At 39.5% G+C, this 251,311-nt stretch overlaps 5 protein-coding genes, 1 long non-coding RNA gene, 2 other non-coding genes and 1 pseudogene across 18 annotated transcripts; 5 read left to right on the plus strand and 4 right to left on the minus strand.

Moving 5' to 3' along the window:
- Positions 1-5,782: 5,782 nt before the first annotated feature.
- On the minus strand, positions 5,783-89,011 carry INO80D (INO80 complex subunit D). 9 transcript variants are annotated; one of them, XM_076005856.1, is made up of 12 exons: positions 88,225-89,011; positions 69,859-70,020; positions 65,787-65,879; positions 65,435-65,681; positions 57,696-58,441; positions 49,490-49,598; positions 37,283-37,507; positions 29,865-29,974; positions 27,375-27,508; positions 20,697-20,914; positions 19,034-19,191; positions 5,783-17,939 (listed from the first exon to the last, which is right to left on the minus strand). In XM_076005856.1, exons 4-12 carry the CDS (start codon positions 65,650-65,652, stop codon positions 16,774-16,776), a joined length of 3,084 nt encoding a protein of 1,027 aa, XP_075861971.1. In that variant the 5' UTR covers positions 65,653-65,681; positions 65,787-65,879; positions 69,859-70,020; positions 88,225-89,011; the 3' UTR covers positions 5,783-16,773. The 9 variants fall into 9 exon arrangements, with proteins under 9 accessions (XP_075861971.1, XP_075861968.1, XP_075861969.1 ...); XM_076005853.1 differs by having other exon boundaries at positions 69,859-70,023; XM_076005854.1 differs by lacking the exon at positions 88,225-89,011 and adding an exon at positions 88,075-88,166.
- Positions 29,238-29,742, plus strand: LOC109731010 (large ribosomal subunit protein eL27-like). The gene has a single exon (XM_076005353.1). It carries the CDS (start codon positions 29,311-29,313, stop codon positions 29,740-29,742), a length of 432 nt encoding a protein of 143 aa, XP_075861468.1. The 5' UTR covers positions 29,238-29,310.
- LOC142872403 (uncharacterized) lies at positions 70,798-70,897 on the minus strand (annotated as a pseudogene).
- A 28,798-nt stretch (positions 89,012-117,809) lies between the features above and the next one.
- NDUFS1 (NADH:ubiquinone oxidoreductase core subunit S1) lies at positions 117,810-149,838 on the minus strand. Of its 2 annotated transcripts, XM_076005863.1 has the most exons (20): positions 149,705-149,835; positions 149,548-149,623; positions 146,065-146,129; positions 144,813-144,904; positions 142,145-142,252; positions 140,257-140,333; positions 139,598-139,679; positions 139,376-139,506; positions 138,745-138,930; positions 135,638-135,772; positions 134,521-134,635; positions 133,618-133,763; positions 133,145-133,273; positions 131,346-131,475; positions 128,521-128,681; positions 125,758-125,912; positions 123,144-123,319; positions 122,434-122,568; positions 122,265-122,337; positions 117,810-120,103 (listed from the first exon to the last, which is right to left on the minus strand). In XM_076005863.1, the coding sequence occupies exons 3-20, from the start codon at positions 146,123-146,125 to the stop codon at positions 120,012-120,014; spliced, it is 2,184 nt and encodes a 727-aa protein (XP_075861978.1). In that variant the 5' UTR covers positions 146,126-146,129; positions 149,548-149,623; positions 149,705-149,835; the 3' UTR covers positions 117,810-120,011. The 2 variants fall into 2 exon arrangements, with proteins under 2 accessions (XP_075861978.1, XP_075861977.1); XM_076005862.1 differs by lacking the exon at positions 149,548-149,623 and having other exon boundaries at positions 149,705-149,838.
- Positions 149,839-150,245: 407 nt separating this feature from the next.
- On the plus strand, positions 150,246-153,011 carry EEF1B2 (eukaryotic translation elongation factor 1 beta 2). Its single transcript, XM_012738896.2, has 6 exons — positions 150,246-150,443; positions 150,953-151,075; positions 151,695-151,821; positions 152,110-152,176; positions 152,574-152,699; positions 152,812-153,011. Exons 1-6 carry the CDS (start codon positions 150,364-150,366, stop codon positions 152,964-152,966), a joined length of 678 nt encoding a protein of 225 aa, XP_012594350.1. The 5' UTR covers positions 150,246-150,363; the 3' UTR covers positions 152,967-153,011.
- LOC142872429 (small nucleolar RNA SNORD51) lies at positions 151,951-152,029 on the plus strand. Its single transcript, XR_012920689.1, has one exon. It is a non-coding gene; the product is annotated as a small nucleolar RNA SNORD51 (small nucleolar RNA).
- On the plus strand, positions 152,315-152,446 carry LOC142872432 (small nucleolar RNA SNORA41). Its single transcript, XR_012920692.1, has one exon. It is a non-coding gene; the product is annotated as a small nucleolar RNA SNORA41 (small nucleolar RNA).
- A 3,817-nt stretch (positions 153,012-156,828) lies between the features above and the next one.
- On the minus strand, positions 156,829-194,872 carry CMKLR2 (chemerin chemokine-like receptor 2). Of its 2 annotated transcripts, none has more exons than XM_012738892.3 (3): positions 194,643-194,872; positions 162,662-162,827; positions 156,829-161,481 (listed from the first exon to the last, which is right to left on the minus strand). In XM_012738892.3, the coding sequence occupies exon 3, from the start codon at positions 161,451-161,453 to the stop codon at positions 160,386-160,388; it is 1,068 nt and encodes a 355-aa protein (XP_012594346.1). In that variant the 5' UTR covers positions 161,454-161,481; positions 162,662-162,827; positions 194,643-194,872; the 3' UTR covers positions 156,829-160,385. The 2 variants fall into 2 exon arrangements, with proteins under 2 accessions (XP_012594346.1, XP_012594347.1); XM_012738893.3 differs by lacking the exon at positions 194,643-194,872 and adding an exon at positions 182,153-182,261.
- LOC105856913 (uncharacterized) lies at positions 184,633-205,491 on the plus strand. Its single transcript, XR_012920608.1, has 4 exons — positions 184,633-184,717; positions 192,161-192,233; positions 204,886-204,995; positions 205,342-205,491. It is a non-coding gene; the product is annotated as an uncharacterized LOC105856913 (long non-coding RNA).
- The last annotated feature ends 45,820 nt before the right edge of the window (positions 205,492-251,311 follow it).

Consider the following 251,311-nt stretch of genomic DNA (forward strand, 5'->3'; position numbering starts at 1 on the left):
GGGAGGCTGAGGCAGGAGTATGGCTGAAAGTTAGGAGTTCAAGACCAGCCTGAGCAAGAGTGAGACCCATCGAAAGAAATTAATTATACCATTCAGCAGTGTATCAAAAAAAAAAAGAAAGAAATTAATTGGCCAACTAAAAATATATAGAAAAAACAGTCGGGCATGGTAGCGCATGCCTGTAGTCCCAGCTACTCGGGAGGCTGAGGCAGGAGGATTGCTTGAGCCCAGGAGTTTGAGGCTGCTGTGAGCTAGGCTGACGCCACAGCACTCTAGCCCACGCAACACAGTGAGACTCTGTCTCAAAAAACAAAAACAAAAAAAACACCTAAAAATGCCTATGTTATATCTCAGGAATGTGCATTAGAAGAGTTTCTATCTCAACACATGCTTCCTGATTACTGTGCTTGACAGATCTTGTTAGAATTTGGATCTTCTCACTCTCTAAGACCCTACAAAGCTAGAACCTGGTAGAAAGAGGAGGGAAAAGTATGATTGAAAAAAAAGGAGGGAGGGTCTAAACAGTTGTTTGCTTAGCAGTCAGTACTTCATAACAGAGAGACTATTTTCAAAGCAAAAATAATAGTTGGTAGAATCCATACAAATGTTTTTATTACATGAAAAAAAAAAAGTTGGTAGAATCCAAATTTTAGATTTGGAGGGAATCTTGGAGATTATACTATCTGATGATTTTCAACTATATTTAATTTTCAGTGCCAGAACCCACCTTTCAACAAAAACCAGGGAAGGGGAAGGGGAAGGGGGAATGCCGGGCCTCATGATCCATCTCAACCCATCATATTCTAACCCCACCACCACTCACAGGGACTTGAAGGACACTCACAGATCACCATTTAGAAACCACTATTCTGGCCTAATTCTCTTAGCTATTTTGTTGTTGGTGGTAGTGTTTTTCATAAGAGACAGGGTCTGGCTCTGTCACTCAGGCTAGAGTGCAGTGGTGAGATCATAGCTCACTACAGCCTTGAACTCCTGGGTAAAATGATCCTTCTGCCTCAGCCTCCTGAATAGCTGGGACCACAGGTGTGAGGGCCACCATGCCTAGCTAATTTTTTTAAAAATTATTTGTAGAGATAGGGTCTCGCTGTGTTGTTCAGGCTGGTCTCAAACTTTTGGCCACAAGGAATCTACCTGCCTTAGCCTGCCAAAGTGCTGGGATTACAGGCATGAGCCACCATGCGCAGCCTCTTAGTTTGTAGATAAGTAAGGCTCAGAAAGGTGACGTTCTTTTCTCAAGGTTAAACTTTCAGTTTGGAGAATAGTTTGGACTCTTGAGCATTTCTTCATAGGCTAGTGCTGTTTCTAGTAGACTATGCATTTCTAAAAGGCTACACATGTTTAGTTTACCAATATAAAATTGCACGAGGGAGAATTTGTTCCAAAGCAAAACTGAGACTTCTACTGAAAAATCTATTCTGAAAAATAAAATTATGCCTTTATAAAACACTTTTTTAAAAAACCAGGCTAGTTGCTAGCATGAAGAATAGCTTTATTCTTAGTAATTTATTTTTAAAAATCATTGTTTTATCAGAAATTTAAGAACATAAGATTTCAATGTTTCACTGCATTTTTCAGCAAGGTTTTTATTTAGTCTTAGAACCAAAACACTTCCCAAAAGAGCCCATGTCTAATTTGGTAATTTATGTCAATAAGAAAATATGATTAATATAAATCAGATTTACTGCCAACTTTTCGGAATAAATTTATTTTGTCAAGTATCCTGTTAATTAAACAGGAGTACGATAAGAGAATCAAGTGATAATAATATAAATAAACTAGATCACCAAGCCTCATATCATTTTCAGAAAGAAATGTTGTAGGTAATAGCCATAAACAGAAAACCATGTTATACTTTAATACTAAAATTCAAATACGATTTTGGCAGTGTTATTCTCATATATAAAAATTAAATAAAACAAAAAAGACACTAGATACACATTCTTAATGATTAATAATCTTCACATATTTTAAGGAGAGACAGGACATGGATGAATGAAATGCTGACAATCTAGCATATACTTTGACAAATGAGAGCCATAGACAAGATCACCAATTTTGAATATCAAGATAATTTGGGCCAGGTGCAATGGTTCACACCTGGAATCCTAGCACTCTGGAAGGCTTAGGTGGGAGGATTGCTTGAGCTCAGGAGTTTGAGATCAGCCTGAGCAAGAGCAAGACCCCATCTCTACTATAAATAGAAAGAAATTAGCCAAACAGCTAAAAATAGAAAAAATTAGCTGGGCACAGTGGCGTGTGCCTATAGTCCCAGCTACTCAGGAGGCTGAGGCAGGAGGATTGCTTGAGCCCAAGAGTCTGAGGCTGCTGTGAGCTAGGCTGACGCCACGGTACTCTAGTCCAGGCAATAGAGTGAGACTGTCTTAAAAAAAAAAAATGCATTTCTCACTTGAGCTCAGGAGTTCGAGGCTAGTCTGAGCAAGAGTGAGACCCCCGTTTCCACAAAAAAATAGAGAACTTAGAAAAGGCATAATCTGCAAAGAAAAGGGACATGCACTGTCATCGGTGTTGACTGCTTCAAGAGAGGTTAAAGAGAATGACAGCAAAGGTCATAGATGGCCTTAGAAAGAAGAGTTGCAGGAAAATAACAAGGTGCAAGCTAAACTGCAATGGTTTAAGTGGACAGAGCAACTATAATGTTGAGCAGCATAAATAAAGAGCAGCAATTAAAGAAAAAGAATGCAGAGGGAAGGTTTTAGTCTTCAAGCATTTACATGGTACATTTAGTCTCTATGTACTGTTTTTTAGTTTGGCAGGTGACATGCACATCTTTTGATAAAGTACAGTTTACTAATTCTTTTTTTTTTCCCCCCCAGGGCTTCCTCTTCTTGGTATACTAATTCTTTATACTTTTATTTCCTTAGTTTTTAACCCAAAGTATAATATATTCTCCAAGTCAGGATACAATGATATATTTTGTTCCATTAAATCATGCTTTGTATGTAAGATAAAACGTAGGAAAATTTTTTAATGTTATAAAGCAAAGGTAAATTTGTAATTTTGTATTAAAGGTACAAAGGTAAATTTGTATTTTCAGTTAACAGGATTTCAGTAACTGAGTATATCCTAGAATATTTTTTTTAATGTGGTTGGGTAAAAGTAACCCTTGTTGGTTACCTATGTTCTCTTGTATTACAAAAATCAGTAGCAGACTCCACTTTTCATCGGAAACTCCTTGCCAAGCTCTCTACCTAGCTCCATCCTCCAGCTCCGCAGCTAACCTGTTCCCTAAAGTAAAAAAAAAAAAAAAAAAAAAAAAAAGACATTTACTTTAGGAATTAGCCTATGTTGTTTATCTTCAATCTTTCCCTAGTCATAAAATGAACATAATAAAATTTACCAGGTGCGTAGTCCATGTCAAGGACTACTCCACGTGCTTCTCATGGGTTCTGTCATAGGATCCTCCCAGTGCAAAATGTATTTTGCAGATGAGGAAACTGAAGCAGAGAAAGGATAAATGACTTGCCCAAGCTCACAGCTCATATATAATGGAGTCGAGATAAGAACCAAGGAAGTCTTGCTCCAAAGTCCACAGCCTTAACCAGTTACTATCCTGCTTCTCGCCAGATCCCCCAGGTCTCTTCAAACCTGCGCTCCTTCCATGCATGAACTCCATGAGTACCAGCTTTATTCGGTCATATTTATTGTGTGCTGATATTGAGAGCAGGCTGGGCTAGGGACCGGGATTCAGGAGTTAGCGAAGTACTGCAGCACTGCCTGCAGTTGTGGAGAAGCAAACATGTCACTACACTGGGGGTGAGGGGAAGTGCTGCCCCAGGCACTCACTAGCCCAGGGTCAGGGAGGCGTCTGACAGCACTGGAAAACCCACGCCTTAATTTACTAGCTGGGAGACTCTAGGGAAATTATTTAAGGTCTGTTTCAGGGCCTATAAATAAAATAAAATTACAAGTAAATAAGAGCTAACAGAGCTGTTTCCCACATTATTTGTTATCTTTCTTCATTGATCATTTAAACCTGGCTTCAACATCCAACTCGATGCCTATAACTTTCCCATCTGTCTCTCCTCCAGCTTGGGCCTCTCTTCTAACCCTACTGAGGTGAAGTTGGCCCTATCCACCTGGCCCCTGCTCCAAATTCAACCCTTTGGCTCTTTCAAAACTGTTGAGTGGATCGGTGATGACTCCCCAAAACAAAAAAAACTGCTGAGTTTTCAGTGGTGCCACCCACTTCTGCCACTGACACACTACTCTTTCAGAAATCTAGAGGTGAAAAAGCCTTTGATATCTCCTGTCCCTTGCCCCTGACATCTTTATCAGTCTGTTTCCAAGTTCTTTTGAATTCCACCTTCCTTTTCATTTTTACTTCCGTAACTAGATTCAACTGCATTATCTAGCCTGACTACTGCAGTAGACCCTGCCTAACTCCCCTCTCTGCAATGAGCCTCAACCTCTTACCTCACTTTCTGTGAAAGCAACAAAATAATATCACTGGTATGGTCTGAATGTGTCTCCCAAAATTCATGTGTTGGAAACTTAATCCCCAATGCAATGTTGGGAGGTGCGGCATTTTGTGAGGTGTTTAGGTCATGAGAGATCAGCCCTTGTGAATGGATGGATGCTTTTATTAAAGGGTTTGATGAGGAAGTTTGTCCCTTCTTGCCCTTCTGCCTCCTGCCATGTGGGGACAGTATTCTTCCCTTCTGGAGGACACAGCATTCAAGGTGCCATCTTGGGAGGAGAGAGCAGCCCCCACCAGATGCCAGCACATTGGTCCAGTACCCTAGACCTCCAAGCTTCCGTAACTTTGAGAAATAAATGTTGCCTCAACTCAGACATTACACTAATAAGCTTCTCTCCTAAGGCTACTATTTTAAAAAATCAAATCAAGAATTTAGCCAGCACAATATCAAAGGTTTGTGCAAAGATTTAGAAAAGAAGCATCCTTTACAGTGATAAGGGACTGGGGCTAAAAAAAAAAAAAGAGAAAAATAATAAGAAAAGAAGCACCCTTAAGTAGAAAATAACAGAAGAATTTAAAATACACTACCACATAATTGACCAAACAGAATGATCAATATCAAGCATTATCCCCCATACCTAGTCGGTTTCAAAAGCAGAGAAAGGATGAAGTTCTGTATTAGCCATTTTACCAGTACAGTGAACACCTCCTTCCAGTCTCAAAATGCTAATTTATTTTAGAGAAGCAAAGTAGAATTTTAGAGTGTATCTTAAACACGCCTGGATTAGAGGCCAAGGAAAACAAGTTCAAATGCTCCACAAAAATTAAAAAATAGTGAAACGCTATAAAGAAATGTGATTAGAACATTATTAATTTTATATGCAAATTTTGTCTCTGTGTGTGCCACCAAATCATTTACACTAAAGCTGTCCTCAGCAACAAAAGATAGCGTAAGAAATGAACAGTTATGATCTATAAAAAAACAAACAATTCCAAGGAGATAAAAGGCAGGCATTTGGCAATGCCTTAAAGAGTGTTTCATCCTGTTTTGCGGTTTTATTTTTAACTTTGGTTAGACGACATGAAGTAGTTCATATGTCTGCGAAGTTATGAAAACGAAGAGAGAAGCTTCTGATATAATGAACTAGAAACTGGCCTGTAAGACCTCCATTACAGCATAGAACAATTTCAGATGCAGCCTCCGGTCGGACTTCACGGCGGGATACCAGTTTCAAGTCATTTTAGATAGAATTTGAAAAAACCTACCTGTATTAGCAGCTTCCACCAATATCCAAGCAAAGGAAATTATACTAAAAACAAGGCTACTTCACAGCAAGATTTATTAATACATCCAAAAGAAAGAAAGAAAAATCATTTTGTCACACTATATACAGATAATACATACAGTGTTTTATACACATATTACATCAGTTCTTTACACAAGAAAAATATACATAAAAATGTAAACTTTTGTATACAAAAACCCTTAAACAAATTAAACAAGGACCAGATAACAAAAGGAGACCAATCCATTATTATTTCATCAAATTTTTAAAACAGTAATACAGTACATTCATTGAGAGATATATGGAAAATGTGAGCCATCTCTTCTTGTTTAAAGGGAAATTACAAACCAAAAGCCCATTACCTCCCCAAATGTGGTTTCCCTCAGCAACATCACACCCAATGCCATAGATATGCCTTTCAAGCAGAACTGGGGGCTCCTACCAAAACCTGTACATCTCTTTATCTTGCTCCTACAGTCTGTGCAGAAACAAGTGGCTCCTAGCCTTTGTGCATATAACTAAGCTTGCAGCCACTATCAACACAAATATAGAGGAGAGATTCTCAGTTTGTAAGTTCCCTTTAAGCAGCTTTTTTTTTTTTTTTGTAAATATTTTTAATGTATGGCCTGTTAAACATACTTGTGTGCCAAGGTGAATGAGAACACTGAAAAAGAAGGGCTTTGAGAACTGCTAGTCCTTGCTACCGTGCAGTTACTTTGTTAGAAGAGATTTTAAAACTGTCCAACCTGTCTGTCATTTACTGGTTTCAAATAAGCTACCTCACCTTTGATTTCCCACTGCAACTTGGATTCAACTTACACTTCAGTACTCTAGTTGTTAGTACCATATAATTGCCAAGAGGCTTTTTGTTAAAGGCTGCTTCTGATATCAAGTTCCAGCTAAGCTACTCTGCAAAATCATTCAACCCCCAATCTCTATTTTAGTCTTCAGTGGTACTCTTACTCCATCCACTGTTTTTTGTAACATCTTATAATTTAGGACTGTCCATCAACCTTCCTCCCTCTGCAAATTCTTGAGATGTAATCTGCTATTAACTCATCACAAAATAATTTTTAACAGTTTTTTCTTAATGTTCTTGCATTCAGCGTGTCAAATTGATATACTAATGAAAAATACCTGAAGCTGTGGGGAATAAGAAGTAAATATATGTCAAATACATGCAACTTAGAGTTCTTTCAAAAAAAAAAGTTTGGGAAGATCTTTGACTAAATAAACGCAAAACATGCTTAAGACAGCTTCATGAGAGAGCTGCCTTCCTTAAAGTTGAATTTTCAACAAGGCAGAATAACAATTAGGTGATATATTTCCCTGCAGCAAGAGAGTGGTTAGCTTCCCCCAGGCAAAATGATCTCAATGATCATTATTTATTAATGAAAGGAAGAGGCAAATTGGTGAATTCAGTTGATCTAGGAGATGGTGGATGACACACACTAATGGAAATATTAGGATCACTTTATAACTGAAATAAACAGGCTGGTTTATGGTACATCTCCATTTTAGAGAGGAAAAATGCACAAAGTTCCTCCAGTGAATCTCCAGCTCTTTCTGACTCTCATGAGACAGATGGCATTATAAAATGACAGTCTCCCTATCAGTTAAACAAACATAGCAATAAAAGAAAAAGGAAGATAATAAATAATGTGTGGATGTCTTTAGATGAGACTTTTAGATGTTCTTTAAATAACTTTTGATAATGTATTTTAAATCATTACATACAACTGCCATTGCAGTGACAATATTCCAGTAGGGGCAGCATTTTGCTAAATGTAAAAGATTGCCATTTAAAACTCATACATATACATGTGTATATACAGTTATATCAACACTATTTATATACATATATATCTAGAAAGCAATATTTCATTGCCTTTGAATATCTATATATATCTACTCCCACAATATATACTTGAGACATACTGTGTGAGTATATACGAAAGTATATGTACACATGCTCCAACATGTATATATACACTTTTGTCTGTGTGTGCATAAGAGCTTTAAAGGCACAATATATAAGGATGCAAGTTTTCTAGAGAGCTGCAGCAAAGTTCAAACAGAATGCCACAACTGTGAAAAAAGTCAAAAGGAAATACAGAATTCATCAAAGCAGTTTCATCATGAATAAAATGAGTGAGTTACAGAATTCAAGAGGCTCACATGTGACTTTGTATGCTTCCCATTAAAATGTAAATGGTAAATTTATGACTAAACCACAAAGCAAACCAAAATGTTTAAATGACAAATTACTGACAATAAATACGCAAATAAACCTAACACTAATATCAATCATAAAATCATAATTATCACCATCACCTTGGGGGGGGCGGTAGGAAGAAAAATCATAATTATGTTTTTCAACTTAAATAAAACATCCCCAAGTTATCGCAGTAAAACTTTCAAATTAGTTTTGTTTGGATGTTAGCCTTTTGTTTGTTTTTGAGACAAAGATGAATGCCCAATTCTCAAGATTACTATAGGAAACATTAAAAAAACTTTTATCCTCTGGGAAAATTTCAGAGATAAACATCTTTAAGAGAGAAACAACAAAGAAGTTAATGAAATATGTTTAAGCCAAATACTTCTGGCTAGAAAGGCCATAATTAAGGGGAAAAAAACAACAATGTGTGGGGTTTTTTTAAATGCTGAGAGACTGACTAGTAGAAGGTAGATGAAGACTAGTGGAACTGGCAAGTAAGAACAGTTCAGACAGGTATAACCATAAACAGGACTATACTCCAAAGGACTTCCATTTTAATATGCTCTGATGATGTACTCTAGACTGTCACCTCCTCTGGTTTACAGAATAATCCAGAATTTTCCATAGACAATCTTGCTTAACAAAGGCTGTTTACCTATTATACACACACATTTTTTAGGGAAATATATGTATATAGCTTTATCTATACACACACATATACATACGTGTATATATAGATTTATACAAATGTATAAATAAACATAATACTTTTCAATCTTTCCATTGACAAGGCAAGTTCACATTCAGCAAAGTGCCACCACATCCCATATACACATCTCTATACAGATATACACAAAAGGGTCTGTTTTCACCCTTCAATCAGGGGAATTTATTCTAGCAAATCCCATTAACCAGCAACTGAAGGGAGAAATGGCACCAATACAAACTCCCTTCTTTCATTTGCATGCATATGTACAGGAAATATGCAGATTTTTTAAAATCCAAAAGCAAGAGTGAATGAAACTGGGAGATGCTGCAAAAATACAACTAAAAAAGAACAACATATAAAGCTTTTTCCTAGGTCTTCACTATATATAAGATGAAGTAAATGAGGCTTCAAAGACAACTACAAATTAAGGTATATTATCAGAAGTTGACATATTTCAAAGTACACGATTATTTTATATTAAAAATAAATGTAATTGGAGCATTTAGTAACAACTCTAGTTTTGACTATATGAGACCACTAGATACTCCAGAAATGAATGTGTAGCAAAATGACAACCTAAAATATTAAGATTAAATTTTTTTAAATTCCATACAAATCAGGTAAAAGTCAAGGGTAGCATGATTTTTCCTATAGCCAAAATATGGGACCAGAAGAACTCTAACTTCATAAATAATAGCATGACTGAGCCATTTTTTTTTAATTTGGAAATAATTGAAACCACCCTATCTTTGAAATATGCACGGTGAAATGAATCTACCAACTCCTTAAACAAAGCAGCCCCTTCAAAAAATTTTTAATAGAAGGCCTAGAATTTTTTTAACTTCACCAAGAAAAGATGATCAATAATATTTTCTTACTCAAAATATGAAGAAATCTATTATTAACATAAAAAAGATTCAACAGATCTCTGGTCCCATCACCACAATAGATAAACACAGCTCATGTTTGGGTCTGTCTGTCTCTCTTATTTTTATGCTCAAAAGTGAGAGGCTGGTCTTACAACCTACTGTTTCTCATGTCATTTTAAAAACATAGCATAATATAAGTTAATCCAAAGGTTAAAATAAAATGTACATGATATCAGAGCTAGCCTTTTAACATAAGATAATATAATAAAGAATTTGGTATATTTATACAAAAGAGACAATGAGAAAGTAACTCCAATACCCTCAGCTAAATAAATCATATTTCTACAATACATTCGGTTACCTTTCTCTATTTTTACATAAGCACACATTCATATCTCTCACACACGTGCCCCCAATGTATATTTTTGCATGTGTGTAAAAATACAGACATATACATGCACACAAGTAATTTAATTCTATTTTTAAGTCACAGTGGGAATTCCTTAGTGAGGAGGGATAAAAAGTTCCTGAATAAGACACTGAGAACATCTAGATTTATTATTTTCTCTATTTTACTTCCCAACTTACAGAATAAACTGTAAATTAAAGAATAAATCCATAGGAAATAAAAGAGGTCTTAAAAACTTAGTTTACAAATTCCAGCTACAGTAGTTGGAGTTTTACTTGATCTATGTATTTCTATTTACCCTGTAACTAAGCTTCTAGCCATCTTAAGTGTAAACCACAGATCATTTACTAAAGAACATGATTCTCAACAGTTCTATGAGCAGTAATAAATGGTCTAAAGGTGTTCTACATTTTGAGGCCCCAGGATACCTTTTTATTTTATATATCTGCAAGGTAGCAAAGGATAGCTATACACCTTGACACGGCAGAGATCCAGTGTAAAAAGGTGCTTCACTAGTTTGTTTTGTCAAAAAAAAAAAAAGCTCATATATAATTATTTAGCTATTAAACACATAGGCAACATAATTCATTACACTCAATACAGCTTTAGTATAAAACTTATAATTTATGAGGTGATGTTAATAGCATAAATTAATATACCTTTTCTCTTAAAATCTACAATAAGTATTCTGAAAGCTCATTGGGGAAGGAAATTTTTAAATAAAAGTTTTAAAGCTGTGCATGATGGGAAAGGATTCTGTATGCTGAAGCTGAGATGAGAGCCTGAAGGAGAAAGGAAAAAAGTCCTATGCAAGACACTGTGGGCTACGAAACCAAATGTTTTCTCTTTCTTGCGCTCTCGTCAATGATGAGTCACCTTTAGTTTCTTTGAAAACTATTTTCTTATTTTAAAAACTGCCCTAATTTCCACAAGGAATCCCTGAGACATACTCAATACTATACAGTGAAAAGAACTATCACTGTTGAGAGGAACAGATTCAACCCTTCCAAACAGATGAAGACAACGTCAACAAGTGTCAAACTTCCCATCATTTCAGCACTAATCCATTGGAGCCAACTGTACCTTAACGATGCAGGTTGGAGTCATTTCAGGGCAAATCAGTCTATTCCCCCAAGTAAAAGCAATGATGTGGCATTTAGCTGCATTGGAGCCTTCTGCACTGCATGTTGAAAATTTTTCCAAGGGGAACTTTGGGTGCATATAGAGCTTACTTCAGTGGTCCCCAGCTTAAAAAAACAAACAAACAAAAACAAACAAACAAACAAAAAATAAAGTGAAAGAAGAGGATTCTATTACTCTCCGGCCAGGATCAGTATGATCACGTGAGTGCATGTGCATGCTTCAGTACTGGGGTGGGCAGAGGCAAGCAGGCGGCAGAGAGGAAGGAAAGCTGCCCTAGGTAGCTCACTGAGCATTAGATAGATTTTTCAAAGACTGTTTATCAGATTCACCAAAAACTCTGCTATTCACACTAGCCAAAAATTCCCAATATTGGAGAACACAGGGTAAAGAAAATTATACCAAATTTGCTCTACTCTCTCTGAAACGCCACGTTTCCTTGTATTAGCTCTGCATCACAGTGCAGAGAGGAAAGCTAACAAAACACAACAGCTGGAGTGAAAAAAGAATTTTTGCTATTTAGAAGTTGGGCTAAGTTTGACCTACAACTATAGCATTAATGACACTGGTTATTAGAGGGGGACATGTTTTATGTTTTCTTTCCTAACTCATTGGTCAGGGGAAAATGTTGAACAGATATCCAAACACGTTCTTCACTGGTATTTTATTAGTTTTTTTTGAAAGACAGCATTTATTTATTCATTTTTATTTTTTTTTTTTGAGACAGAGTCTCACTTTGTTGCCCAGGCTAGAGTGAGTGCCGTGGCGTCAGCCTAGCTCACAGCAACCTCAATCTCCTGGGCTCAAGCAATCCTCCTGCCTCAGCCTCCCGAGTAGCTGGGACTACAGGCATGTGCCACCATGCCCAGCTAATTTTTTACATATATATATATCAGTTGGCCGATTAATTTCTTTCTATTTATAGTAGAGACAGGGTCTTGCTCTTGCTCAGGCTGGTTTTGAACTCCTGACCTTGAGCAATCCGCCCGCCTCGGCCTCCCAGAGAGCTAGGATTACAGGCATGAGCCACCGCGCCCGGCCAGAAAGACAGCATTTAGAATGTTACTTTAATTTATTAAACATGATTTTGGCTTATTCCAGAATATAGGAAAGCTTATAAAGATCAAGATGTTAAGAAATCATTAAATTGTCTTATTTTTCTATAGGATGCCAGTGAAGATTGTTATTTTCAATTTATTGAGACAGGAAAAAAAATCTATGTGTTTTCATATATATAACCCCATCCCAATAAATATATTTTCTATCAGAAAAAAATTCTTGGAACAATGTAGAGATTGGTGATAAAAGAGATATAAATGAAGAGTGTTCAGTACAACTAAATTGTCTTTTAAGGAAACCTCTAAATTGCTTCATTAAACTGGAGAGTTGTGTTGACCATTTAGAAGACTGTTAACATTATTCTCTATATATCAGATTAAGAATAGAATTCAATAGAATTTTAAAAGAAGGCTAAACAGGAAGAAGATGAAGAAACTGAAAACTAGAGACCCAAAAATAATTTTTAATGAATCTCAGACCTATAAAACAATTAGTTTAGTGTTAATGTTCTCATCTTTTTGCAACATGAACCAAAAACAACTTTTTCTACTAACTGGGCACAAAGGCGATTGCCTCGTACAGACCACAGACGGCTGGTGAAGCCTGACACCACCAGCACCACCCCGTGGTGCAAAGGCACAGGAGGGATGCGCTGAGAGCGCGGGATTACCTACCTATGCTCAAATTCTAATGCCAATTTATAAAGACAGGACAGTGCAGGGGCAATAGAAATGCAAATTCTTTCACATAAGAAGAAAACTGTGCAGTCAGAGCACCTGTGTACATCACGAACATGGTTTCCTTCCTAATCAAAGGACTGTCTTTGACACTGTGGATTGTGATCATGGATTGAGAACAAGCTCTGATAAGGAAAAGCTTTAGTGTTACTCATAGAAAATGATGATTCTTAACTTTCAGTTGAGAGACTGGGCTTATTTAAAAAATAAATCTTATAAATAATTATTTGGCAAAAATAAAGTATTAGCTTTCTTTAGCCTTAAGCCACTAAAGACAGTAACACCAATTTTCAGGGGAAAAAAAGTACTTTTCAACTTGATCTCCATATTTACTATAAGCTTCTTATTAAATTATAATCTCAGAGAGGGACACTAGACACATCACACTGCCTGCCAACATGAAATTGCTCAGGAAATCATTTATAAAGCAGTTATATCACACACAGTAGGTTACTAGAGAAAATAATCCTTTGCTGTACAAGCTATGCCGACGATACTTAGAAAAGTTTTCCATTGCATAGTCTGTCACTTGGTGGGTTAAGTATAATTGCTACTTACTATCATGAATTGTTTACTAGCTACATAACCTACCCACATGTGCAAATTGCTAAGCCATTTTTACAGAGAAAAAAACAATGTCTTAAGTAATTTAATTAAAATAATATTAATAATTATGTAGAGAATAAAGGAGAGAAAGCCCACCTTTTCTTCAGATGCTACAGATCACTGCCAGTGAGTATCACACATTAGAATGGAATTCAGATTCTCAGAGCACAGAATGTATCCATTAACTGCAGCAACTTCATAAATTAAATCACAGTAACACAATCTAACTGGCCTTTATAAATGGTCCCAAAGAACTGCAGAAACAGAATGAACTTTCTTTGTCCCTATTTCTCATGAGTTTAACAATAGAATAACAGCTAGTTTCCACCTAATTAGGACCTTATATAAGATCTGTTTTTGATTCCAGTATTACCTTATGATAGCATAAGTGCTATTTTAAAAGACACAAATTTTCATATTTCTGGAGTAAAAGACACTTCATTCCTTTCTTCACATATTAATAGCAAACCTACTACTAACAGACTAGAATTGCTCCATTAAACTAGAAGAAAAACATAACAGGTATCTCTGGGCTTACAGATGTTCTTCTCTCTTCCAAAAAGGGACTCACAAGAAACGACAAGAGCAAAGCAAACTGCAAGCTTGTTTATTTGTTTTGAAGTAGATGAAATGAGAGGAAAGGTTTTGCTAAGTCCTCAACTCTACACTGATACTTTGTAAGAGTGCCCTTTTCTCAGCTATCATCATGGGCATCTAAACAAAAATGTATTTACTCAAAAGTTTTTGGTGTGAAGCTGTAACTGGCAACATTCCTGATCGTTTGTTTTGTGCCTCCTTACTAAAAGCAGAGAAGGTCTGCTTTTAAATGCACATAAAACAGAAAATTGCAAACAATAAAACGTGCAACTTACTGCAAACTCAGTTTTGATAACTGGAGAATTTTAAGCAGCTAACACAAGGGATACATAGCCAGAAAAAGTTCAGATCGACTACCTATGACTTTCCCTTCACTGTCAAAGAAAGGCTGATGAGGAAGTCATTGTGCTGCTCTGCTACATAATGGAGACTAAACCGAATTGCTAGCAATGGACAGTTATCTAGTGATGATTATAACGGGTTGTGAAAATACTTTAGCAAACTAAATGACACTTTTGAGCAGAGGTTACTACTCATAATCATTTTATTACAGTACATTAAAATAAAAAAGCTTACTAACAGAGGTTCACAGGTGAGAAATACTCAAATTACCGGTTCTCACCGTTCAGAATAGAAATTTATGGTGATACCAAATATAATTTTGCTTTATGACATAATTTATAATTTAGAAATTTCTCAATCTGCAAAAAAGGCAAAGCTATTAAAAATAAATCTTCCAATCAATTATCATGATTTTAAAAAAGAAACTAAATATATTACAAACATATTTTTGGCCCACAAAAAGAAACTTCAATAAATACAAAATAGGGCATATAATGATTTCATACAGTCATGTGACATTTCCCCTCCACAATCTCAGGCACGTGGTATCTGCATAATGCCTGCTGATCACCATCATTCCTTTAAAAAGCAGAGAAAGAAAAGCTTTCAAAAGAAGGGACTGGTTAGAACTAGCATGGCATAAAGAGATTACTCATAGGAAGAAGTAGGAAAATACATCCAGATCTTTACCTATTAAGAAAGGAATTAAGATCAAATATTCCCTGACAAATGAATTATTGAACCACATCATTAATAGATATGTTCTCTCTACTTAACCTTTAAAATATATATATGTAAATTAGACTAGACTCAGGTATAAATAGCCAATGGTATCTTAAGGGACAGTGAAACTTTCAGCAAAAGCAGAGCAGAAATGCCTTTAAAATCTAGTTTCTACCCTTCTGGGGAGAGTGGGAAAAAAAAGGCAGGCAAGAAGAAACCCCACATATTCATTTTATAGTCACCAACTTACTAAACTACCCAATATGACTTTTAACCCTAACATCTTGGTATTTTAAAAAAATTTCCCAAAACTATTTCCAAATTTACTTAAATCTAAGTACTTAAATTATTTTAAAAGTACCAAAGGGTGGATAAAATTTATGTCTGATTTCCATATTCTGCTTTGAAAGAAACTTTAAAATGTGTATCCTTCAGATATTACACATCACTTCACAACTGGTACACTGATTCTACAAGTGTCTTCAACATTTTACAAATCTTACCAAAGAATCACTACTGTAAACATGAAAAATTCAAAAGCAAAAGATGGATCAAGGAGTTCACAGATCCCATCTTTTCAAATCTATCTGACCTATCCTGCTTTTTCACATCAATACATTTTCTTTAATTACATCTTGCAAATGTGTTCCATGAGAGAGGGACTTAGAAACAAACGTATGTCTGAAAAGGAAGTGACTGTCAGGCCCCAGAACCTCGACAACCCTGCAGTCTCTCCGGACAAGCTTTTCATGACATCCCCAGGTCACTGATGTGAATTCACCTTTTTGTATTCTGTTTCTTCTTGGGGTAACTTTTAGTAGAAAAAGGTTGTGCTATTCACACAACCAGACCACCACCCTCCCTATTCAGGAAACTTTAGTTAACTCAGTGGAAAAGAACGGCCAATCTTATTAGGGTTGTGAGATGTTGAAAAGGAGAAAAGTTAAGAGCCTGATATTCATAACAGGGAGGAAAAAAAAAAAACAAAAAACAATGGGACAGTTGCTTCCTGCACTGCACAAAAACACACACATGAGCACACGCATACTCACAGGCAGTCAAAAGACAAATTTTTTTCTTTTAGTTAAACATGATCACAATTAGGAATGGAATCCTGGCCTCACTGTGACACTTAGCAGTTGGTGCTATGTCAGAGCCTCCACCTGCCACACACCATTTGCTGTCTCTTACACTGGAACTCAGTTAATAGGATTCATTCTATCTAGAACCACTTATGTAAAAACCTGGCAAAAGAATGGAAAGCATTGATCTGAATACTAGGATATAGTAAAGGGCACTGGTAATCTGAGGTATCTTCCACTTCTAGGACTTGCTGCTAAAAATCCATCCTATCCAGTCACTGTGCTGAACCACTAGGGAAACCACTGGGGCCAAGTAGACCTGCCAGGAGGGAATGAGCACCAGTGCTGAGGAGCGCATGTGAACACTGAAGCAAGGTCCACTGCAGGGCCACTTGTTGAACTGGGAACGGGGTGCCCCTCGAATCCCCATCTGTTATTTTTAAAATCTTCTTTAGGAAAAGAGGAGAAGGGTGCTAAAGAGGAAACAAAGATAGAAAACACCAGGTTCCCCACCTGCCTGCAAACATACAGACGCACTCAATTAGGGGAGGGAAAGGGAGAAGATGCATTATTGGTACTTGTAGCTGTGGCACCTGTTACTGTGAAGCCTGTAGGAGGGGCTATCGAGCTGTGGCTGGGCTGCAGGTCCTTAGGAATGCCACTGTGAGAACTCAGCTGGTGGCCGAAGGCTGCGCTGAACTGAGGGAGTTGCTGCTTGGGAGAGGTGGAGGCCATTAGTTCAGCAGAAGGCCCCATGCCACTGAAGCTGGTCTGCGGTAACCCCGGAAGCACACTGGAGCTGCTGGGGGTCACGGTGGCGAAGGCAGGCTGTGTGGTCTCTGAGTTCGAAGTGGTGGGTGGCGTGGATAGGGAAGTGGAAAGAAGATGTCCATCTGCGCCAAGAAGGTTGCTAAATGGGGAGGGATCTCCAAGGCTGACAGGGAGATTACCCCAGTGAGTTCTGGGGTTTACCACTCCTCCAAGTGGCACCTCGAGTTGGGTTGGGAGCAAGTGCTGCGCCATGATGGGCATCTCTGCTGAAAAGGTAGCTGCCATATTATCACCAGAGTAGGATGTTGCATGGGGAGAGGTGATATGGTCACTGTAGGGAGACGGCACGTGCTCACTATCATAATGGCTTCCATGGGGCGAGGAGTGTGAATGATCACTGCTGTATTGCTGTCGTGAGGTGATTAGGTCTTCTGCCTTGCTCAGCAGCTGGGCAGGATGTGGCCTCTGGGAGGCATGGCTGCCGTCATGAAGTCCATGGAACTGTCCTGGGAAGGCTCTCTCCCCAAGTGCACTCTGGCTGATCAGAGTGGCAGAAGTAAGGCCAACGTTGGCTGGGGCAGAGAACTGCCCCTGGATCTGCCCTGCCAGGGGTGTAGGTGGGTTAGACAAAGTAGCAGAACGGAGCAGGTTCTCATCCAGCTCTAGACTAGAAAAATTATCGTGTACTATACGCCCATTCAATAGCTCCCCTAGGTCTGTGTTTACTTCTCGGCTCAGGGACTGGATTCCTGAAGCTCCAGTACCTGTGGAGAACACCCCTATTCCTCTATCTGACAACTCCTGGACTGGCACACCATCTGACTGGGCAAGGACCCCAATGGTACTCAGGCACTCGAGAGAAGTTACCGCCTGCAAGGCCCGTTCAAGCTCCTCAGCCTCTTCGGTCGTTGGGAGGAGGTCTCCGTTCTTCCCTGAGTCAACAAAAGCCATAGAGAATCAGTGGAGCTTTTACCTGTTCTATATCACAAAAATCATACATGTGAGTTATTTTAAACAATACTAAGCTTCCAAGATTTGGATTGGAAGGAAAGAGTGAAAAATTAATACAGAGGACAGGTCTGAAATGGCAGCTATCCTGGAACTTGAATCGTCATTATTTATAATACTCTCAAAAACCATCTAATGCAAGTGTTAAATTCTTAGGAACTCTAAGGATTATCAATTTAAAACTCATGGTAAGTATTTGATTATACAGGTTTTTGCCTAAAATTATACTAATGTCATTAAAATAGAAAACATATCATTTCAGATTTGAGACAAAGGCTGTGTGGAACAGTCCGCCTTACTGTTTCCACACCTAGACGCTTCCTGCTGGAGGGCAGCTGTGGAAGACTAGATCACAGAAGTTCACACGTAAACTTTCGCACGACACTACGCACACGGTTCATTTCATGGGCTATCTTTCAAAATGCTTCCACTTAACTCTCTAATCCTTCCCCCGTATTCTTTTCCCATTTCCAACTAATTTTCACAAAATGGAAGCCCACAGACCCACTTTGATTTCATTTCTATTATTAACAAAAATCTGTTAAGAACTTTATTAATCACCATGAAAATATCCAATTTTTAATGGTGAAATAAACATTCTAAAAGTATAAAAGATTTCCCCTGAAAGCACTGAGGAATTGGTGGGATTAGGCAAACTTTGTTTTGGGAAAGTGTACTCCAATCAAAGTACAGGGTGGCGTATTAAAATCAGGGCAAGTTCTAAAAGACCTCAATAAATTTATGTTTAAAATGTCTTTGTTCAAAAATAAACTAAATTTATTCCTTTTAAAAGAACAAAGTTATAAACCTAGCTATCAAATGGTAAGATGGCTAAACAAATTGTGCATTCCTCATCATCTGGAAAGAGTAAAATAGCTTTAGCGGTATTATATTTTCTATCTACAGTGAAAGACATTATATTTGAAGAGGAAAACTTCAAACACATCTCAAAAAACCATTTCCTTTCTTATAAACTCATTTTTAAAACCGGGTCCTTGAATCAAAATATTGACTATACCTTCAAAAAAATCAAAATCTTGTAAGTCATCAGGGAGCCGTGGCAGGACATCTGAGAAGTCCTCCTGGTTCAATTCCAAGTCATGTGGAATGTCAGTGATCTCATTGGCAATGTCATCCGGCAACTCATCAGCACTCAGCTCTGGCGTGGACGGGCTCCTGGGAAAGATGGCATGGATGGGAAGGATGGCTCAGTTGGCCCCGTGGCACCCCCATCCCATACCTTTGTGCCAGGGTCACAGAGACAAGTGCATCCAACAGGAAAAGAAGCTAATGTCTTTCAGGTTTTTTACATTCCATTCAAACATAGGAAATCCTAACTTTAAGTGTCTCCTCTCCTACTTTAAGAGAAGGAAATTTGAAAGCAGAGGCATTGTAAAAAGATAGACCTCACTGTATGCATGGATTTCTGCAACTTTTACCCATGTATTAAGAGACAATAACCATTACTAGATAATATTATTATTATTTTAATAGATAATATTTTCAAATTAGTAGAATGAGTCACAATTTGGTGTATTAAGTATGTCAATACTTTCTAGTAGAATTTCAAATCCAGTCAAAATAATAATTTAAAAATGAAATAAACTAACAGGTAAAATTAAAACGCTTAAACAGCTGAAACATTCACCTGGTCTCATTCACCTGGTCAAAATGCTTAATCCTGCCAAAATTAATACTGCTCATACCCCCCCCACCTTTTTTTGAGACAGAGTCTTGCTCTGTTGCCCTGGCTACAGTGCGGTGGCATCAGCCTGGCTCACAGCAACCTCAAACTCCCAGGCTCAAGTGATCCTCTTGCCTCAGCCTCCTCCTGAGTAGCTGGCACTTCGGGTGGGTACCACCATACCAGCTAATTTTTTCTATTTTTAGTTGTCCAGCTAATTTATTTCTATTTTTAGTAGAGACAGGGTCTTGTTCTTGCTAAAGCTGGTCTGGAACTCCTGACCTCAAGCAATCCTCCTGCCTTGGCCTCCCAGAGTGCTAGGATTACAGGTGTGAGCCACCACGTCTGGGCCGGCATCATATTTCTGATGGAATATTTCTATTGGAACATATATGGAATTTCTGGTGAAATTATTATTATTTTTTTTTTTTTTTGAGACAGAGTCTCGCTTGTTGCCCAGGCTAGAGTGAGTGCCGTGGCATCAGCCTAGCTCACAGCAACCTCAAACTCCTGGGCTCAAGCAATCCTCCTGCCTCAGCCTCCCAAGTAGCTGGGACTACAGGCATGTGCCACCATGCCCGGGTAGTTTTTTCTATATATATTAGTTGGCCAATTAATATCTTTCTATTTATAGTAGAGACAGGGTCTCGCTCTTGCTCAGGTTGGTTTCGAACTCCTGACCTCGAGCGATCCGCCCGACTCCTCAGCCTCCCAGAGTGCTAGGATTACAGTCGTGAGCCACCGAGCCAGGCCGTGGTGAAATTTTTAAAAGCTGGGCATCTTTTTGCTTTTTTGTAATCAAAAGCTTTATTTTAGATCTAACACAGCCCCGATAGAGATGAAATTTGTATCCAGAACTGTAAAAAGTCTAGGCTGATATGCTGAATGGCTTTTGGAGCCTAGTGCCTACTTTATGATACCCTCGTGAAGCTAGATGTGTTGAGAACAACCAGAAAACATTAAAAAAAAAAAAGTAAATCCCAGTGCCACCACTGACCGGATCTGAGAGGTCTCCACAGGCAGTGAGACGCTGGTGGGCATGCTGAGGTTCCCTTGGGGCACGGCAGGGGGAATGGGTTTTTGGGGTCGACGAGGTCCACGCCTTCTCTTCTTCTTGTGTTTTTTGGTAAGTGCAGGAGGCTTGGTTTTTTTCCTGGGTTTCCTCTGCTGCTGGTGCTGAACTTTACGGGAGTTATCTCCTCTCAAGAAATTATCCTTGGGAATGAATAAGTGGGTTTTTAAAAACTGAAATTACTTGGGAAAAACCTAACAGCTATGCAAAAGAATACTTATATCTCTTAATATTCTATACAATCCCTAAAACGTTACTTTATGCCTAAAACTACGTATAACAATAATTAAATAAACAAAAACATAATTCATTTAATTCACATCTAGCCTCCAGAACTGTGTGACGTAAATTTCTGTTGTTTACAAGCTGCTCATTCTATGGTACTTTGTTACAGCCATGCAAATGGATTAAGATGCCATATTTCATCAATTCCAAGATGTACATTTTAAAAATATCTCTGCAACTTGGAAGCGTTTTACAATGTTGGCATATTACAATTTCTGTCAGCCAGGTGAAGGGCATTATAGTTGGCACTGCCTACCTACGCCCAAACTTGGTTACAGTTCATTGCATAGGCATTGTCTGAATTAAGGTATGTGCACTGTTGGTACTACATGTGGAGGAAAAAATTTTGTGTACGCAGAAAGACACAAAGAGCAGCAGGGTATAAAATTATTAGTAAAGCAAATATTCAATATTGAACTGACCATAATTCTGTTTTGTTTTAGTTTTTTTTGCAAAGCAACAACCAAGTGAGAAAGGAAAATAACTACAGAGTAAATGAAATTGTGTTATAACTGAAGTGTGTAGAAAATATCTACTTTCGCATGTCAAATATTATAGCTGGAACCAGGAGTGATATAGAAGATAAAAATCTATGTCTAAATATGACTTTAAAAAGCTCTTTCAACAAGTATAAAACAATAATTTTAACTGTTAAGAAAAGCACTGTATCATTGGCAGCATTATAAAACATATATAAAACAGTGGGTTTTGTAATTGATGCCACTTCTGATTTGATTCTATAATAACTCTTATTAACTAAATACACTATAACTATCATTAGCATCAAATTCAAAATAAGAAAATAAAACTAAAGCATAAATTCAGGAAATCTAAAAAGAAGTTTAATCCCACTCAAATACTTGAATGCAAACATGGACTCTTGAGACACAAATACACAAATTTATAAAACAAAGAAAGAGGCGCTTCCTAGACTCTGTGGTTCTTTTTAGCTCAACACTTGAGGTCTACATGTATGGTGTCCCCTATTTAATTCAACAAATAGCAAACGAGCAACTACCAGTGCCCAGCATCCATTTTGGGCTTTCCCTCTGGCACCAGTGCTGATCTCAGGCAGGAGAAAGTTAGAGAGCTCACCCCAAGATTAACAAGCCCTACCTGTAAGGACTCCTGATGATCACCTGGTTCTGGTTTTGGCTCCTGCCTAGTACCTCTCTGGCATTCTTGGTATGAGGCCAGGTATTCCACACAGAACTGCCCATGATCAATGTCCTGCCTTGCTCAGGGCAATTCCTCATTTAGCTCCTCTAGAGAGCTAGAGCCCCTCCTTCCTGGAGGCTTTCTAATGCCAACTGTTCATTTACCTAGCTGAAATTCACTCTCAACTTTCTAAGTGTCTCATTCTACTGCTGTGTCAAGACAATGCATTTACTAACTTACCATCTGTTGTATGATCTCATACCTGCTGGAATACCACATTCTGCCTGCCAGCCTACACTTCCTGCAGCTTGAGGCTCTTCTAAGGATGGCTGCCGCATCCTAGTGGCCAAGTCTAGTTCTCAATTTAACCCCACCCAACCATGTGCCTGACCATAAATTCATTCAGCAATTACTTACTCAGCATTTCTGTTCTAAGCACTAGGAATGTAGCAACAAACAAAAAATGTTCCTGCTCTTGTGAAGTCTATGTTCTAGTAGGAGAATACAGACAATAAACAAAGTAATAAATAATGGCATAGCCAAGGAAACAATCAACACAGCAAACAGACAACCTACAGAATGGGAGAAAATATTTGCATGCTATACATCTGATAAAGGGCTAATAATCAGAATCTACAAAGAACACAAGCAAATCAGCAAGAAAGAAATCAAACAACCCCATTAAAAAGTGGGCAAAAAGGCCGGGCGCTGTGGCTCACGCCTGTAATCCTAGCTCTTGGGAGGCCGAGGCGGGCGGATTGCTCAAGGTCAGGAGTTCAAAACCAGCCTGAGCAAGAGCGAGACCCCGTCTCTACTATAAATAGAAAGAAATTAATTGGCCAACTGATATATATATAAAAAATTAGCCGGGCATGGTGGCGCATGCCTGTAGTCCCAGCTACCCGGGAGGCTGAGGCAGAAGGATCACTGGAGCCCAGGAGTTTGAGGTTGCTGTGAGCTAGGCTGACGCCACGGCACTCACTCTAGCCTGGGCAACAAAGCGAGACTCTGTCTCAAAAAAAAAAAAAAAAAAAAAAAAAAAGTGGGCAAAAGACATGAACAGAAATTTTTCAAAAGAAGAATAGACAAATGCCCAACATACATATGGAAAAATGTTCAATGTCTCTAATTATCAGGGAAATGCAAATTAAAACCACAATGAGATATCACCTAACTCCAGTGAGAATGGCTTTTATCAACAAGTCCCAAAACCACAGATGCTGGAGTGGATGTGGAGAGACAGGAACACTTATCCACTGTTGTTTGACTGCAAACCAGTACAACCTCTGTATAAAATAGTATGGAGATTCCTCAAAGAACTAAAAGTAGACCTACCATTTGATCCACCAATCCCACTACTGGGTATATGCCCAAAGGAAAATAAGCCATTTTGCCAAAAAGACATTTGCACTCAAATGTTTATTCCAGCACAATTCACAATGCAAAGGTCTGGCATCAACCCAAGTGCTTGTTGATTCATGAGTGGATTAATAAAATGTGGTATATGTATACCATAGAATATTACTCAGCCATAAAAAAAAAAATCGATGAATTAATATCTTTTGTAACAACCTGGAAGGAACTGGAGACCATTCTCCTAAGTGAAGTATCACGAGAATGGAAAAATAAACATCACATGTACTTACTATTATATTGGATCTAAGTGATCAGCACTCATGAGCATATAAAACTCAAAGGGAAATCTAGCAGGCCAGGGGGGCGGGAGGGATGGGTGAAATCACACCTAATGGGTACAATGTACACTATTTGGGTGATGGGCATACTTATGACTTTTTCTCAAGCAGTACAAGAGCAATCCACATAACCAAAACATTTGCATCTCTGTAATATTCTGAAAGAAAAAAGAGCAATGGAATGTTAGACAGATAAATGTTAGAAAGAAAAATGAGGCAGAGTATGGGTACAGGGTAACAGGCAGGTAGAAGAAGGCTTCTTTGATGAGGCAACTCTAGATCAGAAACCTGAATAAAAGGAAATAGTGAGCCATGTAGAAACCTGGAGAAAGAACATTCCAGGAAAAGAAGAGAAAGTCCCTGAGGTGGGAGTACACTTACAGTGTCCAAGAAACAGCAAAAGGCCAGTGTTGCTGGAACTCGAGGAGCGAGGAGAGGCACGTGAGATGAAGCTGAAGAGGCTGCAAGGGCCAGATCAGAAAGTGCCTCAAGGGCCACAGTAAAAATTTTGAATTTGGTTTTAGATGTGATGAGAAGCCATTAAAAGGTTTTGATCATGGAACTAAAATGATTACATATATATTGCAAAAGGCCTGCTGTAAAGGCTATATGCTGTAAGATCCAATTTATATGACATTCTGGAAAATGCAAAATTATAGGGGCAGCAAACAGATCAGTAGGGAGGGAGTAAAGAGTTCACTACACAGGGATAGCACAAGAGAATTTTGGGAGGTCATGGAAGTGTTATCTTGATTATGGTGGTGGTCATACAATTGTATGCATCTGTCAAAACTCATAACCCTGTACACTCAAAAATGAATTTAATTCGAAGAAAGTGAAACACACAACACACAATACACCTGCGGTGACAAAGGGTATGACAAGAAAAGGGAGCTCAATTAGGGGACTACTGCAATAAGCCAGACAAAGATGATGGTAACTAACGGCTAGGATGGTAGCAGTAAGGTTGGCAAAATGTGTCTGGGTTCAGGATATAGTATGAAAGTAGAGCCAAGAGATTGGCACATAGTTTTTGTCTTGTAGTGTAAGTCTCTTAGAGGGGCATAGATGGGATTCAAGTGTTTGTTACAGTTTCTTATGTCATTTTTAATCTAAAACAAAAATTGCTCAAACCAGTATCAGATTTTGCAACTGCCTTTAGACAGAAAACCACATTCGAAATTTGTATTGTAAAGACTTTTTACAGACACACTTGAAGCTCTTACTCGAGGGGGGGCATGGGCAATATATGTAACCTTAACACTTGTATCCCCACCATAATACGCTAAAATAAAACAAATAAATAAAAAGACTTTTCACAAATCTAATTAATATTATTACTTATTTATGTAGTACTTTATTTTATATTATTATATTATATATATTATTTTATGACTACATTACACTAATTCAACCTTAGGTTTGCCTCATTGATTTTGCCTTAGTAGGAATGTTTAACAAGCTGAAAAGAATAAACTGCTTTAAATTTCTTTCAAAGCTTTCATAATATGTGTTATTATAGGAATCAAAAATTCACTCATATTAAATCATTGAAGCAGATACTAAAGTATATAGCTTCCCAAATAACAAATTTACCTATTCTTAGAAGTATGCTGAAATATCTAGGACCGTTTACTTCAGTGCCTTGAAAGCTACAGAGTCCACATTAACAAGGGTCTGTGAAATCATCATTGAAGGCCCACAAAAGTGATTCAAAAAGGACTGGAAAGTATTCCTTAGTCATGACAAAGCCTAAATAAGCTAACAAAAATGCCCATATTTTAAATTAAAATGGGAAAATAATTATTCAACATTTGTACATGTACTTCAGTACACAAACTTTTCAAAACATATGGTCCTTAAAAGAAACCTAAGGGGGGAGGGAGAAAAGGGCATTTATTGAAACCTTAAAATCTGTACCCTCATAATATGCCGTAATAAAAAAAATAAAATAATTAAAATTTGAACCTCAAAAAAAAATAAACAAAAAAGAAAAACCTAAAAAACAAAAGAAGTTCTTGGGGAAGAAGCTATTGAATTAGATACATGGAATCTGAGGTCTAGAAAAGGTTGAATAACGAGTCCCTAGTGTGGCTAAAGCCAGGATCACAACCTTAAACTAGTAAGTGCTGGTCTAATGCCAATTCCCTTACCCTGATGCACCCTTGAAAACCATAAAATGCATACAGAGGGCAGGAAGTACCTTACTTGACTTTTTAGTACATAGCCCAATGACTTACAATAAGTGATGGGTGAAACAATAAAAATGAACTTATTAGGGGGAGGAGGGGATGGGTATATACAACCGCAATGAGTAAGATGTGCAACATTTGGAGGATGGACACGCTTGAAGCTCTTACTCAAGGGGGGAGGGGGGCACGGGCAATATATGTAACCTTAACACTTGTACCCCCATAATACGCTAAAATTAAAAAAAAAAAAATGAACTTATTTTTTAAATGATTACATAATTCAGGTATTTCCCTAATCCAAATTTGTCTCTCCTCCAAAGTATTCCAAACTTATTAGGGTTTATGATAATAGCATTAACTAAAACAATTAAGTTAAACAGAATGATAGAAACATTTGATTTTTGACCAAAATTATCAAATATCCAAGACATTTACAAAATTGTATATAAAAAAGCAAAAATCGAGAAAAGGACAGAGAAAGTCTGGAAAATCTGCTATGTATAAATTATGTATCTTAAGGCAATAAAATGTATCCTTTTTTGTTGTTGTTGTTGTTTTGAGACAGAGTCTCACTCTCTTGCCTGGGCTAGAGTGCCCTGGCGTCAGCCTAGCTCACAGCAACCTCAAACTCCTGGGCTCAAGTGATCCTCCTGCCTCAGCCTCCCAGGTAGCTGGGACTACAGGCGTGCACCACCATGCCCAGCTAATTTTTTCTATTTTTAATAGAGATGGGGTCTTGTTCTTGCTTAGGCTGGTCTCGAACTCCTGAGCTCAAGCAATGACCCCCCCCCCCCCCCCGGCCTCCCAGAGTGGTAGGATTACAGGCATGAGCCACCACCCCCAGCCTGTTGTTGTTAATACAAAGTCTCACAGTTACCCAGGCTGGAGTACAGTGTAGCATTATCATAGCTCACTGCAACCTCGAACTCCTGGGCTCAAGCCATCCTCCTGCCTCAGCCTCTCGGGTAGCTGGGACTACAGATGCACGTCACCATGGCAGTTATATTTTAAATTTTTTGTAGAGAAAGCATCTCGCTATATTGCTTAGGCTAGTCTCAAACTCCTGGGCTCAAGTGATCCTCCTGCCTCAACCTCCCACAGTAGCCCGGTGAGCCACTGGGCTCAGCCAAAAATGTATCTTAAGGGTAGTAAGAAAAACTGCTGTACAAAATTTGTTTCGGTGATTTATATGCACACATAGTTCATACTAAGTCACAAAGTATTTCCTACAGTGGATAGTTATCAAAATTTTGAAGGCCTGTTACAGAACTTACCATTTTTTTGGCATGTTCTTCACACAGAGGTGTCTGGTGTGTAATGTCAAAAACTGGCACGGAGCACTGCTGTCCATCTGCAAACCTGGCTGTGCAGCTTGAGAAGAGCTGCTGAGAGCGGTTCAAGAGGATATCTGTTTTTTTTTAAGTTAGGAATAAAATATTCTGAAACTCTATTTAACTTTTCAATTTCTATATAAAATCCACTTCTTCCCTTACTTATGTTTAATAAGCATAGATTTTATTATCTACAAAAGCTAAGTACCCAGCCCTACTACTGACATGGGAAAATGATAACAGTTGAAGTTACCATCATTATTTATCAGATGATAATTCTGAAGGAGTCTGTTATGCTAATGGGCTCCTAACATGAGTCTCCTTTATGGCCACTCTGAACCAAACTCTGTTATTTGAAGAAACAGGGTCATTTCCTTCTCAACACACAAACTGCACTTAGAGTTCCACTTAATGGTTTTTTAAAAAACAACTTTTAAAATGACAACTTTCTGCTTATGATACTCATCCAGAATAAGAAATTTTAAGGCATGATTATAAAAAAAATTCATCTGTCCGAAGTTGAATTTTTCATTTTACATTCCCCTCTCCAAACTCAGTCACAACTCATGAAAAATTACTTTTAAATCAAAATTTTGCTATTAAAATTGGAAAACCATCAATATTTTTAAGCATTCATACTTTTAGCCACTACATTTCCTTAAGATTTACCTTATATCTATATTAAGGAAATACCTTTATGTTTATCCTTTATGGTTTATAGTTTAGGCTATTATAAAGCCTTTATTACATATTATAGAAACTGCTGCTGAAAAAGCTGTGAAAATATAACTTCAAGAACAGAAAGGAGGGTGAAAATTAAATAGCTAGTTAAGAAGAAGAATTACTACTATTCTTAAAATGCTACTCAATTTTAAATATTTAATAAAAGTGAGAGCAATAAGATTTTGTCACCAGCCTAAAGCTCCCTAGCATAGGTTTCCCCCAAGTATATTGTCTTAAGGTATATTCTTTCCCAGTCAGTGATGTTCGTTATCTTCCATTTATTTCAAATCAGCACTGTACTCACTACAAAGAGTAAAATTAATGCCATGCTGTAAAAGGCACACTGTAAAACTGTATAGCTTTCTTGGCAGACTAAAACAGTTTCTAAATAATGTGATTTGATCTTTCCATCAATGCGTGTTATAGTTGCTTCTTACATGCTATTGGGAACCATCTGAGGGACCAGAATTCTATTAACAATATATAATTAAGTGACAGCCATCGGAAGAACCTGCTATTTGCTGTCAATTTTACTTATTTTGTTGTGATTCTTTTTCTTTATATCCCTCTTTAATAATTTAGCATGAAATCCTAGAACATAGTCTCTCAAGGACCTCTACTGATAGACAAGCAAAACTAAAGACCAGTAGAGGAGATAAAGCAAAAGCTGACAAACATAGAAGCTTTCAAACAGGGTAGTTTATATGATACTTCGGCTGACATTATTAACACCTTATTGAAAATATTCCCATTGAAAAGAGAAAACTATGCAAACACATAAAAGTTATTTGGTAAGAATACAAAAACACATCTTTACTATCAATGTGAAGACTGGCTGACAATTATCAGTTCCTCAAATAAGAACATAAGCGACCTGTGACTGAAGTAATTACCTTGCTGAGGGATGACATAAGCAACTTGGCCAGGACGGAACCAATGAACGGGAACCATACAGAATTCCAATTTGGCCAGTTAATTTATATAAGTGAAACAGTTAATTTTACTCAATAATATACTCAAACATTACTTATATTCATTGCTGTGATTTTTGATTAAAGAATCACAATAAGGGAAGCAGAAAAAAATTATTCAGAGGACTTCATGAAAATTAGAAGTTACAGAAACTTGGGCTGGGTCTTCCAATCTGAGGCCATCCATGGCCTGGGGGCCGAGTGTTCCAGCGGCACCAGGAAGAGGGAAGTTCATGAAACCGGGGAAAGTGGTGCTGGTCCTGGCTAGACGCAGAGGCGCGATAACGAAGAACATTGGTGATGGCACCTCGGACTGCCCCTACAGCCATGCTCTGGTGGCTGGAACTGACCACTACCATCCCCACAAAGTGACAGCTGCTACCACAGGCAAGAAAGCCACCACGGGGTCAAAGGTCAAGGATTCTGCGAAAGTTTATAACTACAATCACCTCGTGTCCACAAGGTACTGTGTGGATGTCCCCTTGGACAAAACTGTCATCAACAAGGATGTCAAGGCCCGAGGTGGCTGGGGCAAAGTCAAGTTCGAAGAGAGGTACAAGACACACAAGTGGTTCTTCCAGAAGCTGTGGTTGTTTCAGTTATTAAAATTTTTTTAAAATTAGAAGTTACATTAATAGTTATGATTTCAAAAGTCATTCACTTGATTTAAAAAGGAAATATATAGCCCCAAAGTAGTTACTACTTTTTTAGTGCATGTTCAATTGAGTTAAAAGGATACGTTGGAAACAATGTCTGGTGAATGGAAGGGCTTTGTTAGTGCACTGTTCACCCTTCACAGTTCCACTGCATGCTACTGGATCCATCTCCCTCAACTTGGTCCGGCTTATGCTAAGGAGGGAAAAACACAAAATTAATTTTTTAAAAAGGCTTTAAGAATTTCAGTTCATTTTTCAACATAATGTTACCACTCTGTAACACCCCCATTATAACTATCTATAATATTTATAGTTATTAAATAAAATGCAAATGTTAAAGAAAGAAGGTATTACAATTATCAATTGTGTTATTTCCACAGTATACTGACATTCAAAGCAAATGGTTACAAAACAATATATTTCAAATATGTCTATCTTGTTTTCTGAATGACATTTTGGTTCCTCTTTCTTCACAAAGAGGCAGTAGATGAGACCAGAATCAGACAAATCTGGCTCTGAATCTCAGCTCTACCTCTTAACTAGCTGTATGACCTTGGGCAAGTTACTTAGCGTCACTTACACCTCCACTTCCTCTGTGTGGAGCAGAGACAGTAAGGTACCTTCTGCTGGCAGGCTTGTTGGAAACATAAAAAGATGTAACAGATCCAAGCCATGTACATACAGTGTATAGTATGGCACATATGGTTATTAGTCATGACTATGATTATCATCATCACTATGATTTGGTCACCTTGTGCTGCTAAACAGCAAATCTGCAAAAAGCTCAATCTCATACATGGAAAAGAGGATGCTGATACGCAGAAATCGTTTAGTCATTCTATTCTCCAAAGTGCATTCACTTTGGACATAGTTTTTAAACTTTCTATTATATCTGCAACTCTATGTTTCATTATTTAAATCTCATCTCTACTAATGTACACCTATAATGTTTAAATATTTTAACTTTTTAAAAATTTTATGGAGAAGCAATGCATCTACAGAGTTCCATAAAAAAAAAAAAATCAAAAAACAGAAAGTTAGGCAGTGAAGACTCTACTTCTGCCCTTGTCCCCTGATTTGCCAGTCCCTACTCTTTCTACAATATGTATTCCTTTTATTAGTTTTCAGATCCTTCCAGTTTCTTTATGCAAACATTAAAAAAACCAAATAAAACCAAATAAATAATATCTAAATTTTTAGAAGTACAAAAACTATCCTACAGGACTCTGTAAAGCATCACAACTATGAGGCCTTTACAAATGTCTGAGTATGGGAGAAAAAAATCTACTCAATGCGCTAAGTCCAAGTCAGGCATCAAAAATAAAAAAATCGGCCGGGCGCGGTGGCTCACGCCTGTAATCCTAGCTCTCTGGGAGGCCGAGGCGGGCGGATTGCTCGAGGTCGGGAGTTCAAAACCAGCCTGAGCAAGAGCGAGACCCCGTCTCTACTATAAATAGAAAGAAACTAATTGGCCAACTAATATATATAGAAAAAATTAGCCGGGCATGGTGGCGCATGCCTGTAGTCCCAGCTACTTGGGAGGCTGAGGCAGAAGGATCACTCGAGCCCAGGAGTCTGAGGTTGCTGTGAGCTAGGCTGACGCCACGGCACTCACTCTAGCCTGGGCAACAAAGTGAGACTCTGTCTCAAAAAAAAAAAAAAATAAATAAATAAATAAAAAATAAAAAAATAAAAAAATCTCTGAGTTGTCTGCTTCTAGTGTCTAAGGGTTTCAATGTAATGATATACACTAATTAGATAAGGTCACACAAAATCTAAATCACATATGAATCAACATAAAATAGAAATACATGAATGCTTCTATTGTAATTATTACTTTGATGTAAATAGTAAACAAATAGATAAGCAGGTGCTACCACAGAGATTCCTTTAATTAAGATTTATGGGCCGGGCGCTGTGGCTCACGCCTGTAAACCTAGCTCTTGGGAGGCCGAGGCGGGCGGATTGCTCAAGGTCAGGAGTTCAAAACCAGCCTGAGCAAGAGCGAGACCTCGTCTCTACTATAAATAGAAAGAAATCAATTGGCCAACTGATATATATATAAAAAATTAGCCGGGCATGGTGGCGCATGCCTGTAGTCCCAGCTACTCGGGAGGCTGAGGCAGAAGGATCGCTTGAGCCCAGGAGTTTGAGGTTGCTGTGAGCTAGGCTGACGCCACGGCACTCACTCTAGCCTGGGCAAACAAAGCGAGACTCTGTCTCAAAAAAAAAAAAAAATAAAAAATAAAAATAAAAAGAAGGCTCTCTATTTTGCAGGGATAATTTTTTTTTTGAGACTATGTCTTGCTCTGTCACCCTACATAGAGTACAGTGGCATTATAATACCTCGCCACAATCTCAAACTGCTGGGCTCAAGTGATCAATCCTCCTGCCTCAGTCTCCCAAGTAACTGGGAATACAGGCACATACCATAACATCTAGCTAATTTGTCAATTTTAAGTAGAGACAGGGTCTCACTCTTGCTCAGGCTGGTCTCAAACACCTAAACTCAAACAATCCTCTTACTTTGGCCTCCCAGAGTGTCAAGATTACAGGCATGAGCCACGGCACCTGGCCGTAGGGATAATTTTCATTGGACACTTTGATAATTTTGCCCAGCCATTTACCAAGACTAGTATATAACATATTCCCTCATTTTCTTTATTCCAGACTTCCAAAAAACCCCTTTGGTTTTATTTTTAAAAATAGCCTTATGTTCCAACTTACCGATTAGTTCTTAAAATAGATTCAAAGTCAGTAATTCACTATTCTCATTGATAAATTAAAGTAAAAATGTTTGATATAATGTTAAATATACTTTATTATCCAAATAATCCCAATAAAACAAAGGGAATTACAAAACCTTTTATTTTTGAGAGAGTCTTGCTTTGTTGCCCAGGTTAGAGTGAGTGCCGTGGCATCAGCCTAGCTCACAACAACCTCAAACTCCTGGGCTCAAGCAATCCTTCTGCCTCAGCCTCCCGAGTAGCTGGGACTACAGGCATGCACCACTATGCCCAGCTAATTTTTTCTATATATATTAGCTGGCCAATTAATATCTTTCTATTTATAGTAGAGACAGGGTCTCACTCTTGCTCAGGCTGGTTTTGAACTCCTGACCTTGAGCAATCTGCCCGCCTCGACCTCCCAGAGTGCTAGGATTACAGGCGTGAGCCACCACACCCAGCCACAAAACTTTTTTTTTTTTTTTTTTGAGACAGAGTCTCGCTTTGTTGCCCAGGCTAGAGTGAGTGCCGTGGCGTCAGCCTAGCTCACAGCAACCTCAAACTCCTGGGCTCAAGCAATCCTCCTGCCTCAGCCTCCCAAGTAGCTGGGACTACAGGCATGCGCCACCATGCCCGGCTAATTTTTTTTTCTATATATGTTAGTTGGCCAATTAATTTCTTTCTATTTATAGTAGAGACGGGGTCTTTCTCTTGTTCAGGCCAGTTTTGAACTCCTGACCTCGAGCAATCCACCCACCTTGGCCTCCCAGAGAGCTAGGATTACAGGCGTGAGCCACAGCGCAAGGACCTTTTCTCTTTTTTTTTCTTTTCTTTCTTTCTTTTTTTTTTTTTTATGAGACAGAGCCTTGCTCTGTTGCCTGGGTTAAAGTACAGAGGCATCATCATAGCTCACTGCAACCTCAAACTCCTGGACTCAAGTGATCCTCTGCCTTAGCCTCCCAAATCACTGGGACTGCAGCCATATGACACCATGCCCTGTTCATTTTTTAATTTTTTGTAGAGACAAGGTCTTGCTATGTTGTTTAGGCCAGTCTCCAACACCTGGACTCAATGATCCTCCAGCCTTGGCCTCCTAAAGTGCTAGGATTATGAGCATGAGCTCCAGTGCCCAGCCTTTGATGGTTACTTTTTTTTTTAAAGACAAGGCCTCACTATGTCACTCAGGCTGGGGTGCAGTGGCCTGATCAAAGCTCATTATAACCTTGAATTCTACACTCAAGCAATGACCTGGCTAATTTTTTTATTTTTTGTAGAGATGTGGGTCTGGCAATGGTACTCGGGCTGGTCTTGAACATCTGGCCTCAAGCAATCCTCCAGCCTTGGCCTCCCAAAGTGCTGGGATATAGGCATAAGCAACCATAGCTGGTAAAAAAAAAAAAAAAAAAAAACCTACTACAGGCTTCTCTTTGGTGTGCTCTATTTTATCCCATAAACAATGATGTTTCCACACAAACATTAGTTACTGCAGGATTGTGGGCTATAAGTTATTGCATCTTGGTTTGCATACTTCAAGCTATTTCAATGGCTTAGTCTACTTACTTACCAATAAATATGACAAAGTTATTAAGTAAGAAAAATGAACATTATTTAGCTTATATACAACCTATATTTTAAAAGACACATACATATTACAAAGTAGCCTTTAAGTTTAAATTTCTAAAATATTTAATGGCAACTTTTAAAATGTCTTTTGTAGGCCGGGCGCTGTGGCTCACGCCTGTAATCCTAGCTCTTGGGAGGCCGAGGCGGGCGGATTGCTCAAGGTCAGGAGTTCAAAACCAGCCTGAGCAAGAGCGAGACCCCGTCTCTACTATAAATAGAAAGAAATTAATTGGCCAACTGATATATATATAAAAAAATTAGCCGGGCATGGTGGTGCATGCCTGTAGTCCCAGCTACCCGGGAGGCTGAGGCAGAAGGATCACTGGAGCCCAGGAGTTTGAGGTTGCTGTGAGCTAGGCTGACGCCACGGCACTCACTCTAGCCTGGGCAACAAAGCGAGACTCTGTCTCAAAAAAAAAAAAAAAAAAAAAATATGTCTTTTGTAGAACTAGGGCTTTGATCCCAAAAATATCAAATAGGGCGGTCCATGCAACTAACAGCTGATATTTGTGAACCTAAACTATAATGTAATAATGTAAGGTAATAAGCTACCACTCACCAAGGAATGATTACAGCACACTGTTATATGATTATCAGTGATGCACATAAACTTTTCATCAATCATGGCGACATAACCAAATGACATCAAACTAATCTGAAAACTATTACATTCCATCTTGGTGTTTGTTTTTTGTGACAGTTATCCTTAACTATTTTTTAAATATCACTAAAGATGGTATGGATGTTGTTCTGAAAACAACCAGTCAAGAATCATAGGTAAATACAGTTTTCCACACAAATACCAAATTGTCCCAAACTCATAGTGTAGTCTCTGAGATCTCTGACAGGATCATAATAATACACTAGACTCAATGAATGTAATGTTTATATTCTAATCTCTTCATGCTGGACAAAGCTACAATTTCTACTGAAATTGTACACTTGAAGGCATTAATATCATTGAATATTAGATATTATTAATTTTATAACCTGTGCCAAACTGAATGAATTCTTTCAACAGAGAACAGACTTTCATTTATTCAATTCTATTCGCTTGTTTGTCAATATTGAGGATTTAAGAACAAACTGCACCTTGTTCCCACTCTCCTGGCAATTACTGTTTAGCATGAGAAACAGGCATTAATATAAGCGTAAATTCTACAATGAAGCAGAGTACACAGCACAATAAGCATTCATAACAGGGGGAACCTAACATAGTCCAGGGGATTAGGAAATGTTTCTCAAAAAAAGATAAGTCTCTGAGTAAGCTGGAACCTGAAGAATCTTCTAGAACAAACACTACACATCCCTTACAGATGATTGGGAGACCTAGAGTAATAGAAGATGCTCTAGGCTGTGGGCATTCTGTGTACTATGTTAGCTACATGTATATTGTTTCAAACAACTCTAAATCCGTTCTACTTCTAGAAAATCCTTAAGAGATAGTGCATCTATGTGTGATATGCAATTGAATATTAGGTTACTTTTTTTTACAACAAATGAAAAGCAAAGTACATGAAATTAAAATAAAATATAAAAAATATATAGGTATTTAAGTAATATGATCAATAGCTACAAAGTAAAAGTTCTATTTTAATATTTTGTTTTAAAATCTTTTTTCTTCAGGTGGGTCAATGACAATATGTAGACTAAGAATTTTTTCTTCACTTTACTAATAATCCCACCATCTAAAGACATTTCAGTATATAAACTAAATTTTTTTCCATATATATATACTAAAAGTCATCACCTGAAAATATAATAACTAAAAAGTGTGAAACAATAATAAACGTAATAACTAGGCCTTTGAAATTTAAAAACTGTTTTCTTAAAGTGAGAAGGTGTTTTGAAATTTTTTAATTCAATTTAGTGCTTTAAATGTGCATTTCAGTTAAAACTAATAACAATGATCAAAAATATATACAACAGCTCTGTTTTTTCTACTCAATTTTGCTGGAACCTAAAACTGCTCTAATAAATAAGGTTTAAAAATATATATATATATATATATATATATATACACACACACACACACACACAACAGAATTCTGGCCAGGCATGGTGGCTCACGCCTGTAATCCTAGCACTCTGGTAGGCCGAGGCGGGCAGACTGCTCTAGGTCAGGAGTTTGAAACCAGCCTGAACAAGAGCAAGACCCCATCTCTACTAAAAAAATAGAAAGAAATTAGCTGGACAACTAAAAATATACAGAAAAAAATTAGCTGGTGGTGCATGCCTATAGTCCCAGCTATTCACCTATGGTCCCTGAGGCAGAGGATGGCTTGAGCCCAGGAGTCTGAGGCTGCTGTGATCTAGGCTGATCCCATAGCACTCTAGCGTGGGCAACAGACTGAGACACTGTCTCAAAAAAAAAAAAAAAGTCACATATTAAAAAATTAATGTCATGAGAAAGTGGTCACAATTCAGTGATAAATGGATAAAAGCAGGAAATAAAAAATACATTATAGCATGATCTCAATTTCGGTTTTTAATATAAATAGATGGCTCACTAAAGATTTTACACACACACACACACACACAAAATGACTAGAAGGAAACAGAATCACAATGTTCATAGTGCTTATTCTCTGACTTGTGAATGACAACATTATGGAGATTTTCGTCTTCTTTTTGCTACATTTTTCCAAATTTTGCACAATATATAAGTATCTGCATTATAAACAAAAGGGATTTTTCCCAAAAAACAAATACAATAAGATATCTGAACACATAATATGTGGGATGATGTAAATATTAATAGAAAAACACGCTGTAAAGGAAAATCTTAAATAATACCAGTAAAAAAACATAAAATACTACTTTTATGGTTAAAAAATTATAAATACTACTTTTTCTAAGCATTGTATTTTCTTTTTTTAAGACAGGTAACATTCTCAAATTTTCAATGAACACATTCTAATCAAACCAAAAAGATTTCAGTAATACTTTAATTTTACTCTCAGCTCATGGCAGGTATTATTTTGACACCTATGCAGCACTTTAATGAAGCAATAAAACCAAAATACAATGCTTAAATATTTGAGGGTTTAAATGCCCATCTCACATTGTGCCTCAACTATGCTATAAAAAAAATACAAAAAACAGACTGAGACAAGTCCCTTAGGAACAAGGCGGCTCAATGTGGCTCTAACCTGGTTCGACTGCATGCAGCTCTCCTCAGTTCTTGTATCAACTGACCAGTACATTCTGGTTCTTTACTGGCCGCCTGCAGCAAAGCTTTCCTAAATGTGTGCCGGCATTTCTTTTGACGAGATTCTGCCCGCTCCAGGCGGCAGAGGTGCTTATATTTCTGCTGAAAGTAAGTGCAAAGTTGGGTCACCCTGGAGCTCCTACTCTCTGTATCATCGTCATCTGACCTGGAAAGTGCAGGGAGATAAGTAAAAAACTGATTACACATTAGGTTCGTTTTAGAGAGGGGAAAAGAGAATGAGGAAGAGTGGTAGAAAGCACTGGTTTAAAACGTTTGTGGCAATGTGAACACATACCTAACAAAATTAGTGTAAGAGAATTCCAATAGAGCTGAAAATAAGTACAATATTTCAACAACAAGCAGGGCAGTAGAGACAATCCAGTACTTTAAGAAACTTAACCTTTTAGCATGTCATCAGTAGACACAATGCACCAGTGTCTTCTAAATTTTAAGTGACCAGAGATTCTTGGGATGGGGGGAAAGCCATTTCTTTACCTTTACTTACCTAAAAGTCTGAGCAAATAACACGGCAGTTATGAGGAAATATGCAGCATAATTTCATAAAAGATAGGTCATACCAGAAATAGAGCAGTGAATTCTAACAGCAAATTATCTAAGAGCCGCCCATTTAAACATTCTGGTTTTTAACTACCTTTTTCTTGCTAAGTACCTACAGAATTTTGATCATAGGGATCACATTAATTCTAGTTTTCTCTTTTTAACTATGGAGCTATCCTGAATAGCATTTAATAGAACAGGGATGATATGGGGGGTTTTTTTGGTCACATGCTTATGTGATTGATTGGTGGTCCCTGCTGAAGTGCTGTGTGGAAAGGGCACATCTAGGAACAAGAAGAGAGACTGCTGTGGTTAGTTAGCAATGTCTACCACCAGCAAGGTTACCAAGGTCATTTTTCTATGGAACAAATGTGCTCTCATTTTTACTATTAGGAATAATGCGCACTAGACTTGAAAACTGATCCGTGTTATTTTATCTTCTTTCTCTTCTATCATAACATAAGTAAATACCACACATGTGACACCACAGACTATTATTACCTTCCTAATCTTCTGTAAATCATGGCTTGGTTTCTCTTCTTAGGTGATATTATTATTCTTTCCTTCAGAATAGTCTATAACAAACTATCTATGAACTTTTGTTTAGTATCTCTTCAAAGAAACATGTTTAGCCAGGAGCGGTGGCTCATGCCTGTAATCCTAGCACTCTGGGAGGCTGAGGCAGGAGGATCACTCAAGGTCAGGACTTCGAAACAAGCCTGAGCAAGAGCAAGACCCAGACCCAGTCTCTACTAAAAATAAAAATAAATTAATCAGCCAACTAAAACCATATAGAAAAAATTAGCCAGGCATGGTGGCTCATGCCTATAGTCCCAGCTACTCGGGAGGCTGAGGCAGAAGGATCGCTTGAGCCCAGGAGTTTGAGGTTGCTGTGAGCTAGGCTGATGCCATGGCACTCTAGCCCGGGCAACAAAGTGAGACTCTGTCTCAAAAAAAAAAAAAAAAAAAAAAAAAAATGTAAGAAACATGTTCTCTTCAGTACAGTTTCCACTAGAGACGTACAAATTGAAGGATCTTAGCTCAATCTTTCATTTACTACACTGAACATTTACTGTGTATCTATTATCCTGAGCACTACAGAAGAGAGACCAAAGCATCAAGGAGTTTGCAAAGCAATTTAGACAGTACAAACATATCCCAAAAGTTAAACAATTCCAAAAGAGGATGGAATCAATAACTAAAATGGTGGGGCAGGCCGGGCGCGGTGGCTCACGCCTGTAATCCTAGCACTCTGGGAGGCCAAGGCGGGAGGATTGCTCAAGGTCAGGAGTTGGAAACCAGCCTGAGCAAGAGCGAGACCCCATCTCTACTATAAATAGAAAGAAATTAATTGGCTAACTAATATATATAGAAAAACTTAGCTGGGCATGGTGGCGCATGCCTGTAGTCCCAGCTACTCGGGAGGCTGAGGCAGCAGGATTGCTTGAGCCCAGGAGTTTGAGCCCAGGAGTTTGAGGTTGCTGTGAGCTAGGCTGACACCACCGCACTCACTCTTGCCTGGGCAACAAAGACTCTGTCTCAATCAATCAATCAATCAATAAAATGGTGGGGCAGACAGACCAATGATTCAAATATCTGACTAGAAATCAGAAAAATCTAGGAGCATTTTAAAATTTCAGATTCTCAGGACCTATCCTTGATCTACTGAACTAGAATCTCCACTGAGTGGGGCCCAGGAATCTTTATTTTGAATTGTTCCCTTAAGTCTCATAGCAGGTCTATACTTGGGAGTTCTAATGAAGCCAGTGAATGCTATAAATATCTTTAAACTTGATAGTCGTAAGTACCACAAGAGAGGTATGGACAAAGTGCCGTTGAGGGTCACTGGAAAGATTGCTAGATGAAAGAAAGGTTCTGCAGAGGAGATGACAACAGAATTGAGCCCTGAAGAATGGGTATAATTTAAAGATGAGAAAAAAAGGTTACTCCACACAGATAAAACACATAAGCCAAGACAGAGATAGGACAGTGAACAGCAAGAACTAAGTAGCTTGGTTTGGCTAAAGTATAAAGTATGTAGGAGCATGTGGAGTACATAGGTAAGGGAAACTTTCTCTGCCTAAATGCCAGATTAAAGAGTTTAACTTTTATTCCATAGGCAATGAAGAAGCTTTATATTTTTTTTTTTTTTTTGAGACAGAGTCTCACTCTGTTGCCCCTGCTAGAGTGCCTTGGTATCAGCCTAGCTCACAGCAACCTCCAACTCCTGAGCTCAAGCGATCCTTCTGCCTCAGCCTCCTGAGTAGCTGGGACTATAGGCACATGCCACCATGCCCGGCTAATTTTTTCTACATATTTTTAGTTGGCCAATTAATTTCATTCTATTTGTAGTAGAGACAGGATCTTGCTCTTGCTCAGGTTGGTTTCGAACTCCTGATCTTGAGTGATCCTCCCGCCTCAGCCTCCCAGAGTGCTAGGATTACAGGTGTGAGCCACTGTGCCTGGCAGAGAAGCTTTATAATTTTTAAGAAAATGGTTAATAATAGAGGTATGCATGAGAAGGATTACACTGTCAGCAGACATAGAATAAATAGAGAAAGAGACAGAAAATGACAGTTATAAAATTATTATAAAACTCCAGGTAAGAAATAGGAAGGACCCACGCTAAGGTGGAAGTGGCAGGAATGGAGGATGTGAGGGGCAATCTGCAATGTATAAAAGACAAACTTTGTCAACCATGCAAGGAAGGTGGAAGGGACAATAATCATCACTCAGCAGTTTCCACCAATGAAGACCAGGGAAGAACAGGAGTATGTACCACTTACAAAACAAGGAACAGGAGCAAGAGTAGTTTGGGGGCAGAAAATAAATTCCATTTCAGACAAAAGGAATCTAGATGAGATATCAAGAGGAGCTGCAGGGGAGGGGGCGGGTATATACATACATAATGAGTGAGATATGTACCATCTGGGGGATGGTCATGCTGGAGACTCAGACTTGTGGGGGGAGGGGGGAATGGGCATTTATTGAAACCTTAAAATCTGTACCCCCATAACATGCCGAAATTAAAAAAAAAAAAAAAAGAGGAGCTGCACAAAAATCTGTGGAAATGAAAAACTGGAGCACAGTTAGGGAAGAGAATGATTTCAGAGTCAACAACTAACAGTGAAGGACATGGGAGTGACTAAAAGTAAAAACCCACAGAGATAACGGAAGGAACAAGACATGTAAGGGCCATGATCATAAAAGAAGTAATCCAGTTTGGTGACTGGCTGTGAAGGATAAGAAAGAAAATAATGACTCAATGGCTTTGAATCTGCATAACTAGAAAAGTGTAAGTGCCATTAATAGAAAAGGAGGCCTGGCACCGTGGCTCACACCTGTAATCCTAGCACTCTGGGAGGCCAAGGCGGGTGCATTGCTTGAGGTCAGGAGTTGGAAACCAGCCTGAGCAAGAGTGAGACCCCGTCTCTACTATAAATAGAAAGAAATTAACTGGCCAACTAATATATATATAAAAAATTAGCCAGGCATGGTGGCGCATGCCTGTAGTCCCAGCTACTAGGGAGGCTGAGGCAGCAGGATTGCTTGAGCCCAGGAGTTTGAGGTTGCTATGAGCTAGGCTGACGCCATGGCACTCACTCTAGCCTGGGTAACAAAGTGAGACTCTGTCTCAGAAAAAAAAAAAAAAAAGAAATAGAAAAGGAAAGGGAGGGGAAAGGCAAGTCTTACAGAGAAGTATCTGTAATCCTAGCACTCTGGGAGGCTGAGGTAGGAGGATTGTTTGAGGTCAGGAGTTTAAAACCAGCCTGAGCAAGAGTGAGATCCTGTCTCTACAAAAAATGGAAAAATGAGCGGGGTGTGGTGTTGTATACCTGTAGTCCCAGCTACCTCAGAGGCTGAGGCAGGAGGATCACTTGAGCCTTGAGCTTGAGATTTCAGTGAGCTATGATAACGACACTGCACTCTAGCCCAGGCAACAGAGTAAAACACTATCTTCAATAAATAAATAAATAAAAACCCAAAAAACAAAAACAGCAACCAGAAAAGAACTGCAGTAGCTATACTAACATCAGACAAAATAGATTTCAAAACAAGAAATGTCACTAGAGATAAACAAGGGTATTTTATAAAGCTAAAAGTATCAATACATAAGGAGAATATAATAATTATAAATATATATGTATCTAACAACAGAGTCCCAAAATACATGAAGCAAAAACTGACAGAATTGAAGAGGTAGTTGGAGACTTCAATATGGATTCGCATATTAGAACAAAACAGAATACTAGTGAGGAAACAGAAGAATTGAACACAACAAAGCAACTAGATCTTATAGGCATTTAAAAACACTCCACCAAACAATAGCAGAATATGCATTCTTCTCAAGTGCAACATGAAACATTTGCTACAACAGACCATAAAACAAGTAACAAAAAGTCTCAATAAATTTGAAAGTATTGAAATTATACGAAGTTTGCTCTCTATCAACAAAACGCCATATATATTGTATGGTTATATTTATATGAAATATGAATGACCAATAATATTTGACAATCCCTGAAACTAGACTAACCCAGAAAAAAAGAAAAGTCATAAATTACCAAAGTTAGAAATTAAAGAGTAGATATTATCTACCTATCTTAATGGGGAAAAAAGATTCTAAGGGAACATTATAAAAAAAACTATATACTAATAAATTAGATAACAAAAATGAAATGGACAAGTTGCTAAAGAGAGACAATCTTCTGAATCTGACTCAAGAAGAAATTAAAAATGTGAATAAACGTATAACAAGAGATTGAATTAGTAATCAAAAAATTCCCACAAAGAAAAGCCCGGGACCAGATGACTTCACTGGTTAAATTATACCAAACATTTCAAAAAAAACTTAACATGTTTAAATGCAATAATATCAATAATCACATTACATTCCAATGGTCTAATAAAAAGCAGAGATTGTCAGAGTAGATAAATGAAATGAAATGAAATTAGTAGAAATGAAAGTATACTGACAAACGGTTCTTATACATGAAGTAGTATAATACATGAAGGTGGACAGCAGTAATTAAAGATGTATAATATAAACCCTAAAATTACTACAAAATCAAAGCAAAGAAGTACAGCTAAGAAGTCTAGAAAGGAGAGAAAATGGAATCATGAAAATAATTAATCAAAAAAAGAAAAACAGGAAGAAAAGAATAGATGTGACAAATAGAGAATTAAAAGGTATTAGATTTATACCCAACAATAGCAATGATTGTATTAAATTTAAGTTGTCTAAATACTCGAAATAGAAAGTAGAGATTGTCAGAGTATATAAAAAAAGCAAGAGCCAGATCTAATGATATGCTGCCAACAAGAAACCCACTTTAAATATAAATATGCAAATATGTTAAAAATAAGAGAATTGAAAAAGATACCAAGTTAACACTAACCAAAAGAAAGCTGTAGTGTGTGTGTGTGTATGTGTATATATATATATATATATATATATTTTTTTTTTTTTTTTTTTTTGAGTTGGAGTCTCACTCTGTTGCCCTGGCTAGAGTGCCGTGGCATCAAGCCTAGCTCACAGCAACCTCAAACTCCTGGGCTCAAGCAATCCTGCTGCTTCAGCCTCCCGAGTAGCTGGGACTACAGGCATGCGCCACCATGCCCGGCTAAGCTTTACTATGTATGCTTTTAGTTGGTCAATTAATTTCTTTCTATTTTTAGTAGAGATGGGGTCTCGCTCTTGCTCAAGGTGGTTTCGAACTCCTGACCTTGAGCAATCCACCCGCCTCAGCCTCCCAGAGTGCTAGGATTACAGGCGTGAGCCACTGCACCCAGCTTGTAGTGTCTATATTAATGCCACATAAGGTAAGGTCTCAGAGGAAATACTATCACTAAGATATAGAGGGTCATTTTATAATAATAAAGGGGCCACTTCATCAGGAGGGCAGAACAATCCTAAATGATCACACATCTAATAACAAAACTATAAAATGTGAAAAGTAAACAGTGATAGAACCAAAAGGAGAAATAAATAAATCCACAAACAGACATTTTAACACCCTTTTCTTAATAATTGATAGAACAAGTTCACAGAAAATTACCAAAGATATGGAAGACATGAATAACACTACTAACTTACTTGACCTAATTGACATTTATAGAACACTATATTTAAGTGTGGTTTCTAATCACAGTAAAATTAAATTAGAAATCAATATCTGGCTAGACACAATGACACATGCCTATAGTGCCAGCTATTTGGGAGGCGGAAAGATTGCTTGAACTAAGGAGTTAAGACCAGCCTGGGCAATAGCAAGACCCCATTTCTTAAAAAAAAAAAAAAAAGAAATCAATCAATCAACATCTGGGAAATCCCCAAATACTTAAAAGCCAACTATCCCTTCTAAATAACCCACAGATCAAACAAGAAATCAAAGGGATATTAGAAAGTATAGTGAGCTGAATGAATATGAAAATATATCTTATCAAAATTTCTGGGATGCAGCTAAAATCAGTACTTAGAAATGTGTAACACCAAAAGTCTTTATTAGAAAACAAGAAATTCCATCCCAAAATACTTAGCATGAAAAAAAAAGAAAACAAGAAATCTCAGATAATTGATTTAATCTTAAAAAATACAAAAAGATGAGAAAATTAAACCCAAAATAAGCAGAAGGAAATCATAAAGATTAAAACACAAAGCAATGAAATAAAAAACAAAATAATAGAGTCAAAGAAACCAAAAGCAAGATTAAAACCTTATTTGAAGACATATTAATTAAACCCATGTAGTAATAGCATGAGGACAAATAAGCCAATGGAACAGAACAGAGGGCGCACAAATAGACAAACACATATGTCACCAAATTTATGTCGAGGGTTCCAATGCAATGGAAAACAACAGCACTGTGTTCAATAAATGACATTGGTTAAATAGAAAATCCATATTTAGCTTTTAAGTATTTGGGAAATCCATATGGAAAAAATGATCCTTAACTGTGTCTCATACCATATACAAAATTAAATCCCAGAAAGACTGTCAGTAAAATAAAGCTTCTAGGAGATAATGAGTGAATAGCTTCATGCAATGATTTCATAAACAGGTCAAAGTACACTAAACATAAAGAAACAAATTATACTTTATTAAAATTAAGAACTTCCTCCTTTTAAAAAACATAATTATGAATTGAAAAGGTAAGCAGTTACTGGCAGTAATTACTGTTCCTTAATAATATATTTAGAATAACTTATTTCTGATATAGAAAGACACAAGTAAAAGTCTGAGAGAGCTACTTTGACTTATGCATCTACAGCTAAACTATGCAACCAAGAAATATTTGCCACAACAAAGCCAAACCTCCTTCCAAAAATTTCTTTAAGTACAATTCTGAGCTAGCAAGAAAACTTTGTAAAGATTCTTTAGGCAGGAGCATAGTGATCAAACCACTGTTGGTTTTTCTTCCCAAACTCCATGAAGCCACTGAAGAATCTGAAATGGCAAAACCTTCTTGAAGATATAATGGACAGGCTAGGTAAGGCAATTTTCTAAATCTCTCCAAATTCTATTACACTTAAACACAGCAAGATATAATAAACGACAGGTAGCTGGAACAAGAAACTGGAATAAAGATGTTCTGGCCAGGCATAGTGACTGACACCTGCAATCCCAGCACTTTGAGAGGGTGAGGCAGAAGCATAGCTTGAGCCCAGGAATTTGAGGTTAGTTACCGTGATCTATGATCACATCACTGCAGCCTGGGTAATAGAGTGAGACCTTGTGTCTCTTAAAAAAAATAAAAATAAGATGTTCCAGAGGTAGTTTATTTTATTTTATTGAGACAGAGTCTCACTTTGTTGTCCAGGCCAGAGTGAGTGCCGTGGCATCAGCCTAGCTCATAGCAACCTCAAACTCCTGGGCTCAAGGGATCCTACTGCCTCAGCCTCTCAAGTAGCTGGGACAACAGGCATGTGCCACCATGCGCAGCTAATTTTTTCTATATGTATTAGTCGGCCAATTAATTTCTTTCTATTTATAGTTGAGACGGGGTCTCGCTCAGGCTGGTTTGGAACTCCTGACCTCGAGCAATTTGCCTGCCTCGGACTCCCAGAGTGCTAGGATTACAAGGCGTGAGCCACCGCGCCCGGCCCATAGATAGTTTAAAATACAGGACAGAAGTTCCTGTTAGAGGGCAAAGTGGCAGATACAGATACAGTTGTTAAGCGTAAAGGGGTAGGTAAACCAATTCAATCTCAGTTTCACCCAGTGGAAAAAATACATAATAGTTATGTCTGGAGCATAATGAAAGCCCAATAAGAATATCTGAATGAATGAATGAATGAATGAATGAATGAATGAATGAATGAATGAATGAATAAAAGAATGAAGGAGAAAAGATTAAAACAATAGCTGGGAAAGGCCAGCCGTGGTGGCTCACGCCTGTAATCCTAGCACTCTGGGAGGCCCAGGTCAGGAGTTCGAAAACAGCCTGAGCAAGAGAAAGACTCTGTCTCTACTATAAATAGAAAGAAATTAATTGACCAACTAATATACACAGAAAAAATTAGCCAGGCATGGTGATGCATGCCTGCAGTCCCAGCTACTTGGGAGGCTGAGGCAGCAGGATTGCTTGAGCCCAGGAGTTTGAGGTTGCTGTGAGCTAGGCTGACGCCATGGCACTCACTCTAGCCTGGGCAACAAAGCAAGACTCTGTCTCAAAAAAAAAAAAAAGATAAAAAAAAAAAAAATAGCTGGGAAAGAAGTAAGGATAATGACTTATAAAAAAGGAGAAAAGTAGACTGAAGAAAAGAACCAGGAAAGCAGAGTCTCATGGTCATCAAAGAGGAAGCGAGTTAGCAAAAATGGTCAAGAAGGAAAATGCTACAGAGATGAAGAAAAATGAGGACGGTCATAAGTCTAAAACAACAAAAGAACTATTTTAATAACTCTGAAAAATTGGAAGGTAGAGACAGAATACATTGCTCCCAATCAATAGCAAATAGTCCCAATGCTGATGTTCAGGTTACCTTGAGAATTAAAAATTGGGAATCATAACTACCATTTATTAATCATTTTCCATATACCAGATATTTTGCTGAGAATTTATCTATGGTAACTCATTTAAAGCAATTTGTAAAATTAACTCAAAATGTCCCATGTTAAGCTGAAATGAATTATCCTTAGGAAGCACGATTGATAGTATCTGTAACTAAAAAGCTTAAGGTGGCTCACACCTGTAAGCCCAGCTACTCAGGAGTACCAGGCAGGAGGATCACTTGAAGCCAGGAGTTGGAGACCATCCCAGACAACATAGTGGGACCCCATTTCTTAATAAATAAATAATAAAAAGCTTAAGCTCAATAACCCTATTGTACTCTATCTGGTAAAAAAAAAAAATGCTAATAGTAACAAAAAAGTCTTGAATGATATATAAAATGGACCCTCAAAGTAAGGGGGAAAAGTGTAACATTCTTTAATACTATCTAGGGGATAAGTGAGGCAAAGATAACTAGGTGGGAGATAAATCCCAAGAGTAGAAAGAGATGCAACATGCTATTATAATTTAATGACACTGCCATTAATAAAATCCAACTAATTCTCCTTCCTTGAATTCCATGCCCAAATAAGCTTCTGATGATATTTGCTTCCTATGAAGTTTTATTCAGTGACCATTTACACTATTTGATGGTTATATTTCTCATTATAATCTAGCATTTTGGTTTATCGATTAGTCTCTAGCCAATCAGTTCCCTAAGCCTAATCACCTCTGGATGTACTAACAAATCACATTTTTTTTTTTTTTGAGACAGAGTCTCGCTTTGTTGCCCAGGCTAGAGTGAGTGCCATGGCGTCAGCCTAGCTCACAGCAACCTCAAACTCCTGGGCTCGAGTGATCCTTCTGCCTCAGCCTCCTGGGTAGCTGGGACTACAGGCATGCGCCACCATGCCCGGCTAATTTTTTATATATATATCAGTTGGCCAATTAATTTCTTTCTATTTATAGTAGAGACGGGGTCTCGCTCTTGCTCAGGCTGGTTTTGAACTCCTGACCTTGAGCAATCCGCCCGCCTCGGCCTCCCAAGAGCTAGGATTACAGGCGTGAGCCACAGCGCCCGGCCACAAATCACATTTTTAATTCTATAAATTCAAAAACTATGCCCTAGACTGTATGTCCAAACAATGACAGTGTAAACTTCTAGGAGTCAGCCTGGGGCAGGTAGCCAGTCTCCTCTCTATCTTGCTGAACATCTATTCAAACCTCTATCTATCCATCTATTTAGAGACAGGGTCTAACACTGTTGTGCATGCTATCTAGAGTGCAGTGGCATCATCATAGCTCATTGCAGCCTCAAACTCCTGGGCCTCCTGCCCTGGCCTCCAAAAGTGCTAGGATTACAGGCATGAGCCACTACAACTGGCTCAACCAACCAACCAACTATCTATCTATCTATCTATCTATCTATCTATCTATCTATCTATCTATCTATCTATCTATCTATCTATCTTTGAGACAGAGTCTTACTCTGTTGCCCGGACTAGAGTGCCATGGCATCAGCTTAGCTCATAGCAACCTCAAACTCCTGGGTTCAAGTAATTGTGCTGCCTCAGCCTCCTGAGTAGCTGGGACTACAGGCATGTGCCACCATGCCTGGCTAATTTTTTCTATATATTTTAGTTGGCCAATTAATTTCTTTCTCTTTATAGTAGAGATGGGGTCTCGCTCTTGCTCAGGCTGGTTTCAAACTCCTGACCTTGAGTGATCCACCTGCCTCGGCCTCCCAGAGTGCTAGGATTACAGGCGTGAGCCACCGCACCTGACTGCAAACGACAATATTTTAAATAAATATTTAGTTGAGTCTGTAAGTCATCTTCTGGCCCCATAGACAAGGATCTAGCTTAATATTGTCAAACAGCACTAAGTGAATCCCTACAATGCTAAAGTAGTCTCCTGAAAGAAACATTTTAGCACAGTACAAATATTAAGGACAGATCCATCTTGCAAATGTTAGAGGTGAAGTTAAAAGCACTATTTCTAGCTACTGTTGGGTAGGGCCAAAGAAGCTATGGAAAAACAAGACAATGGGACTCCAAGTGATCACCGGCAAGTTCCTCAACCTATCTGGGCCTTGCTATCCTCTTTTGTGAAAGGAGGAAATTGCATCAGATATCTCTAAGGTCCTTTTCAATTCTAAATTCTATTAGAATTGGTGCCTTCAGTGATGAATGGGAAAGGTACAGAAACAAATTTATCAAGAAAACTTAAGAGTAGCTTTGCTCAAATAATAATGTACTATACATTCTTTTCCAAGTAGAATCTACTTAACCTCTATAGTTTTGAAGTGCTGTCTATTTTACCTCCATTTTGTTTTTGTTTCTTTTTTAGAGAGATGAGGTCTTGCTATGTTGCCCAGGTTGGTCTCAAACTCCTGGCCTCAAGTGATCCTCTTGCCTTGGCCTCCCACAGTGCTGGGATTATAGGAGTGAGCCATGGCACATGGCCAAATCTCTAATTTTTTTTAACCTCTATTTTACAGTGAAACTAGATCCAATAAAATAAAAGCATTCACATATATGGGGGGGGGATCAATCTGCTACAGTGGTAATTCAAAAATAAAATCAGACAGAAAGACTTACGTGTGTCTTTCATATCTGAGGGTTTCTCGGATGGACCATGCAACCTGGTATGGTGAGGCCTGCTCTGAATCCTCCAGTTCCTCTCCACTTTCTTCAGACCAGTCCAACCCTGGGACAGACAGGGGATATTGTGAGTTAGAAAAAAATTTACCTTTATTCAAAATTTAGATTAAAAAGCTACCCAAAATACATCACCCAACACCTATATCAAGTACTACAACAGTGTGAATAAATGCTTCCTGATGAACCTCATTTCTATTCTTATAAAGATTAATAATGAATGTATGATATACACTCAGGTTTTAAAAAATGACATTTTAACAAAAAGGCTAAGCTATATTCCAAGTATGAACTTCTTTTGTCAGATACTTATGGGGCAGAAACAGTGCAAGCAAAGGAGAGAGTTCGGGTCACAAAAAAGGGTAGAATTTCTTGAGTATCAAAATTTCATACACAAAAATGATGTTGGAAAAGCATAAAACATATTCAAAAGGATAAGAAAAGCAGCCGAACATACGTGCATGCAAGAAAGAGGTCAAAATGTGCCGATGAAGTCACTCTATACTTCAACAAAGAAGGACCCTAAGAATAAATTATCAAAGACAGACAGACATACTCCATTCCTCTCTCCCACCATCTCTGGAGGAAAGGGCTATATCGATTAGGCAGTCCATTCCCTAGCTCTTGCCCTCTATGGGAAGCTGGGAGAGCTGGATGGCAATGTTCTATTACTAATGAGGTTTGAGATTTCTTTCAATTCTTTTAAACAAAAGCTGCCACATTTTGTGCTCCATTTTGTAAAACAAGTTTAGAGGGAAAGGGGGAGAAATACAGTATGAATAATGCTTATTTTGTTAAATGCTATAATTTTTTTTCATTAATTATTTATTTGTTATTTTGGAAATAGGGTCTCACTATTTTGTCCAGGCTGGGCCAAACTCATGATCCTCCCACCTCAGTCTCCCATGTAGCTGGGATCACTGTGCCTGGCAAATGCTATAATTTTTAATGATTGGATAATTTTTAGCTCCCAACATATACCTTTTTAAAAGCTTTATATCTTGAAGAGGTCTTGATAAACACTTAAGTTGTACAGCCTAAAGTGTAACAATATGTAAGAGTATACAACTTTAATATATTCATACCACTATGAAACTTTCATTAGACATCTTGATAACCAGTATTTTATTTACGACTTCTTTCTTGAGAACCTCGAAAATCAAGACTATCCTCATTAAACAGACTTATATTAAAAATGACCTCACAGATTGCTTCCTTAGTTTAAATGAGTTTACATGTGCCAAATAGGGAAATTAAGAAAAGGTTAATTGAAATGCAAATTATAAATGCTTAAAATTAAATAACACATTGCCACTGGCATGAAGAAACTTCAAATCTAGTTCCAAGATGACTGTCTAAAATGGCAGGTCACCTTAAAAAGGAAGTTATTTTCTCTTGACTAAAATAATTAATAATTTATAGGGGGAATAAGGTAAAAAACAATTAAGTGATCTCAACAGCATCAACTTCAGTGTGTTGAAAGGTGAGGTTTATCAAAGTGATATTTAAGGCACATTTAAAAAAAAAAAGAACATGAGTTATCTTTTAATTGTTTCAGAAGTAATAATTTCTACTAAGACATCTATACTTTCTTGAAGAAGTCAAGATGTAAGTCATAAGAACTAAGATGAAATGTTTCTTCTGCTGTGAAATTTACTGTCCAATAAAGCAAACCTTTGATCGTGGCTTCATTATCACTAGTTTTAGTGTAACTAACTGATATAACCAGCCAGGCAGAGCTGTAAAAGCTAATTACAAGACTGAATTTTTCTTTAAGTACTCTTTACTAACAAGGAAACAGACTATGATTGGTCATAAGAGTACATTACAATTTCTAGTTTCTCCAAAATAATCTTTGTTTTGAAATCTTACATCTCTAACATGTTTGAATTTTACAAAATTAAAAGGCTGAATACTTTTTATGCAAGTTTTTATTCTGTAGAAAAGTCAGCCCCCAACACAACATAAAATTTCATTGTTTTTAAAAGATAAAAAATTGGTCCAGGCATGGTGGCTAACACCTGTAATCCTAGCACTCTGGGAGGCCAAGGCGGGCAGATTGCTCGAGGTCAGGAGTTCGAAACCAGCCTGAGCGAGACCCCGTCTCTACTAAAAATAGAAAGAAATTAATTGACCAACTAAAAATATATACAGAAAAAATTAACCAGGCATGGTGGTATATGCCTGTAGTCCCAGCTACTGGGGAGGCTGATGCAGTAGGATCCCTTGAGCCCAGGAATTTGAGGTTGCTGTGAGCTAGGCTGATGCCATGGCACTCACTCTAGCCTGGGCAAGAAAGTGAGACTCTGTCTCAAAAAAAAAAGAAAAAAAAAAGATAAAAAATTATCAGCATTCAGAAATAAATAAAATTATAAATAAAATTTAATAGATGATACCGATAAGTGTTGGAATATTTGGAAAAACAAATTGTTGGATTTCTGTCTCAAAACTAATACCTTACAGATAACTAAAATGTAAATAATGAGATAATTTAAAAAACTAAAAGAAGGCCGGGCGCGGTGGCTCACGCCTGTAATCCTAGCACTCTGGGAGGCCGAGGCGGGCGGATTGCTCGAGGTCAGGAGTTCAAAACCAGCCTGAGCGAGACCCCGTCTCTACCATAAAAATAGAAAGAAATTAATTGGCCAACTAATGTATATAATATAAAAATCAGCCGGGCATGGTGGCGCATGCCTGTAGTCCCAGCTACTCGGGAGGCTGAGGCAGGAGGATCGCTTGAGCCCAGGAGTTTGAGGTTGCTGTGAGCGAGGCTGACACCATGGCACTCACTCTAGCCTAGGCAAGAAAGCGAGACTCTGTCTCAAAAAAAAAAAAAAAAAAAAAAAAAAAAAAACATAGATGAATATAGTTATATACTCTTGCAATGAAGCGAGCCTAAACAAGGAAACAAACAAACAAAAGCCATGACTCAAAGAAAAAAATCCTACAGAAAGAAAATATATAAAAATTTTTAAATCCTAAATTCCAAAATCATTATAATAGATATTTGAAAGCAAATAATATAAAGGAGCCTTGAGGGGGAAAGGCTTTGCAACCAATATGAAACATGTATTATTGATCTTACCAATCGATAAAAAAGAAAAACTCTTCAATAGAAAAGGACAAAAGAAGTAAAAAGGCAAAATAAATAAATATCAATGTTCAAAACGCATATGAACAAAATACTCAACTACATTATTAATCCAAGATAGCAGTTCTCAGAGTATGGACCACAGATCCCTGGGGGTCCCTGAAATCCTGAGGGGGGGGGTCTGTAGGTCAACACTATTTTCAGAATAATAATAAGACATCATTTGCCTTTTTCACTGTGTTAGCTCTTACATCGAGGGTATAAAAGCAAGAGTGGATAAAATTCTGCCTTCCTAGCAGGAATCAAGGCAACAGCAACCAAACTCTATTAGCAATCATTGTATTCTTCATAGCATGCCTCACAACTTAAAAAAAAAATGTTTTAAGAATGTTCTTGTTTATTAAAAATTGTTTATTAAATCTCAGCCCTTGAGTGTATCTTTACAATTACTTTATGTGATTAAATGTGAAGTATACAGAAAGCACCTCTGCTGTATGTGAAGAAAAGTATTAATAGAGGATTGTCTCAAGGAAGAGCACTTGTACAGTTGTTTAGCTGCAACCATAATAAGCTGCTTTTTTTTTTCATTTGACATCATTTTTATTTGAAAGAATGTCTGACAAACTATGGTTTTTAAGACTTGGATATTTGGCAGTCATTTTCCCAAAAATGAACACCAAGAGACTGTCACGTCAAGGAAAACAACTGACAGTATTTATCGATGTCAATGATAAAATCTGAGTTTTCACTTGAAAGCTCAATATTTGGAAAACTCTAGTTTACCACTGAGAGCTTGGCAACTTCCCAATAGTTAGACTTTTCTGATGAGATTGATGGTTTATTAGCAAATGTGATTTTTAAATTTCATACTATAATGAAATGTATCAACATTTGGAATATCTGTATAACTAAGTAAACCAGGGTTTTCCAAATGACCAACACATGATATTACAAAATCATGCATGGATAAAAGATCCGTTCAAAGAACAAAAGACCCAATGGGTTGTAATACAACAGTATGAAAAGTTCCTTGATATGGTTACAGATTCCACACTGCAACTAATCTTTAACTTGTCAAGTTTCAGTGTAGAATCAAGAAAGAATATACATAATCATTTGAAAAAGGAGATTAAAATACTCCCTTTTCCAACAACCTATATGTGAGGCTGTACTTTTATCTCCTAACCAAAAACCACATATCAAAAAAGACTGTGAAGCAAATATAAGAATCCAGCTATCTTCTAGTGAACCAGACATTAAGATTCGCAAAACAATGTAAAATAATGCCACTCTTCTCATTATATTCATTTTGGAAAATATAACTATTTTTCATAAAAAGAACATGTTGACATGTAGTGTGTTTGTTATTATTTTTGAAAGAATCAACAGTTAATATTGACCAGGTGTGGTGGCTCACACCTGTGATCCTAGCACTCTGGGAGGCTGAGGAGAGAGGATTCCTTGAGCTCAGGAGTTCAAGATCAGCCTGAGCAAGAGCAAGACCAGGTCTCTACTTCCAAAAAAAAGGAAAAATTAGCCAGGCACAGTGGTCACTTGAGCCCAGGAGTTTGAGGTTGCAGTGAGTTATGATGATGCCACTGCACTCCAGCCAGGGCCACAGAGCAAGACTCTGTCTCAAAATAAATAAATAGGTGGCTCACGCCTGTAATCCTAGCACTCTGGGAGGCCGAGATTGTTTGAGCTCAGGAGTTCGAGAACAGTCTGAGCAAGAGTGAGACCCCATCTCTACTAAAAAAAAAAAATAGAAAGAAATTAGCTGGACAACTAAAAATATGTAGAAAAAAATTAGCCGGGCATGGTGGCTCATGCCTGTAGTCCCAGCTACTCGGGAGGCTGAGGCAGAAGGATTACTTGAGCCCAGGAGTCTGAGGTTGCTGTGAGCTATGACGATGCCACTGCACTCTACTAGGGGCAACTAAGCAAGACTCTGTCTCCAAAACAAACAAACAAAAAAATCAAAATAAATAAAGTCTTTAAAAAATTTATTAAAAAATAATTAATAGTTAAATATCTCAGTGTTTTCTTGAGCCCATGCTGCAGAAAATATCTCAGTTTTAACTTCAAATACAGTAAATATCAATAGATATAACCCATATACAAAAGCTCTATCACCATAGAACTTAATTACATTTAAGCATAAAGGATCCTAAAACCAAAAAATTTAGAAACACTGATGTAAGATATGCAAATTAAAGCAAAGTTTCTATACAATTTGCAAAGACAAAAATAATAATAATAATACCCAGGGCTGACAAAGATTTAGAGAAACCATCATTCTCACACACTGTTGAAAGAAGGTAAGCCAACAAAATAATTCTCAAGAAAAATTTAGCAACATATATCAAAAACTTTCTTAAAAAATGCAAAAGGTTAGAATCAGCAATTCCACTTCTAGCAATCTATTCATATTTGAAGGGAAAATCAAAGATGTGGCAGCAATTATTTTGCTACAAAGCTCTATATCTCTAACAGTCTGTAATGATACTGACTGAAAAGGCTTAACTTGGAGATAGAATTCAGCCATGACAAATTATGTTGTACATGAAAAATTAATGACTTGGAAATACATTATAATGAAAAATTTTAAAATAGGTTACAAAACACTATGTATAGTAAGAAGCCACTTTTATACGTCTGAAAGGATAAACCATGATATTAACAAGTGGGTATTAATAGGGTTTGGAGTGTTTTATTATTTTTGCTTACCTATTTTAAAGTTTTATTAGTTTTTTTAATTGCCAAAAGTCATACATGGTTTATAAACAGGTAAAACAATAAAATGCTATGTAAGAAAAGCTACTACTCTCATCTCCCAAAAAATAATTCCTCTCAAATTCCATTCTCCCTATACTAGCCAATGTTAACAGCCTGGTAGTATACATACTTTTTTCTACGTACAAAAGAAATAGGCACACATCTATTCATACCTAATCAATAGATATATTGATGTCCCTTGTTTACTTTGCTCATTTGTTTATTTTTACAAAAATGGGATAATACAAATGCCTCTTTTTTCCTACTTCTTAACATACAATAGGCACAATCTCAGACAAAAGATACAGATTTCATTCATCCTTTTTAACAGCTGCATAATATTTCATAAACCATATATGAACCATAATTTATTCACATTTTCCTAGCACTTGTTTAGGTTATTAGCAGATTTTTAAAGCTGCAATCAATGCTACAATAAACATCCTTGCACATATATCCTTACATTTTGATATATTTTTTTCCCCATAGGATAGAATCCCACAAATGAGCTTAAATAGTAGACAGTGCTAAATTACTCACCAGCAATATCTGTGATACCATATCTTCACCGATACTGGAAGTAAATTTTGCCAATCTGGTAATTCATTATTGTTTTAATTTGTATTTCCTGCCTGCTATAGGGATTGAGGTTTTCACCTGTTTATTGACCATTTATAATTTGCTCATTTTTCTATTGTTGTCATGTCATTAAAATAATTTTTCCTGAGGTAAGAATTATAGCTCACACCACATTCAAGAATGAATTCCAATTGAATTCAAGGTTTAAATGAACAAAACCAAAACAAAGCAATCAAACTATTAATAGGAAATATAGAATACATGCATAAACTTGTATTGGGGAAGATTTTCTCAGGCAAAACAGATAATTCAGAAGCAACAAAGGAAAAACAGATATTTAACTACATTAAATTAAAAGTTTTGTGTGTGGCCGGGCGCTGTGGCTCACGCCTGTAATCCTAGCTCTTGGGAGGCCGAGGCGGGCGGATTGCTCAAGGTCAGGAGTTCAAAACCAGCCTGAGCAAGAGCGAGACCCCGTCTCTACTATAAATAGAAAGAAATTAATTGGCAAACTGATATATATATAAAAAATTAGCCGGGCATGGTGGCGCATGCCTGTAGTCCCAGCTACTCGGGAGGCTGAGGCAGAAGGATCACTCGAGCCCAGGAGTTTGAGGTTGCTGTGAGCTAGGCTGACGCCACGGCACTCACTCTAGCCTGGACAACAAAGTGAGACTCTGTCTCAAAAAAAAAAAAAAAAAAAAAAAAAAAAAAAAAAAAAAGTTTTGTGTGTATTTTCTCATTTTAAATCATAAACAGGAATACCTTGGGAACTTTTAAACAGTCAAAGTTTTTACAGTCAGTAGATATTAAGAACGCTGTGATTATTTCTACAATAAAACATGTCCAGAACTTCAATTAGATGTACAGGCACTAAGTCCAGAAAGGCACACAACCAAACACAACTGCCTTTTAATACTGCTATTACTACAATAAAAACTATGATTGGAATTCTAAATTCCCAACTCCCAATTTCTGTGTCCGATTCCGCAAGTATTATAATCTCCAGTAGCATATAGTTGGCCCTCTGTATCCATGGCTTCTGCATCCATGGATTCAACCAACCGGAGATCAAAATATTCAACGAAAAAAAAATTGCATCTGTACTAAACATGTACAGACTTTTTCTCATCGTTATTCCTTAAATAATACCGTATTACAATTATTTACACAGTATTTACATTATATTAAGCATTATAAGTAATCTAGAGATGCTTAAAAGCAGCAGTCCCCAAACCCCCAGCAATGGACCAGTGCTGGTCTGTGGCCTGTTGGGAACCAGGCCGCACATCGCCACCTGTGCCCCCTCCCCTGTCCCCCACACCCCCACCTCCCCTAAGCCCCATCCACGGAAAAATTGTCTTCCATGAAACCTGTCCCTGGTGCCAAAAAGGTTGGGGACTACTGCTCTAAAGTATACAGGAGAATATTTATATATAGGGTATATGCAAATACTGCACCATTTTATAGCAGGGTCTTGAACATCTTCCAATTTTGGTATCTGCGGAAAATCCTGGAACCAATCACCACAGATACCAAAGGATGACTGTATTTATTTTAAGGCAGTCTACCTAAATACAGAATCTTCTATTGTTCCACTCTGCCCTACATGATGGTTGTTAAGGAAAGTGAGGCCCCACACAACAGAACACATTTTATTTTATTATACATGTATGATATATGATAAACTAGATAACTCACCTAAATGGGGAAACAGATCAGTGTCCAGCTGATGTTTTTGGGTGCACAGTTTCACCAGTCTCTGCAGTCGACTTATACAAGAGAAGTGTGGAGAGAAGGCTGTGGCTTTCATAAGGACCCGGTCAGTCCTGGGTGGGTCCGCGACAGGAGCCCTACTGGATGGCAGGAGGGGCAGCGGCCTCTTGTGAGACAGCTGCCTTGCTTGTGCTATAGTGTGTGTGGTGGGTGCCACTCCCTGCATTGGTAGGCTGGTGTTCTGAGGTTGAGGTGACTTGCAGACTGAACCCTGCGGTGGCGCTGGAGGTTTTAAAGAAGTGGATAAAGGTGACAGGTGGGAGTGCTGCTGCGGAGGCTGCGGCTGTGAAGGTGCAGGAGGGGGACTAAAGTGCTCTTGTCGAACTTTTAAAATCTCTGTCTCTCTCTGGCGCTGCCGATTCTGGGCCAATTTGCTCTGCAACTTCTTTCTCACAGTTGCCCCTTTCTTTAGGTCATCGTCTTCCTCGTTGAAAGCAAACGGGTCTTCCAATTCAGTTTCCAGGTAGTGGAGAGGGACCCTTGCCCCAGGTGGAGAGAGGGACATTCCATCCAGTCCGTTGGGCATCTTCAAGGCCACCGTGGGCACCGCCAGGCTAAAGGCCATGGTATCCATCTGGTGCCTGACCTTCACCTCATCTATAGGATCATTCTTTTTCTTCCTCTCTTTTTTCGGGATAAAGCCAAGTACCTGCAAGTGGCTGTTGCAGTACCTTTAAAAATACACACACGTGGGAAGATATTTATGATACACATTAAGAAAAGCAGAATATACCACTATTATAAAACGTGAATCCTAATATATTAAAAATTGCATGACTATTGGCATTCACCAATTTAATATGCAACTTCTACTACTTTCACGAAATCCTCAAAGTCTGTGCAATTATGCTGAGACAGGCATGTGGACTGTACATGTGCGAAGGTGGCCAGTGAGTGGCCCTGGATAACCACTCAACTCTTGCTCCTCACATGGCTTCGTTATTCTCTATTCATAGCACACAGAGTAACTCATCAAGAGTCTGAAGGATCACTTAAAATTCTCTTACAGAGGAAAAAAACATATGTTCCAATGCCATTCAAGTATTTGGAGATTCACAAAGATCTTATGACATAAGCCTCAAGGATGTCAAGTATCTACAGTATGCTTCACACACACACATACATACACACGGGGGGGAGGGGGAGAGAGAGAATATAGCATGGAAAGAGAAAGTAAAAGAATAAACTGTCGTTCAGTGGGATTATAGGTGAAATGACTTTCTCAATAGCCAGATATAAGAACGTTTGAATTATCTCTTCTAGTACCTATCTGCCACAGGTACTAAAATAATGCCCTTTATACAGATGAGGAAATGAAGCTTCACAGAAATTAATTAACTTGCCCAAACTACTTCCCATATGGAAAGTGACAGAGCTAAGACCTGAACTAAAATCAAAGCTCATGAAGATTCTCATCAATCTTCAATAATGAGTAGGTAACTTTTGTAATGTAAATGCTATTTTAAAAAACCTACAAAAGGATAGGCTAGGTGTGGTGGCTCATGCCTGTAATCCTAGCACTCTGGAAGGCTGAGACAGGTGGATTGTTTGAGCTCAGGAGTTTGAGACCAGCCTGAGCAAGAGCGAGACCCCATCTCTACTAAAAAAAATATAGAAATTAGCTGGACAACTAAAAATATATAGAAAAAATTAGCCGGGCATGGTGGCACATGCCTATAGTCCCAGTTACTCGGGAGGCTGAGGCAGGAGGATTGCTTGAGCCCAGGAGTTTGAGGATGCTGTGAGCCGGGCTGATGCCATGGCACTCTAGCCTAGGCAACAGAGTGAGATTCTGCCTCCAGAAAAAAAAAAAAAAAAAACCTACAAAAGGATAAATTCCCGTTACATAACGAGAAAGCACAATACATGTTATGCCCATTAACCACACTGAAAACCTGTGGAGGCTTTTAACCAGTAGAGAAATAGTATTTTCCAAACTGGTATTTCTCACACAATTCCACAGTATATTAAAAGTATGCCATGTTGGGCCGGGTGCGGTGGTTCATGCCTATAATCCTAGCAGTCTAGGAGGCTGAGGTGGGTGGATCCTTTGAGTTCAGGAGCTCAGGTGTTTGAGACCAGCCTGAGCAAGAGCGACATCTCATCTCAGAAATAAATAAAGTATTCCACACTTAAATACATTTGGAAAATTCTGGCTTAAAATTAAACAATGATCCTATTGTAACTGCTGTAAGACTTCTCAAAACATTTTGTATAGTAACATGCATTATGAAGTTTAAAGAAGGAAGTGTACCCATTTAAAAGTGTTGCCCAAAGTTATTTGAAAATGGAACCTATATTTACTGTGGCATACAGGTAATATCTCCACAGAACTCAGTTTGGGAAAAAAAGTAATAAAGTAAAAAGTGTCAATTCATATTAATAGCTGGGCACAGTGGCTCACACCAATAATCCCAGCACCTTGGGAGGTCAAGGTGGGAGGATAGCTTGAGGCCAGAAGTTTGGGACCAGGAGTTCAAGACCAGCCAGGCAACATAGCAAGACCTCAGCTCCACAAATAATTTTTAAAAAAATTAGCTGGGGGTGGCAGTGTGTGCCTGTGGTCTCTACTCTAGAAGCTGAGGTGGGAGGATTACTTGAGCCCAGGAGTTTGAGGTTGTAGCAAGCTCTGATGGTACCACTGCACTCCAGCCTGGGCAACAGAGCAAGACCCTGTTTCTTAAAAAACAAAATACTAAGAATATAATGTACACACACACACACACAGAGTAAGAGGGAGACAGACAGTGAGTTTTATTGTTTTGTCTTAGAAATAAACGTCAGAGGCATTCTTTTATTTTAAATAGGCCTATTAGAAAAAAGCTTTCTGGCCAATAAAGAGACCCTATACCACGTATGTGTATGTGCATAAGTGCATGTGTGTGTGGGGGGGGGCACACATTCCTAGTAGGTTTGAGCTAGGTCCCTGAGTTTAAGGGACCTAAATCAGAATCAATTAATAAAGCCCATACATGGCCAGCAAGGAAAGGTATAACTGCTCTAACCAAGAAGTTTTGCCAAAACAGGAAAAAAAAATTAATAAAGAGTAAATTATTTTTGTTTTCAACTCATTTTTCAAATTAACAAAAAGGATTAGGTTTTTTTTTTAGTATGGAGATGGGGGAGATACGGTTTCTAAAATTTTGAAACCAAACTTCTCTGTCACATACATGTGGGCAGCCCCGGCTGGTGACCAAGGCCACCATGTGCTCTATTAGGAAGTACAGCAAAGGCTGATAGGCCCACGTGGCCCTCCTTCAAGCCTACCTTACACTAGCCACGCTGTCAGCACTATCACAGATAGTCAGAACTCTTAAAAACCCTGTTTCTTCTAAAGAGGAGAATTATTTGTAACTAAAACTGCTTACCTAATTATGAATAGCATTTAAAATGAGCAGGCAAATACTAATTTCTAGTCTAAAAGAACAGCTATACAAGGGAGTGACTGCTAATGGGTAGAGGGTTTCTTCTGCAAGGATGAAAATGTTCTAAAATTAGACTGTGGCAATGGTTGCACAACCCTGTGCAATAGTAAAAAATACTGAATAGTACACTTTAAATGGATGAATTGTATGGTATGTGAATCATATCTTAAGCTGTTCAAAAAAGAATAAATGTTCAGTAAACAAGAAAATTTCTTTGCAAATATATACTACTAAAAATAGGTATAAAATTATAGCAAATGCATTTAAAATATTATATAAAATAACCAATTTAATATAACTACTTGTCTCTAAGAAACCAAGGCTATCATGAGCCTTAGCTTCCCACTGCACAAGTATATAAAAAACGGACTTTACCAGTACTTCCCTGAGCATAACACTACTCTATTTCAAAAAGGTAGAACCTATAATTTAACATTTACAATACATGCCAAATTAAGTTAGAAACCAGAAATTAAGAAGATTCCTCTAGCTGACCACCAACCAGATAACTTTATCAATTAAAAGTCCTTGGGTCGGGCGTGGTGGCGCCTGTAATCCTAGCACTGTGGAAGGACGAGGCGGGAGGATTGCTTGAGGTCAGAAGTTTGAGACCAGCCTGAGCACGAGCGAGACCCCTGTCTCTACTAAAAAAAATATAGAAATTATCTGGACAACTAAAAATAAATATATAGAAAAAATTAGCCAGGCATGGTGGCACATGTCTGTAGTCCCAGCTACTCAGGAGGCTGAGGCAGAAAGATCACTTGATCCCAGGAGTTTGAGGTTGCTGTGAGCTGGGCTGATGCCACGGCACTCTTGCCGAGGCAAGAGAGCAAGACTCAGTTTCAAAAAAAAAAAAAAAGTCCTTGGGAATTTGTTTTCTAAAACAACACATAAAACCGTCTCAACTCCCTAAGTGCTCAAAGAGTTACTACATTAACAACAATGTGGCCAGGCACAGTGGCTCACTCCTATAATCCTAGCACTCTGAGAGGCCAAGGCCAGAGCAGGACTGCTGAAGGTCAGGAGTTTCCAGACAGGCCTGAACACGAGCGAGATCCCATCTCTACAAAAAATAGAAAAGTTAGCCGTACATGGTGGAACCCACGTAAACTCCCAGCTATTTAGGAGGCTGAGGCAGAAGGATCCCTTGAGCCCTGGAGTTTGAGGTTGCTGTGAGCTATGACACCACTGTACTCTAGTCCAAGTGACGGAGCGAGACATTGTCTCAAAAAAAATAAAATAAAAAACACCCAATAATGAAAGCTCATTTGCAAAAGAATATTAATCTTTACTACCTTATGTCATACAGTGTAGTTATAACTATTAATATTTATACACAGGTTTACATACATTATTACATTAATGCAATCTAGATTTCTAACACAAGACTATTATCTCCTGATATACACTTTAACCTATTTTCAAACTCTATAAAAGAACAAAAATATTGATAACATTTATATTCATATGGTCATGGACAAATTTGGAAAAAATACATAACTTAGTACTTAATAAGCACAGCTTCTCTTGACATAGAAACAAAAGTCCTTCCCTTCCCCTCTAGTCCTAAAAAGGGGAAACCACTTCAAAAACAAAGGTGGAGATGCTTCAGACAATTAATGTTCCGGGGAAATTTGGAAGGACTCACACTTCATATTAAGATAATACTTGCTTCAGCTCAACTGAAAAACAGCTACAAGGTTGCCAATTGCAACTGTGATAAACTGTATTTAAGATAAAATTATAGAGATATGTTTACAAAGCGGCTTGAAGTAAAAAAAAAAAAAATGAATCCAACCTTATCTATCTTCAGGTTAAAAAAGGGCAGGGATAAGAAATTATCATTTGCAGTCTACTAAAATCAACTAGACCATAGATCCCTTTCTTACCTGAGATTAAAATTTTATTCCTTGTCTCATTAAACAGCTGTTTCTAACTTTCAGGTATTGTAATTTGGAAGCCTCAAGTGCTCATTAGAAATTCTAAGAGTGTGTTCCCAAATCACATTATACTATTCATACTCATTTTGTTGGGCTCTCTACCAACACAAATTATTTATTTCATATTAAAAGTGTAAAAAGTGGCCAGCCGTGGTGGCTCACGCCTGTAATCCTAGCACTCTGGGAGGCCGAGGTGGGAGGATTGCTTGAGCTCAGGAGTTTGGGACCATCCTGAGCAAGAGTGAGACCTCATCTCTACTAAAAATAGAAAAATTAGCTGGGCATCATGGCATGAGCCTGTAGTTCCAGCTACTCAGGAGGCTGAGGCAGGAGGACCGCTTGATCCCAGGAGTTTGAGGTTGCTGTGAGCTAGGATGATGCCACTGCAGTCTCCTAGGAGCAACAGAGCAAGACTCTGTCTCAAAAAAAAAAGAGTAAAGTGTTCAACTGATATAAAATACATGATTCCTTTTCAACCAATTTATGCAGGTGACATTTGCTTAGTACAGGAACATGGATGAAGGTTGTGCGTGTGTGTGTTAAGATAGAAGCAAAAGGTTAAAATTTTCTATCTAAAGATAACAAGTATGTGAAACTTGAAAAACAAGCAGGCATCTCTCTCTAAAGTCATACAATGATCAATATGGTCTCTGGAGAATTAAAATAAACAAGACATGAATAAGAAATTATATGTGAAAGATAGTGTGAATCTTCCTAAGAATATGAAAGATGAATAACCAGTATAAGACTCCTTCTTTAAAGACAGCACCAGGTTTCATTTCATTTTTTTTAAATCAGCAACGGCCGGGCGCGGTGGCTCACGCCTGTAATCCTAGCTCTCTGGGAGGCCGAGGCGGGCGGATTGCTCGAGGTCGGGAGTTCGAAATCAGCCTGAGCAAGAGCGAGACCCCGTCTCTACTATAAATAGAAAGAAACTAATTGGCCAACTAATATATATAGAAAAAATTAGCTGGGCATGGTGGCTCATGCCTGTAGTCCCAGCTACTTGGGAGGCTGAGACAGAAGGATCGCTTGAGCCCAGGAGTTTGAGGTTGCTGTGAGCTAGGCTGACGCCACGGCACTCACTCTAGCCTAGGCAACAAAGCGAGACTCTGTCTCAAAAAAAAAAAAAAAAAAAAAAAAAAAAAAATAGGCCGGGCGCGGTGGCTCAGGCCTGTAATCCTAGCTCTCTGGGAGGCCGAGGCGGGTGGATTGCTCAAGGTCAGGAGTTCAAAACCAGCCTGAGCAAGAGCGAGACCCCGTCTCTACTATAAATAGAAAGAAACTAATTGGCCAACTGATATATATATATAAAAATTAGCCGGGCATGGTGGCACATGCCTGTAGTCCCAGCTACTCGGGAGGCTGAGACAGAAGGATCGCTCGAGCCCAGGAGTTTGAGGTTGCTGTGAGCTAGGCTGACGCCACGGCACTCACTCTAGCCTGGGCAACAAAGCAAGACTCTGTCTCAAAAAAAAAAAAATAAATAAAAAAAAAATAAAAAAAAAAAAAAATAAAAAAAAAATAAAAATAAATCAGCAAGGCATAAACTCATCATTCTAATGATAAGGCCTACCCTAAATGTCAAAATAGTTTTCTAAATTATGGTAAACATCCTCTATTTGGAAAACTTTTTAGCAAAAAAGGAAAGATTATAAAACAACATCAAACACTTCTTAGCAGTCTGGTAGGAAGTAAATCTGAATAATTCAAGTAATACTTCTAATTATTTTTCAATTAGTATATATTCTTTCCTACCTTCTACACATAGATTAAAAACCCCCAATATTATCATTTATTACAAGACCTAATTAGTTCTTATCATTTATCTCATTTAGGCAAATGATAAAACTAAGCAGAGAAGTCAGGAACTACTTTATAAGGCCACAAACCAAACCAATCAGTACCAAGACTTCAAGCAGCAACTCTCAGGGGGAAAAATGTTTTTTAATAATTCCAGAAGTCCCATGAAATCAATAAAAAGAATAAAACACTCAAATATACTTTTCAAATAATTCCCTAAATTTACTACTGAGTTTTTTTTAAAATGCCATCTTTCATTATTAGAAGTATTGCAAAGTTTACTTAGATTATCCCCAGAACTCAACATTTAAATTTATCACATAGGAAGGAAGGAAAGAAGGGAAGGAGAGAGGGAATCAAAGGGAAGAGAAGGAAAGAAGGGAAGAAAAGGGGAAAAAGGAAGAGAGAGAGGGGGAGAAAGAGAGAAGACAGGACAAGACATGAAAAGGGAAAATTCTAAGTCTGCTAATTAAATCTCGTGATCAGCTCTTACCTGCGATCCTCTGATTTGGGGATGGGGTTGGTGCAGCGTTGGCTGTTATACTTGGCCACATATTCACATTGCTTGAAGGGGGCAGTCTTGTCCTCCAGAACGTGTCTGATACAGAAAGCGTAGCCGTTGAGTCGCCGCTGCTTGCACAGTTTGGGGCTATATGAGCACAAGGGCTTATTGTCAACCTCAGAGAAGTGTATATGTTTCCCTTCATACATCACGTGACTCTATTCCTTGTGAACATCAGCTAAAAGGCCACCACAAAAAAAGAAACCCAAATGATAAATCAGAGAGTATAAGGCAGAGTTAAGTTGATAATTTCACTGAGGGGCTTCTGGCCCCACAGCCATACCTGATTTTAAATCTTCTGCACCATAGCAATGTTAAGAGAACCCCAAGGATACCACAGTTTGGAATGCTGCAGAATCAAGATGAAGCAGATTGTCTACAAAAATATCAAAAGTCCTAGTTAACAAACAGAAATAAGCAAAGCTAGCTCACCCAGGATGTAAAATGCTACAATATCACCCTTCTTAATGTGATAGATTCTTCATTATAGTCCAACATCCCAATAATAAGAATATAAGAGGCATTAAAAAATAGTAAGTTACCTTACTCCCACTCCCAACAAACTGAATAACATTTAATCTGGTTAAGTTTTACAAATATCTCAAAGCAGCAGAACTTTTCCACCCAAATGAATGTCACGGGTGGCAGGTCTCTCTTTTTCTTTTTCCATTACTGTTGTTTGTATTTTCAGAACCTAAATCCCTTTACAATGTCAATAGAATAAAATGTAGATCTAAAACTTCCCTCAGAAATTCTGCTTTTTTTTTTTTTTTTTTTTTGAGACAGAGTCTCGCTTTGTTGCCCAGGCTAGAGTGAGTGCCGTGGCATCAGCCTAGCTCACAGCAACCTCAAACTCCTGGGCTCAAGCAATCCAGCTGCCTCAGCCTCCTGAGTAGCTGGGACTACAGGCATGCATTACCATGCCCGGCTAATTTTTTCTCTATATATTTTTAGTTGGCCAATTAATTTCTTTCTATTTATAGTAGAGTCGGGGTCTCGCTCTTGCTCAGGCTGCTTTCAAACTCCTGATCTTGAGCAATCCTCCCGCCTCGGCCTCCCAGAGTGCTAGGATTATAGGCGTGAGCCACCGTGCTCGGCCAATTCTGCTTTTTTTGATATGCTGGCAAAATATTTGGCAATTTGTAACAACTGTTTTCATGGAATACAAAATAGAACAAATTTCTGCTTTAAAAAAAATGTTATTTTCCCTCTAAAATTCCCCATACCTATCTCATCCAAACTCTATAAACTTCTTGGGCCCAAAGACTAGTCACCTGACCACATTTACATCATTCTGTTCAGTGCTGTGCACCACACCATGCTTCCAGTCACACTAACTAGGATAACAATCATGACTTATGAGTCTTTCTCAAAAGTCTTTCTTCAATAAGAAGACGGAAGGAAGAGTGGGACATGGTAGCTAAGGCCTGTAATCCCAGCTACTCTAGAGGCTGAGGCCAGAGGATCGCATGAGGCCAGGAGTTCCAGACCAGCCTGGGCAACACAGCAAGACACTATCTCAAAAAACAAATTAGCCAGGTGTGGTGGTTTGTGCCTGTAGTCCCAGCTACTTGAGGGGCTAAGGCGGGAGCATCACTTGAGCCCAGCAGTTTGAGGCTGCTATGAGCTATGATCATGCCACTGCACTCCACCCTGGACAATCAAGCAGGACCCTGTCTCTAAATTAAAAAGAAAAGAAAGAAAACAAGAAAAATGGAAGGAAGAAATTATACAATACCCACTCACTACCTCTCCATACAAAAAAAGGTCCAACAGAGCATTTATATTAACACCAGACAGAAACAATCTATTTTGTGAAGTCAGAATCCTAGTGAGCTGGTCTAGCCCACACTCCTCCACCCTCCCATTAAGATGACTGATGGAACAGTTTAGACACCTGCTACCGAAAAAGTCAAGAAATACCCTTTTCTTCACCAGTGAATAACCAAATACATAAATGCTTAAGGTGTCAGAAGACATGGTTGCTCAAGTCCAAAATCTGCTGTTTACTGTGTTACCCTGAGCAAATCATTTAGCTTTTCAGTTATCTCATCTATAAAACAGGGATAATAACAGCAGCAATATTATCATCAGGTTGTTTTAAGGATCAAATGATACAAAGCATGCAATATACTAAGTGTCACACCTAGTACATGTAAGCACTGGACAAATGGCAGTTATTATTCATAAATGTTAATTCTTTTAATATATTACTACATTACACTTATCAGTAATAAGGTAAAGAATTTGTATTCTCCTCGAGTAACACTTCACTTACTGTAGTAGGAAAAACAAAACACCTGAAATACTAGCTCAGTGAATAAAAATCATATTCATTACTAAGTAAATCTAATCACACATGAATATAAAAAAAAAAACAAGAGCTTTCCCTTTTTACCTTACAAGGATGCGATGAAAAGTTGGACTAAAAATTGAAATTTAGCTGTCCTAAAGATCTGAATGTTTAGGATAGAAAATATTTCAAAGCAAACCCATCATCTTTCATTTTTATACTCCCTTTGCTCTACTCATCCACCTGGCTGAGTATATCTTTCACAAATTAGCTCAAGTAAATCTATATGAACTTCAGAAAAAAAATACCATGGATACAAGTAAATAAAAGAAGTCATTTATAGAATAGGTTTGATTGCCTTTACAGAAAAAAGAAGCCTACATATCTACATGTCTGAGAATATCTTATAAATCATAGAAGACTGTGGGCAGGGATGAACAGATAAGAAAGGCAATGTTCACTTTTTATCCTGACATATTCTAAGTATGCAAGCGTATCCTCTGTCAATATTGATGATTTCCCCTTTCTTTCCAGTTTTCGTTTTTGTCTTTAAGATACCGAGTCTTGTTTGTTGTCCAGGCTAGAGTGCAGTAATGTGACCACAGCTCACTGCAACCTCAAACTCGTGGGCTCAAACAATCCTGCCTCAGCCTCCTGAGTAGCTGGGACTACACATGCCAGCCACCATGCCCAGCTCTTTCCAGTTTTTATGCATATTTTCCTCCTAAAAAATTGAACTAGCTGGAACTGCTAGAACAATGTTAATAATGGCGACACCATTACTCTTAAATTTAAATGAGAATTGCTTTGAGTCAACATTGGGAATAAATAAGACATATTTCCCATTATGTTAAAGAAGTTATCAAGTCAGTCGTAATTCTTATTTTATTGCTTTTCATGTTTTTACTCAGAATTGAAGGTTAATTTTACCAAACTCTTTTTCAGTATTTAGACAGTGATCATTTTTCTCTTTTGCACTTTTTAAAAACTACAGTGTTTAGCATTTCCAGATACTGAACTCTTCTTACATTCCCAGATATAAGAAGAAAAGCAACTTGGTCATTGTGTATTACCCGTTTAACATGATGCTGACTAACTAATAGCTGGGGTTTTTGTAATTTCAGAATGGTCTAGAGTTTTCTTTTTGTGTGCTTTGTCAGATCTGGTATCCATATTTATGTTTCAAAAATAATTTAGAAAATGTTTCTCTTTTTCCATGTTGCTGAACAACTTAAAAAGTATTTGTTATCTTGTTCCTTAGAAAGTTGCCTGGTTCTAATAGTGTTGTTTTGTGCAACAGCTCAGGTTTTCAAATTTATCTGCATACAATTAAGCAGAGTGACCTCTTACATTTAACTTTCTAAATATCTGTGATTCTTTTTTAATGCTGTGTATGTTGATATATATGTGATATTTATACTTTCTCTTTGTTCGTGATTAGATTTAATAAGTTTGTCTGTTTAATATTTTTTTTTATTGCTGAGTTAGAGATGAAGTGTTTAATATTTTTAACACCATCTATAAAACAAGAAAAACTCTTTGATTTATTACTACCTCCATTTATCTGTATTCTAATTCATCAAATTCTGCTTTTATCTTCACTAACAATACTTTCTTTCTCCTTTCTTTACATTTATTTTTTCCTACCTCTTTGGGTTGAATTCTTTTATTTTCATTCTTTCTTTGTACAGTAGTTTATTTACATCTATGAATTTTCCTCTGAGTACTACCTTAGCCATATCCCATAGGTACTAATACATAGAATTTTGATTATTAGTGCTTTCTAGTTCATTTGGATTTGACTTTTTAATATCTTCTTTGACCCAAGATTTACTTAATTTTTTCAGATGGTACTGTTTTATATTTTTGTTTTAGTTCTAGTTAAGAAGAAATAATATAATCTGCATATATCTCTGCCTTTTGGATTTGGCTGATATTTCCCCTTAGGGCCTAATAGGTATTCTTGGGAGCATTCTAGGAACATTCAGTGTTTCCAGGGTATATTGTTTGTTATACCATATATAATGTTACTTAAATCCCTATGACCTTACTTATTACTTACTTTGTCTGTCAGCTTTGTCAAAGGCTGGAGGAACTGTATCAAAATCCCCTATAATGGGCCAGGCGTGGTGGCTCCCGCCTATAATCCTAGCACTTTGGGAGGAGGAGGCGGGCGGATTGCTCGAGGTCAGGTGTTCAAAATCAGCCTGGGCAAGACCCGTCTCTGCTAAAAATAGAAAGAAATTAATTAACCAACTAAAAATATATATACAAAAAAATTAGCCAGGCATGGTGGCGCATGCCTGTAGTCCCAGCTACTCGGGAGGCTGAGGCAGTAGAATCGCTTGAGCCCAGGAGATTGAGGTTGATGTGAGCTAGGCTGACACCATGGCACTCACTCTAGCCTGGGCGACAAAGTGAGACTCTGTCTCAAAAAAAGAAAAACAAAAACAAATCCCCATTGGATTTGCTGAATACAGAAAAAAAAAAAAAAAAAAAAAAAAAAAAAAAAAAAAACAAATCCCCTATAATAATCTAATTTCTGTCTGTTTCTGCATATAACCTTTGTTGGTATACATTTTAGCACAATATTATTTAGTATATGAGATGCATGATCATTAGACTGTCAATCTTTAAGAATTCAACTCAGCCAGGCACACTGGCTCATGCTTGTAATCCCAGCCCTTTGGGAGGCCAAGGCAGGAGGATCACTTGGGCCCAGGAGTTCAAGACCAGCCTGGGCAACATAGCAAGACCCCATCTCTACAAAAAATAAAATATTTAGCCCACTGTGGTGGTGTAGGCCTGTAGTCCTAGGTACTTGGGAAGCTGAGCTGAGAGGACTGCTTGAGCCCAGGAGTCCAAGGTTGCAGTGAGCTATGATCGTACCATTGCACTCCAGCCTGGGTGACAGAGCAAGACTCTGTCTCTTTAAAAAAAAAAAAAATTCAATTCAAGTGATGCATTTTGTCCTTTTTTTTCTTTAAGTATGGAATGCTTCACAAATTTGTGAAGTCATCCTTGTGTGTCATCCTTGTGCGAGGGTCATGCCAATCTTTATATCGTTCCTATTTTAGTATATGTATTGCCCAAGCAAGCACCATTTTGTCTTGAATTCAATCTTATCTGACACAAATATTTGGTTTGAATTTGTCAATCAAGCCTCTGCCCACACTTTTTTTTTTTTTTTTTTTTTTTTTTTTGAGACAGAGTCTCGCTTTGTTGCCCAGGCTAGAGTGAGTGCCGTGGCGTCAGCCTAGCTCACAGCAACCTCAAACTCCTGGCTCAAGCAATCCTCCTGCCTCAGCCTCCCAAGTAGCTGGGACTACAGGCATTTACCACCATGCCCGGCTAATTTTTTGTATATATATTAGTTGGCCAATTAATTTCTTTCTATTTTTAGTAGAGACGGGGTCTCGCTCTTGCTCAGGCTGGTTTCGAACTCCTGACCTCGAGCAATCCGCCCGCTTTGGCCTTCCAGAGAGCTAGGATTACAGGTGTGAGCCACCGCGCCCGGCCGATCTGCCCACACTTTTGCTCTCAACTTTTCTGAGGCACTGTATTTTAGACCATGGGTCAGCAAACTATTTCTTATAAGACAAACATGACCCACTGCCAGTTTTTGTAAATAAAGTTTTATTGCACCACAGCCATGTTAATTCATTTACATACTGTCCATGGCTGCTTTTGTGCTATAACAGCAGAGTAGCTGCAACAGAGACTGTACAGCCACAAAGCCTAAAATATTTACTAAAATATTATTTGCTCTCCATCTACACAGCCTGCAGCGATCTGTGTAAATAGTTCACTAATCACTTGACCCAGAAAACCCTACGAAATCATTTAAATCAAGAGGTTCAAATCTTTGTATTCACTTTAAGAACACCTGTGAAACTGCACAGGCCATCAAAGGTATGCATGTACAAAAAAAACCACCAAGTATCTGAAAGATGTCACTTTATACAATTTGTACCATTCTGATGTTATAATGGTGGAGTTGGTAGGTGCGCACAGGCCAAAGAATGGGGCTGGACACAGGGTCGGTGGCCCAAAAAGAGTGTTGATTTTTTGCTGCACATGCTTAGAAATGCAGAGAGTAATGCTGAACGTGAGGGTTTAGACGTATTATAGATTCTCTGGTCACTGAGTATATCCAGATGAACGAAGCACCCAAGATGCACTACCACTCTTACAGAGTTCATGGTCAGCTTAACCCATGTATGAACTCCTCTTGCCACATTGAGATGACCCTTACACAAAAGGAACAAATTGTTCCAAAACCAGAAGAGGAGGCTGCACAGAAGGAATCCCAGAAAAAATTGAAACAACAAAAACTTATGGCATGGGAATACATTCAGCATAAAATAAATGCAAAAAAGTAAAAAATATACATATTATTTGCTGATCCTTTTTTTAGATGCACCTCTTACTGGGTTTGACTTTTTGCTCCAATCTTAGTCTTATCTTTTTTTTTTTTTTTTTTTGAGACAGAGTCTCGCTTTGTTGCCCAGGCTAGAGTGAGTGCCGTGGCGTCAGGCTAACTCACAGCAACCTCAAACTCCTGGGCTCAAGCAATCCTTCTGCCTCAGCCTCCCAAGTAGCTGGGATTACAGGCATGCGACACCATGCCCGGCTAATTTTTTATATAAATTAGTGGTTAGTTGGCCAATTAATTTCTTTCTATTTATAGTAGAGACGGGGTCTCGCTCTTGCTCAGGCTGGTTTTGAACTCCTGACCTCAAGCAATCCGCCCGCCTCGGCCTCCCAGAGTGCTAGGATTACAGGTGTGAGCCACCGCACCCGGCCCCTTAGTCTTATCTTTTAATAAGTTTATCCAATTTATAATTTTATGTTTCTAATAGATAATTCATTTTAAATTCTCTTATTTAGTGCATTGTTTTAATTTGATCTTTTTATTACATATTTCACTATGTAATAACATAAAAACAACATGGGTTTGAACTGTGCAGGTCTACTTATACATGGATTTTCTTTCACCTTTGCTACTCCTGAGACAGTAAGATCAAACCTCTCTTCTTCCTCCTTCTCAGCCTACTCAACAGGAAGATGAGGATGAAGACCTTTATGATGATTCATTTCCAGTTAATGAATAGTAAATATATCTTCTCTTCCTTATGCTTTTCTTAATAACATTTTCTTTTCTCTAGCTTACTTCACTGTATTATAAGAATACAGTATATGATACATATAACATACAAAATATGAGTTAACTGTTTATGTTATCAGAAAGGCTTCTAGTCAATTACTAGTTAAGTTTTGAGGGAGTTAAAAATTACATGCAAATTTTCAACGACCTGGAGAGTTGGCACCCTAACCCTCACATTGTTCAAGTGTCAACTGTAGTCTGTTTCCTTGGAAGATTTATAGTCTCTCTCCTTTAGATAACACTTCTTTACTCCATACTAAGAAAACTAGTACGCTTAGCATTATAGCAATCCCACCATGAATGATGAGAAAAATTTCCACACTTGCAACCACCTACCCGTCCTCAGATCTCAGTGTTTTTTCCCTTATAATGTTGTTTTTACATTGCATAGTTTAAAAGATTTTAACTTTAGTTCTATATTTAAATTTATTCAATGCTATTCATTAATCCTTTTAACTTATAAACTATTGAATCAAAAGATGAATGGAAAACTATAATAACACAGTCTCCTCTTTTCCATCCCCCTAGGAACTTATTTATGGCAACTGTAACCCATGATTTTTCTGTCTGAAAATATAAATCAATTGGTATTACACTTAACTATAGCTTGCCTGGACATAAAATCTTCGGTCATATATTTTTTACCTACTGATATATATATTGTTTCATGTTGGAAAAGCCTGAGGCTAGTAGTCTCTTGACTTTATAAGGGACTTGTTTTTTATATTTTGATCTAACAATAAAAGTCTTTATATTTAAAGATTAGAAACTGCTCTAGAATTTCAAATCTCCTTTTATCCTGGGAAATTCTTCCTTAATGTCTTGAAAATGTTTTTCTGTTTCATTTATTTTGCTGACATCTTCAGGGGATATTGATTATTGATATGCTAAATTTACTATATTCCTTATCTGTCACTATCTCTCTAGTCTTCCTTCATATTTATTTTTTCCTTTTTTTTTTTTTAAGAGATAGGGTCTCACTCTGTCGCCTAGGCTGGAGTGCAGTGGTGCAATCATAGCTCACTGCACTCCATATTTCACATAGTTCAATGCAGCCTCAAACTCCTGGGCTCAATCGATCCTCCTACCTCAGCCTTCCGAGTTTCTGGGATTACAGGCATGGGCCATCACACCTAGCTATTTTTTAGATTTTGGATTGCTCAAATTTCTCAAGCTTGCCTCCATTATCCCCAGCTATAGTGTGTATTTGCTGCTTTGAAAGTGACCCTCATTTCTATAATGACCATATTTTTCTCTTTTATTTTATACTCTGGTTCCATCAGCTCACTCTGATCTCCTTCTGTTATCTTATCATTTTATTTCTTGAGCTTTTGTATCTCATCTTTAAACTTTTGTTTCAAAGGAACCGTCTTACCCCTAGCCCGCCCTCACCTCCTGGCATAGGGCATTATTTGTTCACTTTTCTCTTGAGGCTTGACTCCACACTGGACTAGTTTCCCTAAATCACAGGGGCCCACATGACATAGATTTTGAGGGGATGTTAATTTTGGCTTTATTTCTCTTACGTTGACCAAGATGGGGAGCTGTAAGGCTGCTTGCTGCCAGTTTCTCTACTCTGAAATCCTTGCAAAAATGGTAAGACTGTACAGACTGTAACTGAAGCCCCACCTCTCCTGCCACTCAGGGAGCCAACATACATACCCAGCGGTGCCCATCCAACCATAAGTGTTATTGACTTGGTCCTCAGGGTGGGAGAAAGCTGCTTTTTCCCTCATTTTGCCTGATTCTATAGAGGAAATCATCCCCTCTTGGTACCCTCTCTTGCCCTGGTGGAATTTTCACTGCACTCAATAGCGTTCATTCTTAAATTCTGATTACAAGGTTATGGTAGTTATCAAAGATTGAGTTTCTTTTCTGTTTCTCATCCTCCTTATTTTTTTAGTTGGTTCAGAGAAGGAGGAACAAAGATGTCAGTACTCTGCCATTATTAACCAGAAGTATCTCTTAAATTTTTGCACAGTAAATTATTCCATAGTAAATCAAAACTATAAAACATATTTAGTATCCAATTTTTTACAACATATTACTTTTGTAATTACTACTTTTTTATTTTAAAGAATCAACAAGCTATTAAAAAAGTTGCTAAACTTGATTCAATTCCTTTCACCATGTCAAATTCACATGATTCTAGCTTTGATGGCAAATATTTACTTACTAAACACTTATAGGCCGGGCGTGGTGGCTCACGCCTGTAATCCTAGCACTCTGGGAGGCGGAGGCGGGCGGATTGCTTGAGGTCAGGAGTTTGAAACCAGCCTGAGCAAGAGCAAAGACCTGTCTCTACTATAAATAGAAAGATATTAATTGGCCAACTAATATATATATATATAAAATTAGCTGGGCATAGTGGTGCATGCCTGTAGTGCCAGCTACTCAGGAGGCTGAGGCAGAAGGATCGCTTGAACCCAGGAGTTTGAGGTTGCTGTGAGCGAGGCCGACGCCATGCCACTCACTCTAGCGTGGGCGACAAAGCGAGACTCTGTCTCAAAAAAAAAAAAAAAAACTAAAACTAAACACTTATGAAAAGTCCATCATTTTCCCAGGAGCTGTACAAGATATAATAGTAAGAAACATAATCTATGAGGTGAGCTGCATTCAAAAGAGAGAAAGTAAATAACTGGGGGAACTAACTCTGACCACCCAGGGTTCCTCTAGGGGTTCCTCGCCAAGTCTAAGGGCAGGCTGCTCCCTCTCCCAAGAGCAATGGACCCCTTCCCTCCTGATTTTCTACCTAGTGCCCATCCCTTCCTTTGGCCAGCCCTAGTTTAATCCTTCTGAATACAGTTTAGTTGTCCCCACATGCAGACCCCTAAAGGCTGAGTTTGTTACATGCTCCTCTCTGTGTACTTCTCCGCTTGGGCACTCAACACACTCTATGTTAAATTGCCCATTCTGTTGTCTTCCCTCCTAGAAGGACAAACCATTTTCTGAGCATCACTACGTCCTAGAGCCTTGCACAGTGCCTGGAAGTTACCTGGTGCTCAGTAAGTGCATGCTGATACATAAACAGATTCTGTTAATTCTAGATTGTCTACCCAAAGGTTACTACATGCATTCATCCACTGACCATCTTCAGATAGTCTACACAATCATTTATGATAGCCATAGTCATACACCAAAAGAAAGCTAATATAATTTAGAAGCTTTAAAATTTCTGAATATTCCAGTACATCTGATGAAACAACACCAAATGTTTCATCAAACAGATGTCATATAATTTGCTACCCATTATTTATTTAGAAATATTTAAATAAAAGAATTCCTGGCCGGGCGCAGTGGCTCACGCCTGTAATCCTAGCACTCTGGGAGGCCGAGGCGGACAGACTGCTCTAGGTCAGGAGTTTGAAACCAGCCTGAGCAAAAGCGAGACCCCGTCTCTACTATAAATAGAAACAAATTAATTGGCCAACTAACATATATATATAAATGTAAAATTAGCCGAGCATGGTGGCACATGCCTGTAGTCCCAGCTACTCGGGAGGCTGAGGCAGGAGGATTGCTTGAGCCCAGGAGTTTGAGGTTGCTGTGAGCTAGGCTGACGCCACGCGGCACTCACTCTAGCTTGGGCAACAAAGTGAGACTCTGTCTCAAAAAAAAAAAAAAAAAAAAATTCCTACTTGGGAGGCTGAGGTGGGAGGATTGCTCTTTCAGCATTTACCAATGTGCCAAAGCTCTTACTAATCATCTCTATTTCTATGCTATTACAAACACGTGTTGACAGCCAGGCACTTGGAATCCTAGCACTCTGGGAGGCCCAGGTAGAAGAACTGCTTGAGCTGAGGAGTTCAAGACCAGCCTGAACAAGAGTGAGATCCTGTCTCTACTGAAATGGAAAACTTAGCCAGATGTGGTGGCATGTGCCTGTAGTCTCAGTTACCCAGGAGGCTGAGGCAGGAGAATAGCTTAAGCCCAGGAGTTTGAGGCTGCAGTGAATTATGAAGTCGCCACTGCACTCTAGCCAGAGTGAGACTGTCTCAAAAAAAAAAAAAAGGTGTTTAGTTTCAACATCTAATAAACAATTTCTCTTCAGCCTTAATTTTTTTATATCTAACTGCAATTAATTTTTCTTCCCATTTCATCTTTTAATTTTTTTTTTTTTTTTTTTTTTTTTTGAGACAAGGTCTTACTCTGTTGCCCAGGCTAGGGCAGTGGCAACATCACAGCTCACTGCAACCTCCAACTCCTGGGCTCAAGTGCCCTCCTGCCTCAGCCTCCCAAGTAGCTAGGGCTACAGGTAGGTATCACCATGCCCTGTTAATTTTTCTTTCTTTCCTTTTTTTTTAGAGATGGGGTCTCACTATGTTACCCAGGCTGGACTCAAACTCCTGGCCTGAAGCAGTCCTCTTGCCTCAGCCTCCCAAAGTGTTGGGATTATAGGCATGACCCACTGTACCCAACTGCCTTTAATATTTTTAAAGTTATATCTTGAACTCCTGTTAAAGTTATATTAAAATATAACTTTATATTATTATTTGCATCTTCCTTTTGAATAGACTATTCTCTATTTTCAAATCCCTCTTTTAAAAGCCCAATTTAATCTTTATACTTTGCCTAGGCAAGTCTCAAATTCTCTGGGCTTAAATTAAGTGATCCTTCTGCTTCAGCCTCCTGAGTAGCTGGGACTGCAGGCACATGCCACAGTGCCCCAAATTGATTATTGTTTTAATATCAAAATCACTTTGTCTATAAACCAGAGACAACTATTCATCTGTCTTCTCTACATTAATAGGCTTTTTCCTTTTTAAATAAAGAAGAAATCAGGACAAAAGCACAAACCCAGTTCTCAGGAAAAAAGCCCCCCCCCTTTTTTCATTCTTTACCTTTAGACTTCCACAACTGGAGTGCTCTACCCTCACTTCACAAAAGCTGAAGTTTACCTCACCTTCACTCTTTGGCATAAAGTGCAAGGAAACATATAATATGTTATATAAAGTTCATAAATAATGTTATATAAAGTTTATACAATCTTAATCAAATGTCTTTTAGACCCTAATATTTATATACTATCACATTTTCTAATCCATGAAAACAAAAAGCTGAAACTAAGCTGTACCTTTTAACACATGATGAATATCACTTAAAAAAAGAAGAGAAAAGCTTAGCCAGACTAAATTTATTAACAGCCCTATCAGCCACACCTTCAGCTGTGGAGACAACTTGCTTGGACTATAAACGGATCTATGCACTCTTAAAGGAGAGAACACGGGTAATTAAGCATTTTAGAGCAGCAGAGAACCTACACTCTTATTTAATTACTACCAGAAAGCAGAAATAACTATTACTGAGCATAGACAATATTCAAATCCCACAGAAAGAATAGTTAAACAGCAAACATATCCATATACTGGAACTCAAGAGTATGAAATACAGTTAGGTCTTTAAAAAAAAAAAATCCTCCTTGACATTATACACTAAGTTTAATTGGAAAATAAAACCATTCATTTCCATAGTTTCTTTGTTCTTGCACATACAAAATAAGACATTAGCAAGGAGAAAAGGAAGACATGCTTTTAACAAAAGCAGCCAAAGGCCCTTTCAGTCTTCCAATGGTAACCACAAAACAATCAGACAAAAATATGAACATTACTCTCTTAGGGACTCCTAGTGTATCACCTCCATGTGGAATCTTTGTCATTATTGTTCTTTTGATTCTCGTGTTTCAGAAGCATGTTCATTTCACTGCCACACCATTTTCCCCTAATTGCCACCTGTAATTTTATACCCTACCACTTTTAAAGAGTCTTGACCTACAATATACCTAACAATTTTTTAGAAAACTACAATAAGCCTACTAAATTCTCAGAATGTTAGTTTCCTAATATATTTAATGCAAATGAAAAGAATATGTACTTATTCCAGGAGTGGCTACTGTTAAAATCATGTTTAGAGTCTCACACCTTAAAGTCTTAAAAATGTTTTTCTGAATACCTACAATGTGCAGTGATTTTAAAAAAAATGTTTTTCCTCCATGTTAAGTCTTTTTTAAATGAGTTTTAATTCAACTTGACGGAGTACAAAAATATAGTAAGATATTAAACAGATGACTACATATTGATTTTAAAAACCTTAACTTCCATATATCAGTGTAAAAAGTAGTAAAATTAGACTGAGAAATGATGAAAATATACCAACTGACGTGATTGGAAGAAAAAGAATCCAAAAACTGCTTATCATCCAAAAATATTATATAAACAACATTCATTATAATTAAATTTCAAACTAGACTATTTTAAAATGCTTATTGAGTATCTATTATGTACCAAATACTGTGCTCAAACATCGCTGTACAAGTTTGCGTTATGAATTTAAATAGCCTTTACACTTCTTTACAGATTTATTAGAAAGATAAGGATAGTTTATGAAGCAATAGAGATTACTCATTGGCTCTGGTAGGTATCAGAGATGGGGCTCAAATCTAGTTCCGCTAATTACTAGGTGTATGACCTTGGGCAAGTTATTCTACTTCAGTTTTCTCATCTGCAAAGGGAAGATTATAATTGTATGTATTAATACCTCATTGAGTTGCTTAGAATTAAACTAGGTATTTCATGAACTGTGCTTAGCATGATACCCACAGCACATAGTAATCACTTAATGTTAACTACTAATAGAAACAGTAAGCAGTAGCTTATTAGTATTATCATTTTAATCTAGAATCTGCAGGACTAAAATGCACTTTCCAGCTGCTAGTGGTTTCCTGAATGGTACAGTGTAATTCTACATTAATTCAGGTCCTCCCACCTTATTGTGGATAGGGTTACAGAATCTACTGAGATTTGTTTCCTATAATTCACACTAAAAATCTAACATCAAAAATATTTTCTAGGCCGGGCGCTGTGGCTCACGTCTGTAATCCTAGCTCTTGGGAGGCCGAGGCGGGCGGATTGCTCAAGGTCAGGAGTTCAAAACCAGCCTGAGCAAGAGCGAGACCCCGTCTCTACTATAAATAGAAAGAAATTAATTGGCCAACTGATATATATATAAAAAAATTAGCCGGGCATAGTGGCGCATGCCTGTAGTCCCAGCTACTCGGGAGGCTGAGGCAGGAGGATCGCTCAAGCCCAGGAGTTTGAGGTTGCTGTGAGCTAGGCTGACGCCACGGCACTCACTCTAGCCTGGACAACAAAGCGAGACTCTGTCTCAAAAAAAAAAAAAAAAAAGAAAAAGAAAAATATTTTCTACATTCCATAAAGCACTTAGATACTGATGTTATGATGTTAAAATGCTAGAAAAATGAGCAGTGTTTGAAATTTTGGTTACAGCATTTATTAGCTCCAGTTAATAATCCTTCACAACAAATGCTTTCTGAATTCCTATACGTCACAGTCACTCTCTATTGTTAGAGACTCTACATTGCACGACTAGAAGGAAAACTAAGTTCTAGTTACACTCCTTAAAGTTCTTTTGTTCTAAGAATCTGAAACTAATGGCCTCTTTGTTACTAAATTCCACATACACTTTTCCATCTTTGTAGCTTACTTGACCTCTTTGCAGCTTCTGACACTGCTGACCACTTTCTCTTTCTTGAAAATCTCTACTTTTTGGCTGCTCAGTCAGTGGCTTCCTTTCTCTTGCTCTCACACTTCCAGGTCAATATTCCCCAAGGTCCTTTTAATTATATTTTATTGGGGTGTAGGATGAAATGCCTACAGAGGCTGCAGGAATGGGCCAGGGGCATTCTCTGGCAAATTTTGTTCATCTATAGGCTGACTCAAATCATTTCCAGCAAGTTGTTGCAATTAAAAAAAACAAAATGCAAATCCCCAAGGTTCCAGATCTTCCAAGTTTTCAAAAGAAGATAAAAATCCAAAATGTATCACAAAATCTAATGTTTTTCATGTCAGTAGCTCATTTAAACTTTTGTTTGGCCAGGCATGGTAACTTATGTGCATAATCATAGCCCTTTGGGAGGCCAAGGCAGGAGGATCACCTGACACCAGGAGTTCAAGACCAGCCTGAGCAACATAGGAAGAGCCTGTTTCTACAAAATATAAACTGAATTTTTTTTTTTTTTTTTTTTAGAGAGACAAGCGTCTCACTCTGTCACCCAAGTTGGAGTGTAACGGTATGATCATCGTGCACTACAGCCTCGAACTTCTGGGTTCAAGCAATCCTCCTGCCTCAATCTCCCAAGTAGCTGGAACTATAGGTGTGTACCACCACACTCAGCTAATTTTTAATTTTTTTTTTTTGGTTCGTTTGTTTTTTAGAAATGAGGTCTCAATGTATTGCCCAGGCTGGTCTGGAACTCCTGGCTTAAAGCAATCCTCCCATCTCAGCCTCCCAAAGCCCCAGAATTACAGACATGAGCCACCATGTCTGACCTAAACTTTGAAACATACAAGAATATATAACCATGACCAAGTCATTTTATAAATCTGTTTCCTCATTTGTGAAAAAGCAGTGATAAAGTCACACACATAGACACAAAAAGTATGAGTCAAACATTTCTACAGGCTTTTATCAGAATTTTTACTCTATATCTCCCCCAAGAAGAGGTTATTACCCCAGATTTCAATCCAAATTTACAAAATTGAATGTACATGAATGCATTATTCTGGAGAAGAGTCTAACACAGGGGTCCTCAAACTTTTTAAACAGGGGGCCAGTTCACTGTCCATCAGACCGTTGGAGGGCTGGACTATAGTTTTTAGAAAACTATGAACAAATTCCTACGCACACTGCACATATCTTATTTTGAAGTAAAAAAAACAAATGGGCAAAAACACTTGCATGTGGCCCAAGGGCCTTAGTATGAGGACGCCTGGTCTAAGACTAAGAACCACTGACTAAACCAAACTTACCTACTTCTGCCATTTCAGCTGCCATCTATATGAGAATGATTCCTACACCTACATCCGGTCAACCTATGCAGCCCACCTTACTTACCTCGTTAACCTGCCTGTGCGGTCTTCGAACCCTGTTTTGTTTTTTTGAAACAGAGTCTCACTCTGTTGCCCAGACTAGAGTGCTGTGGTGTCAGTCTAGCTCACAGCAACCTCAAGCTCCTGGGCTCGAGCAATCCTACTGCCTCAGCCTCCCGAGTAGCTGGGACTACAGGCATGCGCCACCATGCCCGGCTAATTTTTTCTATGTATATTTTTAGTTGTCCAGCTAATTTCTTTCTCTTTTTAGTAGAGACGAGGTCTTGCTCTTGCTGAGGCTGGTCTCGAACTCCTGAGCTCAAACAATCCACCCGCCTCAGCCTCTCAGAGTGCTAGGATTACAGGCGCACCCGACCGAAACCCTTTTTCAATCTCTTCTCAGTAGCTGCCTCATTGGTCTAATTCTAATCTTGCCCTCCTTTATTCCATTTAGTATCAATACAACTCAAACTTCCCAAATCCCAAATAATTTATCTGGCCCAAAGTCTTCAGGGTTTGCTTACAAACTCAAAAGAAATCCAAACACCTTACACTAACACACAAACTCCTCACAACCTGGCCAGATTGACCTTTCCCTCCCTCATTATTTATTCCCCAACATTAGGGCCAGACAGAACCACAATTTGCAACACAGGATACTCTTTTGTCCCAAGGCATTTACTCATACTTAGAGGTCCCACCTCCCGAAATGCCTGACCCCTCCCATTTGCCTGAGGCAGGAACCTCCACAGCAAAGACCTCACTTTAAAGCCTGCCCTTAGGCCAGAATGGAAAAGTAGGTTTCCTTCCTCCAGGCTTACCTATCCCTTAACATTCTATGTGGTAAATATCAGCATATTTTTCTCCTCCAATAGAATGAAAACTCCTCAAGGGCAGAGAGTGTCTTTGCATCGCAAGGCTCAGAGTTACCACAAAGCAGCTAATCTGTTAAATGAATGAACTGGCAGCACTGGCTTCAGCAACTCCTACCATCGCCTCAGGCAAACATCCCCTTTAGCCCAAAGTGAACCTATCAAGGCCACAAACTACTCAGCCCCTAAAAACCATACAAGACCACAAGTGTGGGTACTTACAGATTAGTTTCAAAAGCTTAAAGGGAGGGACCAGGTTCAATAAACTCACCTCCTCCTTTCCCCACAGGTGGGTGTACTTATCTCTCCTTTACATTTGCGAACTCACAGAATTCAGCAACAGACACTAGAGTAACTGGAAGCTGCTGAAACTTTGAATGTACTGCATATTTTTTTACTAGCACAAAAATACCTGTCCCATGAAAGTAATTAAAATAGTCTATATGTACTCAAATACTTATTAATAAAGCCAAGAACTCATTAAAAATTCACATCAAGAATATTAAAAGTCTTTAGAGGAAAATATTATATAAAGGTTATGTACCAGGAAGCATTCTAAAGGCTTTATGTGTAATTCTTCATTTAATTTTCATAGCAACCCTATGAAATAGGTAGTATTATTACCCCCTTTTGCAGATGAAGAAAGCTGAGACTTAACAAGATGAAGTAATTTTAATTGTCCGAGGTCACATAGCTGGGATTCAAGGCCAGTTTGATTCCAGAGCCCAAGCTTTTAACCAATACAAAACTACACATGTAACTACTATTACATGGAAGAGCCTAAGCTTACATTTATGCTGTATACACACACACTTTCTCTCTCTCTCAAAAAAAGAGAGAGGCAACACACTAAAATGTTATCAATGGTTGTCTCAGGCCAGGGCTCAGTGGCTCACGCCTGTAATCATAGCACTCTGGGAGGCTGAGGAGTCAGGCGGATTGCTCAAGGTCAGGAGTTCAAAACCAGCCTGAACAAGAGCAAGATCCCGTCTCTACTATAAATAGAAAGAAATTAATTGGCCAACTAATATATATAGAAAAAATTAGCCGAGCGTGGCGGCACATGCCTGTAGTCCCAGCTACTCGGGAGGCTGAGGCAGCAGGATTGCTTGAGCCCAGGAGTTTGAGGTTGCAGTGAGCTAGGCTGACACCATGGCACTCACTCTAGCCTGGGCAACAAAGTGAGACTCTGTCTCAAAAAAAAAAAAAAAACACAATGGTTGTCTTCTAAGTGGGATGAATAGGTCTACTCTCCAAATATAGTATGAGCACATATGTATTACTTTTAGTTAAAATAAAAGCAAACAAATAAGAAATGGTATTTAGATGGTGCTACTAGGAAGGTAAAGTAGGCTAGTGAAACTAACCTTTGAAGAGTACATATAATAGGCCAAGCACATGGCTATCTCACCTAATCCTTACATCAAAGAAATCTATTCCCATTTTCAGTTAAAGAAACCAAAGATTAAGTAACTGGGAGAGCTGGGATCAGAACCCAAAGCCTAGTCCAAATGTGTCTAACAACAGGATGCCATGATGCAAATAAAATTTCACCAAAAACTGGTCTTCAAAACAAATCACATTCTGTGAAAGAATCAGAACCAAGTAGTCTGTCACCTTAAGTGCAAGGAAAGAAGAGAGGAGGCCTAAGTTTTTAACTTGAAAATCTCCCTAAGAGTCTCAAAATAGCCAGGACCGTGGTCAAAAATCAGCCATTACAGTCAGGGCCTCTGGGACGAACTCAAACGTGAAGTAGACTCTCCTGCTGTTGGTTTTGCCTAGCACAGAGTTGCATTAGCATAAGTTAAATGGACTTAGATGTGACTCTGGTGTATATACAGTGGAGTGTCTGCTTTGGGGACAGTTGACTGCCTCCAACCCAGTCTCACCAATTCACTTACTGTTTTACAAGTTACCAGGTGTTGGGGGGAGGGAGGAGGAGAGGTTATATGTCTGAGAATATTGCTCTCTTACTATATTCAGATATAAATGACCTTCCATTAGCCATAACCAATGTTCCAAACATGGATAGTGAGAGCTGCTAACCTGGGGGGAAAAATCTCAGGTATGACTGGATCAGCATTTCTTTGAAATGACATTTTGAATTTTGGGTGCTCTGACTTAGAAATCCAATTTCAGGCCGGTTGTGGTGGCTCATGCCTGTAATCCTAGCACTTTGGGAAGCTGAGGTTGGTGGATTGTTTGAGCTCAGGAGTTTGAGACCAGCCTGAGCAAGAGCGAGACCCCTTAAAATCTGTACCCCCATAATATGCTGAAATAAAAAAAAAAAAGAGCGAGACCATCTCTACTAAAAATAATAAAAAAAAAATTAATTGGACAACTAAAATATATATATATATTTTAAAAAAAATAGCCAGGCATGGTGGAACATGCCTGTAGTCCCACCTACTTGGGAGGCTGAGGCAGGAGGATTGCTTGAACCCAGGAGTTTGAGGTTGCTAGCTAGGCTGACGCCACAGCACTCTAGACCAGGTAACAGAGTTGAGACTGTATCAAAAAAAATATATAAATAATAAAGAAAAAGAAATCCAATTCCACCTAAACTAAGTTTTCATTTCTCTAACTATAGCAGCAACATGATTTGTTGAGAAAAATAGCTGGAATGGGAGTATACAAATTTCCTTATAAAATCTTTCAGAAGAAAGAAAACCTGAGTATTTCAGACTTATAAATTAAAATAAACATTTACTTTTAAAACCAAACATTTAATAGTAGAAAAGTATATTCCCTTAGCAACTTAAAATTAATTCAATATTTTCCCTGAAAGTCTTTTATTAGTTTCAAATAGAGGGTAACTTTTAAAAACATCAAAACTGCCATTCCTTCAGGAATAACGGAGCCCTCGAGGGGAATAGATTAGAAAATTAATATATGTTTGAGAGACAAGGTGAGGAAAAGTACAAAACTTTTAGTATTTACACATAAAAGGTTTTTGAAACCTTAGGAATCTGAAGTTGACAATATACCTTAAAAATATCAAACTATGAGGCAATGAGAAGAGAACAAGAGACTTTTTCAAACCTTGAAATGTTCTAAGAGACACAGAATGATTTTTTCCATCCACTATGGTCTAAAAATAAGGGCAAACTATAATAGAAGTAATGATTTTTGGTACATATATATATGAAAACGTCCAATAAGCAATTTCAATTAATCAATAAAGTTAAAACAACCATTAAATGTAATTTGCATTTTTGTATCAAATCCACACACTCTCAGATACCAAGATTGTCTTAAACACAACATTAAGTGGCCGGATATCTATCATTGTGGAGAAACAAGAGTTTTATTTTAGGCAAACCAAAGGAGAAGAAAGACACACACTTAGCAAGAATCACATAAGGAGTCTCACTTAGCAGCCTGACATCAGAAGTCAGCATGGACCAAGCCACGGGTTACCCATTGCTCTGCAAGTGGCAGCTTTTTACTGTCTGCCAGTGTTCTGGGGGCTGAGTGGTCAAAACTGGAGCACCTCCTGCCAGCAAACTCCAGCCTGCTACCCAGCAGGACACAGGTACAGACACACCACACACTGCCCTCAGTCCACCAGAGAGAGAAGGAAAAAAAAACCAACAAATGAAAGAGGGAAAACAACCTCTCCCAACACGCCCCCACTGGGGGTTGGCTGTAGGGGTGGCCGGGTCCATTACCATTTCAACTTCAACACTCAAGAACAAGTCCAAGGAGGTAAGTGTAACCATGGGATACCTCCTGGCCCTGAAAAGCGGGAAATCTAGATTTGGAAATTTAAGTTTACCACATTTTTTAAAACAAACTTTCAGAGCTCATGGCACCAAAATGTAGCTAAAATTGAATCCATTTAAACAGAGAGAGAGAGAAAAAAAATATATATATATATATGTATATATATATGCCAAAACCAAAGTGTAGCTATCTTCAGTTCTTCCACAGACCCTTCTAAATTGTGGCAAAAACAAGTTTAAGTTTCCTTAAAAATCCCTATTCTATTTCTAGGGTCGACTATAAGAATATCACATAAATCTAAGTAGTTATTATCAGAATAAATAAACTACTGATCCTTAAACTGTAGACACACCTTGCTTCGCGAGCTGCCCTGCCCACCTCCTGTCCTCCTTCCTCCTCCTCCCAGTTTTGAAGGCTTCCAAGAGTTCTGACAACCAGGTCCCCACCTTGCGTTCTGTTCCCGTGTTGGTTTTACCGGACAGTGACCAATCCGAGGGGAAACTCCTACATCTGGGGACTGCTCCAGAAATCCTGCCTGGTCCTGCCCCTCGCACTGACAGTCTCCCCACTGCTCCCTGCATCTCCCTCTGCCGGAGCTGTCCAGGAGGGGGATTTTGGACCCAAAGGAGTCCGTGAAGAAGTGGGGGTGGGCACTAAATCTGAAAATAACACCCCCAGACTGTGGGGTAAGGGCAAAAAAAAGGCGATACTGAAAAACTGTACAGTAGAAACACTACCTGAATTTACCTCCTCCCTTCCCACCCCCAAAAGCCCAGGCACTAACTAATAAAGCTAAGAAAAACCCCTTGAAAACTTTTCCAAGCCGGAAGAAAAGGCCCTCTCCTCAGCCTGGGGGGGGGCTCTTGGGGAACCGGCTAGAGTTTCAGCCCCGAAAGGGCTCGCGGAGTGGGGTGGGGCACGGGCGAGGGGTGCAGGGGCGGAGTACCTTCAATGGACAGGAACTGGCAAAGAGTTTCAAAATAGCCGAGTGCTCTCCCCCACGCCCTCGGGGGTCCCGGGCACTAGGACCAGCGCTCCCCGAAGAGAGAGCAGCCCCTAATTCAGGCCTAAAAGGAAACTTTCCGGGCCGCGGCTGCACCTGACTCCTCACCGCCCCTCCACCCCACCCCACGCCCGCCAGGCCGCCCGCCCCGCCCTGGCCAGGCCGCCCGGGGCGCGGAGGAGGGGGATAAATAAATTCAAGTATTACCGGAATCCGGGGGGCGTCTCTATTGCAAGAGACCCGGGGGGAAGGGAGGTCGGGCGCCCATTCCCCACCCCTAGGCCCTGACGCCCCAGTCCCGGCAGCCCCGCGGGAAAGCCTCCGGGCTGGCGCGGGATTCGGCTCGACAGAGCTGCCGTCCCACCCGGAGGCCCCGGGAGACCCAAGGGGGCGCGCGGAGGCCCGGGGTGCGAGGGCAGGGCGCGGCCGCCGCGGGGCCTGCCGGCCCGAGGCCTAGCTGGCGCCCCCCCTCCCGCCACTCTCCCCGACCCGGCCCGCGCAGGCCGCGCCGCTCGTCCCGCTCCGGCTCTGGCTGGACCCCTGTCCGCCCGCCGTCGCCGCCCGCGGGCGGCCCCGAGGTCCCCAGGCCCCCGGCCTTCGCCACCCTGGCGCCGGCCCCACTCACCCTTTCATTCTCCGCCCGGGGCCTGGCGTGGGCCGGCGAATCCCCGGCCTCACGTAAGCGCGCTCGCCGCCCGCCCTGCCTGCGCGGCTCAGCCCGCCGCCCTACGGGAGCCCGGGGATGTGGGCCGGGCCTGGGGCCGCCTCTGCTTACCTTTCAGCTGCTTTTTTTTTTTCTCCTTCCCCCCTTTTCCCTCGGCTGGGCTGACAGATCAGAGTGAGAGGCGCTGGCAATGGACTAGGAAGCTCGGCCGCCGCTGCTACAGCTCCCCCCTGGGCTCCAGCGAGAGCCTTTCCCTGTCAAGCAAGAGGGGTGAGGATCATATTTTTATTTTGGAAACTAAAAAGTGCTCCCAGGGTCGGTGATTATTAAGGGGAAATCCCTGAATATACTCTCCAGCCAAGAAGGCAGGGCTGCCGGGGCTGCACCAGAAGAGGCAGCAGCCTCCTACAGCACCACTACAGGCACTGCGAGGACATAACACCAGAGAGCAGTTCCTCTGCCCTCCGAAACGACAACTTTCCTACCATCTTGGAGGCAGAGGAAAGGGGGGCCAGGGGGAAAAGTGCACCCGTTCCCGATAAAGTACAGATTTTTACTTCTCATCTCTGGAAAAAAGTCCACACCTGCTGTCTACACCGGCGCCTGAGGGAAAACGCAGGGAAGAAACTGGGGGAGCATGAGAAACCTTTTCATTTGCTCCAGGGGGAAAAATGTTTCTGCATCTTCTGATGGAAAGAAATCTTTACAAGACACAGGTTTTCCGGTGATTATTGTTTTCTATTTTCTATTTAATTTTTCCCATGTTAGTGACAACAGTATTTTATTTTTTTTTTCAGGCCAATAATGATTTTTCTCCATTACAGGTCTAAGTTCTGTGTCTTGTGGTCAGTCTATAAATTTACATTTCCAGAGACTTTATAGTCAGTTCATTTATTTGTCTATTTATTTATGTTGTATATATAAATATATGTTTCCATATAGTATATATTAAAACTTGTGTTATACTCATATATTACTCTCAAAACTGAGATTTCTGTAAGACAATTAATTGTAAAGGGATATCTTTTGTTTCCCTCTCTCAAAGCAATGTAAATAAAAACCTATGGACTGTCCAGAAAGGCATGAAACATTGTTTCATTTTCCACAGTGTAAATAAAGACAGATATCACTGGGGGATTAAATACAGCCCCAGTGTATAACTGACCACATTTCTGGAAATAATCCTAATTCTGTTGTGATCTGCTCATGAAGAAAAGTTACAGTAAAATTGGAAATAAATTTTAAAAACAGCTTTAGGTTTTCTGTAAGTAAGATTGTTTGTTAAGAATTATATGTAGGCATTTAATTGTTTTATTTATTCAGATTATTTAAATTCTACATCTTTGGTGCATTACACATGTTGCTGTTTGCTTCTGTCACACAATTAAGAAACCTGTCTATTTTTGTTAGAATTAAAACGTTAGTTCAGAACTTACAATATGCTGCCAACCTGTATGAGTGAATTTTCATATATTGCAGTGGATGTCATGAGCTTACTTTTTTTAATGAGCAAAGTTTAGTAGATAAATGGGATTAAAGTTAATGTTGAGGTCACACTGCGAAAGAGAGAGAAGGGTGCTACCCACTTGCATCAATTCCAATAGAACTCTTACTGGAGGAGAATGAATTGCAGAGACATTTTTCTATATTTGTGAAGAAAGAGGAGAATAATAGAAAATGACCTCTTTTGTATGTTCTACAGGGAATGATGAATTAAAGTTATTTTTCTCACACATGTTGGCTAACCTAGCAGAAAAGAATTTGTAATATCAGTGCCTTGAATCAGTAGAATATTTAGGTTTTTCACTTAAAATGTATTACAAAGCATTTAGAAATCATTTATTACTTCACTTAAAAATATCTTTTTCTGAGCTTCCAAATTTAGAAATTGTCATAACTTTAAATTAAGTTCAGCTATTGCACATATAAGATTTTTTTTTCTTTTTTGAGACAGACTTTCACTTTGTTGCCCCTAGGAGAGTGCAGTGGCGTGCGTCATCATAGCTTACTGCAACTTCAAACTCCTGAGCTCAAGCCATCCTCCTCCCTCAGCCTCCTGAGTAACTGGGACTATAGGTGCATGCCACTATGCCTGGCTAATTTTTCTATTTTTGGTAGAGATGGGGTCTTGTTCTTGCTCAAGCTGGTCTCAAACTCCTGAGCTCAAGTAATCCTCTTGCCTCCGACTCCCAGAGTGCTAGGATTACAGGCATGAGCCACCACCCTCATCCTATATATCAGGTATTTTTTGCTTGCATGCTGAACCCTATCTTTATCATCTGAATTTTAATATTGTACCTGAATATGCTGATTTGTTGTTGTTGTTGTTGTTGTTGTTGTTACAAGACAAGGTTTCTCTGTTGCCCAAGCTAGAGTGCAGTGGCATGATCATAGCTCACTGACTGCAGCCTTGAACTCCTGGGTTCATGCCATCCTCCTGCCGTAGCCTCTCAATTAGCTAGGACTACAGCCATGCACCACCACTCCCAGCTATTTTTTTTTTTTTTTTAATTTTTTGTAGAGACCAGGTCTCACTTAGTTGCCCAGGCTGGTCTTGAATTCCTGGCCTCAAGCAATCCTCCTGCCTCCCCCTCCCAGAATGCTGTCATTACTGGCACTGGCCACCACACCCTGCCTAGATTTTCTTTTGTGGTTTTTTCCTCTCTCTTTGGTGGACAAAACTAAAGTAATTAAAGTAAAACTAATGATTCTTATCATCTTGGAAACTTCAGTTGTGAAGTTATGTTCTATTTACAATTTTTTTTTATTTATATTTTTTTTTCTTTCTCAAATAAGCAATGATTGAGGGAATTCATACAATATTTTTTTTAACATTAGGAAATCAAACACTTTGGTCATAGCAAGGAAATTACTGCCCTTAACATAGACCTTTAGTGGACTTGAAAAACATGTTTTCTAACAACTTGTTTTTCCTTATATAACATGACGTACGTACAGATATGCTTTGAGGTTTTCAAGAAATTAAAGTGTGTTTGTTTGCGTTAAGCTGGCTGCACTCTTTTGCAATCCCTCTCATGACCAATGTCTTCTTTGCATGATATCCATCAGGGATAAGGCTGTCCTACACAATCTTAGCATTTCAGTGCTTTTCTCTTTATAAAGCTTGACTTGTGCTTGGCTATAATCCCCAATGTTTATCCATCAACTGTGCTAAATAGCCAAGACTTTAAGGATTACAGTTCAACCAGGAAAGAACTCCCACTAAACTTGCTATATTGCTGAATTTGATTGGCCTGGGTTTATTTCAGTTGATAATTGAACTCATTTCAGATGCTATGTCTGATTCCTAGAAACTACAAATGCTAACAAAACCCACTAACATAATTTGAGGAATCGTTTTTTTTCCCCCCCAATAAAATTCCCACTATTCAAATTTGGCTAACATTATTGAGCACCTAATTCATCTTGGTAACCTTGCTGGACACTTTTATCTATGTTTTCTCATTTAATTCCTGCAAGGACTCCAAAGAGTATTACAGTATTTTTCTCTTTCTCTTTTTTTATAATAAATACATTTGGGATAATTGTCTTCCTTGTCAGGGAGTGTGAACTTTGTAGGCCCTAAAGCTTTCTATTAAGATTCTAAATTCTCCTCCTGCTCTGGAATTTCCAAGGTGTCTACCACAACTCTGTGCTGTGTCTGGAAGTGCTAGGTTCCTGCTATATGCCCTTTGCAAAAATAAGCAAAGTACCAGCCCCTGGAGCCCCGTTCATTCCTTAGTGGCTTTTTTTTACATTCATGAATCCGACCACCTAAATCTTATCAGTTGATTTGAGGAAGGCAAATAAATAAATATGTTTGTCAATTGAAATGCACCGTGATTAGGAGACTTTCTTCTTAATCCTAAAAATGAGCAGTATGTGGTATATAGCACTGGCTTATTTATTCTGTTATGCCTTAATTTCACAGGTAGCTTTTTGGCCTTTAGTTGAAATAGGAAATGCTTACTTTAATATATTTACTATTATTAGCCTCTTTAATCAATTTACCATTTGGTATGAATGATTTTAGTTTTGTGAAAATTGACCTACTTTATTGTGACTACAGTAGTGAAGTTATTAAGAAAATATCACCTGGCCGGGCACGGTGGCTCATGCCTGTAATCCTAGCACTCTGGGATGCCGAGGCGGGCGGATTGCTCGAGGTCAGGAGTTCAAAACCAGCCTAAGCGAGACCCTGTCTCTACTATAAACAGACAGAAATTAATTGGCCAGCTAACATATATATAGAAAAAAATTAGCCAGGCATGGTGGTGCATGCCTGTAGTCCCAGCTACTCAGGAGGCTAAGGCAGCAGGATCGCTTGAGCCCAGGAGTTTGAGGTTGCTGTGAGCTAGGCTGACACTATGGCACTCACTCTAGCCTGGGCAACAAAGTGAGACTCTGTCTCAAAAAAAATATATCACCTATATCCTTTAAAGGTCTTATTCATAGATTTTGTGGATTTAAAGTGAAAGATGTACGCATATTTACTATATTAGAAGTTACCTTTAAGCAATAAAGCCATGCCTTTATTGGCAAATGTTTGCTAACAGTACTAAGTGTTTAAAACAACACTGACAGCAGTCATGGTTACACAAATTTAGTGCTTTTTGGAAGGGGGAGGTTGATGATAGGAGCCTTCCCTAATCATACAAATGTGTTTTTTAATATTTCTAAAGGCAGACTAATCTAAAGTCATACCCAAGAGTCCCTAGCTAGTATAAAAACCCTCAAGGAGGGGAGGGTATAGAAGTGGGGTGTGAGGCCGGGCACAGTGGCTCATGCCTGTAATCCTAGCACTCTGGGAGGCCGAGGCGGGGCGGATAGCACAAGGTCAAGAGTTCAAAACTAGCCTGAGCAAGTACAAGACCCCATCTCTACTAAAAATAGAAAGAAATTAATTGACAAAGTAAAAATATATATATAGAAAAAATTAGCTAGGCGTGGTGGCACATGCCTGTAGTCCCAGCTGCTCCGGAGGCTGAGACAGAAGGATTGCTTGAGCCCAGGAGTTTGAGGTTGCTGTGAGCTAGGCTGGTGCCACGGCACTGTAGCCTAGGCAACGCAGTGAGACTCTGTCTCAAAAAAAAAAAAAAAAAAAAAAAAGTGGGGTGTGTACATGGACTGAAAGTTTTCAAAAACCACACTATTATCATGGCCATAGACAAATTTTTTTCATGTTAAGCATTTCTGTTGTGGAAACATTTGTTGGTAATGTTTCTACCTAAAACAAAGATTTTGTTTCTACTGCGGTTACTGTGCCCTGCAAGGAAGAGTTTCTGAGATAAGTATTGTATTTGGCAGACATTTACATCATAGCATTAGACTGAATATGAAATTTCTGTAGTAAAGACTCAACTATAGTCAAAATACACATGAGCATTAATCAGGTGATCAGACAATCCTTCAAATTCTTTTTTCTCTTTTTTTCTGATACGGAGTCTCACTCTGTCACCTAGGCTAGAGTGCCGTGGTATCAGCCTAGCTCACAGCAACCTCAAACTCCTGGGCTCAAGCAATCCTCCTGCCTCAGCCTCCCGAGTAGCTGGGATTATAGGTGCAGGCCACCACACGTGACTAATTTTTTTTTTTTAGTAGAAACAGGGTCTCACTCTTGCTCAGGCTGGTCTTGAACTCCTCACCTCAAGCGATCATCCTGCTGCAGCCTCCCAGAGTGCTAGGCATGAAGCACCATGCCCAGCCTCTCTCAAATTCTAACACCTAACTCAGGGCACTAACCCAGGAGCACTCAGACATGGCAACTATTAATATTATCGGATTACATGCTAGAAACCAAGAAACTTTTTTGTTTTTTGTTTTTGTTTTAAATACCACAAGGGCCAAAAGATACCCTCCAGGAACCAGTTGGTCAATGGCAGCAGCAGGCACGAGTCATGTCCCTAGTGCCAGTGCACTGCCTTCTCATCACGCTACAGGCAGAAGCTTTGACATTATAGTTTAGGCTATAGGCATTCTTGGGCCATTACATTGACTCCTGACCTTAGAAAAAGGAAAACAACTCTCCAACTGAATTCATGTTTTAAGTAACGATTAATAAAAAGAAACACCCCAAAGCAGTATTAAAGATTGGATTGGGATGGAATTATAAACCATAGTTAACCTTTTCTATAATTTATAATGAAAAAAACTATGTCCCAAAAGTGGTGGTTAGCTAAAACATTGAAGTAAGGAGAGAATTCCATAGGGACCTCAGAGTAATAGGCAGAGGTTAACACAAAGGTGAGAATGTTCATTTCTGCTACATACGTTCCTGGTTAAGCAAGCTTTTGTAGACCCACTGGGAACTTAACCACTACTTCCATGGGAAAATAAATTCTGATTACAAACAACTAATTTACAGTGATGTCCTGGAAGACAGCCCATTAGTAAGTTTGTGTTTCCTAAACTATAACATCTTTGTTGTTATAGGCTGCCAGAATTCAACAGTAAGAATAGGAACATAAGGGAGACATCTCATTCAAATAAAAAGGGAGTTAACTATTAACAGAACCCTAATAACTTGATTTTAACTCAGGGAAGATTATCACAGATAATAAATGATAAAATCAGTTATAATAACACCAGGAAGAAAGACCTCAATCAGAAACTGAAATTTATACTCTTTACCGTGTATACATTGAGGTTTCTGTTTTATGCATACCTGGGTGCCCTATGATCTTATTATGGGTATTCTTAAGGACAAAACAAAGAGAGAAATGAGGGGAGAAAACAGAGTAAGATCCTACTAAAAATTATCAGACTTCATCCTTCTGTAGGCTGATGTTCTTTTTGCCCCACAGAGCGAGCCATCGCCAATGTTGTTTTGAGTTCTCTCTTCTCAGCTCTGTCAATTAATACCTCTCTGCTTCAATGCCTTGCTCAAAATCTTGTCCCTGAAGCATTTTGATGCCAACCTGAGTTTACAGTGACCTTATTCTTACTTTGATGCCTTAGTTGTTTTTGTTGGGTTCCCCACACACACATGCAATAGGGGCTGTAGTGGTTAATAGCTCAATCCCTGGAGTCAAGGCCATGTAGCTTAGACACTTGTTTCCACCATTTTCCTACTGTGTGACCCCAAGGAAGCGCCTTGTCTTAGTCTGTTTTGTGCTGCTATAACACAATACCAGAGACTGTATAATTTATTAAGAACAGAAATTTATTCCTCACAGTTCTGGAGGGTGAGAAGCCCAAAAGCATGGCACAAACATCTAGTGAGGACCCTCCTGCTGTTTATCCCATGGTGGGAAGCAGAAGGTCAAGAGAGCACACACATGCAATTAAGAGAGAGGGAGAGGGAGAAGGAGAGGAAGGGGGCTAAACTCATCCTTTTACCAGAAACCCACTCCCACAAAAATTAACCCATTCCTGCGATAACAGAAATAACCTAATCACCTCTTAAAAGTCCCACCTCTCAACACGGTTATATTGGGGACTAGGTTTCCATCCAATACATGAGCTTTGGGGGACACATTTAAACCACAGCACTCCTTAACCTCTCAGTCTCCTCATTTGTAAAACTAGAGATAATAATAGTACTTGCCTCATTGAGGTGTTCTGAGGATTATATGGCATAGTGGGTACAAGGCACAAGACTGGGTCTCCAGCACATAGTAAGTGCTAAGTAAAGGTCAGCTGCTCTTTTTGGTTATTTGCCAGCAAACACCTACAAGCAGTACCATTGAAGGTCAGTAAGTACTGATTTGTTTTTGTTTTGCTTTTAAGCACTACCTAGACAGTGGAATACAGAAAGATAAAAGGAGAAAATGATTATGATTGTAACATACCAAACATCTATATTAAAACAGAAACAATCCTCTGATTTTTTTTTCCATATATTTGTGAAACCTAGATAGCTTATTGAATTTTAAGTTTAGCTGAGGTTTTGGTGATGTTCAGATTCATTCAAGGTCTTAAAATATAAAATGGGATACAGAAAAAGTACATACCCAATTTACAACAAAAGAGTATTATAACAAGTTAACAACCCCTTTCATTAACCATTTTAAACAAAGAAAAAATGCATTTAAATCTCAATAGGAGGTACTGAAGATGAAAGACTTTTCTGACAATGTCATAAAAAGGATTATGAAATATCTTCAAAAAAGTCATCCCACAGAGAACAGAAGCTTGACACTTGCCTATATTACCACCTAATTTTTACAGGGCATGTTTATTGTTTGAAAATGTATATACAGTATTAGGTAGTAGACAATGTGTGCGGGGGTTAGATCAGAAAACCATGTGTGAATGCCAGAACTCATATTTATTTACTAGCCACACAAACTGGGGCAAGTCCCCTAGCCTCTCAAACCTCAGTGCCCTCATCCTTAATACATAGTACTTGAATAAGATTTATAGGACCATATGTAGTATAATATCTAACACATTGCAGTTACTCCACAACTGTCAATTTCTATTTTTTTTCATAGAATTCATAGTAAGTATCTGGAATCGAAGTAGAACTTGAATTTAAAAACTGGGAAAAGTTGGGGGCCTTATTCTAGAATTAATTTCTAAAGTATTAGAGAATGATTATCAAATTAATTAGAATCCTATTTAAATATTTAGTATTTGCTTACATGGTTTCTGTGAGATTTTTCCTTTTGATTAAAGTTATTACCCTTTAGTAAATGAAAGTTTGATTTTTAAAAATATATTAATAGTTGAACTTTATATATTTTCACACTAAGAACAGGCTCAGCCAAAACACAACAACAAGCATTTGTTCATTCAGCCATCTGCCAGATTCTGGCACCTAATATTTGGCTCTAACAGAAAATGATCACAGGGGTCTTCTTACTTGGGTGTACCTAGTGATTCAGTGGCAAGATACCTCACCTCAACTCTGGCATAGTGTGTTTGAAACTTGGGGAACTTAAGACATCAGTTTAGCAAATTATGACCTATTGAAAGGAATGATATAAAATAGAAAATATCCAAAGTCATTGTGATCAAAGTATCACTTCATGAAGTAATTCTCTTCAGTCAGATAAGTATGTATATATGTTTTTATGCTGGGTGGAGACAAAAAGTTGAAAAGCTATTGTTATATAAGGGTGAAATTTGTAGCATCTTGCAGTGTTAAGTAGTATATAAGATATACAGTCCTTGTCCTTGACTTGACAGTATAGGTGTGAACAAGGCTAGTTTTATTTTATTTTATTTATTTTTTTTGAGACAGAGTCTCGCTTTGTTGCCCAGGCTAGAGTGAGTGCCGTGGCATCAGCCTAGCTCACAACAACCTCAAACTCCTGGGCTCAAGCAATCCTCCTGCCTCAGCTTCCTGAGTAGCTGGGACTACAGGCATGTGCCACCATGCCCGGCTAATTTTTTTCTATACATATATTAGTTGGCCAATTAATTTCTTTCTATTTATAATAGAGACGGGGTCTCACTGTCGCTCAGGCTGGTTTTGAACTCCTGACCTTGAGCAATCCGCCCGCCTCGGCCTCCCAGAGTGCTAGGATTATAGGCGTGAGCCACCGCGCCCAGCCTGGGGCTGGTTTTAGCCTATGGGAATGGTGGGGCCTAAGAGGAACTTGAGACTACTGGGCTTAAAAATATTAAGTTTCGGGCGGGTACTCAGGCTCATGCCCATAATCCTAGCACTCTGGGAGGCGAAGGTGGGTGGATCCTTCAAGGTCAGGAGTTCAAAACCAGCCTGAGCAAGAGTGAGACCCTGTCTCTACTAAAAATAGAAATAAATTAATTGGCCAAGTAAAAATATATAGAAAAATTAGCCGGGCATGGTGGCACATGCCTGTAGTCCCAGCTACTCAGGAGGCTAAGGCAGAAGGATTGCTTGAGGCCAGGAGTTTGAGGTTGCTGTGAGCTAGGCTGACGCCACGGCACTCTAGCCTGGGTAACAGAGTGAGACTCTGTCTCCAAAAAAAAAAAAAAAAAAAATTAAGTTTCTATTTCTTTTTCTCCAACTGCTAGCCAAGCTAAACATATCCATGGGAAATTTGCTGGCTATTTAGAATGTGTGACCCTGGCTAGCGTATCTCATAAAAATATAGATTGTCTATGCAATTTAGATTGCCTTACCTCAAAGATGCAAAGGAGGCAGAGAAAATCCATAGGACCATTGTGTGGTCAAAGAATGAATGAAAACTGGGAAAACCTAGGACTTCTCTGCATGGAAAAATAAACTGAATGAGGTTGTGATTAAAATCAATGAAGGAAGTAGATCAGCTGAACATGAAATTGTTTACCTGTAAGTCAAAGATAACTTTTGAATCTCAAGAGAAGTATTTAAACAAAAAGGAAAAAGGAAGTATTTTTTCACACAGCAAATTTTGACCATGTAGAGCTTATTACAAAAATGCCATAGATGGCCGGGCGCGGTGGCTCACGCCTGTAATCCTAGCACTCTGGGAGGCCGAGGCGGGCGGATTGCTCAAGGTCAGGAGTTCAAAACCAGCCTGAGCGAGACCCCGTCTCTACCATAAAAATAGAAAGAAATTAATTGGCCAACTAATATATATAATATAAAAAAAAATCAGCCGGGCATGGTGGCTCGTGCCTGTAGTCCCAGCTACTCGGGAGGCTGAGGCAGGAGGATCGCTTGAGCCCAGGAGTTTGAGGTTGCTGTGAGCTAGGCTGACACCACGGCACTCACTCTAGCCTAGGCAAGAAAGCGAGACTCTGTCTCAAAAAAAAAAAAAAAAAAAAAATGCCATAGATAAAATTTGTTTCAAAGGTTAACTTTTTAACAGTTGAAAATAGAAGATTCAGACTAAATCACTTAGCCTTTATCAGTTAATGAAGCATTTATTGGGTACTTGCTGGACATGGTACCATGTCAGGCTCTGTAGGGAAGTGAAAGAAAATATAATACACAATTGTTTTCAGGGATAGTTACAAAGATAAATAACATCCAGGTAGCACCTAGAGAACAAGCAGGGGTTCATAGTAGGGATGGCAAGGGCAGAGTGAGGAGAAAAGGCTGCCTTGGGGTGTTGGGGGAGGTTTGGCACTACCTGAACTGGGCCTGTCTCCAGCTTGGTACCTAAATGACCCTGGGCTGCTCTTAGAACTCTCAGCCTCATTGGCCCCTTCTGAAAACCAATAAGAGTGCTTATGTAGATTAAATAAGATACCTGAAAATCTCTAGCACAGTTCCTGGTCTGTAGAGTATCATAGATCAATGTTTGTTGACTCAATGGAGAGAATTATTAAGTATGTAGGGCAGAGGAAATGGCACGACAAGCAGGAATGAGCAGGTCTTTCCCTCCATCCAACAGAAAGTACATGCAGGGAGATGGCAGAAAATAAAGGAGGGTAGGGCCCAGTCAAGAGGACTTTGAAAGTCAGGCAGAAAAGTTCAAACAGGTGGGGCGTGGTCACTCATGTCTGTAATCCCAGCACTTCAGGAGGCCAAGGCCAGAGGATCACTTGAGACCAGCCTTGGCAACATAGCTAGATCTTGTTTCAAAACAAAAAAAACAAAGTTAAAAAAGTAAAAATAGGCTGGTCTGATGGTAGTGGGTTATCAGAACTTATTAACATTAGTGTCACTAAGTTGGTATTCAACCCCCACTGCTAAATTTGACTGGCTAAAAAAAAAAAAAAAGGAAAAATATAAGCTCCATGAAGACTAAGGGTTTTTGGTTTTGTTTTGTTTTTGTCTATTTTGTTCACTTAGCATCTAGAACAGTGCCAGGCCCAAAATATGCACCATAATATTTGTTGAATTAATGAACATTTAAGATTTTGGATTATTGAGAAGTCTATTTCATAATTAAGATATGTCTTTTAGATAGGTTAAATGAGAAGAGCTCTGAGGAAGCAAGCCTGGACTTTATATCAATCACACTAAAAACGTCCAAGTTGATTAGCAAAATGTCTATATAATTCTAATTATTTCAATAACCCTCAAGCATTATTGGCCATATTATAGCCTAGTTAAAAACCTGGGTGTGGGGTTAAGTATTCTACTTTTGCTTTTCTATTGGCATATTTATGTTGTGTATTCTTTATTGCTAAAAATACTTAAAATGTATGCATATTCTAGGTTATTTTTAAGTGACTAGCTCTATATGTCAAAAACAGAATGTAAAAGAACCACCTGGAATAAAAAGCAAACATAAAAGGGAAAAAATATGATTGCCATTATAGCCTTTTGTGTGGAAACTTTAGCGTATTTGAGCAAATGTCACTGAGTATTCCCTTTCCCCGTTTTGTAGGACATGATCGGTTATACCATCTGCTCCTCTGGGTAACTTGGCAGCTGTTAATTGACTAACATTGTTCCCTGAGTTTTGCTGTCACCAAAGATAGAACATAAGAACAAAAGATTTTTAAGAATAGGTTTCATAACACAAGTTTGCTTTAAATCATAGAGAAAAACGTCAGAATCAATATTGACCAACTGGGAAAAAAACTAAATAAATATTTACATAGTCACAGACCATTTCAGTTTAAAACTTATCCAAATGATTTAAATGTATAAAGCAAGAGCAATGAAGTAATTTAATGCCAACAGAATTTATACTTCAAATGGGGGGGGGGGGTGGGAATGGATCATCTCAGTTTGTGGTAAGATACACAGATGCTTCCTGTTGCCCTGTCCAGAATAATGTTAACATTAACCTCAGAGGAGGCCGTTAAGTTAGCCTTGAGCTAGATGGTCTCTCTCTATTGAGGAAGGAGGGAAGAATTATGTCATCTAAAATTTATGAGCAGTGAACTCTGAGTACTTAATATAATGATCATCCTGTGATATGATAAATTATCATTCAATTCCTACAGTATGCGTCCATCTCTCTGAAATGAAGCTAAGAAAAAACTGCAGGGAAATACAGACTCCCGATACCATTCTTAGAAAGCTCATTTAAATACTCTATGCAAGCCATTTGTCATTTTTTTCCTCTGTTAGAAGAGAGTTTCTATTTTCTTTGAATCAAACTGTTGGAATAATACATTACTGAGTTCTTTTTTGCTTCTCTCTCTTTATCTTGACTTGAGTTCAGAAAACTTGAAAAATGTTAATTTTTTTAAAGCTGTTTGAAAGGATTTTGCGTTATGATCTTAAAGGCTGAGCTGTTTTTCCTCACAAAACTTCTGACATCAAATGTGTGGATTTATTTCTCACACCAACCAATTCTCCAATTCTCTGGACACCAATGGGGTGTCCTACAACTCAATCCAATCCTGACACTAACTATCTGGAGTTAGCATCAGACTGCACAGGTTTAAGGGTTCAGTCCTACAAGACTGCCCTCACTTCAGATGCCAGTCACAAGTACTGGGTCCCCAGGTTTCCCACACTTCTGTCTGACTACAAAGTCAAGGGGTTCCCAAAACTTCCCCTCTTCAGTTTGATGATTTGCTAGAATGGCTCGCAGAACTCAGGAGTACTCTTTCCTTACATTACTGGTTTATTATAAAGCAGCTAGTCCCCAGCCTTTTTGGCACCAGGGACTGGTTTCATGGCAGACCATTTTTCCACAGATTGGGGCGGGGGCGGGTGGGTATGGTTTCAGACAAATTCTCAGGAGCCCACAACCTACATCCCTTGCATGCGCAGTTTAGTGTAGGGTTCATGCTCCTATGAGAATCTAATGCCCCTGCTGACCTGACAGGAGATGGAGCTTAGGCAGTGATGCCAGCAATTGGGAGCAGCTATAAATACAGATGAAGCTTTGCTGGCTCCTCACAGCTCACCTCCTGCTGTGCAGCCTGGTTCCTAACAAGCCACAGATTGGTACCAGTCTGCAGCCTGAGGGTTGAGGACCACAGTTATAAAGGAACAATACAGGAACAGCCAAACAGAAGAGATGCATAAAGCAAGATATTATTGATGGGAGTTTGGTGGGTGGTGTGGAGCTTTCACATCCTCTTGGCATACCACCCTCCTAGCACCTTGATGTGTTATTCACCAACTCAGCTCTCTGAACCCTGTCATTAGGGGTTTTTATGGAGGTTTTGTCACATAGGCATGATTGATTATTAACTCAACCTCTAGCCCCTCTCCCTTCCCCAGAGATTGAGAGAATGGGGCTAAAGTTCCAGGCTTCTAATCAAGGCTTAGTCTTTCTGGTGACCAGCCCTTAACCTGAAGCTATCTAGGGGCCCATTAAGAGACACCTCATTAAAACAAAATTACTTGTTACTTTTATTACCCAGGAAATTCCAACAGACTTAGGAACTCTATGTCAGAAACTGGGGACAAAGATCACCTATTAGAACAAAAGATGCTCCTGTCACCCTATCACTCTGGAAATTACAAGGGTTTTTTAGAAGCTGTGTGTCAAAAACCAGAGACAAAGACCAAATACATATTTCTTGTTATACTACACATGCTAACTCCTTATTTTAAAATAAAAACAAAAAGCAAACATCAAAACAACAACAAAAAGCATCCACATTGTACAGGTGATCCTTGACTTACAATGGGGCTACATACAACAAACCTATCATAAGTTGAAAATATCATACATAAAAAATACACTTAATACACCTAACATACTAAAATCATACTAGGTTAGCTTAGCCTAACCTACTTTAAATGTGCTCAGAACACTTAAATTAGCATACAGTTGGGCAAAATCATCTAACACAAAGCCTATTTTATAATGAAGTGTTGAATGGCTCATGTATTTTATTGAATACTGTACTGGAAGTAAAAACAGAATGGCTGTAGGGGTACCATTGTAAAATTGAAAAATCCTAAATGGAACCATCGTAAATCAGGGACCATCTGTACTAAGTTGTCCAAATTTTCATTTTTTTTTTTTTTTTTTTGAGACAGAGTCTCACTTTGTTGCCCAGGCTAGAGTGAGTGCCGTGGCGTCAGCCTGGCTCACAGCAACCTCAATCTCCTGGGCTCAGCGATCCTACTGCCTCAGCCTCCCGAGTAGCTGGGACTACAGGCATGCGCCACCATGCCCGGCTAATGTTTTGTATATATATATATTTTAGTTGGTCAATTAATTTCTTTCTATTTTTGGTAGAGACGGGGTCTCGCTCAGGCTGGTTTCGAACTCCTGACCTTGAGCGATCCGCCCGCCTCAGCCTCCCAAAGTGCTAGGATTACAGGCGTGAGCCACCGCGCCCGGCTAAATTTTCATTTTTTGATTGCATTCATTAATATATTTATTATAGTTTCATTAATCTACACTATTATATCAAAATCATTATAATGTTGAAGAATGCTAAGTCTTTTGAAGCATACCAACTCTTCCAAAATTAAGCTATCTTAAGGGAAAACAGAATTATTAAAATGCAAACAGTAAGCAACATAACTGTATTTCAGCTAAGAATCTTTTTTTTTTTTTTTTTTTTTTTTTTTTGAGACAGAGTCTCACTTTGTTGCCCAGGCTAGAGTGAGTGCCGTGGCATCAGCCTAGCTCACAGCAACCTCAAACTCTTGGGCTCAAGCGATCCTCCTGCCTTAGCCTCCCGAGTAGCTGGGACTACAGGCATGTGCCACCATGCCCGGCTAATTTTTTATATATATATATTAGTTGGCCAATTAATTTCTTTCTATTTATAGTAGAGACAGTCTTGCTCTTGCTCAGGCTGGTTTTTTTTGTTTGTTTGTTTGTTTGTTTGTTTTGAGACAGTCTCACTTTGGATCAGGCTGGTTTTGAACTCCTGACCTTGAGCAATCCTCCCGCCTTGGCCTCCCAGAGTGCTAGGATTACAGGCGTGAGCCACCACGCCCAGCCTCAGCTAAGAATCTTAAAGCACATTACAAACACTTTTCATCTGAACAATCAGAAAAAAACAAGTCCTAGCAAGTGAATTGTTTAGGATTACATAGACTAGCCCAATTCTAGAGAGAAATAACTCCAGGTGTTTTTTGTTGTCATTTTGTTAAGTACAGACTTAGTCAGATTTCATATTTCCTACTAATGTCCTTTTTCTGTTCCAGATTCTCAGTCTTTCCTTGTCTTTCATGACTTTGACAGTTTTGAAGAGTCCTGGCCAGTTATTTTGTAGAATGTCTCTCAGTTTGCATTTGTATGATGTTTTCTTGTGATTAGATGGAGTAATATATTTTTGGCAAGAATCTCAAACATGATTTCCTATCAGGAAGCACATGATGTCAATATGTGTTATTACTAGTTGTATAGTTTTCTATTGCTGCTGTAACAAATTACCACAAATGTAGCAGCTTAAAACAACATTTATTTATTATTTCAAATTAGTGTTTCCATAGGTTAGATGCAGATTAATGGGTGTATTAACTTCCACTTATTATCCTAACAAATTACCACAAATTTGGTGGCTTATAACAAAAAAATTTATTATCTTACAGTTCTGGAAGAAGTCCAAAATGAGTTATAGTGGGCTAAAATTAAGATGTCAACAGGACACCTGTAATCCTAGCTCTCTGGGAGGCCGAGACGGGCGGATTGCTCAAGGCCAGGAGTTCGAAACCAGCCTGAGCAAGAGCGAGACCTCGTCTCTACTATAAATAGAAAGAAATTAATTGGCCAACTAATATATATAGAAAAAATTAGCCGGGCATGGTGGCGCATGCCTGTAGTCCCAGCTACTCGGGAGGCTGAGGCAGGAGGATCGCTTGACCCCAGGAGTTTGAGGTTGCTGTGAGCTAGGCTGATGCCACGGCACTCACTCTAGCCTGGGCAACAAGTGAGACTCTGTCTCAAAAAAAAAAAAATAAAAAAAAAAGATGTCAACAGGGATGCATTCTGTCTGGAGGTTGTGGAGGTAATCCATTCCCTTGCTTTTTCCAGGTTCTAGAAGCTACCTGCACTCCTTGGCTTAGGGTCTCTTTCTCCATCTTTAAAGCCAGCAGCATAGAATCTTCTAATCTTCCTTTGACTTTAATCCTCCTGCCTCCTCTGACAAGGATCCTTCTGATTACATTGGGCCCACCCAGATATTCCTGGATTATCTTCCATTTTAAGATCCTCAATTTAATCACATTTACAAAATCCCTTTTGCCATGTAAGGTAACATATTCACAGGCTAAGGGGATTAGGACATGGACACCCTTGGGAAACCACAGTTCTGCCTACCACATGAATATATTTGGATTAATGGAATAATCAGTCCACATAAATGAAACAAAAATTGCAATATATTTGCACATTTGTTAAATCCTTCATAAAATATCGATTTGTCCTTTGGCAACAGTGAAGAACTGTTGATCCATCTGTCTGTCTTCCTTCATGTTTGTCACCAACAATAGTTTTTTACCCAGTTGTAAAATCAATGATTATCATTTGCCATGATGCATTCATTATTCTGCTACCCATAGAGCTCGGTTTATATAACTTGTATTCACACTGTTGGTTAGGAATTACATTGCCAGAGCTAAATGGAAAAAATTAAATGTTCTCTTCATATTCTTTGCTGTCACTATGTTTTTACTTTTTATTCATTTACTCACTAAGCAAATGTTTATTGAATATCTGACTGTGCAAGGCACTGCAATTGGTATTGGTGACGAACAGTAAGATGTTTTAAGTTCTGATTCAAAATATGGTGATATTGCTTTTAGTAGCTTAACTCAGGGAATAATTCAAGTACTACCTAAAATTTATATACTTCTTTCTGTCAGGGAGGTAGTTTCTAAAACCACATTTTCCCATTCTTATTACTTTTGACTGACTAGAAATAAAATTTTTGATATAAAGTATTATGTGTAAAGAGCCCATTTAATGCTTTCTAATTCTACTATTATAGATTAGTTGCATACTAAAAACACAGGATTCTCAGTATCCACTTAAGTTTAACTAACACTTATTAAGTACTTACTTCCGCCCAGTGCTATATACATATTATTTAGTCTTCCAAGCAACTTTACTACCCCATTTCATAGGTAATAGTAATAGAAATGTCATGGCTTGTAATTGGTAGAACCAGAATTTAAATCTGGGGAACTGCTTCCATAGCTTTCTCCCTTAACTCACAAAATCAGTGTGTACAATATCTCATAGTGCTGCCACATAGTAAATAGTCTTAGATACAATGATTGCCAAATCCAGCTCACAGCTTGATCATTTTTCCCAACTTTAGAACATTGCTGAAAATCTATAATCTCAGTGAATTGTGAAACATGCAGGAAGGGAAGTTTCCAAAACAGCCTAAATGCTGCACAGATTTAGTTAATCAAAGTCATGTTGAGGCCGGGCGTGGTGGCTCACGCCTGTAATCCTAGCACTTTGGGAGGCCGAGGAGGGCGGATTGCTCAAGGTCAGGAGTTCGAAACCAGCCTGAGCGAGACCCCGTCTCTACCAAAAATAGAAATAAATTAATTGACCAACTAAAAATATATATACAAAAAATTAGCCGGGCATGGTGGCGCATGCCTGTAGTCCCAGCTACTCGGGAGGCTGAGGCAGTAGGATCACTGAGCCCCGGAGATTGAGGTTGCTGTGAGCCAGGCTGACGCCACGGCACTCACTCTAGCCTGGGCAACAAAGTGAGACTCTGTCTCAAAAAAAAAAAAAAAAAAAAAAAAAAAAGTCATGTTGAATGTACATACAATAACTAGAGCCCAAGACATTGCTGACTCAAGTTCATCATTGCTGCTATTGAAATCACCTCTCTAATTTGATGGCATGACTCAAGGAGAACACAGCTCCAAACACAGTGATTCTGAATAAGGTAGAGCTACATTCTGATACCTGTTTTGCCAACAGCAATTACTTTTCCATAAGTGAGGAAGACTGCTATCCATTTAGGTATTATTTTTCCAGTTCTTGTAAAATTCCTGGAAGAAAACCCTTGGGGAAATAAACTTTGGCTGCATAGTGATAGACTCTTTTTTTTTTTGAGACAGAGTCTCACTCTGTTGCCCTGACTAGAGTGCGTGGTGTCAGCCTAGCTCACAGCAACCTCAAACTCCTGGCTTCAGGCAACCCTTCTGCCTCAGCCTCCCGAGTAGCTGGGACTACAGGCATGCACCACCATCCCCGGTTAATTTTTTCTATATATTTTTAGTTGGCCAATTAATTTCTTTCCATTTTTAGTAGAGGTGGGGTCTCACTCTTTCTCAGGCTGGTTTCGAACTCCTGACCTTGAGCGATCCTCCCACCTCGGACTCCCAGAGTACTAGGATTACAGGTGTGAGCCACCATGCCCGGCCACGATAGATTCTTAAAAATAATTTTTATTTATACCTAATCAGAAATAATGGTTTTCAGGGATGGGCATGGTGGTTCATGCCTATAATCCCAGCACTGTGGGAGGTCCAGGTGGGAAGATTGCTTGAGGCCAGGAGTTTGAGACTAGCCTGGCCAACACTGCAAGACCTCTGTCTCTACAAAAAGTCAAAAAATTAGCTGGGCATGGTGACATGCACTTGTAGTCCCAGCTACTCTGAAGGCTTAAGCAGAAGGATCCTTTGAACCTAAAAGTTCAAGGCTGCAGTGAGCTGTGATTATGTCACTGAGCTCCAGGCTGGGTGACAAGAGCAGGATCCTTGCTCTACAAAAACAGAGAAAGAATGGTTTTTCATGTTTGCTTTATTTCTACATTTGAGTGCTTAAATGTTTCATTCGTGGAAACATCCCAATTTTTCTACTCCAGAGTATTTTCATGTTGAAGTTTGTAGATGTTTCCCAACCCTACTTAAAAATAAAAGCCATATAAATCTAGATAAGTTGGAAAGGGAGAAATTATTTCAAATTACATCCACATTTGTCTAAGTCTTTCAAATATGGATACAGTCAACAAGAAGGAATATTATTCAAGATAATTAATTGAAAGTTTTGGAATAAAACAAAGGATGGAATATAAGAAATGTGATTTATATAGCCCAATAAATACATAGTCTAAAATATTTTCAAAATAAGCTTATATTATGATTTGAAAGTAAGTTTTTTTGTTTTGTTTTGTTTTTGTAGAAATAGAGTCTCACTCTGTTGTCCAGGCTGGAGTCCAGTGGAGCAATCATAGCTCACTGTAAACTTGAACTCCTGGGCTCAAGCAATCCTCCTTCTTCAGCCTCCTGAGTAGCTGAGACTACAGCAGCATGCCACCATGCCTGACTAGTTTTGTTTTCATTTGTTTTTAGAGATGAGTGTCTTGCTATGTTACACAGGCTGGTCTTGAACTCCCGGCCTCAAGTGATTCTCCTGCCTTAACCTCTTGAGTAGGTGGGATTACAGGCATGAGCCACTGCACTCAGCTTAATTTCCTCAGCATATGTATTACAAGTGACTAGTTTTTACTGAATTGCTAATCACTTGGAAGTGATTTTGATAAATTTAGATCATCTATCAACAAATTTAAAGAAATAAAAGATAGTGTCTTGAAGAGCCAATAAATTGTACAGCATAATAAAAGGAAAAGGTTTCTAGTCAATAGCAGAGCAAAAAACTATAGGGGAATCAGAGTGGCTACCAAATTGACATGAATCACCAGTATTAAGATGGTGAACAAATGTGAATAGTTAATGATTATGGTTGTTTTGCCAGGAGAAGAAAAGTTTTAGGCATGATACCATAATTGAATGTAAGAATATAACTGATTATTAATCAAACCTGGTTAGTAATCAAAGTTCTAATTGACAGTGAACTTAATCACTTGGAGATGAGAGAAAATTGTGACCAACACCTGTGATATTAGTTTGGTAGGGTGGCTCAGGGGAGAAAAGGGACTAGGGAAAAAATTATGGGCCTAATAGGAAATTGATACCTGGCATCTTTTTGGTCATTAAATATGCTATATTGCCTGTGAGACTATAGCAGAGACAATAATTTCTCAGCTGTTAATTGTGTATGACCATGCTGAGTCAAAGGTATGTCAACCCCACTCTGGGTGGGAAGTGCCCACAAGGAGAAAGGAATGACCTCTTCCTGGGCAGCAGGGTCTATTTAGTAAAATTCCTTGTCTAGTACCCTAACCAATATCTTGGTGCCTGGGAAAAATTAGCTGCTATCACCAGGAGTGAGCAGTTGACTTACTTTACTCAGTAGTGAGGATTAGGCATAATTAGGAGTTAACATCAGGATGTTCACATTTAAGAGCATGTTGGGTACTGCCCAGGATATAATATTAAGTAGGTACAATCTTGCCTAGTTGGCTTAATTGTATATAAAGCTATTAATAGCAGGTTGCTGTCTTAGAAGCATAAAAGCTCCTAATAATCTCTTTGATGGTTCACCGAGCAGAAAGGTTTCTGCCCTCTTTTGGGGCATTTTCATTTTCTTGCTGAGAATTGCTTCTCTTGCACATGTACTTACTGAATTCAACCACAAATACAAATGGAAGAATCAACTCCAAAAAGTTCACAGTGGAATAAAATGTGGACTCTCAAGACCCAAATATATTAGTAATAATGATATGTTTTCTGGCACTCAATAGATTTATACAGAGTACCACACTTTCCTAAAACCACTCCTTTATAAGATATTTGTCCTAATATCACATTTTTTGGATGAGAATCATTCCAATTTTACCAAAGGGCAAGATATTTTGTGAACCTACTCCAAATGACGGCCATGCAGAAAAAGTAAATGTTTAGAGTTTATCACTTTTATAATACGTGAGATGGGCCGGGCGTGGTGGCTCACACCTGTAATCCTAGCACTCTGGGAGGCCGAGGAGGGAGGATCACTCAAGGTCAGAAGTTCGAAACCAGCTTGAGCAAGACCCCATCTCTACTAAAAATAAAAAGAAATTAATTGACCAACTAAAAAATATATATACAGGCCGGGCGCTGTGGCTCACGCCTGTAATCCTAGCTCTTGGGAGGCCTAGGCGGGCGGATTGCTCAAGGTCAGGAGTTCAAAACCAGCCTGAGCAAGAGCGAGACCCCGTCTCTACTATAAATAGAAAGAAATTAATTGGCCAACTGATATATATATAAAAAATTAGGCAGGCATGGTGGCGCATGCCTGTAGTCCCAGCTACTCGGGAGGCTGAGGCAGAAGGATCACTCAAGCCCAGGAGTTTGAGGTTGCTGTGAGCTAGGCTGACGCCACGGCACTCACTCTAGCCTGGACAACAAAGTGAGACTCTGTCTCAAAAAAAAAAAAAAATATATAAATATATATATATATATATATACAAAAAAAGATTAGCTGGGCATGGTGGCACATGCCTGTAGTCCCAGCTACTCAGGAGGCTGAGGCAGGAGGATCGCTTGAGCCCAGGAGATTGAGGTTGCTGTGAGCTAAGCTGACACCACAGCACTCACTCTAGCGTGGGCAACAAAGTGAAACTCTGTGTCAAAAAAAAAAAAAAAGAAAGAAACAACAACAACAACAACAACAAATAATACATGAGATATCAATTACAAATTGAACCTGTAGAAAATGCACTTCATGTATGATTGGGAATGTTGTAAGAGGAAAATATTAGCTAAGAACATTAGAAACAAACTACTAGAGATACAGGGGATAAAAAGAATAAGAAATCTAGCCCATCTCTTATGGACAAAAGGCTTGAAAATAGATAGACAAACACTCTTGGCTAGGAAGTCATGATAAACAAGGAGAGGGCATAAGTAACAGGGGACACATGAGTTATTGAGGAATAACCCCAATTTCCCAAGAGAATTCTGCTGCCTAGGGATACACTTTCCCCTAGTCCATTCCCTCCAGGTTTATAGATACAAAACAACCTCATCCCATGATGGAGTGTGGCTGTGTAGTTCCAGCTGAGGAAAAGATAAATTTCCACTTTATGCTTTATGGAAGTGTAGTTTAGGGAGCTACAGGAAGGTATTTGTCCTATTATTATTTAATTTTATCCATGTAATGATACATGTCAGATAAAGACAGGTTGCTTCTAGTCTTAAAAGAAAAAAACAGGCAAATGTTTTTGGTGGGGGGCTGCTTTATTCTTCTTGATAGGATAAATTGAGATTAGTGAAATTAAGTCATGCTTTACTGTTCATTTTAGACTTCAACACTATCCCAGGACTTCCCAGCAGTAAAGTAGATGCTTCTGTTCTAGAACAATGGGGAAAGGTCACCCTATTACCATAGGAATATGAGGAAAATCCCAAAGTCCTGGTAGGGTTTAAAGATCTCAATAGGCTCAGTTTCTGTCCTAGTTTCCTCATGTGATTGTCACTTTCTTTTTTTAATTTAGAAAATAATTTATATTAATAACATAGAGTGTATTGTCTGGTAGGGTGGTTACTTATCTTGCTGAAGAATACAGAAAGTCCTGTAAAGTATAAATGGAATACAAGAGACTGTAAAACTAGTTTGGGTTTTACTGTTGTATTCCAACTGTAATTCTAAATATCTTATTTGAAGAATATTAGCCTGGCAGTGGCTCACTGAGCAAGAGCTAGACCTCATCTCTACTAAAAATTTAAAAAATTAGCCAGGTGTAGTGGTGTGCACCTGTAGTCCCAGTTACTCGGCAGGCTGAGGCAGGAGGAATGCTTGAGCCCAGGAGTTGGAGGTTACTGTGAGTTAGGTTGACATGATGGCACTCTAGCCCGGGCAACATGGCAACTGTTTCAATAAAAAAAAAAAAAAAAAAAAAAAAGGATTATTTCATTTGGACCTAGTATTTACCTATTATTAATGTATAGCAACCCAGTGTGGACAATTATGTGCCATGGTTCTTTTTTTTTTGAGACAGTGTCTTGCTCTGCTTCCTGGGCTACAGTGCCATCATGTCAGCCTAGCTAGCTCACAGCAACCTCAAACTTCTGGGCTCAAGCCATCCTCCTGCCTCAGCCTTCCGAGTAGCTGGGACTACAGGCATGTGCCACCATGCCAGGCTAATTTTTTCTATATATTTTTAGTTGGCCAATTAATTTCTTTCTATTTTTAGTAGAGACAGAGTCTCACTCCTGCTCAGGCTGGTTTCAAACTGACCTGGAGCAATCCTCCCGCCTCAGCCTCCCAGAGTGCTAGGATTACAGGCATCAGCCACCGGGCCCAGCAGAGAAAATAGTTATAGATTGATAAATTACAGACATCTCATTTTGTAACTTACCGTAGTCTCAGTTTTCTCTATGTTCTTCTTCATTATTTTGATATACATTACAGGGCCTATGGCAAGAACAAATTGTCCCCTAGTATCTTTTCTTCCCTATGGCAGTTTTACTTCTTTAATATGCCTCTCATCAAGAGGTCGGGTGTGTTTCCTCCCCTTGAATCTAGGTGGGCTTGGAGACTGGCTTGACCAAGTAAGTACAACGAAAGTGATGCTATGTAACTTCCAAGGTTAAATCATAAAACTCTTGCAGCTTTTTCCTTTGTCTCTAGGACTACTCTTGCTCTTGGAGCCCTGAGCCACCCTATAGGTCCAACTACTTGGAGACTACTATGCTGAACAGTCCACATATAGAAGCTCTGAAAGACAATCCCAATCTGATTCTGTCATGCCACCATTCCAGCCCAGGAGCTGAACATGTGAGTGAAGATACCATCTGGGAACTAAATTCTCCAGCCACAGCTATTTCAACTTTTCCAAACCCCAGCTGTTTGAGTCACCCCCAAATATTCCAGTCATCCACCTGAAGCCCTGGTCTTCTGGAAGAGAGAAGAATTGCCCCCATCTCTTCTGTGCCCCTTCTATATTCTGGACCCATGGAATCTCATGAGCAAATTAAAATGGTGGTTGTTTTACACCACTAAGTTTTGGGATATTTTGCTGCACAGCAATAGATAACTGGAACACCTTCTCTCAGAATCTGTTTTAGCTGGGGAGAGAGCCCAGCTAAAGGCTACATTTCCCACCTTCTTCTCTTGCAGATGAATGTGGCTATAAGTCCTGCTGCCTATGGTAAGTGAATAAAAATGATACAATTTCCAAGTGATGTCAATAAAACGTTAAGCGCTTGTCCTCCACTTGTGTTCCCTCAGCCACTTCTTGCTGGCTGACATAGTGATAAATAGAGCAAGCAGCTACCTGGGATCCATATATATTAAGGATGGCTGTCATGAATTGGACTCCCTAGAAAGCAGACTCTGGGCAGTTTAGTGTGCAGAGTATTTATTAAGGAGTTCCCTGTAGGTCAACGCCCATGTAAAGGAGGGGAAGAAAGCAAGAGTGGGCAGAAGGAAAAGTTGAGCTGCAATGCAGACTCAGTGACAGCCTCAGCCAACCCCAGAGAGCTTAAGAGCTAAGCTTAAGGCCCTTCAAAATGAGACACCCCATTAGACTGAGATGGTCAGGCCTTTATAGGTCTACATATATTAGTCATTGGATACGGGACATCCTGACATATGGCAGGTGGTAATCTGAGAGTAAGAGAATCAGAGAGTTGAAAAAGGAAGCCAGTCTTTTAAAAACCTAATCTCAGTAGTGACATCCTATTCATTAGAAGTAAATCCAGCTCATATTTAACGGAAGGGGATTACACAAGGCTATGAATCCCAGGAAGCAGGGATCATTGGGGCCATCTGACAAGCTTCCTACCACACATAACATGCACATAAATTCATATCTTATTTTTATATTTTATCAATTAAATATTAATTATAAAAAGTAAAAATTAAATATTTTGTTTTGCTACATAGTGTTCATTTAAACAATTTTTTCTGAAAATTTACAAAAGCAGTATGTTGTAAAAACTTTCAAATGTTCAGGCCGGGCCCAGTGGCTCACGCCTGTAATCCTAGCACTCTGGGAGGCCAACGTGGGAGGATTGCTCAAGGTCAGGAGTTCAAAACCAGCCGAAGCAAGAGTGAGACCCCATCTCTACTATAAATCGAAAGAAATTAATTGGCCAACTAATATATATAGAAAAAATTAGCCAGGCATGGTGGCGCATGCCTGTAGTCCCAGCTACTCAGAAGGCTGAGGCAGTAGAATCACATGAGCCCAGGAGTTTGAGGTTGCTGTGAGCTAGGCTGACGCCACAGCACTCTAGCCTAGGCAACAAAGTGAGACTCTGTCTCAAAAAACAACAAAAACTTTCAAATGTTCAAATGAGAGGTGTAAAAATGCTTTTCCTTATGTTATTTCTCATACTAGTGGAACTATCCTGGTTACTACAATTAAGTTTTTTTATTTTTTAAAGCCTCTTCCCAGAAGAATATAATTTTTATTGTATCTGCTGAAATACTTTTACACATAAGCATATACAAGTATATATATATTAATATGTCCATACACACATTAGTCCTTATAAGGACTTATATTATGTCCTTAATAAATCTTGAAGCTCTTTTCATATCAGCATGATGACATCTTGCTCATTATTTTACCCTTAAACATCTACATAATATTTCATTTTATGATTATAGCAAAAAATTTTTAGGCAGTTCTTTATTTATTTTTTTTTTTTTTGAGACAGAGTCTCACTTGTTGCCCAGGCTAGAGTGAGTGCCGTGGCATCAGCCTAGCTCACAGCAACCTCAAACTCCTGGGCTCAAGCAATCCTTCTGCCTCAGCCTCCCGAGTAGCTGGGACTACAGGCATGCGCCACCATGCCCCGGCTGATTTTTTCTATATATATTAGTTGGCCAATTAATTTCTTTCTATTTATAGTAGAGACGGGGTCTTGCTTTTGCTCAGGCTGGTTTCGAACTCCTGACCTCGAACAATCCGCCCGCCTCGGCCTCCCAGAGTGCTAGGATTACAGGCGTGAGCCACCACGCCCGGCCGGCAGTTCTTTATTGATGGCTATTTACACTTTGTTTTTTTCTGACGTATTAATATACATTCTTTGTCTCAGGATGAATCATGCCTGAGTTTTACCCATATCTGATTTTTTTTTTACTTTTTGTTTTTCTTTTTAAGTGGAAAAAAGTAAGCAAATATATCTGATTTAGATGACACTATGGACTTTAGACTTTAAAGTTGATGCTGGAAAAAGTTAAGACTTTTGAGTGCTATTGGTATAAAATGAATTTATTTTGTATGTGAGAACATGAATTTAAAGGCCTTGGGAATGCTATGGTTTGAATGTGTCCTCTCTAAAATTCATCTGTTAAAAACTTAATCCCGGCCGGGCGCGGTGGCTCACGCCTGTAATCTCAGCACTCTGGGAGGCCGAGGCGGGCGGATTGCTCAAGGTCAGGAGTTCGAAACCACCCTGAGCAAGAGCGAGACCCGTCTCTACTATAAATAGAAAGAAATTAGTTAGCCAACTTATAGAAAAAAATTAGCCGGGCATGGTGGCATATGCCTGTAGTCCCAGCTACTCGGGAGGCTGAGGCAGCAGGATCACTTGAGCCCAGGAGTTTGAGGTTGCTGTGAGCTAGCTGACGCCACGGCACTCACTCTAGCCTGGGCAACAAAGTGAGACTCTGTCTCAAAAAAAAAAAAAACTTAATCCCCAATTTAACATTGTTGCGAAGTGGGGCCTTTTGAGAGGTGTTTAGATCATGAGGGCTCTGCCCGCCTGAATGGATTAAAGCGACTATAGAAAGGGCTTTTGGGGAGTGTTTTAGCTCTCTTGTTCTTCCACCATATCAAGGGATGCAGCAAGAAGGCCCTTGCTAGATGCCAACACCTTGATCTTGGACTTCCCAGCCTCCAGGACTATGAGAAATAAATTTCTGTTCTTTATAAATTACCCAGTCTACGGTATTTTGTAGATAACAGCACGAACAGATAAAGACAACCAACTATGGCCACCACTGTATTATGTACATATCTCCATTAGAATATGTTATGACATCACTGTAATTGATACTTACATATCTCTTTTATTACACTGCTAACTTCTTGAGGGCACAAACTACATTTTATTTCTCTTTGTAATCCTGGTGCTTAATGTTGTACTTTACACACAGTGGATACTCTGCAAATGTTTGATGTTGGAAATTAATAAAAGTTATTCATCTCAATATTTTTTTGGCACCACTTCAAATTAAATACTATAAACTAATCACTAGTCCCAGACTGTATATTTGCCACCTTTTTTAATAGCAACATATGCTTTTCAGTATAAGCTATTTAAAAATATTAACATATCAGAGATTTTGAATATCAGTCATAAGTAAGTCAAACTTTAAACATTTTCAGTGGTGAAAAACACAAAGAACACTTTAGGCAGAAGATATTTGGTTTAGAGATCCTTTTCTTAAAATCTATGACCTAAGGTCTAGTAATAGTTTTCTCATTAACATCCTTGTCCCTTGGGCTAAATTAAGTCAGCAAATTAAAGTGCTAAATAATTGTTAAAATATTTTAAAATACTGGTTATTTAAAACATATTAGGGAACTTCTCAGATATTTTCATTGTTTTTAAAATTTTTTTTTAGTCCTCTGTATATGCAAGGCTCATCTTCATCTTTTTATAAAAGGTGGCCATACATAGGTACACGCACTTTTTTCTATAGAACTTTATTTGTTTTATTCATGCCTACTTGCTTCCAAAAGTTGAGCTAATAAAAAATAAAACATAAGGTCTAATTAAGCTAAGATTGTATTAGCCTTACAAAATGCATATCATTAATTTGTTGTTTTTTGGTTTTTTTTGAGACAGTCTCGCTTTGTTACCCAGAGTGAGTGCCATAGTGTCAGCCTAGCTCACAGCAACCTCAAACTCCTGGGCTCAAGCAATCCTGCTGCCTCAGCCTCCCAAGTAGCTAGGACTACAGGCATGCGCCACCATGCCCGGCTAAGTTTTTCTATATATATTAGTTGGTCAATTAATTTCTTTCTATTTATAGTAGAGACAGGGTCTCACTCTTGCTCAGGCTGGTTTCGAACTCCTGACCTCAAGCAATCTGCCTACCTTGGCCTCCCAGAGTGCTAGGATTATAGGTGCGAGCCACCGCACCCGGCCCATTTCATTAATTTCTGGTTGAACCTTAATATTCATATAGTCACACTGGGACTTTGTTAACATGGATTTGTAATGACTATGCTAGTGACATTTTAATAGCAGTCATGAATGACAATGTTAACAATTTTTAAAAACATCTATTAATATTACCACTGCTTTGGTTACTAAGCTGCTTTATTTCCTCTCCTTGGTAGCTCAAATAGTGGTGGAGTAACTTTGGCAACAATAAGGCTGTTTATATTAACCAAAGGTTTACATTGGCAAGGATATCCGCCTCTCTCCACTTAAACATCAGTAGCTCTAACCCTACTTCAGTACCCTTTCTATCATTAGTATATATTAATAATTGTCCCTCTTTTGATAATACTGTTTTATGTTTTGTTATATTCTAGGAGTTAGAATCCAACACACTTAGTAAATCTTACTGCAACTGGTAAAATTTCCATTAAAATAACATAATTAGAAGAGTTCTGCATAGTAAATTAATTTTCATTAACACTAATGGATGGTCTCTAGTTGTATTTTGTTGATTATGTTGACTTTGGACAAGCCATTTAATTCCTCTGAGCCTAAGAAAGGAATGGATTTCTTTAGGAAAACATAAACTGGAGGTTATATTAGGCATGACTTTTGCTCAGAACCTGTGGAATTGGGTTTTCACTGGACTCACTTAAAATGGGGTCTTTTAATTTTATGATTAAGGACTCCCATGGACAAGCTTTAGCTGCAACCTCTTGAAATTGTCAGTAACATTTTGAATACACCTTTTCCTACAATGATGGCCCTCAGTTATTAAGCATATGGGGCATTTATTATGTGTCAGGAAATAGGCCGTATTATAATCTTTCTGATTTGATTCTCATAATAACTCTATAAAGCTGGGGAAGTGGGTGTAGAAAATTATAACTTTTATTTTTACTTTACAGATGAAGAAACAATCTTAAAATTTTTTTAAGTAACTTTTCCAAAGTTTAACAAGATCTGTCTGACTTGGCAAGAAATGTTTTAGCAAGTCAGCAGCAACCAATGATAAATGATTATATACTGAGTATTAAGAAAATATAATACTTTAATGTATTCGATATAATATGATTCATAACAAATTAGGGGGCATTCCATATACAGTTCAGGCCTTAAGATTTTTCTTGTACATACATTCAACTTTTATAGCTGTCCAAAATATTTTGAGGCAAAATAGGACAGCAAAAATACCTCTAGTTAAACAGTCTTGCCTTTAGTCTCTAGCTCTGTAACCATGGGCAAGTTATTTGATATTTTTTGGGTCTCAATTAATACATTTCATTAGCTGGGTTTTTGTGATGATTAGTCATAATGTATTTAAAGTTTTAACAGTACATATTTAGAAGATCCTCAGTAAATGGTATTATTATTCCATGATTTTTCCAGACTGCCTTCTTCACTCAAAGGGACTTGGCCGTGAGCCTTTACAGACTTTCCTCATTGGTGACTCCTTCATTGCTTGGAATGTCATGATTCATTAGCCAGGTTATTCTGTTCTACATGTATTTTTCTTCTATCTGGGAGCTCTTCTTCAGTCTTTTTTTCTCTAGCAACATCTTCAATGTTTATGCTTACAATAACCTTAATATTTAGTATTATGACACTAAATGTGCCTGTAAGACAGACTAACCACTCCTTACTTACCCCAAAGTATCCTTTAGAGAATTACAAGTTGTTCAACACATTCTGCCTACAGGGTAGCCCAAAGATCCTGGATCAACCAAGAACCCTATGAAGTCTGCACATATTCACTGAAGAGTACTGTGTAAAATACAAGACTTGGAGTATGTCCCCTTGAGGTCAGCACAGTGCTAAGGGGTGAAGAAAGTAGAGAGGGACAGGAAGTTTGTATTAAATTCAAACACTCTGGGCAAGAATTTACACAATCTCATACAACAGGGAATTTTATGCAAAGTACTTTAAGCAAAGTACATAATTTCATGATGTATCACTAAAGAGGATAAAATAAACAGTTCTGAAAAAGTTGTTACAGGTGACTTAAAGATGAAGTATTGATGAGATACTATTCTAAAAATCTTATCCTATGTTATATTGAAAAAAGTGGCATCCTATAATTAGGGTAAGTCTTTAGTGAAAGTGGAAAGAAAAAAGGCTTACAAAACAAAAAATTTTTGAACATAGATATAAACAAAAACTTAATCTACCTTTAATTATCCCCTAGGTTAATTGTAAAATTTTTACTTCCTTTTTGTTTTGACATATGAAAATTATTAAAGCTGGTCATTTTGTCTTCTATTACTGGAATAATTTATTTAACACTACAGATGGTGTTAATATAATGAATACAGAACATCAATGAGAATCTTAATTATATCTCTTGAGACCTCCCTCATTCCAAGAGTGTGTTTAAGTGCATAATCTCTCATACAAAGAAAAATGCCACATAAATCACCATGACATTATAGAAGCAAATTCAAGAGAAAACAGAAGAATTTGTTAACCATTAAACTCTTCAAAACTAATTGTTAGAAGTAACAATCTATAGAATCTATACTAATGAAAGGGAATTATGTGTAGCCATTAAGAATAATGGACTTTGAAGTAAAAGAACTAGGCTTGAGTACATAACTCATGCTGTGCAGCTTTGGGCAAGTTACTTAATATACCTGGGCTTTTTTGATCAGTGAAATTAGATAATAATACTATCTCATAGAATTGCAGCCAGGACAAAAGAAAATAATACATGGAAAATCAGAGTGCTTAGCACAAAAAAAAGCTGAATAATCATTAGCTAATGTTATGATTACTATTAATTAAAGCTGTCCAAGATACATATCTGGTGTGTGATTACATTATATATTTTTCTATTTACCCACCCTGACAGTGCTTAAATCTTTTCTTTAGCACTATAAAAAAGTGGTTCTTAATGGAAATTTTTCATTTCATCCATTTTATAAACACAAATGATTTATGACGATATATCATATTTTAAGGATTTCTTTGTATTTGTCACAAAGATTATCAATATTTTTACATGAAAGAGCATCTACATACAGTTTTATTAGACTATTTAACATTTACACACAATACAGAAATGTTTTTGAAACTGCAAAGTTCTTTGATAATTGCAGTATCATTTTCAAATAAGCATAGTATAACCTTAAATATTACATTATTCAGATTTTGTTTTTAAAAAGAGATAAACCTGTAAGAGATCACTCCAATTTAACTGTCCATTAACTATTTGTAGTAGCTGCTCCTAGTAACTGTTTCAGCAAATGGATGGCTCTTCTACTGCCTGGGCACCCTCTGTAACAGCTTTGACACACTTGGCCATTGTCTGTGAAGCTCTGCTAATTGAATCTGAAAGATATTAAGAAAATTTGCATTTTGATAATTTGCCTTTTTTTGTTTCTTGGCTTTTTTTTTGAGACAGATTGTCACTCTGTTGCCCTGGGTATACACCACAGCTCACTGCAACCTCAAACTCCTGGGCTCAAGTGATCCTCCCTTCTTGGCCTCCCAAAGTGGTAGGATTACAGGTATAAGCCACCATGCCTAGCTAATAATATGTCTTTTTAAAAAGCATAGTAAAACTTTATGTTGCATACATTCAGAGGAAAAAAAGATTGCAAGGTTCTATGCAATTATATGTAACCAACAAATTCCAAAGATAAGCTTCTTATTGGCTAAATGCTTTTAATAACTACCCCCTAGGAATGATTAATTAATTATATAACAGCTAGACAACACACCAGTATGCAACCATTAAAAAAATTATAGAACAGTGGCCAGGCACAGTGGCTCATGAATGTAATCCTAGCACTCTGGGAAGCCAAGGTGGGAGGACTGCTTGAGGCAAGGAATTGGAGACCAGCCTGAGCAACATAGCAAGACCCAGTCTCTACAAAAAATAGAAAAATTAGCCAGGCGTACTGGTGCATGCCTGTAATCCCAACTACTTGAGAGGCTGAAGCAGGAGGATTGCCTAAGCCCAATAGTTTGAGGTTGCAGTAAGTTATGAGGAAGCCACAAAGCCTAGCTCTAGCCTGGGTGACAGAGTGAGATTCTGTCTAAAAAAAAAAAAAAAAAAAAAAAACAAAAAAAATCATAGAAAAGTACTGAAAACGTAGAAAAAATGTACACAATGCTATTATTGAAAAAACGTTAAAAAAACAGTGTATGTACTAAAATACATTGAATTGTACACTTTATGGGTGAATCAATTATGTATTCTACAATGAATATAACTTTTATAATATAACTAAAAGACCTATTAAAAAAATCTTAGATACAAACTATGAAAAATTAAAAAATATACTTCTATGTGCTTTTAGATAGAAAATTATTTAAAATCATCTATCAGCTATGTGGTATAATAGTTTATCAACTATTGTAACCATTGTAAGACTCTGCGGTAAACAAGTATCAGTTGGTCTTCATCCCTCAAAAATACTCTAACAGGCAGGGCGAGGTGGCTCACGCCTATAATCCTAGCACTCTGAGAGGCCAAGGCGGGAGGATCGCTCAAAGTCAAGAGTTCAAGACCAGCCTGAGTAAGAGTGAGACCCCGTCTCTACTAAAAATAGAAAGAAGTTAGCTGGACAACTAAAAATATATAGAAAAAATTAGCTGGGCATGGTGGTGCATGCCTGTAGTCCCAGCTACTTGGGAGGTTGAGGCAGAAGGATTGCTTGAGCTCAGGAGTTTGAGGTTGCTGTGGGCTAGCCTGACACGACAGCACTCTAGCCCAGGTAACAGAGCAAGATTGTCTCAAAAAACAAAAAATATTCTAACAATTTACATTAGAAACACTGTTTAAGATGTCTCACATTTAAATGTTTTGATTCTTCCACCTATAATTCTCAGAAAAACTTTCACAGTTATTTGCCACCTTGAAAAATTCTCCCTAAATTGCTATAGTGATTTTCCTTACAATAGCAAAATTTTATAATTAAGGCTGGGTGTGGTAGCTTTGATTACAGGCAAAGGCCTGTAATCTCAGCACTTTGAGAGGCCAAACTGGGAGGATAGTTTGAGGCCAGGAGTTGGAAAACAGACTGGGCAACACAGCAAGCAAGACCCCAACTCCACAAAAAAAAAAAAAAAAAAAAAAAAATTAGATGGGCACGGTTGTGTGTGCTTATAGTTCTAGCTACTCAGGAGGCTGAGGTGGGAGTATCACCTAAGCCCAAGAGTTTTAAGGCTGTAGTGAGCTATGATTGTGCTATTGTACTCTAGCTAGGGCAACAGAGTGAGATGCTGTCTTTAAAAATATATATAATAATAATTTTTAAAATTTTATATTTAAAACCTATTAACTCATTTGATTTTCATACTTTGTTTACATTTCAGAAACAAAAAAAATTAGAAAATAATTACATTAGTCCCCATGTTTGAAAACCTTCAAAGATTAAAAATGTAAAATACTACCAATTACAGGTTGGAATTATAATGCTAAATGAGATGATCTGATTCCTTCTCACCCTTCATATTTGGCAGAGTTATGTTTGCAGTTACATACCTGTCATGTAGAAGTCTTTTATAGTTAGCTGAGGTGGAACAAGTGGGTCAGCAAGAAGTTGCTGGTTCACTAGCTGCACACAAAAGGAGACCAATAATAGTATTGAAAACTAGTATTGTTACACCAGTAGATACGCCATTATGAAAACTGCTCATAGGTAAGCTTTTACCTTGGAGAGCTCATTTGCTTGCTGGAAGTAATTAGCTCCTTCAACATCATCATATCGAACAAGATTAGGAGAGACTTCTTCTAATCTGTTTCTCACTTGATCCAGAGTATCATATGGAAGAGTTATACCCGCAATCTACAATACATTCGGTCCGGAAAAAAATGACTTAAAGCTTTAACACTTAAAAATGCCATATAATATATATAATTGTAACTATGGTGAAATAATGCAATACTACTTAAAAATCTACTGGTGTCCATTAGCAGTCATATGTTTATTATAGAAGCAACAACGTGGGAAACACAAATGTTAAAAATTCTAATTCTTAAACAACTGTCAGTATATTAATAATTTAACTTTAGAAAATATTCATTATGAAATAAATGATTAGAAACAATGCTATGCTAAACCTAAATGCTTCTAACCTCTTATTAATGATATACAGTTTACAGATACATTATTTTAAATTTCACAATGCTTATTTTTATACCACAAGAGCTAAAAGAAGTGGTTTTAGACAAAAATAAATCAATAATAAAAGCACCAATTTCAAATCCCCATTTTCTGAACACATTTTTCCTATAGAAATTTTTCAAATCATCTCTGCATTTCAGACTGGCATCTTTCTTGACTTTGAAAATCATTCTAACAAGCTAACATGTCAAATATCCCTTTAGAACCGACACTTAGAAATGCCTCAAAAATAATACCTCAGAGAGGGCTCTTATAATTTTCCAATCTTCTCTTGCCAAGCCAGGAGGTGTTACTGCTACTTTAGTCTGCTGAGCTCTGCCCTCTGTATTGACATAAGTAGCAGATTTCTCTGTATAAGCAGCTCCTGGGAGAATAACATCAGCTATGGGAGCTCCAACATCACCATGATGTCCTGTGAGAAGATAGAAAATGGCAAACAACAATTTAGTAAAACACTGATTCACTATTATACACGAAGATAGTATAAATCCTTTTAAATCCCATTTGTAAATTTACAAAAGTATTTTTAAAATTAAACCAATATAGCAATAAAGAAATAAAAATTAAAGCCCACCTAACCCCCAATTCAACTCCTTTCCCAAGGAAAATTATTGTTAAAGCATTTGGTATGTATCTTCCAAGATTATTTTATGCAAATATGTATACTATCATACACACATGTATAATGGGCATCTAAGTATACTAATGCTTATGAAGTGGAAATGGTCACGAAATGGAAATGCTCAGCTGTACCAGTTAGTGAAAACTGGTAAAGTAGACTGCAATGGGGGAGGAACACAAAGTATAAAAGAGAATATGAGCAATAATAATACTGGAAAAGGCATGAACACTATATGAGAGGCCAGGCACAATGGCTCATGCCTTTAATTCTAGCACTTTGGGAGGCCGAGGCAAGAGGATTGCTTGACCTCAGGAGTTTGAGGCAGCAGTGAGCTATGATGATGCCACTGTACTCTAGCTAGCATGTGCAACAGAGTTAGACCCTATCCAAAAAGAAAAAAAAAAGAAAGGCAAATGATATTATAGAAAATAGTATTCTGAAAGACTATCAATCATTAATAATTTAACAAAACTGGCAGAAGAAAAAAGTTACTCAAAAAGAAACTTGACCTTTAGAAATAGACTTGAGTCAAGTAAAAGAAAGCTGTAGAACAATATACAGTTTAATCTCATTTGTGTACCTGGTTGTTACACACAGGAAAATGTATCAAGTATGCATGTCAAAACCGTCATCAATGATTATCTCTAGAAAGAACTAGGAATAGGATTTTAGTTCATACATTTTGGTTTAACTTTATCAAACTGAAGACACAAAATATTGTATAATGTTTTTATGTGCCACTACAATATAAAGCCTATTATAAGTGTATGGTGTGGCCGGGCGTGGTGGCTCACCCCTGTAATCCTAGCACTCTGGGAGGCTGAGGCGGGCAGATTGCTCAAGGTCAGGAGTTCCAAACCAACCTGAGCAAGAGTGAGACCCCATCTCTACTATAAATAGAAAGAAATTAATTGGCCGACTAATTAGCCGGGCATGGTGGTGCATGCCTGTAGTCCCAGCCACTCGGGAGGCTGAGGCAGTAGGATCACTTGAGCCCAGGAGTTTGAGGATGCTGTGAGCTAGGCTGATGTCATGGAACTCACTCTAGCCTGGGCAACAAAGCGAGACTCTGTCTCAAAAAAAAAAGTGTATGGTGTTATGTGTAAAATGAAATACAAAGTTATGCAATACTTTTCTCCATAAAACATCCAGGAATACTTCATTTTATTCTAGGGAAATATGATTACATTTACAATGAGTGGGAATTCAAAAAAATGAGTCAAACACAAAAAGCCAGGGTACTATGTTAAATGTAATTTGGTAAATGTCCTATAATACAGGACTCAAGTAATTTTATTAACTTTTCATACTATTTATATAAAAGTGCTTTCCCATGATTATATAATAGTGCTAAATATTCTTTGAAAAGTTGACTTTTAACATTTATTTTAATATTCCATTGGTTAAACGATAATTTCTTGTTACTGAGCATTTCGGTTGCTTCAAATTCTGCTATTAAATAACATCAGGTAATATTCTAGGGTTTTTTTGAGACAGGGTCTCACTCTGTTGCCAGGGCTAGAGTGCAGTGGCTTTATCAAAGATCACTACAATCTCAAATTCCTGGGCTCAAACAATCCTCCTGCCTCAGCCTTCCAAGTAGCTGGGACTACAGGTACGTGCCACCAAGCCTAGATAATTTTCCTGTTTTTTGTAGAAATGAGTCTCACTATATTACTCAGGTTGCAGACAATAATTCTTAATAGCAGTTATCAATTATGTAACTAATAACATCTGTGGTTTGGTTTAAAAGAACTCGGGGGCCGGGCGAGGTGGCTCACGCCTGTAATCCTAGCACTCTGGGAGGCCGAGGCGGGCGGATTGCTCAAGGTCAGGAGTTCAAAACCAGCCTGAGCGAGACCCCGTCTCTACCATAAAAAAATAGAAAGAAATTAATTGGCCAACTAATATATATATAAAAAAAAAATCAGCCAGGCATGGTGGCTTGTGCCTGTAGTCCCAGCTACTCGGGAGGCTGAGGCAGGAGGATCCCTTGAGCCCAGGAGTTGGTTTGAGGTTGCTGTGAGCTAGGCTGACGCCACGGCACTCACTCTAGCCTAGGCAAGAAAGCAAGACTCTGTCTCAAAAAAAAAAAAAAGAACTCGGGACTGGAGGAAGCGAAATTCCCAAATGGAAAATATTCAGTCCGCTAAATATATTGCCAAATGGTTTCTAATATACACAATGTACCATTCTCTTCTGTTTCTGGTGTCAGAGGTGATATTTACCTTGATAAATAATAAAACAATCCTTTGGCAAATCCTGTCGTGTGATACAACCTCCATCTGCTCCCAGGAGAAACAGCACTTTGGGAGGGTTGTTGCGAATTGCTTCCACCCCAGGTTTATAGCCAAGATCCAAAGCAGCTACTTGACTTGCAATCCTGTAAAACAATTATGGAATTTTAGCATAACTACAGTGTTTTCAGTGTAAAAAGTTAAATGTGATTCTTGAAATGATGCCTAATCTCTTTTTCATTCAATGCTGTCAAAGATCCTTTCTTATTTACTTAAAACAGATGTCAAAACCAGAAGAAGCAGTCTTTTAGTGCTTTGAGTTTGGCAAACAAAGAAATATAAAATGCTTAAGGCTTTGTATCTCTTCTTGAGGTAATATTTAATGGAATAATTCTAGAAACTTTATGTCAACTGTAATTGCCTTAAGTTTGACTCTTACTTAATACAGTAATACATAAAACACATAAGCCAAACATATTCATTGGAGAAAAGTCACATGATTTCAAAAATCAAAAGGAACAAATTTAAACTCATAAAACTATACTTCAGAGAAAATCATAATTAGTATATTGGTATATGTCCTAATGAAATTTTTTTCTATGAATATATATTACTATACTTTTATTTTTTTATTTTTATTTTTTGAGACAATGTCTCACTCTGTTGCCTGGGCTAGAGTGCCATGGTATCAGCCTATGTCACAGCAACCTCAAACTCCTGGGTTCAAGTGATCCTTCTGCCTCAGCCTCTCAAGTAGCTGGGACTACAGGCATGCGCCACCATGCCTGCCTAATTTTTTCTATATATTTTTAGTTGGCCAATTAATTTCTTTCTATTTTTAGTAGAGACGGTGTCTTGCTCTTGCTCAGGCTGGTTTCGAACTCCTGACCTTGAGCGATCCTCCTGGCTTGGCCTCCCAAAGTGCTAGGATTATAGGGGTGAGCCACTATGCCTGGCCTAGAATAACTTCCTTTTGAACAATAGGGTTATTTTGGTCTAGTTTACTATTGTTAACTTTTTAGAAATAGTAGCCAATTTTAGCATCTACAGTATATAATGTAAATTGGTACAACTTTGCTAAAACAAATTGGAAGCATACATCAAGAGCCTCAGAAATGTTTATCCTGTTTGCCCCAATAGTTCTGCTTTTAGAAATCTACCCTAAGGAAACGATCTAATGTTCAGAGGTATCTGTGTATCACTGCATTATTTACAAATAATTAAGGCAGCAGGTGGCTGTCACCTATAATCCCAGTGCTTTGAGAGGCTGAGGCAGCAAAATTGCTTAAGGCCAAGAATTTGAAGCTGGGGTGAGCTATGATAGCACCACTGCCCTCTAGCCTTGGTGACAGAGTGAGAATTCATCTCTAAAAATAAATAACAAACAAATAAAAATAGTTAAAAACTAGCATCAACATACATGTTAAAAAGGAGTGGCTAAAAAAATATTATATTCATGGTATTAATTAACCAATAAAACTTTTATTTATAAAGAATTTCTAATCATAGGAAGAAATTCTTATTTGGTAAACCAGACACAAAATTGTATTCACAGTATGACTTCAACTATATAACTAAAAAACATTTATACAAGAAAAAAACCACATATACTCACCAGCAAACTGGTATTAACTGAGTAGCACCTAAGTGGACACATAGGTACTATAGTAATAGGGTATTGGGGAGGGGGGCGGGTATATACATACATAACGAGTGACATGTGCACCATCTGAGGGATGGTCATGCTGGAAACTCAGATTTGTGGGGGGGAGGGGGGGAAAGGGCATTTATTGAAACCTTAAAATCTGTACCCCCATAATATGCCGAAATAAAAAAAAAACAGCAGAAAAAAATGCACTGAAATGGCAATACTAATTATCTACAGATTGTAGAATAAGGATCCTTTCCATTTTTGTGTTTTCTTCTCTTCCTAAATTTTCTAAAATATACCTGCATTATTGATACAATTAGAAATAGAGCCTTCAGGCCGGGCGCTGTGGCTCACGCCTGTAATCCTAGCTCTTGGGAGGCCGAGGCGGGCGGATTGCTCAAGGTCAGGAGTTCAAAACCAGCCTGAGCGAGACCCCGTCTCTACTATAAATAGAAAGAAATTAATTGGCCAACTGATATATATATATAAAAAATTAGCCGGGCATGGTGGCGCATGCCTGTAGTCCCAGCTACCCGGGAGGCTGAGGCAGAAGGATCACTCGAGCCCAGGAGTTTGAGGTTGCTGTGAGCTAGGCTGACGCCACGGCACTCACTCTAGCTCGGGCAACAAAGTGAGACTCTGTCTCAAAAAAAAAAAAAAAAAAAAAAAAAAGAAATAGAGCCTTCACCTGAAGTCTCATGTTAGCTTACAGTTTTTTGTTTTTTTTTTAGCGTATTATGGGGGTACAGTGTTAAGGCTACACATATTGCCCATTCCCTCCTCCCCCCTCGAGTCAGAGTGCTTACAGTTTTATCATTTAATCAAAGTCAGAAGCTTGTTTGTAGTTTTTGAACCAAAGTATAACTGATATGATACAATTTTTAAGTATTCAATTTTTTCAAAACTCACTGCTATTTCAGGTATTTTAAATATTACTTATTATCTTGGGTTCTTCTCACATAAGAATAAGGATTTATATTTCACATCACAACTGGGATAATATTGCTAAATGTTAGGTTGTTGTAAAACTAAATGTGACAGTGTATCAGGAATACATATACACAAAGCTACTTGAATTTTATAGTACATAAAACTCAACAAACCTATGAAGGATATTCATAACTTTCCAATCACCAGGAACACCACTAGTCATCCGAATCTTTTGTGCAATGCTGGAAACAGCTGCAAGAATTGCTGCTCCATCATTTCTTTGGAGTGCAGAACTCCCTAAAACCACCATTGGTTTTTTAGCTTCCTTTAGGACCTATTAAAAAAAAAGAACTTTGATTTAAAAATATTATAAGTAAACTAAACACCTAGCCAAACTTGCATCTATAATACATATTGTCCCAAACTTTAGGTCTAACATGAATATCTTTGTCTTGCTAGCCAACATATATAGTACAACCAGATTTAGTTTAATCAAAAGCATTTTGCCAAGGCTACTGTGAAATCAGATAAAATAGGTTTGTTTTTTTTTTTTTTGAGACAGAGTCTCGCTTTGTTGCCCAGGCTAGAGTGAGTGCCGTGGCGTCCTAGCTCACAGCAACCTCAAACTCCTGGGCTCGAGTGATCCTTCTGCCTCAGCCTCCCGGGTAGCTGGGACTACAGGCATGCGCCACCATGCCCGGCTAATTTTTTATATATATATCAGTTGGCCAATTAATTTCTTTCTATTTATAGTAGAGACGGGGTCTCGCTCTTGCTCAGGCTGGTTTTGAACTCCTGACCTTGAGCAATCCGCCCGCCTTGGCCTCCCAAGAGCTAGGATTACAGGCGTGAGCCACAGCGCCCAGCCTTAAAATAGGTTTTTTAAAAGTAAGCATTAGGAATTTAAATTCTAGCCAACTATCCTTTGGTCAGAATGACTACAGGCAGGTCCCAGAAAAATCAGGAATATCCCCAAAGATTTAGATGTTACTAAAGAATAGGAAAAACCATGCTGAAGTACCATATCTACTATCTCTTATCTACTCACCACACTGCAGACAGGGAGGTAGGAAAAGCAGTGATTACTAAAATGTAGAATACTTTAAACTCTAAGGGCTTGCTTTAAACCATAGTAACTTTCTAAATGCCAAAACCTGAGGGGAATGTATCCCAGGGGTAAAGAAAACTACACATGTGGTGGAAGATGGACAAATAAGAAGTAAAGCTATGCACTATACAGCTTATTCTTCCACCTGTCTTCTGTATCATTCTTCAATAAATAGCTGGCCACAATTATCAAAGAATCATTATGGGAATTATGCTGAGATACTACAAAGAGGAGTACATTCATCACAAGAGGAATTTCTCAAGGAAATGTGAATAGTTCAAAGAAATAATTTGTAATAGTTTCAAAGAAAATGAAAAGCAACACTCTTACTTAAAAAGAGCTCAGACAAGTCACTCAGTAGAGAGTATCATATGGTAAAAGGAGACTTTTATCATGCAACTCAGGAAAGAACAGGAAGAGAAACAAATTATAAAAATGAACACCATTCTAGAAACAATAACAAACAAAAAAATAAAAAATGCCTGGAAATACAGGGACAGGAAAGACAAGATATAGGAAATGATACAAACTGGGGGAAAAAAAACACAAAAAACAAGGACAAATGACGGAGATGAAAGATAGAAAAGGAGATCCAATATCTGCATTGTTAAGTGTCCTTAATGAAGAGAACAGAACTAATTAATGGAAAATATATTTAAATCTATAACAGAAAACTTTCCTTAAGAACACTAGTCACCTATTAGATAGGGATGAAAGCCAGAGAGAACTGACTAGTTTTTAATATTTTTTTCTTTGCGACCTGGGAGCAAAGATTTAAGTTGCCCTGAATATACACTCCCTACTTTTTTAATATTCTTGATCTTTTAATCATTATATGTTTTTCCTATTCAAAATAAGTTAGCTTGGCTGCCTTGTCCTCTTGCACTTCACCTTCTTGCTTACACCTGAAACTAAGCAAAGCATCCATTTTGGAACCACAGGTTAGGCTCACACACAAACTCATGTGAGCAAGCAAATGCACTGAGGATAGCAAAGCAGGAAGGCAGGCTTTCCTTGATGACATTCGTGAATAATGGAATCATGCTTCAAAGTGCCCAACTCCAGATCCCTTGTTATGTGAGAAACAGAAACCCCTTAGTTTTTTAAACACCACCAACACAATCACAACCACCACCACCATGCACACACACACAAAATCCTAAAATAAAGATAATCTTGAATCTTCAGCCCAAAAAGTACACTATGTCATATAAAATACCACCATTAAGACATATTTTGGTCAAATTATTGAATTTCTAGGATAAAGAGTCAAATATAAAGTCTCAAGGATAAAAGATCCAGATAGGAAAAAAGAAATCAGGACAAGGTCAGGGAAGAATAAGGCTGCTGACTTTTTGCTTCTCCACAGTAACAAAAGGCAGTGTTCATAAGGTCAGAAAGGAAAAAAAGTGTGACCCTAAAATATCACATCCTGACAAGCTGTCTCTTCAGGAATAAAACAGACATTCTCAAGCAAGCAAAAACTCAAGGAACAGGTAAAATTTCTTTAAGGAATAATAGTTATTGAAGTAAAGAAAGATTCAATTAAAGTGGAAAACTTAATTCTTTCAGTTTTACTTATTTCCAAATAATTTCAAGGAAATTAAACCCTGGTAAGTAAAAAACAGCACACACAGTATGATTTCATTTTTGTTTGCCTATCTATTCATCCATCTTGCCTTATCTACGTATAAAAAGAGAAATGATTACGATGCTTCATCAATACTTGGTTTAGGGTGGTGGTATTTTGAGTGATTTTTTACTTTTTTCTATGTTCTTTTCTGTATTCCTATCATTTTTAATAATAATCACATATAATGATTATAAAAACAAATTTTAAAATCATAATTAAAAAGTCAGCAAGAGTAGACACACATAACTTGAGAGTACCTGGCTAAACGAATGGCTACCCGAAGCAATGTCTTGAAGAATTTTGGGGGAGTCTCCCAGGTGGTCATATGTGTAAGTGAGGTCCACTGGACTACCTATAAGGGCCACTTTTAAGTCATTATGAAGCCAGCTGAAATAAAAACATTTTTAGAGCTAAATAACTAAGTTAAGCATATTTACTGGTCTCATCAATGCTAAGTGCTGTTTACTGTTTACATCAATGCTAAATGACTCTTTACTATTACTAAATGTTAAAAGCTTACATAGCACATTTAATAAATACAATTTACTGTGTACATTTCAAAATTGTGTTGCACAAATACATGCCAAGACAATTACATTCATTAATTTACTATATAGGAAAAGCTAACAATTAAGCAAGCTATAAACAAAGATTTTAATTACAGAATAACTGATCTGTAATTTTTATTTTGTAGTAGTCACACAGCAAGGTCAATTATCTCTTAATTACCCAAAAAGCATTTAAACTTAGTTCATGAAAACAAACTACTTCATTCATATTTATTTTCTATTGCAGGGAACTATAGATCCAACTCCTCCAAAAATAAGTCATAAGTGAGGTGATCATATATTCTGGTTTGTCTGAGACAATGCTGGCTTTACCTGATACCCTGAAGTGCTTAGCAACTCCCCCTTGCACTTTCAACAGTGCCTCAGTTTAGACAATAAATTAAACAGTTGCCCTCCTTATTAAGTTTCTAAGATATAAATAAAAGAGATGAGAGATTCTAACATACAGAATAACTGGCGTCTGCCCTTCAAGAAAAGTAAAAGAGAGGGCCAGAAGTGTCAAGAGACTAATTGCAACGTGTGATTCCAGACTGGATCCTGGGCAGAAAGAATAATTGTTATAAAAGAAATTAGGGGGCCAGGCATGGTGGCTCATGCCTGTACTCCTAGGACTCTGGGAGGCCAAAAAGGGAATTGGAGTCTGAGCAAAAGCAAGACCCCATCTCTACTAAAAATAGAAAAATTAGCTAGGAGTCCTGGCATGTGCCTGTAGTCTCGGCTACTTGGGAGGCTAAGGCTGGAGGATTGCTTGAGCCTAGGAGTTTGAGGTTGCCGTGAGCTATGATGATGCTACTGCACTCTACTTGGGGCACCCAAGCAAGACTGTCTCCAAAACAAAACAAAACAAAAAAAAGACAATGACTACAAACAATGACCAATTCTTTACATTTTAAAATAAAAGTTTAAAAATTAAAATAAAAAACGAAATTATGGGAAAGTTGGTGGAATCTGAATATAAACTCTAGATTAGATAATGATATTATATCAATACCAAATTTCTTGATAACTTAAGAAAATTTAGCTTCATTGCCATTTTCTGAAAGAAAAAAAAAAAAAAAAAAAAGAAAATGACCCTTGTTCTCAGAAAATCCTCCCTGAAGTATTTAGTGATAGAAGGGCACCATGGCTACAACTAACTTCCAAATGATTGAGAAAATTATATTCACACATTTATACAAACTGAAAGAGAATCATAAAACCTATATGACAAAATGTTAACATCAGTTAATCTGAGTGGACATATAAAAATAATATATAAAGCCCATTTAAAGCATCTCAAATTATTTTAAAATAAAAAGCTAACGAAATAAAAAGATCAGCAAATAGGAGGGGGGAATCGACCTATTAGAAATTGTCTTCCAATTATTTTTTGGAGTCTCACAACCACTAACCCTATTAGTAATCAGTTAAAATGTTATTTTTCATATATAAAACAGGAAAAAATTACATAAATATTTTTAAAACCCTGAATAAAAATTATTACCAACCTCTTGCGAATTCTAGCATTGAATAGTGGTGCCTCAAAACGTGGATTTGTACCAACCAAAAGGACAACATCAGCCTCTTCCACGCCAGCAATTGTAGTATTAAGAAGATAATTGGAACGCAAATCTGTGCTAGAAATAAAATATACAAAATGCAAATTTACTTTAAAACTATTACATACCAAGAATCCATAAAATATTGTCATTATCATCAAAGCTATGGCATTCCCAGACAAAAAAATTCATGAAGTATTTCTAAATTAAACCAAAGTTTCACATATTTATTAATAACTGGATTCTCCTATCTCCTGTAGCTCCTGGTTTGATTTCGGTCTATATGTGAAAATAAATTGGGGGGTATATTGGAGAATCCAGGTTGTCACATATTCACTGATGCCGTAGACATGGTTGTTTTATACATAACTTGTAACTAAAAGAAAAATAGAAAGCCTAGATCCCAGCTTCATATTTCTCACCCAGCTCCTGCAGTGGGGAAGACCTCTTCAGTGCATAAGGTGTCGGAGTCCACTCTATTAAGCAAATCTTTGAGAGCTACTAGGGCTTCAGCATCCACCAAGCCACCTGCAATTGCTGCCACATCCTTGCCTTGAAAACTCTGCAGCTAGAAATGGATGGAAAGGATATCACCAAAAACTTACATTCAGCAAAGACCAAAATGAACTGTTCAGAAAATAAAAGGACAATCATTTCCAACTACCAAAAAGTAACAAACTTCAGACTAAAGAGTTTTACATTATTAATCTAAAAGTGAGAAGCAGAAGAGGTGTACGTGGGGCCAATACTAATGACACCACCTTGGAAGGAAGTTGTTTTATATTTAGGAACAAAGGTGCTTCAAAATGAGGTCTGGAGAATGAAGACTGTGGAGTTATAGTTATGTTAAATGCAACCTCCCCTGAAGTATCTGCTATTCCCTCCAGCCCTTTGTCTATGTTGCCTTTCTCTGACCAGAAACTATCTCCTCCACTTTTGCTCTGGCAAGCTCATAGTCATTCTTACTTAGACTTGCTTAAAAGAATCACCTTCTCTATTCTCTAGAAAGGCATCTTGATACACTAGTCCTAGTTAGGCATCCCTTCCTATGTGCTCTCTCTCCTATCACTTTGTGTACAACCACCCATAGCAGCATGTCATAATTGCTGAACTATGCAACTTTCTCTACTACAAGATTGTGTCAGTGGTCTTATATCCCTGTATCTAGCATATCTGGCATATGGTTCTCAATAAATGTTTGTAAAATGGAAAATTAATCATAATCTTGGTAACAGGAAAGATGGGAAGAGACACATATTCCGTCTCTTCATGGCAAAGATGTTTCTTGAAAATCACAAACACTATTCCATATTTCAATTTTTTACCATTCCAGCTACACGAGAGAGTGCATCCTCCCAGGAGGTATAAGTTAAAAGCCCCTTTTCGTTTCTGACCATCGGCTCTGTAAGTCTCTGACGTTTTAGCCCATCATAGGCAAATCTAGAAAACAGAAATTATACATACCATTTGTGGACTCTCTCTAAAGAGGCAATCATAATTTTCAAGTTTAAAATCTACAAGAAATGTTATTTTATTTTATTTTTTTGAGACAGAGTCTCACTTTGTTGCCCAGGCTAGAGTGAGTGCCGTGGCATTAGCCTGGCTCACAGCAACCTAAATCTCCGGGGCTCAGCGATCCTACTGCCTCAGCCTCCCGAGTAGCTGGGACTACAGGCATGCGCCACCATGCCCGGCTAATTTTTTGTATATATATTTTTAGTTGGTCAATTAATTTATTTCTATTTTTGGTAGAGACAGGGTCTCGCTCAGGCTGGTTTCGAACTCCTGACCTTGAGCAATCCGCCCGCCTCGGCCTCCCAAAGTGCTAGGATTACAGGCGTGAGCCACAACGCCTGGCCCAAGAAATGTTATTTAAATACAGTATTGGACAAAGTGTCAAATAGAATAATAAATAACTACTAAAGTCAGTTGTATCATATTTTCTACATAAAGCTAAGATTTCTATATAAAGCTAAGATTTCAATAGTCTATATTCATTAACTAATTTGTAAATAAACATGAGAGTTCTTTATAAAATTTCCTTTATTTATTTATTTTTTGAGACAGTCTCACTTTGTTGCCCGGGCTAGCGTGCCATCGCATCAGCCTAGCTCACAGCAACCTCAAACTCCTGGGCTCAATCGATCCTCCTGCCTCAGCCTCCTGAGTTGGGACTACAGTTGGGACTACAGTCATGCACCACCATGCCCAGCTAATTTTTTCTATATATATTTTTAGTTAACCAACTAATTTCTTTATATTTTTCGTAGAGATGGAGTCTCACTCTTGCTCAGGCTGGTTTTGAACTCCTGACCTTGAGCGATCCACCTGCCTCGGCCTCCCAGAGAGCTAGGATTACAGGGTTCATGTGAACCACCATGCCCTGCCTGAAATTTCCTTTAAATCAAGTGCAAAAGTTAAGGAAATCAATGTAGCATATACCTGGTTTTATCAGAGATCCACTCTTCATTGATGTCCTCATGCATACGTGGCAAGATCCTCATTACTTCTCCAGTTCTTGTGCTAACCACAATATTACTTCCAACTGCATCCATTACATCAATGGATTCTGTCTTTCTGAAATAATAAACACATATATTTACTATGTTGATTTTGAGAATAAAGACAAAGTTTGTATTACCCAGTTTACAAAAAAAATTATTTTAATAATTCTTTCTGAATTTCTAAAAATAATGGAGCTCATAGGAATTGCTAATAAAAATGTACCTCATATTTGAACACATTGCATAAATTCCTCATGCAATAATAAAGGCTTTAAAACCATTATCTGACACAAAAACCAGTTTCAAGGGGCTCTGACTAGCCAAATCCAGGGCAACTGGAATATTAAAATAAACAGCAAGAGGGGTAGCATTTTTGGCTATGAGAGATTAAGGAACTTGATAAATCCTCCCCCCAAAAAGCAAAAACAAAGCTGGACAAAAATGACAAAAAAACCCACCATTTCAGTGCTTTGGAACTCTACCAAAGGCATACAAGAAGAGGAGAAGCTTTTATGCATTGAAAAAATGACTTTACTTTGAGAATGGTAGAAATCTGTGGTGGTTGGGCTCAGTGCCGCTCCTATTCCCCTTCCCACTACCCCCAACTGGTAGTTCTTTCAGGGTGGGGCAATCTGTAAAGATGGAGACAACTCATTTATTTTGGAATAATGGGCAAACTTGTCTGTGGATGTGAAATCTTGGAAGTTGTTCTAAAAGTCTACTAGCCTGCAGCTCTAGTCGTATTTGGGACAAACATTCCTAGCTGAGGTTGCACATATGAAACCAGAGGCCTCAACTTAATTCACACACTCCTGGACAACACTGAGAGTGATAGGGCCCAGCAGAAAGTAAAGGCTGGGCAGACTTGAAAATAGCCTGAACTTTGAATATACTCCTCTAATCTATCTACAGACCCCCAGGCAAACAATGGAAGTCTTATTGCCTCAAGGTATTTAAGCACAATCATTATCTTTTTTTTTTTTTTTTGAGACAGAGTCTCACTTTGTTGCCCAGGCTAGAGTGAGTGCCGTGGCATCAGTCTAGCTCACAGCAACCTCAAACTCCTGGGGTCAAGCGATCCTACTGCCTCAGCCTCCCGAGTAGCTGGGACTACAGGCATGTACCACCATGCCCAGTTAATTTTTTCTATATATATTAGTTAGCCAATTAATTTCTTTCTATATATAGTAGAGACGGGGTCTCCCTCTTGCTCAGGCTGGTTTTGAACTCCTGACCTTGAGCAATCAGCCCGCCTCGGCCTCCCAGAATGCTAGGATTACAGGCGTGAGCCACAGCACCCGGCCTTAAGCACAATCATTATCTGACTACTAAGCTATGCAGACAAGGGAACTCCTAAGCCTCAATTAAAATATGTTCAAAGAACCACAGAAACCATGTTTAAAGAATTAAAGGGCCGGGGGCAGTGGCTCACGCCTGTAATCCTAGCACTCTGGGAGGATGAGGCGGGCGGATTGCTCGAGGTCAGGAGTTTGAAACCAGCCTGAGCAAGAGGGAGACCCCGTCTCTACTATAAATAGAAAGAAATTAATTGGCCAACTAATATATATAGAAAAAAATTAGCCGGGCATGGTGGCACGTGTCTGTAGTCCCAGCTACTTGGGAGGCTGAGGCAGGAGGATTGCTTGAGCCCAGGAGTTTGAGGTTGCTGTGAGCTAGGCTGATGCCACGGCACTCACTCTAGCCTGTGCAACAAAGTGAGACTATGTCTCAAAAAAAAAAATTAAAGGTCCTGGGACGGAGCACAGTGGCTCAGGCCAGGAACGGAAGACCAGCTTGGGCAATACAGCAAGACCCTATCTCTACAAAAAGTTAGGCTGAGGCAGGAGGCCAGGGAGTTTGAGGCTGCAGTGAGCTATTATCTTGCCACTATATTCCAGCCTGGGCAATAGAGCAAGATCCTGTCTTCAAAAAAATAAATGAATAAATAAACAAAAAATTTATTATTCAAGGGGAAGTATGGCAAATGACAACTAGGAATCAACACATAGAGATTCTCAGTAAGGAACAGAATTATAAAAAAACAGAAAACAGAAATTCTGGAATTGAAAAGTACGATCAGAGAGCAATTTGATGGTATGTTTCAAGAACCTTAAAAATATTCAAACCTCTTTCATCTATCTACTCCATTTCCTGGTTTAATTGGAAGAATCAGAAATATATAAATTTATGAACAGCTATGTTTTCCACATATTTGTACTTGTAAAGAAATACAAACAAGCTAAATGTCTAATAAGAGGAACTAGTTAAATAAAATATGACATATCCACATGGTGGAAAACTTAATATACAATAATAGAAGAGACTATAAATATAAAATATTAAGACTACAGGGTACCCCAAAAGTCTCCATACAAAGGAAAATTTTTGTAATAAATATTTTGTAAATAAAGGTACATTTAGCTACAATTTCCTATTTCCCCTATGTATGGCAACTTTTGGGACACTGTATTTTACTCCTTGGAAGAAAAAGTGAAAAAAATAATTTTTTCGTTACTTAATTTTTAAATTTATTTTTATACTTTGAGACAGAGTCTCGCTCTGTCATCCCAGGTAAAGTGTAGTGGTGTCATCGTAGCTCACTGCAACCTCAAACTCTTGGGCTCAAGCAATCCTCTTGTCTCAGCATCCTGAGTAGCTGGGACTACAGGCACATACCACGATGCCTGGCTAATTTTTCTATTTTTAGTAGTGATGGGTTCTCGCTCTTGCTCAGGCTGGTCTTGAACTCCTAAGCCCAAGCAATCCTCCCTCCTAGGCCTCCCAGGGTGCTAGGATTTCAGGCATGAGCCAGCACACCTGGCTGGTTAAGTACTTTAGAATTAATTTCTAACAAAACTATAATTAATTTTTATAGGTTCATTCATTCTACCTTTCAACTACTAATCTTCCATTAAAAGGGTCTTACTTAAAGCAAATAAAAACTTAGCAGACCAAAACAAGTGAAACGCAGGAAGAAAATGTACTATTTTTTAAATAATAGTGAATTAAAGATAACAAATTGTCGAAAAATACAAAGATGAATACCTGGTTTCCCAAGGCCGGGCAGTAAAGGCATAAGGCTTAGAGGTTAGGGCACCTACAGGGCAGATATCAATGATATTCCCAGACAGTTCAGACATGAACATCTTTTCAATATAGGTGCCAACTTGCATATCATTTCCTCTGCCTGTAGTTCCCAAATCATCTACTCCCGCAATCTCACTCGCAAACCTACAAGATAAAAATGTGCTGTCAAATGGTCAAGTCCAGCAAAATTATTTTCTTTCCTATTTATGATCATAAAGAGATAATGATTTTCAAAACACTAAAAAGAAAGGAAGATATTTTCAATGGTGAGAATAGTCCCTGAATAAAAAATAATTCAGTAAATATTTGCATTTAAACTGAGGTAGATCATACAAATAGAAAATTATACAAATCATGTGTATAGCTTATCAAGTTAACAGAGTGAATGCTTGTACCTTTTAATTTTTAAATCCAACTGAAATTGGTATTAACTGAAAGTGAACTTACTCATTTTATTGGTATAAGCAAAAAACATTAAAAACAACATCCCTCTTCTCTGCCATCCTTTCCAGTGTTGTTATTCACCAAATTTTGTAAGTATTAAATAAGTATACAGTGATATTCCAAAAGGGAAAAGGAAAAATATTACCTGATGCAGCGAGTACACTGTATACATCTAGTCATGATGGTCTTTACCAACGGCCCAATGTTCTTGTCCTCCACAGCACGTTTTCCTTCTAAAAATCGACTCCTATCATTTCCAAACATCATGGACTGGTCCTTAAATAGATTATGAAAGAGTCAATCTACTGCTGCTAATGAAATTAAAAGTTGAGCCAACCATAAAAATTTATGAAATTTGAGTACATACTTGAAGATCACATTCACCTCCCTGGTCACAAATAGGGCAGTCCAATGGGTGATTTGCTAATAAGAACTCCATCACACCTTCTCTATACAGAAAATTGTAATATAAAAAGTGACATAAATTGTTGGCACTCAAAATGGCTTACCTATAGGCTCTGGAAACAACCTTCACTGATGTATACTTTCTAATATAGTTAATATTAATTTTACATTGTTATCAGAAATGCTCATGTAACTATCTTTCTGGTAGTATCAAATACACAATCTGGAAAATGCTTATAGAGTCCAGAGTAAAATATCAGAAAACCTAGAAAATTATGACTTTTGACATATAGAATTATCAGAAGTTGCTGAATGGTCCTCAGAAAATATTCTCATTGCTGAAATAATCTCAGCCCAATAAGCCACAGATTCACTGCTCATCACAAATTGAGCAAGTTACTAAACAAAGATTTTTGATGCTGATCTCATCCTAGGCTTAATATGATAAAGTCCTGACTTGCCCTCTACTGTGTACAAGTACTCACTTCCACTGCTTTTAGAAGCTACACCAACTTCTTCAGACTTTGGTATGAAATTCTTCATCTATAGAAAGATCTAAATACCAAAATATGGAATTTTCTACTCTAAGTAAGGCTACCACATTGAGCAACAATAAAGTACCTGGCTTTCTTGGATTTTTCTGAGTTTGTCAAGATATTCCAACCCTTCATTACTGGCATGGCACAGGCAGCTACAACCTGGAATTTCAATGGAAAAATCTGTATTTATTTATTTGTAATTATAAGCAACTCAATATATAAAAATGTTAAATTACATAAAAGCATTATACATTTGAAAACGAGCAAATACAGTATTTTTTAAACTTTTTAGAGTTTTCATAATCTGGCATTTCACATTTCTCTTAGAAACAAAACATCCTACTTCTTAAGTTTATTCTAGGCTGGGTGCAGTGGCTCATGCCTATAATCCTAGCACTCTGGGAGGCCAAGGCGGGTATCCTTTGAGCTCAGGAGTTCGAGACCAGCTTGGGCAAGTGCAAGACCCCATCTCTACTAAAAATAGAAAGAAATTAGTTGGTCAACTAAAAATATATAGAAAAAATTAGCTGAGCATGGTGGCACATGCCTGTAGCCCCAGCTACTCAGGAGACTGAGCCAGGAGGATCGCTTGAGCCCAGGAGTTTGAGGTTGCTGTGAGCTAGGCTGACAACACAGCACTCTAGCTGGGGCAACAAGAGTGAGACTCTGTCTCAAAAAAAAAAAAGTTTATTCTAATAGTCAATGCAATTTCTTTTGATTTGGGTTTTTTTTTTTTTTTTTTAGACAAGGTCTCACTCTGCTCTGTCACCCAGGATAGAGTGTAGTGGCACAATCATAGCTATAGCTCACCCCACCTTGAACTCCTAGGCTCAAGTGATCCTCCCACCTCCGCCACCCAAGTAGCTGAGACTACAAGCATGTGCCACAACGCTGGGCTAATTTTTCTATTTTGTGTAGAGATGGAGTCTCACTCTTACTCAAGCTAGTCTTGAACTCCTGGCCTCAAGCTATCCTCCTGCCTTGGTCTCCTAAAATGCTAGGATTATAGACGTGGGCCACCATCCCTAGCCCTCAATGCAAATTTTTATTCTGCTCTGAAACAGAACATCAGAGAACTATGCTTTGCTTAACAGGCACTACTGAATAAAAATTATATATGCCAAACTATAATTAAACTACAGAAAGTAAATCTCTTCCCTGCAACCGTTTTCTCTACTGAAAATGGCACAGCATCTGCACTTTTTTTTTTTTTTTTTTTTTTTGAGACAAGGTCTTGCTCTTCCTTAGGCTGGTCTCAAACTCCTGAGCTCAAATGATCCACCTGCCTCAGCCTCCCAGAGTGCTAGGATTATAGGCGTGAGCCACCATGCCTGGCAAACTTTTTTTTTATATACAGGGTTTCATTCTATTGCCTGGGTTGGAATGCAGTGGTGTCATCATAGCTCACTACAACCTCAAACTCCTGGGCTCCAGAGATCCTCTTGCCTCGGCCTCCTGAGTAGTTGCGACTACAGGTGTGCACCACCAAGCTCAGCTAATTTTTTTATTTTTTATAGACACGGGGGTCTCACTATGTTGTCCAGGCTGGTCTTGAACTCCTGGACTCAAGAGATCTTCCCACCTCTGCCTCTCAAAGGGCTAGGATTATAAGCCTGAGCCACCATGCCTGGCCAACATCAGCACTTCTAATGTTGGTTGGCAACTCCACATCCTAAATGTCTGTCATATAGTCATTTAGAAATACCAACAGCTATAAGAAATCATCTTTAATTTCTAGATCTGTTACAATTATATAGATCTGGCACTTGTGTTTATAAAGCATTTCCACCAATGCGTTTCTAGTTTTGAAATGGAAAGAATCAATCACACAAAAAATATTTTATTTATAGATAGAAGTAAACAGGGCTAGGTTCTCCACTACAACAATATTGATTTTAAATAAAGTTTGCTGCAAGATTTAAAGTGTTCTACCTTCTACAGCATGGCATAGAATTTTAGGTATCAAATACCTTAGGAGCTTTCTCAATTTCAACAAGGCACATCCTGCAGTTTCCAGCAACAGACAACCTTTCATGATAACAGAATCGGGGGATCTGCATGCCAACTTTCTCACAAGCCTAGAAGACAAGTAAAACATTTTTTGCATTAGAATAATTTGACCTCACTTCTGTTCTTGCTAAAACACACACACACACACACACACACACACACGGCCATCTTATTACTCTTGTTCCTTTTTATTTGTTCATTCTTACTTCAGTCCTTGAAGAGATTTCCTGTCTTCTTTGCTCTTTACCCCAACCCATTTGCTTACAAGCTGCCTTAGAGGATCTAAGAATTCTCCAGTATGCTTTCCACTTACATGGAAGTATCTTTGGACTGTGTTGAAGACTTGACCTCCCAGATCCATTTTGAACTGTTGTCTACAATGTCCCTTCAAACTCTGTCCCAGTGGTCTCATACCTGTAGTTCCTCTTTTCCTTGCTCCCCTCCTCCGGATCAAAGACTCATTCCACACTATCCAGCTGGCTATGATCTATCTTTGGCTCCATATCCCCAACCCAAGATACACACTCCTACTAGGGCTGAAGCTCTTCCCAGCTCCTCTGTAAAAGGGATTATTAGCCCTGCTCTGCCAATTACCACCCCTCCTTCTCTGCAAGTTCCTTTTTTTTTTTTTTTAGCCTATAAACACATTCAAATTTATTCTACAGTTAGTTCTTCTACCCTCAGCCTCACTCTAAAGCAATCTCATTAATTTCCAACTTTTTTTTTTTTTTTTTGAGACAGAGTCTCATTCTGTTGCCCAGGCTACAGTGAGTGCCATGGCATCAGCCTACTTCACAGCAACCTCACTCTCTTGGATTCAAGTGATCCTCCCGCCTCAGCGTCCCAAGTAGCTGGGACTACAGGTATGTGCCACTGTGCCCAGCTAATTTTTTCTATATATTTTTAGTTGGTCAATTAATTTCTTTCTATTTTTAGTAGAGACAGGGTCTCACTCTTGCTCAGTCTGGTTTTGAACTCCTGACCTTGAGCAATCCTCCCGCCTTGGCCTCCCAGAGTGCTAGGATTATAGGTGTGAGCCACTGCACCCAGCCAATTTCCAACGTTTTAACTATTTAGTTAGCAAAAATGTATTAAGTGTTTCCTTTGTGCTAAATGCAGTAGGTATAGCAGTACACAAGACAGACACCCTAGGCTTCATACTAGCTTACACTCCATGTGATGATTACATCCAAAACCTCCATTGCAGCCCTGATAGTCTTTCACTTCTCTAGCCCGCAGATTTCAACAGGCATTTGCATGCGTATGTTCTACACATAGCTTAAATCCAACATACTTTTGTCCCCTAAGGACATTCCCAAATAAGCTAACAAAGCTAGAAAACCCACAGAAATTCCTCTACTCACTTTGAATTTTAAACAACTATCTCTGTTGAAAACTTTTTCTTTGTTTTTCTCCCATTAAAGCGATATTGGGGAATTATATACAATTAAAAAACATTCTTCTGCTCTTCATCATTCCTAAAGGCCTTCTTACATCTCATTCTCCCTTGAATCTACCCTCTTGTTTTCATTCCCATTACCACTGTTTAAGGACTTTTCATTTCCTGTTCACTAATATAAAATACTCTTTCCTTGTCTCTTATTCCAGTCTTGCTATTCTCCAAACCATCATCCTCTGCAGTCACTGTTACACTGCTTAATAGTCACCAAAACTCCTGATGGGTCAAAATGTCAACTCTTTTACATGGCAGATATTTTATTTCATGACTGGACCTTTCCCTCCTCAATAACTTGATTTACTGTCATCTCATCTTCTACTTATACCTTATGTTTCATCGATACTAAACTATTTGAAGCTTTCTATATACAACAAGCTATTTGCTTTAGCTAATTATTTTTCCATAGGAAATACATGTCCTCCTTGTTCACAAACAAACACAACTATTCATCGTTTAAAACCTCTTCATGGATCACCTGAGACACCCCTAACATCTCTTTCTCCCACCTTCTATTCCTGCCACAATACTTTCCCCAGTACGTTGAATATACTTTTGTTATATAATACTTCGTGCTTCTAGATATAACTGCTGAAAAGAATAAAGACATTTAGCTCCATGATAACCTGCAGATGGAATGAAGAATCACTTCCCCATGACCAAATTTTCTGGAGGAATTTGGAGACATTAAATATTTAGAGCATGAATTCAAGAACACACTACCCTCCATCCACCTGATTTATAATTCTTCCAAATATTCTTCCAAATATTACTAAAAATAGAAAGGTTACATGAAAGTGAAAACCACTAAGCAGGCCCACAACAAACTAAAGTTACTTTTTCATACATTTACCTACAGTAACTAATAATTTATTTTAAATAACTTCAAATTTCTCCATGGGTATTCACTTGGAAAGCAAAAGTGAAAGAAAAGAACTACCATAGTTCACCAAGAATGCCAGAGACAGATAAATGACAGAAACAGAATGCCAAAAATGCCAGAAACAGCTCACTTTGAAGTGTCAAGATTTAAAATCAAATTATTTTCATATAATTTTACAATGCGTAGTTCTTTTTGAGAAGGAAATAGACAGTATAAAGGATATAAATTGGCATTTTTAAAAAAATCAGAACATAGACACACAAAATAAAGAATTAGGACATATGCCTACCTGGAGGACAGTAGTTCCTGGTTCCACCATGACAGACTGACCATCAACAAATACTTCAATCAAGTTGCTTGCTGCTGTTGCAGTTGTTCGAACTGACCATCAAAAATATTGAGATGAAAAACAAGAGTTAAATTTATTACAGTGGAAAGTAGGTTATCTACAAGCCTAAAATTTTTCTTCACTTTATGTTATTCCTCTTTATTTCTCCAAATGCAAACTATTAAAATATTAAATTAGAGGCCGGGCGCGGTGGCTCACGCCTGTAATCCTAGCACTCTGGGAGGCCGAGGCGGGCGGATTGCTCGAGGTCAGGAGTTCAAAACCAGCCTGAGCGAGACCCCGTCTCTACTATAAACAGAAAGAAATTAATTGGCCAACTAATATCTATATAAAAAATTAGCCGGGCATGGTGGCGCATGCCTGTAGTCCCAGCTACTAGGGAGGCTGAGGCAGTAGGATCGCTGAGCCCAGGAGATTGAGGTTGCTGTGAGCCAGGCTGACGCCACGGCACTCACTCTAGCCTGGGCAACAAAGTGAGACTCTGTCTCAAAAAAAAAAAAAAATTAAATTAGAAAAAACCTTTTTCAATCCTCAAACCAAACGGAATATGGACGTCTTTTTTTTTTTAATAGAGACAGTCCTGCTCTGTCACCCAGGCTGGAGTACACTGGCATGATCTTCAAGGTTACATGGCTCATGTAACCTTCAACTCCTGGGCTCAAGCAGTCCTTCTGCCTCAGTCCCTGAATAACTGAGACTATAGGCTCATGCCACCACATCCAGCCAATTTTTTAAATTTTTGGTACAGATGGGGTCTCGTTATATTGCCCAGGTTAGTCTCAAACCTCAAGCAATACTCCTCCACCTTGGCTTCCCAAAATACTGGAATTTCAGGCGTAAGACACCACACCCAGTCTAGGATGTCTTTTAATAGCAGTTTAAAACTGAAACTTTCGATATCACTGAAAATGTATGTTCATGAGAAGACCACTTTTTAAAAACAGAATGACTCCAATTTTTCCATTTTGACATCATGTGTAGTTCCTAATACTTTCCATTCCTATGATTATTTCTGTAAACTGTTTAATGTAAAATTATATATTAAAAATTATTCTATTCAACTTAGATAATTTGTTTCTATTATTTGAAACAAATTATGAGTTTAGAGTGTTTGAAGAAATATTCCATAGAACTATGAATTCACAAAGATAAAGTCTAATGCTCACAAATGTAAATTTAGAAAAATGCTCACCACATCCTTTGGGAGACTTAGAAAGGCCTAGTAAGGCTCTTCTTACAGGTATCCTTAACATATTGCTAAAAATAAAACAAAGAAGAATTATATTAGTGTAGGGAAAAAAAACACCTACAAACTTTTTGGTAATGTTTCATGGCTTTAAAATACTTCACACACATTATGTCATTGAATACTCACAATTCCTGATATATTCCCTCAAATTCTGTAGATGTGAACACGCAGTCTTTTTTTTTTTTTTTGAGTCTCGCTTTGTTGCCCATGCTAGAGTGAGTGCCGTGGCGTCAGCCAAGCTCACAGCAACCTCAAACTCCTGGGCTCAAGCAATCCTCCTGCCTCAGCCTCCCGAGTAGCTGGGACTACAGGCATGCGCTATCATGCCCGGCTAATTTTTTCTATATATATATTAGTTGTCCAATTAATTTCTTTCTATTTTATAGTAGAGATGGGGTCTCGGTCTTGCTCAGGCTGGTTTTGAACTCCTGACCTTGAGCAATCTGCCAGCCTTGGCCTCCCAGAGTGCCAGGATTACAGGCGTGAGCCACCACACCCAGCCTGAACATGCAGTCTTAAGAGACATCAACTGACTTGTAAGGTGTCAGGAGCTAAGGAGTAGTAGCTAGTGTATAAATTTGGACTTAACAATTCTACATAAAGTTTTGTTGTTGTTTTAACTCTAAAGAAAGGATTAAACTTAAAACACTACCATATAATAAAATAACCTAGAAGACTAACAGTGAGCTTATCATTAATGACTATGTAAAATAAAGCCTACTCTCCGGTCTTCATTTCCTATCAATATGCATGCTATCATTGTAAGTTCTAAGCACAGTTATCTACTAAATGCTTAAGGTATTCTGAGACAGTCCACAAGCCAAAGCCTTCAAGGTGTCTTGAGTGCTGAGTAGTACATTTATCTTACAGATTTGCAATTATCTGTTTATATGCCTGTTCTATCCTCACTACTGTATGAACATGAATCTCTCTATCTTCAGTGCCTATCCAAAAAGCTAGCACACAGTGAGCTCTCAAATAATGGTTCTCAACTGGGGACAATTTTACACTCAAGGGAATATTTGGCAATGTCTGGAAGATACTGGTTGTTGTTATAAAAGGGACAAGCTACTGGCAGGTACTGGGTAGAGGGCAGGGTGCTGCTAAACATCCTGCAATGCACAGGACTGCCCCTCCCAATAAAGAATTATCCAAAGTATCAATAGGGTTGAAGGTGAAACAGTTTGCTCTAAAAGGTTTGCTGAATTACTGAAATAAATGAAAGTGAATTACATAAACACCACCACTTAAAGACACACAAAGCAAACAGAAAGAAAAGTTACATGAAATTTTATAGGTTTTTTTTGTCCATTCACTTGATCATATGGGCTAAGTATCTAAAATCATTTGGAACTTTTAAAGGTATTTAAAATGCAAATTATATGATTAGAATGTATCAACATAAAAAATTTCAACAACAAAAAAGTTTCAATAGTTGCATCATTATTGGAAAATAGTACATATACTTAAGTTTTATGTATTGAAAACACAAAATTCTGCATACTTATCATAGGTGGTATATAATAGGAAACTTCATTAATTCAGACTTCACTATTTTCATTAATTCATCAATTTCATTAATAATTTGTAATACTCAATTTGCAGACATCAAATCTGTTACCTACTGGTGAGTGATTTTTGGTACACAATGTATGGTTCTTTATAGAGTAGGAGAAAAACAATACTTCCCAGTTATGTGCTATTAGTAGGAGCTCAATAAATGAGAGTTAAAGCTAAAGTCAATTTAGGCACTACTGACCACTGACAATCAGTTTTATAGAGCTCTTCATGTGTGCTCCTTTTCTTTACTACCAGCACACACTGTGTATGTATTTGTATTGTTCCATTTACTAAACTATGGGTTAGTCATCAATTTCAGTACCTACTAGACAGTAAACTTCTTGAAGACAAGGAATTTGGTCATTTCCCTTTTCTGAAAACCTAATAGAGTACCTTATGAAAATAACCACCTAATAGTTTTATTGCCAAGTTCCAGAACGAGTAGCATCTGTCCTATTAAAAACTATTGATGGTCAATATAAAGGTAAACCTGAATTTGCTGAATTAAAGCACTAACCGATTCAAAATCAACAATCAGTATTTTAGACAATTTTAAAACTTTAATACTATTATTTTGTCTCCAAAAGTAGTGTCCCCTTTAGATAGGAAATCAATCACAATGAGGCTGTCCTTTGACAGACAGCATGGAATGGAACACTGTATAGCCCCAACATAAGGAATACAGATTTACAACACTTTGATACATGCTTTAAATATGGTTATATATCAAGTAGGAATGGAAGTAATTATCTCTATTAGATAATGTTAATGACCAATCATTTCTAAAACTAGATTGGGCACTTTTCTATATATACTACTGCACCTCCTCCACCATGCATCCTGCATCCATCTACTTCTTTCCTTCCAAGTTTACCATCCTATCCCAAGATACTACTACCTGTTACCTGGACTATTTCAATAGCCTCTTAACAGGTCACTGGGATTCCACTGTGTTCTCACACAGCTTCTTTCCCTCAGCTGGGGCCTCAGTGGCATAAAAGCCTTTCCTCAAGGAGACTTTCCTTGACCAGCCTATCTAAAATTTCCTGACTACTCCCCAGTCACATAACGCATTTTGTTCTTCTTTATGGACTCATTTCTGACTCGTACAATAACTTTTTGTTAAGTGAACTGAATCTCCAATCTCTGGTCGTTATTTACAGAGATCACTTTAACGATGCACAACTTGGTGAAAACAAGAACATTCCGCAAAACAAAATGAACGTGATGTTCATTATCAAAAACAATTCACGTTACATTTTTTATTTTTTTATTTATTTTATTTTATTTTATTTTATTTCGTGGACGAGGTTCTGGGGCCCCAGTAGAGGGGGGCCCCAGAAGTCGCCCAACGTTACATTTTATATACTCTCAATTCGTTTGTGAACAGAGTTGTGTCTGATCCACAATTTTGTATTAGATCCTGAGAACTTGTAAACAACATTGCTATGTTATTCGCAGTACGACCTTGAGCTAACTTCTTAAAAGTCCTTTTTCTCAGTTTCCCCATCAGTGAAAGGAATAAAAAGTGCTACCCAAAAGTGGTCAATGGACAAAACTAAACTAAACAGGAACAACCAGAGGGGTGAACGATTGCTAAGGAAATAGCGACCAATAATGTACTGTACCAGGTATGTGGAAATTTGGGAAGAAATGCTCAGTCTTTAGGCCTAAGTCACCTAACACAAGTCCTCTCCCTTGGAACAAAACGGCCTCATCCCCTAAGAGGAGAATGTCTTGCACTTTATTGGAGAGAAGATCGCCTCCAAGCCTGCATCGGGCCAGCGTTGCCGAGGACCTCCTGATCCTCCTACTCCTCTTCCTCTCTGCTTCATCAGACCACAGACCATATCTAACAGCCCTCACCTGCCGGCTTAGGGGAATCCCGAGACGGCGGGGCGGAAGGTGTCGCCCAGTCAAGGACAAGAGGAGAATGAGTCACCTGGGCCAAAGGAAACAGTCCTGTCTAGAAATAAACCGGTGGCCGAAACACCTCAGCCTCCACACCCAAACACGACCTCACCTTCTCGCCAGAGCCGCCGAGGCTCCCTTGATGACCTGTCTAGACCACAACGATCCCCGCCCCCCCAAGAAGCCGGGTCGCCTATTCAATATGGCTGCCTCAGCTAACGCCGTCAGCCAGGCCTGGAGAACGGGAAGCCAGGAGGGACAAGAATCCTCAGATCGACAATTTTCCGCTTAGGTTGAGTTCGGCAATTTCCGTCAGCCAGTCGAGGGAGGGCGGGGTTCTAAGCAGTAGGGAGGAGGCGGGAGGACAATTTGGAGCCGCAGTTCCGCCGGAAGTGACCAGAAGTCCTAAGGCCGAGCGTCTTCGGTCATCTCCGGCGCTTCAAGGGGCGGTTCCCGTCATCTTCGGGAGCCGTGGAGGTACGAGTTTAAGAAATGCCCCTTTTTTTGATTTATTCCCAAACACAACGAAAGGTCCAGGAACACTCTGTGGGCCTTTTAATTCAGAGCCCCCAATTTTTACGTGGAGGAATGACAATACGAACGTACTTTGACCTTTAACCTTCGGCCGGGTTTGGTGGAGGGGAACGCCTCCGTGTCTATATAAGGAATTTTCCGGTCTGTCCGCGCCCCTTTTCCTCTTTTACCGCCTTGCGCCGTCCGGTTGCGCTCCTTTTCTCTGCTGCTGTCCCGCTCTAGCATACAGCCGGTGACATGGGTTTCGGAGACCTGAAAAGCCCCGCTGGCCTCCAGGTGCTCAACGATTACCTGGCGGACAGGAGCTACATCGAGGGGTGAGCGGACGGGACGGGGCGGCAAGGGAGCTTCCCGGGCCGGGGCCACGTGGCGCAGCGTCCGCCGCCACAGGAGGGAAGGAGGCCGGGGCCCAGGGCCCTCGAGGTGGAAAGCGCCGCTTTTCCGTCCCCAGAGGCCCCGTGCGGTGCAAGCCCGGCCTCTGGGAAGTGGCTTATGAGGGGAGAAGGGTTAAATGTGCTTTATTTCCACTTAGACTTTATTCAACCAGGTTTTTCCACCTTGTTGCCCAGTGAATAAGTGTTATCCTATAGGTAGAGCTACGGTGCAGATTGCAATCTTTGAGGTCTACAGAGTGGCAGACATTCCTCAGAATAACTTGGCGACCCAGACAGTCTCTGATTTTAAGGAGCTTATACAAAAAAGTAAAGCAGCTTAGGTAACCCTACCGGGGCTAGTTCCCACTGATGAATGCTGTGGGTATAGCGCTTGTCATTTATTTGCTGGTGTTTTTCACAGGCGTGTGTAATTCTGTTTGTGTCTTGGGCAGGTATGTGCCATCACAAGCAGATGTGGCAGTATTTGAAGCTGTCTCTGGCCCGCCGCCTGCCGACTTGTGTCATGCTCTACGTTGGTATAATCACATCAAATCTTATGAAAAGGAAAAGGCCAGGTAAAATTGTATTTGTATCTATCTGAAGAATAAGACTGCTGTTCATGCTTTATCACGGTTTTCACATGACAAAATTGGACCCAGCCTACTTTAGTTTTGGGATATTGTAAGCTAAATTTCTTTGTGATCTTAGACGGCCAAGAGACTGAAGTCCTCCATTTTTTCACAGAACAGGTAGAACATGGACAACAGCAATTCAAGTTTTCCCCACACTGCCCTGCCAATGTGCCTCGATCCTGACCTGGGGGGGCCACCTCTGGGGTGAGAGGGTGGCTCATTCATTCAGTCCTTGGCCATTCTTCTGAAACAGCCAACAAGGGTGGAAGTTTGGGGAAGTGGACTCGAGTTCACTAAGAATGGAACTGAGCATACTTAATGAAATCTCAAACAGAAATGTTCATACTGAAAGAGTAAATCATAGTGAGTATTGAATATAATGTCTCACATGGGACTAATGTTTGTTGGGTGAGGAGTCGAACATATATTTACCTGGGAGTGTGTTAAAGTATAATCATTACTACACAAGGGATCTAGTGATAAATAGAAACTTGACTTGTGTGTTGTCTAGAAAAGGACATTATACCAACCTAATAGTGATTGAATTTAAATTTTTTTCAAGCTTGCCAGGAGTGAAGAAGGCTTTGGGCAAGTATGGCCCTGCTAATGTGGAAGACACTACAGGAAACGGAGCTACAGATAGTAAAGATGATGATGACATTGATCTCTTTGGATCTGATGATGAGGAGGTATGGCATCTTTCATAAGAGAATAAATTGGTAGGCAGTATATCATTGTGTAAGCATGGATTTCATAGCCAAATTGGCTGGATTTGAATCCTGGCTTTATTTTATTTATTTGCCTTTTAAACATTCTCTCTGGTTCTATGATGAATAAAATCAAATCACCATCTTTCGGCTGAGCTCGTGATGGATTTGCTTTTTTCTGATGAAGCTGGTCTTTTTTGTGATGACCCCACTAGCTATAAGCAGAGGAACAACCAACTTTGTGAAATGTATTAAATTTTTTCTTTACAGGAAAGCGAAGAAGCAAAGAGACTGAGGGAAGAACGCCTTGCACAGTATGAATCAAAGAAAGCCAAAAGTAGGTCATTTTATAATTTGTGGTTAACTTCCTTTAATAATAATCTTTTTCAAAATGTAACCCCAAAGTAATTTCCTCCATATTCATTGAAATAGGTCAGTATATTTTAAGACATTCCATGGAGGTTCCTCATAAAACTTCCACAGCTACTGGTCTGCAGCTGTTCTTATGTAGCAGTTGTGGCATTCCTCTGTGGGAAAGAAACTGTTAACACAGTCATACACCTCTTTCTTAGCAAACGGAAAGTGGGTATATGTGTGACAGACACAAGATGTATTCTGCAGTTTTGTTCAGCTAAGGAGATGGTACATTATAAAACAAATTGAGAAGATTTATGTGTCTTGGAGTAGAGTGAAAAAATAAAATTTGGTATTTGAATAATGCTGTTTCTTTTTAGAACCTGCACTTGTTGCCAAGTCTTCCATCTTATTAGATGTGAAACCTTGGGATGATGAGACAGATATGGCAAAATTAGAGGAGTGTGTCAGAAGCATTCAAGCAGATGGCTTGGTCTGGGGCTCCTGTAAGTTTGGTCTTGGCTTTTTTTTTTTTGAAACTGACATCTGAAATTTGCATGCAGTTTTAAACTTTGTCAGGACTTTTCTAACTAAGATTTTTCTTAATGTTCTTTTTAGCTAAACTAGTTCCAGTGGGATATGGAATTAAAAAACTTCAAATACAGTGTGTTGTTGAAGATGATAAAGTTGGAACTGATATGCTAGAGGAGCAGATCACTGCTTTTGAGGACTACGTGCAGTCCATGGACGTGGCTGCTTTCAACAAGATCTAAAATCCATCCTGGATCATTGCACTTAAATAAAAGCTTGAAAGATAACCCTTGGCTCTTGAGTCTGTTAAATTGGTGGTACCTATATTTCTTTCATTTTTGAGGGAAAAATTGAGTGGACATGTAATTCCTAAATAAATAAAAATTGGGTTTAGCATTTTTGCTAAACCAAAATGTTTGGCAATTTTTTTGCCAAAAATTGGTTTTAACATTTAGCAATTATACAATTCTGTGCCCATTAATAATGTCCTCAGCATGATGCTGATGATATGATTTGTTGTAACCCAGCATGTTCACATTGGCATTCCCTGGGGTTTCGTTTTGGTTTTGAGACAACAGTCTATTTCCTTGGCTAGAGTGCTGTGGTATCAGCCTAGCTCACACAACCTCAAACTCCTGGGCTCAAATGATCTTGCTGCCTCAGCCTCCCAAATAGCTGGGGCTACAGGTGCATAATGCCACCATGCCTGGCTAGCTTTTTTTTTTTTTTTTTTTTTACTTTTTTTGTTGTTTTCTCTCAGAGTTATCAAGGACCAATATTTTTTTCTATTTTTAGTAGAGACCGGGTCTCCCTCTCGCTCAGGCTGGTCTGGAACTCCTGACTTCAAGTGATCCTTGGCCTCTGGAATTTGCTATTGGCTGTAAAATGGTAATTCCGAATCTGACTTGAAAATAATCTTTACTATTACAATAAGACGAGCAACACTACTAGAGGCCACCTGACCCAGAGCAGGGAAATTCAGTTAGGCCCCAGAATTTGTTATGAATAAACAACCATTTATCAACATAGATGTTGCAAATTTAAAATAATGACTCATCATACTGTAAAGGCAATACCTCCTAAGTGTTGGGACTAATTTGTAGTAGCATGTCCTGGGAGGTATATTATGTAGGTAACTGTTTCCCCAGCTTTCTAGATAAGCTTCACTTTACTGTGAAGGTTCATAAGGGGCTTGAGTGTGGAGGTGGGATATTTTGCTTGAATTTAGAAATCTGACTTGAGTGCTGCAGGTAAATACTGAGGTGAGGATAGTATGTTAACAGCTGCATCTTTTTTTTTTTTTAACTTATCTGTATTTGTTACAAGTTTTAAGTGGATTATGACTTGGGCGCTACATTTCTATTCACAAGCCTCACTTTTCAAAACAGTTTTACAACACATATGGATAGGGCTTATGATTTTGCTCCTCTAAACAATACTTTGGAAAATAAACCCTGTGTAGAGTTTTAAGTTGCTTTACTTTAAACATACTTATTTCTAGAGGACTAGTAGTACATGCAGAACAGCTGCATTTTAACAGTTGGGGATATATCTAAACTTTTTTTTTTTTACACTAACAGAACTAGAGCTTGGGAATTGCTGATCTCTAAATGTCTTTGTTGGCCAGGCGTGCCTGTAATCACTCTGGGAGGCTGAGGCGGACAGATCATTTGAGCTCAAGAGTTCAAGACCAGCCTGAGCAAGAGTGAGACCCCTGTCTCTACTAAAAATAAAAATAAATTAATTGGCCAAATAAAAATATACAGAAAAAATTAGCTGGGCATAGTGGCACATGCCTGTAGTCCCTCCCAGCTACTTGGGAGGCTGAGGCAGAAGGATTGCTTGAGCCCAGGAGTTTGAGGTTGCTGTGAGCTAGGCTGACTCCATGGCACTCTAGCCTGGGCAACAGAGTGAGACTCTTGTCTCCAAAAAAATAAAGGGCTTTGTAAATGACTAAAGATATTAAATGGCTTTAGATCAATTTTTTCATAGAATCAGTGTTACTTCCTTTCAATCTGGTTTTATGTTGTGACTACCTTGAATATGGGAAACTTTATGTTATAAGGACAATAAGGTTGGGTGCAGTGCTTCATGCCTGTAGTCCTAACACTTTGGGAGGGCGAGGCAGTAGGATCACTTGAGGCCAGTAGTTGTAGGTTGCAGTGAGCTATGATGGCGCTACTGCACTCTAACCGGGGAGACAAGCAAGACCCTTTCTCAAAAAGAAAGAAAAAAATATATATTTGATCGGATGCATATATTACATAAAATCATCTTTAAGCAATATTTAGTCTGACAGACCCAACCTAAAATGGGGGAAATTTTCCAGTTGTTAATATCATGAAGGCCAGCAGAGGGCAGCATTTCCCTTTCTAGAGAACCAGGGAGCCAGGGAATCTTCTGGAAATGACAAAATACCGCATTATGTTTTTACTGCTGTGGAAAGATGGAGGTGTAGCAACCAGTGAACGGTAATCAAAAACAATTCACAATCAGTGGCACGTTAAGGGGATTACATTCCAAATAGCTTGACCAATGTTAAGTATTAACAAAAATTAATTATGGAAAAACAATTTGTTTAAAAGTAAAAGGTAGTAAAAAAATTTAGAATGGTCAATTTAAACCATAGATTTCTTGAAAATCTTACAGTAATGAATGAAGCATGCAATTTTGAAATCTTGATTCCATGACCTTGAATAAAAAATATCTTAATGGTTTTTATTATAACTTCATATTTTAAAAAATAGGCAATATATTAACACAGCTCAAAATTTAAGAGGGTATACAGTGAAATCTCTCCTGTCCTCAGGCTTTCAGTTCATTTTCATAAAAGCAAACCAATGTCACCAGGTTCTTGGGTCTTTGTAGAGCCATTCTAAGCATACATTTAAGCTATTCTGAACATAAGATTAATTGCAGCATACCACACAAACTGTTCTGCATTTTGCCCACAGATATGTACTTGGATGTCTTGGAGAGATTATACCTTGGATATTCCACATCGGTACATTAGGAAGAGTCCTCACGTTTTAACGGTTGCATAATTCCTGATCTCATATCTAACCAGTTTCCTGTTGATTGGACCTTTAGGTTGCTTTTAACTTTTTAAATAAAAAGCAAATTTTTTTGCTATTATGAGCAATGCTGCAGTAGGAAATCTGATACCCATTTGTATGTGAGCCAGTATCCTCAATAAACTGCTTTTCAAATTAATAGCCTCAAAAGCTATAGATATACTCGAGAGATTTTTTTTTTTTCCTGTTTTTGGCTTTGGAGTGAAAGAAAGCTAAGGACAAGAAAGAGCCCACCTTTATTTTTCTGCATGCCTTGTAAGTGATTACAGTGATTCTGAAACCTTGTTCATTTTTCATGTTCAGCATCCCTACCACAGGGCTGGGCACAGTGTGAGAACTCAAAACTTACTTATTTAGTATCACTTTGTTAAATGCTACAAAAAGTACAAAAGGAGTTAAGACAATTATTATAGGGTGGCAGTTCAAACACATAAAATTTTTAAGAATAAGGGAGTGTACAGTGGCTCACATCCATAATCCCAACACTTTGGGAGGCTAAGGTGGGAGGATAGATTGAAGCCAGGAGTTCAAGACTAGCCTGGGCAACAGAGCAAGACCTTGCCTCTTGAAAAAAAATTAGGAATAAATGTCATTTTGGGATTAAGCAAGTAATTGAAAAGGTTAGAATTGATTAATAGTTTTTTTGAAGGAATTAGACTTGAACTGGGTGGACCTTAATCAATAATTTGTGTAAAAAAAAATTCCAGCAGCAGGAAGGCATGTGAAAGGCAGCATGATAAATTAAATGCTAGAATGAGAATAAAGATACAAAGACCTGGGAAACAATTATATCTGTTTGGTGGGATTTTGCAGTGTGTGTTTGGGATTACATAGGTTGGGGCCAGGTTGTAGGAGCATTTGAAAAACAGGCTGGCTCATTATATGAGATTTCTAAACCAGAGAACAACAACATAAGACAGGTTTGATCTGGAGATGGCGTGAATGGAAGCAGGGAAATCAAATGACCATTATAATCCTACCAAATGGAAATGGTAAACCTAATTACTTTAAAAAATAATGGAGACTATAATCACATTGAAAAACACTTGGTTTTTATTGACTGTCACTGTGAAAAGATACACTTATGAACAAAGGCACAAATACAAAGAGTTACAATAGTGTTTGGGGTTATATGTAATTTTTTTCAAACAAATGAAATTTGGCAATGGTAATTATTATAAAAAAGGAAAAAAATATGCCTCGTTTACATTGTCTAATTTGAACCCCATGATAAGCCTATTAGATAAGGGCAGACACTGTTATCATCATTTACAGATGTGGAAATTGAACTCTGAAAGATTATTTGCCCAAAATTACTCAGTAAGTACATGTCACTAGTTAGTAACAGAGGAGGAACACAAACCCAGATCTTCATAGGTCAGATGACGTGTTGGCAATAGAATGGGGAAGACTCTTCATCCTTTTAGACAGTTTGTTTAATCCTGTTTCACCAGTGTAACCCTTGCTTCATACTCTCAAGTAGGGAAGGTGGTAATATAATATCATGTAACAATTAACTTTAAATGGAAATTGACAAAAAAAAAAGTGTTCCTACCAATTACCAAAAAAAAAAAGTGGGGGGGGATTGAGACTGAGAAACAGATATTCTCTCATTACATATGCTGTGTGGGCCATACCAGTTGCATTCAGGAAATGTTCCAAATGAGGGTCCTGTCATTTGGAATGTCATTGGCAGGCCTGAATAGAGCTTTCAGTAGAATAAAAGTCAAAGGGAAATGTCCACATACTTCTAAATATGCATCCTTAAAAAACAGTATTGCCCATATGTAAGAATACTGAAAAACTATGGATTACCATTCAAGCCTGGCAGCAATTTGTGAATCTTCTATCCTCACTCTATCCCTTTAAATGGAACTATTCTCTCTTTTCTGAACAAAGCCTACATTTTCCAACCTCTGAATTTTGCTCGTGCTTACATGCAGTAGCCTTTCTCACCTGTGCTTGTTGAAATTGTATTCATTCTTCAAGAAGCACTTTAAATACCTCTTTCAAGAAGCCTTTCAAATACCTCTTCCAAGAAGCCCTTCTTTCACCCCACTCCTTCCCTGTTCTCCTATAGCCTCCCAACATAAAACTTCTTTTGTAGTATTTATAAACTTTCTTGTTTTAGAGTTTGTGTAGTTTCCTTATTCTTCCTATGCAATTATTAGATTCCTTCAAGAGGAGGCTATGACTTAACATTTACTGAGCAGTTACTATGTCAGAGGTGCCAGGAGTTTCAGTTAATATGTACAATAGCAGCTAGTGTTTATCAAGTATTTACTGACCTAAACAGTACTCTAAATGCTTTGCCTGTATTAAGCCATTTAATTTTCACAATAACCCTATGTGGCAGGTACTACTATTATTACCCCATTTTGCAAATGGGAGAAACTAAGGTCTAGAAATTTGAATTAATTTAGCCAAGGTCACAGGGATAGGAGATGTTTGAGTCATGACTCAAATCCAGATATCCTGCCTCTGGGGGCCCTAGGACTCACCCTCCGTTTCAAAGACCTTCCTTCCAATGAAGAGAAGCTTAGTCTATTTCATTGGGTTTATGCCCCACTAGAAAGTGTGCCTCTCCTCCAGCCCCTCTGTCCTTGAACAGTCAGGCATCCTGTTTCTGGCTATTAGGCCCCTGAAGAAACCTCCTTATAAACTAATTCTAACTGCCAGGAAGGCTTAGAGTGCCCAACCCTGAAGACTTGGGGTTCTATGCTACTCTTTGGATCATCCCACAAACTGAAAATAAAAAAAAAATTAACTCCTGTTTGATTGCTGCTACATATTGGTGGATTCTTGCTATATCCCCACAATTAGCTATATTAAAAATCACTAAAACTAGAGTTCTTAACCTGGGGGCTAATAAAGACTTCCTGAAATTTTATTTAAAAGCATTTTTCTGGGGGAAAAGACCCATAAGTTTCATTGGATTCTCAAATGGATTCAGAGTTCCTGTAAAACCTTCGTAGACCTTCAGGCATTTTTCTTTTTGGAAGCTCCAAGTCCTCTGATCAAACAATGAAACATATAGAAACTCATATTAAATATAATTTTTACCTACTTATCAAATACTTCATTTGACTAATTGTAATAAAGGTATATTTTATGGACATGTGATTAAGTATTATTTTTGACTTTTCAAGTTTCCTTTTTGTATTTTAGAGCCAATACATTTTTTAAGGTCACAAACATTTTCACAGGACCTTGGAAAGCTTATAGGCCCTAGATGCTATACCAAATGGCTCTGAATGGATTACTGACACACAGGGTCAGGAAGCACTGTCCTGCCCTGAAGTGTAAAGTCCAGATGACTGCCTCCTCCATAATTTCCCTCTATTCTTTATTACTTAATCCCCTTCCTGCTCCTCAGTCTTCCTCTTTCTCCTACAGCCTTGAGAGTCTCTTCCTTTACCCCAACTAAGGATGAGGTGACAGAATTCTCTTCTCTTTCTTTGGTCCTCTTTTCTCCGGATCCTAGGAACCCCAGAATGGAATCTCTCAAATCCTGGTGGTGGAAGGGGCAGGCTAAAGGATGCACAAAGAGCTGGAAACTCACAATGAGCTTTTCTCTGGATACCATGAAGTGCCATGGTGAGATGGACAGCTGTGTGGGGAGGGAAGCAGAGGGAAGAAGACTTGTCAGCCAGCCATTCCATACCTCAGACATTTGCATGATCCCAGTTCAGCTAAGGCTCCAGACATGGCAAAGCAGAGACACAAACCTCCCTTCTGTGCCTTGTTTGAATTCCTGACCCTCAGAATTGTGAGAATTATAATTGTGAGAACTATATCACAAATAACAAATTATTATTTTAAGCAAGTAGGTTTTGGGGAAGTTTATTAAGCTGTAATAGTTAACTGGAACAGATGTTTTAAACTAAGGTAACCAACTATTACTTTAATTCATAAATGTGTATACATACATTACATAAAAAAGAAATTAAGTACACGGTATATTTTAACCCTTTGCACTTGGATGTCGACACGGTTAGCAAAAATTATAGAGACTAAAATTACTCTTTGAATGCATCAATAAATTGAAATATTAAAAAAGCCAAATAAATAAGTTTGTATGAAAAGAAACTACAGTTTTTTATTCTAGTGCTGCGCTTTGTAAAATCTGGGGTATTTAAAAAATTAAATCCCGAGTAGAATAAAGGAATCGAGAAAAAAGCAAGTGAATGCAAAGGGTTAAGAATGTGTCTAATAGGTTACTTGTACAAAATTTAAATGAATTTAAGCAAACATTTTTGAAATGAGTTAATCATATATTTAATATTAAGATTTAGGGCTCTTAAAAAGTTATTAAGATTAAAAAAATAACTGAGAATGCTTCAACATTGGTGATTAATCCACCATGGTATAATTAACAAGAATGACACAGATCACTTAAATTGCAGGAAAAAAATTATGTTGATCCTTCCTATGTCTTATATCCATATAAAATGTCATGCCAAAATACCGCCCAAATCAAAAACAACAAAAATATGATCAGCTCTATATCTTGGAATCAAAAATCTGAAAGCATCTGTCAGTGGACCCACACAAAAGCCTTATACTGATTAATGGAAAAGTAATAACTCATTGGGCTGTTTCCAAGAGACACGGATTCTTGGTTTCAGAGTTCCTGAGCTGCTCACTCACTGTGCCAGAACAGCTGACTTCCCACAGGGTATGCTTCAGTATCTCAGCAACTGAGGCTCGGAAGCGAGCTTGGAACTTCTTACTAATTAGCACGTAAAGGATGGGGTTTAAGCAACTGTTGAGGAATGCCAAGCCCGTGGAGAGGGGGATGCCAGCCTGCAGCACCTGGTGGAAATGGCTGCTGTGGTGAATGGTGAGCTCCCAAATGTTAAACAGGTGATAAGGAGTCCAGCAAATCAAAAAGGCCACAACTACAGCCAGGACTGTCCAGAAATGCTTACTAGAGATCAGGATGCTTCGCTTCTTCACCTTGAAGATGAGACACAGGTAGCAAATACTCATTGTTAGCAAAGGAAAGAGATACCCAACAAGAAATTTCACCCAGGTCAGAACGTGGTGCCTTACCACAGTGAGGTCAGGATTATGCTCGTGGAAATTGTTATAGCAAAGAGTATGGTTATTGAACTCCACAGTGTCCCGGAAGTATAGGGCAGGGCCACCAATTAGAGAAGCCAAAAGCCAGATGAATATAACAACAATTAGGGAGTTCTTTAGGGTTCGGTGCCGATGAGACATGATAGGATGGATCAAGTGGACGTAGCGGTCCAGGCTGATCACTGTCAGGAAAAAAACACTGGCAAACATATTCAACTGGGCAATGAAGGAATTGGCCTTGCACAACCAGATGCCAAAGGGCCAGTGGAAATTCATGGCTACATAAGAGATGTACAGGGGCAGGAAGAGAACAAAAATGAAATCTGCGATGGCCAGATTGAGAAACCAGAGAGTGGTCACTGTCTTCTTCCACTTGAATCCTGTGAACCAAATGACAATGGCATTTCCAGGAATTCCCAGAACAAATGCTAAACAATATAACATCAGAGAAACCCAGTGAACAAGTCCCAGGCGCCCTTTCTCCTCCAAATCAGACTCCGGAGAGTAATATTCCAGGGCATAGGAATAGTTCTCAAATTCTTCAAATAATGTTTCCTCTAGATCTTCCATGACCTTGCTAAGTGGAGAATGAGGAAATCTATGGAAGCAAATTTAAAAAGAAAGAAAAAAATGTTTTAAAGAAAAAGAAAAGTTCAATGAATGATAAGGAACATTAAGGTAAAAATACTTCATCTTATGGACCAGTCATAGTAAACTTTTTGGTAGATGATTATACTCCAGATGTCCAAGTCTCGGTGGGCCTCAGTTTCATTCTGATTTCATTCTCAAAGCTGTGAGACCTCATTTTTGTAAAATGTTTAGTAATTGTTAAATTAAAATGAATGACTCTACAGGTTGTTCATAATGCTTATAAGGCTGAGTTGAGAAAATCTAACCCTTAACGAGCATTTATTAGGTTCCTACTAATTCCTACTAATGGCAGATGCAAAAGAAAAATGATTAATACTTACACAATGCTAACTTCAAAATCTGTATTTGTAGCCCTAACTTCTCAAGCTCTTGACAAAGAGTTCCAACTGTTTCCTAGATATATCCACTTGGATGGTGCAAGTAAGCACTGAAGATGTTGACCCTCTATTTTGCACCCAAGGATGTTTTGATTCTATGTGTATGAAAGCAAACACGGTAATCCAAATTATATCAGTATGGATGGCTTTTCATCCAAAAGGTATCTTTTTTTTTTTTGAGACAGAGTCTCACTTTGTTGCCCAGGCTAGAGTGAGTGCCGTGGAGTCAGCCTGGCTCACAGCAACCTCAATCACCCGGGCTCAGCGATCCTACTGCCTCAGCCTCCCGAGTAGCTGGGACTACAGGCATGCACCACCATGCCTGGCTAATTTTTTTGTATATATATTTTTAGTTGGTCAATTAATTTATTTCTATTTTTGGTAGAGACAGGGTCTCGCTCAGGCTGGTTTCGAACTCCTGACCTTGAGCAATCTGTCTCAGCCTCCCAAAGTGCTAGGATTATAGGCGTGAGCCACCGCGCCCAGCCCAAAAGGTATCTTTTTGAGTAAACTTGATTGTGACCACTTAATTTCTATATTAATTTCCTAAAGAATGTAATTCAGCTTTATTTTTTATTTTTTTGAAATTCATTTATTTTGAGTTAATTTGATTCCTTCCTGTAATCATTTATGACAAAGATGTTAATCAGTTTTACTTTATTTTTTGTCCATACCAAATTTTATCTCTTATAATTTCTACCAAAGTAAGTTTTGTTTTGTGGGTTCCCCCCTCCACCTTTTTTTTCTTACCAAGGCCAGTTTTCCTGGGTTAAGAAGACTTGAATGTCAAATTTTCAATCAAAACAAAATGTACTGGGTGCAATCCTGGCTTCTTCAATTTTATTTGTGCTATTTCTTTCTGTAGTATTCAAGATCAAGTAGAAAGAAGATGAATAGTTGTATTCATTTCATGGAGCTACAATCATAAATGGGGAAACAATGTAAGACTTGGGATTACAGTTGGTTACAATGAACAGGTCAAAACATCCTGTGTTGCTCACAGGCATCTCAAACTCAACTTGTCTATCACTGTTCATCAACCTACCTTAAATCTTCTGAGAAATCTGGCAGGGCATAATTAAAAGACAAAAGCAATTCATTAGCTTCCTCCCAACCCCAGACCCAGCAACCTATTTTTGTTCTTCAATATTCAATTCAAATGCCACCTTTCTTGGAAACATTTCCTGACATTATCTTCCTGCAGATAATTATGATAATAATTTTTTTTTTTTTTTGAAACAGGCTCTTGCGCTGTTGCCCTGGCTGGAGTACAGCGGTATAATTATAGGTCACTGCAGCCTCCAACTCTTGGCCTCAAGCCATCCTCCTGCCTTGGCCTCATACTTAATATCATTGCCAAACTCTCTCTAACCCTGACCAACAGTTCTATCCCCAGGATCTTGGCTTATTCCTTGACAACAAATCCAATCCTTTGTGTAACCTTTGTGTATCCAGTGAATAAGAATTGACTCATTTTTGCTGCCCTGTTTTTTCAGGCCTGGGATGTGATCCTACCTTCTCCCGCTCCTCCTGGCTTACCCTCCCTGTCTCAAATTATTTCCAGCCTAGTCTCAGACTCCTTCTATTGGTTTTCTGCCTATGTACTAAGACACCCTTACCTTCCTGGTGCCTATGACCTGTTCTTTTAGGATATTAACAATTTTGAAGTCAAATAGCCCAAGTGGTGGCCTGAATCACCTTCTAAAACCCTAAGTAGTGCGTAGAAGGAACCTTATTCCCCAAACAAAGAAAAGCCCATGGAAGACCCCTAAAAGCTCACAACCACCATACTCACCAAAATCTCCCCCATTCAATGTACATTATATCATTTCATTAAGAGTAAATTAGGCTGGGCACGGTGGCTCACTCCTGTAATCCTAGCACTCTGGGAGGCTGAGGCAGGAGGATTGCTTGAGCTTAGGAATTTGAAACCAGCCTGAGCAAGAGCAAGACCCCATCTCTACTACAAATGGAAAGATATTAGCCAAACAACTAAAAAAAAAAAAAAAAATAGAAAAAATTAGTCCGGCATGGTGGCGCATGCCTGTAGACCCAGCTACCCAGGAGACTGAGGCAGTGGGATTGCTTGAGCCCAGGAGTTTGAGGTTGCTGTGAGCTAGGCTTTTGCCACGGCACTCTAGCCTGGGCAACAGAGTGAGACTCTGTCTTAAAAAAAAAAAAAAAAGAGTAAATTAATATCTGTAGAAATCTTTCTTTTAGTAAAAAAAAAAAAAATTTAATTATAGCCAACTGGACCACATACAAAATTCCTTAATAAATTCCTTTTTATAAACTTTATTTCAACCTACACATACACTATCTATAAAACATGCCTAAAAACTTTTCCTTTTGTCCTAATATTCCCTTTTGCTAAATAATCAGTCATTTTAGGAAAAAAAAATGCCATGCAAGATGCTTTCTTTCTTTTTTTTTTTTGAGATAGAGTCTCACTCTGTCACCCAGGCTAGAGTGCCGTGGTGTCAGCCTTGCTCACAGCAACCTCAAACTCCTGAACTCAAGAGATCCTTCTGCCTCAGCCTCCCAAGTAGCTGGGATTACAGGCATGTGCCAGCATGCCCGGCTAATTTTCTCTATTTTTGGTAGAGACAGGTCTTACTCTTGCTCAGGCTGGTCTCGAACTCCTAAGCTCAAGCAATCTCCCTTGCCTCGGCCTTCCAGAGTGCTAGGATTACAGGCATAAACCAACATGACTGGCCCCACCATTCAATTTTTATCTTAAAGTGAATTATTACAAAAAGATTAATAATTTAGAATTTTTTTCCCTAGGCAAAAACTTTATTACAGCAACGTAATGTACACATCACCGCCTCACTTGTAAGGAGTACAACAAAAAGGGAAAAGACCAAGGGAAAACTGAAGCTTCCAATTTAACTTCTAACTACAACTTCTAGGACAACTTTGAGGTTGCTGTGAGCTAGGCTGACGCCACGGCACTCACTCTAGCCTGGGCAACAAAGCGAGACTCTGTCTCAAAAAAAAAAAAAAACTAAAAAAACCATCAGATGAAAATGAGTTAGAAACATGTTTTGTGAACCTCTCTACAGTCATTGAATCAGTGGAAGTAAACTATATCTGTAGTTAAGATTAAAAGATTAACCTTTTAAGATTAACCTAAAGTATTTTCATAAATCGTTGATCATAAGTTTTTGTGTGCGTGTGTGCTGTATTTGGTAATTTATTTATTCTAATTTGCTTATGATAAGGAAACCACCTTCTATTACTTTGCGCATGCGCCACCTGGGACCCCCACCCCCAACGGAAGCCCCACATCAGCATAATACTAACCTATTACCTGGCGAGTATGAACTCACCTATTACCTAGCCAGCTGAGACCCCACCCCTCAGAACATCCCAACTTAATAAAAGTGGGAAAAATCAGGTAGATGGGGATCAGAATTTGGAGGCGAGACCCCTCTGAGCCTGCCAGCAAATAGACTTTCATTCTCCAACTCTCCGTGTGCAGCTCGGTTTATCCTCAGGACCACCCACTGTAACACTTGCTGTAATATTTTGGTTCCCTGATCGGGAAAACCGACCTCCCTGGCCCCTTGAAACCACCTGTTCGAGATGGGCACAGCGACCAGCAGGACCTAGGGGACAGAAGCGAACCAGCGCCAACCGCCATTTTGCGGAATATCTTCCCTCCTCCGGAGCTCCCGCCAGCTGCAGGGTCCCGAACTCTCCTGGACGTGCTGGACGGACGGACGGACAGACAAGTCAAATCGGGTCTGGAGGCATCGGACCAGGTAAGGTGCTGGGATCCCTCGGGTCAGGCCCGTCAGAGGAAGGAAGAGGAGCTTGATCACCTCCTGAGTGCGGGGAATTCCCAGCGCGGGAACGTGTAACCTCTGCCTGACTCAATGAGTGAGTGAAGAGTGAGTGAAGAGTGTTTGTGGTTCCATGGCTATGGAACTTGAGTGGGTCCTTACCTGTGGTTCTGTGTCCTACAGCATAAAGGTGATCGACTTCTGTAAAGGGAGTGAGCAAGCCTGGGGTTTATATGGGTACACCTTCGCCAAGACGCGCCTAAGTTCCCCAGAGGGACACCTGAGCAACGTCCCTCCCTTTGTCTGTTAAGCTGCGACACCGTTCAAGGGTTAGGATGGGTAGCGTAGAATCTAAGCCTACAGTCCTTAAATGCATGTAAAAGAACTTTAAGAAGGGTTTCACAGGAGATTACGGTGTCACACCGAGTCCCAGTGGACTTCGCGCCCCCTGTGAACACCAATGACCCACATTCCGGGTCGACTGGCCCGCAACAGGAACCTTAGACCTCCCCACCATGCGAGCAGTTTGGAGAATCATCACCGGGACTCCCAGCCACCCCGACCAATTCCCTTACATAGATTCATGGCGAGAGACTGCTCAGACCATGCCCCCTTGGGTCCGGTTCCGTGCTAATAAGGGACAGTGCAGGATTTTTGTGGCCCAAAGGACCAGAGACTCCAAACTGTCCAAACCCATCTATCAGGAAGCTCCTGAAGAGGGCCCATCGCCAATGCCCTACAACTCTACCGTGACACCTCCTGAAGTACCCCCGAATCCACCAGACACCCCGTCACTGTCAGTCTCCCTGCCGCCAGCTCCTTCTGACCCTTTTTAACACAGAAGAACGACGCAGGATTGTAGCTGAGACCCAGAGGTGGCTCCAGGACCAGGCTCCAGCAGGGACCTTGGACGTGGAGCAGTGGGCACAGAGAGCAGCACCCAACAAAACCTGGATTGGGATTTCAACTCCCTGAGCGGACAAAAGGCACGGGGAAGGTATAGGGAAGCTCTCCTCCACGGGGTCCGGGAGGGAGCCGGAAACCCAACCAACAAGAACAAAGTCGCTCTGATCACTGAGAAACTGGAGGAATCACCAAGCGAATTCTAGAGCGCCTTTGTGAGGCATACCGCGTCTACACACCCTATGACCCAGAGGCCGCCAAAAATCAGCATATAGTGAATGCCGTAGTTATTGGGCAGTCCCATACTGACATCCGAAACTTGATGGGTTTGCAGGAATTACGCAGCTGATGGAAGTGGCCCAGAAGTTCTATGTTAATCGAGACTGGACCATCCAGAGAGAGAATGACAAGAAAATGAAACAGAAAGCTGCTCTCCTGGCCACTGCGCTCCGAATACCTGACCCAGCCAAAAACCTGGCCCACCACTGGAAGGAGGATTCAGGAGACAAGGGACCAGTAGGCCTATTGTAAGGAGTTTGGTCACTGGAAGCATGAATGCCCCAACAGAAGAAACCCCCCACTGCCAAATAGGAACCTGCCTAGGGGCTTCCAGCAGGAGCCAGAGACCCAGAAGCTCATGGGTCTCACTGGGGTAGACTGGGAATAGTACTGACCAGGTTTCCTGACTCTTGGCCCCCCGGGATCCTGTGGTCGTAATGGAAGTAGGGAGGCCGACCAATGACGCTCCTGGTGGACACTGGGACAGAACACTTTGGGGGTAACCACCCCAATGACTCCATTTATGAAGCAGGAAACCACTATTGTGTGAGCCACTGGAACTCGAGTAGCTTGACCCTTCTGCTAGTCGCAAATATGCAAGATGGGAGGCCACTAGATAAGACATGATTTCCTATAAATACCGGACTGCCCCATTCCCCTCCTAGGTCAAGATCTCCGGAGCCAACTGGAAACCCAGATTACCTTCCACATGGAAGGGACTTCGAGCCTCAGGCTCGGCACCTCAGAGACTCCTATAGTGGGGCTGGGCACAGTGGCTCACGCCTGTAATCCTAGCACTCTGGGAGGCAGAGACAGGCGGATCCTTTGAACTCAGGAGTTCAAGACCAGACTGAGCAAGAGCGAGACCCCATCTCTACTAAAAAAAAAAATAGAAAGAAATTAGCTGGACAACTAATATATATAATTAGACGGGCATTGTGGCACCTGGCTGTATTCCCAGCTACTTGGGAGGCTGAGGCAGAAGGCTTGCTTGAGCCCAGGAATTTAAGGTTGCTGTGAGCTAGGCTGATGCCATAGCCCTCTAGCCCAGGCAACAGACTCTGTCTCAAAAAAAACCAAACAAACAAAAAAAACACTCTCATAATGGCTGTCACCATACCCTGGGAATGGGAGTGGAAGCTATATGATGAGGCCAAAGAGAAACAGAACCCGCCTGAATTCCAGCAGGATTTTCCGTTGGTGTGGGTGGAGGACAAGCCACTGCCCACCCTCACCCCTACCCACTCCTTGCCGTCTTGCACACCAACATGCACTCCTGGTGATCAAGATGAAACCAGGAGCCCAACGGACCAAGTGACGACAGTACCTCATCCCCAAGGAGGCTGCAGAGGGAATTCAGGAACACATCTATAGGCTCAAGTGGGAGGGGATTTTGGTGGAGTGCCCATCTGCACGGAACACTCCCCTCCTGCCAGTCAAAAAGCTCAATAGGGTTTGCCAGCAGCCCATCCAAAACCTGTGACTGATTAACGAGGCCGCAGTGACTCTCCACTCAGTGGTACCGAATCCATTCACCTTCCTGAGCCTCATTCCTCCTGATGCTGCCTGGTTCTCCTGCTGGACTTGAAGGATGCTTTCTTCTGCATGCGGCTCACTCTGAAGAGCCAGCCCCTGTTGGCCTTTGAGTGGAAGGATCTTCAGACTAGAAGGAAAACCCAGCTGACCTGGACACGACTACATAAGGATTTAAAAATTCACCAACTCTATCCGGGGAGGCCCTAGCCACTGACCTCATCTCCTTTCCACAAGAAGAAACCCGCTGCACACTTCTACAGTACGTCAGTGACCTCCTTCTAGCAAGCCCAACTAGAGAAGACTGCCACGGGGGAACCCAGTGCTTGCTCCAGTTACTCACTGACAAAGGATACAAAGTGTCAATGGAAAAAGAAGAGACCAAACTCTGTAAAATAATTTTCAAGAGGTTTACTCTGAGCCAAATTTGAGGACCATGACCCAGAGCCACGCTCAAGAAGCCTTCAGCAAGTGGACTGGGTGTGGCTGGGTTACAGTTTGGATTTATACATTTCAGTGAGACAGGGGTTACAGGTAAAGTCATAAATCAATATGTGGGACGCATACATTGGTTTTCCCCCAAAAGGTGGGCCATCTCGAAGTGGGGGGGGCAGCTTCTAGGTTACAGGTGGGTTAAAGATTCTTTGACTTGTAATTGGTTAAAAGACAGGAAGCTTTATCTAAAGGCTTGGAATGTTTTAACATAAGAAGCTATTTATCAGAGATAAGTCACCAAACATAGATTTGTTGTGTAAATTGAGGACCCACAGGTTTGCCTTGCATGCCATTAGGCCTGTTAATGGTTTACAAAGGATGTCTCCAAGATGGAGGAGGGGCAGGATGAGGCCTGTCTGACCTCCTTCCTCCCGGCAGGCAATCTAATTTTGGGATATCCCTTTGGCCATGAGAGTGTCCATTCAGTCAGCTGGTGGGAGGTAAGCATTAAAATTTTATTTTAGTTCACAAAGGTCTCCTGAAAAAAGGCACAGATCTGCAGGTAACAGGTAAAGTACCTCGGTTTCCATGTCACGCAGGGACACCAGACACTGGGATATGAATATAAGCACCCCATCTGTACAATTCCCAGGCCGACCAGTCAGAGACAATTCAGACCAAAGACACAAAGGCTAAGCTTATTAAAATAGCCTCAGTAACGGAGTCAACTTATAAAAGGCCAGATGTTACTGGCATACAAAAGGTCACTGAACCCCTGGAAACCTCTCCCCTAATAACCTGGTTCCTCAATATGACCCTCCAAACCCTATCCAACCATACTTCATGTTGGGTCTATTTATCCCTCCAGAAATGGGTCTATATTGGGGTCCCTGTGACTCTGGGCTGGAACTCCAGCATCTTGATCCCAGGCCCAAACAAAACAGCCCTGTTGGGTCCAGTAGCATACAATGTCCGCTTAGCCATAACTTCCCACCTGAATATCACTTGCGTTACTAATGCAAGAGAGAATGAAATATTGGGATTTATGCCAGGTGAACTCGGCACAAATAATGAAACCTTACCCAGCAATGCCACTGCTACTTGCTCCCGGGATGGCATATTCTTTCTTTGTGGAGACATTGCCTACCTCTGCCTCCCAGGAAACTGGACCAGGACCTCCACCCAGGTCTTCCTCACCCCAGATGTTTCTATCTTTGAAACCCAACAACTGGAAGCTGCACTAAGCTCCCACCCAAACACCCAGAAAAGACAGTCATTACTTGCATTGATCCTTATGGGGGAGGAATTGCTGCTGGGATAAGAGCAGGAGTAGGTGGCCTAGGAACATCCCTGAGCATCTACCATAAGTTATCTCAAGAACTAAATGAAGACATGAAACAAGTAGTAGATCCTTAGTATCCCTCCAGAGTCAACTGAACTCACTAGCAGCAGTAACCTTACAGAATAGATGGGCCTTAGACCTACTCACTGCTGAAAAGGGGGGACCTATATATTTCTAGGGGAAAAGTGCTGGTACTATATAAACCAGACAGGAGTAATAACCACAAAAGTCAGGGAGCTAAAAAAAAAGTCCAAAAACACCTCCAAAATTAAAATAAACCTGGGGTTTCAATGTAGGGCAATGGTCTTCATGGATACTACCTCTGGCCAGGCCACTAATAATTATTCTCTTCCTTGTCACCATAGGCCCCTACAGACTGAGAGCAATTATAAAATTCATAAAAACAACTGTATTCCGACAAGCAACAGTTCACATAATGGCCTCAGAAGGCTGTTACCCACTGGGAAGTGATGCCTTATGATATACCTATAAGAGCATCAAAGAGGGGAATGATAAAGGAAACCCCTATCCATTACCTGGGGCATCAGCTACCTGAGACCCCCACCCCTCATGGAAGACCCGCATCAGCATAATACTAAGCTATTACCTGGCGCATCAACTAACCTATTACCTGGTGAGGCATTAGCCACCTGAGACGCCATCCCTCAGACCACCCCAACTTAATAAAGTGGGAAAAATCGGGTATACGGGGCTCAAAATTTAATGACGAAAGCCCTCTAAGCTCGCTGGCAAATAAACCTTGATTCTCTGACTCTCCATGTGCCACTGGGTTTGTCCCCAGAACCACCCACCATAACACTTACTATAACAGCCTAAAATGTCAATAATGCCCAGGTTAAGAAACCCTGACCTACAGATACTGAGCTCAGTCTGAACCCCTTTCTTCTATTTCCTGCTGCTGATTCTGCTCATTTCCAATGGGTACCCTCATCTCTGAGTCCTGGCTCAGCCTGGTCTGGGTCATCCTACTGCCAACCAACTGTTCTTTATAAAGGTTGAAAACTGTTGATCTGTAGGTTTAAAATGGCTGAAAAAGTGTTCCAGGCCGGGCGCTGTGGCTCACGCCTGTAATCCTAGCTCTTGGGAGGCCGAGGCGGGCGGATTGCTCAAGGTCAGGAGTTCAAAACCAGCCTGAGCAAGAGCGAGACCCCGTCTCTACTATAAATAGAAAGAAATTAATTGGCCAACTGATATATATATAAAAAAAATTAGCCGGGCATAGTGGCGCATGCCTGTAGTCCCAGCTATTCGGGAGGCCGAGGCAGGATTGCTTGAGGCCAGGAGTTTGAGGTTGCTGTGAGCTAGGCTGACGCCACGGCACTCACTCTAGCCTGGGCAACAAAGTGAGACTCTGTCTCAAAAAAAAAAAAAAAAAACAAAGTGTTCCAAAATGTTTAATGTAGATGCTAATATTTAAACATTGAGAGATTTCACAAAAAGATTCCAGTGTTTAGCTTATTTTGATAATTTATATTTTCTGTTATTAATGGCCCCGAATTTCTTACAGAGGCATTTAAATTCCTCTTTATTGATTTTATTTTTATTTAGTGTTTTGGAGACAGGGTCTGGCTCTGTTGCCCTGGTTAGAGTGCAGTAGTGTCATCATAACTTACCACAACCTCAAATTCCTGTGCTCAAGTGATCCTCTTTGTCTTAGCCTTACAAGTAGCTGAGACTTTAGGTACATATCACTACACCTGGCTGATTTTTCTATTTTTTGTAGAGAAGAGGTCTCACTATGTTTCCCTGGCTGGCTTCTAACTGCTGCCCTCAGTGAATCCATCCTTGGCCTCCCAAAGTGATCGGATTACTGGTGTGAGCCATGGCGCCTAGCCTGAATTCCTCCTTAAACAATGTATGTACTTTCTTGTTTGCCATAGTCACCATTAGCTCCAAATCACTTATTTATGATACTTTCCAGAATGCTGTCAGCAGTTAAATTTGAAATTTGCACTAACACTATGCCTTTGTATATGTTAAGAAGTAAAATTATAGAAAAAATTAAAACTGCATGTATGAGAGAATGCAAATGAAGTATGTGATAATGCAATCTCAAAGTGATATTTGTGATCTCTAAGTAAAAATGTAGTTTACAAAGAAAGTTTACTACCTTATGTAACTTAAATTTAAGGGCCTATAGAGATGTCTCTTTACATTATTAAAAATTAGTATTATACTGTATAATCCATCATGTTGTGGTATACTAATCTGTTTACTTTTGGTAGGATAAGAGATAAAGGACAAAAGAGATACAGAAAGAAAATGGGTAGAAATTTTTCCTCAATTTAATCGTGTGTGCGTGTGTGTGTGTGTGTGTGTGTGTTTGTGTGTGTGTGTGTGTAGATATATATAAACACATATATATGTATATATGGAGAAAGAAAAAGAGATGGACATATATATATGGCGATATATATGGAGATATATGTTTATATATATACACACATATACATATATACATACACATATATTTTTTGAGTGGTGATGGGAGAATGTGAAAGAAGGCTTGCGGTGAACTGGAGAGATGTCTCCTGGGCAATAGTAAGGAGCTGTGTTGGGCAGTAAGCAGAAGTGAAGATGAACAGTAGGCAGACATTAGGTTTTAAAACCCAAGTTTAATAGAAACAAGAAATGTTATTTATTAAATTGGCAGGGTCAAGTGGTCTTGGCTGGCAGTGACTTTCCATTGAGATGTCCACATAGTTTTCTCAGTTTGGAAGAGCACAATAACAATGCCAGGATGAGGCTTTTAGACTTGACTGAAAAGAGGAAATAGCTGCTGTATTTGTCTTGAACCATATGTGCTGCTGAAAGGTAAATAAATAATTGACTAAAATAAAGATTAATAAAGATCTCCATGATCATAAAATCTATGAGTAGCTACTTAACTGCCAAGCTGCATGGGAGACGGGGATGTATCATGTGGGTCACCCAACTCTGTTAGAAATGTGTGAAAATGCATGGTGTGGAGCAAAGTTCAGAGAACCTCTCTAAAGTCTCTGACTTGGTTTTCAAAGAATACGAAGGGGCATATTTACTGCAGGGATTCAGCTGCTGTGAAAACCCAAGTTATTACATTCCTGGGTTACTTTTACCCAGATACTCAAATAGCAAATCATCTAGTTCTGGAGCACTGAAGTATTTATTGAATTAAACAAATTGGTTTCTGATCTATTGAGATTTAATAGATTGTAAAGCTGAAATTCTTTTCTAAATAAATAAATTTCACTGCAAGAGTTCTGGCAGAAAGTGTGGTGATAAATCATCTATAAAATTCAGATGATTTGGGGGAAGGACATCTGGGAGAAATGTGTATCATTACACTTTTTTTTTTTTTTTTTGAGACAGAGTCTCACTTTGTTTCTCCGGCTAGAGTGCCATGGCGTCAGCCTAGCTCATAGCAATCTCAAAGTCCTGGGCTCAACCAATCCCTTTGCCTCAATCTCCCAAACAGCTGGGACTACAGGCATGTGCCACCATGCCCGGCTAATTTTTTCTGCATATTTTGTTTTCCAGCTAATTTCTTTCCATTTTTTCTTTTAGTAGAGATGGGGTCTCTCACACTTGCTCAGCCTGGTCTCGAACTCCTGAGCTGAAACGATCCTTCCGCCTCAGCCTCCCAGAGTGCTAGGATTACCCGCCCAGCCTCATTAAACTTTTAAAGGTGACTTTAGAGGAGGCTTGGCTATGGAGGGAAACATTTTGTTCATCTACCTTGACCAAACACAAAGATCCCTTCTGGCAGAACATTTGGTGAATGCAGAGAGGTTTAATTTTGTCGCATATTGTTGAGTTAGATGGGTTTTCATGGACCATTGCAAAAAATGTGTACCAAACAGGAATCTTAAGGAAGTTTAGGCTCTAACCTACTTTGAGTTTTTATTTTGTTTTGTTTTGGGGGTTTTTCTTTGTTTTTTCCCTTTGTGTGGGAAGATCTAACCTACTGCGAACAGAGGGAAGGATTTAATGTTGCTGACCTTTGTCTATGCAGATTGCCTGTGTAGAGTTCCCCATACCCTCCTGTAAAAAGAATTCAGGAGTTGAATGTGCCTCCTGTTAAAACCATGGAGGCCCTTGGGGGACCATCTATTTTGCCTCTGATTAGATAACAGGAATGAATAGAAAGAATCAATGGACTTGAAAGAGAAATTCTCTGATGAAAACCACAAATCCTTGACCCACCAAATATGTTTGGTCAGCAAACTGTTTTTCAAGGGCTGTCTTCTTAGGGAAGAAAGATTTTTTGAAATATATGTGGGGAGGGGGAGGGTATTTGGGACAGTGCTCAGTATTTTCTATTAACTAACATAAACTATGTACCACACTCCAGAATGTATTTAAGATGTTTGGCACCAGTAAAGTATTTTGCTGCACTTTGGATGAACAATCTCTGCTTGGAAGGTGTCGAAGCATAGCAATGTTTTTTGGTTTTGTTTTTTAGAAACAGGGCTTCTCACTATGTTGCTCAGGTTAGCCTTGAACTCCTGACCTCAAGTGATACCCCTGCCTCAGCCTCCTAAGTAGCTGGGATTAACAGCAACAGTTTTATAAAGAAAGATACCCTGTTTATTCACCCAACTTGAGCAAAGGGAATTTAAATTGAAACTGAAGGTTGGGCATGGTATTGAGGGCTCCTGCTGAGTGGCAGGTGGTAAAACAATGATTGTTAGATTGTATCCTTGCCACCTCAAGCCCTGGCATGCCTATCCTTTAATAGAGACACATCTTGCCTATCTGTAGCTCCCATGTCTTTTATTGCTTAATGCCAGGCATTAAGACAAGTGACAATATTCTTTGGTATATTAGGAAGAATAAAAACATTTTGATTTGGCTGCAGAAGAAACAACATAAAAGGGAGTGTTCTGATGATGAAGGCCTTTGAATGTCATGCTTAAGGATTTGTATTTATTCCATTGCCAGTTGGGAGCAAGTAAAAATGTTTGCAGCAGGGAGTGACATGGCAGAATCTTTGTTTTTGTAAAGATCATCTGGTAGCAGTTTGGGAGATGGATTGGAAAAGGATTTGAGTGGAAGTAAGGCAATCATTTAGGAGATTAAAGTCAAAGATGGAAGGGCCTTCAACAGTGAGAGAATGGGATGAGGGAGACATAAATGAGAGACATTGATTGGAGAAATGAATAGGATCTTTCAGGAAGCTTAGCTGAATTGAGTATAACCTTCACAATAGCATTTTTATTGAGTTGGTATTGAAAATCTACCTTGCATAGAAAGGCTAGCTAATTTTAGGCATACAAATGTTTTATTCAGTTTTAAAGGCAGAGAGCTTGGGAGAGAGAAAGAGAAAGTCTTTTCCTTTAAAAAAATATAATTGAATCAAGTGGAAATGAAACAATACCTATTTTCACTATGCTGGGATCAAGTTCTCTTTCATAAAAGGCATTTGCAGGCTGATCTGCATGTCTAATCCCAATGCTTCATTTGGACAGATTGAGAGCAGAACAAAGCACATATTTGGAAATATGTACCAGTTGTTTCAATGCTCCACCCAGACATTAATGTCCCAACTTGTACAATCTGCACAGCACCCTTGATTGCTGGGAGTAAAGAATTATCCTTGGGTCAAAGAGAAATTTTTAGGCCTAACTCCTTTGCAAGACTTTAAGATAATTAACACGCAAGTTTAACTTAAATATCAGGCAATATAGTGGTTTGTGGGTTATGCAGTCAGACTGCCTGCTTTCATATCCCAGTCCTACCTCTGCCAGCCTGTGGGATCTTGAACAAATCGCCTGCTACCTCAAAAACCTTAGTTTCCTCACTTGTAAAATGGGAACAGCAATAGTACTTAACTCATAGAGCTGCTGTGATCGCATGAAGAAATCTTCAAAAAGTGGTTAGTTCAGTGCCTGGCACATAAAGCAGACTCAGTAATTGTAGGTATTATTTGGGTTGTGAATATTTTCAAAAAGAAAAAAATTATAGGTATTGATTATTACTAGTTTAGGACTAAAAGTAGTAGAAAATAGAAGGGAAAGTAGAATGAGTGAGATTTCTTTGTTACTTCAAGAGAAAAGATTTTCAGTAGAGATTTAAAAACATGTTTTGTCTTGTGGGTTTCATATCTTAAAAAATATTGAATCTGTGAGGAGTTCACACATTATTATATGCCTGCCTTCTGAAAGCATCAGAGTGATGAGAAAATAGAATGCTGTATAACAGCGGTCCCCAACTTTTTTGGCACCAGGAACCAGTTGTAAATACAGATGAAGCTTGTTCTCTCACCTGCTAGCCTGCCGCTCGTCTCCTGCTGTGCAGCTGGCTTCCTAGGTTTCCTGAAAGACAATTTTTCTACAGTGTGTGTGCCTCTGTGTGTGTGAGAGGGAGAGAGAGAGAGAGCTCTGCGCCTAGCAGGCCACAGAGGGGGGGTTGGGGACTGCAGCTGTATAGCATTATATTTCTCTTCTCTATTTTTTTTTTTACGAAACTGTTTCTTCACCTTTGATTAAAGGATATAGTATAGGTCTTTTTTTTTTTTTTTTTAAAAACAGATTCTCACTCTGTCACCCTGGCTAGAATGCAGTGGCATCATCATAGCTCACTGAAAGCTCAAACTCCTGGGCTCAAGTGATCCTTCTGCCTCAGTCTTCTGAGTAGCTAGGACTACAGGCTAGTGCCACGAGGCCCGCTCATTTTTCTATTTTTAGTAGAGACCGGGTCTCACTCTTGCTCAGGCTGATCTCCAACCCCTGAATTCAAGCGATCCCCCCACCTTCCCACCTCCACCTCCCAGAGTACTAGGATTACAGGGGTGAGCCACCATGCCCGGCCTAGTCTAGGTCTTTCACTTCTCCCCAAATTTTAAATCTCAACTCTAAGAAAGAATTTCCACCATCAACAATGTAATGTCTCAAAGTCTTTATCATAGTAGAGAGAAATCACCAAGTCAGTACAGTTGTTCCTTAGTACCCACAGGACATTGGTTCCAGGACCTCCTTTGGATGTCAAAATCTAAGGATGCCTAAGTTCCTGATATAAAATGCCATAATATTTGCATATAACCTATGCTTATCATGTCCAGATTACTTTTAATTCCCAACACAATGTAAATGCCATGTAAACAGTTGTTATACTATATTATTTAGGGAATGATGACAAGAAAAAAACTTTGCACAGGTTCAGTACAGATGTAACCCTCTATTTTTTTTTCTGAATATTTTTGATTTGTGTTTGGTTGAATCCATGGATGTAGAACCCAGAGATACAGAGGGCTAACTGTATTTTCTTTCTTTTTTTTTTTTTCTGAGAGTCTTGCTTTGTTGCCCAGGCTAGAGTGAGTGCCGTGGCATCAGCCTAGCTCACAGCAACCTCAAACTCCTGGCTTCAACCAATCCTTCTGCCTCAGCCTCCCAAGTAGCTGGGACTACAGGCATGTGGCACCATGCCCAACTAATTTTTTTCTATATATATTAGTTGGCCAATTAATTTCTTTCTATTTATAGTAGAGATGGGGTCTCACTGTTGCTCAGGCTGGTTTCGAACTCCTGACCTTGAGCAATCCACCCGCCTGGGCCTTCCAGAATGCTAGGATTACAGGTGTGAGCCACCGCGCCCGGCCTGTATTTTCTTAAAAAGGGATGTTTATGTATACAAGTAACTTTTTATCAAGAAGAATATGGGCACTGAATTTGGAAACCTTGATTGCACAGGACTTCTCTAATTTTATTTTTGCAGGGCCTGTGACTAGATAACTACTAGAGATCTGAATTGTTTAATTTATGTTACAGATATGCTCATCCATGTAAACAGTGAAAACGAAAGCTTTAATCCTTTTTAGTGTCTTCTGGGTAATGTTATGTCTAAGAATATAACAAAGAACTGATTTTGGAAGCAAGAATTATAGCAGGGTACCCAACAGATGATAAAACTTCTCATAAATAGATACTATCCATGGTTTAAAAAAATACAAAAAGGCTAAACATGACTGTTCATCTGAGTCTAGAATCTTTAATCATGACCTGAAATATCTACAGAGTAAGACATGCTTCAGAAAAAGCAGGAGCACACAGTGGAAGTCTGTACTGCTGTATCTCTGCTTTCTATTTCATCATTACTTGGCATTGAAGGTGTTTTGATTCTCAATCACACATTGTCAGTGACATTTACAGAAGTCCAGTGGAAATACTCGGTTTAGGGTGGAAACTGAATTGGTTGCCAACATATTCTTAATTTACATCAAGGTATTTCCTTTCTTAAAGAACAAGATAATTCTTCTAAAAGGGAAGGAATAGTAATCAGGGAACTTGCAGAATATAAGTAGGCTGCAGCTACTTCACAAAACAATACTGTTCATCATCCAGAGATAACAAGTGAACTTGGTGAAAGGGGTAGAAGGGAAATTTATTTTGGTAGCAATAGTGATGCTGTTTCAACACAGCACCAAAAAAAGTGGGGGTGGGGGAAGGACAACAATTCTAGAGCTTTCTCTCATTCATACAAGATATGCTTGAAATTATTTTTGCCTTTTTTTCCTTGTAGAAGAAGATAGGGAGGAGTATGGGATAAAATGTAAAGGTGAAAGATAAAGAACAAGTTTAAAGACTTGTCCATTGATCACAACCAGTTTGTGTGCCAGATTCACTACTGTGATAGTTTAAGGACATTCATCATAGACTCTTTTAATTATTTTATGGTAATTGAAACAAAGCTATCAAATGCAGCACTCCACTTTGTCATGGTCAACCTGTATCAGGCACAGTTTGTTCAGTTCTGCAAAACAGACTTTGAGAAGACTATCAGAGAACTGAAGCAGTGCAAAAGGAAGAACTCAGAAGGGAAGGGACTTGAAATTGTCTTTGTTGGAATATTGAAGGAACTAGTGAGAAAGGAAACTTTTAGGACTCTGATAGCTATCTTCAGATACTTGAAGATGAAAAAAAAGTAATAACATTTATTCTTTGTGGTTCTGATGTTGGAGCTAGGGCAAAAAATGTCAGTATAATAGTAAGGAAAATTTTGGCTCAGGAGAAACAAGGACTCATACCAATCAAGCAAACAGAATGCACTGCACTGAGTGGGCTCTAAGGGACCACAGCCTGGTTCACTGCTGCCTGGACACACTCTAAAAGGCACTAATGTATGCATGAAGGGGACTTTTAACATCATTCTTCAAGGGCAAAAATCTATGAAAATGGATATCATTTTTGAGCCTTTATTCTCTATTTATAGATTAGGAAACTAAAGATCAGGAAAATTAAAGAATTTACAAAAACCATTCTGCTGGCAGACTGACATGGTTAGAATTCTTATCCAATTGGTAAATGCCTATGTTCTTAACCACTAGGTATCTGGGGCACAAGAATCCCTCTTCAAGAGCATGTAAACAAATAGAGAATGATGCTGATTTCAGAGAATAAATCTACTTTCTTTTTCTAGAGCTGCACCTGTAGCTCAAGGAAAAAAATAAAAGATAAACCACTCTTCTCTGCAAAGGAGGATGACTAAATAGGAGGAAGCTCAGAATGACATAAAGTAAAGAAAGTGACTTTAGTTCTTTATTAGACTCTTTCTCATTACTCCTCACCTCCACCTCCACTCCCAGTGGAGCCAACTAGTAAAAACAGCTTTTAACTTTGAGCTCCTGTCATGGCTACATATTAGCACTATGTCAGAGTTCAGGATCTATTCTGTTAAACAGCTGGTTCTGACCCTCCTGTTAAAGTCACTGCAAGATGACTTGAGAAAAACCAAAGGGCCAGACCAGGAACCTAAACCAACTCCCATCCAGCCCATGGCTGCTGGATTCTGAGGAATAAGTGAAGAGAGGACACTTAGGCAAATGCATATTCTTTACTGCTCCATAGCAGGTTAAGTCCCAAATGCCCTTTTGGTCTTTCTTGGTGACCTGGACATCATGTAAATCTGTAGGATTGCATTTGTTCAAGGGCCTGTCCATTCCTCTGAGACCCAATATTATTTTTTCTTGCCCTTCTAAGGGCAAAGTACTTTCAAATGGTTCATAGCCAGGTCCTGGGTAACATTTCAGGCACAGGACATAGATGAGAGAGAAGATCAAAAAGAAAATCAAACCCACTTTCTTGTTTGATCAAAGACATCAACCAAACCCCATTGTGGGGTTTGGAGGATTCCATTTTGTCTTCTGCCTAGCAGGGCCCTTGAAGGGAACTAGGTTCCCTATGAGAGAGATTAGGGTGAGACAAGTGAGGCTGGGTCATGCAAGTGCAGGGTAGGCCCCTGTCTTTATATTTTGCTCACCATGGATATTTTTGCATTAATTTTGATTACTGAGTTTTTTGGTGCCCTGTTAATTTTGCTTCAATTGCCTTACCCTGGTTCTGACCTGCCAGGACACTTGATCCTATTTAGGTCCATGAGTATTAGGTAGTCTGATATATTGAAAGAGCCCTGGAACTCAGTAGAGATGGCTCTAAGTCTTACCTCTGAATATCACTAGCTGTGACTTTGGAAGAGGCCCCTTCCTACTTGGGACCCTAGGTGCCTCATGTGGAAAATTTAGGTGACATCTAGTTCTAAACATTATAATTCTGCCCTTGGGCTTTCCTAACTAACAGTGAAGCTTAAAAATAACAGGAAAGTATAGTCTAGGTTCCTTTATGGCTATCCATACCTCCAAGTGGCACCAAATCCAGTGTTTTGCACAGAGTAGACATTTAAACAATTTCTTCAAGTAAATTTTTTTTGCACATTGTAACAAAAATATGGACCGAAGTCCAAAACAAAAAGACTACACAAATTAAAAACATTCTGCAATTACAACAAAAACCTCCCAAACAATAATATTGTCCCTCCCTCATTCCTCCCACAAGAAAGAATGAATCTGAAATCATTGGCCTTTCTGATTCATTTAAGTATTGCAAAGTCTTACTGCCTTTTTTTCCAGGAAATATTTTATTCAAATATTTCAGGTTTTGAGTGAGGCACACTTATGTAATCATTCTGCCCTTGGGGATTTCTTTCCATCTAAAGATACTAGTACCACCCTAATGAGTCACATTTTATAAAATGTAACATCTGTGAGAGAAGGTTATAAACATCAGCTGTACAACTTTAGAAGAAACAGAATTTTCACTTTCCAACTAGTTCTTCATATTTAAGTTTGCATAACAAGAGAGAAAGAGGGAAAGGGAAAGATGGAGAAGGTTGGTAGGGAGAGGGATCCTGGTTCAATGGTAAAATATATGACCTTAAAATATAAAAATATAATAAGTAGCCTAAACATTTGTATCCACACAATATACTAAAACAATAAAATAAAAATATAAAATATATTTTAAGAACTCTTTTTTTTGAGATAGTCTCACTCTGTGGCCCCAGCTAGAGTGCTGTGGTGTCAGCCTAGCTTACAGCAACCTCAAACTCCTGGGCTCAAGCAATCCTCCAGCCTTGGCCTCCCAGTGCTAGGATTGCAGGCATGAGCCACTGCGCCCAGCCTAATTCATCTTTAAAACTACTGAAGAAGAGACATATTAACAGTAATATAGGGGCAGGCGCAGATCGCTCAACGTCAGGAGTTCGAAACCAGCCTGAGCAAGAGCAAGACCCTGTCTCTAAAAAAAAAAAGGAAAGAAAGAAAGAAAGAAAGAAAGAAAGAAAGAAAGAAAGAAAGAAAGAAAGAAAGAAAGAAAGAAAGAAATTGACCAACTAAAAATATATAGAAAAATTAGCTGGGCATGGTGGCACATGCCTGTAGTCCCAGCTACTCTGGAGGCTGAGGCAGAAGGATTGCTTGAGCCCAGGAGTTTGAGGTTGCTGTGAGCTAGGCTGATGCCGCGGCACTCTAGCCCGGGCAAGAGAGTGAGACTGTCTCAAAAAAAAAAAAAGTAACTATAGGGATCTTGATTTTACTTGCATTCTACATAAAGTTTTGAAGGCTCTTAAAAGTGGAAATTAGAATACCCATTCCATTATTTCTAAAAAAGAATCTAATTTTACCATACTAACCTGGAAAATGAAACTGAAAGCATCCAAAAGACTCTTTAGAATAACCTGTCTTCTTTCATTTCAGCATTCACTTGTTAAGCAACACCTACACTGAACTTTATGCCAGTTACACTACAAAGCAAATAATCTTCTCCAACAGGTTTTCCTAGCTGGTAATGTGTTTAGGCGGCAATTACAGGCTCTGAATTATTTTCCTAAAATGGATCTGGCAAGCCTCCATTAAAGGAGTGTATAATATTGACTAATGGTTTATTCAGTGCCTTTTCACGACCAGAAAAAAGTCAATGTGGTGTGCCCCAGCAGGGTCCCAATCAACCACTTTTCATTTGCATTTCCACAGGATGTGCACCATTCACCAAGGGCACTGAGATTAGTGCCCTGTGGTGATTTGTTCTGTCATTAAAACATGCTAAATTTCTGCCCAAACACAAGCTTTCTCCTTGACCCTGAGCTGGATGTGAGTCAACAAAAGGGATGTGACAACAACAAAAAAATGTGAACTTGCCTGTTGGGCTGTATTAATACAATTGAGGGAGTGTTTGTCCAATTTTACTTGAATTGGTCAGACAGCACCTGGGGGTATTGTGCTATTTTCTGGGAATTACAGTTTAAGAGGAACAATGATAAACTGGAATGTGTAAGAGGAGAGGGAACCGGATGAAGAGAAAGCTTGAAACTGCATCATGTGAGGAACACTGAATGAATTGGTGAAGGCTATTTATCTTGGAAAAGTAAGACCAGGATAGGCCTATCCCGACCCCAAACGGGAGTCCTGCGCCCTGGCCTCTCTCGCGGGCTCTAAGTCGGGGTGGGGTTGGGGGCGACAAAATGTTCTCTCTCAAAAGTGGAACAGGGTGGCAATGTGGAGCGCGATACGTGCGCCATCTGCAGGGTCCAGGTGACGGATACCTTAGATGTGGAGCTGAAAACAGACAAGGATTGGGTTGTGGTATGAGGAGAATGTAATTCCTTCCACAACTGCTGTATGTCCCTGTGGGTGAAACAGAATAATCACTGCCCTCTCGGCCAGAAGGACTGGGTGGTCCAAAGAATCGGCAAATGACAGTGGTAGGAGGCTTGCTTAGTGCAGTCGTGGGGAGCCTTGGTGGATCTTGTTATCAAGTGCCCCACAAAAGCTCGAACACTGGGGGGGGGGGATTAATTCTTCGCATAAGGAGCCAATGGATTTGTGGTCCTTTCAGACGTATCAGAGGCATCGTTTTGCATCTTGTCAGTTTTCTTTTCAGAAATTCTCCACAATTAAGAAGATAATTTATTAAAAATGGTCTTTCCAAGCCGGGCGCGGTGGCTCACGCCTGTAATCCTAGCACTCTGGGAGGCTGAGGCGGGCGGATTGCTCGAGGTCAAGAGTCCGAAACCAGCCTGAGCAAGAGCAAGACCCCGTCTCTACTATAAATAGAAAGAAATTAATTGGCCAACTAATATATATATAAAATTAGCCGGGCATGGTGGCGCATGCCTGTAGTCCCAGCTACTCGGGAGGCTGAGGCAGAAGGATTGCTTGAGCCCAGGAGTTTGAGGTTGCTGTGAGCTAGACTGACGCCATGGCACTCACTCTAGCCTGGTCAACAAGCGAGACTCTGTCTCAAAAAAAATGGTCTTTCCTACCTCTGTGGTATATGTCACAACACAATGCTTAGAAGTGCTATAAAAGGTTGGTCCGATGGTAGTGGGTTACCAGAACGTATTGACATAGTGTCACTAAAGTTGGTATTCAACTCCCCCACTGCTAAATTAGACTGGCTTTTAAAAAACAAGTAAACAACAACAAAAAAAGAAGTGCTATAAAAAAGGAGAGAACTCCAAATTGAGTGACCTTTGTTATTTTCCTGCTGCTACACATTGAGTTGTGGAAGCAGTTCCTTTCAGAGAACTTGTTGCCCGCTTGTGATTGATCAGTTAAAAAGACAGCATATTATAGTAGCAAATAAAGTGCAGTTTAAAACCCTAGTCTGTAACTCCTGGACTCGAGCGAATCCCCCTGCTTTGCCTCTCCAATAGCAGTTGGAGAATGAGAACTCTTCCCTTATAAATTTCCAGTCTTTAATCTCTTTGAGAAGGGGTGGAGTTATAGTGTCTCAAGATGGTAGGAACACTCTCCTTAAAATTTATGACATAGACAGCTCCGGCTGCGTTGCCCGCTTCCTTACCCGGCGGGGTGGGGCTGGCCCCTAGCTCACCCAACTGCCAGTGTTTGGCTGAAGTCTCCTCCCCTAAAAGCCCGCCACCTTCCCACCCAGCGCCCACCCCAGCGTTTCCTCTCCCATCACAGGTACCCCCAACTCACCCCACCCTGCTTCCTCCTGCTCCCAGACACACTTCCACTCCCCTAGATAACTCTTCTGTGGGATTGTCCCAATCTCCAATGGCCAGTATTCATCCGCAGGGCCAAGAAACGAAGCCCCCATGGAAAGAAGAGCTTCCGGGTTAGCGAACACGTAGCGGAAACAATCGATAGCGCGATCCTTCCACATGCCTTCTCCTGTGCTTCGCTTCCATCTGGATATTCCTGAGACCTAGCCTTTGTGATAAACCTGCACTCTAGTAAGTACACCGTTTTCCTGAGTTCTCTGAGCTGACCTATTGTGAAGGGTGGTGGTGACCGGCGATTATGGGAACCTCCGACGTATAACTGGCAGGTTAGAAGCAAAGGTAATCTTGGGATCCGGGAACTGTGCCATCTCTGGGCAGATAGCGTCAGAAGTGAGTTGAGGGCCAGGAACCGTGGTTCACGCCTGTAATCCTACCGTTACAGGAGGCCGAGGCGGGATGATCACTTGAGGTCAGGATTGAGAAAAGCCCGAATAAGAGCAAGACCCTGTCTCTACCAAAAATAGAAAAAATTAGCCAGAGACCCTGTCTTTAAAAAAAAAAATCACTCTCTACAATCATTTTCCCTCCTTCTCTGTGTTTTGGGAAATATAATGCATTTCTAAGGCAATCTGGAAATACTGCTTTTATATAGAGTTTAATATAGTATAATCCTTCCCAAAGACAAGCACTTTTAAGTGTGTGCTAAAATTCACCAAAGACCATGGAGATACACCATATATATACATGAAATATTATTTCGGACCAAGGCATCCCTTCCAGAAAAGGAATAAAGATTTCTTTAGAAGAATGTGTTTACTGGCACAAGAGATTTTTGTCTGTATCCTCTTTCCAAACATTCTATCTGTATGTTCTTTGCTTTGACCTTGAATTCCTTTCTCTGCAAAAAATAACAGATTTGGAGACGTATGGGAACTCTTTGAAAGGAAAAGAGTCTGTCCTTCAGCCTGAGATTGTGGTCTGGTGCATTCTTCGTTGAACCGTGTGACATTCATAGAGACACTAGATGAAATCTATAGAGTTCATGTAGGATCATTTTACCATCTTCTAAATTTTTCTGAACTTCTTGTTTAGTGCATCTGAAAAACTGTAATTAAGTATACAATTGTGTTTATGCTAATAAATTTACTCCAGAGGTAAATATGGTTAATAATAGGAAAGTCCTTATGGGAAAGAATGACAAACAGAAAGGTCATGTTCGATGTTACCAATGCAGTTGGGTGACAGAACAAATGATTTATATTAACATAGCATTTTCTATAAGGTAACCAAACAAGTGATTTTACTAAGATGCTATTTCCTGAACTTGCTGGTGGTTTTGGAATTAAGGAGAACATTACTAGCTTTTCTAAAAAGGAAGTGGCATTTTCAGATTCTACTTCCCTAAGTCACCTTCTCCTTGACCTCTACAAACCTATGCCCCATTTTAAATCAGATCCCTGCTCAACACTCTTCACGTAGAGTAATTTTTAGTTATATCTCCAAAGGCTTATTTTATGAATGTCTGTCTCTCCCACCAAGCTGTAGCTTTGCTTACCTTTATATTCCCAGAGCATAACACAGTCCCTGGCAAACACTAGGGCTCGATAATATTTACTGGCCAACTAAAAGACTATTCACTGGGTTTTGATAAAGGCAGTTATGCCCATTGGCATCTTGGTAATAACTAACATTTATTTTTACCTGAGAGAGCAAAGGTGCATTTGAGAAGAGAATTGGATTTCTTTTTTTTTTTTTTTTTTTTTTTGAGACAGAGTCTCGCTTTCTTGCCTAGGCTAGAGTGAGTGCCGTGGCGTCAGCCTAGCTCACAGCAACCTCAAACTCCTGGGCTCAAGTGATCCTCCTGCCTCAGCCTCCCAAGTAGCTGGGACTACAGGCACGAGCCACCATGCCCGGCTAATTTTTATATATATATATTAGTTGGCCAATTAATTTCTTTCTATTTTTTTATAGTAGAGACGGGGTCTCGCTCAGGCTGGTTTTGAACTCCTGACCTTGAGCAATCCGCCCGCCTCAGCCTCCCAGAGTGCTAGGATTACAAGCATGAGCCACCACGCCCGGCCTGGATTTCTTTTATTTATTTATTTATTTATTTTTTGAGACAGAGTCTCGCTTTGTTGCCCAGGCAGAGTGAGTGCTGAGGTATCAGCCTAGCTCACAGCAACCTCAAACTCCTGGGCTCAAGTAATCCTGCTGCCTCAGCCTCCCAAGTAGCTTGGACTACAGGCATGCGCCACCATGCCCAGCTAATTTTTTGTATATATATTAGTTGGCCAATTAGTTTCTTTCTATTTATAATAGAAACAGGGTCTCACTCTTGCTCAGGCTGGTTTCGATATTAGTTGGCCAATTAATTTCTTTCTATTTATAGTAGAAACAGGGTCTCGCTCTTGTTCAGGCTGGTTTCGAACTCCTGACCTCGAGCAATCCGCCCGCCTTGGCCTCCCAGAGTGCTAGGAATGCAGGCGTGAGCCACTGCTCCCGGCCTGGATTTCTTAATTATCATCAAATCCATTAGTTCCTGTTTCAGTTATTTATCATTATTATTATTATTATCATTATCAAAGGTGTTAAAAGAATGTTGAATATACCTAGGAAAGCCAGCCTCACTCCTGAGAGATGTGTTAAATCTGTTCAGCCACTTAATTACATCAGGACTTTTGACTAACAACAGGCCCCACTTCCAGAAAAAGATGATGAGATTTTTATCCAAACTATTATCAGGAACAAACAAGTTCACCATAAACCATTGTTGTTTAATCATATGTTGCTTATAATTAAAACAAGTTTACTTCACTCCACTCAAAAAGAAGCAAGTACCAGGCCGGGCGTGGTGGCTCATGCCTGTAATCCTAGCTCTCTGGGAGGCCGAGGCGGGCGGATTGCTCGAGGTCAGGAGTTCAAAACCAGCCTGAGCAAGAGCGAGACCCCGTCTCTACTATAAATAGAAAGAAATTAATTGGCCAACTAATATATATATAAAATAGCCGGGCATGGTGGCGCATGCCTGTAGTCCCAGCTACTTGGGAGGCTGAGGCAGTAGGATTGCTTGAGCCAGGAGATTGAGGTTGCTGTGAGCTAGGCTGACGCCACGGCACTCACTCTAGCCTAGGCAACAAAGCGAGACTCTGTCTCAAAAAAAAAAAAAAAAAAAAAAAAAAGAAGCAAGTACCAACCACATCTAATTACCTAAGTAACATTTAACACATATGGTAATAACTAACATTTCCTGGGTACTTGATAAGTCCAATACAATGCTAAGCAACTTCACATGCACTTTCACATTTAATTCTCACAACAATCCTGTGAAGTACTATTATTATTTCCAGGAGGCTGAGGTTGGACAATTAGCAAAGGTGGTGAGGACCAGACTAGACCTCTGGGTCTCTCTGACCTCAGGACCTTCCTTCTTACCCCTGTACACGAAGTGTCTCTAGTAATTATCTCCCTTACTAAACTGTGAGAGCCTAGAGGACTAGGACTACCTTTTACACATCTGTATCTATAGCAGGGGGCAGAGTGCAGTAAGACTCAGTAAGTGTCTAGTGAATGAAGGAGGAAGTGCTTTCTCGATCATCAAAACTATATTATGTTTGGTATGATTTTAATGTTAAGTATACTTAACTATAATATATAGTGTATAGAAATAAAATACAGAAAAACATTTATATAATAAGACAAATATATAAATATATGTTACTATTTCTATTAAATTATTAATCCATGTGTCATGCTGACACAGAAGAAACAGCCATTTTGTTAGGTGAAACATGCTCAAGTTCAAATAATAGCACTTTTATATTTTACAATCTAAGAAAAAAAGCCATGTCAACTCTTACTTATATAAATAAAATGCTTCATTACCAGATTTTTCCACTTAACTAGAGGCTTATCATTATAAAACTACTAGAGAAAGTTTTATGAAAAATTAAGGACATCATATCTATAAGTACTTTCTTCTATTGGTTGAAGATCTAACTTTGATTTAACCTTATTTTTTTATTATTTTTCATGCCATTAGGGTCAATTTGGTCCTAGGGAAAATTAAACCAGATACATACATTTTTTTTCTTTTCAAGCTGCCAGGTTGTATACCTCCTTTTGAAGTCCTTCTTCATGAAATCCTCCCCTTTGAGTGTGTTTATAAGTTTTTTTTTTTTTGGGGGGGGGGGACAGAGTCTTGCTCTGCTGCCTGGGCTGGAGTGCACTGGTGTGACCATAGCACACTGCAACCTCAAATTTCTGGGCTCAAGTGATCTTCCTACCTAAGCCTCCCAAGTAGCTGGGACTACATGTGCGCATCACCATGCCTAGTTAATTTTTCTATATTTTTGCAGATGTGGGGTCTTATGCTTGCTCAAACTCCTGGCCTCAAGTGATCCTCCTGCCTCAGCCTCCCATAGTGCTAGGATTACAGGTATGAGCCACTCTGCCTGCTCCCCTTTTAATATTAACTCCATCTTTATTCCATGCCCTGACCCACCTCTCAGTGTTCCCCAAGTACTTTTGTAATCATCATGTTACATATGTTTGCAGTGACCAGTTTTTGTTCAATATTGGTCTCTTGTATCTGATTATGTAAAGCATTTGCAATGGAGGAACTGTTCCCAACTCATTCAATTTTTGTAATAGGTGACTGGTTGACTATGGATAGTTAATAACTTTTTTTTTTTTTTTGCATAGAAAAGAAACACAAATTAGCCCTTCAGAGATTAACTCTGGGTGCCATTTTAAGCACATGTGAGATCTTTGCTTTTGGGTGATTCCCGAGGAAGAACTGTGACCACTCTTTAATGAGTTCTTTATGTGCTTACTTTTATGAAATGAATTACTTTCTTCATTTCACCATGTTTGGAACTTTACCATCTGGGGATTGCCTTTTTGCCAGTAATACCAACAAGGCCCCCTGTTTTTGTTGTTCCAAGAATACTGACCTAACCCACTTGTGGGCCTGAATTCTTTTCGTACTCTAGTCTTCAACATAAAATCTCTACTCAAAATCCCCTTGGGAATTTCCTGGTCCCAGTTAGGTTGGGCTGGCCTTGAGCATAGCTGTATTACATGGCCTGGTTAAATTCTGCAGTACTGTATATAGATCAGCAACACTGGTTTTGAAAATTTAACTAAGAACCTTCATTACAGATTTGGGTTAGATGTGTATTTCCTAGAGAATAGTAATGGGCAGTGCTGTTAAGAATAGCACAGTGAAAAGTTTCAAATGCTATACAAACATGTTTGTTGTAACCTAGAAATTTCCTCAGTAGATGGGGTATGAATGGGGTAGTATTTAGAGTTATAACTCAGGATTCACTGGGGTGTCCCTATTAACTCATATATTGCCCTCTGTGTCTGCCCCATAAATATATAACACACATTTAAAGTTCTCTAAAAAAGTTATTTCCAGGGCCTCCAGGAGGTGAGTTACAGGTGTTTGTACATAAGCCTGCACCTCTTGGGGCTGAGTCTCTATCAGGTATGCTGTCAGAGCACTGGGCTACTTGACTTATCAAAGTTGGGTAGAGTTTTGGGATGAAGTAAGGAGTAGTAGGCTGGGAATTCCCTTCTTTTATGAGTTTTGTTTGTTCTTGTTGGAGGAGTCTCAAAATGGGGCTGCTTGTGCCCTGAGGTTTTAGTGGAAACAACTCTTTCCATTCTTATTTGCATACTGCTCTCTCCTCTCCTTAACTTTCAGAGGTCAAAACTGTTCTAGGCTACTCCCTCCCAGTAAGTTCCTCCAGAAGGTACCTCTGGCAATGAAGGATTTCTGGTGGGTCTGCCCTATCAGTTGGCCAGTCATGTCTGTGTGTTTTCATCTCTCTTGGACTCATGATGGGACATCAATACCTACCTCTATCACTGTCTCACCTCCTTCATGAACTGGGTTTTTTGGGTTGTTTTTTTTTCAGACAGAGTCTAGCTCTGGGACTACAAGTACACACCACCACACCTGGATAATTTTTTCTATTTTTAGTAGAGATGGGGTCTCGATCTTGCTTAGGCTGGTCTTGAACTCCTGACCTCAATGTGATCCTCCCATGTTGGCCTCCCAGAGTGCTAGGATTGCAGGCATGAGCCACTGGGCCTAGCCCTTCATGAACTGTTAACCTGCATACTCCAGTTTGAATCCCTCCCTCCCTTTTCTGAACTCCATATTCTATAGGTAATATACAATTTTAAGACTTTTTGGTTTAATAACCTAGTTCTGTGTCCTAGGCAACACAAACTTCAGAGCTTTCCAGGGGTAAGAATTTTCTATTAAAATCTTTTGTCTTCTATCACACTAGCTGGGGGTTCAGTCAATATTTGCTTTACTGAAAATGACAAATACAGGTGATTTACTTAGTTAATGATAAACACCACCCTCAATTCCTCCCCCACAAAGGAGAAAATATCAGACTTTCAAATAAGTAAACCAAAACTTTTTCTTTCTTTGTAAAGATGTGGTCTTATTCTGTTGCCCAGGCTGGACTGCAGTGACACGATCATAGCTCACTGCAGCCTCAAATGCCTGGGCTCAAAAGATTCTCCTGCCTCAGCCTCACCAGTCTAGCAGTACAGGCTCAAACCACTGTGCCCAGCGACCAACATTTTTCAACTTCCATCCTCCTTTGCTGGATCGTAGAGGTGAAAACAGAGAGTAAAACAAATATTACATCATTCAAAAAGCCCTAATATACCTTATTTGATGAATTCATTTATCACAAAGCAAGTCTAATCAGTCATATGGCTGAAGGGAAGACTGCATGATTTCCAACAAAAATTTGTGCATTATTCATGTATGTTTTGTTCCTACTGACACCATTTTCTTTAACAATGAAGAACATTTTTCTACTTATTTGAGTCTCTACAAAATAATCGGGATATAAGATCATTGGAAAAAAATGAAAACAGGGTTTGAATAAAAGATTATTTTTTTTACCAGCTATTTATTAATTACCCACTGTAGGCCAGGCACGGTGGCTCACATCTGTAATCCTAGCACTCTGGGAGGCTGAGGCGGGAGGATTGTTTGAGCTCAGGAGTTGGAGACCACCCTGAGCAAGAGCAAGACCCTGACTCTACTAAAAAACATAGAAAGATTAGCTGGACAACTAGAAATATATAGGAAAAAAAATTAGCCTGGCATGGTGGTGCATGCCTGTTGTCCTAGCTACTCTGGAGGCTGAGGCAGGAGGATCGCCTGAGCCCAGGAGTTTGAGGTTGTTGTGAGTTAGACGGATGTCACGGCACTCTAGTCCAGGCAACAGAGTAAGACTCTGTCTCACAAAAAAAAAAAAAAAAAAAAAAATATCCACTGTATATGCTAGGCACCTAATACATATATCACATTGAGTAGTGGCTTAATAAGCAGAGGTTAAAAAAAAATCCAAAAAGAAATTAGAAGCTGGCAGGAATCTAGTCCATCAGATTTATTTTAAAGGAAAGGAAACTGAGGTCCGGAGAGTTTGCTTTGCCTCATACCTGTTACAAGTTAGAGGCAGAGTTGGATAAAAGGTCTCTGATAACTTGGCAAAATCAAAATTGCAAGTGTAAAAATACCATGGAACCATAGATTTGAGGCATATTTAGAAACTGTCCAACTTTAAAAGAGTGTTAATAGTCTTGATTAGTTATGTTTTTTCTACCTTTTAATTTTTATATCATCATTTTTTATAGTGGCAGTGATCTTTTATTAAAAGCTTGATGAGGCAGAAACCTTTACAGAAGTTAAAGTCACTAAAGAAACCAGGTAAGTTAGGACTGAATAGCTTCACTACATTTAAGGTTTAAATTTTTGTGCTTTGTATGATAATGAGACCTGAAGAAAAGCATGGATGGGAATTTTCAATGTTATAAAGTTTTTTTCTTACAATTTTTCTCCCCTGAGTCTTGCTATGCTGCCCAGGCTAGACTCCCAACTCCGAGGCTCAAGTGAATCTCTCACCTTAGCCTCCCAATAGCTGGGGTACAGGTGCATGCCACTCTACCTCACAATATTATAATATTTTAAAAATTATAAAAATAATGTACTATTAGAGAGAATTTGGGAAAAAAGAAAGGATATGTTACCCAAAGGGGTCTAGAACACCCCACTGTGGCATAAAAATTATTTTGAACAGCAGAGATTTGAGTTCTGAAATCTCTTAACTGTCTAAAAGCAATCTCCCAAAAGAACTCTCAAGAGAACTTAAAAGCCATAAATTCCCTCCCCGGAAGTGACCAGGGAAGACTGACTCTTATTGGAGATGAGAAGTCTCCATATGACACCTAAACAGACATTGTCACAAAAACTATCATGCCCATCTATTCTCCTAAGGACCCATTTATGTTTCAAAAAGTTCATATGTTTTTCCATAAGTACCCTCTCCCCCTCCATTTCCTCTATTAAGATGGTTTATAAGCCCCAAATTCTAACTGCTCCTTTGAGGCACATTTGTCTGTGAACTCCCATACCTATCTACATAGTGAATATATATACACAGTTAAATTTTGTTTTCTCTTACTAATCTTTCTTTTGTCAGTTTAATTTGTAGGTACCCTGTTACAAACCTAAGAGGGTACAGGAAAACCTTTTCCTCCCTGACACACATATAAACTCACCATTGGAGTAAAACACCGATTATTTTGCATATTCAGTATTTTCAATTTCATTTACTTTTTACATAATTAAAATCATGGCTAACATCATGTAAGCACCCATCTGTGATGCTATATAACTCTCAAATTAATGATTTTTTAATGATTGCATAGTCTTTCACTGAGATAATATCAAGAAGTTCTGTAACTATTCTACTGTTGGATATTTAGACTGCTTCTGATTTTTTAAAATTGTGAATAATTTGGAAAACAATTTGTGAGCGTAAAGCTGTTTCCTTTTTAAAATCAATTCTGTACGTTACTTGCACAGGAAGGAGACCTGCAGGTCAAAGAGAATAAATACATTACCATATGCACAGACACACTGCTAAATTGCTTTCCAAAATAATTGCTTCAAGTGGTGTGGCCTTTGAAAAGGGAATGTTAAGCTAAATATCCCAGGGAGATGACAATTAGTGGTAAAGCAACAGAAAATGTATGACCTTCTTTTATAAACTAAATGACTTAAATCTGAGATAAAATAATAAGTAGAGGCCATGAAAAATGTAACCATTTAGTGTCTGGAAGATATGCAAACATGATAAAAATGATTCAGTTAAGAGGAATGAGACCCAGAGAAAGAACCCTTGGGCCCTTTTTATAAAACAAACAAAAATACTAGTGGATTCATTTAGCAACAGATTTGTGAATTGTTGAACAAATGAGTTTGTCTTAAGTGAAAAGGGCAATTTAGGAGCATCATTGCTGGTGAAAGTTCTGTTATCAAACCTTTATTTTGTTTTTATTAGCTTTCATTTGGAGGAAAGGGTAAACTATCAGACAAAAGGCAATTTGTGCTCACAGTTATCTGATTAGAAAAGGAACAACTAAATAGCCAAACCCTTCTCTTCCAGCAACTTTCCTGCATTTAGCCATTTACCCCTCCTTGGGAGAGCCCAGGTCCCAATTATTCTAACAGGCAATTGATAATGAGATTTCAAAGTGCTGCAGCAACAACAAAGAAATGGGAGAGTCTAAGAAACCACTAGCCTTTCATCTTAAAAATGGGGGGTGGGGGTGGGGGAGAACCACATCACAATTCAGTTCAAAACTTTTTTCCTACCTTGTATTCTAAAGAGGGCAATGTCAATTTTCATCTCAGAGTACCATTTTTCCTACTAGTTTCTCTACAGTGAGCTTTCCACAAATGTTTTTCTGGAGCACAACTACTTAAAATCCAAATTTATGAGCTGTAATTATCTAGTTCAAAGCTGAGAAAATTACTGAAAGTTATTTGTCCGCCCACCCCCACTGCAGCAACACAACTCATTTTCTCTCCTGCAGTGTTTTAGGGTTCAGCAGCAGCTGTAGCAAACTCTGTAGGATCGTCCCTACACACTTTTGACAAGACCAAAAATGTGAATCTGCAGACAGCACATTTTGTAAACAATCAGGAGTCTTTTTCCTTTTTTTGCCAGCTGGTAGTGAAAATACTGTTTTGTAAATAAATCATCTGCAGGAATCCTCATCAGGTCAGCTGTAAATGTGTCAGTTTGAGGAAAGCAAAGAGGAAAGCACTTACCAGTTAATTTTCTGTGATGAGGAGAGAGGCTGTTGTGATGCTTGGGTGTACCCTCCCAGAGCCAGAATGAAATGAAGGGTGGTGTTCAGAACTGCTACGTTGTACACTCTTTTCCAGCCTCCTCATTCTGCTTTTATCTGGCTTTGAAATGACACTGTAGAGAAAAATGATGCTGGGTTTTGAATGTGGTTCTTCCCTTGCCCCACCGCCCTCCATAAAAATCCATCTTGTATTCCAGCAGAAAAGCAATGAACATACGGTGCAAATTAATTCTTCTTGTGCAGGGAGTGTCTGTGTAACAGGTTTGGTTTTTTTTTTTTAATGGAAATCATCCCTATTAGCTGCCCTGCTGCAGGCTGAAATACAGAGATTGGAGGGGCACCAATCCCTTCTTTGCCTAGGTGGGCTTTTGCTTAAGAAAAGTTGAGTTAATTTAGCAGGGGTGGAATGAAAAGAAGCCTGAGAATGTCAAAGGGGAAGTTTTTCAAATGTATAGCAAACTATAGGACTCATTAGGAAAGAGATTTTATTTACTAAGTTTCAGTGTGTCCTGATAGTTGGAAAAAAATAGAATTATGTATTCATTAAGCATGAGTTTGAATTTTTAATTTCTCTACATGATAGGTTGAGAGAACTTTCCTAGCACTGAGGGAATTCCAAAGGTTTGATTTTTATCCCACATTACTCACTATCTGTGTACCTAAGGCAGGACTCAGAATTCAGAAATTTAAGGGATAAAAATTGTGGAGATTGACGGTGAGCCTGCCTCTGCAGAACTATCTAGATTAAAGGTTTAACATCAGCTCTACGATGTGACATATGAAATTGAACATGGTTAGGTCAGGCAGGGTCAGCTGCCAGAGAAGCACATAATTTTGTATTTGTCACCTGTCAAAGACCAAGTCTAGAAAATCTAAAGCAGGAATTCTCATGGTGGGGTTTGGAGGTGAGTGGGTATACTTTTTCAAACTACAGATATTCATCTGCCCTATAAGAATGTAAACTCTCCCATACTTATCCCTGATTCCTTGATTCCACAGAGATAACCACTATTAACAATCTTGGCATATTTTTGTTCAGTATTTTTTGAGAAGAGATGTGGTCAGTGAAGGGGCTAGTTCTGACTCCTTTGCATCAGCAGTGCTAATATTTACTAATAGTTCTATACTATGTTCTGTAATCACTCAAAAGCACAATTTCATCTACAAAAGGTGTTTTTGAGAAGAATTTCAGGAAGTTTTAGTTACTTTACATGATTTTGAGTTTATATTTTGGTGGTAGAGCAAGCAGTATTGAGTAGCAAAGAACAGAGGAAACAATTAAGAGAAATGACATTGATCAAGGATTGTCCTATGTGCCAAGCACAGTACCCACCCAAACCCAGAAATGTGAATGCATTTTAATTTTTGTGCTTAGCCACCACCTAAAACATATGCTTGCTTAGCTTTGAAATTAGTCTAAGAAACAGTAAATAAAAGGAATAGTAACATCCCTCTGCTAATGAGCCCTATAGTTTGATATATGTTTAAAGAGCTCTCCTATGACACTGAAGGCATGACTTGGAGTTGATCAGTTATACAAAAGTAGCTGAAGTGCTCAGGTATGCTAGAGATAACCTACCTGCCACCCCTGAACATTAAGGGTGTACTGGACATCAGCCAGGCTGTTTGGTGCATTGGTTAGTTGCTTAGCCAGTTAACTGGAGATCTGTTAAGAGAGCCTCTACTATAAGTGGAAGAGTTGGTCCCAGACATTCTGACTCCAAAGGCCATTCTCTTAAACTAAGAGGCTTAACCATTATGCTATCCATTTCCTCATTGGAAGAGATGTTTTCAGAATTCAGTGAATGAGAAGGAATAACAATAACTTCTACCAGATAAAAGGATTTCAGGACAGTTTCACCATTTTCTTTTTTTTTTTTTTTTGAGACAGAGTCTCACTCTGTTGCCTGGGCTAGAGTGACGTGGCATCAACCTAGCTCACAGCAACCTCAAACTCCTGGGCTCAAGCAATCCTACTGCCTCAGCCTCCCGAGTAGCTGGGACTACAGGCATGTGCCACCATGCCCAGCTAATTTTTTCTATATATATTTTTAGTTGTCCAATTCATTTCTTTCTATTTTTAGTAGAGACGGGGGTCTCGCTCCTGCTTAGGCTGGTTTCGAACTCCTGACCTTGAGCAATCCTCCCGCCTCGGTCTCTCAGAGTGCTAGGATTACAACCGTGAGCCAATGCACCAGGCCCATTTTCTAAATCATTTGTAAATTCTCTGAAGCCTGTTATGGTTAGTATTGCAAAGTGTTTCTCCACAAGGGTATGTGTTTATAAGCAGGTCTGTAGGGCCAACTGTGCTCAGAGGGGAAGATAACACAGTGCCTCTATCATATTATTTTAAGGACCAGGCTCTCCCATTCCATAAAAAAAGCTTTTCTCCACTGGTGCTTTTCGCTGTTGGAGATTTGTTCTTTTGAAAATATTACATCGTAAAAGGTAAGATTTGTATTAATCTAATGAAGCTCTATTAATGAGAATGGGTTGGGTGACCTTAAGTCAGTCATCCTCTCCCCCCACCTCAACCATACCAGAAAAAGAAATTTCAGGAGTAGACATTTGGGAGAATATAATTGGGTCATTAATTTTTGTCAGTCAGTAATCATTTCTAATCTTTTTGTTGTTCGTTCGTTAAAAAACAAAACAAAAATCCAGTCCAGAGCATAAGCACTGGAAAAGAGATATACAAATGAACATTTTTTTACAAAGAAGCTGGTTTGTGAAAAACAGAAAGACTCATTTCTTTTAAATTTTTTCCTCTTGTCATGCAGGGTGATGACTCTCATTGTGTAAGTGTCCTTAGGCTTGTTTTTTTCTAGGCAGGCAGGGTTAGAGATTAGACTTTGGGGCCTTTATTTGGTAGAATGTGAGGCCTGAACCAGGCAAAGCTTTTCCCAGGGACTGAAATGGATTCACAGTTGCAGACTCAGTGGCCCTGGGGGTCACAGTGAGGAGCCATGGCAACCTGGCCGAACTGGGGGGGGTTTCATGCCACTTAAACTGGAGAATTCTTAAAGGCCCCTGAGGACAAAGCCTTCTCCAAATGCTTGCTTCTCATTTTGTACTGCCCCAAGTAGGAACTGAGCCTCGAGGATACTTAGGGGAAAGTCTGTTAGGATTTAGCTCCACACTCCACATCTTTTTTTTTTTAAGCACCGACTATGCAGAGCAGTGCACATCTTTTCCATTAAGATACCAGAAGCTCTAATTACCTGCGGAAATGTGGGGAACAGCTTCTATTTTATCTCTGATTTAAATAAACCTTCACTTTTAATATGCTAAATGCCAATTCATATGAAATCTAGATTCGAGGATTTAAGTTGGTTTTCTTACCTACAGTCTACAGGATCAGATGCATGAGTGAGAGAAGGGGGTGTGTAGGCTTTGGGGGGGCAAAGCAAACACTCACCTCTCTGTAGGTGCCTGTGCCTGCGGCGGCTGTGGGAGGACGCGTGACCAAAGGCTGCAGGGGCTCTGTGCTTTGTCTGAATCCTCTCGGTTTAATGATTTTTCTGGGAGAGCTGGTCGCAGCTGCTCTGAGTCTAGGAAGACGTGTATTTCCTCTCTTTGTAATAAGGGAGGTAAATAATCTTTTAAGTTATTGCACTGGAAAAGGAAATGTGGTTTGCCAGTCATTAAGTGAATCTGTTGTACATCATCTGGGTGACACTGTCCTTGGCCCTGACTCAAGAAAAAGGACTGCTCTGGGAGTTTAGGCCTTTTCTAACTACCTACCCTAATTATGCTACTTTTCTCCTTAAACTGCAGATAATTGTTGATATGATGTAAGTGTATATGGACTTTTCCAAAAGGCTACATTTTCAGCAAGGAAAAAGATCAGAGAATGAAGCATATTCTCTTAACCTCTCTTTAAGCTTGTTCAGCTGCTACTTTTGCATTTTTCATTAGAAAATTGGTAGCCTGGGGGCGCGATGCAGCTGTGGATGTGTTTTGTTTGTACTGCAGTGTTTTCTAGAGATTGAATTAATTTCCAACATTTAAAAATCAGAAAATCTTAAATAGCCATCTAGATTATTGGCTTCTCATGAAAAAATTAGCAGATCTGGGTACACTGGCCCTCATCCCAGCAAGGATTCAGTTGGGGGTGGCTGAGTAATGGCTGCTCCTGTACCACCTGCCCCCTTTGGGCAGGGCATTGTTTCCCAGCTCCACACCTTCTCCCCTCCCCCCTCACTTGTGACACCATCCATCTGGATCCGCCAGTAGTTTGCACTGTCAACCCTTGTGCCCCTTTCTGATTCTTTTCCTGTTGAATTTCTTCAATTTCAGAAAATTGAATACACAGAAAGATAAGTCACTGGGTGATCATTTTTTATTACATAAGGAATTTTAGATTTGTTCATTAAAAAAATTGAATCCTCAACATTTCCCTGGTAAAACCTGAATGCATTATAAAGTATAATGAAATTAACAAAACCAACATTAATGAGCTTAACTATGGAACAGTGGTGTGCCAAAAAGAGGTGTATTAGGGAGCAACCTAACCCAGAGGTAGGCAATAAGGGGTATACTGTCTGTAGGGAATTTAAAAACAATTATAAAACTAACTAAAGCGCTTCTGCTTTTTGTTATCAACATGTGCAAGTCCTAAACAAGATCAGTGATGAAATACTCCTCCCCTCAAAAAATCTTTTGTTGGTTTCACTTCTAAACGATTGTTGTGATTACTATGAGTTTTAATTATATAGGTATAATTTACTTTTAAATAAATATATTTTACATAAAAGTTAATTATTCTTATTTTAATTTTTGTTACCTATCTTTAATAGACAACGTATTTTACAAAAAAGATAATTGAAAAAACTCCCAGTTATAAATTAAGTTTCCCTGCTGCCATATGTGGACCCAGCTGTGCTTTCTTTTGAAATTAAGTTGATAATGGTTCCAAATCATTGGTGCAGTTTGTGTTTTCCCACTGTGATGCTACAAGTACCTGAATTTAAACAAGAAATTTGAGATGCATAATGATAGCACAATCATGGCAAAGAAACAGAACTTAAGTCATTTCAACTTCTTTATTCTATGTTACCACTTGGAGTTTTTTAAACATTTAAAACAGTGAGACAAAGGGAAAGCTGCAATGTCTACTATTTTTTGTTTGTCCATAGGTGAACTCATTTTTACTGAATTTGGATGCTACTTTTAAAATTAAAAATCATTTAAAAAAATGGTCTGCTTTAAAACTGTAGACTAATCAAGAAGTAAAAGCATTCTAGCAATGATGCGATTTAGTAGTTGCCTAAATTGTACCTTATGTTGATATTTCAGTTTTATTAAAATTGTTATTAATTGCTGGGAATTATTTGAGATAAAATATTATATCAGACTGTAACGAAGGGATTGATGGTCAAATTGTTAGTTAGACATAAAAACTTTTGAGTAAATAATTGTTCACTCTTTTTTTGAATACCTATTGTTTATTTTAAATTTGTTTCCTGGTATATATATCTGGTATTATATATAATCTGGTATTATATATCTGAAGTTCAGTAAAAAAATTCTTACCATCTGTTCTTTTTGTTTCATTTCATGATATTACTGAAAATAATTTGGTCATATTGAGAATGGGTACTAAAAATTGATCTGCCCCAGTTGTCAGCATATAGGTACATCACTGCCATGGTACACAGGGACTGTCAAGGTAGGGAAGGTAAAACTTTTCCTCTACTAAGTTCTGAAGCTGGGGCTTGCAAATTAAATTGACAGAAGATAGATTACAGGAGAAAAGGTTTATTTCACACACAGGCAGGGGCTTCACATGAAAGAATTGAAAATACAAAAAAGAAGTGGTTAGGCCTAAGAGCTTATTTACCATTTTAACAAAAGGCAATAAATCGTGGAGAAGTTTTTTTTTTTTTTTTTTTTTTTTTTTTTTGAGACAGAGTCTCACTTTGTTGCCCAGGCTAGAGTGAGTGCCGTGGCGTCAGCCTAGCTCACAGCAACCTCAAACTCCTGGGCTCGAGTGATCCTTCTGCCTCAGCCTCCCGGGTAGCTGGGACTACAGGCATGCGCCACCATGCCCGGCTAATTTTTTTTTATATATATATCAGTTGGCCAATTAATTTCTTTCTATTTATAGTAGAGACGGGGTCTCGCTCTTGCTCAGGCTGGTTTTGAACTCCTGACCTTGAGCAATCCGCCCGCCTCGGCCTCCCAAGAGCTAGGATTACAGGCGTGAGCCACAGCGCCCGGCCTGTGGAGAAGTTTATAGCTGGACAAAGGAAGTTGTACCCAGCTCATCTTAATCATTATTAAGTGTTCAGTTTAGTAATTTAATTTTCACATTGTCGTGAATCAGATCTCCAGAACTTTTTTTACTATGCAAATATGAAACTTTATACACATTAGACAAATATTTCCCTGAATTTTTAAAAGAAGATTTCAACTCATGGGCTATACGAAGGAAGGATCCAAGGCTAGCCAGCCATCCTGATGAGGGGCAGTGTGAGGGTTGAGGAAGCCAACCTCATGGTGGCAATGTAAGTAGAAAGGACAGTACAAGCAGGTCTTGACAGGACAGCCTGATTTTCCTGGAGTGGCATTCCTAGAAGAAGGAGGCTAGAAAGGAGCCCAGGCCATTATGTTTACCCTAGGCTTTGAAGATGCTTGGTATGTTTGGAATGAAACTGTCCATGGAATGAGATATTAGCAGCTTGTTTAGACTGTATTGCTCTACAGTCAGTGTCATGCCAAAGCACCTTCCCCTCACTCATTCAAGGTAACTTTTAAAATTTTCTTTTTTCTTTCTTTTTATTTTCCGAGACATAATCTCCCCGTTTCCCAGGCTAGAGTGCAGTGGCATCATTATAGCTCAATGCAACTTCAAACTCTTGGGCTCAAGTAATTCTCCTGCCTGTCTCCTGAGTAGCTGGGACTAGAGGTTTTCATCACCACACCCAGCTAATTTTTTGTAAAGATGAGAGTCTTGCTATGTTGCTTAGCCTGGTTTCAATCTCCTGGCTTCAAGTGATTCTCCTGCCTTGGCCTCCCAAAGTGCTAGGATTACAGATGTGAGCCACTGTGCCTGGCTTTAACATAATAACTGTTGAATTTTAAAAGTCGCATGCTTATTATAGAATATTTAGAAAATATAAAAAAGCATAAAATGACAATTAAAGTCATCCTTAACCCTCCCATTGAGTGAAACCAGTCTTGACATTTTGGCTTTTTTCTGTATTTTCAAAATATCTATGTGAGATTAGGCCATACATAGAGTTTTATAACCTATCTATTTTACTTAACACCATGAGCATTTTTCCATGTCATTACATATTATTCAAAAACATGCTTTTAATGACTGTATAATATCATACTCTACAGAGTTCTTTAAGGCATCTTAAAAAGTGACAACTTTATTGCCACCCTAGAACACAGAAGTGTCAGTGCTGTCGAACCTGCATTCCAAGCAATTACTGGTGATGTTATACTGAAATAAAGTACTATCAAGTTGGATCTTAAAGGATAAGTACATTTTAAGAAATATTAAAGTGAAATGCAGAACTCTAGCACAGGCTGTAATTTAGGCAAAATAGAAACAAAATCTGGTATTATCTGTCAACAAACAATTTAGCAAGATTTTCCATAAAATTAAATAATGATGTGATGTGTTATCCACTGCACTTGTAGCAGCATAATTATAATAATGAGACATATTTAATATAACGAGACTCTATATTTTAAAAATGTCATGCCAAGCTTGCTACTTGGCATTGCGCTGCTATTAAGTTATTTAATACTTTCCATTTAAGTTTTATGAAATCCAGGAAGCAAAATGAGGAGAAATTTTTGTTGAATTATAAAGCTTATTGAAATGGAAAAATGAAAGCTTCTCTTGCATACTCTGGAGTCAGATAGCAACAGAGTTGCAAGTTTATAGCTTCAGCTAGAGTCCACAAGCCCTCTCTGATGAATACAAATTTATGGCCCTTTAAAGCATAATAAAAAGCATACTTGGTATTTTATTTCCTTTGCTGTCATTCCAGCTATCAAAAAGTTGCAATAAATGTCACCTTTGGAAATTTACCTGGGAAAAAACCTGCAAAATTATTATGGCACCAGTACACATAAGGGTGATAAATGCAAAGAGCAGGGCACTCCTGGCCAAAACAGAAATTGGAAATGGCACTGAAGAAATTACTGGCTGGGAGGAAAAGCAGAGTCAGACTGATTAAGTACCGCTGCTCTTTGAGATAATGGGCACGGTTCTGAGAAAGTCACTGACCACACGTTTTCCAGTAGGTCTTTCTTCTCTGCAACAAGCTCTTCAATTTTCAGTTTTGTGATGATTCTCTTGTTTCAGAGGGAGAGGGGAAACAGAATATACTGATTTCAAAATCTTGAGTTTTAGAAGGATATGGGTTTTAATCCCATTTGCTACGGCACTGACTGACTGAATGACCTTAATCGTGTTTCTGAAATTCTTCAAGCATGAATTTTTTATCCAAAGAATGGGGAGAATGATATTACCTACACCATAGGGTCATTGTGAGGTATTTCGTTAAGATGGTATATGTAAAGCACATAAAAAATAAGGTCTTGGTAAATGTTTATGTTACTAATAGTACTTGTCATGAACTGCCCAAGATACTTTCTGGTTAAACTTTCTATTGATAAAGTGCTGTAACTACCTATTCACCTTGTGACAGAGACCACCATTGCCACCTCATAATCCATTTCCTCTTTTCTTATCATCAGAACCACAATTTTATTTAGGATAGCAATGTACTCAGACAAAATACTACATTTCCTAGCTTCCACTGAATCTGAGAATGGACACTGAGATTTATTTTTTATTTATTTATTTATTTATTTATTTATTTATTTATTTATTTATTTATTTTTGAGACAGAGTCTCACTCTTTTGCCAGGCTAGAGTGCCATGGTGTCAGCCTAGCTTACAGCAACCTCAAACTCCTGGGGTCAAGCAAGCCTTCTGCCTCAGCCTCCCGAGTAGCTGGGACTACAGGCATGTGCCACCATGCCTGGCTAATTTTTTCTATATATATTTAGTTGTCCAATTAATTTCTTTCTATTTTTAGTGGAGACGGGGTCTCACTCTTGTTCAGGCTGGTCTTGAACTCCTGACCTCGAGCGATCCTCCCACCTCCGCCTCCCAGAGTGCTAGGATTACAGGTGTGAGCCACTGCACCCGGCCCGGCCGACACTGTGATTTAAATAGAAATCATTGGCTAGAACTTCAAGGAAAGCTGGTGTTGCTTTTGAGATATGGCTTGGAAGGTTGACAAGATGGCTGTAGCTTCAGCTGCTCTTTTGGAACTATAAGGAAAGGACAAGTTTATGGGAGAAGTTACAAAAAGTCTGAAATTCTTGAGGCACTAAAGTAATGGTAGCAAACTTCTACTTCCAAACTTCTGGTTTCTTGAGAGATGTAAGCCCTTATGTGTGTAGGTCACTATTACTTTGAGTTTCTTACTATATGTTGCCAGACCAAACTGTGACTCACATAAACCATAAAATGTTAAATTCCTTGAAAAACACTGACAACTTCATTATTCAAGTTATCATTACAATAAAGTCTCGATATATGTGGTAACCTGGGTAACTTTGTTTTTGAAACAAATAAAAGACTTAACTGACTGAAAACTCTACTTGACAGAGTTGATATAAGGACAGAATGAAAGAAAGCACTTAAGCTGACTTGCCTAATACTGTCCTTGGCATATAGTGATTACTAGGTTCATAATGGCTAACATTATAGGGTGACCACAAAGGGAAACAAGCTAGAGAAAATCTTATTTGTCCTTTGAGTAGAAAGAAGCATGGAAAATCCTTTTTTTCCCCCCACACACAGACAGGACCTCATTTTGTTGCCTGGGCATGAGTGCAGTGGCATGATCATAGCTCACTGCAACTTCAAACCCTTGGGCTCAAGTAATTCTCCTGCCTCAGCCTCCTGAGTAGATGGGGCTACAGTCTTGCACCACCACACTCAGCTAATTTTTGTATTTTTTGTAGAGATGGGGTCTCACTATGTTGCTCAGGCTAGTTTCAAACTCCTGAACTCAAGCAATTCTCCCACCTAAGCCTACCAACATGCTAGAATTACAGGCATGAGCCACGACGCCTGGTGACAATCCTTTTTATAGCTCATAGCTGGCAATCTGTATTATTTTCCTAATGAATTCTCTTTGTCTGATGAATTCGTTGTTTAGGAGGATTTCAGCTGGAAAGTGATGGAGAAGGCAAGGCCTAAAGGAAAGTCAGTGGAGTTCATGAGACTGGAGTACAAAAGGAATGGCCTTTTATTTGAAGAGAACATCAGGTAAGAACTTGTAATCTCTGGATGTTGTGTTTTGGGGATTTGAGAAGAATCATATAATTTTAGCCTATACCCAAGTTCCGAGCTGATTATGTCATTGTTCAATGCTCGGTAGGATGTAGATTTAGGTAAGTACAGCTCTGCCTAGTGCTGAAAGCTTGGCTCACCATTTTCTGACTTCTACTCCTATTTGCTGGTGATGTAACCAGTGTAACACAACACAGAGTAGGAATGAATTCAGTGGCTCTGTGTGAAGTTTTTGAATGGTAAAAACATCTTCAAGGACCTTCCCCCCAACCTGTGATGGTCAGTGTGATGAATGACTAATAATTGACTTTGAATCTTTCAGATGGACATCATTACCAGAATGGAATCTGAGTGAGGTAACCATTCACATGACAAGGAGGATTTTTTTATTGGCCTACTCTGTTTTGGTGTTACACTGTTTTTAGTTAAGCTGTGAAAGTGCAATAAAATGGAAGAAACAGCTCTCAGATAATGTGTATTTATCTCATCTGTGGTTGATTCTCATTGGACTTTGAAAATTGTAGGCAGTGTCCCGAGAGCGTTGGTATCACAGACATCTTACTGTGCAGCCACAGTGTCCTAGATGATTCATACAACACACAAAAGGTAAGATTACTGCTTTCCCAGAATTCTGTATGGCTTACCCAAACTGTGACCTCATTTAAGTAGAAGGAAGCATATTCTATGATGGCCATTCACAGATATGCCACACACATATATGGCATAGAATTGGTAACCACATTCTAAAATTATAAATCTTTCTGTGGCAATAAAAACCAAGCTAATTCAACTCTATGCTATATATAAGAGACACGAGAGACTTACCTAAATCAAAAAGATTGTGGATACATCCACACAAAGAAGAAATAAAGAATATCTCCATATAGAGTGATCACCAAGATATATTTTAGCAAAAAAAGATGAGTTCAGAACTGTGTTGTAGTAAGCTACCATTTGAGTAAGACAGGGTGTACGTGTGTTTACATATGTGAATATGTGTATGTATATATGTAGACATGCACACCCTCATCTGTATATACTTACATTAAAATGGTTATCTATAGATGGGCTGGGATACAGGGTGGAAAAGATAGGGATGAGAGCTATTCCTATCTTTTAATTACTTCTAAAATGTACCTTGATATATAATTTTGTCTTTGAAACCATATTTGTTTTACGTAATTAAAAACACAGAACTGAAATGAAGAAAGCAATCCTTCAAAATTAAAAGCAAACTGAAACTTATGAATCTAACTGTATATCAAGTTGGTAGCATATCCACACAGAAAAAAAAATTACTTGAAGTGACTTTAAAATATAATATTTTAGCTGGTTGTGTGGGTCATGCCTGTAATCCCAGCACTTTGGGAAGCCGAGACAGGAGGATAGTTTGAGGCCAGGAGTTCAAGATGAGCCTGGGCAACATACTGAGACCCTGTCTCTACAAAAAGTGAAAAAAATTGGCTGGGTGTAGTGGCACCTGCTTGTGTTCCCAGCTACTCAAGAGGCGTAGGCGAGAGAATCACTTGAACCTAGGAGTTTGAAGTTGCAGGGAGCTGTGATGATGCCATTGTTGCCCAGGCAACAGAGCAAGATTCTGTCTCACAAAAACAAAAAACAAAAACCAAAAGCCAGTATTTTGCCTGCTCATCCTTGTGTGATATAATTTAAAGACAAAGGGAAGTGTAAGGAAATTTTAAACTGCAATGAGTTATTTATTGTTAATAGAAATATTGGCATTGTTATTTGGAAACTATTATAGATATATTGAAAGTAAAGTGAAATTAAAACTCAGGTTAATAACATTCAGAATAAAGATATTTTGTACAAGAGAAAGAAATAATGTATAGAAATCAAGGAAGGTAAGTTAAAACATTATAATCTTAAATTTGGTTTGGAAATACAAGAATGAACTCAAAATTATTTTTCTCTCTTAAAAATGTACATTCTAGCTCTGTTCTCCAAAATACCTAGAAGTAACAAAAAAATCAGTATCAATGAGCACCAGTAGTACACAGATTGTAGTCTCTGAATATCCATTTTCTTCAAGAAGTTTCCAGAGCTCTTTGGAAAAATGACAGGAATGTACAATATCTGTGTGAGGTTGGTACCTCTTGTGCTGGAAAACAAAGAAATTATGGATTTAGTCAAAAGGATAAAAGAGCCATCTTTAAGAGCCTCTCACTGGTCTGTGAAGAAGCATTTGGGGCAGAAATCATGATAAACAGTGACTGCAGCCCATCAAATATATTAAAAATCAATAAGTTCATAATGACACTTAAGGAAAAACTGATTGGTCACCATTTGGAGGTTGTTAGGGCACTATTAGTCATTTACTCTCATCACCCTGAAAATAAGAAAATAAGCATTTTTCCTGTATTTTCTACACACACTGAATTACAGGATAGGCTAATAATTAACAAAGGAAATTTTTTTTCTTTACATAAAAAGTCCAGCTAATAATTGTAAGAAAAAAAATGATAGGATTAGAAAATCACCATTTTGCAGCCTCTAAAGACATAATGGATCTAGGCAGTGACCTTCAGTGAATGTTAAAATAATTAGATTAAAGGTTGATGTGGTACTTCACAAATAAGGAATTAGGCTGTTACAACCTGAACCCACTGATCGATCTTAGCATCTCTAAAAGTGGGCCGACCAGTCTGTGCCTATTGATGTGATACAATAGAAAGTGCACAGCGTCACCTATGAAGCATTCTTGCCTAAAGTAAAGTGAACCAAATCTAATCAAGTCTCTAAATCTAACTACGGTTTTACAGGAAACGCAGGGGATGGAAGAAAGGTTAAATGACATTATGAGAAAGCAGCCAGCCACGTCCAAAATGTGTGACATTCTAAAGGATAAATAATTCTCCAACAAATTATGGTATGAGGATGAAAGGAGAGACAAGGGACTTTTTATAAAATAAAAGAGATTTAAGAGACTTCATAGCCAGATGAAATGTATAGACTTCGATTGAATCCTAATTGCCTTTGAGACACTCAGTGAAATTTTAATATACACTGGGTATTAGATGAGGAAAATAAAGGATCCCTTGGTGATTTTGTCAGGTGTGTTCATAGAAAGATGGTTATGTTTTACAAATTTTTGCTAGTTAGCAGTACATACTGAAGAATTTATGGGTTCAATCATATGATATCTGGGTTTTTTAAATACTCCAGTGTCCTTATGCTAAACAAAAAGATTTAAAGAAGGGCATGACCATTTGGCAGCAGTGTTTCAGAGATGACCAGTAGTATAGAATGGGAAGAGTACTCCTTGGTTTAAACAGCAAGGAATTCTTTGGTGACTTTAACAGGAGCATCCACAATTGGATGGATGGTTGAGGAGAAAGCCAGACCAAATGATTTGGGGATTCCTTAGAGGGAAGGAGGCAAAGAAGTGGAGACAGTGAGAACTTACTTTTAAAGGGCTGGAAAGACACTAATATAAATAGTAATAGTAACAGTCACTAGAGGAGTTTGAGAAAGGTTGGTTTGCTATGAAGAGATTCTATGGAGAGGGAGGTGAAATAATGCTTCTTTCTCTGAACTTTCAGAATTCAGCCTATAACCCCATGTTTTCTCTTTTCCTCTGCCAGAGAGACAGGCAGTATTCCAGAGTGTCTTCTCCTTCCCCTGGGTCCTGGAGTGAGTAAACTCAGCAGAGCCTCCAGCCAAGGTATGATAGATGTGTAGTGAGAGCGAGAATAAACCTTTGTTGTTTTAAGCAACTGACATTTTGGGGTTGTTTGTTATAAGCATAACTTAGCCTATCTGATTTAGGGATACTTTTATTTATTTACTTACTTATTTTTGAGATAGAGTCTCATTCTATTGCCCTGGCTAGAGTGCAGTGGCGTCATCATAGCTCACTGTAACCTCAAACTCCTGGGCTCAAGCAATCCTCTGCCTGACCGACCCCCCTCCCCACCCCCACCTCCCCAGTAGCTGGGACTTGGGACTACAGGCTAGTCTCAAACTCCTGGCCTCAAGTGATCCTCCTGCTTCAGTCCCCCCAACCCCCTAGCAGCTGGGAATGTGAGCCACCATGCCCGGTTAATTTTTTTATTTTTTCTATAGATGAGGTCTCACTGTTGCTCAGGCTGGTCTTGAACACCTGACCTCAAGTGAGCCTCCCACTGCAGCCTCCTAGAGTGCTAGGATTACCTGTGTGAGCCACTGTACCCAGCCAATACTTTTTAACACAATAAAATATAAATGATGTTTTATGAATTCTGATAGAAGCTTTCAATTAGAAAGATGTTGGCAATAGTACCTTACCAGTGTGGCCAGAGGAGAAGTTAGTGCCACCCAGTATGCATTCTCCATTGCTGTGCCCCACCGTTTTCTGTGTCTCATGTGGCAGGGACAATTGCAGGTGACTGTTGGTTTTTGCCTGCTGACTCCAAGAATGGCTGGGTTGTTCCTGCAGCACCTCTTGTGTTCTCTCTGGTAGGACCACTGTTCTGTATTTTCAGAGAAGGATTTTACTTATTTTTTCCCAGGAATGGAAGTTAAAAATAGACCCCCCTTTTTGTAGCATCATGCTCCCCAGCCCTTCCTTCCCTGTTAAAATGGGTTACCAGCAGAAGGTGGTCCCATCTATGGGCCCTAAAATCAGAGAAGGAAGGACTGGTGGCTAAGGTGGGATGGGATACTCCAAACTTTAGGAAGTCTGTAGAGGACTTGGTATGCACTCAGACAGCACTATTAAGGAGAGTGACATGGTTGGAAACTTTGGCCCAGTCCAGGCCTGGAAACTCTGAGAACCAAGCATGATGGAATATTTGGAGCTCCTTCCCCATCTTCAGGCAGGATCTGGGATTTGTTGCCTGCTGTGATCTTGGTGCGTTTATTCAGGCAATGCAGTTATCCACTTAGCAACTCTCCCACTTTCCCTCCGTGGAGCCCCACTGTGAAGGAATGTGATTAATTTGCCCATGACCTAAAATCCTAGCTAATGCTTCAGTGGACCAGGCTTTGTCTTAGAAATATTTTCCAATGGACAGAAAAACAGCTTTTTCTGGCTCACCACAGGGTCTGTCCCTAAGAGTGCTGACAGAACTGCTGACACACAGATTCACTTCTGTGAGGCAGCAATTAGCCAACTGTGCTGGGGGCTGATCCCCTCTACACTTTCAGCAGGTTCCTAGCGGGGATCCCTGCTGGATAGCCTAAGCTAGGTGCATTTCAGGCTTCAGACTTGCTTGGGCATGATCTGGAAGGCTGATGTGTACCAGGGGGTTGGTCTCTTTGAATGAGGAGCCTTGTGGAAAAGAATCACATAAAGGAAAGAAAAAGTTGAAATTCATGGGTTTGGTTCAAAGAGAGTGAGAGGGCAAGTGTTGGGGGGCAGGAGAAGGCAAGACTTTGAGGGGAGTATGGTGGGTGTCTGCTACTCAGATTGCTCTCAACCGGCTCTGGGTCCTGGGAAAAGGAGCTGCAATAAACATCAGGTGAAAATGGAGAGTTGTTCTACTATTAATCTCTGTAGGACATGAAAAGGACCAGGAGACCTTACTTTGAAGCCTCACTGGGAGCACCCTGCTCTTTCAGCTTGCTGTGAGCTATCGCCATGGACACCTCTCGCTCCTGCTCCCACTGACCTCCCCATCTCCCCCTCAACCCTTTTCTCCAGGGGCCCCGATTTGGGACTCAGGCATTTTCCCAAGATTCTTTCTCCTGCTTTCTCTCACACATGCCTTCATGTAAGATATTCATATGTGTGGCAGGTTTGATTGTGTGTTTAGAGCCCAGAAATGGTCTTATACCACCCTATTGCTCAGCCTTTCCTGAAGAGTCTTTCCATCTCACCATAGAGCAATCTGACTACTCTGAGCCCACCTGCCATTTTGGTGACCAGTTATGAGCACGTTGACCATTCCTCAATCTCAAGGCCCAAAGTCCCTCACTTCCTGAGGGCTTTCTCGGACACCAGGGAGCTTCCTGAGGCTCAGGACAAGGGGGTTAATACCCCATTACCAACCATCAACTGAGGGAGGGACATAACTAGGTAAATAAACAACCCCGCTTCCTGGTTTCCCAGCAGGACAATTCTGTAGCATATTCTTGAAGAGTCCTCAGCACTAGTACTCCCCTCATTAACAGACAGCATTGTAAGATGACTGTAGTTAATGGTAATATATTACGTAGTTAGAATAGCTAGAGGGAGAATATTGAATGTTCACAACACAAAGAAATGATAAATCTTTGAGATGATGAATATGCTAATTGTCCTGATCTGATCACTATACATTATCACTATACCTATCAAAACATACTTGGAACAAGTCCTGCTATTTAATAATTATATGACACTGACTTAGGAACCCCATGAATATGTACAATTATGATTTGTCAAGTAAAAAACAAAATTAAATTCAAAAACCAAAAAGCATATAACCTCCATGGACTTATCTTTCTTTCCTCTCTCTTGCTTTACCCACCCCCTCATTTCTGTTTCCTTGGCAACACCTCCCAAGCAAACTGCCTGTATCAAGCCCTTCCTTAGATACTGCTTCTAGGGAAAAGCTAAATCAAAATACCTAGTATCTGTATTTCCTGGGTTGCCACCAATTTAAATTCTCTACTCGCTCTTAGTTCTTCAGGCCTTTCGTCTTATAGCTGAAGTCTCATTAATCTCTGCGAAAACAATGGACCATATACTCTGTATCACACATTTTAGCAACACGGAGGAGCTGTGTTTTTGAAATTTCAGTTTTCCTTTTCCTCTCTCCTCCACCAGTGTCTGTTTGTAGATGAAAGCAATAAAGAAATTTCTTTGCCCTTTGATGAGAATTGTGCATGTGCTGTGATTTCTTGGAAGGCAGAAGTGACTGTAGTAAGCTTGCTTTTATATTTTTATATTTTTACTTCTGTCCAATGGAAGGATAATTTTCTTATTGGATGCTTTTGGAGCAGGCAGTGGACACCGGAACTCACAGAGTGAAAGCAAGAAGGATAGTCACCTTGCGACATTCTGGTAGCTTCAGAGGCCCTGGCACCAGCTATAAATGCTGAGTAAGGCAAATGGAAGGTTGCTTGAAGGATACGTTGGAGGCACCCGCCAGAGATAAGTGGCACTGTTTGGGAGGAATTTGAAGGAGGGTTGGATCTCCCTCACAGATGAGAATGGAAGAGAGGCTGAGCTTTTAGGTTATGTCTTTTTTGACAATTTTTAACCTCTAGGCTCATGTGGCCTGGAGAATAATGCATTTTTTCTAAGACACTGAGACAACTGTGATTATTTTCCACATTCTAAGTTGCTTCATTCAAAGGAGTGGATGCATGCTAATACATTCATGGACTAACCAGGCACAAAGGGATATTTTCCCAAACAGCAAAAGCAAGATGGCAGATACTGTGTGAGACTAGATGTTCTGTCATATTTGAACTTGGGTAGAACCTTGTAATTGGAAATGACACAGAGATAAGGGCTTCTGACACCTTGAGGAAAGCCTAGAATTGGGAATGATTTGAAGAGATGACTCTGCTAAGAAAAGTTCATTAGGGAGATTGTTTGACTCAGTTCTTTGGAAGGATGAAATTCATAAAGAGCTGCTTTAAGATCAGGCAGACTCTTAAAATTTCAGGACTCAGTGAAGCTCAAAGGAATAACATTTATTGAATGTATTTTTAACTTGGGTACATAAACTCTCTAAAATTGAGTGTGAACTTTTTCTGGAGAAAGGATCTGTAATTTCATCAGATTCTTAATGGGGTTTGTGACCCCCCTCCAAAAGATTAAAAACCATGGGTGTACTTGAAGAGAAATACCCTGGGCCCTTAAATATACAAACATGCGACCCCTGACCTGTTATTATTCATATGTGGATTTGCACTTAAAGTGATAATGATAACAACCACCACAGCCACCACCACTTGCATAATGAGCCTCAGGATCATGATTGCCAAACTGACATATGTGCTTTTATATGTATGGGAAACATGGTTTTGTACTCAGATGGATATGGGATCAATTCCTAGTTCTGCTATTTAATAATTATATGACACTGTCCCAGGGACTTTATCTCCTTTAGCCTATTTTCTCTCCTCTAAAGTGAGAATCCTACCTGATATGTTGCTGTGAGAATTGTTAATAGAAAAAATATATGTGACCTCCTTCAAATTCCTTCCTTACCTTCATAGCCCTCTGTTACAGGACTCAGATAGGTTACTGTATTGATATGAGTTCACCTTTAGAGAAAATAATCTATTCAAGCTGGTTTAAGTAAAAAAGTAATCACAATTTGGAGGGCTGAAAAAAACAGATTCTAGGCTGAGTGTTCACAAATGAATCTCAAAGCCACACTGCAGAATCAGGGCCCCAAGGAACCTGCTGTATGTTTTGTTGTCAGGAAGCCATTTGCTGAATTGGGAAGCTGCCACAGTAGTTGTTGGCCATGAAATCATACCATCACTCATTCAGTCAGGAAGTCATCACAAAGAGAAACCTGCCTCCACAACTACCAGCTCCAGCGCCGGCCACACTTGTGGTAGTCTTCTCTGCACAGTGACAGCTAGTGCCTGGATGCTGCTGTTTTCCCTCAGAGAAACCACATCCCTGTGTGACCATTCTTTTCTTTTTGAGGCAAAGTCTTGCTCTGTGGCCCTGGGTAGAGTACAGTGGCAGAGCTCACAGCAACCTCAAACTCCCGGGCTCAAGTGATCCTCCTGCCTCAGCCTCCTGAGTAGCTGGGACAACAGGCATGTGCCACCGTGGCCCTACTAATCTTCCTATTTTTCATAGAGACAGGGTCTTGCTCTTGTTCAGTCTGGTCTCAAACTCCTGACTTCAAGCAATCCTCCTGCCAGTGGCCTCCCAGAGTGTTTGGATTAAAGGTGGGAGCCATCACCCGCGGCCCCTCTGTGACCACTTTTAAAGCAGAAATGTAGAAACAAGAAAGCAGGGCTCCTATATCATAATCTGATCTGAGGAACCTAAATCTCATCCCTGTTGCATTCTAGCTGTGAGGAAGTCTGAGAAATTTAGGATTTTTTCTTTTAATCTTTCATTCTTTCCAATGTGAGAGGGCACATTAGAAAGAGATTAGGGTGGATATAGAGAGTTAATCTGCCATATATACTCTAGTAACTTTCATCAAAATATTATTATCTTGTTACTCATTTTAAATTATAAAAGTAATACATGAATATATTCTCTTTGCAGAAGATAAGAATGAAACAGAAGTCTGTAGAGAGTGAATGTCTACCCTGACCCAGTCCGTTCCCACATTGCTCCCCAGAAGAAGTGTGACAGCAGTTTACCAGCTATTGGTTCAGTCTTTTGTCTGCCTATGTATTTATGTGTGTGTGTATATACTTATGTTTATTTATATAGGCATACACATATATCTAAGAATTAAAAAAAACATAAATATGATAATACCAGTCCATTACTTTACTTGGAAATCTTTCCAGGTTTGGACATAAAGATCTAATAGGGGTCAGGAAACTTTCTGTAAAGGGCCAGATAATAAATATTTTAGGCTACTGTAGGCTCTGCAGACTACATATAGTCTCTGTGACATATTCTTCTCTTTTCTTATTTCTATTTTTCTTTAACAAGAAAACATTTAAAAATGTGAAAACCACATATTTGTGAATTTTCCAATTTTCCTTCTGTTACTGATTTCTAGTTTCATTCCTTTGTGTCCTGAAAGGATATCTGGTATGATACTCTGAGTTTCTTAAATTTAACACATATTTTGTAACCTAAGATATGATCTCTTTTGGAGACTATTCCATATGAACTTCAGATAAAGGTGTAATCTGTTGTTGTTTGTTGAAATGGGGTGCACCGGGGTAAGGCTCTGTGGTGTGTATCAGTCCAGGTCTCCCTGCATTCTTCCCTGGGTGGCCAAACTGTGTCAGATACATTAGAACTTTAAGACTGCTGAGACAGGTGATGGTTTTTTTGACATATGGGAGAAGTTGTGATGCTGGGTACATGGACCAATTCTCCCTCCTCTGGGAGAAACTGAAAACTGGAATTTTTCTTCCACTTACTCTGTACTGCACAGGTGGAAGGATCAGTGGCAGCCGTCAGCCCGAAACCCTGCCTCCATTTGTTTCTGGGTGGCTAAACCAAAGTATACCTGGCCAGGAGACCTGCAGGACTGGCAAGACAAAAGCTAATTCTCTGGGAAGCCCCCACAAAAGCTCCCGTGCTGGACACATGAACCAACCTTCCCTTCCTCTGGTGGAAGTTGTGAGCCAGTGTGTCTTTTCCTGATCATATGGTGCTGGGTTGGAGGCAGGGTCTCTGGTGAATGTCCCGAATCTCCCTACTGGCTTCAGTGAGTCTGATGTCACATTTCTCAGGGGAGTACAGAAGCTTTCAATTAGTTTCTGACTTTTCATAAAGACAATTTTTCAGTGAAGTTTTGCTGAATTAGTATGTTGCAGGGAGGGGAAAGAAGGATAATCTAGGACTTTCTATACCGCCGTGTTGCTGATGTAATGCCCTCACTGAATTACTTAATTTTGCTGTCAGTTTGGCAAGTTCCTAATCCTTTTTGAGCCTCATTTCTTTAGTTTTATTTTTTAAAAATAAATCTATAAAGTGGAGGTGGCATATTAAGACCTCATTAGGTTGCAATGAGTATTAAATGAGGTGCATATATTTCCTGTGGGCATTACTGGCTTCTACTCCCAATGGAGCAGAAGCCCAGATCCATTTCATGCAGTCATTGGGGGTGGCTTACATTTGCTTAACCATCAAGCTGGTTAATTAAAAAAATGGCAAAGAGCCATTTTCTCCCTCTCCTGCTTTGGGCTGTCTTCTCTGAGAACAACCATTTCTGACCTTCCTCCAGCAACTACTTCCTCTTCTTTTTCCGTGCCTGGGAGGTGGGCTTTCTTGTAGGCACCTCTCTTGTTCTCCACTAGGATCTGAACCTTCTTATGACCCATAACAGGCACTCTCCTAGGATCAGAGCAGTGTTGTGGCTGTGGTGAGTTGGTGGGGGTGCTGCTCTCCCATGTATCTGGTAGAGATATGGCAGGAAAGTTGGGCTGCCATGTGACAAAATCTTCCAGTATTTATATATAAAGCCTTGCTGCGTATTGCTCGGAACTAGTTGTCTTTGGCTCCATCTTCCACTGTGAGGACTAAGACTTTGCAATTGGACAAATCTTATCTCTACTCTTTCCCCCCTTAGAACCAATTTTTGTCTCAGGAGGCTCCTCATTGACTCATACAAACAGATTTGTGGCAAAAACTGGCCCATGGTTTTACAGATGTATGAATCAGAGCAGAAATGTACAGACGAGGTTCAAATGGAGGATTATGCTATGTAAGTAAGGCATCTAACCTTCAAAATTGGTAGTTACTATGAGATCTGAGCTTGAGTTGAATCATGTTTATGTGAGGTGCACAGAATAGGGCTGTTTTGAAGTCATTTACACCTGAAGTTGGAGTCCTACTCAGTCTCTTCCTCTCTGTGTGACCTTGAGGAAGTTATTTAACTTTCTGAGTTTCAATTTACTCATGGTTAAAATAGTGATAATAATTCCTACTTCATGTTTGTTGTGGGAATAACTAAATATTATGTGGAAAATTCTTGTCAAATACTTCATTTGCTGTTTATTTCCTTTTTCATTAAGCTTCTCTTTTGTGACTTATTAAGGCCGAGTTTTATTTGATTATATTTCTATAATCCTTCTTTTCATGTAGTTCCCCCCTTCTTCTTCCTTCTTTCCTTTCTGCCTGCCTGCCTGCCTACGTTCATTCCTTTTTTTCCCTTTGCAGTATTTTAAAAACAGTAGAGAAATATTCTGATAATAGGACCCCATCACTAGAACACTGACACGTTTTCTAGAAGAAACAACTATATTTTGCTCCAACAACTGTATAGACTTAATTTATAAGTAACATTGCAACTTCCTTAAGAAATTAAACAGATTAGAATATTCCAAAATTATTTAAAAACATTAAAATGTTAAAAATCACTCACAGACTTACAATTTAAATTAACACAAAGAAGTTTCATATTTTGTATTACCTACCATAAACCGATAGCAAGTGCTTATTTCTCAAAGAAAAAGTTACAAATTCTGTGTTAAAATAATCAATTACTTCCCATACCCATTACACAAACACAATTTAATAGATATCCATGATGTTCAAGGTGTAGTGAAGCCTAAAATACAACTGGATATAAAATAACCTCATCTAAGCTGTTATATGGTGTTAATTTTCTCAAAAATGTATCTGAGAATGGACTTTCTCTTTCTGTCTAATCTAAAAGGCAGGGTTCAAAAGATAGTATAAATATCCCAAACCACAAGTGGGAAACAGATGACTTTTCAGCCAGGGAGAGAATCAGTCATCTTATAACTGTCTCCTTGTCATACTTCTTACAAACGAAACCTGGCAAATGGTTGGGAACATAAGCTCATTAGTCAGTAGGACACCAAAATATGTTGGATATACTGCAGGATATTTCTTCCTAAAATAAGGCATGATAGTGCAGGATGAAAACAGGAATGATGAAGATGACTAAAGGCTACTTTTGATATTTAAAAATAGAAATTCCATCATAGCTATGGAATAAAATAGTTCCAAGTGTTGTACTTTTAACCCTGGAGTATTCAACAGCATGTTTTTAGAAGGGTGTTATAGAATCACAACATATTATCACTAGAAGGCACTTCTAATTTCAGTTTACAAGTAAAAAGTTGTGATATATTTATTGGGCAATCATGGTGGGCAGTGTGCCAGCCAGTGGGTATGCCCCAATGAATATGCAGTTACAACTCTGAATACTACCTGATTTGTACCCACAGTCAACTGGGAAATGTTCAAGTTACAATAAAAATATATTTCTATTACCCTTTACTTTTTTTTTTTTTTTTTTTTTTGGAGACAGGGTCTCACTCTGTTGCTCTGGTTGGAGTGCAGCTGCATGATCGTGGCGCAATGCAGCCTCAAAATCCTGGGCTAAAGCAAGCCTCTGCCTCAGCCTCCTAAGTATCAGGAACTACAGGTACACCCCACAATCCCCAGCTTAATTTTTTAGTTTTTGTACAGACAAGGTCTTGCTATGTTGCCCAGGCTGGTCTTGAACTCTTGTCCCCAAGTGATCCTCCCACATTGGCCTCCTTAGTGCTGGGATTACAGGCATGAGCCACCCCACCCTGGTGCCCATGACATTGTTCACTATTCTATTCTTGACAACACTGCCAATTACTGTCATCTGGGGAATCCACATGTAACTCAAATATGCAATGAGGGTTCTTACTTAAGTCTTCAAAACCAGTAATCTCAGTGTTGCTGATATACATATAGGATTTCAGAATTTAACCAGTCCTGATAATAGAGCTATGCTCAAAGCCAGGCCAGTCCAGTTGGGATCAGGAAGTTCCCAAGTGGACTTTGCTTTGAATGGAGTTTTAAAATTCCACTTAGGCCCACCAGTGGGTTAGGTAGATATTCTTGGAACACCAAAAACAGGAGGCCTTGTTGGTATCACTGGCAAAAAGATAATCCCTAGATGACAAAGTTCCAAGCATGGTGAAACAAAGTAATTCATTTCATAAAGATAGCACATTAAGAAATCAATAAAGAGCAGTCACAGTCTTCCTTCCGGAATCATGCAGAAGCAAAGCAGATCTCACATATGCTTAAAACAGCATCCAAAATTACTCTCCAAAGTGCTCATTTTGTGTTTTTCTTTTTCATGCAAAACAAAAATGTCACTATCAATTCACAGTTAACCAGTCACCTACTATAATAACTGAGTGAGTTGGGAATATTTCCTCCATTTCAAATATTAATATTTGAAATATTTCAAATACTTTACATAATCAGATATAGTAGAGACTAATAGTCAACAAAAACGATCACTATAAACATATGTAATTTAATCATTACAAAAATGCTTTGAGGAACACTTGGGTGAGTCAGGGTGTGGAATAAAGGTAGAGTTAATATTAAAAGGCGAGGACTTCATGCAGAAGGACTTTGAAAGGAGGTGTGCAACCTGGAAGCTTAAAAAAGATGGAGAGTCTAAGCCAAGTATTATATATGTGCTTGTTTGAATTCTCATTAGGACTAAATTGTCCCTAATGGCATGAAAAATAATAAAACATAAAGTTATGTCATTGAACCTACAAGAAAGTGCCTATAGGTATAATATCCTTACTTTTTCATACAACTTTCTGTTTAGCAGTTTATAATGATAAACCTCTAGTTAAGTGGAAAAATCTGGTAATGAAGCATTTTATTTATATAAGTAAGAGTTGACATGGCTTTTTTTCTTAGATTGTAAAATATAAAAGTGCTATTATTTGAACTTGAGCATGTTTCACCTAACAAAATGGCTGTTTCTTCTGTGTCAGCATAACACACGGATTAATAATTTAATAGAAATAGTAACATATTTATATATTTAATTATCTTATTATATAAATGTTTTTCTGTATTTTATTTCTATATATTATATATTATAGTGAAGTATACTTAACATTAAAATCATACTAAACATAATATAGTTTTGATGATTGAGAAAGCACTTCCTCCTTCATTCACTAGACACTTACTGAGTCTTACTGGACTCCGCCCCCTGCTATAGATACAGATGTGTAAAAGGTAGTCCTAGTCCTCTAGGCTCTCACAGTTTAGTAAGGGAGATAATTACTAGAAGACACTTCATGTACAGGTGTAAGAAGGAAGGTCCTGAGGTCAGAGAGACCCAGAGGTCTAGTCTGGTCCTCACCACCTTTGCTAATTGTCCAACCTCAGCCTCCTGGAAATAATAATAGTACTTCACAGGATTGTTGTGAGAATTAAATGTGAAAGTGCATGTGAAGTTGCTTAGCATTGTGTTGGACTTATCAAGTACCCAGGAAATGTTAGGTATTACCATATGTGTTAAATGTTACTTAGGTAATTAGATGTGGTTGGTACTTGCTTGCTTTTGAGTGGAGTGAGGTAAACTGGTTTTAATTATAAGCAACATATGATTAAACAACAATGGTTTATGGTGAACTTGTTTGTTCCTGATAATAGTTTGGATAAAAGTCTCATCATCTTTCCCTGGAAGTGGGACCTGTTGTCAGTCAGAAGTCCTGATGTAATTAAGTGGCTGAACAGATTTAACACATCTCTCAGGAGTGAGGCTGGCTTTCCTAGGTATATTCAACATTCTTTTAACACCTTTGATAACAATAATAATAAAAAGGAACTGAAGCGGGGACTAATGGATTTGATGATAATTAGGAAATCCAATTCTCTTCTCAAATGCACCTTTGCTCTCTCAGGTAAAAATAAATGTTAGTTATTGCCAAGATGCCTATGGTCATGAATGCCTTTATCAAAACCCACTGAATAGTCTTTTTTGGCCAATAAATATTATTGAGCCCTAGTATTTGCCAGGCACTAGGCTAGGCTCTGGGAGTATAAAAAGTAAACAAAATTATAGCTTCAAGGGGGAGATAGACATTCATGAAATAAGCCTTCAGATATATAACTAAAAATTGCTCTAAGTGAAGAGTGTTGAGCAGAGACCCTGATTTAAACTGGAGCATAGATTTGTGGAGGTCAGGGAAGAGTCATTTAGGGAAGCAGCATCTAAAATACTGTTACCACAAGTGTTATAGCGGGTGGTTTCGATAATAAACCGAGCGGCCCGCGGAGAATTGGAGAATCAGTTTATTTGTTGATGTGCTCAGAGGGGTCCCACCACCAAATTCTGAGCCCTGTCTACCTGATTTTTCCCACTTTTATTAAGTTGAGGTGGTCTGAGGGGTGAGGTCTCAGGTGGCTTATGGGCTGCCAGGTTATAGGTTAGTTGATGTGTCAGGTAATAGGTTAGTATTATGTTGATGCGCCAGGTAATAGGTTAATATTATGATGATGTGGGTCTTCCCCAAGGGGAGGGGGTCTCAGGTGGGGGATGCACCAAGTAATAAGATCGGGGTTTTCCTTATCACTCCCCCCTTTGATGCCCTTATATGTCTATTATAGGGCATTATTTCCCAGTGGGTGATAGTCTCCTAAGGCCATTATGTCTCTATGAATTTTATAATTGCAGTATGCAGGGGGCTGTAATAGTGCCAGTCCAGTATTTCTTTTCCTGCTGTGGCACACCTAAGCCTGACTATAACATGTCTTTGGCATGTAGGTGCTGACTGTGGAACCTCTTGTGGTCCAGAAGCCTCGAGTAATCCCGTTAGTGGAGGAAATCCAGGTCCTAGCATGACAAGCCTCAGGGCAGGCCTTCTCTGCCATAGTTGTTAGGGCGAGTGCCCCAGAGAGGAGGAGGGTAGGGACTGAGGCAGGAGTAGACATCCTATAATGAGCCAAAATACCACAGTTAGTGACACCCTCTGCAGCCCAGTCTAATCTCCTGGAGCTACCGAGAAGAGTCCAATCCCCAGTAAGGTCACTACAACCCACAGTGAGGGCCAGGGCCAGTGTTCCCATTTATTCCTGTTCCATCCTGGGTGTGGCTGTCCTCATTGGGAGACAGTTAATCTGGATCTTTAGTGGGTTCTGCTGGTCCTGATGTGCAGTCCAGAGATGAGTTTCGTTGTCTGGTTCAGTCTTTTTCACCCAGAAGTGATGGATCCCTGGAGTGATACCTGCAACTTTAACAGCAGTGGGGGTAACTAGTATCACGGTATGGGGACCCTTCCACGTGGGCTCTATGGGTATTTTTTTCTAGTCCTTTACCCAGACTAGATCCCCAGGTTGGTGGGGGTGGACAGGGAGACCCAGGGCGATAGGGATTTTTTCTAGGACGGTGTGGTAGATTTGGTGCATAGTTTTGGCTAAGGCTTGGAGGTGTGTTTTTTTTTTTTTGAGACAGAGTCTCGCTTTCTTGCCTAGGCTAGAGTGAGTGCCGTGGTATCAGCCTAGCTCACAGCAACCTCAAACTCCTGGGCTCAAGCGATCCTCCTGCCCCAGCCTCCCAAGTAGCTGGGACTACAGGCACGAGCTACCATGCCCGGCTGATTTTTTTTATATTATATATATTAGTTGGCCAATTAATTTCTTTCTATTTTTATGGTAGAGACGGGGTCTCGCTCAGGCTGGTTTTGAACTCCTGACCTTGAGCAATCCGCCCGCCTCGGCCTCCCAGAGTGCTAGGATTACAGGCGTGAGCCACCTCGCCCGGCTGGAGGTGTGTTTTTATATTCAATTCCCCTAGTTGTCTAATGTGTCCCCTTAATCGCTTGATGAGTGGGGGAGGTCTACCAAACAGGATTTCAAAGGGTGAATATTCTGTGGGCTCCAGTGAGCACCTGACTCTGAACAGGGCTAGGCTTAGCATGTCTACCCGGGGTAATTGTGTTTCCTGAGACAGCTTCGCTAGAGTGGTCTTGAGGGTCTGAACTCTCGAGGTTCACGGGCTCCACCCTCCCTGAGCTGTGGCCCGTAGGCTGTGTGTAGTTTCCATTTGATTCCTAGTGCATTGGTGAGGGTTTGTATGACCTCCGCAGTGAAGCTTGATCCGTTGTCACTGACAAAGGAGAGTGGCCGACCATACCTGGAAATAATTTCTCTCAATAGAAGCTTTGCTACTTCCCTAGGCTTTTTGGTCCAGATAGGGACTGCCTCCACCCAGCCTGAGAAGGTGCATATCACTATCAACAGACATTTATAGCCCTGACATGGTTTTACTTCTGTGAAATCTACTTCCACATCCTCAAACGGAGAGGTTCCAGTGTACTGAATTCCTGGAGTGGGTCTCAGCCTGACCGCTGCATTGTTTTTAGCAAAGGTCTGGCAGCGGATGCTGACTGCTGCAGCGATGGATGGAAGTTTGGCAGTGTAGTAGTACTGGGCAAGTAGCTGCGTGAGGGCTGTTTTCCCTAAGAGAGTCAGGTTGTGATGTTGGGAGACAATAGGGTATGCTAACTTATTGGGGATAAAGATGTTATGGTTCTGTAGGTGCCACCACCTGTCTGCATCCTTCTTGGCCTTCTCCTGCTCTGCCCACTGGTTCTCCGCTGGGGCACACTTTGATTCTTTGGGCCACTCGGGTGCCAACAAGATTTGGCATTGGATTGCAATGTTGTCCTCTGAACATTCTCGGGTGGCTGCATTTTTGACTGCTTGGTCTGCCAGGCGATTGCTGGTGGCAACTGGATCTGTGCCCTTCTTGTGCCCTAGACAGTGGACCACCGCAATTTCTTTTGGCTCCCAAACTGCCTCTAGCAGTTGGAGGATTTCACCCCTATTTTTTATCTCCTTTCCACCTGCAGTCAGCAGACCCCTCTCCCTGTATATTGCCCCGTGGATATGTATTGTGGTAAAGGCATATTTGGAGCCTTCTTACACCGGCATGCCCGAGGGCTTGGATGAGGGCCATGGCTCAACCCTTTTTGCCGACCACTGTTGGGGCAAGGGAGCTGACATGATGACCTCATCGACTGTGGTGACTGCGAAGCCCGCCAGTTGTTTCCCATTCTGGATAAAACTACTGCCGTCTGGTTTGGGCTCCCACCTGTTTACAGACCTTTTTTCTCCTTCAGACTTTAAATTAAAAAGGAATTTTAAAAAGAAAAAAAAAATACTTCCGTTGTAAAGAATCCTATTTTCAGAATGCAGATGCGCTACTTCAGAGCTCTGGGATCGGACAGTGCTGTCCCCTTTGGCCGTCGTCATGGACTCTGTCGATTGTTTCCGCCCCTTCATCAAAGTGACGAGGCGTTGTGGCCACTGTCTTGCACATGCCGGACGCAGTCTCAGGGAAGCCAGGGCTCCCGAGGGCAGCTCCACACCATTTCATGTATTTTTACACCCAACTCCTAGCACTGAAGATGTTATTAAAAAATAAAAAAGAAAAAAAAAATAAAGAAAAAAAGAAAAAAGAAAAAAACCCACAAAGACAAAAATACCTAATCTCTAATGTGTAGCAGTTACATATTTACCAAATAATGGACTAAAAAGAAATAGATGTTTGAAGAGTGCTTTATATATTAAAAATTGCTTTATGTTTTAAAAATGATCAATGCTTTGATTGTTTTGCAAGAAAGAAAGACAATAAAATAACATACCCTCAAGTATGTTTTAAAAAAAAATATTTGAACATTGTGCTCCCTGCCTGCTTGATCAGGAAACTTGTGCATTACATTTTTTTAAATTAGCTTTTTAATGGTTTTATCAAAACAAAACAAAAAACAAACAAAAAGTCCTGCAAGATTGCAGGTCAACAAAAGCTGGTTTTATGGAGGATCATGAACTATGCACAAACTGGGTTCAAGACTTTTCTTCTCGAGTTCAGTAGTGTATTTAGCGGAACGAACCTTCCTCAGAGTGGCTGCATCTCATTGCCATTACATATTACATGCATCTGTATATTTGATGTATGTATACCTGCATATGTATATCAAATATATGCATGTGTGCGTGCGTGCGTGCGTGTGCACCCAGACATACAGCTCCCATGCTGCCAGTTAGCATGGAGTTGTAGAAAAACTCCTAATGTTTTAAAATTGGGGATGGAAGCAAAGAATCTGCTTGTTTTCGGATTTTGTTGGGTTTGTTTGATTTTTGTTGTTGTTCTGTTTTGTTTTTTATCTTTATTTTGTCTGTAACTCTCAGATAAAAAAACAAGTTTGTGGCCCTTAATGTTTTTCCTCATAGAATGTGATTGTTGAAGAACATGCACCGAAAGTTGCTTTCAAAAGTACAACGCTTTGTTGAATCTTAATAAATTGCAATTTTTTTCTTGGCTGTTCAAAAAATACTACTGCCATCTGTGTAGAGTTCCAAGTCCTGTGCCAGCAGAGGACTGTCTTTCAGATCTGGCTGGCTGGCATAGACTTCCTCTACTCCCTCAATGTAATCATGGTCCAGGGGCCCTGGCTCGGTGGGCAGGAGGGTAGCAGGATTCAAGATCTGCACAGTCTCCAGGGTGACCCCGTGGGTTTTTGCATAGCAGTCCTTGGTATTGTGCTAACTGGTTGCTTGAGAGCCACTGGTGCTCTAAGGTGTTCAATAGAGATATCAGTGTATGAGGGACTTGCATGTGGTGGTTTTGTCCCAGTGTGAGTTTGCTTCCTTTACTAGCAGGATGGTGGCCGCCAGTGCACAGAGGCAAGATGGCCATCCTGCTGCCACTGGATCCAGTCGTTTTGACAAGTAAGCCACTGGTCTCTGCCACGGGCCCACAGTTTGAGTCAAAACCCCCAGAGCCACTTGTTTCTTCTCTTGTACAAACAGGTTAAAGTCTTTGGTGACGTCCAGTAGCCCTAGTGCAGGGACTCTTTTTAGTAAGTCTTATTTCCTGGAAACCCATTCCTGACTCTCGGCCCATTCTAATTCTTTGTTTTCAGGCCCACGTAGGGGCTTCCTACAGAGGCTTGGCCTTTAGGGAGAAATTTGGGATCCTGATTCAGCAGAATCTGGCTGCTCCGAGGAATTCTCTGAGTTGTCTCTGACTGGTCAGCCTGAGAATTGTACAGATGGTGTGCTTACGCTTATGTCCCGGTGTCCGGCGCCCCTGAGTGATGTGGAAACCAAGGTACTTTACCTGTTGCCTACAGATCTGTGCCTTTTTCCAGGAGACTTTGTATCCTTTATCAGTGAGTAATTGGAGTAGGTGCTAGAAGGATGTCATCAACGTACTGTAGAAGTGTGCAGTGGGTTTCTTCTCACAGAAAGGAGATGAGGTCAGTGGCTACAGTCTCCCCAATAGAGTTGGTGAATTTTTAAATCCCTGTGGTAGTTGCGTCCAGGTCAGCTGGTTTTTCCTTTTAGTCTGAGGATCCTCCCACTCCAAGGCAAACAGGGGCTGGCTCTTTGGAGGGAGCCACATGCAGAAGAAGGCATTCTTCAAGTCCAGGCAGGAGAACCAGGCAGCATTAAGAGGAATGAGGCCCAGGAGGGTGTATGGATTCGGTACCACTGAGTGGAAAGTCATTACAGCCTCATTAATCAGTCACAGGTCTTTTTTTTTTTTTATTTCAGCATATTATGGGGGTACAAATGTTTAGGTTACGTGTGTTGCCTTTCCCTTCCTTCCTCCCACCCCCTAGTCAGAGCTTCAAGCGTGTCAATCCCCCAGATAGTGCACATCGCACTCATTATGTATGTATATACCAATCCCCTCCTCCCCCTCCCATCCGCCTGACACTCAATAAATGTTATTCTTATATGTCCACTTAGGTGTTGATCAGTTAATACCAATTTGCTGGTGTACATGTGGTGCTTATTTTTCCATTCTTGGGATGCTTCACTTAGTAGAATGGGTTGCATCTCTATCCAGGATACTACAAAAGGTGCTATATCACTGTTGTTTCTTATAGCTGAATAGTACTCCATGGTATACATATACCACATTTTATTAATCCACTCATGTATTGATGGGCACTTGGGTTGTTTCCATATCTTTGCAATTGTGAATTGTGCTGCTATATATATTCGAGTACAGGTTATTGCAGGTCTTTTTGACTAGCAGGAAGGGAGTGTACCATACAGATTGGCACTCCACCAAAATCCCCTCCCGCGTGAGCCTATCAATGTGCTCTTGAATTCCCTCTTGAGCCTGCCTGGGGATGGGGTACTGTCGTCCCCTGGTCAGTTAGGTTTCTGGTTTCATTTTGATCACCTTGTTGGTGTGCAAGACGTGGGGGGCCGAGGGAGGGGATTTTTCTTTGCCCATACCGATGGAAAATCCTGCTGGAAGTCAGGTGGGTTATGTTTCTCTTTGGCCTCGCTGTATAGCTTCCATTCTGATTCCTGGGGCATGGTGACCTCCATTATGAGAGTCTCTTGGGTACCGCATGTGAAGTTTGCGGTCCTTTCCAGGTGGAAGGTGATCTGGGCTTCCAGTTGCTCAGGAGATCTTGACCTAGGAGGGGAATGGGGCAGTCCGGTATGTACAGGAATTCGTGTCTTATTTGGTGACTCCTGCATCTGGCATATTCACTATTGGCAGAAGGGTCGAGCCTCTCGAGGTCCAGTGGCTCACACAATGGTGGTTTCCTGCTTCATAAGTGGCGCCACCAGGGTTGTTACCACCAAGTGTTCTGCCCCAGTGTCCACCAGGAACCTTATTGATCAGCCCCCTGACTTCCATTAGGACCGTAGGATCCTGGGGCCCAAGAGTCAGAGAACCTGGTCAGTCCTATTCCAAGTCAACACCAGTGAGATGGATGAGGTCCTGGGTCTCCAGCTCCTGCCGGAAGCCCCTGGGCAGATTCCTTTTTGGTGGTGGGTGGTTTCTTCTGTTGGGACATTCATGCTTCCAGTGACCAAACTCCTTACAATAGGTGCACTGGTCAGGCTTCAGGGTCCCTGGTCTCCCGGGTCCTCCTTCCCATGGCAGGCCAGGTATTCCGAGGGCAGTGGCCAGGAGAGCAGCTTTCTGTTTTATTTTCTTTCTTTCATTCATTCATTCATTCTTCCTTTTTTTTTTTTTTTTTTTTTTTTTTTAGAAATGGTACAGTAGTTTAATATCTAGAATCCCAGACAACAGATGTGAGGTATCCATTCCTACAGGAACTGGTTGTGTTTCTTACTCAAACCAAAAAGATTTGTTCGCTTAGATACAACAAAGCTAGCTTTGTATCTACAATGTGTATGCATATGTGCACACACCTATGTATTTATTCCTTCGTTTGGTTTTCTAGCACTTCCAAGTTTGCAGTAAAAGTTTCAACACAAATTTTTTCTCCAGGGAGAGGAGAGGCGGGGATTGGTATTTTCACCAATGCGGTGTGCACCCTCTGGGGGATGGACATGCTTGAAGCTCTGACTCAGGTGGGGCAAAGGCAATATATGCAACGTAAACATCCGTACCCCTATAATATGCTGAAATTAAAAAAATTGAAATTATTAAAAAACTTTTTTCTCCAGTCTGCAGTGGGACAGACATCATGCTTGTGCAACTTTAAGGAGCCCATTCAAATCTGAGAACCAGACACATGTCCTAAGGAGACACAAAGAATTGCTGATACTCTCACTGTTTCTGTGCTAAAAAGTTTAGAAGGTAGAAACTGAGTTCCTAGAACTGTATTCAGAAGACTGCTTAGGAAGGTCTGCAAGCTTCTCCCTACAGGGGATTCAGCAGTGGGTGAGCAGAGTAGGAGTGGAGACAGCCACTTCTTCCGGAAGGGGACAGCCTTATGCAGAATGGTGTGGAATTCACCAGCAGCTCCTTTATGTCAAACTTTTATCAGGATCCAGCTGTATAAATAAGCCTGTTGCCTCTGAGTATAGGGTCTTCTCATTGACACTTAGAACTTTACCAGAAACAAAAACTTTTCTTCCTTCAACTTTATCAACTTGGCTATTTATCACAGCAGCAGAACAAAGACGAATAGGCCCAGGCATTCCTTCCAGGTAAAGACCTCCTTGAAACAAGCAAACCGTCCTTTTCCCAACATCATTATAGAATATTGCATTTTCAAAGCCCAGGCTCTCCTCAAAGCTGCTGGCGAAGAGACGAGTCTATGTCATTAGATCTTCTTTTGTAAGTTCTGGGTCATGAAAAAACGTTTTGAAGTCTGTATCGTTTGAATAGATCCATATTTATATAAAGGCAGACATTTCCAGGAGCCGTCTTCACATTTCTTCATGAACTGGTCAAAGAGGAGTCTTATGTCCCTGCTCCAGCTGGGATCGAGGATAGAAAGGTCCTTATAAATGACTTTCTCAAAAGAAAATGACCTCAGCGCGGGTCGAGGCTCACAGAGCGGTGGGCATGCACCTTCCGTGGGCCGCGCAGGGCCCCCAGCGCCCGCAGGTGCGCGGTGCAGCTCCTCAGCATGGCTCCAGTGCGCAGGCGCCGCTCCTTTTTCTTTTTCTTGCCATTCTCCATCTGGACGGTCCGATCTCTATTAACGTAGCCCTTCTGGGCCACTTATATCAGCTGTGTGATGTTCATTCCTGCCAACCCATAAAGTTCCTGGAGTTTCCGTCAGATGTCAGTATGGGACTGCCAAACGAACGCGGCATTTACGATCAGCTGATTTTTGGCGGCCTCTGGGTCATAGGGTGTGTAGACGCGGTATGCCTCACAAAGGCGCTCTAGAATTCGCTTGGTGATTCCTCCAGTTTCTCAGTGATCAGAGCGACTTTGTTCTTGTTGGTTGGGTTTCCGGCTCCCTCCCGGACCCCATGGAGGAGAGCTTCCCTATACCTTCCCCGTGCCTTTCGTCCGCTCAGGGAGTTGAAATCCTAATCCCGGTTGTGTCAGGTGCTGCTCTCTGTGCCCACTGCTCTGTGTCCAAGGTCCCTGCTGGAGCCTGGTCCTGGAGCCACCTCTGGGTCTCAGCTACAATCCTGCGTCGTTCTTCTGTGTTAAAAAGGGTCAGAAGGAGCTGGCGGCAGGGAGACTGACAGTGACGGGGTGTCTGGTGGATTCGGGGGTACTTCAGGAGGTGTCACGGTAGAGTTGTAGGGCATTGGCGATGGGCCCTCTTCAGGAGCTTCCTGATAGATGGGTTTGGACAGTTTGGAGTCTCTGGTCCTTTGGGCCACAAAAATCCTGCACTGTCCCTTATTAGCACGGAACCGGACCCAAGGGGGCATGGTCTGAGCAGTCTCTCGCCATGAATCTATGTAAGGGAATTGGTCGGGGTGGCTGGGAGTCCCGGTGATGATTCTCCAAACTGCTCGCATGGTGGGGAGGTCTAAGGTTCCTGTTGCGGGCCAGTCGACCCGGAATGTGGGTCATTGGTGTTCACAGGGGGCGCGAAGTCCACTGGGACTCGGTGTGACACCGTAATCTCCTGTGAAATCCTTTTTAAAGTTCTTTTACATGCATTTAAGGACTGTAGGCTTAGATTCTACGCTACCCATCCTAACCCTTGAACGGTGTCGCAGCTTAACAGACAAAGCGGTGGGGAGGAGTTCTCTGAGGTGTCCGCCTGGCTGCGACCCTCTTGGGAAGTTAGGCGCGTCTTGGTGAAGGTGTGCCCGTATAAACCCCGGGCCTGCTCACTCCCTTTAGGAAAGTGAATGACCATTATACCCTACGACCACGAACCAGAACCGCAGGTGAGGACCCACTCAGGTTCCGTAGCCGTAGCCGTGAAACCACAGTCACTCTTCACTCACTCTTCACTCACTCATTGAGACAGGCAGAGGTTACACGTTCCCGCGCTGGGAATTCCCCGCACTCAGGAGGTGATCAAGCTCCTCTTCCTTCCTCTGACGGGCCTGACCCGAGGGATCCCGGCACCTTACCTGGTCCGATGCCTCCAGACCCGATTTGACTTGTCTGTCCGTCCGTCCGTCCATCACGTCCGGGAGAGTTCGGGACCCTGCAGCTGGCGGGAGCTCCAGAGGAGGGAAGATATTCCGCAAAATGGCGGTTGGCGCTGGTTCGCTTCTATCCCCTAGGTCCTGCTGGTTGCCCGAACCGGTGGTTTCAAGGGTCCAGCGCGGTGGTTTTTCCCAGTCAGGGAACCAAAATATTACAGCAAGTGTTACAGTGGGTGGTCCCGAGGACAAACTGACACACGGAGAGTCAGAGTCGGAGAATCGAAGTTTATTTGCTGGCGGGCTCAGAGGGTTCTTGCCACCAAATTCTGAGCCCCGCATACCTGATTTTTCCCACTTTTATTAAGTTCGGGTGGTTGATGTGTCAGGTAATAGTTTAGTATTATACTGGTAATAGATTAGTTGATGGACCAGGTAATAGGTTAGTAAGGGGTGGGGAGGGGTCTCAGGTGGTAGTTGCGCCAAGTAATAAGGTGGGGATTTTCCTTATCAATACCACTTACCCTTTAGAAGAGCTGGTGATGTTGATTCCAAAACCACCAGCAAATTCAGGAAATAGCATCTTAGTCAAGTGAATTGTTTAGTTAGCATATGGAAAATGGTGTGTTAATATAAATCATTTGCTCTGTCACCCAATTGTATTGGTAACATCACACAAGACCTTTATGTTTGTCATTCTTTCCCATAAGAACTTTTGTTTTATTAACTGTATTCAGTTGTTGAGTGATTTTATTATTATTAACATAAACAGACACATAAATATATCCTTAATTATAATTTTTTACATGCACTAAGCAAGAAGTTGGGAAATATTAAGAAGATGGTAAAATGATCCTAGATAAATTCTTTATTCTTTGTCTGGGAGGGACACTTTGGTCGGGAATGATACGTAATGTATAAACATAGTGTTTCTCCATGGTCTTCCCTTCGTGAATTTCAGCAGACTCTTAAAACTGCTTGTGTTAGCTGGGTAGAATGGCTGGAGCCTGTAGTCCCAGCTACTCAGCAGGTTGAAGTGGGAGGTCTCCTTCAGGCCAGGAGTTTGAGACCAGCCTATGCAACATAGTGAGACCAAATCTCTAAAAAATAGCTTGTCTTGTAGGAAGGATTTTAATATACTAAACACTATATAAAAGTGTTTTCCGATTTTCTCCTCAGAACTGCATTATATCTCCTAAAACACAGAGACGAAAAGAAAGGAAAAACAGTGATAGTAGAGAGTGTCTAGCCATTTTACCTTTTTATTTGAATATTTACAAGGATATTCACAGTCATTTGTTTCAGCCTGACATAAATAAAGGCTTGCCTTTAAAAAAAAAAGACTGTTTTTTAGCTATCGTAAATGGAATCTACTCAAATTGTTTGGGTGCTCGTCAGTATTTTCCTTTAGGATGACTATTTTTTCCTTTTTATATTTTTCTCAAGCAATCATTAGATATAACAATGTAGTAATCAAACTTAAAAGAGTGCTCAAACAATTTCTTTGGAAAATCTGGGTTCTTTCCTGCTGAGGCGTACAATTGATGAGTTCTGTAGCCAGTTGGATTATAGCAGGTCAGTGAGATCATAAGAAGCAGCCTAGTTTTGTTGTACTGATATTCATCACAAGAAATGAACTCATCTACAAGAATCATTTGATGTAAAATAAATAAACGCTTTTAGGAGAACGTTATCACAGGATCAGAATGTCCCATTTTATCAAGTACGGAATGAGCACAATGTAGCTTTACTGCAGCAGCAGGAAGCCATTACCTGTATTTTGTTGCTCACAGTGGTATCTGTCAGCTGATGTGTTCTCTTCAGATGAAACAGGAATCTAAAATGTTCTCAAAACTAACCACAAATATTAATATCATCAAATGAGCTCTCTGATTAGACTCATTGACCATTAAATTAGCTAGAAGCCCAAGAATTTGCTACATTTCAACAAAGTCATTTACTGGTCATATGAATTATTCCATAATACACCCTAATAAAAGGATTAATCATGTAAGATCATAACAACAATATCACACATTTATTGATCTCTTATTATGAGCCAAACACTGCGCTAGGCACTTTCATACATTATTTTGTGTCACTTGTACAGCCAACCTAGAGTGGTTTACTCATCGGTTTTTTCCCCAGATGAGAGATGATGAAATGGGAAATGATCACACTCAAAAATTTCCATGGTATATGTGACTGGTATGTTTTATTTGTTATCTATGTTGAGCTGGGGGAAAAAAAGCAGAGCAGTACCTACAAATAAGAAAATAGGAACTAGAAAGACAATGGAAAGAGGGAAGCTAGGAAATTTGGGGGGACTGGAGGTCGACAATTATAGTAATAGATTATTGTGTGCCAGATACTGTGTATGTTAAGATTTACTAACCGGTTTTTTCTATACACTCTCACAATATTCTCAATACTTCACTTTTGTCATCAAACTGAGTAGTTTTTAGTTTTTCTCAGACCAAGCAATTCCCTAGTTCTCTATGGACATCAACTGGTGTCCTACAAATTAACTCAGTTCTGACCCTATCTGCCTGGAGATAGCACAGACCCCACATTCAAAGGCTGGTCCCACAAGACTGCCCCCACTTTCGTTGCCAATCAGAAGTCCAGGTTTGTTACCTGTGCTCCTACTGTGTTTCCCCGAAAATAAGACCTACCCATAAAATAAGCCCTAGCAAGATTTCTAAGCATTTGTGCAATAGAAGCCCTACCCCAAAAATAAGACCTAGTGATGGGTGTGGCTATGCAGTGTATCTGCACAACCCATGCATTTCGTTGCAGAGCAGTAAAGAAGATGAGCAGCCCTTCTCATCTGCCCCATCGTGACAGCTACTATCCCAGAGGTGACTGGAAAGGTGCAGGCAGCCCCACCAACAAGGTCGGCTCCCGCTGTCAGGTCCCGCCATCCTGTGCGTGCTGCAAGCTGAAGCTTTGAGGGGAAAATAGCACATCCCCTGAAAATAAGCCCTAGGGTGTCTTCTTGAGGAAAAATAAATATAAGATCCTGTCTTATTTTCGGGGAAATATGGTAACCTACTAGATATACATCGAAGGTACTCAATGACTGCCCCCTCACAGTCGTTAATTCACCAGATCAGCTCTGAAAACTTGGGGAAACAGTGTGCTTCCTAGATTACTTACTGTTTTATTATAAAAGCGAAGCCTCAGGAACATCCAGATGGAAGCAAAGCACAGGGCAAGGCATGTGGGAGAATGCGTGGAGCTTCCCTGCAGTCTCTAGCTGGGATTTGGATCTGCATGCAGCACTCTAAGCATCTTGCAACTGTTTGTGTTACCTTATTTGGCACTCTGTTGTATGCTGTACCTTATGCTGCACTCCACTCATGTTGGACTCTTTGTATTACCATTAACCTCACTCTTCTCATCTGGGGACTGTTCTCAGTACCACACACCCCAGTCTTCTCGTGTTGGCATCATTTGCAGTACCCCACCAGCCTGTCGTCTCATCTTGGAACTCTTTGGGGTACCCCACACCTAGTCTTTTCATCTTGAAATCATTTTTGTAGTACCATATGTCCCAGTTTTTTGTCTTGGAATTCTCTGGGGTACCAAACCCTTCATTCTTCTTGTCTTGGAATCGTTTGCAGTACCACATGCTCCAGTTTTCTCTTCTTGCAACCATTTCCAGTACCGCCCATGCCAGTCTTTTTGTTATGGAACTTTTGGGGGTGCCCCACACCTCAATCGTTTTTGTTTTCAAACCGGTTGTAGTACCGCATGTGCAGGGATAGGGAGCCAACTGCCTTGGGGCCATACGTGGGCTTCTGGATCCTTGAATGCAGCCATTTGGATTCGGGTCAAGGGGCTGCAGTTGGGGATCTGGAGGGCCACATGTGGCCTTGAGGCCCTTTTCATCTCAGAACTCTTTGGTGAAACATATGCCCTGTTCTTCTTGTCTTGGAGCTATCAGTCACTATTATTGTGGAGGTACATCGTTATTCTTTCAAACGCAAGTTTTGGCTTGTGATTATCTTTCAAAAAAATTTTAGAGCAATTTTTGTGAAACCATGGATAAGTCAAAAATTCAAGTTACTTTCAAATATGAGTCTGTCAGAACCAATGCAGCGCAGACAGCTGGAAATATCAACAAAGTCTTTGGGAAGGATGTGGCTAATGGATGCAAGGTATGCCAATGGTTTGAGAAGTTCCATTCTGGTGATTTTAACCTTGAAAATGAGCCACGTGGGTGACCTGAGACCAATGTGGATAATTATGAGCTGAAAGCTGTAGTGGAAGCAAATCCATTTCAACCTATCCGTGAATTAGCAGCAAGGTTTGGCATTACTATTCCAACAATATTCGACCATTTGGAAGCAAATGGGCAAAGTAAAGAAGCTCAATAGATGGGTTCTGCATGAATTAAACGAATATCAGAAGAGAAATCGTCTTAAAGCTTGCCTTTCTTTGCTGTCACGACACAAATGCGAACCATTTCTACAGTGTATTGTTATGTGTGATGAAAAAATGACTTTTTTTTTTGACAATCACAAGTATTCGGCACATTGGTTGAATAAATATGGAGTGCCGAGACACAAAACAGAATATTCATCAAAAAAAAGCTAATGATGTTTGTTTGGTGGTCCAGCACTGGTTTTATCCACTACAGTCTCATTAAACCTGGTCAGTCCATTACAACGGATGTCTACTGCCATCAATTGGACAAAATGATGAGGATGCTTGTGATTAAGCAGCCGGGATTGGTCAGTAGAAACAGGCCAATCCTCTTGCAAGACAACGTGGAACCACATGTCCCACAAACAACGCTGCTCCAACTACAGAAGCTGGACTTGGAAACTCTGTCATGTACTGTATTCACCAGACCTTACACCAACTGGCTACCACTTCTTCCAGGCTTTGGATTGCTTCTTGCAAGGAAAAATATCCAGTTCTCAACAAGCTGTGGAAAACGCCGTTTGCAATTTCATCACCACTCGCTCTTTAGGCTTCTTCGTTGCTGGCATAAAGAAGCTATCATTAACCACTTCGGTACCGCGCTCACCGGCGCGAAACCTTGCCCACCGCCGGCACTCATAGTTCCCACGATATTGCTGTGCGTTGATGACGGGTCCGTTTTGCTCTTGTGTGATGAGGAAAGCTTTAAAGCACTGAAAGCTTGTTTTACTTTACAGGTAGCTTTACTTGTAATGTAAATCAGAATAGGTAACATATACGTATATGTTTTTATTACATTATTCTTAAATGTTTACAATTTTATTTTGATAAATGAAAAATTAGAAAAGTCAATTCAAATTTATAGTTTTATTTCATTCATATCATAAAGAAATAAGGCAAGTTTTTGAATATTACAATAAATTTTATTCTTTGCTATGATGAACTTCGAGGCATGGGGCTACACATAGGCCAATATTACATAGTTTACAATAGTATCTAGTACTACGCCTTTTATTATGTTTTGAGCATACAATACATCTTTTTAATGGGTTTTTCCTTTTAGTTTTATCACTATTGTAAAGTGCTGGAAAATGTCTTTCTCTAAAACGCATGAGATTTTCTGATGCAGTACAAGGGTTGTATTGCCTCGATTTGGAGTACTGTTGTAGAAGTTTTGTTATTAATGCCAAGTGATAGGCGGACATTGATATAGTTGTTTTTGTGTAAAATTTATATAGACAATATGCATTCCATATTGAAATGTCTAGCAAGTGAAAAAAGAATTTCTTGTACCATTTCAGCATTTTTCTTGTGGATGAAATCATATTTATAATTCTGTCACTTTTATCAACTATACCCATCGATTTGCTATAGTCTATAATACATGAAGGCTTTTGACTATTTTTCTTTCTTTCTTTTTTTGAGACAGAGTCTCACTTTGTTGCCCAGGCTAGAGTGAGTGCTGGGGCATCAGCCTAGCTCACAGCAACCTCAAACTCCTGGGCTCAAGCAATCCTACTGCCTCAGCCTCTCGAGTAGCTGGGACTACAGGCATGCGCCACTATGCCCAGCTAATTTTTTCTATATATATTAGTTGGCCAATTAATTTCTTTCTATTTATAGTAGAGAATGGGTCTCGCTCTTGCTCAGGCTGGTTTCAAACTCCTGACCTCTAGCAATCTGCTGCCTCGGCCTCCCAGAGTGCTAGGATTACAGGCGTGAGAGGCTTTTGAATATTTTCACCCGTTTATATTTTTCTTTTCACAATCCTTATATCCAGCCGAATGACTTGTGGACAACATCCAAACTTCACGTTTGTCTTGCCATTTCAGTTCGAGCAAATTTCCTGATGATCTAAAACTAAGTTCTCCTTTTTCTAATTTTTCTGGCATTTTTGGCATACATTCCCGTCGCTTTTTTACTGTCCCACATGCGTTTGTTGCAAAGCTGTCCAAATATCAGAATAGTGCAGGACTTGAATACTAATTATCAATGAATAATTGATGACCCTTTCCTAAATAAGGTTGCATCAGTGTTACCACAATATTGCCACTTTTACTTAATTTTTCAGAAAATGTTTGCACTTTGGTAGTTAAGCCGGCATAAACAATTATAGCCAAAATGTATCCTGTTAAACAATCGCACAGCACAAATGATTTTATCCCAAACCTACTTCTCTTGGATGGTATATATTGCTTGAAAAATAATCGTCCTGTAAAAAGTAAGAGACTCTCATCAATGCATAAAATCCTGAATGGATAAAATGATTTTTTGAATGTTTTGTGCAGCTTATCAGAAGGTTCCCGGATTTTTGTCAGTTGGTCTTCTGACCTTTCAGATTCTTTATTGCTGAAGCAAAGCATCTTTAGCAACATTATATATCTACCTCGTGACATATGTTTATTGAATATATCCATTCTAGGCACTTCATTAGTCTTCTAATGTTCTTTACTGGATAATTTTTTCACACGAGACATTATGAGTGTTAGTGCAAGGAAAGTATACAGTTCATTATTGTCATATCGGATCAATTTTGTAATGAAGGAGATCAGCTGTCCCAGCTCCCCAATTTTAGGTTAGGAAAGCATGGCAGTACCTAACAACGAAATCCGTAGTCATCAAGCAGTCATTAAGCATCAACTGTATATCGATAGTAACTGTCGCATTTACAATATCTGTCATTAAATTCTCCGAAAAGAATATTTTGAAATAATCCAAAACATTGAATGAATCATTAATATTTTCTGCTTTAATTCCACTGTCTTCATCAACAAACGTGTATATATATGTGTGGATCCAAGTTTTCACGCGACCACATATTTATTACAGAATTTTCTTTTTTCCTCTTTAATTCTTCTGCTTCTGAATCTGACGATAGAATTAATTCCCTCTTCCTTTTTGAAGTAACGTTTTTACATTTCAAAACGATGCTGCCTTCACTTGACGTGTCAGAATCCATTATGGGTCTCAGAATTATAAAAACTAAGACATAGCATAAAAAATAAAAACAAAAATCTCAGAAATAGGTAAATTATATTATTACTTACACGAATCAAAAGCGTACTATAATAACTTCTACTAAGGACTTGTTAAAAGCTCACAGATTCGTAGTAAATTATTAGCTGAACGTACACACTGCAACTGCAGAGATAAAAGCTGTAAAAGTAAAAGCTTTTGGCTATGGACTAAAGCCGATGTGCGCTTTCATCTGTGGCTATCGACTATAGTCAACGCTCGTCCGGAAGTGGTTAAGATGGCAACAAAGTGTCCATTGTTTTGGTGCATACTCTGATTAATTATACTGCTTCTTGTTTTAGATATAATAAACTAAACTTTTAATTAAAAATCGAACACTTCATATTTAATGACCTAAATATTTGCAGCACCATATGTACGCCCCACTCTTCTCATTTTTGAACCGTCTGTGGTACTATGTGCCCCAATTTTCCCATCTTGGAACTTTTTGGGGCGCTACATCCCAGTCCGCTCATCTCGGAACAGTTTGCAGTATAGTCTGCCCCTGTCTGGTCGTCCTGTACCTCTCTGGGATAGTGTACGCCCTGGGTTTGTCCTGGGACCGTCTGCGCCACCGCACGCGGCACTCTCCGGTGCAGCTCTGGGAGGACTCAGCTTTTCCAGCTCCCCAATTTTAGGTTAGGAAATCATGGCAATACCTAACAACGAAATCCGTAGTCATCAAGCAGCAACTGCGCCGCCAACATTGGCAGCGCCCTCGCAGGCAGTGGCGGGGTCCAGTTACTTTGCTCAGAGCAGGACTCATCGTCTCTGTCTGGTGTTGTGTACATATCCTGCTCGCTGCGCCAGTTCTAGAAATGTACCCTGGGTGTGTTTTGTGCAGGTATAGTAAGACACACAAATGATCGCCAAGGAGGAAGAAGTTTTTTATTATGCTTGCAGTCCCCTAGACCCTGGAGGCAGAGCACATCACAGATGGAGATGTCAACGCGAGATGAGCAGGCAGAGAGAGAGAGAGAGAGAGAGAGAGAGAGAGAGAGAGAGAGAGAGAGAGAGAGAGAGAGAGAGGGGAACTGCAGGCGCAGCCTTTATTGTGGTTTTCTTCGGAAGCAATGGGCGAAGCAAGGTAAGCAAGGGGTACAGATTTACGATTGGATAGTTTAAGTGGTTTCAGAAGATTCTCGGCTATACGGTGGGTCCCCAGTTGCGTAAAATCTAGTCTTAGAGAGTTTGAGTAGACATGTTTTCGTCTTAGTCTTAGTCTTATTAGTCCTAGTCTCAGTAAATCATGAATTTTAGGGTCTGGTGCCTTGTCAGCAAATTGTAGCTTCTCCACAGCAATGAATGATAGCGTGGAGCCTGTGGTGAAGACCCTAGAGTCTGCCCCTGTTCTCCATTTTCCTCCCTGCAGGATTTTTTTTTACTGAAGTAAAAAACGTAAAACGTTAAATTTATCATATTTACTATTTTAAGTGTACAGTTCGGTAGTGTTAGACATATTGATATTTTTGTGCAACAGATCCCCACAACTTTTTCTTCTTGCAAATTTGAAACTGTGTAGCCAGTCAACTTTGATTCTCTTTTCCCCCTTTTCCAGCCTGTGTGGTAACCTCTTTTCTACTATTTCTATAATTTTGACTACTTCATAGGAGTCCTTTTGTGACTGTTTTTTCTTTTTTAGGACCTTCCATACTGTTTTCCATAATAGCTACACTATTTTACATTCTCCCCAACAGTGCACAAGGGTTCCAACTTCCCCATTTTCTTGTTAAAACTTATTTTTGTTTGTTTTTCCTTTCATAGTTGAGATTTTATTGGTTACATTGAGGATCAGTTGACACACATTTCAATTTGTTTCCAATTCTTAACAAACCATAACGAAAATCTGAAAAGCCATGTACTTGTGATCCTTTTCTAAACAACTATTCCAATGACTTTCCAGCTTAAAAATTGAAGGCAAATTTTCCTTAAGAGGATTTCAAATACCAATGTCTTTGAATGTTCATAAGCTGTTAATTCACGATTTAATATCATGTATATTTAATATCATGTCTATGCTCAGATTTCCAATCTTTCACAGCACATTAACAAAATTATAAGGAAAACTGGACTACCACAACCAAAGACATTTCAGAATGCACACAGTTTTGACAGGGAGAGGTAAGAGTAAGAGTGTTTTCTTTTGGAATCAATTTTGCTAAAGAGAACACGGCAATAGAAGTAACTTAAAATGTTCAAGACATATTCGTCGCACAACTGTGACTCCAAATTGCTGTTTAGTATGGTTTGGTTTTGTCATTACAGCAAGTATTACAGCGGGTGGTCCTGAGGACAAACCCAGCGGCACACGGAGAGGAGCGTCAGAGAGTCAAAGTTTATTGCCGAGCGGGCTCAGAGGAGTCTTGCCAACAAATTCTGAGCCCCGTCTACTCGATTTTTCCCACTTTTATTAAGCTGGGGTGGTCCGAGGAGCGGGGTGTCAGGTGGCTAATGCGCCACCAGGTAATAGGTGAGTTGATGCGCCAGGTAATAGGTTAGTATTATGCCGATGCGGGTCTTCTGTGAGGGGTGGGGGTCTCAGGTGGCTGGTGTGCCAAGTAATAGATGGGGTTATCCTTATCATTGTAAATATAAATGCTTTTTAATTTGGTCTCGATGTCACGTGACCTGCACTCCTTTATTCCCTTTGTGTTTGTTTTGTTTTGTTTTTCTTTTATGCTTTCCAGGTTCTTAGTTTCCTTCTTTGGTCAATAGGAGGAAGGGCGTAAGAGGAAGGGACCTGGTGTTTATAAGCAGTAGCCTCTCCCTGTCATGGCTCCATTTGCAAGATAATTAGTCCCAGCTCCTTCCCCGCTTTTCTTTCGTTTTTTTTTTTTTTGTTTGTTTGTTTTCTTTTGAAACAGAGTCTCGCTCTGTTGCCCAGGCTGGAGTGCAGTGGCGTCAGCCTAGCTCACAAGAACCTGATACTCCTGGGCTCAAGCAATCCTACTGCCTCAGCCTCCCGAGTAGCTGGGACTACAGGCATGCACCACCGTGCCTGGCTAATTTTTTCTATATATTTTTAGTTATCTAGCTCATTTATTTGTATTTTTAGTAGAGACGGGGGTCTCGCTCTTGCTCAGGCTGGTCTCAAAGTCCTAAGCTCAAACGATCCACCCGCCCCAGCCTCTTAGATTGCTAGAATTAGACACGTGAGCTACCGCGCCTAGCCCACACTTTTCTTTTTACAATAAAATCTTTAGAATGTCTTGTATTTCTTTTTTTTTTCTTTTTTTATGTTTTTTACAGAACTCTAGCTCCAAGGATAAAGAATGTCTTGTATTTCTATGTGACTACTTTTTTTTTTTTTTTTTTGCCTCTATCTTTGGATGTTTACTTGACAAGCTACTGGGTATTGAGTAGCCCCTTTTGTGAGCGGCAACCTCCATTAGTGGTATCATATCCATGGGGCCCTTCCATAAGCAGCTGCCTCCCTCTCTGGGGTGCCCTGATGGACCTCATTTGGGTCAGGAGGACAAAGTGACCACTGGCCTTTGGTGGTGCCATTGGTTTCTTGTTGCGAGATTATTCTCTTTGTCAGGGGTGTGACCCGCCATCACAGTGGTTGCAGAGGAAAGTCTCCTTCTTCCCTTGCTGTGGAATTCATTCCTTTGTCCCTGTAGCCCTTAGCCTCATTTTGGGCAAAGGAAATAACCTCGCAGTCAGATTCAGGCACTTTAGCTCTCCTTGATGGTAGGCAGGGAGGAGCGTCTGGTCTTTAATCTTATCTTGTCTTTAATCTAGTCAAGCAGCCGCCACAGTATGGTGTATTCTTAGATCAGACACACACACCCCCCCACCCCCCCACCCACCCCCACTCCCGTCTCTTTGCTCTCCTCCGGAGGACTTTCACTGATAATGGCAACAGTGACACTTTAGGGTGGACGCCACAGGTAGAGGCCGCAGAGGCACTTGCAGCTGCTGCTCACAGCAGTGCAGCGGGCTTGTTCTAGCCAGCAGCGCTGCAACCGTACAGGGTGCTAGTCATGTGGCAGAGACGTGGAGCAAGCACAGCTGAGAGTGGGCGAGAGACATTTTATGCGCCCTTCCTGGCAATGGCTATGGCCACACATTTTGCTCTTTGCTCGCTGTGCCAGTTGTATGTTCTCTAATTTGGCCTTTCCTCTAATTTGGTCCTGAGAGAGAGAGTGGCTATGAAGTCCAGCCCTGCCCTGAAGGGGCTCCAGTGGAGGTGGTCGTGGATGTTTACAGTGTGCCTTTCATGGGATTCTTCTTCACCCTAGCCCAGTGCCTAAGCGCCTGCTCTATGACCAGGTGTCCTTCTCATAGTAAACTTGTTTATGCTGGCAGATGCCCCTGTGGCTCTTGTCTGACTTGTGTCCAGTTTATTCCCACGAAGTTAGCTACTCTCTAAGAGAGCTTGACCGGGAGGAGAGGTAGGTTCCAGTGTTTCAGTCTGGTGAGACCCAGAAGAGGTAGCACAACAAAACTCATGCAGCATATTAATTACAGATCCCAGAGAGAAGAGGGCTTTGGAGTGCCAAGAACCTTCCCAAAGCTGGCTTGCCACACAGAAAAACGTAGAGAGTAATTGGAAAGCCCGAGAGTGCAAGGGTGAAAATAGAGAGCCCTTGAGACCCTGTTGGGAGGTCTAGCAGGGGAGTGCAGGAGCTCATATATTCTTCTATTATTATTATTATTAAGACAGAGTCTCACTGTGTTGCGCAGACTAGAGTGCTGTGGCATCAGCCTAGCTCACAGCAACCTCAAACTCTCAGGCTCAAGCGATTATGATTATCATTATTATTATTATTATTGAGACAGAGTTTCACTGTGTTGCCCAGGCTAAAGTGCTGTGGCGTCAGCCTAGCTCACAGCAACCTCAAACTCCCAGGCTCAAGCGATCCTCCTGCTTCAGCCTCCTGAGTAGCTGGGACTACAGGCATGTGCCACCATGCCCAGCTAATTTTTTCTATGTATTTTTAGTTGGCCGCTCATATATTTTTGAACAAAGAAATGACCTTCCTCTAGCGAGACCCGCAGTCGTCTTCGACTAAGCTCGCAGCAAGCTCGCTGCGAGCCCGCAGCTTCCGAGGGACAAACATGAAATGAGAAAATAGAGAGCTTTCAACATTCTCAGAAGCATCCTTGGGTAGGGGGTCCTAGATGACTGGATGGAGAGATGATCCCCTTGTCATGGCATAAAAGGGTGAGGCAATCATAGATAAATTAGTATCTACATTCTACAGTTTCCACAAGGCTTAAAAAATCCTTTTATCTTTTTGTTTATGGGAGAGGAAACTGTTAAATAGTAGAAGCTACATCTGTAGGGATAGGTTTTCCTGAGGCTGCGATGCCATGACTCAGATATCAGACTCATAGATGGCATAATTGAACTGTGTATTTAGCCACCTTATGGTCCTTTTTTGCTAATGCCTTAAGAAGGTATTCGTTGTTCAGAGAGAGCGCTGTTATAACTGTCAGAACACAGAAGATCATCTACATATTAGAGTACAGTGGACTTCATGGGAATTTAAGTCCCTTAAATTTGTGCACGAGAAGTAGGTAGGGGCCTCAGTAAATCATCGTGACATAAAACGGTCCAGAAATATTGTTGATTTTCCCAGGTAAAGAAAAACAAGTACTGAGAATCTTTATTAAGGAGACTACTGAAAAAGCTGAACATAAATCAATGACCAGTGAAATACTGGGTGTTGAAAGGGATCACAAACAGGGTAGTTTTATGCTTAGACATCTGGGAATCTGTGTTTGACAATTTTATTGATAGATCTAAGATCTTGTACAGACCAATACTCTTTTCCTTTTGGCTTTGTAATGGCCAGAATGGGAGTGTTGCAAAGACTAGAAATGTTTGTTTGTTTGTTTTTTTGTCTAATAAATCTTGGATTACTGGGTGGTTCTCCCACCCTTTGGGTTTTAAATGATACTGGGGAACTTAATGCAGGGCATGGAAAGATCTGTTTCTACCTTAAGGAAATCTGCATCTTATGTAGGTCCAGTACCTGTGGACTTTGTTGCCCACAAAAAAAGGAATTTTGTCTAACAGTTGATGTAAGTTCTTAGTGGAATAAATGCTAGATTGAAGAAGGAAGAAGAACTCCAGGAAGTCAGACGAATCACTGAAGGACAAAGACATGATGGGGAGTAGTTGGGGAGGAGTTCATTTGGGGCATAATGAATTTCAATACCCCAATTTGTGACTAGATCCCTTCCTAACAGATTTACAGGGGTGGATGAATTGAGAAGGAAGTTGTGCTGAGCTTTAACCACTTCGGTACGAGCGTCAACTATAGTGGGTAGCCACAGATGAACGCGTGCAGCGACTTTAGCTGACAGCCGTGATATGACTTTTCTAATTTTTCATTTATCAAAATAAAATTGTGAACATTTAAAAATAACGTAATGATGACATATATGTATATGTTACCTATTCTGATTTACATTACAAGTAAAGTTGCCTGTAAAGTAAAACAAGCTTTCAGAGCTTTAAAGCTTTCCTCATTACACAAGCGCAAAACGGATTCGTCGTCTATGCACAGCACAAACTATCATAAGGACTATGAGTGCCGGCTGTGGGCAAGGTTTCACAGCCGGTGAGTGCTGTACCGAAGTGGTTAAAAGATCCCATGGAAAGAAGTTGTGAAAGGCAATTATGAGGCAAATGATAAAACCCTCCATCCGTAAAGTCTGGTGACTCTGAGGAGGGGGAATAGGAAATGGGTTGCTGTTAAGGGTAGACGGTGTTGCCCTGGGGCGGTATCAGTGAAAAATGAGGTAAATTCCTTTCAACCTGTAGTGTTACTTCCCCTTTCGAGTTTAATGGCAGTTGAGGGTGTTGGAAATTTACTTCCTCAGAGAGGAGTCAGTAAGGTTTTTTTGTTTAATTTTTTTTTTTTTTTTTTTTTGAGACAGGGTTAGCCCCAGCTAGAGTGCAGTTGCGTCATCATAGCTCCCCGTAACCTGGAACTCCTGGCTCAAGCGATACTTCTGCCTCAGTTTCCTGAGTAGCTGGGACTACAGGCACGCCACCATGCACGGACTTATATCCCTTTTGACTCTTCAGTGTGTTATTCAGGAAACAATATGTGCACTCTTGTGAACATGTTTGTGATTTAAGCATATATATTGAATAATGTTGCCAGATTAAATTACATCCGTGCTCCTAAAAAACAATTACAAAGCATTGTTCAATATAAACGTGATTAGGCCAGCTGTGTCCCCTAGCCGACAGGTATCTAAGTTAGGTTTCTATCTTCCCATAGAGACTAGAAGACTAGGGCCTTATCCTTCGTGATGCTTACATTTCAAAGGAATGGCTCTCAGGTCTTTGAGAAAAATGCTTCTGAGTTGCAAGAGGTACATATTTATAATTATGAGCCCTTTTTAGTAAATGCTCTAAGAAAGGGAGGTCAGGAAACCTGACTAGAACAAATAGTAAATTTTCCTGTCAGTGTTGCGCTTTCTTAGGCAGGCATTCGTTATAAGGGGGGCTGGGGATACCTTAGGAACGTGGCTGTTCTGCTAGGAGCCATGCTAGAGTTTGGTCTCTTAGTGCGGGGCGGAGGGTGGGTGGGACAGGCTTGTCATGTGCTGAGATGAGAGTTCTGCCGTTCTCCGTCTCTGCCACTTGGCACTGTACATGGTGGTCTATACCTATACGGTAATCTCCACAGCTTGGAGTTCTTGGTGGAACTCTACAGGGCAGCATGGGGAGAATTCCATAATAGCTGACAAAAAACAGAACGCGCAGTAGCCATTAAGCAGTAAGCTGCCAATACCCACAGTGCCATCTCAGGCAGTGGCCACTGTCTGCTGGGGCCAGTTTCTAAGCCCAGAGCAGTCTAAGGACTCACCATCTTCTTATGGTGTCCGCCTATTCTGCCTGCTGCCCCATTTGTTATAGAAATGTATACCATGGGTTTGTCTTATGCAGTTATAGTAAGACACACAGACATGCAAATGATCGCCAAGAAAAATGTTTTTTATTTTGCTCATTCTTCTAGACACAGAAAGCAGGGCACACCATACCGGGAGATGCCAAAGCGAGATGAATAGGCAGAGAGAGAGAGAGAGAGAGAGAGAGAGAGAGAGAGAGAGAGAGAGAGAGAGAGAGAGAGAGAGAGAGAGGGAGAGAAAGAGAGGGAGAGGGAGGAAGTGCTGCTGGAGCTTTTATTGTGGTTTTCTTGGGAAGCAGTGAGCAAAGCAAAATACGCTAGTGGTACAAATTTAGGATTGCATAGTTTGAGCAGTTTCAAAGAATTCTGAGCTATAGGATTGGCTCCTGGTGGTCTGATAGTTGGCCCCATAGTGATTAGGACAAGGCATAGAGTCCTGGACTGTAGAGGTCTGATAAAGGAGATGGTTAGGAACTAGTGACTGGGGATTGGTTGGTTTGCATAGCAAAGGTGTGCTGGCAGATGAGTTCTTATCTCTGGGAATTAGTTAAACCTGAGAGAGGCAGTTCCCCAGTTCCAAAAGACCCCAATTGCATCAAGAATACTGAAAATTGGCCGGCGCGGTGGCTCACACCTGTAATCCTAGCACTCTGGGAGGCTGAGGCAGGAGGATTGCTTGAGCTGAGGAGTTTAAGACCAGCCTGAGCAAGATCCAGACCCTGTTTCTACTACAAGTAGAAAAATTAGCTGGGCATCGTGGAGCACACATGTAGTCCCAGCTACTCAGGAGGCTGAAGCAGGAGGATCACTTGAGCCCAGGAGTTTGAGGTTGCAGTGAGCCACGATGATGCCACTACAGGCTACCTGGGCGGACAGAGCAAGACTCTGTCTCAAAAAAGAAAATTAAAAATATAGTTAATACAATTGACCCTGTGGTACTTTGACATTAACAAAAATTTCTGGAGCCTCTTTCCATATCATAATATTTGAATGCCACCAATTAATTTTTCAAAACAGGATATGTGAAATTCACACTGGCCTCTAAATTTTTCCTTATAGCAACATATATTGAAATAGGATAATTCTATATTGTCACAAAGTTTTTTTTGTTTTGTTTCGTTTTGTTTTTGATGAAGGACCCCGGCTAGAGTGTAGTGGCTGGATCATAACTCACTGCAACCTAGATCTCCTGGGCTCAAGTGATCCTCCTGCCACAGGCTCCTCAAGTGGCTGGGACTACAGGCGTAAGCTGATGTGCCTGACCTACATTGTTCCAAGTTAACTGAAGAAAACATCTGGGAATTTAAATAGAGGAAAAGAATATAATTTTCATATTGGTGACCTCATCATATAAAAAGTGAATAGTAGTTCTTTCTGTAAAGTTAAACTCTAGAGGATATATGTTTGGATGACTTTTGAATAAAAGAATTGAATAAGTGGAGGTTAGTAGCATTTTCAGTCCTGATTATCACCAGAAGTTGAAAGCACTATCTTTGAGGGCTACAGATGTTGTTTCTACTAGCAAGAAAAGTGAAAGGAGAAGAAAAAACAGGTGAGTAGAAGCAAAAGAGGGAAAGAAAAGAAAGAAAAAAGAGGAAGGAATAGAATATGTTAAAAATTGGTAAAGAATTATTGGAAACAAACACCCCAGCTATGTTTTTGTGTGAAGGTGTATTACAGCCATATCCACAAAATGTAAAAGTAGAAAAGACTAGATTGAAGGAAGAATAGGATGGGGAGACTATAACAGAGACGATAAAATCTCACTGTGTGTAATTTTAAATTGATGTGGGGAAAATGTTATTGTGATACTACAATTGTAGTCCCTCGCTCCTGCTACTCCTTTGCCCACTGCCGCTTGGCACTGTACATGGTGGTCTATACATATACAGCAATCTCCACAGCTTGGCACTCTTTGTGGCGCTCTACAGGGCAGCTTGGGGGGACTCCGCTTTTCCAGCTCCTAGGAAATCATGGTAATTGCTGACAAAAAACAGTACACGCAGTAGCCAAGAAGTGGTAGCCATGAAGCAGTAAATTGCCAGCACCCGTGGTGCCATCTCTGGCAGTGACCGCTGTCTGCTGGGGCCAGTTATTAAGCCCAGAGCAGTCTAAGGACTCACCATCACCATATGGTGTCCACCTATTCTGCCCACTGCACCATTTGTTCTAGAAATGTATACCCTGGGGTTGTCTTGTGCAGGTATAGTAAGACAAATAGACACGCGAATGATTGCCAAGAGGGTGCTCTATGTTATCTACTCCTGATAAGCAGTAGCAACTATTTGAAAAACTATATCTTGTCCTTAGTTCTGGTGGATCATCTTATGTTTATATTTTTTTAAAAAAGACTTACATTGCTATTTAGCGATTTGCTAATTTTATAGATGTTACATATTAAATTTCTATATGATAGATGAGGATTTAATTCATTTGCACAATCTCCCCCTGCACTCTCCTCCTCACTTAGTTATACTGCCATTCTCCATATATCCGCAGTATACCTTTGCAACTTTAAGCCATATAGTTTATTTATTTACTTATTTTGAGACAGTCTCACTCTGTCGCCCTGGATAGAGTACAGTCGTGTCATTGTAGCTCACTGCAACCTCAAACTCCTGGGTTCGAGCAATCCTCAGCATCCTGAGTAGCTGGGACTACAGGCATGTGCTACAACGCCTGGCTAATTTTTCTAGTTTTTGTGGAGATGAGGTCTTGCTCTTGCTCAGGCTGACCTGGAATCCTGGAGCTCAAGCGATCTCCCATTGGCCTCCTAGAATGCCATGAGTACAGGTGTGAGCCACCTCGAGCCATACATATACTTTAACTTGTATTTTTTCCATTAACTTTTTGTTCCAATGACATTAGCGCTACCATCTTTCCCTCTACCTTGTGAATGAAAGTTTTGATTATCTTATATGGAGTAATCAGGAAGACAAAAATGAAGATTTTTGGGATCATTTGTGTTAATTTTTAAATTATGATTTAAATATAATTGAATCCCTTTATGCTTGAGATGACACTGTATTCTTTAAAGAGGTGAAATGCTAATGAGTAGAAACTTCATAATGACCTCACTTGACTGTGAATAGGCAAAATGAGGTACAGAGTAATAGAATTTTGGGGGAAAATAACCCAAACTCTTAAGTTGATGGAATCTGAATTCTTTTATGACTCAGCAATGAGATCTGGGTTTTCCCTATAGCTTTTTTCTTAAGACATTAGCCAAATGTCAATTTAAACAGCTTACAAAATATAGGCATTATTGGAATGATTTCTAGACATAAAAGAGCAGCTTTTATTTTTCCTTTAAAGAAGGAAGATTGTGAAATAACACGTAAGTAGGAGCCTTTTTTCACCTTAGACCAACTACATTAGGAAGGAAATAGGGTGCATACAAGCCCAATCTTGATCCCTAGGGTCTTGTAAATAAGTATTTGCTGAATAAATGTGTTTATATCTGTAATGGGTTAATAAAGGATTAGGGGGAAATTGTAACATTTTGAGCTTAACCTTATAGATAATTAAGCTGTCCCACAAAATGTACCCATTGCCACTAGACAGAAATCTGGTCTGGATGGACTGCTAATCTGATGCAAGATGGGATTTCCTCTAATGTTTTGTGATAGCATCATGTTGGAAGAAAAATTCTGCCAACTAAACTATAACAATGATTTCTTGTAACTTAGCATTTTTATTTCATAGTTAATAAAAGAACTCTCTTAGGCTTTGAGACAGATTATTTATTATGTAGCAATCTTGTGCATGCATAAAAAGGGAAATATGATCGGGCAGGTCACTCAGCCTGTAATTCTAGGACTCTGGGAGGCTGATGCGCTTGAGCTCAGGAGTTTGAGACCAGCCTGACCAAGACCAGAGCGAGACCTGTCTCTACAAAAAAAAAAAAAAAAAACATGGAAAAATTAGCCGGGCGTTGTGGCTCATGCCTGTAGTACTAGCTATTCGGGAGGCTGAAGCAGGAGGATTACTTGAGCCCAGGAATTTGAGGCTGCAGTGAGTTACGATGGATGACGCCACTACACTCTACCAAGGGTGACAGATGAGACTATATGTATCCAAAAAATAAATAAATAAATAAAGCCCACAAACGGGGGTGGGGGGAATATAAGTAAAATTGGTTAAAGTATTCCAGAAACTTCTTCACATTCCAAGCTCAACTTTTGTGAATCACGTTTTTCTTTTCTTTTTTTTTTTTTTTTTTTTTGGTCATCCACCTGGAACAGGGAAGTGAACCACTTTTATATCAGTGGTTGAAGGCTATGGTTTTCTGTATTGTCTTCTGTGTCACAAAAATGTTAGTGATGCAGCACATCTTAAGATTGCTCCACTATTGAATCCAGGATTTTCTTCCAAGTAGCTGACCTTATTCTGTAAGTTTGATGCTGGCATGTTCTTTTTTTCTTTTCTTTTTTTTTTTTTTTTTTTTTTTTTGAGTCAGAGTCTCACTCCTGTTGCCGCAACTAGAGTGCCGTGCTACTACCGGGCTAGAGGTCCGTGCTACTACCGAGTCCGGCCAATATTGGCATGTTCTTGATCTAGACTGAAGATGTCAATTGCAGTTTTTCAGGTAACATCCAGACTTGTTTCCTTCTTGGTGGTGTTTTGGACTGAAACCTACAGGCGATTGTAATTGACTAATCAGGCTATCAGGAATAATACCTACGTTAATTTTTTTTAAAGGGGTGATTAGGCTTATTGTTTAACTGTTCGATACAGGTTCCCAAGATGCATTAAGAACTAATGTACTTGGTGAGCAACTTAGGGCTCTCAGAAGTCTAATAGCTCTTAGCCAGTCCTATTTCTCTCTTTCTAAATGCTGAGGAATCTCTTTTTGATCCTCGGAAAATAATCTTCTCCAGGAAAATCTTCTTTCTGCAGGTAAATCTCTTCAATTTTGAGAGACTCCTATGTCTGTTAATTCATTTTCTCTTAGGGTTGTGGGTTTTATTAAACAATGCACTTAAAATTCAGTTGAAATGAGAACAATCCACACAGCAATATCCAAGTTTTAGTATGTGGAGGCAATGACAACTATGTCTGTACTGCTGCCTGGTCAACGTTTAAGAGATCAGAGTTTGTAATATGCATCCTAATTTCAGAGATGTTAAAGTGTCTTAGTACATGTGAAATACATAATATCATGGTGGCTGGCTTAATGTAAAATGAATTTTCTTTCACTAATTCCAAGGTTGGGATGTGGAAAGAGCTTGCGTTAAAAGAAATCAGTACGTTTTGGTGTGTTAAATCTAAAGGAGTCAAACGGTTGAAACAGCCCAGGTTTAAAGTGAAAGAGAGATGTAGTGGGGGAGGCAAGAACTGAGAAATACACAAAGAATGGAAACAATGGAAGCAAAAGCAACGGACAAGTTAATAAAAAGAAAAAAGGGGAAAACATCGCAAGCTCATTAAAAACGGGAAACGATAATTACATCAACAGCCAAAGAACAAAGTAGCTCATTCTAAGATTATTTTTACACTAGATATAAGCTCTCCAGCAGGGCCCTCTGCATTTTAAATATGACTATTTTTCTTATCAAAGATTATATATTCAGTAGCGTGATTTAGGTTTTTTGTCCCCATTACACTTAAACTGTTTTTGCTCATACATCCGTAGTGGATAGCAAGAAAATACAATTGGATGACCAAATGGTTGTTAATATTCAGAACACTTTAATGTGTAGTGTAGGTCTTTGAATACCTAACTTCTTTAAGCCTCCGTTTTCTCATTTGCCAAAGAGGGATAATAATAGGATTCATCGTAGAGTTACTCAGAAGAGAAATGC

Source organism: Microcebus murinus, chromosome 8 (assembly GCF_040939455.1).
Source record: "Microcebus murinus isolate Inina chromosome 8, M.murinus_Inina_mat1.0, whole genome shotgun sequence".
Classification (NCBI taxonomy): Eukaryota; Metazoa; Chordata; class Mammalia; order Primates; family Cheirogaleidae; genus Microcebus; species Microcebus murinus.

Excerpts from the sequence above, each read along its gene's own strand:
- CMKLR2 (XM_012738892.3), bottom strand. The coding sequence starts at position 161,453 with ATGGAAGATCTAGAGGAAACATTATTTGAAGAATTTGAGAACTATTCC.
- INO80D (XM_076005858.1), bottom strand. The coding sequence starts at position 65,652 with ATGTATGAAGGGAAACATATACACTTCTCTGAGGTTGACAATAAGCCC. Across the intron at positions 19,192-20,696 it reads GTGGAGACCTCTCAGATCCG|GAGCCCGTCCACGCCAGAGC; the intron begins GTCAGTGGTGGC and ends CATCTTTCCCAG. Across the intron at positions 17,940-19,033 it reads AGATTTTGATTTTTTTGAAG|GGAAGAACGGAGACCTCCTC; the intron begins GTATAGTCAATA and ends TTGTTGACTCAG.
- EEF1B2 (XM_012738896.2), top strand. The coding sequence starts at position 150,364 with ATGGGTTTCGGAGACCTGAAAAGCCCCGCTGGCCTCCAGGTGCTCAAC. Across the intron at positions 151,076-151,694 it reads TATGAAAAGGAAAAGGCCAG|CTTGCCAGGAGTGAAGAAGG; the intron begins GTAAAATTGTAT and ends ATTTTTTTCAAG. Across the intron at positions 152,177-152,573 it reads TGAATCAAAGAAAGCCAAAA|AACCTGCACTTGTTGCCAAG; the intron begins GTAGGTCATTTT and ends GTTTCTTTTTAG.
- LOC109731010 (XM_076005353.1), top strand. The coding sequence starts at position 29,311 with ATGGCCTGGGGGCCGAGTGTTCCAGCGGCACCAGGAAGAGGGAAGTTC.
- NDUFS1 (XM_076005862.1), bottom strand. The coding sequence starts at position 146,125 with ATGTTAAGGATACCTGTAAGAAGAGCCTTACTAGGCCTTTCTAAGTCT. Across the intron at positions 139,507-139,597 it reads GAGGTGAATGTGATCTTCAA|GACCAGTCCATGATGTTTGG; the intron begins GTATGTACTCAA and ends AATCTATTTAAG. Across the intron at positions 125,913-128,520 it reads GTTATGAATATCCTTCATAG|GATTGCAAGTCAAGTAGCTG; the intron begins GTTTGTTGAGTT and ends ATTGTTTTACAG.